The 213,580-nt window shown below is 44.7% G+C and overlaps 1 protein-coding gene across 11 annotated transcripts; it reads right to left on the reverse strand.

The window, feature by feature from the left end:
- Positions 1 to 39,892: 39,892 nt before the first annotated feature.
- HFM1 (helicase for meiosis 1) lies at positions 39,893 to 195,786 on the reverse strand. Of its 11 annotated transcripts, none has more exons than XM_075936496.1 (38): positions 195,688 to 195,786; positions 190,899 to 191,000; positions 190,403 to 190,515; positions 187,121 to 187,180; positions 181,914 to 181,961; positions 180,901 to 180,971; positions 169,762 to 169,894; positions 166,908 to 167,059; positions 166,439 to 166,516; positions 166,149 to 166,310; positions 165,342 to 165,542; positions 165,165 to 165,253; positions 143,272 to 143,315; positions 143,088 to 143,189; positions 134,068 to 134,213; positions 130,279 to 130,373; positions 127,845 to 127,978; positions 122,446 to 122,493; positions 120,009 to 120,089; positions 119,472 to 119,563; positions 110,718 to 110,824; positions 110,581 to 110,628; positions 109,833 to 109,930; positions 109,619 to 109,750; positions 89,947 to 90,032; positions 86,980 to 87,063; positions 83,818 to 83,975; positions 82,521 to 82,624; positions 79,500 to 79,655; positions 79,054 to 79,149; positions 78,511 to 78,629; positions 77,186 to 77,271; positions 76,926 to 77,035; positions 62,382 to 62,624; positions 49,738 to 49,828; positions 49,323 to 49,434; positions 43,298 to 43,455; positions 39,893 to 42,053 (listed from the first exon to the last, which is right to left on the reverse strand). In XM_075936496.1, exons 2-38 carry the CDS (start codon positions 190,967 to 190,969, stop codon positions 41,987 to 41,989), a joined length of 3,975 nt encoding a protein of 1,324 aa, XP_075792611.1. In that variant the 5' UTR covers positions 190,970 to 191,000; positions 195,688 to 195,786; the 3' UTR covers positions 39,893 to 41,986. The 11 variants fall into 11 exon arrangements, with proteins under 11 accessions (XP_075792611.1, XP_075792614.1, XP_075792608.1 ...); XM_075936499.1 differs by having other exon boundaries at positions 187,130 to 187,180; positions 190,403 to 190,518; XM_075936493.1 differs by having other exon boundaries at positions 190,403 to 190,518.
- Between the last annotated feature and the right edge of the window lie 17,794 nt (positions 195,787 to 213,580).

Below are 213,580 nucleotides of genomic sequence, written 5' to 3' on the forward strand. Positions count from 1 at the left end.
AATGTCCTGTGTAAACAAAACATTTCAAGGAAAACTCTGCCCATTTAGTTCAAAATCAAAAGGATTTGTGGCTCAGTATTTGTATAATGTATTTCTGCTGTTATAACTGTCAAATAATACCTCATGCTAGCCATTGCTCATGCAGAATAAAAGAACAATCCCAGTTTTAAAGTGCATTTATATTAGGGATATTTTTAGAGACTGATTCTGTAATTCACACATAAACAATAGAAGGCTATTATCAGATTCCTTTCTCCAGTCGTATTTGTGGAATAAGTATTCTATTTATCCTTTAAATGTTTGCAATTGGCTTATGAGAGGGCGTGACAGTCTTTTAACAAAGATGACCCACTTACAGAAAAAATAATTAAATACCCTTTCCCTATTTATAAGATAAGTTGAAGAAAGACTTTCAGCGTGTAAATCAATCTAAAACACTGGAATTTTGTCTTGATTAGGGATGTAAGTGACTAATTGACTACCCAATAAGCAAAATCTTATCGGATAGTTGACACGCTAACAGAAAGAGGCAGCAAGGAGGGGGGAAGAGGACGGGATGCTGGGGGGAGTCAGCTGAAAAGCTGGTTTCCCTCCAGCCCCAGCTCTGTGGGAGAGGGCAGGGGTGCAGCGGTGGCATTCCACCTTTGAAATCAGGGCTGGCCTTACTATGAGGCGAACTGACGTGGCTGCCTCAGGTGCCAGACTGTGCAGAGCGCCACTAAGACCCAGAGTGTAGAAAATTGTGTCTGCTGCTAGTGCAGCGAGGAGGCATGGGGGCGTCAGTTGAGTTCCCCCTCAGGTGCCAAAATGTTGTGGGCCGGCCCTGTTTGAAATATACAAGAGTGCCCCTGGGGCTCTTGTACATTTCAAAGTGGAAGCACCACATGGAGCCTGGGACCAGTGGGGGACTCTAAGTCCCCCACTGGCCCCAGGCTCCATTCGGTGTTTCAGTCTTTGAAATGCACAAGAGCCCCTATTGGGGTTGTCGAACATTTCAAAGGCAGAATGCCGTGTGGCACTTCCACCTCTGAAATACAGCAACAGCTGGGCGGGCTCTTGCTACATTTCAAAGTGGAAGTGCCCTTATCGACTAATCGAATAGTCGATGGAAATTCCATACTACAGGGTCTGTAGTGGTATAAAAAAGATAATAGCTAAAACACATTTTTAGTTATGTAAATGGGATGCATTTGATAACTGTCACTGGACTGATCACTCACTCGCTTTCATCACTCTGCATTCTTCATTCTCCTTATCTTTGATTTCTTGCTCTTGTCATTAGACAGTTATGTGTAGGCATCTACTTAGCATATTCTATATGAAAATGTAAATGTTGAGGGAAAACAGTAAGACAACTGTATGCAGAGTTCTTATCACATGTACATTTTGACTAACATGTCAAATAGAAAAGCTTTCCAATAACATCATCTCAAAAGCATTTTTTTTGTAATGTTCATTGCATTTTTACCAGCAGGTGGCAGCTCACTATTATTTTTAATACATTTCTTTGTAAATAAATGGCCTAAAGTTTTAAATGTTTTGTAAGAATCTCAAGCAGTACTTAATGTGTGTCAGGGCTGAGCCCCAGCACACCTAGGCTTGGACATTGATAGCTGCAACATCCTGGGCTTGCTGCATCATTATGAATGTTAAAAAACTGCTTGAGCCCGGTACCTAAATGTTTGAGTTCTGTCAACTCTTTCATTACAAATTAAACACTGGTCTCAATTTATTATTCATTTCAATTTAATTCTTTTATCATCCCCCTTGCAATTCAAGCTGACAGCCATTTGTTTAAAGCCTGTTGTTAACACAGCCCACATATCAGTTGTGTGTGTCTGAGAACAGATTCATCCAGGATCTTTGGACTTTATCCATCTGAAAAAACCCCACTGTTGTCCCTTTGAAGAATACTTGATGTGTTTTTCATGCAGTACCTGAACTAGGGACTCTTGCACAATGTTGCCAACACTACTGTGATTCCAGTGGTGAAAGCAATGTGAATAGTGTGGATGTATTTGAGAGGCTACACTTAGTCCTGGATTCTGAGCAATGTTAAGTATCACCATTAAAAACGCTGGCAGACACTTGACCCACTGGCTATACTAGTGCTTCCATTGCTGCTTTCCATCACCTGAACTGATCCAGCCTGAGCAACAATGGAGAATTTTTCCTCCCTCTTCCAAAAAAACCTAGCATGGATGCAGCCTAAGGGAGGAATTTCAGGAATTCTGCAGCTGCTGTCATTGCCAAAAGAACTGCTGTATGCATTACAGTGTACACCAAGCACTGGAAAGCAAGTGCATGCTGCTTCACTGATTTGGGAACATCACTTGAAGGGGAATGCATGTAGTGGACAGGATTAACTGATAAGCCCAGTTAATCATGTAGTCATCTACATGTTGACATCCCTAGTTTGTTGAGAACAAAGCTCATTCCGGGGAGATAAATTTTGCTGAACTAAACTCTTAGGCTACATCTAGACTGGCATGATTTTCCGCAAATGCTTTTAACGGAAACGTTTTCCGTTAAAAGCATTTGCGGAAAAGAGTGTCTAGATTGGCACGGATGCTTTTCCGCAAAAGCACTTTTTGCGGAAAAGCGTCCGTGCCAATCTAGACGCGCTTTGCGCAAAAAAGCCCCGTTCGCCATTTTCATGATCGGGGCTTTTTTTGCGCAAAACAAATCTGAGCTGTCTACACTGGCCCTTTTGTGCAAAAGCTTTTGCTCAAAAGGGCTTTTGCCCGAATGGGAGCAGCATAGTATTTCCACAAGAAGCACTGATTTCTTACATGAGATCGTTAGTGTTCTTGCGGAAATTCAAGCGGCCAGTCTATACACAGCCTTAAAGTTTATAAGCAAACACAAACGCACCACAAATGAAAAATGTGAAAAATAAACAAAATGTCATTTAATTCAATTTAATTTGAGCATCTAAGCAACTGATTCACAAGTCTGTTTAGTGTTTTAAAAAACCTTAGTGTAGGTGTCTACAAATTGGTTTAGTTACTTCAGTGACTATTATAGTCCTGTGAGAATAATCTACTCCTAATAAGGACAATTGCTTAGATTTATTATCCCACTGAGATCTTGTTAAAGATCTAACAAAAGTCCTATTTAAATAAAAGGGACAACAAAAGCTTTTAAAGTCAGTACAAGGTTTAATTAATACCTAAGCATCAAATGCATGTATAGATATGAAAAACAAAAACAAATTCAAAAGTTAGTTTGCTGCAGGTAATTAGCATAAACTATCCATTTGGCTAGAATAAAAAAGTAGGCTATTGTAAGGATATTAGAATTTTTAATAAATAGTATTGGTAAATTTACATTAAAAACACATCTTTTACAATAATTCTTAATTTCCCTAGTTTATGGAACATCTCTTAGAAGAAATGTGACACACATTATCAGCTAAACTGAACAAATCCAAAGGGTATAAAAAGGACACTGATTGAAATCAATATATTAACATGAACTAGCATTTAAAAAACACTTTGTAATGTTCCCAAAGAGAACATGTAAGCTTCAGCAGTGTCAGTGTAATGTTGCTATAATTTATGCTTCAGTGTAGTCATTATTCACACATGGGAGTATACAATTCCTACAGTCATTTTTCATGCATGAGTAGTTTTAACCCCAAAATTACTGGCATAAATATGTGAGGCACATGTTTTTTTAAAAGTTAATATTTTATTAACTCTGAAAGGGAACTTGAAGATTATATTAATCAGTTTGGAGTACAAAACTGCAGGTTTACATGAATGCATTCTCAACCCTGATGGTCATATAAAGTCATTTGCTTCACTCTGCTATGCTTATCCAAACAGAGAGATCATGGGAGAACAGCACACAGAATAATGTCACAAGTCTGCTGCTCTGCCTCCAAAACTGTAATGTGAGACCTGTGTACTGTTGTTGTGCAGCTTGTGAGAGTGGATTTGGAGAGCAGTCAAGAGAACAGTTGCTCTGAGTAGCCTGCTCCCCTTGCAGGGAGAGTGTAAAATTTATTCTGTAAATTATAATACAAAACACCCCGTAATCCACTTCTGCCTTAAGAAGCAATAATTCTTCTTCCATTGCTTTTCCACATCACCGAATGTGCATTGGTTGGTTGGCTGGGAATGGAGAGACAGCATAGATCTAAGAGCATGGGACTCTACAGTCTTACCCAACCCCTTGACAAAATGGGGAAGGGACTGCTCTCCACTCCTGGAAAGGGCGGGGCCTCACGGGGAACAGGTGAGCCTGCGGCAGACAGTTCTCATTGCTGCCAGGCAGTGGGGCTGTTTAAGAGCCATGCTGCCACAGGCAGTCTGGAAGAGGGAATGTGCACAAACTGGCATTCATGGGACAGAGCTTTGTAATTCCTGTGAATCACCAAGTTTTCAGATACCACAGAGCTAAATATAGTGTGAAGACTCCATCCTAAGGTGAGGAAATAGTGCCCCTCTTCCTTTGCTGATCTGTTCTGCAGGGGATGATGAGGCAGAATAGCAGCTGCCAAAAAACAAAGACTGGAAAAGCTCTTATCAATCAGTTATATTCTGCCAGCAACAACTCCTGCAATCCTGGATATCCGGGGGCTGTTCTTCTGTCTCTGCAGCTCATGAAGGCACTTTCTGACACTACAGTCTAGCCATACACTTTCTGCTCCGCTTGCTGCCAGACAAGTTATTCACAAGCTATAATACTTGCATAACATCATTATTGACAAATATTTCAGAAATCATACCCTAAATATACATTAGGTCAAGGAAGACGGTCATATGGTAATGATTCTACTTACTGACTCTTAGATCATCTAGATGGATAGAATTGTGGGAGACGTTACTTGAAGAAAGGAGATTTTCAGTAAGAAATGTTCTGTCCTGCTGCCCAGTGTCTCCCACAGTTCTGGATCTCCAGGAAGTAGTGAGCAGTGGAAGGATATAAATAGGGAGCCCAATGTTCTTGTGGACTCTGTATTCTTGAGATAATTTTCAATGCTCTTTCAACATCTAACACGTGCCATGTCTTTTTCATTAGAAAATTGTAGTTTTGGACAGAATAAAGGAATCTAATAATATGTGCTATGTCTTGGCTTGGGGGGGAGAGATACTGAACATTTTTTTGACACTGCCGCTGGTCTCCTCCCTCCCAACACCCCTACAGAAAATGCTCAGCAAGGGCCTAGGAAGGTGAAAACAGTGCTACAACAGTTACTGGCTCCTGAAGGGTGAGAGCTGCTGCCCAGGGTCCTTGATGATGTGGGTGGACCTTAGTTTTCTGGAAGAAATAGGAGTGGGCAGGGAAAGGGGAGTGGGCAGACGGAACATCACACAGAGTGGTGTGAATAAAACTAAGCAAACACAAGTAAAGCACATATATAAGTCCATTTTATGTAACACTACATTGTAATAGTGTGGACTGTTTTTACTCCCATTCACATTTCTGATAGGCAGCACAGAGCGTCTGTTTTCATTATGTCCTGGTGTAGTGGGATGGGGCATGTGCAATTCTCAGAGCAATACATGAGCATAGTGATGACATCCTCTTGATACAGATATGGAGGGAGCACAATAATACATCACAAAGCCCGCTTCCTCTTGCTGAATAATTAACATAGGAAAACCAGCTACAAGTCTCCAGGTAGACAAATCCAATTAGAAAGTGACTTTCATGGTGAAGCTTCTAATGTTCTATTATAAACAAAACTGAGAGAGCTACTGTTTTCCAATATGATTTTTAAACATATAGGGCCTTTCACTCTGTAGTTAGCATTCAAAAAGGGAATCAGGCACCACCACTTTAAAGAAATTATGGGCTTTGTTTGTTTAAATTTTTTACTCACCAAGGCAGATGGATGATTCTTTAGTGTGCCCGAGGTTGGAAACTGTTGCCATAATTAAGGAGAAATGTCCAATATGAGACCTATATGAAAGACATATTAAAACACTTAGTGTGCAGTGCATCATGGGGGTTATATTCCTTACTGGCCTTTTAACGAAATACATTCTGAAATCTCTTGTCAGAATCTGTGTGCAGGCACAGATGTTTACAGATGTTAGTCAGTACTTGAAACAATATTACCAATTCCACTCTGTGGCAAACAACTGATTTCCCATTCCAATTATATACAGGCAGTCCCCGGGTTACGTACAAGATAGGGACTGTAGGTTTGTTCTTAAGTTGAATATGTATGTAAGTCGGAACTGGTACATAATGTAGGGGAAACTCTAGCCAAACATTTCTCCAGAGCTCAGTTTTATTCTCCCACACCTCACTTCCCTCAGTCCTTTATTCTCAAGCTGAGGTGTCTGCTGAGAAAAGCCGCTCCGCGTCTCCTTGGTGTGCTGCGGGGGGGCGCTAGCTTCGCGTCTCCCTGGTCTGCTGGGGGGAAGCAGCTAGTGCGGGGTTGCTTCACCCCATTTGTCAGTCGGATCCATGTAACCCGGGGACTGCCTGTAGTAACCAGAAAATGTAAATTTAATTACCTTTTTTCAGATCTTACACTTGAGTACAGAACCTCACGCTGTTAAAACAGGGGGACTGTCTATAGCATCCAGAGATCCTTTCAGACAGTCTCTTTTTAGGTATGGTGTCTCCTTTTCAGAATTCTGTGATGGAGAAGAATAATTCTGGTGACTTTCGAAAAGTCTTTGTTCTCTCAGTGTAAAAGGCTAGCATTCTCTGGATGGCTAAAGTGTGAAGTGCTACTTCTCATTTATTACTATGGAAAAAGAATGATGGGAGGTGAATGGGGATGATTCAGATGGAATGAGAAGGCAATCTTAGGTAAGAACTTTGGATGTGGTCTTAAGGTCACTTTATTTTTGAAGATGGGTATGACGTGAGTGCCCTAACCTCCCTCACCCATCTGGCACACATGATGGTGATGAAAAAGGACACCTTCATTGAAAGATGGCGTAATGAACATGTCGCTAATGATTCAAAAGAGATCTGGTAAGGCCCATGACACTAGATTAAGGTCCCGTGATGGAGTAGGGGTTCATATTTCAGGACAGATGTTACAAAAGCCCTTAGGAAAACACTTGGGCTACGTCTACACTGGCACCCTTTTCCGGAAATGCTTAAAACAGAACAGTTTTTCCGTTATAAGTATTTCCAGAAAAGCGTCCGTGCCAATGTAGACGCGCTTTTCCGCAAAAAAGCCCCAATCATCATTTTCGCGATCGGGGCTTTTTTGCGGAAAAGACTACTGTGCTGTCTACACTGGCCCTTTTCCGGAACAGTTTTTCCGGAAAAGGACTTTTGCCCGAATGGAAGCAGCATAGTTTTTCCGGAAAAACAATGAAAATTTTACATTAGATCATCATTGCTTTTCTGGAAAAGCAAGCGGCCAGTGTAGACAGCTCGCAACTTATTCTGGAAAAGCGGCTGCTTTTCCAGAATAAGTGGCCCAGTGTAGACACAGCCTTGGTGATTGTGTGGGAAAAATCAGTATCTCATCTACCTTATGGTGGACCTCTTCCGCACACTTCTAGGAAGCTTGTGGGACTTATCCTCAGCCTTCCCAAATGTGGAAGTCATATGCTGCCCATGCTTCCCTACTAGATTGGGGCGCACACTTACACACTCATGTTGTCCAAGGCCATTGGTTACTGCCAGAATCCCTTCTACATATACACCTACTGGACCTATGGCTTTGACTTCTCCGCAGAACCCTGGTTGGGAAACACTGCTATAGACTGTGCCACAATGTCTGTGGAATCCAATGAAGCTTCCAGTGCTGTTCTAGCAAGAAGATGCCCCTTGGAAATGATGACTCTAAATTGCTCTCTCCTTTTTTCCCAGCAGGAATTCAATAAATTCTAACAGTCTTGAGTAATTTGTGTTGTCCTTTTTGGCCAGTAACACCTCAAAGTTGGTGAGTTTGGTGTAGTGTGTGAAAAAAGGAATCCCATTCCCTTGAAGATTACTTAATACTTTTTGCCTGACCTTTTGCAAGGGGTGAGATGGTTGCTAGGAACTGCCAGATGGTTTTTGCTGGTTCCATGAGCATGTCATTAATTTGTAAAGCAATTCTGGAGGAGATTGATGTATGTAAAATATGTAGTAGCTTACGCTGGGATTCCACCACTTCCTTTAGTGAAATGTCCAAAAAGTCTGCCACTCTCTTAAAGAGCCCTGAAATGGTTTAAAGTCATCCCCTGCAACGTTCCCTCTATTTTTCCCTACCATATATGGAATAAATTTTGTTGCATGCACTGAAGCATGTGTGGATGTGCATCACTAGTAGAAATATATGCTTCAGACTGTGAGCACTATGGGTGCTCTGTTAATCAGCTCGGTGGTGTCTGAATCTGTCCTTGGTGGACACCCAAGCATTCAGCTTACAGGGAACACTGATCCCCTGTGGTGGCAACATGATGTTTTTATCTGGGGAAGAGGATGAAAAATTGGCTGCTGGTGTATCCGCCACGTCTGAAAACTTCTCCAACTACTGGACCGCCTCTTCTGGGGGCTCAGAGGGACCCCCATACTGAAGATGAAGGGGAATGTGGTGTCCTCTTCCTGGGTGGACTGGGAGGCTAGTGATGTTGTGGGAGATATGCTGCTGGCGTGGGAGAGGGGGTTCCAGTAAGGCCACTGTGGGCATGTCTACACTGCAGGGCAAAAGTGAAATTAAGATATGTAATTTCAGCTACGTCAATTGCATCATTGAAGTTGAAGTAGCTTAGGATATGTGTACACTATCTCGTTAGTTCAAGCTAGGTAGGGTAATTAGGGCAAGTGGAGTTGCAAATGAAGCCCGGGATTTAAATATCCCAGGCTTCATTTGCATGTTCCCAGGCGCGGCCATTTTTAAATCCCCCTTAGTGCGAACTCCGTGCCCACAGCTACACGCGGCACGGAGTAGGTAGTTCGAATTAAAGGTTCTAATTCGAACTACCATTATTCCTCGTGGAATGAGGGTTACAGGAGTCAGAGTAAGAAGTCCTCCATCTCAACATTATTCCAAAACAACAGCTTGATGTTTATACTTACCCTGTTTCAGGAAAGGCATCGGTGGCATCCATGAGTGTCCATGTCAACTCTGATTTTTAGGCCCTGTGTGATAGCCCTTTGCTATGATAGTCCAGTAGAAGGAGAAAGAGTAGTGAAAGGAGTAGATTTCTCCTTTGTCATCCTCATCACTCAAGAATTGAGGAGTGGATCTGGGCTGTGTGGTGACATGGCTCATTGCAGCAGTGGGGAGATCAGCAGGTCTTTATGGTGCAGGAACTGGGCGCCTCAGCACTACTGAAGGTGTTGCTAGTGGTACCAACTATTGCTGTACAGCTGTCGCTGCTGAGGATTGTACCATATGGACGTGCCAACAAAAGGTGATGCCATGGTCTGTAGTGGTGCCGAGCTGCTCAGTGCCAATTGTCTGGTTGACTCCAATGGTGCTGAGGCAGAGGCTTTCAAATTCCCTTTGCTGCTCTTATCTGAGCTAACCCACTTAGGGTCTTTTGTTCTTGTGGAACCCATGCTATTGGATGGTTCTGCTACCTTGATTGTAGAAGGTCAGTACTGATGGGGCATGCTGATTTGGGGAACACCATTTCTCAACAGATTCCCAAAAAGGAGAAGTCAAATCCTGCTTTTTAATTGCCTTTTTGGTGGGATGCTCTTTTGCCTGACTCAAAAAAGGAGAGTCTCTGTCAGAGGCTGCAGTGGGAAACCATTGTCCAGGAGGAGTCCATGATTCAGGCTTGGACATCAGGTGCAGAGACTGCTCCATCATAAGGATTTTCAGTTGCAAGTGTCTTGCTTTCCTGGTGTCAGCTTTCAGATTATGGTAATAATGGCACTTTTGCAGGATGTACATCTCACCAACACAGCAGACACACTTTGGCTATGTCTAGACCTCAGGCTTTTTGCGCAAGACGCTTTTGTCGGAAGAGATCTTCCACAAAAACTTCTTGTGCAAGAGCGCATCCACACTGCAAAAGTGCATCGAAAAGCTGCCTTGAAAGAAGCAGTGATAAAACCGTTACTCAAGAAGACCTCTCTGGACCAACATGACTTAAATATCTATCGCCCAATTGCTAATATTCCCTTCTTGGCCAAGGTACTCGAGTGGGGGGTGGCGCTGCAACTCCAAGATTTCTTGGAAGAAACAGACTACTTAGATCCATTTCAGTCTGGCTTTAGGCCTGGTTTTGGAATTGAAACAGCCTTGGTCGCCCTGGTAGGCGATTTACGCCGGGAGATAGACAAGGGGAGTGCATCCCTGTTGGTTCTCCTAGACCTCTCAGCGGCTTTTGATACCATTGATCATTATATCCTTCTGGAATGCCTGGAGGAGTTGGATATTGGAGGCATTGTTTTGCAATGGTTCCGGTCCTACCTGTCAGGATGCTTTCAGAAGGTGGAGCTGCTATTCAACCCCTTGGCGACTGTGCTATGGGGTCCCGCAAGGTTCCATCTTGTCCCCAGTGCTGTTTAATATCTACATGAAGCTGTTGGGAGAGGTCATAAGGAGTTTTGGAGGACGGTGCCATCAATATGCAGATGACATCCAACTCTATTTCCTTGTGACTTTAGAACCAGGTGTGGCAATGACTGGTCTAAATTGGTGTCTGGAGGCAGTGATGGTTTGGATGAAGTCAAATAAGCTGAAGTTGAACCCAGATAAGACTGAGGTCCTGTGGTTCAGGAGGCCATCAGGTCGTGAATGTGGCATGGCACCTGTTCTAGACGGGGTTACTCTCCCCCTGAAAGAACAGGTACGCAGCTTGGGAGTCCTCCTGGACCATTTTTTAACATTTGAAAATCAGATTTCTTCAGTGGCCAGGAGTGCCTTTGGGCAACTTCGTTTGATCTGCCAGTTGCGACACTTACTGAACAAACATGACTTGGCCACAGTGATCCATGATCTTGTTACATCTCGACTGGATTACTGTAATGCACTTTATGCAGGGCTGCCTCTAAAGAGCCTTCAGAAACTTCAACTGGTCCAGAATGTGGCTGCTCGAGTTTTAACTAACACTAGTTATACGGAGCACATTATGCCAGTGCTTCGGCAGCTGTACTGGCTTCCGGCATATTTCCGGGCACAATTTAAGGTTTTAGTTATGACCTATAAAGCCTTAAATGAGTTGGGTACAGGATATCTGAAGGACCGTCTTCTCCCATATGAACCCGCCCCGGGATTGAGGTCAGTTGGGGAGGCTTTGCTTCTTATTCCCCCGCTTGTGGAGATAAGATTAACATCTACACGGAACAGGGCATTCTCAGCTTTTGCTCAAAGGCTGTGGAATTCTCTTCCTTGGGATGTTTGCATGGTGCCAACGCTAGCGTTGTTGCGGTGTCAGGCTAAAGCCACCCTTTTTACTCATACTTTTATTAATGTTTGAGTCTGTATAATAGTGATAGAAATGTAGCCGTGTTAGTCTGGTGTAGCTGAAACAAAATACAGGACTATGTAGCACTTTAAAGACTAACAAGATGGTTTATTAGATGACTATTAGGTGGCTATTTTCTTCCACTATTTGATCTGAGGAAGTGGGTCTGGCCCACGAAAGCTCATCACCTAATAAACCATCTTGTTAGTCTTTAAAGTGCTACATAGTCCTGTATTTTGAGTCTGTATGTGTGTGTTTCTCCTCTCTATATGTTTTTAGCTGGTTATGTCCCTCTGAGGTCTCATATTTTAAATTTTTATTTATATTTGTATTTTTTTGTTTGTTTGTTCTTGGAAGCCGCCTTGAATATTTTAAATAGAAAGGTGGGGTAAAAATATTTAAATAAAAATAAATAAATAAATAAATGTATTGAGAATACAACAGTTGCATATGCTTTTCAATCATTCACACACAAACACCATACACACACACACACATAGTCCCACCAGACGCTGTTATAGTTACCAGTCCAGATTCTGTATCAATCTAGTGCCCAGCTAGATTAAACACAGAGGGAGAGCAGGGCCTTTGTCGGTCGATCAATCTGATGCTCCTCTGGAGTTGGTGGCAAGATGAACCCAAAGTTCCATAGCAGAGCACCCTACTTTCATAATCCTTTTCTCTGTTGAAATCAATGGATTTCACTCTGTCAGCCTGTGACCGGAATGTTATCTTGTTGATGTCAATCGGTCCCAAACATTTCGGTTGTGTCTAGACTGCATCCCTTTTCCGTAAAGGGATGCAAATTAGACACATCGCAATTGCAAATGAAGCGGGGATTTAAATCCCCCCCGCTTCATTTGCATAAACATGGCTGCCGCTTTTTTCCGGCTCGGAGCTTTGCCAGAAAAAAGCACCAGTCTAGATGGGGATCTTTCAGAAAATAAAGCCTTTTCCAAAAGATCCCTTATTCCTTTTTTTAAGAGGAATAAGGGATCTTTTGGAAAAGGCTTTATTTTCTGAAAGATCCCCGTCTAGACTGGCGCTTTTTTCCGGCAAAGCTCTGAACTGGAAAAAAGCAGCAGCCATGTTTATGCAAATGAAGCGGGGGGGGATTTAAATCCCCGCTTCATTTGCAATTGCGATGTGTCTAATTTGCATCCCTTTTACGGAAAAGGATGCAGTCTAGACACAGCCTTCTTGAAGGCTCATCCTGTAATCAATCGTCTTTTGGGGGTGCCAGCTTCGTTTCAAGGCTCGTAAATCTGCCAATAGTCCAATTACTCCTTATTATGGGATGCTGAGTAGTCTGGTTTTCGCCCACACTTAACCTCCTTCTTTGGCTGGTTTCGAGCAATAACTTTTGCACCTTATTTTGACACATTTGTACCCTTTTTCACACACATAAGCAATGTTACAAGGGCTCCCAATGTTAAATGGCACAACATCAACATCTGCATTGGCAAAGCAAAGAGGCATTGTAAATCAAGCAATTAAGGCCTCAGCTTTCAACATCCCTTTAATCTCATTAACACAGACGCAATACCAAGACTATCTTTTTACTTAGGCCCATTTACTAAACTCACTAAACTTTAGGACAAGGAAATAGACATTTAACTAAAAGGGCTTATTACATTATTAAACTACATTACTATATTACTAAACCTAAAATACAAATATAAAAAGAATAAAACTTTCACTTCAAACACTATGATAGGGATATTCACTGAAGAAGAATCTCCTGTTATAGTCCATACATTCATTATTGCCAATCCACAAAAGCATTACCAACAAATCAATGTTCTGAGGAGTTTCACTATTTTAGGGGTTCAATCTCTGTGTGGATGTGTGTAAGTCACATTAACTACTACAAGCATGCAGAAAGTCTGAATAGTATTGTCTAGCAAAACGGACAAGTTCAAATGAATAGAAAGTACCTCAAAACCTTGGTTACTTAGGCTTATCGGCATAAAGCCTGCTCTACTGCCCAAATAACATGCAAGTTCCATTTTAACTGTGTATGTCTAAATGTCCTTATTCTTTAATTAGTCTAAAGTGGAGAAAAACACTGTATGCCAAGAAACGCAGTGGCTTGTTTTCAAAGCAGTTAACTATGAAGAAGGCAGTATTTTGCCTGATGCTACTTTCTTCCTTCTGTTTTTTTTGTTATAAATTGAATTAAAATTCTTGAACCAATGTTCTCCTCCCACATAAAAAGCAGTGTGAGGGGGGTTTATTACACATATACAACAAATTCCTTTACAAGCATTATTTTTTTTGTCATAAGGTGCAGTATTCCTTCCCCAAGAAAAAGCCACTCCCAAAGTCATGGATCCCAGAGCATATGCAAGTAGCCAAGGCCATACACATGGTGACTCTGTCTGCTTCTCTGGCCATGATCCCTGGTAGCCCTTCCCCTGCTTCTTCACTGTATGGCTCTACTGCAACACTTCTATAAATTTCCCATGGTGGCAGGAACAATTTTTCCAGGTAAATATTATGAAGCCAAAAATCAGAGCAGGAGCCATATCTAATCCCAGCCTGCTGCAGAAGAATTTCAAATGACGTGTTTTCCAGATTGGCCATATTGATTTTCTACTTTACTGTTGTTGGCCTCCATGCCTTCTTTATGCCACAAGGGGCATAAAGGAAGAGCCAGGTGATTCAAAATCTGCTTTAGTAATGGTGAAGTTACTTAAGGAGTATTCACCTGCCCCTCAGACCTATTTGCCTGAGTGTTACTGTTGTCTCCTCAGATGCAGTAGTCTGACAGCTGTCTGTGCTGCTCAGGTGCAGAGCTGCTAGAAAGCGCCAAGACACACCAGGACAGTAAGATTCACACTTATTCTATCTATTCCCTCAGGATCTTACACAAACACACCTGTAGCCATCACTCGTCAGTTCTCATACTATACACACAGTAACAAGTCAAGAGTAGAAAACAGAAGAAAACAGCTAGTTACTTGATTACCTGTGTGTTTCTGAGGCTCGTGAGTGTCAGATCCCGAATTTCTGATCCTCTGTCTACAATCTCCTGTCAACAAGATATGGTAGTGTGGTTACTTTTGTTATCCTTATTTTGGTTCCCTTTGTTTCTGTAAAGGTTTTAGGTGCTCTGGAGTTATGCCATATTCCATCCTGTTTACAACCAAGCCTATTTTGTATTGCTTTAGTTAAGTTGGGGGTCCTTGTTTACTTGTACATTGTATTTTCTTTAATAAACCCACTAGTTTGTATCTTACTAGTTAGTCACATGTTACTTTAGATGTCAACATACAGTTCTTGGGCTAACACGCCCATCCTGCCTCTATCCCCTTGCCTAGCACTGACCCTGGACAGATCTGGAACAGTACCCATGCCCCCTCTACCCTCCATGTAGCAGAAAAGAAATCTCTCTCTCAACACCTGATCTGAAAACTCTTGCCAACACACCTATTCCTGAGGAGGTCTGCAACACAATTAAACAAATGAAAAACAATAAAGCACCAGGTCCTGCTGGCATACCATCTGAAGTACTGAAAGTGGGGTGAGAAACACTAACAAGCATCATTTGCTGCTCCATTTGTTGCTCCTTAAAAACTGACGCACTGAAAAAGTCTGTGCTAACTTACATAATGCAAACATCATCATTTTCAGAAAGAGAGTCAGGGCTGATTGTGGCAACTATTGAGGCACTGCCCTCCTCTCCATCATTGGGAAGATTTTTGCTAAAATTTTGCTGAATTGCCTGCTCTCTCTTGCAGAGGGAGTAATTCCAGAACCCCAGTGTGGATTCAGAACATCATGAGGCACCACCAACATGTTTTTTGCAGTCAGGCAGATCCAGGAAAAATGTCAAGAACAACATCAGGAGCTGTAAATGGCCCTTGTTGAGCTGACTAAAGCCTTTGACTCTGTCAGCCATGAGGCTCTGTAGCAGTAAATGCATTGTATCAAGAATATAACACACATGTATCCATCTGAAATGTAATAACTATGTGAGTTGTGAATGTAACCATTTTGATGATGAGTTCACTCTGTACCATGTTGTAAAATGTTTAAGGAAGAACTGTGAAAAATCTTGTAAAATCTGTGTGTATGTATTATGAGATGTGTTTTCAATATATGTCAATCATCTATGTATATTGGATATGTCAATAAGGCTAGATGCTCAAAATAGCTTCCAAGACTCCATTTTGATCGAGTCTTAGTCTCTGACTTCTATAACCAAATCAGCTTATGTCACGTACCACACGTATCACCAGGTGTGTCTATTAAATATTTGAATATAATAAGATTCATACCTGTTGTGGTTTAAATGTAATAAGATTCATGTGTCATTATCCACTAGCCAATCAATTTAAAGATATGCAGAAAGAGCATTGCTGTTAGCCAATCAATTTGAATCATGGAACTTATGAATATTCATTAGCCAACTCTATATAAGTCTCTGTCCTGCAGCTGTTCGTTCTGTCCCTAGGCTTATCCTTAGGACTGCTGCGTCGGGTCCGTTGGGTTAGGCGAGAGAGTGAGGTCTATCTTGTCCTAGGTTTAGCATAATTGTATGAGAGAAGTCCTGTAAAGCATTTCTCAGGAGAAGCTAACGGAAGGTTATGCTTCCTCCATTTAGGTTCTAGTACAGTCTTTTTAGAGCAAAGCTGACAGAAGGTTATGCTTTCTCTATTTTAGGTTAGGTTTAGTTAGTTTAGCTTAGCCATTAGAATAGTTAGCTTATCGTCGTGACTGTTCGGCAGGCTCCATCGGTTGATGCATATCGGCCGTCATCGAGTGTGTCCAACGGGTGCGTCACGATAAGAATTTTATTTTAGAATAGTTAGATTAAGATAGTACTGAGTCTACCATCGCCTGGTCCTGCCACACCGAAGCGTGGGAAGAGGATCCGGAAACGAGGCAGCTCCGCGGAAGGCGAACCGGACGTCTTTGAACCCAACCTGCCTTCGAGGGATCGCCTTAGCTGCTCCTCACCCTAGGCTCTAAATCAGCCAAAGGCTTGAGGTCGCTAAGCATCGGACCGGGATCATCCGCCGAGGGACGCCTGGTTGTTCCTCGCCCTAGGCTTTAAACTAGCCGAAGGCTTGAGGTCGCCAGCGACACCACCATCGCCTTTGCACCGACGACTCTGTAAGTTAGTATAAGGGAACATTGGGGGACTGCCCCTCAATGTTCATACCAGATGATGTCTTGTTAAATTTTATGTAAAATAATATAGTCTTGTGGTTTAACTATATTAAAGCGTTTGTTTTAATTTACGCGTCTATTTCCTTCTCTGGCTTCACCCCCCCCCCCCCCCCCAGGTGATTAGATACAAGCTGCAGGGGTCCCAACCTGAAAGACCATCCCTAAGCGGATGAGGACAACTTGGAGAAGTTGTTCCGGAGAGTCATTCTTAATGATTGCTCTGAATCTGTCATAAAATGTGTGTAACAGCTCTGTAGAAATCATGTCCAAGTGTGGTTGACAAACCAAATTTATCACTATTGTAAGACTTCCCCATGACCAAATGACTGCCTCCATCCTGTGCAATGGTTCTACCTCTCTGTCATCTGAAGTGGTGTAAAACCTGGCTGTGTACTGGCACTCACCCTTTTCTCAGAAGCTATAAAAACATTAACCTACTGTCTACCACAGAGCATTAGCATCCAATAGAGGACTGATAGCAACATCTTCAGCCTACATACAAAACACTGCTATGTTGATGATTGTGCTGTAATTGCACACTAAAAAGAGGATCTACAAACAGCCCTTAATTGTTTCTTTGAAGCTTACAAAAGCCTAGGGCTAACTCTGAACATCGGCAAAACAAAAGTTCTCCACTAGCCAGTCCTCAGTCAATCATCAGACCCAGAAAGGAGATCTACATTGACATAGACGAACTGGAAAATGTAGAATACGTTGCCTACCTTGGCAGCCATTTCTCATAGAGGCAGACATAGATATCAAGATTCAGCACAGAACCCGCTGCACCAGCCATGTCTTTGGCAGATCGTCTCTTCAGGTGTCCAACAATCACAACATCAAGACACATACCAGACTTTTAATTTCTTACATAGCGGTTATCTCAACTCTACGGCTGAGACTTGGCAACCTATAAAAAACACCTGAAAAGTTGGAAGCTGGCACCAACACTTTCTTTGGAAGATCCTCAACATAAAGTAGAAAGATTATAGCAATAAATTCAGTGACCTCAGAGGCCGATATCTTCAGTGTTGAGCACCAGCTAAGGTGGAGCAGGCATTGTGTGTGCATGCCTGTTATATGCTTACCAAAAAAAAAAAAAAAAAAAAAAAAAAAACCTGCTGTATGGCCAACTCACCAAAGGACAAAGGAATCAGGGAGGCCAAAATAAATGCTTTAAAGATATCCTCAAAGTAAACATCGAGAGAAGTGGCATTGACAGCACACACTGTGATTAGGGATGTAAAATTCTGTTTAATCAGTGAATCAGTTAAATGTTAATATTAACTTCTTCTGGGTCGGGGGTGGGGGGAGCAGGGGCTGCTTCAGCTAGGTTGGATCACTCCATGCCTGTGGCAGGCCCCACTGGGCTGCTCCAACCCCTACCAGTTACCCAAAACCAGTAAGCATCACCAGATACGGGTGGTACTTACAAGTTGACTGGTTACACATTCACATTGCTATCTGGGATACAGCAGCCCAGGACAAGAGTAACTGACAAAGTCTTATCAGAAAGGGAATGTCCACTTTAGAGAGAATGGGAAGACAACTGTCATGCAGCAATCGTGAGCCAACCCTGTATTCCAGTGCCATCTGTCCATGAGCTTGTGGCTCAAGGATCAGACTCCTTAGTCACCAAAGCACCCATGAAAAATAAAACCTGTGAAAGAGATCATCTTTAACCCTGAGGGATCACTAGTGATGATTACTCTGTGTCATCATCAACCAACCAAATTATAGCATAGAAGTGATTATAACAGCTATATTGATGAGCATTCTTGAGGACATACATGCAAATTTAAATAAAAACCTAAGAATAAATCAAACTGCAGCCCATGTTATATGAGTGTGCAGATCAGGATGTACAGAATGTGAAGTAACACCATGTTCCTTTTTAGATAATTTAGTGCTTAGTGTTGTATTTAAAAAGCAAAGAATCCTGCAGCATTTTACCATTTTACACTAGGAGCTTAATTGTTTTTAATACTATTAGGTAGTGTTTTCCTTTTTCAAAGCATGCAAGAGAATTATTATTTAATAAAACTTTCACTAGGGCAGGCACTGTTGATATATTTTAAAATGTGACAACCTTGAATTTGAGAGAGAGTGGCATAGTGAATGCCTCCACTTAAAAAGCTACATGTGCATGTCAGAAATATTACAAATTCCATATACCTATAACAGTAGATGCAAGTTACACAAATACACTTCTACTCACACAGAACAGCAACCTCCCAAACTTATGTCAGTGCAGTATTTACAATGGAATCCAAAAAAGACTTTGTGGTTCTAATGTTTTTCCCATTAAATGAGAAAAATATCAGTATCCAGAAGCTATTTTTTCTTCCTTATCAAATCCTTCAAAAACAGATAACCAGCCTTTATAGATTGCAGGAGTCAAAAATAACTTTGAATCTATTATTTTACTAAAACCCACGGGGTCAACATATCACCTGGAAACCATTTTACATGGACAATTTGATTTTCATGTGAAGTATCAGAACATACCCTAGATGGAAATCTAAAATAAATTATATTAAGTGCAGTCTTCCTCAAGCATGACTTTATGGCTCCCACTCTGCAATAATTTTGAAAATTGTATCCTTTCAGTTACAAGACAGAAATATTATTAATTGTTTGAATTGAAAGAGCATTTCTGATTGGCTGATTGCTAGTCAAAGGGCAGGGCTTAATTTCTGTGGACCCACAAGCTTTTCTAAAACATGTTTTTTAAAAATCTAAACAGCCAGTTTTAGCTTCTTCCCAAATGCAATATCCATTTTTGCACCATCATCCCAAATATATGTTGTCATTTCAGTGAAGCTATTCCAGGAAGTGATAATCTAATTCTCTGCTGATATGATTGTCTGAGACAATCATACCCAAGAGAGAAAGGGAGTCATTCACTTGGGCCTCTTATCTTCCTCTTACAGCAATTTTCTCACTAAACAAGCCTTCTGAATTTGGAATGTATTCCTACAGTGTGTCACAAACTGAAGCGTGCCTGTTTAATTGGTTATAGTTTCCTAATAATTTCTAATAGTATTTGGTGGTGGTGATTCAGTAAGTGCTACTTTTGGCTATGTAGGTAAACTTTTCAAATGCACTTCAATGACTTAAGAATCTAAGATTCACTGATGTTCAGTGAATCTCAGAAGCTACAATGCCACAGAAAATCAGTAAAAATTAATCTCTTAAATAATTTAGGCCCATCTGAAGACTTCTTCTGTGTCAATACTGAACCAACAACTTAACTCGCCACTCTTCTAATGCACGGACATAGGAATGCTGCTGTGAGACAAGAGAAGGGAAATTTATTCACCTCATGCAGTAACTGCAGTTCTTCAAGATGAGTGTCCCTAAGGGTGCTCCACTCCAGGGCTACGTCTACACTGGCACCCTTTTCCGGTAATGCTTAAAACGGAACAGTTTTCCGTTATAAGTATTTCCAGAAAAAGCACGTCTACATTGGCAGGATGCTTTTCCAGAAAAGCACTTTTTCCGGAAAAGCGTTTGTGGCCAATGTAGACGTGCTTTTCCGGAAAAAAGCCCTGATTGTCATTTTTGCGATCGGGGCTTTTGTGCGGAAAAGACTACTGTGCTGTCTACACTGGCCCTTTTCTGGTACAGTTTTTCCGGAAAAGGACTTTTGCCCAAATGGGAGCAGCATAGTTTTTCCGGAAAAACACTGACAATTTTACAGTAGATCGTCATTACTTTTCCGGAAAAGCAAGTGGCCAGTGTAGACAGCTGGCAAGTTATTCCGGAAAAGCGGCTGCTTTTCTGGAATAAGTGGCCCAGTGTAGACACAGCCCAGGTGTAAGTGCAACTCTGTGTCTTTGCTGGGAGAGTTTCATAGCAGTCCCAGTATGAGCTGTGCACACATGGTGCTTGCCTCATGCACTGATGTCCATTAAAGTGTCGAGTGCACTGACTTGTCCCCTCAGTTCTTTTTCTATGTCACAGCTTGTTTAGCTCTAAAGCAGGGCGAGGAGGGTGGATAGTGGAACAACCACAGGTACATTCATTTTGAAGAATGCCAGTTACAGAACGAGGTGAGTAACCTACCCTTATTTGAGAGAGATGTCCCTGTGGGTACTCCACTCCAAGTGGAAATAGATCTATTGGAATGTGATCTCACAATAGGTGGAGGTTGGGAGCCTTTGAGTTATAGCTGCCCAGTTGTTGCATAGGCAATCCCCAAAGAATAGGATGGTTGTGTCCAGTATTGAAACCAGTAGGAGGTCTTCAAGACCCTTGACCAACATTTCAAATTCGTTGAAGGCTGGACGTTGGTCTGTCCATGTAGCTGGTTGGTGTCAACACTATGTCCTTTGTCTTTGCTGGTATGGTTGTTGTTTGTATGGCCTCTGTTGGGTATAGGAGGTGTACTTAGGACATTGGCATGATTGGTACCTATACTGCCTTTTCCTTGTGGCCACGGTCTGAATTCCTAGAGAGCAAAGCATGGCTCATGAGTCCTTAATTGTATGGAGGACTTAATTGATTTTGCTGGCAAACAGCTTTTCCCCTTCAAACATGAGGTCTTCCATGGTAGAGTGTATTTCTCAGGGAAATGTGGTGGCTGTGAAATTGGAGGCCCTAGATATGATGACTGTAGTTGCTGTGGATCTAGCTGAGGTGTCAGCTATGTCCATTGAAGCCTGCAGTGTTTTAGTACTCTAAACTAGTGGTCTCCAACCTTTTTGAGCACAAGATCACTTTTTGAATATAAGTGCAATCCAGGATCTACCTCAAATATAAATACCCTTGCCCTGCCTCCTTCCCTCCCCTTCTCCTACGCCCCTGCTCATTCCATCATCTCTCTCTTGATCATCCTCACTCACTTTCAACAGGCTAGGGCAGGGGATTAGGGTGCAGGCTCTGGCCTTGGATTAAGGGATCTGGAGTGTGAAAAGGGCTCTGATTTGCCCTTGGGGTAGGCAGTTGGGATGTGGAAGGGGGTTCTAGGTGCAGGCTCTTGGATGGCGTTTGGATGCAGGAGGGCTTGGGGCTTAGAGTGCAGGAGGGGGTTCATGATTGGGGTAGAAGTTTGAGATGTGGGCTCCAGGTGGGCACTGATTACCTCAGGTGGTTTTTGGGTGGCGATGCAGTGGGGCTAAGGCAGGCTTACTCCCCAAAGCAGCCAGCAAACTGCATCCCAAGTCCTGTTGTGCCTCTTCCATGCTTTGTGGAGAAAGGCTACAGAGTGGGAGGGGGCACCCTGACATCAGCATCACTCCTCTCCCTCCCCTGCCCTGCATAGAAAGCCGGAGGTTTCCCCAGTGGGAGGGGCAGCTGCAAGGCAAAGGGCAGAAGAAAGTTCTTCTTCACACAGCGTGTAGTCAACCTGTGGAACTCCTTGCCAGAGGAGGCTGTGAAGGCTAGGACTATAATAGAGTTTAAAGAGAAGCTAGATAATTTCATGGAGGTTAGGTCCATAAAAGGCTATTAGCCAGGAGATAAGATGGTATCCTTGGCCTCTGTCTGTCAGAGGTTGGAGAGGGATGGCAGGAGACAAATCGCTTGATCATTGTCCTCGGCCCACCCTCTCTGGGGCACCTGGTGCTGGCCACTGTCGGTAGACAGGATACTGGGCTAGATGGACCTTTGGTCTGACCCAGTACGGCTGTTCTTATGTTCTTATGATGAGCAGCAGTGGGGGGAGGGGCAGCTGAAGTGCTGGCACTTGATAGCTTCTTGGCCAAACCTGTCAGGATCACCTGTGAGAGGCTCCAAGATCTACCAGTAGATCCCAATTGTGGTTGGTGACTACTGCTCTAAACCAATGTCTTTTTGGTTCCAGAATGTCATCAACAAAATCTAGAAACTTGGCATCGTTTCTGTGGTCATACTTCACCAGAAAGTTGGAAGAATTAGAGACCCTGAATTGGGGAGAAGATGAACCTGTGACAAAGCTCCTCCTCTGCCTTGGTAGGTCTGCACTTTCAGGTGAATTGCTCATCTCAGAGGCTCAAGCAGCCTTTGCTTTATACACTTTCTCTAGGACATTAGCTTGCTGTTTGTGGAGCAGTGGTAACTATGCCCAGGAACCCTGTGATAGTAGCTGCCTGCAGTGTCTCCAGTAACTGCTGTGTTACAGCTACAGTGTCCTGGGCCACTGCTTCGGAAAGCACTATAAGGGACCTGCTGGAGGTGGGGTGGGATCTCCAGTGAATTCAGGAATAAGGCATCAGCCTCTGGAGCACTGGCTGGTGGGCTTGATCCCATTCAGGAAGCAGCTGGGTAGCCAACAGGGGCTGCCCCAGGGATGGATATCTCCTCATCTCAAAAAAGATACACTGGCATTAGAAAAGGTTCAGAAAAGGGCAACTAAAAATGATTAGGGGTTTGGAACAGGTCCCATATGAGAAGTGATTTAAGAGTCTAGGACTTTTCAGCTTGGAAAAGAGAAAACTAAGGGGAGATATGATAGAGGTCTATAAAATCATGAGTGGTGTGAAGAAAGTGAATAAGGAAAAGTTATTTATTTGTTCCCATAATATAACTAGGAACTAGGAGCCACCAAATGAAACTAATGGGCAGCAGGTTTAAAACAAATAAAAGGAAGTTCTTCTTCACACAGCGCATAGTCAATCTGTGGAATTCCTTGCCTGAAGAGATTGTGAAGGCTAGGACTAGAACAGGGTTTAAACGAGAACTAGATAAATTCATGGAGGTTAAGTCCATAAATGGCTATTAGCCAGTACGGGTAAGGAATGGTGTCCGTAGCCTCTGTTTGTCAGAGAGATCACTTGATCATTACCTGTTTGATTCACTCCCTCTGGGACACCTGGCATTGGCCACTGTTGGCAGACAGGGTACTGGGCTGGATGGACCTTTGGTCTGACCCAGTATGGCCAGTCTTACATTATTATGTTCTTTAGATATTCCTGTCCCAGCTTCCAGGAAGAGGCTTTCATCTGTTTGTTTCTTCCCTAAATGGCACCCAGCCCCTTCATAAGGCATTCAGACTAATTAGATTGAGCTGCATCTGATTAATTCCTCTGTGGATTGGAGATCTACAGCTTCCTCCAGGGATGCTCAAGCTTTGTCTACACTAGCACTTTTGTTGGCAAAACTTTTTTTGGCGGGGGTGTGAAAAGAATACATGCCAACTGATATATGTTTCACTGACAAAACACATGCGTGGACAGCGTTGTCAGTATGAGACGCTTTCCTGCCAATATAGCTACCATTGCTCATTGGGGTAGTTTAATTATGCCAGCAGGAGAGAGTAAGATCCAAAGCATAGGTAATAGCCTAAGCTCAAGAAAATATTCAGAAAGCCAAAAATTAGCAGCTAGATAATGGCAGCATGGCTCATATAGTTATTGAAACCTGTTAATGAAACAACATGCAGAATACTTCACCAAGAAATATATAGATATTATTCTGCCACTCGTTTTACTGTATTGCAGGGTGGGGTTGTAGAGCAACTGGAATAAGATGTCTGTTATAGTCAAATATTTATAGCTTTAGTTTTGAAATAGTACATTTTTGTTTAGGTCTGACATCTCACCAGTTTAACTACTGGCCCTGACTGGAGGGAATTTTTAGAGAAAACCACCATATCCTAGATATAGTTGGTCCTGAGGCCATTGTTTGGAAAATATTAAAATGAAATGTTACTAATGTTCTGTCCATTAGTAATTTGGCCTGAGAAATGACTGAGATAGTTGGTAGGACTTCTTTCATCTGATCTAAATAGTATTTTCCCAAAATCACAGGATTTTAGTACTGCAGTTAAAGTGCATGGTTTGCAGTTAGGCAGTTGGATTGCTGAATATTCAGAGCATTTAAAAACTGTTTAGATTGCTGACCTAAATGTTTGTAACCTATTTAAAAAAGTAATAGGTTAATAAGTTCACATTTAAAAAATCAACAATTTTGTAGTGAGTAAAATGTATACAGCCCAAATCCAATTGAAAGTGTGATCAGACAGACATCATGTACCGGTTTTAAAAAAATTACACAATCTGACCTAAATTTGCGTGACTATCAGGTTTTCACTATAGCAATGTAAAATTTTCAATATTCCTCTCTGAGCTGCAATAATGTAATTTATATGCAAATACGACTATATTCTGCAGCTGTTTCTTCACTGAGGCCATGGGAATTATTTATACTTCAAATCTCATACATAGGTTTTGCCTTTAAATTGGGCGGGGGAGGGGGAAGCAAATATATCATTTGCAGCTACAAGCTTCTTTTAATTTGAAATTCATATTAATTCTTTAATAGGAAATTTCAGTTTCATTTATCCATACAAAGCACCCTTTTTCTGCTGAACAGGATTAATTTTGCCTTCATCCCTACACTAAGGAATATTTTTTAAAATCGTTGAGTAAAAGCAGGAAGCGACACTTAATGTTGACAAAAGAATTGCATTGTACAAGTCATTACATGTCAGCCACATGTAGCATGTAGAAAACCAGTCTGGACTGGATCCTGCTATAATGTCACCATATGTTTAAGCCCAGAAACTGATTTTTTATGTGATACCTAACAACTGTAACTACTACTAATACCCCCATTACATTAACAACTGGTTTCCAAATTGCTGCAGATATAAAGTAAAAAATTAATTTTAACCGACTAAAATGTTTAAAACGGTATGAAAGCAAAATAATTCAAATTAAATAAGGAGATGCAGACATACAACTAAAATGGCACATCCTACTACATTTACAGATTATATTACATGCATATACATACACACATCTGATTGGCAATATGTATAAACCCCGACGGCTAGACTGATAAAATAATTTAGGAGTGGAACGGGGGACTGGATCCTAGGTCTTCCACCTCCCAGATAAGAGTTCTAACCACCAGATACAATGGTTACAGATACAGAATTAAACAGTCACTCAGTGACTCATTATTTATCAATAGTTGAACAACTTCAACAGAAGAGACTGAAGGATACCAAATCAAAGTACCAAATCCATAGGCGTGCGCATGGTATGTGCCCAGGCACACCCTAATGTTTCAAAGGGCCGCCCTGGTGCACTGGGGAACGGACGCTGCGCCGGGTTTGCCATGCACGCGTGGCCAAAACCGGCAGGTCTTAGGACTCCACAGAAACAGCCCGCAGGGAGCAGCATCTTCACCCCGCCTCCCAGGCAAGCGAGATAAGTTTAAACCCCGGGTGGGAAGGTGGTCCAGGAAGGGAGGGGCTGGGCTTGGGGGCAGCGCGGCTGGTCCAGCTTGGGGTCGGGGGGCCCGGGGGCAAGGCAGCTGGTCCAGGGCGGGGGGGGGTGGTTGGGGGCAGCGCGGCTGGTCCAGGAAGGGAGGGGGCCGGGCCCGGAGACAGTGCGGCTGGCCTGGCCCAATCCGGGGTCAGGGGAGTCCGGAGGCAGCGCAGCTGGTCTGGGTCAGGGGCAGCGCGGTTGGTCCGGGGAGGAGGGGTTGGGGTCAGGGGCAGAGCAGCTGGCCCGAGGTCTGGGGGGCCCGGGGACAGCGTGGCTGGGTTGGGGGAGCCCAGGGGCAGTGCGGCTGGCCCGGGGTCGGTGGTAGCGCAGCTGGTCCGGGGAGGTGAGGCCCAGGGTCAAGGGCAGCACAGCTGGCCCAGGGTCGGGGGCAGTGCGGCTGGACCGAGGAAGGGGGGGCCGGGGTTGGGGGCAGTGCGGCTGGCCCCCGCCCTCCCAGACCTGCTTCTCATCCCCCCCCTTCCTCCCAGCCAACCCGGCGTTCCTCAACCCCCCCCAGCTCTGCTTCCTGCACCTCCTTCCTCCGGGCCCCTCTTCCTCCCAGACAGCCCTGCGGCCCCTGACTCCCCCTGCCAGCTCTTCTTCCCATCCTCCCCCCGTCCATGATTAAGTGTGTCCTGTTTTTCTGAGGGTGGTCTACCTGGTAACCCTACCAGCTGCAGCTCCACAACATGCTCAGGGACAGGGCTTCTCCTCCTCCCCAAGAAGTCAGACTCAACTATAGGCTCCCAGTACCGATTGCGCCCCACCTTCCAGTCATTGCCCCCGCTGCTGCCAGGCTTCAGTCTGGCGCCCAGCCGGAAAACCAGGAAATACCAGACATTGCATTTTTTTACCAGACAGAGGGCCCAAAAACTGGACTGTCCGGTAGAAACCAGACACCTGGCAATCCTACAAGTTGAACCCGGTGCAGGCACCAAGTGCTGGGGAGACTACCGGAACTTTGGGAATCAGACACTGCAGGGTGGGGGTTTGTGGCCCAAAAGGAGGCTGAGAAACCTAAGGAAGACAGAGTAGGGGGAGCACTGTGGGGCGACAGTCAGGGCGACCCTAGAACTCTGTTACAGACCAGCTGGCGGCTGCTGGAGGAGGAGGGAAAAATAGGGGGAAAGGGTCAGAGAGGAAGGGGCTTGTGCTGAGGGGAGGGAGGCAGGTCAGGAGAAGAAAGTAAAAGGCACCAAGGGACAGGGTGGAGGAGAGAGAAAAATGCCAGGGGGTCAAGTGGAGACAACGAGGAAAAGGGCAGGAGGGAAGGTGTCAGTGAGAGGGGGGGACAGGATGATGCTGGGAGAGGAGAGGGGAAGGGCTTTGGGGGATAGAGGGGAAAAGGGGAGGTGCTGGGAGAAGGCTTGAAAGAAGGGGTGGGCATGAGGAAGGCGAGGATGGAGCAAGGCATCTGTGAGGGCACAGGGGCATGAGGGGAACGGGGGCAGAGGGTGGTGAGGGGGTGGGCATCAGGGAAAAAGAGCAAAGGGGACAGGGGCAGTTAGGGAAGGGGGAGGCACCAAGAGGGTGCAGGGTAAGGGAAGGTGCAGGTGCCAGGAGATTCTGGGGGTGAAGTAGAAAGGCAGACACCTGCAGGGGAGCGGGGGGACCAGCACCAGAGTAGAGAGAGGCAGGGCAGGTGTGTAGAGGGAGGTGTTAGGAGAGGGGATGAGGAGGGGTAGCTCACATGATTAGAGTGGGGCTACTGGAGGAGTGGGCACAGGGGGGGAGAGAAGGGCTGGTGGAGGGGGGGCAGGTCTCAGGAAGGCTGAGGGCAGTGAGAAGGGCATGAGTCAGGACAGCAGAGATGGATGAGAGGTTGGGGGAGGCAGCAGGCACCAGGGGGGCTGATGGAGCAAGGGGAGGAGACAGGGCAGCAGAGGGGAAAGGTAAAGGTTTATAAGATACTTATTAATAATTAATTGGGTGCCACAGTGGCACATCCAAACAAGCCACAAACTCAGTACTGGTGCATAACACAAAATTTATTGTGCTCATGGAAGGAAACCCTTAGAGGGAACACTTCCCCCAGCCTCTCTGCCCCCGAGTTAATGTCACACACATTGGGGTAATGCAATTGTGGGATAGATGCATGAGGGGGGTTTGGTGAGGGCCAAACTAATCCCCATTGGTAGGAGGATGGTGGGAAAAGTCCTTGGGGGGGGGTGTCACATGACCCCTTTTATTTCTGGTCTTGTGTCCATATTGCCCTGAAAGTATTACCTCCAGAGGTGTGGTAACGGGGGTAAGGGTGTGTGGCTAATGGGGGTCAAAGAGTACATTTTAAAAAAATTATTTGGGTGCACACCCTAATGGAATGTGCTGCACACGCCTATGACCAAATCCCTTGTTCAAATACCTTCCCCCCCTTTGGGCAGAGAGGGAACTGGAATCGAGTCTCCCAGGTGATTATACTAACCACTGGGTTAAAAGTTATGAGGGCGATTCTCCTCTCCCAGCACCACCCCAATTCTTCTTAGTAAGTTTGTATACCGTGCCTGATCTAGTAGGCAAGCTCTGATGAGCCTATGTACTAGATTGGATACTACAGGTGAGTTAGAGCACCTATCTTCCCTCTAGTCTATGGATCACTCTAAGGCTTACGCAGGAGATAGATGCCCAGAAGTCTAGAAGGCAGCAATGCACACCCAGAGACAGGAACTTGGGCAACTATGAAACCTTTACTGAAAAATTTAATCATAAAGTGAGTTTAGGCAACTGTGTTTGGCGTTTTGTGAATCTCAGTGGGGCCTGATTCAGGGCTTTAGGCACAAGAAATGACAGTTTGGCCCTTAAATACTCTTGTGAATTTGGCCCTAAATATATTTTCCCACTAACAATTTTGAGAATCATTCTTTTCAAGTGTATACAGTAGATTTCTTTGTTTTCTTAGTATTCAGGTGCAGATATTACCAACTTCAATTTATATTTGTAAATCAATATATGTGACAGGAAAAGGCTGAATATATAGAAATTGAAGTTAAATTGAAAGCAGGTATCAGCTTGTACTTCTCAAGATGGTAAAATAGAAAATTTGACTTCTTGTCAGATTGAATTTTCTTTCACTACTCCTTATAAGAAGCAGTATTGTTATAATGGAAGTTACACAGAATCTTCCCTTAAGTAATGATCGCTGCATTCTCTTGAATCCTTGGAGAAGGTTGTTGTTTTTCTTTTATCCAAACTGTTACTCATTTAATGCTACATTTCTATACTCGAAATAAATCAAAAGACTTGAATATACTTGCAATTTTTTGTCTATAATTTCACTGTATTTCAAGCTTGTATTTTGTTTTAGTAGCTTAATAAAATTACCTTATTATACCTGTTTTATTTAATGAGCATTTTTATTATCTCCAATAATATCTGTAGGAAAGTTGTATATAGTGACATTAGTAAGGATGTAGTCATTCTATACTTCATAGTGTTTGTGTCAGATGTCAAACAGAATGCAGGATCAGGCATGGCCAATACTTAGAAGGAAAACCCTTAGTTTTGTAGGAATTATCAGTGGTAAATCAGTATGAGTCTGATCCAAAATGAACTGAATTATAACCTAGGGGAGAAGTTTATTACAATTCATGTGGGTAAGGCTCGCCAATCTGACTAACAGATTCTAGGTATCATCCTCTTTACCCTAGGTCACACGAGTAGAAAGCTAGAAAGCTATTTCAGGAGGTGGATTTGGGGGCCCACAATAGCGCCCGCATTACCCTGGCACCGGCCAGCGATGCCCTTCCCCCCATGGCCGTGGGGCCCTACACGGCCTGGCGCGCGTGCCAGCAGTGACAACCAGGCTGGACTGGGCCACGCTTGCGCCGTGTGCCCTAGGGGTGAGCCCCGGGCTGCACACCAGCGGCCGTAGCTAGGCCGCGCATGCACTGTGCGCACTGGGGTCGGGCCCTAGGCTGCGCGCCAGCAGCTGTAGCCGGGCCGCACATGTGCTGTGCGCCCCGGGGGTAGGCCTGCGCACCCTAAGGGGGTGGGCCTGCTCATGCGCCGTGTGACCGGGGGCAGCACCACGCACTTGTGCACGGGGCGCCAGAGTACCTTGGGCCGGCCCTGCTCAACAGTAACTGATTTTCTTTGAGACGAGTGTCCTCATGGATGCTCATCATTAGGTTGGTACGCTGCCATTGAGCCATCAATCAGAGATTTTAGAGCAGTGTCCTAGAGGCCGTGCGCTCCTATCTGGCAGGCATCATGCATGCGCGAGCCCTTCCTCTCTCTACCCCAGAACAATGCCAGTGAGGAGGCCAGAATTCTGAAGTAGAAGGAAGGAAAGGTAGAGTTGTGGAGCACCCACAGGGACACTCATGTTAAGAACCTCAGTTACTGTGAAGGTGAGTAACCTTCTCTTTGAGAGAGAGGTGTCCCAGTGGGTGCTCCACATTAAGTGACCATAGGTGTGCACACGGGGTGTGCTGGGTGTGCACAGGCACACCCTAATGTTTCAAAGGGCTGTGGTGTGGGGGCGCGAATCCCCGCACTTGAAGGAGCACCACTTTGGCAGTCTGGGGAATGGGAGTGGTGTCGGGTTTGCCACACATGCGAAGTTGCGCAGTCAAAACTGGCAGGGCTTAGGGCCCCTTGGAAAGAGGCGGCAGGGATGCAGCAACGTCACCCTGCCGCCCTGTCAAGCGCGGTGAGTTTAAAACCTGAGTGGGAAGGCAGGGAGAAGGAAACAGTAGGAGAGGTGGGGGGTGCCCTAGGCAGGGGATCGGGTGCAGCGTGGCCGTCCCAGGGAGGGGGAAGGGTCGGGTCAGGAGCAGTGCGCCTGGCCTGGGGAGGGGAGGGGAGGGTCAGGAGCAGCATGGCTGGCCCGGGGGGGGGGGGTTAGGGGCAGCACGGCTGGCCCCCGCCCCCTCAGATCTGCTTCCTGCACCTCCTTCCAGGAGGAATAACAGGTAGTTTGAACTAGGGCTTTAATTTCAACTACCAGGTCCCTGCCGCGTGTAGACACGGGCAGTTAGTCCGGACTTGTAAATTTCAAAAATGGTGACCGGCCAGGAAGATGCAAATCAAGCACAGAATATTTAAACCCCGGGCTTGATTTGCAACTTCTAATGCCTACATTAGCCTGCCTAGTTCGAACTAGGGAGCTAGTGTAGACATACCCTTAGGGAGGAATTTGGAATGGGTACATAGAATGACCTTGTCTTTAAAAGAGGTGGTGTATGGGGGATCTGCCATCAGGGCTGTGATCCCTCCCACCCGTCTCACTGAGGTAATGGCTACAAGAAAGATGGTTTTCATGGATAAATGCAAGAGAAAGGTAGTGGCCACTGGTTCAAAGGGTGGTCGAGTTAAAGCATTCAGTACAAGATGGAGGTTCCATGGTTGTGTTGGTGGGGTGATATCAGGATAAATTGCTTGAAGGTCCTTTAAACACCTCTTAGTGAGTGGATATGCAAATATTGACAAGTAATCTGTCTTAAGGTTGAAGGTAGTAATGGACAGCGAGATGGACTTTAATGGAACTTATTGCAAAGGCTACTTGTATAAGGTGCAGAAGATAATCTGGGATGACAGGTAATGAGGATGTCAAGGGTGCTACCTGGTGGTGTATGCACCATGAAGAGAATCTCTTCCATTTTTGAAGGTAAGTCTTACGGGTTCTTTGTGCCCTACTGTGTAGAACAGGGCTACTCAACACGTTTGTTTGCGGCCCGTGGTGTGGTTTGGGTTTACACACAGTTCAACATGCAGGCCGCAGGTGGGATCCTTTGAACATGGCCTCCACTGGGAACACACTCTATAACGGCAAGGTGTCTCCTAGGCAGGGTGAGCACTGAAAGATGCAAGCAGATGGGCTGGCTGGAACAGACAGGTACAGTGTGTCGGCATTTCTAGGCCACAGGGAGGAGGTGCTGGGAGCACCAGGGTATTGTGTGAAAAACTATTTGCATATATATGCAACCACACTTAAGTTGTGGCCCTCGGCATATACCGTAAGTATAATTGTGGCCCCCAGAGCTTCCAAAGTTGAGTAGCCCTAGCGTAGGAGGACTGTTTGTACTTGTGAACAAATCTGTTCTAGCTCAGAGAACCATCCAGAAGCCATGCCTTCAGGTGTATTGAATTGAGGTTCAAATGGGTGGCAAGGAGTTTTGGGGGAAGAAGGAGATCCTGGCTGTGTGATAAGTGGATTACAGGACATACTCATTAAAAAAGGAAACCATGGTTGATGTGGCCATGATGGAGCTATGAGAATTAGGTGTGCTCTGTCTCTCTCTGCCTTGTGGACTGCCCTGTTCAACAGGGACATGGGGGGAAATGTGTACAGGAGATGGGATAACCAACTGATCAGAAAGGTGTCTCCCATGGACCCTTTGCCAATGCCTGCCCTGGAGCAGAATAGGTGAGGTTTTTTTGTTGGATTGTGTGGCAAATCAATCTATGGTGGGCTGACCCCACTGTCAGAAAACGCGTAACAATATGAGTGGGTTTATTTGCTACTTGTCATCAGTTGGGAAGGCTCAGGTGAGTGTATCTGTCATTGTGTTCAAGGTGCCTGGAAGGTGCACTGCAGTAATGTTTATGCCATATTTGAGGCACCAGTTCCAAAGTGCTATGGTTCCTGTGCAAAGTGCTCGAGATCGAGACCCACCCTTACCGTTTATGTAAAACATTACCACAACATTGTCTATGTACCATCTGACATGATTATTGACGATGAGCAAAAGGAATTTCGCACAAGCATATCTGACGGCACAGAGTTCTAGTATGTTTAACTGTAGGTTCTTGTCGCTGCTGGACCATAGCCCCTGGGCCATGTGATGTTGTAGGTGAGCATCCCATCCTATAAAAAATGCATCTGTCATCATGGAGACAGATGGTTCTGATGGATGGAAGGGGACTCTGGAACAAAGGTTGTGTGGACTTGTCCACCATTGCAGGGATTTCTTTACCAGTATTGGGAGGACTAAGGATTTGGACAGTGGGTGGATATTGGGCTGGTAGACCTGTCCCAGCCATCCTTGTAGACATCTCATGTGGAGGCAAGCATTGCTGACAACAAATTGCATGCTGCCATGTGTCCCGGTAGATGAAGGCATTTGTGTGCTGTTGTTCAGAGACTGGATTTTAGGGTGTTTACCAAGGCCACCATTTTTTGGAAACGGTCTGTCAGAAGGAATGCGGTGGCCCTTGTTGAATTGAGGCATGCTCCTATAAATTGGATCTTTTGTGTGGGAGAAAGCGTTGATTTGGCTTCATTTATTTGAAGGTCGAGGTGTTAGAACAAGTGTCCTGTGATTGACAGCAAGAGCCAGGAGTTGTTGTATGAGCACTCTTTGAGGAGGCAGTCATCCAGGTAAGGGAATATGATGACGGTTGGCTTCCTCATGTATGCTGTGACGACCGCCAGAACCTTTGAAAAGACCCTCTAGGCCACAGAGAGTCCAAAGGGGAGCACTTTTTATGGTAGTATTGTGAACCTACAACAAATAGGAGAAAAAAATTGCTGGATGGACGGAGATATGAAAATATGCATCTTGCAAGTCAAGGGACGAAAACCAATCATCCTGTTCCAACACTGGTAGAATAGTGGCAAGCGTTAACGTCTCAAATTTCTGTTTCTGAACAAATTTGTTGAGTGCTTGCAGGTCTAAGCTAGGTCTTGTGCCTCCTGACTATTTTTCTGTCAAAGTAATGCGAGTAAAAGCCTTTCCCCCTCAATTGTGCGAGGTCTGGTTCAATTGCCCCTATGTGCAAGAGGTGTTCTACCTCTTATTGACGCAGATTCTTATCAAAATGGTCCCTAAAGAGGGAGAGGGATAGAAAGGGTGTAGAGACATGAAGGGAATAAGATAGCCTTGGTCAATTTTCTAGAGAACCCATCTGTCAGAAGTTATACGCTGTCAGTTATTAAAGAAAGGTAGCAGCCAGTGGTAAAAAAGTTTAGCTTGCAAAGGTAGTGTTGGAAAAGACAAGAGGCTCTCAGAACTCTCAATCTGCTGTTCAAATTTGCTTATTGGATTGCTGTGAGTGTTGCAAATTGGTAGAGGGTGGGTATCATCATTGGTTTCTGCTTCTGCCTATGTTTTGTTGATGTTGGTCTTGTCTATTATAGTATTGAGTTTAAGGAGGTCTAGAGTAGGGCTAATACCTGTATTATCTCCTTCTAGGTGCCGGGTTGGGGATTCCTAGACAGCAAAGCATTGCTCTGAAATCCTTCACTGAATGCAGAATTTCGTTGGTATTTGCTGCAAACAGCTTCTGTCTGTCAAATGGAAGATCTTCTACTGTAGATTGGATTTCTCTAGGAAAGGGAGTGGAGTTAAACCATGAAGCCCTTCTCATGACTACTGCTGTTATTGCAGATCGTGCAGCCGTATTAGCAGCATCTAATGCAGCCTACAAGGCTGTTCTGACAACCATGTGACTCTCTGATATCAGTGCTTTGAACTGCCGTCTTTTTTCCACAGAAATGTCCACAATAAAGTCATTGAGTTTGGTGTAATTTCTGTAGTCATATTTACATAATAAAGCAGTATAATTGGAAATGCAGAATTGTAAGATGGAAGACATTTAAACTTTACGTTTAAATTAATCAAGTCTCTTGCTATCACAGTCTGATGGGGTTGACTGGAATTGTTGCTGCTTGGTTTTCTGTTGTGCAGCTTCCACTATGAGAGTTAGATACTGGGTGTGTGAAAAGAAACTCAGAGCCTTTGGGCAGAATGTAGTACTTGTCTGCTCTCTTGGAGGTAGAAGTGGTTGATGCCGAGGTTTGCCATACCATCTTTGCTAGTTCCATTATTGCTGGACTAACTGGTAGTGCTATTTTAGAGGGTGTTACTGAGTGCAATATGTCCGTTAATTCATGTTGGTTTTTGGTGACCTCCTGGGAAAGGATGTTTAATTCAATCTTTAAAAAGGTCTTGTAAATGTGCAAAGTCGTCTGAGGTTGCTGAAGGTGGAGGCACAGCCACATCCTCTGCTGAAGCGGGTTCATTTGACTCCAAGGGTACGTCTGCAACTTGGCTGGGTGGGTCCTCTTGCTGTGCTTGCTTCGTAGGTGGGGAGTATGGTGAAGGGAAATATTGTACTTGATGTCATTTCCAGCCATGGTGTTTTTGGCAAGGTTGCCAGTTGTTCAGATATTGCCAATGCGGGTATGGTATAGGTGGAGGTACCCAGGGATTGCCATATCATGCCATATTATGCATGTTCCCATAATTAGTGCATGACCTGAAAGCGTAAATAGATTGATCTGTGTGTGGGGAGTTTTCTGGAGAGAACCCCACATAAAGATCATCTTCAGATTTGGATGAAAATCTAATGTCGTTCGTGATGTTAACATGGCAGGAGTATGATCAGGACCAAGAAATGGTGAATTGAACGTGAAAGAGAATAATAAGTCTCTATGCTGCGTATATTGCTGAGCTGGCGTTGACGGTGCCGTAACAGGAAGTACTGGTGCTATTTGAGGCATTGGATTATGCCTCGGTGCTGAGTGTACTAGAGACGCACTAGGCGCCTCTGTGGTGGAGGTGTCAGTGCTGGGTGATATGGTAGGTGGCACACTCTCATGCTGCGTCAGCAAGGTCGAATCAGTGCTGGATGTTGTCACAGCTGATAAGGCAAGCAACTTAAAGTCTGACGCCTCAGAGTGGGGTTTTCTGCGTCCTGCTTTGCTAGCTGTGCTAGCAGCTCTGGAGATGCCCGGAGCATCATAATTGCTTAGGCATGGTGCTGCCGCTGCTCTTGGCACCAACTATGCGGGAGACTGCTGCTTCAGTGCCAGCATCTCCCAAAGCAAGTATGACACTCGCTTTTTGGCAGGCTTTTTGCCTCTGCATTGTTTCTGCTCCTTGGGCTGTTGAACTGGGTCTGAGATGCAGCATCCTGGACCAGCGCAAGCTGGGACCGCTCAGTCCTAGCTCATGCCGATTCCAGCAGTCCCTGTTCGCAGTGGCTAGGGCTGTCCATGGACAGGAGCTGCTGCCAGAGTAACCCCTACATGCGGCCAGCCCCAGGCTCAAGAACAGGGGCTGCTCCCCTCTGGAACCCCCATGGACAGGGGTTGCTACCAAAGCAGCCTCCCCTAGCCTTCCTCCACCATCCCCTGCTGCCTCAAAGAGGCAGATGGCACTGTGGAGATGGTGCTGGGGGGAACCGGCTTGGCTCCTGTTACCCCAGCTCCTATTACCCCCCTTGCTGTCTCTCATACAGAGACAGCAAGCAGGGTGGAAGGAGGAAGCGAGTAGTCAAGAATTCCACTTAACTACCTGATAAGCTTGTGCTTATCGGGTAGTTGAGTAGTCAACTACTCGCTAACACCCTACTTAGGAGCTCTGATTTCAACCCAGCTGCTCCTGATTTCAGACTTGGGCCAAGGAGTTGCATTGTTTGGTTTTTCTGTTTTGCTTGATGAGCCTGCATTCCTTTTACTCCTGTGATCCAAGGGGTATGGAAGATGAGTAAACAAAGAACACTGCCTGCACTGCTCTCCCTCCTGGCTAGAGGGGAGGCAGGAGACTGTGTCCTGCTATGGTAGGAAACTTAAGAGGGAGCTGCAGTCTTCCCTATCCCTCTTTAAATGGCAGCCCTGCTTTGGGCCAGTCTCTTCATAGGAAGGTTAGGATACTTAAAGCATGGGACTGAGATGCAGAAGTGGGTTCTCTTGCCAACTCTGCACAGGCTCTCAGTGTGAAACTGGGTAGATTACTTAATTCACCTTTGCCTCAGCTCTTTATCTGTGTAACAGAGATTACCTACTGCTATGGGTCTCCTTGTAGCCAGGAGTGATGTTACAGCTTGCTCATTTCTCTATTGCCCCTTGCCAACAGTTGCTCCAGTAATTTCTCTTGGTCATTGTCTTCTGGAGTCATGACTGTCCAAATTTAAAGTCCCAAAATATCATTAAAATAAACAAAATCCTTCTAACATCACAAGAACTATTCCTAGCCTGTTTTTCTGGGCCACTTCTTACCCAGCTTCTTAAGTTCCCCTCTTGGTTTCTTCATCTCTTCCACGCTTAGTGTCCCTCCAGGACTACCTACCTGGAACACTTTCCTTACTGCTCTGATCTTGCGTCCTGCAGTCTCTTTCCCTGCCTGAGTTTTGCTATCACTTAAAAGCGTGACTCTTCTCTCTACTGCAGTCTGAATCCCCCAAGTGGAGCTAAGACTGTAATCAGGCTGGTATACAGTAGGCTTTCTAGCCCACAAGGCAAGCCATCCTGTTAACATCTACAAAACTGGGATATTTTCCTACTTCCCCAAGGCTATGGCTACACTGGCATGATTTTCCGCAAATGCTTTAAACGGAAAAGTTACCCGTTAAAAGCATTTGCGGAAAAGAGTGTCTAGTTTGGCACGGACACTTTTCTGCAAAAGCACTTTTTGCGGAAAAGCGTCCGTGCCAATCTAGACGCGCTTTTGCGCAAAAAAGCCCCAATGGCCATTTTTGCCGATCGGGGCTTTTTTGCGCAAAACAAATCTGAGCTGTCTACACTGGCCCTTTTGTGCAAAAGCCTTGCAAAAGGGACTTTTGCCCAAACAGGAGCAGCATAGTATTTCCACAAGAAGCACTGATTTCAGACAGTAGGAAGTCAGTGTTCTTGCAGAAATTCAAGTGGCCAGTGTAGACAGCTGGCAAGTTTTTCCGCAAAAGCAGCTGGGGTTTTAATCAAGACTTTGCTGAATCAATGCCGTAACACCCATCAGATAGTAGGAAACTGTTTTTTCTTTGTGAAAAACAAAGAAAAAACAAAAACTTTGTGGCAGTTTCTTGTCATTTCAACCAGAAAGGGCATTGTTTCAACGACTTGATTACCTGCATCCTGCTTCAAAGACATTTTAACACCAGACTTGAAAGAGAATCCTCTGAACTGTCATTCATGCTTAAATTTGACACTTTACACCTAGGTCTTAACAAAGACACTAATTACCTTACCCATTACAAAGATAGCTTCCCCAATTATCACCTCTAATATCATTAGCTCACAGACATTTACATCCCCCCCTCCATCCCCCTTCTGTTCTGAAATTTGATTTGTTCTTTTCATATGTGTTCATTTTTTTGATTGTATCCCTTTGGTATATATGGTCATGCCAATTTTCTTCCACTATTTGATCTGAGGAAGTGGGTCTGTCCCACGAAAGCTCATCACCTAATAAACCATCTTGTTAGTCTTTAAAGTGCTACATAGTCCTGTTTTTTGTTTCAGCTAGACCAGACTAACACGGCTACATTTCTATCACTAACATGACAGTGTACTTGTAAGTAAGAGTGCTAATCCCTATATCCTTGCTTAATTTCAATACAAGATCTATCTAAAATCCACATTCAGTATAAAAATGAGATTATTTTTCAGTTAGTATCCCAAAATATTATATAGAATTACTTTGTTCTGTTAAACAGCTACTCGTATTATACTCCAGGAATGGCAGCTGTACACAAGTAGGGGTGAGAATTTTAAAGAGAATGGTGTGAATAGAGCTTTAGGATGAAAGGCACTATGTAATTGGAGGTTGATGATATTAGTGATTTTTCAAATTAAACAGATGCTTGCCCTGTTGCAGTATGAAAAAATATATATTTAGCATTTATCTACACTCCTGCCTTAGTTCTAGATACAGCAATAATTAAGACCAAAGAACTCTACAAAAGATTTCTATTGAATTGACATGGTGGTTTCTGTGTTGGTTACTTAAATAGAATTACATGATGTGTATGTGAGGACAGAATGAGACTTGGAACCATAATTATTCGTTTTAACAAAGATACAACAAATGCAGTACATTTAGCATGGTACTCAGTGACCTAAAAAGAAGAGGCCATATTATGCAAGTTACAAGCTCATGAAAACAAAATAGCAAATTTCCTGAAAAGTTAGCTCAGATCTCTGAGCAGTTCCATTGCATCATTTAGTATGTTTCCAGCACTTATGCCACTACTTATATTGGCCAAGGAAGTCTTAAATGTCACATAGTTCTTGAAGAAGATTTGCATATTTACTATAAGCAGTCCAGTGTTTTTAATGACTACCAGCACACATTTGATATGTACACTGTAAGATAAATTTTACTCAGATGTGACTAAGTATTGCTGATAGTGGAGATCCATTCATTTTACCTTTATTTGCTTTACAATTGAGTTATTGAATGCTAGTGTGAACTAAATACTGATGAGAAGACCTACTAATCCTATAGTATCACCTTTGATCTTGATCAGGCATTGCAACTATTTATAAATCAGAAAGCTGAACGATTAGAAAATGGATGTCAGCATATTAAAAAAAAGTTTCCTTTTCTTGAGACTTCAGAACATTTCAACATGTATTAATATTTCTAAACTCTTTTTCTGAAAGGAAGTTACACTTTTAAGAGTGACAGAAGCAAAATGAATAATGAAGTAAAAGTGTCAAATGAAACAATCTAATGAAACACAGCAAGCTTTTCTATTTTTTACCCTATATTCAGCATTATCAAAAGGACACTTCAGTATAAAAACCATTCATATTTTTTGAGATCTGTGAAATATTAGAATATAAGAATGTAATAACGACCATACTGGGTCAGACCAAAGGTCCATTTAGCCCAGTATCCGGTCTTCCATCAGTGGCCAAAGCCAGATGCCCCAGAGGGAGGGAACAGAAAAGGGAATCATCAAGCAATCCTATCCCGTCACCTATTCTCAGCATCTGTCAGAAGCAAGGGACATCATTCCTATAAATCCTGGCTAATAGTCACTGATAAACCTAACCTCCTTCCTGAATGTATCTAATTCTTTCTTGAACCCTGTTAAAAGTCCTGGTCTTCACAACCTCCTCTGGCAAGGAGTTCCACAAGCTGACCATGTGCTATGTAAAGAAAAACTTCCTTTTCTTTTAAACCTGCTACCTATTAATTTCATTTGGTGACCCTTAGTTCTTATGTTATGGGAACAAGTAAATAATCTTTCCTTATTCATTTTTTCTAGACCTCTATCATATTCCCCTGTAGTCTCCTCTTTTCTAAGGTGAAAAGTCCCAGTCTTTTTAATCTCTCTTCATGGAACCTGTTCCAAATCCCTAATAATTTGTGTTGCTCTTTCTGAACCTGTTGTTACTATTATCAAAAATAGCACAGGTTTGTTATTTTCTAAGTCATTATAAGATTGATTTGTTATGAAAGGAAAGAAAATCAGAAAGTGATCTAATAAATAAGGTGAAAAATAATCACAAAAGTCTTGAAGGTAGTAAAATGAGTTTATTACCATTTGTTCTGACAATAGTCTAAAATGGAAATTAAAGCCTTTTATATAAAAAATATGACCATGAATTACAAACTGATGATATCCCCTAAAGCATAGAGGATAGAGTATTAATAAATAGCGTATGATAAATGAAAAATTCATACTTGAGGAAAACCTAGCAGGAGAAATATGAAATTTGGTTATAGAAAATTAACAAGTTTGAAGTTGTAAAAGCTCCAGTAACAATTACTAACTTCCTACCTTTCGGTAAGCTTGAATTAAAGGGGAAAATAGAATAACGTTAAAGACAGTATCTACAAGATAATATTCAGAATATATAACTAGGAAATGTAGGTGAGGTTAAAGGGTTCAGGCTGTATTCAATTTTGGGGCATAGAAAGCCTTACCTAATTTTGCAAAGGAAAAATAGTCTAGCCCTTGTCATGCATCACCCAGAGCTCACAAAGAGCTCTTCATATTAGCCTATATCATCTCCTTCTGTAGGACAGGACTACTATGTTTCCTGTATGGTCTAAGATCTTTTTCTCATATTTGGTAGGTTGGAAAGTACCTTGAATTGGCACGGTCAGTGTAGATTTATCATGTAAATATGTTTTTAGCTCTTTTGTCTTCCCTTACTGCTTGCTGATTGTCTCCTAATAAGGAAAGTTATCATAATTTCATAAAATGTTGATTTTTAAAAGTACACTATCAGAATGTATAGTTGCACATATAATCAAAACTAAGAACATGCATTACTCAATAAATCTAAATTGACAATACTAATTTAGAGTACTTTCAAACCCATAAAAAAAACTAAAATGTAGGCTCCATTGAAGACAAATGAATGGAAATAGCACATTCAAAGTGCAAATTTGGCCCAAATAGCCAACAGCAAGGGAAAGATAAATTACTGGAGGAGAAAAATTAGAAAATATACTGTTAGCTTGGTCAGGTACTACGCACCATCAGCTCTCAATGAAATTGTCAATTCAGAATTCTCAACATAATACAGGATCAAATCTTTAGCCTGTCAAAATGTGTTTTTGCATTCTGATTTTCAATTGTGTACCTTCTGTTCGCTTGCCTTGATTGTGTTTTCCAATTCATGGTCTGTTTTGACTTATCCTTCCTAATACTTTCTATACTAAATATTATGAAGGATAAGAAAATCAAAAATACAAAATCAAAACAATGGTATTTCTTCCTTTTGAGTCTTTAACAGTGCAATGTTGACATTTTCTTAATATAGGCTTTTATGTAATATTATTTATTTACATAACTATTTATTTTGGAAGACTAATGTTCAAACACTAGTGTTTTACCAGGATGCTTACATCCAAGATAAATGTGTACAAATTAGATGTAAAAGCAGAAATGCACATTTTATAAGTTTAAGTAGCAATGTCAACACCTAATTCCAATTTTGTATATCCTTTGTGGACATATTTTAAAAGTGTCATGTGGTGCATTCTAAGATACATTTAGCATGGAAAATGCTATACAACATTTTAATTTTGACAAATACTGTACAGGTTTATAGCACATTATAAAGAAATACAGAATATACAATAAATTAAATAACTTAGTCTATTTAGTTTTATTTGTAAAGCTAAAATTGTTTCACAAAATATTAGTATTATGAAAAATTCAGTCTAAATGGGATACCTAACAGACATCATAAAAATAAACAATAAGAAATGTGTTAATGAACAATATTTCAGTTACTTGTAAATGTGTTTTGTGAGCAGATGCATGTTACAAACAGTATCTTTGTTCTTACAGTAAAATTACATATAATTTATTAAAAAAATGCGTAACACAAAAACTCTTTTAACGAGAAACTGTCAGATATTTTATCACTCAAGTCTTAAGAACAGCAAGATAGATAAACAAAGATTTGTATAACTTTTAAAAAGATAAAACATACTTGAGATACTGTAAATAAATTAGCTAGCGACTTGTTACTATCTAGTCTGTGTAGCAAAGATGGCTATTTAAAAAAATCCTCTAACTATATTTAAAGTTTTCATTCTGGTAAGGAGCATGTAATATGTTTCAGCACTTACAGCATATCTTGTTTATGTCTTAGAAAATGCCATCAAATATTCCAAGGAAAGGCTTAACATCATTAGTTTCATCATCTGAAAGATATCTAAGGAAAATGAAGCAAACAAAATGATTAACTTGTGTACAATACTGTATACTAAAAATCATGAAATTCGAATATTATTTATAATATACCCAGGAAAGATCTGTGTCTGCAAAATAATTTTAAAATCTATGTCTTTGCATGAAAAGCTAATTACAACCAATAAAATTAAAACTTGTAACCCTTTTGAAATATTTAAGTTAGAAAGAAGAACATAAGAACGGCAATATTGGGTCAGACCAAAGGTCCATCTAGCCCAGTATTCTGTCTTCCAATGATAGCCAATGCAAGATGCCCCAGAGAGAGTGAACAGAACAGTTAATCATCAACTGCATGGGCAGCCAGTATGGTACGGGGAGGGAAGGCATAGCCTTCCTAAACTGCCAGCCTGATCCCGCCCACAGAATGCCTACTGTAAGTGTTCTGGGGGCGGACTGTTGATTCCCCTAGCACCCACCCTCGCTATGCTCTGAGGCCATGGAGGCTCAGGCCACAAGACCTCTGCCCTCCATGTGCTCCAGGTCCAGGGAGGCTGGAGCTACACGCTGCCTAGCCTCCCCATGCTCTGGGGTGGCTTGGATGCATGTGAGCTCACACTCCCCATGGTAGGAGACAGGGCCTTTGACAATGGTTCTCAAAGTATGATCCATGGATCACTAGTGGTCAGAGCTTCTCCCCACCCGCCACAGCAGGGAGCCTGTGCCGGTGCTCCAGCCCTGCACTCCCACACACGTGTTTGGAGCACCAGTGTCAGCTTCCATGCCGTGGGGAGGAGTCCTGAGCCTCATGTGCTGGATCCAGCTTGTGGGGGCAGGAAGCGGCAAAGTGCCCTGCCACTCCTCCTCCCCCTGGCTGGGGGAATGGCAGTGCAGGAAACTGCTTGCCTGGAGGCCTTCCCTGCTGCTCCCATTGACTGGAAACCTAGCCAATGGAAGCAGCAGGGAGTGGTGTCTGAGAGTGGCAAGGGGCATGGAGTCAGGTAAGTGTCCCTTCCCAATTGCCCTTATGCCCAAACCCCGCACCTCCACCCTTCCTCCTGCCCAGACCTCTCCCAACTCAGCCTGCTCCTGCACCCATTTGGTTATGGGTGTTGACTAGTGGTCTGTGGCAATCTTTGCATTAAGCAGAGTGCACCACAGGCCAAAAAGTTTTAGAACCACTGGCCTATAGTCTAAGATAGAGTGGTACAGTACTCAGTACCTTGAGAGACCAAATCTACAACAGAATACATGCATTATTTTTATTACCTGACATCAATTTCTTTTTTCCTTTCTTTGTTGCAAATAAAAAAATTCCCCTTTCCAATAAATTGAGAGGAACCTGAGATTATTTCTGAACTTGGAGGTACCTCAATGTTTTTCAACTCTTGTGGAGGATTTCTATGTGTTCTTTCTTGAAAGCTAAACTGAAAAGTAAAGATTACATAATAAACTTGATTAAAACTGTTAATTTTAAGACAAACTAGCATATTGTAATAAACTCTAAGGGTATGTCTACACTTGCCCCCTACTTCGAAGTAGGGAGGCAAATAAAGCATACCAAAGTTGCAAATCATGCCCAGGATTTAAATATCCTGCGCTTGATTTGCATATTCCCGGCCGGTCACCATTTTAGAAATTCACTAGCCCAGAATAACTGCCCGTGTCTAAAGGTGGCAGTGAAAAGGGATTCCGATTTAAAGCCCTAACTCGAATTAGCTGGTATTCCTCCTCCAATGAGGTTTACCAGCTAATTCGAATTAGGGGCTTTAAATCGGACTTTAGAAGGCAGTGGGCAAGCGACCAAGGAGCTTGTAAACAGGTGAGTGCTAATAGGGAGTTTAGAGAAGGAGTTTTCCAGGTAAAGGAGAAGCAGATCCAGGACTTTTGAGGGAAGTGTGTGTTGTCTTTGGGGCTTTCTAACTGTGTGCTTAGCTTGTGTTTGTGAGTGAGGGTTGGTGTGTGTGTTTTTTTTCCTCCCTCTGTGTCTGTGAGCGAGGCTTTAGAGTAGGAGTTCTCCAGGTAGAGGAGAAGCAGATCCAGGACTTTTGAGGGAAGTGTGTGTTGTCTCCGGGGCTTTCGTACTGTGTGCTTAGCCTGTGTTTTGGTATGTCTACACTACCCCGCTAGTTCGAACTAGCGGGGTAATGTAGGCATACCGCACTTGCAAATGAAGCCCGGGATTTGAATTTCCCGGGCTTCATTTGCATAAACTGGGCGCCACCATTTTTAAATCCCTGCTCGTTTGAACCCCGTGCCGCACGGCGGCACGAACTAGGTAGTTCGGACTAGGCTTCCTAGTCCGAACTACCGTTACTCCTCGTGGAATGAGGAGTAACGGTAGTTTGGACTAGGAAGCCTAGTCCAAACTACCTAGTTCGTGCTGTGTGTAGCCGTGCGGCACGGGGTTCGAACGAGCAGGGATTTAAAAATGGCGGCGCCCAGTTTATGCAAATGAAGCCCAGGAAATTCAAATCCCGGGTTTCATTTGCAAGTGCGGTATGTCTACATTACCCTCCTAGATCGAACTAGGAGGGTAGTGTAGACATACTCTTTGTGAGTGAGGGTTGGTGTGTGTTCTTTTTTCTTTTGTTGGCTTTTTCCCCTGTATTTGTGAGTGAGGCATTTTTTTTCTCCACTTCCCCTTTGCTCCTCCCCCTCCCCTTCATGGAGTGTGAGCTGTGATTGGCAGGTATAAACAGTTGGCTTCTAATTAAAGTTTGAATTCTAGAAGCCTCTGCTGATTGGCTGAGCCTTGCTAGGGGGAGGGACTCCAGGGCTTTATAAGGCAGTGGGCAAGCGATCAAGGAGATTTCGAATAGGTGAGTGCTAACAGGGAGTTTAGAGAGGGACTTTGGAAGGGGAGAGGGAAGTGGGTGAGGTTCTCTTGCCTTCTTTTTTAATCCCTTCTCCAGGACAGCAGCTATGGATGGTGATAGGTTACCTGCACGGAGTGTGCCATCTTTGTCTTCCTCCTGGAAGAAAGAACGGATTTCATCTGCATGAAGTGCAAGCTGGTCGCCATTTTGGAAGAAAAAATTAGAGGGCTGGAGGCCCAAGTGTTGACCCTGTGCTCGATCAGAGAGGACGAAGACTTCCTCGATGGAAGGCAGAGTTTAATCCTTCAAGTATGGCAGGTGGAAGAGCCAGAGAGGGTAGTATGGGACCAGGAAGAGAACTGGCACCATGTAACTTCTAGAAGGGGAAAAAGGCCAGAACGGGAATCCCCCAGTGCTATAGAGGTAAGCAATCGCTTTCAGGCTCTCTCCACAGGCTTGGCAGTGTTGAATGGTTTGGACGGGACCTCACAATGAAACTGGAAGGGAACACCATCTACTGGAAGGCATGGGATGTGTAGTCCTAGGGAGGGGGGTTCCACGGCCACCTCCCCCAAAGGAAAATGACAGGTGGTGGTGGTCGGGGACTCCCTCCTAAGAGGGACTGAGCCATCCATCTGCCGACCAGACCTGGAATCTCGAGACGTGTGCTGCTTACCGGGAGCTTGCATTCAGGATGTGACTGAGAGGCTTACCAAACTGGCCAAACCTTCGGATCGCTACCCCTTCCTGCTTCTCCACGTGGGAACTAATGATATGGCCAAGAACGACCTTGAGCGGGTTACTGCAGATTATGTAGCACTGGGAAGACGGATCCAAGAATTCGGAGCGCAAGCGGTGTTCTCGTCCATCCTCCCTGTTGAAGGGAAAGGACTGGGCAGGGATCGTCGAATTGAGGAAGTCAATGTGTGGTTGCGCAGGTGGTGTCGCAGAGGGCTTTGGTTTCTTCAACCATGGGACTCTGTTCTGGGCACAAGGATTGTTAGGAAGAGACGGGATCCACCTAACGAAGAGAGGAAGGAGCATCTTTGAGGGCAGGCTTTCAAACCTAGTGAGGAGGGCTTTAAACTAGGTTCGTCGGGGGACGGTAAGCACAACCCTGAGGGGAGTGGGAAAGTTGGATACCGGAAAGAAATGCGGACCCCTGATTCGAATCAAGAAGATAGGGCGATCAACTGGCTATCTGAGTATTTGTACACTAATGCAAGAAGCCCGGGCAACAAACAGGAAGAACTGGAGGCCCTGGCCCAGTCCAAGAAATATGATTTAATTGGGATCACGGAGACTAGGTGGGATGACTCGCATGACTAGAGTGCTGTCATGAAAGGGTATAGAGTGTTCAGGAAGAACAGGCAGGGGAAGAAAGGAGGAGTTGCACTATATGTAAAAGAGCACTATGATTGCTCTGAACTCCAGTATAAAGAGGGAGAAAAACCTGTTGAGTCTATGGGTTACATTTAAAGGAGCAAACAACAGCAGTGATGTTATGGTTGGTGTGTGCTACAGGCCACCGAATCAGGTGGATGAGGTAAATGAGGCTTTCTTCGTACAACTGAGAGAAGCTCCAGATTGCAGGTCCTGGTTCTCGTGGGGGACTTTAATCACCCTGACATCTGTTGGGAAACCAATATGGCAGTACACAGGCAATCCAGGAAGTTTTTGGAGAATGTTGAGGATAACTTCTTGACACAGGTGCTGAAGGATCAGACCAGGGGCCAAGCACAGCTTGACCTTCTGCTCGCAAACAGGGAGGAACTAATAGGGGAAGTAGAGGTGGGTGACAACCTGGGAAGCAGTGATCATGAGATGGTAGATTTCAGGATCCTGACTAAAGGAAGAAAAGAGACTAGTAAAATTCACACCTTGGACTTCAAAAAAGCAGATTTTGACTCCCTCAGAGATCTGATGGGCAGAATCCCTTGGGATGCTAACATGAAGGGGAAAGGAGTCCAGGACAGCTGGCAGTATTTTAAAGAAGCCTTATTGAAGGCACAGAAAGAAACCATCCCGATGCGTAGCAAGAGAGGCATACATGGTAGGAGACCGGATTGGCTTATGGGGGAAATCCTTGGTGAACTTAAGCATAAAAAGGAAGCTTACAAAAAGTGGAAACTTGGACAAATGAACAGGGAGGGGTATAAATGTATAGTTCGAGAATGTCAGGGGGTTATCAGGAAGGCGAAAGCGCAGATGGAATTGTGACTGGCTAAGGATGTGAAGGATAACAAAGGTTTCTACAGACATGATAATAAGAAGAAGGTGATCAGAGAGGGTGTGCGGCCCCTACTGAATGAAAGAGATAACCTAGTGACAGATGACGTGGGGAAAGCTGAAGTATTCAATGCTTTCTTTGCCTCTGTATTCACGGACAAGGTGGGCTCTTGGACTAATGCGCTAAGAGACACAAGATGGGATGAAGATGGACAGCCCTTGGTGGGTAAAGAACAGGTTAGGAACTATTTAGAAAAGCTAAACGTATGCAAATCCATGAGTCCGGACTTAATGCATCTGAGAGTACTTAATGGAGTTGGCAAATGCCATTGAGGAGCCTTTGGCCATTATCTTTAAAAAGTCATGGAGATTGGGAGAAATCCCGGATGATTGGAAAAGGGCAAATGTAGTGCCCATCTTCAAAATTGGAAGGAGGATGATCCAGGGAACTATAGGCCGGTCAGTCTTACCTCAGTTCCTGGAAAAATCATGGAAGGGCTCCTTAAGGAATCCATTTTGAGGCACTTGGAAGAGAGGAAAGTGATTAGGAATAGTCAGCATGGATTCACAAAGGGAAAGTCGTGCCTGACCAATTTGATTAGCTTCTATGATGAGGTAACTGGCTCTGTGGACGTGGGAGAGTCAGTGGATATGATATACCTTGACTTTAGCAAGGCTTTTGATACGGTCTCCCACAATATTCTTGCCAGCAAGTTAAGGGAATGTGGATTGGACAAATGGACGGTAAGATGGATAGAAAGATGGCTATAAGGCGGGCCCAGCAGGTAGTGATCAACGGCTCGATGTCAGGATGGCAATTGGTTTCTAGTGGAGTGCCCCAAGGTTCGGTTCTAGGACCAGTTTTGTTCAATATCTTTAATGATCTGGATGAGGGGATTGATTGCACCCTCAGCAAGTTTGCGGATGATACTAAGCTAGAGGGAGAGGTAGATATGCCTGAGGGCAGAGAGAGGGTGCAGTGTGACTTAGACAAATTGGAGGATTGGGCCACAAGAAATCTGATGAGGTTCAACAAGGACAAGTGCAGAGTCCTGCACTTGGGACGGAAGAATCCCAAGCATTGTTATAGACTGGGGACCAACCAGCTAAGTAGTAGTTCTGCAGAAAAGGACCTGGGGGTTACAGTGGATGAAAAGCTGGATATGAGTCAACAGTGTGCCCTTGTAGCCAAGAAAGCTAATGGCATATTAGGCTGCGTTAGGAGGAACATTGCCAGCAGATCCAGAGATGTCATTATTTCCCTTTATTCGGCTCTGATGAGGCCTCATCTGGAGTATTGTGTTCAGTTCTGGGCCCCCCACTACAAAAAGGATGTGGATGCATTGGAGAGGGTCTAGCAGAGGGCAACCAAAATGATAAGGGGGCTGGAGCATATGACCTATGAGGAGAGGCTGAGGGAGTTGGGTCTGTTTAGTCTGCAGAAGCGAAGAGTGAGGGGGGATTTGATAGCAGCCTTCAACTTCCTGAAGGGAGGTTCCAAAGAGGATGGAGAAAGGCTGTTCTCAGTAGTGACAGATGGCAGAACAAGGAGCAATGGTCTCAAGTTGTGGTGGGAGAGGTCTAGGTTGGATATTAGGAAAAACTATTTCACTAGGAAGGTGGTAAAGCACTGGAATGGGTTACCTAGGGAAGTAGTGGAGTCTCCACCCCTAGAGGTATTTAAGTCTCGGCTTGACAAGGCCCTGGCCAGGTTGATTTAGTTGGGATTGGTCCTGCCTAGAGCAAGGGGCTAGACTTGATAACCTTCTAAGGTCTCTTCCAATGTGTAGACGCAGGCAGTTACTCCGAGCTAGTGAACTTCTAAAATGGCGACCAGCCGGGAACATGCAAATCAAGCATGGGATATTTAAATCCCGGGCTTGATTTGCAACTTCAGTATGCTTCATTTGCCTTCCTACTTTGAATTAAACTCTAAATAAAGATTTTATATATGAAATTGAGATTACACTAGTAAATGGGATATATGATTAAGGTTCAGTATGTGCTTATGAGCTTTTTCAAATTAAAGCATGAAGGGAAAAAAATTGGCTTGTTGAAATTAGTTCAGAAACACTGGATGAATTAAGATAATTTCCACAAAAATGTATGTGAAAGACACATCAGTCACCCAAATAGCTACAATAAATTGAACATGACAAAACTGAGTAAGTTCAATATTGCAAATAGGTTAAAAAATCACTTCACTACATTGTAAGAAATCTTGTTATAAATATATCTTCGCTTACAGTTTTTATATTTCCATATTGTGTAGATAACTGCATTTCTGATGGTGCATTTAATGTAGAAAAAGTGGAATTTTGTAGATGAACATCAGGTTTATCTTGTAACATGCAAAAACTGAAAAGGTAAATAGTTTTGATAATTTAGATATTTATGCATAACCATAAATTAGTTTTCTTAATATCTTTCAATTTCTATCCCTTCACTTCCAAGATTATTTAAATTAATTAAAAAATTAACTAATTGAAGTCATTTTTAAAAGGTTCAAACTTCTGACTTCAGAGCTTGTATTCCAGCTACTTCATCCTCAAGCTTTCCCAAAATCTCAGGGACACACTGAAACAAACTTAATAATACCTATGTCCCAAAAATATGGACATTGCTTTTACCAAACTGAATGATAACTAGTCTTAGACTTACGTTTTTGAAATGTCACTTGTGACTTTGCTCTCTGAATTCTGAAACAGTGGTTTACGTTCTATTATATTTTCAAGGCTGGTGTTTCCAGATCCTATATTAGAATAATTTAAAAATAGTGACAAAATAGCCAAACAACTCCATATGAATTCTTTCTGGAATTCCAGAAGTCATAGTGTTAGGCAGTGGAACTTTAATATTGCTTAAGGTTTTAATATTTGTTTGAGTTTTTGAATAATTTAAAATGTTGATGAAAACAGTCAAACTAGCAAACCTGAAAATCTTCAAAAGATTTGAAGCTATTTCTTTTTCCTATTCAATGCGTGTTGGTCTTGGACTACTATAGAAAAAAAACGGAATGGGCTAAATATTCTGCCGGTGTAAATCCATGACCTCAATGAATCAACTTACTGACAAACAGTATGGTTCCTCATATTGGGACCTGAACTGGGGCTCCGGAGACCTATGTTCTATTTTTAGCAAGCCATTTTACCTCTCTAATCTTCCATTTCCCTTCCTACTGTTTGTCTGTCTTTATCTGTTTCAATTTCAAGCACTATAGGGCAGGGGTGGGGAACCTTTTTTTGTGTCAGGAGTTGCTGACCCACAGAAAAATCGGTCGGGGGTTGCGGAGAGGTGTGTGTGTGTGGGCGGGGGACGACTGAAGTGGCAGTGTGGGCTCCCCAATACTGGGGGAGGCCCTAAGCCTCAGGGGCCAGATTCAAGCAACCCAGAGGACACATCTGGGTCCCAGACCTTAGGTTCCCCACTCCTGCTAAGGGGCATCAACTATATATGTTGTATATAAAACTATGTATTATAACGATGTGTTTATGCACTGTCCATGCATAATGGAATTCCAATTGCAGTTGAAATCTCTAGGTGCTACAGTGGTAGTAGTAATAGTAGTAGTTATAGTCATAGTAGTAGTAGTAATAATTTGGTACTCTTGTTTGTCAATATTGAAAAAATAATACACCAAAAATTCACTGTAAGTAGCAAACCTGGAAATGGAGGTTACTCACCTGTATCTGGGCAATCTCTGAGATGTGTGGTCCCTATCCTTATTCCACATGTGGTACATGGGTGCTCCATACACCTGAGACCAAAGATTTCTAGCAAATAGTGTCCTTGCCCATGTAATTGCTCCCCTCAGTCTTTGTACTGAGGGAATAAGAGGTGGTACAGATAGACGCCTGTCCAGATCTTCATCTTGCCATGAATCAGACAGAATCCAAAACATAGGGGAAGGAAGAGAAGGGAGTGGAATACAGATAGAGGCCATACTTCACAAACAACCTCTAGTTACAGGTAGGAAAAATGGTTATTAATCTTTTGTAACTGCTATTCTTTGAGATGTGTTATTCGTGTCCATTCCATGCTAGACGTGCATGCACTGTGTGCACAGTTGCCAGACATTTTTATCTTAGTGGTATCTGTAGGATCAGCACTAGCGCCTCCAAAGCAGCACAAATCTGCACTGGTATAAGAGGTGCAGCCAGCTTTGCAGCCATCAGTTTCTTCTTGCCAATAACTCCAACACAGGAGTAGGAGGGGAGTCATAGAATGGACATGAGTAATGCATCTTGAACAACAGTAATGAAAGGTTAATAACTATTTTTTCTTCTTTGAGTGCATGCTCATGTCCGTTACATGGTAGGTGATTCACAGCCAGTGTCGTCAAAGGTTGGCTTGGAGTTTATGGACATGGTGATTGAAACATCACTCTTCCAAGCTGGCATAATCATGGGCCTGTTGGTGATGGTATAGTGGGACGCGAAGATATGAAATGATGATCATATCATGGCTCTGCAGATGTCCTGGATTGGTATTTGGGTGAGGAACACTGCTGAAAAAGCTCTTGTGGAATGAACCAACACAATGGCTGGAGGCAGAACATTTGCCTGCTTATACTAGGCCTAGATATAGGCTGTTATTCAAGACAATTTAGGATGACACTGGCAGCCCTCTCATACTTTCCACTACTGCTACAAAGTGTTGTGTAGACTCAGTCCTCTCAATGAACAATGAGCCAACATTCCTCTGGTTTTCTGAGGTTTTGGCGAAGCAGATAGGCAGACAATGTCCTGGTTGTTGTGATGCCACCTTAGGTAGAAAAGCTGAATGGGGGTGCAACTGGACCTTCTCCTTAGTCACCATATAAGGGGGTTTTGATATCAGGACTTTGATCTCAGAGACCCTTCTGACCAAAGTGATTGCCACCAGGAAGGCGGCATTCCAAAACAGAATCAGTAAGGAACAAGATACTAACTGCTTGAAGGGTCTTCCCTCAGACTATGGAGGCACCATACCCACTTTCACCTCCCGGAGATGCCAGAGAACTGGTGAATAACAAATGGCTGGAGATTGTCGCAATCGGACCATGAAGAGTTTCTCTCTGAGTGGTGCTAGGATAATGTCATGATGAAACTCACCACTCTTTGATCCCTTCTATCCCTGGTAACCCTAGCTGGTAGGTGATTTTGAGGTGTGGACAGGATCAGGAGGAACATCAAATCCTTTGCTGGACAGACTGGATACTATTGCTAAAAGTGGCATCTGATCCTCCTAGTCAGGAGAGTTGGCAATGCTTGTCACTGCCCGCTTGTCCCTCTTTGGCACCAAAGTGTGTCCTCTCTTAGCATGTTATTTCTTTGTTTCTTCCTTGACCCAAGGGATGGAGAATGCTTAAGGGAAGAACAGTACAGATGGTGTGCTTTGCATGAAAGCTAAACGGTCAATGATGATTCAGAGCAGTTTCGCTCTGAGGCTGGTTTGAGGCCTGGTTCCATGTAAAGCCACCAGGTAGAGCCCAGTGCAGATATAAAAATGTGATCCACATCTGCTGGAAACAATATGCATCTGACCTGCATCTGCACCTTTGCCTCAGCAAGCAGTCTCAGTGCCTCACTCTCAGGAGGACCGTGCATGTCTGTCTGTCTGTCCATCGGATGTTTGTCTGCTCTGCTCCACCAGGTGCTCCAACTATGGAATAGGGTCAGCATAATCCTGCTGAGGAGTGTGGTTGGGGCACAGCTGCTTAGTCCTGCCTGGCACTTACAAGGGAATGGAATCGAAGTGCCCCTGTAGAGGAGTGTGGTTGGGGCAGGGTGTTTATCCCATTCTGTCCCACCAGGCGCTCCTACCGGGGAGTGGGACAAGCACCCAGGCCCTGTCCATGCTCCTTCACAGAAAAACTCAAACTCCACTCCCTGGTAGGAGTGCCTGGCAGGGCAGAGTGGGACAAGCACCCTGCCCTGATCTCGCTCCCCAGTAAATGCCGGGCGAGATGTGCACGCTGTCAGGAGGGGAAACTTAGCAAGGTCTGCAATTAGGTGTCTCATTGTAAGGAGCCTTTCATGGGTTTGGAATGCCCTCATACTGATAGTCGAGCACTACACCAACGAACTCTAGTCATTATACGGGTACTAATGCTGATTTCTGTTTATCATCAGGATGAGATACCCACTTGTCCAATAGAACCATGACGATGTCTTGGCCCTAAGACATGGTGAGCCTCCTACCCAACCAGCCATTGAGATACAGGGAAGACCAGGATACCCTGATTTCTGAGGTGGGCTGCCAAGCATTTTATGAATACTCTTAGTGTTGTCACCAGACATAAGGGGATCATAAAAAATGGATAGTGATGTGGGCCCAATATAAAGCAGAAGCAGCACAGGTGGCCTTCAAAGATCACAATATGGAAGTATGAATCCTTCAAGATGAGGCCAGCATCCCAGTGTCCTGGATCTAGGGAGGGGATGACGGAGGCCTGAGAGACCATGTGGAACTCCAACCTTGCTAGACATGTGTTTAAGTCTTGCAGGTTTAGGATGGGGTGCAAGCCTTGGCCTTCTGAATCAAAAAGTACCTGGAATTTTTTGTATCACCACACCCCATTTGTATATACAAAGTGGGCCAAATGAAACATGCATAAAAAGCTTCTAACTCACTGGTTCTGCTTATACTATTAACATACATGTATCACTTTTGTATTTAAAATTATAGTATTGGCTATGTACTTGTATTTGAAACATTTCCTTCTGGGAGACATCAACAGGAGGCTTGCCAGCCTATTCTAAAAGGACTCCTAGTCAAGTGAACAGAAGTACTTAACTGACAGTGGGCCTTGAGTGGTGCCAATCCATATCTGATGAGCTTTTGTATGAATGTTCCGACTAGCATGGGAGCAATAGGATAGATGAAAATGCTGGCATAGTAGGAGCTGCTTCCATAGTCTGTTCTGTTGTGCACTTTTCCCTGGGTTTGGTCCCCTGGAGGGTCCCAAACAGAGGAGGCTTCAGCTCCTGTGGGCAGATGTTCACCAACGATATCTCTGATTGCACAGATGTTGGTTGGTGCCTTTGGGAATACTGTGCAAATCCTGATGTTGTACAGGTGATCTCCATGGGCCATTAGAAGGTTGGTGGTACCACTGCGTTGGGCAGTGCTGTGTACAGAAGCCCATGACCAGCTGCAATGGCTCCTGGTCAGACTCCAAAGCCCAGGATGGAGCCCCACACTTAGTGTGTCTTGGTCTCAGTTATGTTCATCGCCATGGGCTGCACAGAATCTGTACAGCAGGGATGATCCACTACATGTTCAGCAGATCCATACTGGTATCCTGACAACTGATACCAAACACCTGGCAACAAGTGCTGTAAGTGGGAAACGGACCATGAATGGTGCTGGGATGAGGAGTGTTCATGTTGGACAAAGGCCTGGACCAATATATCAAAAACCGGTACCTGTAATCCCAACAACAGCCCTTAAAAATGCAATTCCGCACTGAGACTGAGTGTCTATCATAGAATCACAGAATCCAGTCTTTGGTCCTATCTACGTAAAAAGCAAGTGCATGCCAAACGTCCATTATATGCAATCTGGCTTCCCGCAATGAAGTATGAGGAGCTGGGTAGAATGAAGAGCGTATAATTGGTTCATTAAGGTGGAATGTCGAGTATACTTTAGGAATAAAGGCTGAACTGCTGTGGAAGCAAGCCAAGATGAGCACCTCATTGTTATTGCAGTTGCAGTAGTGCGAGCTGATGTGTCCACCACATCCAAGAAGATCTGCAGACTCGCTTTTGATGCCGTAAAACCCTCCTGCACTAGGGACTTTAAGAGAGGGAGCTTGTTTTCTGGGAGGCACTGAAGAAGCTGCGATATCTGTTCATAATTGTTGAAGTTGTGGTTCGATAGCAAGGTGGCATAATTTGAAATATGTAGGAGAAGGGTCGCCAAGGAGTAAACTTTCCTGCTGAAAATATCTAGCTTTTTGGTATCTGGTGTCTTATACTGTGGTGTCTTGGCCCATTGTTTTGTTGTGTCTACCACCAGCGAGTTTGGCTGCGGATGGCTAAAGAGGAATTCTAAATTCTTGGAAGGGACAAAATATCTCTTGTCCGCTCTCCTGCAGGTTGGTGGTACTGAAGCCGGTGTCTGCCAGATGATGTCTGCCACTTCCATAATGGCTTCATCAATAGGGATGGCCACTTTTGCGCTCTGCCTTGGATGCAAATTTTTTAGCAGTCGATGCTGTTTCATTTATGCTTCTGTTATCTGGATTTCTTGGGACTGAGCCACCCACTTGAAGAGGTCTTGGAACTGCTTAAAATCATCTGGCGGGGATGTGTCCAGTGGGAAAACCGCTACGTGTGTCGAAGAGGGTGAATGGTCAGGTACTGGATTTTCAGTCTGATGGTCGTCCACTTCAGAAAACTGCTTCTCTTCCAGGTCTAACTGTTGTGTTGTGGCCCCCGGACTGCGTATTTGAGAAGTCAGGCGACGGTCACAGTGCTGCTGTGGCGGAGAGCGCCCTGCTGATGGTGGACTGTCGCGAGGGCTGATGATGCATACGGTGATGGGAATGTGAATGAGACGAGTACAGAGAAGAATGGCGATACTCGTAATGTCGATTTGACGAATGAGGCAACGAGCACCTACATGATCTATTACTGGTATGTCGCCTCTCGTGACTGACACATGGGGAATAGTAAGAACGTGGCGACCGTCCATATGGTGGAGAGTAGGATCGGTGTCTATAGTTGTCGCTGTAATGTGGGCAGCCACATGAAGAATACTGTCTATAATAGACCTGGTGTCTTAGGCTGTGGTGCTGGTAGGTATGCTGCAGAGATGAGGCATTCATCGGAGGAGGAGAGGGACCTGGTGAAAATTTTGAAAAAGGGGAGTGGGGAGTCCCCTGTCCCCATGCTTTAACTGATGCCTTTGCTGGAGGATCTGCCTGAATAAACTCCGGCTCCCGGCTCCTGCTCCTGTGCCGGTCTTTCAATCAGCTATGGCACTGCTGTATATGCTGGTGCCGGGACTGTTTGGAACTGGGAAGCACCACATGACTCCGGCAACAGTACTTGTTGCGGTGCTGGTGCTGGAAGAGTTCCCTCTGGTGCCACAGCCGCCCCCGCGGTTGTCTGTTGCTCCGGCGACGCTTGTGGGGCTGAATGGAGTGATGCCAGCTCCTTTGAAGGATGTGCACTGCATGTTTGCACCGAGGCTGCTTTCGGTGCCGGCAATGTTGCTTGTTGTGTTGCCAGTGCTGGGAGAGTTTCCTCTGGTGCTGCTGCTGCCCGCACGGTTTTTTGCTGCGCTTTTGAAGTTAACCGGTGCAGTGCCGGCGCCTTTGTAACACGGGCATGGGCAGCAGGTTTGTATAATTTTTGGTGGTGCCCCATTAGCCACGCCCCCTACCCTTCTACCCCTGTTAGCCATGTCCCCTGCCCCCATTAGCCACGCCTCTGGAGGTAACATGCTCGGAGCAAGATGGACACATGACCAGAAGTAAAAGGTGTCCTGTCACCCCTCTCGAAGGGCTTTTCCCACCATCTTCCTACCAACAGGGATTAGTTTGGCCCCCACCAAACCCCCCACATGCAACTATCCATAGGCGTGCGCATGGGGTGTGCTGGCACACCCTAATGTCTCAGGTCGGCTAGCAGCTGCTGGAGGAGAGGGATTTCTGAAGGAGCACCGCAGCCCCTCGCTTTAAATTCCCCGTGGCCATCTACAGGGCACTGAGGAGCAGAGAACATGCATGTGCGGCGTGCTCAAATGCCACGCAACAGGTGAGAGGGGAGATGCCCAGGCGTGGCGTGGCGTGACGTCACGGTCCGGGACTTTAAAACCGCGCAGCCTAGCTCCAGAAGCAGCTGGGGCCTGACTACAAACGCCAACCTGCCTGAGCCATTTTTGCGCCCAAGGCCCCGCAGCACAGCCCCTTATGCACCCAGGTGTGCCATTGGCCGTCCCAGCAGCACCACACGCCCGGCCTGGCAGCACCATGTGCTGCCCTGGGGGCGCCCCTGCCCGGCCCGGCAGCACCGCGTGGCCAGCCTGTTACTTGGGCCAGCTCTGACTCCAGCCCCGTGAATTGGAAGGCAGAAGCCGAAGGTAATCGAGGGGAGGGGAAAGGGGAAAAATAAGAGGAAGGGGTGAGAGAGGAAGGGGATTCTGCTGAGGGGAGGGGTGCAGGTCAGGAGAAGAAAGGGGAAGGTACCAAGGGACAGGGTAGAGAAGACACTAACGCCAGGGGGCCAAGTGGAGACAATGAGGAAAAGGGAAGGAGAGGAGGTGTCATTGGAAGGGGGGGACAGGGTGATGCTGGGAGTGGAGAGGGGGGACAGGGTGATGCTGGGAGTGGAGAGGGTAAGGGCATTGGGGATTAAAGGGGAAGGAGGAAGTACTGGGAGCAGGCTTGAAAGAAGGGGTGGGCATGAGGGATGGAGCAGGGCATGTGTGAGGGCACAGGGGCATGAGCGGAATGGGGGCAGAGGGTGGTGAGGGGCTGGGCATCGGAAAAAGAGGGCAAAGGGGGAAGGGGCAGTGCCTGCTGCGCCCCCAACCCCTCACCCTCCTCTGCTGTCCTGACTCCTTCCCTTCTCACTGCCCTCAGCCCTCCTGAGACCTGCCCCCCTCCATCAGCCCTTCTCTGCCCCGTGCCCACTCTTCCAGTAGCCTCACTCTGATCATGAGATACCCCTCCTCATCCCCTCTCCTAACACCTCCTTCTACACACCTGCTCTGCCTTTCTCCTCTGGTGCTGGTCCCTCCCCTGTAAGTGTTTGTCCTTCTGCTTCACCTCCAGAATCCTCTGGCACCTGCACCCTCCTGGTGCCTCCCCCTTCCCTCACTGCTCCTGCTCCCTTTGTCCTATTTTTCCCTGATGCCCACCCCCTCACCACCCTCTGCCCGTTCCCCATGCCCCTGTGCCCTCACACATGACTTGCTCCATCTCCGCCTTCCTCATGCCCACCCCCTTTCAAACCTTCTCTCAGCACCTACCTCTCCACCCCCTGCCCCCAATACCCTTACCCTCTCCTCGCCCAGCATCACCCTGTCTCCCTCCCACTGACACCTCCCCTCCTGCCCTTTTCCTCATTGTCTGCACTTGGCTCCCTGGCATTTGTCTCTTCTCCACGCTGTCTCTTGGTGCCTTCCCCTTTCTACTCCTGACCTGTCCTTCTTCCCTCAGCACAAGCCTCTTCCTCTCCCACCACTTCCTCCTATTTTTCCTCCCCCCCACCTTCTGCCTTCCAGTTTGCGGGGCAGCGGGGCTGGAGTTTGTGATCAGGCCCTGCTGTCCATTGAGGGGACATAGACTGCTCCGGCGGCTGCTTCCCGTTTCTTTTGGGGCTGTGGAGCCTGGGCGTCCGCCCTGCGGGGTTGCCTGCCAGATCCCAGCTGCTGCAGGAGAGTGGGCACCTCCCTGAGCTCACCCCACTGCCCCGGGCCCGGGCGGACTCCCTCCCCCTTATCTGCCACGCTGCCAGCATTTAAAATACCCGGCACGGCGTGAGCATGCGCCGCAAGAGTGCGGGGGTGGGGCTGGCGTGCTGCGCCTGCTCACTGTAGCATCTGCCCAGGGGCAAGGCCTCTGCATCCCGGCACTCCTCTCTGGCGCGCAGTGTGTGCATGCACCGCAAGGGCACAGGGCCGGGGCCAGCCTGCCGCGACAGCTTGCTGTGGCGTGACCAGTGGCGGAGCTCCTGTGCTCCGTCACATTGGGACTGTGGGCACCCCATTACAAGTCGTCTCCTCTGGGGATGCTCTGGAGCCGGGGAGCGGGGAGGGGAGGAGCAATATTCAGAGACAGGGGAGAGACCCAGCTCCAAATATTGGTGGAGCAGGGACCCCAGCTCTAAATATTGCTGGAGCCTGGGCACCACGAGCTCATATAACTCACCGCCCATGAACACGGGTGCTATCTGTTGGCACCGAGGCTGCTTCTGTCACCGAGTAAGCTCTATTGGATGCTGCAGCCTTTTTCCCTTTAGTCCACAACCCAAATGGTGAGGATCCAAGTTTACCTCCCACTATTCTTTCAGGTGGGAGTGATTGGGCAGGGGAGATTTTTTTTCTTGATTCCACAAGTAGCTCGAGGGAAGAAATCCTTCTCTTGTGGTTCCCCCTCCCCCCCGCTGTTCAGCATACCCTGCATTGGGATCCTTGGCGAAAAGGAACATTTTAAGATGCATTTCCCTGTCTTGATGAGTGTGGGCTGTCATCTTAGAGCAGTGCCCGCACTTGTAGGCAATGTGGATCTCTCCTAGGCAGCGTACACAGGCTGAATGCCCGTCTGAAACTGGCATGGGCTCATGGCACTGGGCACACTTTTTAAACCCTGGAGATCCAGGAATGACTGGGTTAAACCTTTTCTTTTAAAAGAACAAGTTTGTTTGTTAAATCCCTACTGAACTGTTAGTCAGTGACCGTGGGGAGCCGTGGGAAGCTACGGATTGAATGAAGTGCTAACAAGAGTCCTTTTTTCCCCCTCTGTTTTGTATATGTGACGGGGCTGGCCAGCCCTGCACTGAAACTGGGGGCGGAGAGCCCGTCTATTGGGTAGAAAACGCCCCTCCCCCGCAGCCCAAGTATAAAAGGCTGCAGGGCTGCTCAGTTGGGGGTTGCCACTGGAGAGGAAGGAGCTTCTCTCCAGACACTGGAGCCACAGCCATTGCAGCTGGAACTAGAGGTGCTGGACCAGGTACCCCTGCCGCTGTTGTTGCTGGGTCGAGCCAGACCGCAACGCCAGCTGCACGGTGCAGCCTCCTGAGAAGCCGTCGCTGCCCCAGCCACTGCGGATTCCCAAGCCACGCCTGCCAAGGTTGATGCTGTCACCAGATCCGCATCCACAGGTGGGACCACTGGCGGACAAGGCGAGGGGGTAGGAAGCAACCCAGGGCAGGGACCAGGAAAAGACCCAGTGGGCTCAGTGAGTTTCAGGGAGAACTCCCCCCTGAGCCAGTGGTGGGAGCCACCCGCCACTGATAGGGCCCTGGGTTGGGGCCCCTCTATCCTTTCCTTCCAGATCCCAGATGACGAGGGGATCCCAGAAAGGACTAGGCCGCTGGGCCTGCACAGAAAGGTCTAGGCTGCTGGGCCTGCAGTTAAAGAACCCGACTTTGGTGTTAAAGGGGACGGGGCTGGTGACCCCGCCACAGTAGATAAGAGAATAACAGGCAACAAAAGATGGCTAACTATTTACAATTAACTAATTATAGGTTCCCCAAGGGGAAGAAGAACTACTGAGGGGATGAGAGAATGGAAGTGCTGTCTGCGTCCAGGGACGATTGAGAGGAATTGAAAGGTAAGACGAGTGCACGCGAAGATCAAAGAGCACGAACCGCGCGTGCTGCATACTGAAAACAGCTATGCAAAGCCTCTGAGTTGCAGTGCCAGGACAAGCCTGACACCATGAGTGGAGCAGCCACAGAGACCAGTCGAAGAAGAACCCTTTTCTTTCTGTCCCAGAGAGGACGCCCTCCACTTTTGAGGAGATGCCGGGTCTGAAGGAGGTATTGACTCGGCTTGCACAGGGTGAAGAGCCTTATCGAATAATACCATTCGGAGGTGCATCTCCCTGTCGCGCCACGCTCTGGCCATGAGTTTAGTGCAATGGGAGCACTTCTGCAGCACATGGCTCTCACCAAGGCACCTGATGCACGAAGAATGGCCATCGGAGGCCGGCATCGTGTCTCGGCAGAGATTATATTTCTTGAAGCCAGGGGAACCTGGCATGTTGCAATTACTGTTGTCTTGGGCTTTCGTCCCCTTTGGGGAGATTTTAAGCCGTAATTATACACAGTCTGAGAGAAAAACTTGTGTTTTTTTTTAAACTAGAACAAGGAGAATGACTACGACTAACAATTAACTAACTCTAACTAACTACTACTAACTAACTAACTATTTATAACTATTCTAGGTTCTGACGAGGAGAATGCAGAACTCAGGGAAACTCCGTCTGCGACCCACAGCGGTTGAGAGGAACTGGAGGGGGCCGGATCGCACACAAGACAACATGTGCGAATGGTGCGAGACTGCACTGCATATGCATGATCCGGCCAACTTCGGCTACTCAAAATCTCCAGACTGCGTTGCCGGGACCCGACACCTACAGTGGAGCACCCACAGGGACCACTCAAAGAAAAAGAAAAAAAAATGTAAGTACCCCCCCCTTTTTTTAAAAAAAATTATAAGTACCTACAGTTTTCAGACATACAATTTTTTTTTTCTACCATTGCAACACATTTGTTTAAACAATTTAATTGTAGCCGGGCAGGTGATGAAATTTTTGGATGTAAAAAGTATAAAAAAGTGCTGTAAAACTTAAAACAAAAATTCAGTTTTCTCCAGATTTCAGTTGTGTAGACGTACTCCCCAGACTTCTCTCGAGTACCCCTAAAGGTACTTGTACCAATGGTTGACAAACACTGGTTCAGAGCACTGTTTCTCAACTTTTTTTTTATAAAGTACCCCTTTAAAAAAAATTATAAGTACCCCCAATGCACCCACCCCTTCCACAGAGCCAGGCATTCCCAGCTCCCCTGCTCCAACCTAATGCCCTTCCTCCTCTGGAACCTTCCCCACTCTAACCCAATGTCCCTCCCCCAGAGCCAGGCACCCCTAGTGCCCCCCTCTCCACCCTCCCCCTCCCACAGAGCCAGGCACTGGAGGTATGGGTAACCCTATCTTTAAAGTGGCTGCTTCTGCCACCTGGCCCTGGCTTGGAGGCTTGATTGCACACGGAGCACGTGGCCCGACAGCACCAGTGTAATGTAGAAAGCTGCTACCTTATAGGAATGTGCTACTGGTAGCATTTTCTTATTTGTATGATCATAAGGAAATGCTCCTATAGGAAACTGCTATCAGAAATAGCACAATCCTACAGGGAGCAGTTCCATACAGTACTACATTACACCGGTTCACCACTCGCCGTGACGCGTGGGGCTATGTGCTCTGCTCCCACCCCAGCGTGGTGGCCCCTTAGCATGGCGCCCGGGAACAACTGCTCCCCCCATTCCACCTTGCTATGCCTCTGCCTTCTCACTGGAAGCTGAACCCCAACTACCATTTGCAGAGGATGAGTTACTCTTCATGGGTCCATGCTTGCCGCCAGCCCCGGGTTTACCCTTGAAAGGGGCAATGGCCTCTGCTGGGCTGCTTCTTTCACCATCCTTTTGTGTACTGGCAGTGAAAATCTGACTGGGGCTGCCACAATGAGGACAGTGGGACAATGCCAGGAAAATGGACAAGTGTTAATTTGAAGATTATCTGATATTTGATTATCTCCATTTGATACAGACAGTGACAATTATAAATAATTAGTTACACCAAAATAATTTTACCTAAATCTTCTCTACTCTCCATACCAGTGAAAAAGCTGCTGGCATGTATTAATCTGTCATCATCAAAATCATTCCAAACTTCATCTCCCAATTCAAAGTTCACATTCAAAGACTCTGAAAACCAAGAGCTGCTTTTATCTGCATCAGTCAAATTATTCATTAAAGATTCTTTAAGATTTTTCTTTGACGTCATCATCTGATAGCTCTCCTTGCTTACAGTCACAGACTGTTTCCAAGTGAAATCTGTAACACAATTATAATAGGGGTGTAAACCACTGGATTGCATGCTTAAGACTTTTCAACGTAGAAAAAAAAAAGCACTGTATATTAGCTTTTTCTCAATATTATTTTAAGAAAAGTCTTTTTCATTCCAAAATCCAGGACACTTACAAAACACTATTTCAAGTAACCTCTGATTTTTTTTCCAGTGTGAGAATTATGGTCTGATGGAGTACAAGTTTAACATGGACGAGCTCAGTTCCTTTACTCCATTTCCTACCCCATTCGTTTGCTCTTCATTCACTTTATTTTGTCTTACTCAGTATAAATTCACTATTTAGTCCCTCGCCTATAAATTCAACCCATCAGGAACTAATCATAGCAGACTGACATATTTTAAACCATTTAAAAACCATTTAACTAAAATATGTTACTTAACATATTTTAAAAATATTTTTCCAGAGGCTAGGCAAGGATTTATTTGCCCACTCCCCATCCAGTCCACCTTTCCCACTTCAATCTCCCCACACACATCCACTTATTTCTCTTCATAACTCATAATCTCTTTTTCCAGCCCCTCTTCATTCTTTTTTTTCCTATCCATTCTTTCTCTCCTTCCCACATCCACTTCCAGACTTGGAAATCAAGACTTCTGAGATCACCTACAAAATATGAACTAAATGTAAAACAATGTAACATATCTGCTGAATTTGAAGGTAGCCTGAAATAGCTCTGTAAAAACTATTATCTGTCAATTCATCTTAGTGGAGTGTTTGCTCAGACGTCCCGATGATGACAATTTTTTCAAACTTAACAATGTTACTATTTTGCCATTGATCATTTGAACCGAAACATCAACAAATATACCCATCCATAGTTGTTGAATAGAGTGGCAAATTGAGTGCTGTATGGAATGAAATTGCTGTTAAGGATTGATGTGAGAAGAAAAAACGGTTACTTACTTTTGTAACTGTTCTTCAAGATGTGTTGCTCATGTCCATTCCACAAAGGTGTGTGCACGCTGCGTGCACGTATCATCAGAAGTATTTCCCTTACAGTACCCGTTGGGCCAACAAGGAAGCCCCCGGGAGTAGTGCCGCTATATCAGCTAATATATACCCCTGCTGGCCCTCCACCAGCCTCGATACCAGACTATTCCAAAGAAGGGGAAGTGAGTGGGATTTGGAATGGACATGAGCAACATATCTCGAAGAACAACAATTACAACAGTGCACTGGCACTGGCAACACAACAAGCAACATTGCCGGCACCGAAGGCAGCCTCGGTGCAAACATGCAGTGCACATCCTTCAAAGGAGCTGGCATCACTCCATTCAGCCCCACAAGCGTCGCCGGAGCAACAGACAACCGCGGGGGCGGCTGTGGCACCAGAGGGAACTCTTCCAGCACCAGCACCTTCAACTGAATGGAGGACAGCTCTACTAAGGGTCATGTCCTCCCTAGCATGATGAGCCAGAGCATAACAGTTAGCAAAGGTTTGAATTGAAGGCTATGTGGCAGCCCTATAGATGTCCAAGATAGGCATATGGGCCACAAACACAGTGGAGAAGGCCTGTGCCCTACTGGAGTGAGCTGTGAGAGGAGGGGCTGGTAATCCAGACAGACTATAGCACTCCTTGATGCTGGGGGTTATCCATGAAGAGATTCTCTGAGTAGAGACTTGAGCCTTTCCACTATTGCCACAGAAAAATGAGGGAATTTACAAAAGGGCTTTGTTCTGTCTAAATAAAAAGCCAATGCTCTCCTAACATCTATAGTGTGTAAAGCCTGTTCTTTGCCAGAGGTGTGGGGCTTGGGATAAAAAAACTGGAGAAAAATGTCCTGGGAGACATGAAACTGAGACACCACCTTTGACAGGAAGGCAGGATGGGGGTGTAGCTTAATCTTATCCTTGAAAAAGACTGTATAAGGGGTGTCAGAGGTAAGGGCCTTTAGGTCTGACACCTGCCTTGCTGACATGATGGCTTCAAGAAACGACACCTTCCAGGAGAGGTGCAGTATTTAACAGGTAGCTGAAGGTTCAAAGGGGGGAGGGTCCCATAAGCCTGGTCAGGACCTAGTTGAGGTCCCACTGAGGGACAGGTTGGCCGATATGCGGGTAGAGCCTGTCCAGTCCCTTCAGAAACTGATGGATCATGTGATGCGCAAAAAGCATTGTGCTGCAGAAGCCCATGTGGAAGATGGAAATAGCCACCAAGTGAACCCTGATCAATGAAGAGGACAGTCCCTGAGCTTGAGGAGATAGTCCAGAACCAGTGGGACCTGGGTGTCCATAGGAGAAATCCCCTTCTGAGCAACCCAGATAGCAAAATGCTTCCATTTAGCCAAATAGGTAGCTCTAGTGGAAGGTTTCCTATTCCCCAGCAGTACATCCTGCACCCATTCTGAGCACAGTAGCTCCGCCGCTGTCAGCCATGGAGCTTCCAGGCCATTAGGTGTACAGTCCCTGCAGGTACAGATGGCGAAGCCTGCATTATGAGGTCTGGACACAGGGGAAGGGAAATCAGTCTCTCAAAAGAGCGGCTCAGCAGAGTCATGAACCAATGCTGCATGGGCCAGGTTGGTGCAATGAGAATGAGGGAGGACCCTAGTTCCCTCCCTCTGAGAAGCACCTTGTGCTCAAGCGGGAACAGGGGAAATGAACAGAGCAGGCCCTTGGGCCAGGAGGTGGTGAGGGCATCTACTAAGGCCCAGACCCATGAGGGAACAGAACCTGGGGCACTTCCTGTTCTGATGAGTCACAAACAGGTACAAGAGGGGAAACCCCCACTTCTAGAAGACCTGGAGGGCCACATCCCCCTTAAGGGACCACTTGTGTCTGGCAAAGGACCTGCTCAGATGGTTCGCCAGAGTATTCTGAATCCCAGAGAAGTAGGGAACTATCGGGTGAATATCCTCCCTGATACACAGCTCCCAGAGATGGAGGGCTTCCTGACACAGAGGAGGGGACCGTGCCTCACAGTATCTGTTTATATAGGACACTGCTGATGTATTGTCAGACAGGATGAGAATCATCCTGCCCAAGTCAGGGAAGGAAGGCCTGCACATGAGGCAGACCACCCGCAGTTCTCTGACATTTATATGCAAAGAGAGTTCCTTCTGTATCCACATACCTTGCATCTGTATATCACCAAAATGGGCCTCCCATCTGGTGTCGGAGACGTCTGTCTCCTGCCGCAGGGTCAGGAAGGGCCTGGAGAATGGAACTCCGGAAGGCAGCTATCAGCCCCAGGAGGCACATGCATTTCCTGGCTGTGGTCATAGGAAATGCCTACTTGGCTATCACACCTTCCTTGATAACCAGAAAGCGGGACCTGGGAAGGGAGGCCATGGCTGATGTGAAGTCCTGGTGAGCTCCCACAAGCTCTATGACCTGGGTCAGAAGCAGGGTAGACTTGGCCACAGGGAGGAGGCCCAGGTCCACAAAAAGGGCCAGAATCATGGCAATGTTGGTCTGAGGATGGGCCCTGCACCAGCCAGTCATCCAGGTATGGAAACACTCATACCCCGCATTTCCACATGGCAACTACGGCCATACACTTCGTGAAGACCTGAGGAGTCACACAGAGGCCAAAAGGAAGGGCCATAAACTGGAAGTAGTCCTGTCCTATAGTGAAATGCAGGAACCTCCTGTGGTGAGCGGCAATGGAAAAACGAAAATAAGTGTCCTTTAAATGGAGGGCAGTGTACCAGTTTCTGAGACTGAGGGAGGGAATGATCAATGCCAGTGTTACCATCTTGAATTTGGGCTTGGTGATGAAGGTGTTCAGGTCTCTGAGGTCGAGGATGGGTTGGAACCCCCACCTTCACCTTTGGGACCAGGAAATACAGGGAGTAGAAACCCCTGCCCATAAACTCTGAGGGACCACCTTGGCCACACCGGGCTTAGAAGTTGTTGCACCACCTCCTATAGGAGATGCTCATCTGGGGGGTCCCTGAAGAGGGCCAGGGAAGTGTGGGGGTGAGCAAGAGGAAAGAAATAGCATAGCCCCTCCCTACTGTCCCACCAGTCTGAGGTGATGGAAGCCCATGTGTAGTAGAAAAGGAACAGGTGGTCCAGGAATGGGAGTGGCAAAACTGGTAATCTGTCCCCAGGCGCATCCTCAAAAGCCTTGACAAGGGCCCTGGGTTTTGTTGACCTTGGTCGGACGAGGGGCAGGAGTGGCATCTGTTGTTCCTGCCATTCCTGCTCCTGCACCAACAGAATTCCGGGTGTGTGCCTAGCAGGGAAGGCCAGGGGGCATTTCTGCCAGAAAGGAATCGCTACTGGAGGGCAAAGGTATAGATTCCCAGGGATTTAAGAGTGGCCTGTGTGTCCTTCAGACCATGCAGACGAGGGCCATGAGACTCTCCTTAGGGTGCATTATCGGCATGTGTTTCTTCTGTGGCACCAGGGATTGAGAGCAGTGCTTCCACAGGGTCTAAGGTTAGTGCTGGATGGAGAGCGGCCTACATAAGCAGGATTTTAAGGCGAGACTCACGCTCCCACTTGGTTCGTGGCTTGAATTCTCTGCAAATCTTGCAGAACTCTGAAAGATGGGACTCCTCAAGGCACTTTAGGCAGGCTTCATGGGGATCCTCACAGGGCATTGGCTTTGAGAACCTGATGCAGGGCTTGAAGTCTTGGTGCCTGGGCATGCCCCACCGCATGCACCGGGGGCACAAAGTGAATCCCCATGCCAGAACAAACTACTTAACACTAAGAACTATTTACAGAAGACAATGAATGATTAACAGCAACTCTAAACTAAACTAAGACAACAACTAGGTGAGAACTGCTAAGGAACACTTGCAGAGCAAGAGCAGAGCACGTTCCAATGACTGTCAGGGCAGTAAGGAACGAAGGGGATGAAGTGCCAGCAGGGGTATATATTAGCTGATATAGCAGCACCACTCCAGGAGAGTCCCCTACTGGCCCAAAAGGTACTGCTAAGGGAAAAACTTCCAACAACACATGCACACCTATATGGAATGGACATGAGCAATTACTCGAAGAAGAATGATAAATTCACATTTAAAGCCACCTTCTTCTGTCCAAAATAATGGGAAGGGAAAGAAGAGATGTACCATCTTTCCTAGTGCCAAAAACTCTCACGTGGTTACCGTGAGCCCAAGTCATCTCCCTCAGCTTCTCGGGTGTCAAGATCCCAGATCCCCCACCAAGCTGTTAATATGTTCAACTTTTTTCAGACAGGTTCTATGATTTTCAATACATTTTCTGCAGCAGAATGAAAACTGAAAATTGGACAAACTATAATAAACTAAGTTTAATATCCAATATAGATAACAAAGAACACTATATTGGTTGTATTATTTTAATATCTAATTTATTAAATACTATTTTAATTTACTAAATAAAATTATTAATAAGACATGAACCTGTCATAGGTTTTTCAGTCTGCCATATCAGGGTACTGAAGAAACCTAGGAGTTTTGCTGCAGAATTTAAGGTTTAGATGTTGCAGAATACATGGAGTGTTCATAAAGTGTTTAGAACTAGGGCTCCCTTCCTATATATCTCAGGATGTCTAGGACCAAAGTCAGTACTATTTGGACCTTAGCAGATTAATGTGCAAATATGAACATTCAAAGTAGCAATGGATAGGGATATGAAGGCAAAATCTGGGGCTTTTTGTATGTTTTCTAGTATTTTAGTTTTAGATGTAATTAATTATCATGTTCCAAACATCTTCAATTTCAAAAATATTTCATTACAGAATATGTCACTTACATGTGAAATTGGACAACATGTAAAATATCACTAACAATGAAATATATTACAGGTACCAGAGGCCTAATTATCATTAGCAATTGCAGAGACCGTTATATCAAGAGAGACTGTGAATTCCAATTGCCAAGACAGCTGCACTAACATATTTTTTGAGAGTACCATGCAGGGTGGAATGGTTTTCATTTTCTTTTGCTGCTTGACTAAAAAAAAAAAAATGAGCATGAGCAGATATGGAGGCAGTACACTTCTGGAGAGACAAATTTATATTAGCAGTATTTTCTACTTATTTTGCCAACTGTACACTGTAAATTGGTGTGTGCTGGAAATGGAAAGCACTTTGGCTATTTTCATTAACATACACTGAATGTTATTTGGTAGGATTGGAACCTTCATCAACAGTGAGGGGAAGTAGTACTAAAGTGTCATCGATTACTGAGATACACTCACATTTATGGATAAACTAGAACCTTGCAAGGTATTAAAATAAAACTTCAGTTTTTCATGCAGATAGTGAGAGAGATTTTACTAAACATTAATTTAGCTGTTTAAAAGCGTTAGCCACCAAACAATACAAACCATAAATTCTCACTTTTCACTCAGATGCACGACTGATGATGAGGGGAAAGTTCTGCTTTAAGCACAAGAGTATAAACCACATGAGATATTACTTGGTATCAGTAGGAATAAGCACAGTCATAAACATTATCTGCAGTAAGAAGTATTTACAGAATTGGGCCATAAGGTATTAGAACTAATCACTATAGTTTTCCCTTAAGGGACATTTATTGCCTGAGATCTGCACTTACAACTTTTATTGATTTCAGATGGAAAGCCAATGTCAAAGCAAGTTCGTTCCCTTGATAGAGCATATTGTATTGCCCTACATATGCAGTTCCCTGCAGTACTATGTTGGTTGCTGTAGTGATTTCAACAGGTTTAATTTTGCAAGAAAGAAGAGTTACTCACCTTGTGCAGTAACGATGGTTCTTCGAAGTGTGTCCCCCCATGGGTGCTCCACTGTGGGTGTCGGGCCCGTCCCAGCGCCGCAGTTCGGAGATGTTCCAGCTGTTGTTCGCTGGACTGCGCACACGTGATGGCCATCTTGAGGCTTTCGCACAGTTTCTGCTCATGTGGTCCGGCTCCGCCAATTCCTCCCAACTGTCGAGGTCTGCAAGATATAAGCAAGAGACTCCGAAGAGGGGAGGAAGGTGGGTCGTGGAGCACCCACGGGGACACACATCTCGAAGAACCATCATTACTGCACAAGGTGAGTAACTTCTTCTTCTTCTGGTAGCGTCCCCACAGGTGCTCCACTGTGAGTGACTCCACAGCAATAGCCGACACAAGGAGGAAGGTTGGAGTCAGTGTGGTGCCACCGAGGAAAGGACGGCATTGGCTACTGCTGTGTCAGAGATGATGATTCTGGAAAGAGCAAACGTAAGTTCGGAGGACCAAGTTGCCGCCTGGCAAATGTCCTTCATCAGAACTCCTTTAAGGAAAGCTGTTGATGATGCTTCAGCCCTGGTGGAATGGGCTCTGACCCTATGGGGCAGGGCGATCTTTCTCATTTGGTAGCATTCGGTGATGCATGAGACGATTAGCTTAGATAGTTGCTGAGATGACAACGGGTGACCTTTGGTGCAGGCGTCCAGAGAGATGAACAGATGATCTGTTTTCCGTATTCTTCATGTCCTTTCAATATAAAAAGCCAGTGCTCTATGAACGTCGAGGGAATGGAGAACAGCATGGCGAGAAGAAGCGTGCGGTCTTGGATAGAAAACGGGTAGAACGATAGGTTCATTTATATGGAAACTGGAATTGACTTTGGATGGTTGAGGTCAAAGGATGACTGCCCGTGGTATAAAGACTGTATAAGGAGATGATGCCGACAAGGCTGTGAGTTCCCTACCCTGCTCACAGATGTGATTACCAGCAGGAACACAACCTTCATGGTAAAAAAGTTAGTCAGATGTGGACAACGGTTCGAAGGGTGGCCGCATGAGTGTGTCTAGAACCAATTCGAGGTTCCAAGGATCTGGAGGTTGTTTGTGGTCAGAGAACAGGTTAACTATGCCTTTGAGGAATCTTTTTGTCAGTGGATATGAGAAAATTGTGTATCCCTCAACCGTTTGTCTAGTGGCTGAAATGGCCGCTAAATGGACCTTCAGCGATGGTAGGGAAAGCGCACTGTGTTTGAGGTGCAAAGCATACTCTAGAATGGAATATAGAGGTATAGTATGAGGGTCCATATCCTTGTGTGCACACCACTCTGTAAACCATTTCCTTTTATGCCGGTAAGTATTTTGGGTCGAAGTTTTCCTGCTATGCTCATAATATTTCTTATTGTTAGGTGCCAGAAACCAAGAGGATAGGACAAGGTGATCCATTTGTGAATGAAGTAGTTTACCCTGGCCTTGTGTGAGAAGATCGGGTCGACTGGGAAGGCGATATGGAGGATGAAACGAAATATGGAGAAGGTAAGAGAACTGCGTCTGGCACGGCCAATATGGTACCACCAGAATTAGTGTTGATCCGTCTATTAGTGCTTTCTCTAGGACCCTATGTATTAGGGGAATTGTTGGGAACGCATATAGCAGCTGTCGGCTCCAGTTGAGGAGGAATGCATGGCCCCTCGATGCTTGACTTCTTCCCTCTCTGGAACAGTAGTGGTTGCACTTTGTGTTGTACTGTGTTGCTGAGAGGTCTACAGTTGGGTGACACCAACATTGAAATATGTCATGCACAACCTCGGGGTGTAGTTCCCATTCATGCTGCTCTGCAAAATGTTAGCTGAGTGTGTCTGCCGTGGTGTTGACGTCTCCTGGGAGGTATGCTGCAGTAATTGAGATGTTGTGTCAAATACACCAATTCCAAAGTGTATAGCCTCTCTGCAAAGGGTACAGGAGTGAGCTCCTCCTTGTTTGTTTATGTAATAGACTGTTGTCATATTATCTGTAAGAACTTGAACTCTCTGGCCTTGTAACCATGGGAGAAAGTGGTTGCAAGCATTGTATACCGTGCGCAACTCCAGAATATTTATATGGCAGAGTGCTTCCTGTGGCGACCAACGGCTTTGTTCTTGTTTGCCGTGCATGTGGGCTCCCCATCCAAGGAGGGAGACATCTGTAGTAACCTGGATGGTAGGCTGGGGTGTGTGGAATGGAACCCCCGCTAACATATTGTGGGGAATAGTCCACCATTTCAGGGATTGACTGATGACGTTTGGTACAGAAATCGCCCTGTGCACATCGCAGCTGCGAAGTGTGTATACAGTTGATATCTGCTGTTGCAGGCATCTAAAGTGTAAGCATGCATGCTCGACAACATAAGTAGTGTCTGCCATATGGCTCATCAGTTGTAGGCAAGTGAGGACCAAAACTGTGGGACTGGTAGTGAGGACATGCACAAGATCTTGGATTGTGCTGAGTCTGGTGTCGGGAAGGTAGGAACAAGCTGTCTCAGAATCAAGGCGAGCACCGATAAATTCTATAGTCCGTTGAGGGATGAGGGATGATTTCTGGATGTTGGTTATGAGGCCTAAGCTGTCAAAAAGGAGTCTTGTTGTGGAGACTGCGATGGGGGCATTGTCGAAGGATCGAGCTCTGAGGAGGAAGTCGTCGAGGTAAAGGAAAATTATGATTCCTAGGTGGCGGAGGAAGTCCGCCACCATGGCAAGTGTCTTGGAGAAGACACTTGATGCGGATGAAAGGCCGAACGGGAGAACGCCGGTATGATGGTGGTGAGAGTAACCATCTTGACCTGCTTCCTGCGCACGTATTGGTTGAGACCACAGAGGTCCAGTATAGGCCTCCAACCACTGGATTTTTTCTGTGTTAGAAAATAACGAGAGTAATACCCTCTTCCGTGGAATCACATAGGCACCTTCTCTATTATATATAGGCACCTCTTGTTTGAGGAGAAGTTCGTGAGATGGGTCCCTGAAAAGGGACGGGGAGGAGGGAGGGTTAGTAGGAGGACGGGATGTGAAAGGGATTACATAGCCCGTAGTGATAAGCTGCATGTCCGATATTATTGCAGCCCAGCAATGTTGAAAGGGTCGCAGGCGATGGTGAAAGAGAGTAGCATGAACGTTTGAAGCAGCAAGAATAGGAACGGTTTGCAAACCCTCTAGCAGCATGTCAAACCTGCTGTTTAGATTGTGGCTGAGTTATAGGTCTGGGAGCTTGTGGACGACGCCTTTGAGGATGTTGCTTAGGGCGTTGCTGCTCATACTGCCGTGGCTCTGCATAGGCAGGCGGTCTCTGATTCTGGTAGGGTGTATACTTTCTGCGGCGATATGGTGATACATGCCCAAGGTTCTCAAGGTGGTACGTGAGTCCTTGCCAGAATGGAGAAGTTGGTCTGTTTTCTCCGCAAACAAGCCTTGTGTGTCAAAAGGCAAGTCCTCAACCTTAGCTTGAAGTTCCCTGAGGACCGTCGCCATATGGAGCCACGAAGCCCTGCGCATAACGATGAAAGTCGCCATTGTTCTGGCTGCTGCGTCCTCAGTATCAAAAGCTATGATCAGTGCCGAGTGGGAGGCCGTGTAACCCTCCTGGATGATGGCCTTAAGTAGGTGGTGTTTTGTGTCTGGAAGGTGTTCCAATAGTTAAGCCAACTTCACATAATTATTGAAGTTGTGATTAGCCAGCAATGTGGAGTAGCTGGCCATTCGGAGGATAGAAGTGGCTGAAGAATAGACTTTCCGCCCGAGCAGGTCGAGGCATTTATTGTCTTTGTCCCCAGTCGTTGTCTTGTGCTGGGGGGGCTTTTGCGCATTGTTGCTCTGCGTCCATGACCAACGAGTTTGGTTGGGGATGAGTGAACAGATATTCCATCCTCGTGGCCGGGACGTAATATTTCTTGTCGGCCTTTTTATTTGTTGGTGGGGCTGTGGCCACCGTCTGCGTAGGCTACCTCGAATATAGCCTCGTCCAAAGGCAGTGCAACTTTGGAGGCATGGGAAGATGGGTGTAAATTATGCAGCAGATGGTGTTGCTTCTGTTGGACTTACATAAGTTTAACGTTCTGTGTGTCCGCTACCCGGCGAAAAAGGCCCTGGAACTCTTTGAGGTCATCAGAAGGTGAGGTGTGTCAGGTGAGGATGGCGTCATCCAGAGAAAAGGAGGCTACATCTGTTGGGGATTGTTGTGGTGCCTCCACTTCCAAGACATGTGGTGGTTAAGCGACAGGCTGTTGTGCAGGAGTTAGGTTGCCCGATGGAGTAAGCGGTCTAGCTTTTGCAGGAGTAGAGGATCTACTCCTGCCGTGAGTGAGCCGTGATGGAGCTGGTGATGGTGACAAACGGATCGACCGAGAATAACGGTGTCAGTGGTCGTGGTGTGAATGTCAGCGGTCATCATATCGAGGGTGGTATGAGCATGCATAGACATCCCTGTATCTGGAATCCCGAGAAAAGGACGGGGATCAAGGAACTGGCACATGAAATTGCAAGTCCATTAGCAAAAACTTTTAATGAATCTCTAAACTCAGGGGTTGTATCATTTGACTGGAGAATTGCTAATATAGTTCCTATTTTTAAAAAAGGGAAAAAAAGTGACCCGGGTAACTACAGGCCTGTTAGTTTGACATCTGTAGTATGCAAGGTCTTGGAAAAATTTTTGAAGGAGAAAGTAGTTAGGGACATTGAGGTTAATGGCAATTGGGACAATTTACAACATGGTTTTACAAAAGGTAGATCGTGCCAAACCAGCCTAATTTCATTCTTTGAGAAAGTAACAGATTTTTTTAGATAAAGGAAATGCAGTGGATCTAATCTCGATTTTAGTAAGGCATTTGATACAGTACCACATGGGGAATTATTGGTTAAATTGGAAAAGATGGGGATCAATATGAAAATTGAGAGGTGGATAAGGAACTGGTTAAAGGGGAGACTACAGCGAGTCATACTGAAAGGTGACCTGTCAGGTTGGAGAGAGATTACTAGCGGAGTTCTTCAGGGATCTGTTCTGAGACCATTGTTATTTAATATTTTTATTATTGACCTCAGCACTAAAAGTGGGAGTGTGCTAATAAAGTTTGCGGATGACACAAAGTTGGGAGGTATTGCCAATTCAGAAAAGGATCGGGATATCATACAGGAAGATCTGGATGATCTTGTAAATTGGAGTACTAGTAAAAGGATGAAATTTAATAGTGAGAAGTGTAAGGTTATGCATTTAGGGATTAATAACAAGAATTTTAGTTATAAGCTGGGGACACATCAGTTGGAAGTAACGGAAGAGGAGAAGAACCTTGGAGTCCTGGTTGATCACAGGATGACTATGAGCCGCCAATGTGATATGGCCGTGAAAAAGCTAATACGGTTTTGGGATGTATTAGGCGAGGTATTTACAGTAGACATAAGGAGGTGTTAGTGCTGTTATAAAGGCATTGGTAAGACCTCATTTGGAATACTGTGTGCTGTTCTGGTCTCCCATGTTTAAGAAGGATGAATTCAAACTGGAACAGGTACAAAGAAGGGCCACTAGGATGATTCGAGGAATGGAAAACCTGCCTTATGAAAGGAGACTCAAGGTACTTGGCTTGTTTACCATAACCAAAAGAAAGCTATGGGGAGATATGATTGCTCTCTTTAAATATATTAGAGGGATAAATGCCAGGCAGGGAGAGGAATTATTTAAGCTCAATACCAATGTGGACACAAAACAAATGGATATAAGCTGGCTATTAGGAAGTTTAGACTTGAAATTAGGCGAAGGTTTCTAACCATCAGAGGAGTGAAGTTCTGGAACAGCCTTCCAAGGGAAGTAATGGGGGCAAAAGACCTATCTGGCTTCAAGATTAAGCTAGATGGGTTTATGAAGGGGATGGTTTGATGAGATAACATGATCTTGGCAATTAATTGACCTTTCACTATCAGTGGTAAATAGGCCAATGGTGGGAAGATAGGAGTTACTATAGAGAACTTTTTTCTGGGTGTCTGGTTGGTGAGTCTTGCCCACATGCTCAGAGTTCAGCTGATTGCCATATTTGGGGTCGGGAGGGAATTTTCTTCCAGGGCAGACGGCCTCGAGGTTTTTCGCCTTCCTCTGTAGCATGGGGCATGGATCACTTGCAGGAGGATTCTCTGCATCTTGGGGTCTTTAAACCAGCATTTGAGGACTTCAATATATGAGATATAGATGAGTAGTGGGTGGGTGAGAGTCTGTGGCCTGCATTGGGCAGGGGGTCAGACTAGATGATCATAATGGTCCCTTCTGACCTTAAAGTCTATGAGTCCTAGACCTGCAATAAGAGTAGCAGGGGGATGGTGATCGGTAGTGCTTGTGATGATATCTAGGTGAGGGGGAGACACAGTGTCTCGATCGACGATAATGTCGAGATGGAGACGGCGGTTCTGGGGAAAAGGTCCTGGACTTAGTGGTCGTGGCCCGCTCATAGAGGAGGGAGAAGCCTGTAGCAGAGGTGTTGCGGGAGATGCACTTGGAGTAGAGATCCTCCGCGAATATGACGAGGTTGGCGAGTGCCTCAGTGGTGCCGGGGATCCTGGTGCCGCGTGTGGAAGATGTGGTTGTGTCATTTGTGCTGATACAGATGCACTGTCTGACAGTGAGGTCGGTGCATGGGTAGATCTCTAGTGCCACGCCGAGGATTCCTCCGGTGCTGGCATTGGTGCTGAGCTAGGCACCATGCGCACTGCTGAGGTCAGTGCCCTTGGAAGGACTGGTGCTGGAGGTGCTGAGGTTGGCAGAGGCAGCTTCAGTGCCGGGTCAGCTTAGGTGCCGAGGGCAGCTTCGGTCCCGAGGTCAACTTCGGCACCCCATGCACCATTGAGTTCAGTGCCGATATGCTTCACACCGGCTTGTCTCTTGCAGCTTTCAAGCTGCCGCTTTATGAGACGCGCCCGGATTGTCCCGTGGGCTCGCTCGCATAGATGGAAGTGAGCGCGACGGGGAGCGACTCCTTTGAGAGGTAGTCACAATGGGAGAAGATGGAGGCGATGTAGCTGGCTGTTCTTCAGTTTGTGGCCAGAGCACCTTATCAAATAGAAGCATTATGAGGTGCATTTCGCGGTCGTGCCGCACTCTTGCTGTCAGCCTTGAACAGTGCTGACATTTCTGGGGAATATGGGCCTCCCCAAGGCACTTAATGCAAAAGGAGTGCCCGTCTGACGTGGGCATAGAGTCCCGACATGTCAGACACTTCTTGAAGCCCGGTGAACTGGGCATAGTTGGAGACGAAAATAACGTTAAAGGGTTTTTTTTAAATTAACAGTTACAACAACTAATTAACTAAGAACTAACTAACTATATACAACTGTCCTCTCTCTGAATCCTGACAGGATGGTCACGAGAGGGAGCTAGAACTCTGTCTGCACCCGAAGACGGTCAGAAGGAACTGGCGGAGCTGGACTGCGCGAGCAGAAACAGTGCGAAAAGTTGCAAGATGGCCGCTGCGCATGCGCAGTCCGGCGAACAACAGCTGAAACATCTCCAAACTGTGGCGACGGGACAGGCCCGACACCCACAGGGACACTACCTGAAGAAGAACATTTAATTCAAAACAATGAAAACAGTCATAGAAAAATCTCATATATTAGTAATAACTTACTATTCTTTTCATAACTCTCTGATTGCAGTTGGCTTGGAGGTCTACCAAGGATATTAACATTATTCCAATGTTCCAATGAATTTGAGTCAGAGGACTGTGCATAGTTAGACCTTCATACAAATCAGTAAAACAGGGTATCAATAAAGTTGCAAATTAAATATAATGTGATTCATAAAACAATCTTCAATGCTTATACTAATGAGAGAATTTAATCTGAGCAGGTTATAAATTCTATTATACTTATACCAATAGTATAGTACCTCGGCAATGTTGGCAGCAAAGATTTGGGTGTAAAAACAAATTGTTTCAGATCCACATTTTGACTTTTATTTAACTGCATCTGCATCTAAAAAAGATCATTACAGATTTTAGTTTATTTTAATAGTTTGGATCATACCACTTGCACTTTGTGAGGAATAAGGAAACCACTGAAGGAATAAAGTTATTATAGTATTTTATAGCATTAAAACATGACATTACTCAATTTAGCCAGTAAGAGCTTGGAATAATGCACATTTCTCAGCAAGTCCAGACTGGTGGTTATCTGATCTGTTAACTACATTTCTTTCTGTTATCTATGGGGCCAAATCATCCTCTACTGCATAAAATCCTAGAGGGAGGGGGAACATTGCAAAATTCAAATGCCATATTCTCCCTGTAGGGAAGAGGTGTATGCAGGCCCAACCAGGAACCGAAGTGCTCTCAGTCTTGAAACATTGTGTAGGCAGAGAGTCTAAAATTAATGCATTCTTAAAACTTGCACTGGCAGTATAATTATTTCAGGATTCCAACATTATTGTACTTATAATTTCAGATAGTACTTCCCTGGGTGGCTACAGTGTGGAGGCTTTCAGCTATGCTGTCTACTCAACACATCATATTTTCTTAAACATTTGGGCTACGTCTACATTGGCCCCTTTTCCAGAAGGGGCATGGTAATTTTTGAAATCGCAATAGGGAAATGCGCGGGGGATTTAAATATCCCCCGCGGCATTTAAATAAAAATGTCCGCCGCTTTTTTCCGGCTTTTAGAAAAGCCGGAAAAGAGCGTCTACACTGGCCCCGATCCTCCGGAAAAAAAGCCCTTTTCCGAAGGATCTTATTCCTTCTTTGAAGTAGGAATAAGATCCTCCGGAAAAGGGCTTTTTTTCCGGAGGATCGGGGCCAGTGTAGACGCTCTTTTCCGGCTTTTCTAAAAGCCGGAAAAAAGCGGCGGACATTTTTATTTAAATGCCGCGGGGGATATTTAAATCCCCCGCGCATTTCCCTATTGCGATTTCAAAAATTACCATGCCCCTTCCGGAAAAGGGGCCAATGTAGACGAGCCCATAGAGTCCAAATCAGGCTGTGTTCAGGGTGTCCACAGGCTCATGGGAAGCACAACACTTAGCAGCTACACGCTTCCAAGATTTCTGGTCCTTTCCTATCTTTTTTGTATTCCTTTGCTCACTTCCATATTTCACAGAAAATGCACATATTAGTCTCTGTGTATCTATATGTGATTGATATAATGCCGTGAACTTACAAATACATATATATTCAATAAATAATTATATTTTTTTCAGGAATGTGTGTTAAAACTAACCTTTAATCTTTTTACTGGGGGAACTGATGAAGTTGAGTTTCTGTTCCTTAAATCAGTTAGGTATGAAGAAAACTTTGAATCTCTCTTCAACTCAGATTTCTGTGAAACTCCAATTTTGCCTAAGATAAGGAATTGAAGATTCTTCAGATTAAATTTTAAGAGTAAAATACTGGACTATGTGAGTCAATGGGAATGTCAATGGAGCCAAGATTTTACATTAGGTATTTTACAAAAGACAATTTTTGATGCATTTGTTTTCATAAAAAATACGAACAATTTGATATTGCTATTAAATTATGTAAAAATTACTCGTATTCACTATAGAGTAATTATACTGAATTTATTTATTAATAATTTTTACTTTTTTAGATTGCATCATATTGACATGTTACGCATGATTCTCTTGCTCTGTGAGTCTGTACTCTTTTTACACCAATGTAACCATTAAATCAACAAAATTAATCGTAATTTACATTTGAGTAAATGAGGATATTATGTTCTTTGAATTAGATATTAGACATAATGAGATTTCCTGAAACTCACAGCAGTCATGTCCACATACATCTTTATTTTTACAGTGATGGCTGCATTCTCTGTTCCCAAGTTTCATGTAAGTGATCCCTCGATTACAGGTACCTCCTGAAGTAATAGAAGAAGAAGAAATCTGGAGGTTTTTTTATTTCACTGATATTGTTGAGGATTTCTCATGGAGAAGAAACAAAGCCATCCATGGCACTAGATTTTTGTTCACCCCCTAGAAATTTTGTGATTAAAAAGTCAGCTGCTACATGTTTACCAGAGTAACTTTCTCTCTGGGTTGCTATGACTGTTCATAGCAAAACAGTGTCTGTCCCCACTAAAGACTGTAAGCATCATTCTCAGCAGCCCTCTAAGCTCTGAAGTCATGAGGTACTAGAAGTCTAACTTCTCTCCCACATCAATTCCCTATGGAAACCTATTGCTCTATTCTGTTGAGTATAATTCGTTACCTGGAGCCTTTCTTGCTGCTGCTGCTGCTTTTGAAAAGGCATGATAAATGTCAGGTGAAGACTCAGCTTCTAATTTTCTTTGTAAAACCACTTCATTTCCAAACTTTTTTGGTCCTATGTAAAAGGCTGTATAGTTTTGCTGAATATCCACACCAACTTTTAGAAATGAAACACAAAAATGTTTATGTAAATTGAAAAATATATTCTTATATATTACCATTTACTGTACATCCAATTTTATAATGAGCAGTATGATACAGCATACAGGGCTATTAGAAGGCCACAAGTGGGACTGTGTCTTTGGAACTTTTGATCCAATTTTGCACAATTTTCCTTAGAACTGCACTGCATGCTGCTGTTGGAAAAAGGGTATGTCTACACTACAAAGTTAATTCGAACTAACAGCCTTTAGTTTGAATTAACTTTAATAGGCGCTACACAGGCAAATCGCTAGTTCAAACTTAATTCAAACTAGCGGAGCGCTTAATTCGAACTAGGTAAACCTCATTCTACGAGGACTAACGCCTAGTTCGAATTAAGTAGTTCAAATTAAGGGCTGTGTAGCCACTTAATTCGAACTAGTGGGAGGCTAGCCCTCCCCAGCTTGCCCTCGTGGCCACTCTGGGCACCACCAGGGAAACTTGTCTGCCTCCCTCCTGGCCCCGGGGCCCTTAAAGGGGCACGGTCTGGCTACGGTGCCTGTGCCAAGTGCAAGCCTGCCAGCACCCAGCCAGCAGTGCGGAGGTCATGCCAGGTGCCCTGCACCTGGCACAGCACGAGCCAGCCACCCGCTGCCACCCAGCCCTCCGCCTCTTCCCAGGACCAGGCTGGCAGCTCCCAGGAGCCTGCCCGGGGCCGCAAGAGGCGGGCGCCCGCCTGGTCCAGTGCGGACATCATGGACCTCATCGAGGTTTGTGGGGAAGCCTCCAATGTCCACAACCTCCGAACTAGGCACAGGAAAGTGGCCGTCTAGGGCAGGATAGCTGCCAGCCTGACCACCCAGGAGCAGGTTTGCATGAAAATCAAGGTGGTCGAGTGAGACCCCCGACCCTGAGCTTAGAACGTAAAAACATAAGAATGGCTGTACTGGGTCAGACCAAAGGTCCATCTAGCCCAGTAGCCTGTCTGCCGACAGCGGCCAACACTAGGTATCCTGGAAGGGATGGACTGAAGACAATGACCAAGCCATTTGTCTCATGCCATCCATCTCCAGCCTTCCACAAACAGAGGCCAGGAACACCATTTCTACCCCCTGGCTAATATCACTCCATGGACCCAACTGCCATGAATTTATCTAACTTCTCTTTAAACTCTGTTATAGTTCTAGCCTTCACAACTTCCTGCAGCAAGGAGTTCCACAGGTTGACCATTTGCTTTCTGAAGAAGAACTTTCTGTTATTAGTTTGAAGCCTGCTACCCATTCATTTCATTTGGTGTCCTCTAGTCCTTCTATTATGGGAACTAATGAAGAACTTTTCTTTATGCACCCTCTCCATACCACTCATACTTTTATAGACCTCTATCAGATCCCCCCTCAGTCTCCTCTTTTCTAAGCTGAAAAGTCCCAGTCTCTTTAGCCTCTCTTCATATGGGACCTGTTCCAAACCCCTGATCATTTTAGTTGCCCTTTTCTGAACCTTTTCCAAGGCTAAAATATATTTTCTGAGGTGAGGAGATCACATCTGTACACAGTACTGAAGATATGGCGTACCATAGTTTGATACTTCCCGTCCTCCTTCTTCCCCTGGCTTCTCCCTTCCAGCTCCCTCCTCCCAGGTTTCCTCCTCCCCTCTCCCACCCTCTCTCTTTCCCCCCCTCACCTCCTTTTCTCCCAGTCTCTCCGAGTTTTGTTCAATAAAGAGAGTTTCTATTTTTGAACACACGTGTCCTTTAGTTTGTACATCAGGAAGGGGGGCTAAGGAGGGGTAAGTGGAAGGAGGTGAGGAAGGAATGGGGCACGAGCCCCCAATGGGGAGGACTGGGGTGGCTCTGCGGGCTTGTTGGGGTGGAAGCTCTCCTGCAGCCCCCCGATTGATCCCCCCCCCCCCGGATGGCAGCCTGCAGCAAGTGCAGCCAGGCTGATGGCCAAGTGCTGTGATGTGCCGAGTGTGGGCATTCAGGGCACTCCAAGCCAGGACTGCTTTGCTGTCCCTCATAGAGTTAGACAAGCGAGCGGGGAACCCCTGAGAACTGTCTGTCCGGGGTGGGGGTCGGGTGCCTTTAAGCACAGCCCTCGGCTAAAGTGAGACAGCAGCTCCATGCTCTAAGTCCTAACCTGATGCCCTGCCAGCACTGCTTCCGGCCATCCTTAACCTCGGTTCAGGGTCCACTTAATGTGGACATGCTAGTTCAAATTAGCAAAATGCTAATTCGAACTAGTTTTTAGGTCTAGATGCACTAGTTCGAATTAGCTTAGTTCGAATTAACTAATTCGAATTAGTGCTGTAGTGTACACATACCCAATGTTAGTAGCATTATTTGCAGTTATACAAGAAGTACAACTAAGCACTGATATTACTTCTGATGTTAGATGCTATTAACATTTACAGCTTTGGACAAGAAAAAAATCTACACAAGGTTAAAGACAACAAAGGATTTGCCATTAAGAGAATCAATGTTAAGTCAGGTGAATCTGACAAGAAGCATAGATCAAGAATTGGTATATGGCTCAGAACTGATGGAGAGAAGATTGGAAAACTTTGGAGATGGATGCAGATGGGGATAAATATGGAGTCATCTTCTAAAGAGGTTTAGGAAGAAGGGCTCAGCTTAGCTCTTACGGGACAAGGAGAGGTGACTAATAGTGAATATGACACTTAAATCAAACTGCATTAGGAAAAAATCTCATAATTAATGCTTTTAGTGCAGTAGTAAGTCATATAATAAAACAATTAATAGAATATCATTTTAAAATTGATTGATGTTTATTAAATTTTTGCCTTCGCATAAAGGAAACTTGTTTCACTATTTATTCCACATATTAAGTATATTTTCAAGTGCTAATCATATCAATGAGCCTACCATATTCAGAGCTAATTAAATGTATACTAAGTTCCTCAGATTTAAGAGCTCTTTTCACTTCAATTTTTTTAGTCCAATTTCCATTCTTCAGTAAGACAGAATCCCTGCAACATATATACACAATGTACAGTAAGATAGTGATATACATTTTATTAAAATAAGTCACATTATTTGTGATGCTAATGGCATGGTAAATAGTAAGATAGTAGATCAGTTTTGATTCAGGGGATCTAATTGATGGGGGGAGTCTCTCAATAGGATGTGCTCTTGGGCCTGGTACCCCTAAGATAGCCAGGGTTCTGAAGATGAAATTCCAGTTTTGCAAGGTGCAAAAGAGCAAGCCTTCCTCTACATGAGGACTTGATCAGGACCTAGGTGCAGGTCATCTAGTTGGAGAAGATTCATTTTATTCTCTTTCCCATTCCTTTCAAGTACAGCTCATCCAACTGGAGAGAGAGTCTAATTCCTCCTTCCCTGCCTCCACCAGGTGAACCTGTGTGGGAAAGGTAAGTGTTGCCTGTGTAAATAATTTAGTACCTAAATTTCATGAGTAACAATTTAAAAAGTTTTCGTTCTATAATCATTGAATAATGTAAATGTTGTATATTTATATTGAAATCGGTTACATTTCACTTCAATATAATAAAAAAAACTGACAACTCAATTGCATAGATATGTAGAATGGAATGATATATGCAAGGGGACCTACTATACTGTCCTGCACCTTGTTTAGCCATTTACACCAGTGCAAAGCAACTGTAAAATGCGATGAAATCAGGAAGTACTTTATACAAATTTTGCACAAGGCACAAAGCAACAGAAAATTAGACCTAAGGAATCCATCCCGCAGTAGAACTTACACTAAAGTAAAAGAAGCAAAATGCAGCACTTTAAAGACTAACAAGATGGTTTATTAGATGATGAGCTTTCGTGGGCCAGACCCACTTCCTCAGATCAAATAGTGGAAGAAAATAGTCACAACCATATATACCATGGTACATATGGTATATATGGTTGTGACTATTATCTTCCACTATTTGATCTGAGGAAGTGGGTCTGGCCCACGAAAGCTCATCATCTAATAAACCATCTTGTTAGTCTTTAAAGTGCTACATTGTCCTGCATTTTGCTTCAGCTACCCCAGACTAACACGGCTACATTTCTATCACTAAAGTAAAAGAGATTTGGTTAGTCTCATTAATATAAGAAAGTGCTATGCCAGCTACATACTATTTGATTCTTCATGGAAATAAAACAAAATTGCATTCCTGAATATGATCAGACTGATCAGACTTACATAATTTTCTGTTTAAAAGCCACTTGATTATCAGCATCTCCTATAATTAAGGTTACATAGTGACAGTCTGGTGCAGTTCTCTTAATCTGAAGCTGTTTAAAGTTTGTTAATGTAATGGTCACTAAGATTTCGGCCACTGTATCACAGTATTTTGCAAGCTAGAAAAATAAATCATATATAATATTATATAACCAGTAAAAACACTTCAGAGAAAACCACACATTTTCATGAAATAGTACACCACATACAAACAGAGGCTCAATTTGGACAGATACAATTTCAGCAGAACAAACATTTGTTTTGCCTACATACTAGAAAGCGCTGTCGTCATGAGTTCATTGCTAAGATACTACATTTGAATAATTGTTCAAAAATGCTCTACACTTCTAGCCAAAGATGAATGGCACAACACAGAAAAACCCCTTCTGTTCACTGCCAAGAAGAAGAGAAATCTGACTAAGAGAGGTGCACACCAGTGAGTTCTAGCAGACCATCCAGTGGATGGTCTAAGCTGAGACCATCAACTTTCTCAAGACCCCTAAAAAAACTTCCTGTGATAATGACTTCACAGTCACAGCTGCCAGTGCAATCTAGGAGACTTCATTACCTCATGAACCTTATTTTTTATTAGACCTACTTCTGTTGGAGACAGAGACAAGCTTCCAAACTTATAGAGCTCTGCTTCAGATCTAGGAGAATAAGACACTCAAAAGCTAGTCTCTCTCACCAACAGAAGTTGGTCCAACAAAAGCTGGTCACCCATCTTGTTTTCCCAATATCCTGGGACTGCTATAATACTACATAGTTCAATGCAGCTCAGATTGATAATCTAACAGTCAAATCTTCTGTATCCCTTTACTAGAGGTAATTGCTGAATAATAATTATACCATTTAAAATGATTAATCAATAATTACTGGAAGTCAGAAATATGATCGTGAAATTATAAGAAATTAATTATACCCATAGTTTTGAAGAATCATTGTGGAAAACATGGGAAATAATTACTTTGGAGAAACTTATGGTAAAAACAAAGTGTATTTTATATTTTATTTTATTTAACATATTATATTTTTCATTAACAGTAGAATGCGATTTCAAATGCTGATTTGAGATGGTCTTAGTTTTTCCAGTTAACATTAGATATTATTGGTCCAATTTGTATTACATAAATTAAATGATAATCACAAGAAATGTAGGATGAAAAGTTAATACATTAAATATAAATCCTCTTGATTGTTGGCATAAACAAAAACGTATCAGACAAATAATTATCAAAATAAACAAGAACTAGATTCACAGGGAAGAGTACAGAATAAGACAAGAACAAAAATCCCCTTTCTCTCCTATTAATTAATATGTAAATATGTCTGGAGATGAAACAAATACTAAATCCTTCTTGCTCAGTGGTTTGAGCATTGGCCTGCTAAACCCAGAGTTGTGAGTTCAATCCTTGAGGGGGCCATTGAGGGATCTGGGGCAAATGTGTCAGGGATGGTACTTGGTCCTGCCATGAGGGCAGGGGACTGGACTTGATGACCTCTCAAGGTCCGTCCGTTCCAGTTCTATGAGATAGGTATATCTCCATATATTTTTTTACAGAAACAAACTTCAATAACAGAGGGAGAACTTTGTGCAGCATTAATCATTGTAAACTTTTTCTTCTGAAAAGGATTTTAGAATTACTAATACATTATTCAAACACTTTTGCTATTCCACAAAATGACACACTAAAGCCGAATTGATCATTATTACAATAAACGTAACACTTTACACATATATCAAGTTTTTCATCTTTAAAGTACAAACTGTAATTAATTGTCTTAACAATTCTATAACGCAATTAAGTGTTGTTATCCACACTTTGCAGATGAAAAAGTTGAGGCAGACTGGTTAGGTGACTCGCCCAATGCCACGGAAAGAGTATTAGAATTCATGATTTCTTGTCTTCCCCCCAAAGCACTAGATCATGCCTCATTTGATATGCATGGTATTAATTATTTGACTGTAATAAGCTATTGTTTCTGAATATTCCTGAATCTGACATCTAAAAACAGAAAAAAGCTCTTGATATCTTTTTGCTTCATGTTTGATATTTAAGATGGAAGAGAGCTGTCAGGTTTACATACTCAAAAGAGCTAGATCAATAGGTGAACTATCTCTTTTCACATTTTTTATTATAAAACGGTTGCTGACAATCAGAAGAAACAGGAAAAGAAAGATCAGGTATTCTGTCTAGAACGATGACAACTTACTTAAGAAGTCTTTGAATGAACTTGTGTTTCAGGAATGTTTGATTTCTTGACAATATTTCCTAGAATGTGGAGTGTGCCCGTACAGAGTAGGGATGTTAGATATTGGGTAATTCAATAACCACATGAAATCTTAGCGGTAACACGACTATTCAATAGTCCCCCAGGACAGGGCCAACAGCCAATGCGCTCCCTGTCCTTCTCCTAGGGAACCCCCTGCCACCTTGCACTATTTGCCTCTCTATCAGAGGCTGCAGCGCATTGTAACAGGGGGAGCCAGTTTAAAAACCAGGTCCCCATGCAGACTGGATGCTAGCGGCCCCATGCTGCTGCCTCTGATACAAACCCCCTGCGGACAGGGGCTGCTGCTGTGAAGCAATCTCTGCCCATGGCGGGCCCAGGCCTGCAGCGCACAGAGGCTGCTTCACAGTAGCCTCTCCTGACATCCTCCCCCCTGGCCATTGCCTCTTATAGAGGCAGCAGTGGGGGGGAAGGGAGGGTAGGCAGCACTGCAGAGCCAGTGCTGGGGGGAACCAGCTTTTAACCGACTGATACAATGGCAGCGGGGGGGGGAGGGAGGAAGGGGAGGGAAATGTGTTAGTCAAAAAGATTAACTGATAAGCCTAGGCTTATTGGTTAATCGTATTGTCGACTATACATTGACATCCCTAATACAGAAGTCATAAGAATAATCTTAGGAACACAGAATACGTATAATTTAAATCAACAGGACTTTAACAACACATGGCAAGACTGAAGGGATGCATGTCTAGATTCATATTCCTAATGGGGGACTTAAACATTTAATATGTAATATTTTATTTAAATGTTCTATTTTCATTATTCTAGCAGAATTCTAAAGCAAAACAATCATAAAAAGCATTATTCAGGAAAGCAAATGGAAGCATTTACCTGTTCAATAGCAAGTGCATATTTTGGCAGGTGTAGCACAGATTCTTTTATTTGGTTTCCAAAAGGCGGATGTCTATTTACAATCTGCAAATATTTTTTTATTTCTGATATATTACATTTCCCAGCAACAAAAGTAACTTTCAAATAAAGAAATATAACAACAATGCACAGGACCAACTACTGACAGTTGTTATTACCAACAACTACCCTTGATATAAAAAAAGTTGGAGGTTTCCATACAGTTTCAAGATTTGGCCCACAATTTGCAACTATTCTCCTTACTATTAAAATGTGATAATTATTTTCCATGGCTAGTATAATTTTATCTTTCCTCATTCTGATGAATATATAGTTATTACTTCACCAAATAGGAAATAATTGGCAAGAAAAAATATCAGTTGCTTACCACTATAAAATAACTGTTCAGCAACAAGCAGAATAGTCTCTCAGAGGATGACTCTCACTTCACTCATCATCCTCAATAGGCAAAGAACTTGGAACCTACTAAACTCCTTAGTCTCTGCCACACACAAAAACTGCTAAAAAAAGACTGTCCCCCTTATAAAATGGAACCGATCATTCTAGAGTAAATATGAATGTTATCTGATAAATTATGCTAATCAGAGTAAGAGCTATTCTTGAGAGAGCCAGGGATCAGCTGTGCTGAAGTTGCTCCTTTGAAACGCCACGTCAGTGTTTCAAACAGGCAGCACCGTGGAGCCTGGGGGTCTCTTTAGCTGACCCCGGGTCCTAGGGAAATTCCACATGGAACCCGGAGTCAGCCGGGGAGTCCCTAGCTAACCCTGGGCTTCACAGCACTGCCCCTTTGAAACGCTGTCTCCGCATTTCAAAGGGGCAGCCGTGGAGCCTGGGGTCAGCTGGGGAGTCCCCAGCTCATTCCGGGTTCCACTGAAATGCCACACGGAACCCAAGGTCAGCTGGGGAGTTTCCTGCTGATTCCGGGCTCCATGACTTTGAAATGTACATGCCCTAGTGCGGCTCTTGTACATTTCAAAGCAGGTACCTGCATGCAGCCCAGAGTCAGTGGGACTTCCCGTTGGCCCTACGCTGTACGTGGAGTTCCGCATTCCTTCTTTGAAATGTACAAGAGCCACAGTAGGGCGTGTACATTTCAAAGGAGGAATGGGGAAGTGCCTATCGACTACTCGACTAGTCAATTAACTGCAATTAAACATCCTTAACTGCTATCATTTACTCTGTTGGTTTCAGTGGCAGAGGTCTGTGCTGGCGATCTAGAGCAGTGATGGACATTAAGAACAGTGAGTGGGCCACAAGTGGCTCTCCATCTCAGTGGGCCATAGCAGCCTGCAGCACTGGGATTCCACCTTTGGTCCTGCAGGATGCCCAGCACTAATCTAGAGGTTCTAATCCTTTTGACAAACCACTTGGATATCAATAATGAAGACACATAATAGTATTTTTTTTTCAATTTTCTTTTTTAAAAATCTGGAAAATACAAGACAAATAAGTTGCAAAGTCAAGAACACAGAAAGTTAGCTTCTGAAGTCTTAATTAGGTACGCTTGGGCATATGGTTTTTGTCTCTAATTATATGACCAGATATTTTTCCTAGAGACACCTGCCTAATTTAGTGCACAAGATGAGCTTTCTCTAGGAATAAATCAGGGCTGTGTACTGGGGGATACTGTCCAGGACCGTGGCTTCATATGTTTCAGAAATTGGAAAGTGTGTAGTGACTGAATAAAGAGAAATGATAGTCTCACAGTCAAGGCACCTGACTGCTGCATGGAAAACTAGTTCTATTTCTGCCTCTGCCATGGAGTTCCTATCTTATACTAGAGAAGTCACTTAACTTTCACAGATGGTCATTAATTGATTGCTACTTATTTTCTGGGTGCCCAATTTGAGTCCATGAAGTCTGATATGTATAAGTACATCTAACTGTTATTCATTAAGTGATTACCATCTATCCAGTGCACAGGATGAGGCAGGGATTCTGCTAAGAAAGTAATTTGTGATTATATAATTAAATATTATATCATAACACATACAGAAAAAAGAGCCAAATTAAGGTTTCGCAGACAATCTTAATTCAGAAATTTTCTAAATTAAGTGCTTAAATTTGGAGTGCTTGATTTTGCCACTTTACTGTTATTTTAACGTGATATAATAAGAGAGAAATTTAAAACCAAGGACAAGGAACAAAGTAAGGCCATCAGAGTCATTAAAAAAACCCAAATATAAGATTCTTATCTGCCTCCCTCAAATGGTAACCTTAATAGTAACCTAATCAAAAAGCCAAAAATGTCCAATGCTTCTCTCCAAACAAATCTCAAAAACTCCCTCTAGCACATATATCATTGTCCTAAACTTTTATTAAATGATGATACACTTCATAGGAATGGTGGAGAAGGCAAACTAAGACCTAACACATTCCTGAATGGAAAACAAGTGTCTTAATGAATTCCACATAATTTAGAGATCTGAAAAAGCTCTGTACGCACTGTAGGGAAAATATGCTATCACACTTAAGAAGTAAAAATGAAAAAGAATTTGTGCATCAGGAGCATGACAAAATTTAATCCCATATATTTCTTCACTGATGTTCAATGGAAGTTTTACTATGGATTTCAATAGGGTTAAGATTTCATACTACAACTTTCCACTACTAAAAGGATAAAATTCCTGAATTTGAGCTATTATTTTTTTAGTTAGAAAAAAGTTCTAGAGTAAATTTCACTTCCCCCATATAGTAATACAAAAATGTCACTAAAATTGATATGTAATTTATAACTTAAACAGAACATCAAAATAATAAATCAACTTCAGGGAAAAAATCAATACCTTTGTCAGAAAATTAAATATTTCCTTAATCTAGTGTGTTACTGAACTAGAATAAATCACTTTAAACATGGGAGTCCATAACTCATTATCTATTAAACATTAGCATTTTCCATATATAAATATGTATATAAATTTTAAATACCAATTCAAGTTCCCTTGCATTTGCATCTTCAATTTTTTTAAATGATGTCAGACCTGCATTTACCATTGCATTTGATAATGTTACTCCTGTAAAATTTAAAAATAAATGTTAAAATATTTTCTATTGCAACTTTTAATTCCAAATTATTACTTTTAACAATTGCCTTTGGCAAGTAAATGTAAAGCATAAGTAATTTAAACGAGACATCTTTTTCTAGCATGTTTTCAGTATGTTGTCAATGTTTTCAATAACAGTCCATTTTACAATAAAACTCCATTGGTCCGGCATCTGATGGTCCAGACCATTGGAGCTGCTCTGCTCCTGGCTTCCCCAATTCAGCCGCTGCTGAAACTGACCAGCAGCTGAATCGGGGAAGCCGGGGGCAGAGCAGCTGGAGTGCTGCCGGTAGGTCCCGTAGCACTGCCCCTTGGTGCTGCGGGACCAACCCGGCAGCACCCCAGCTGTCTCCAATTAAGCCGCTGCTGAAACTGACCAGCAGCTGACTCCAGGAAGCCCGAGGCAGAGCTGCTCTGCCCCAGGTTTCCTGGAGTCAGCCGCTAGTCTGTTTCAGTGGCGGCTGACTTGGGGATGCCTGGGGCAGAGCAGCTGGGGTGTTGCCACGTTGGCCCAGTAGTGCTGAGGGTCCAGAGGGTCCAGCTGCTCTGCCCCAGGCATCCCCAAGAGCAACTGAGGTGCTGCCAGGTTGATCTCTCAGTGCTAAGGGGCGGCGCTACCGGACCAACCTGGCAGCACCCCAGCTGCTCTGCTGCAGGCGTCCCAATTCAGCTGCTGCTGAAACTGACCAGCAGCAGCTGAATCGGGGACGCCTGGGGCAGAGCCGGACTATCGAAAGGGGGGGCTATGAGGGGTCTGGGGTGGCCCCCCTTCCGACAGTCCGGCATATCTGATAATCCAGCACCTAAAGGTCCTAATGGTGCCGGAATATCGGAAGTTTACTGTATTTCTCTTTTTGTGGTCAGATATTTGAATACTGTTTAGCTAAATGTATACAACAGTATAAACAAAATATAAAAGGAATACAATTAAGTATAAAACATTTGAGAATGACAGTTTCTTTATTAAGTTATGGAATGAAAGAAAGGCAGATCAACGACCAATTCCTATAGGTTTTACTCAGGAAAAACTCCAACAGACAGCAAATAAATAATATGGATACACAAATGATTAAACAGCATGGTACTGAAATAAAACAAGTTTCCATGCAAGAGAGTCCTGTTGACTACCCAGAGGACCCTTTAAGCATATGCCAGAAATCCCTGTGAAGTCTCTATTTTTTTGAGCAAGATGTAACTAAAATTCACTCTAGGAAGAACCACTTGTCTCCAAAATCTTCTGGGAAAATATACAGTTCTAGAACAGATTTAACAAAACACCTGATTAAAGTCAGGAAAGAACAGGCAGTCTCTGTAATGTAGTGGACTAACAGATAAACTAGCAGAGATTTCTGCAAAAACATGCCTCTTCAAGTATTCCCAATTCCTCAGCCTCGCTTTGTGGGGTTTGTGAGTCAAGACTTAAATTACAAATCAGCAGATTCCTCCTTGGAACTATGACTCACTGGAATGAATACAAATAACCTGAAACTGGAGAAATTCACTTGTAAGAAATGGAGGTTACTTAATGTAACTGGAAGTTATTTGAAATGTACAGTCCTATCTCTAGTCAACATATGGTAACACATACTACATTCCATATGTCCAAGTGCACTCTCCGTTGGCCCACATATGTACAGTATGTCTCTTCATTCTCCTAAGCAAGAATAAGAGAGGCAGTGCAGCTCACTGCTTCTTCTGTTCCCCGTCTTACTACAAATCTAACAAGATCCAAGGCAGCAGGGGTAGAGGGTAGGGCATTACAGATCAGGAACATGTATCTCAAAGAAATTCCAGTTACAGTATGCAGCCTCCATTTCTTCTTCAAACACCAGTCCTATGTGTATTACAGATTTGGATGATTATCAAGCTGTGTTCAGGCTGATGACCAGTATGAGGAAGCAGGCAGCAAAGACAGGTACAGTACTCTAGATCCCATTGCTAACGATATGTCTACACTGCAATTCCGAAAAAAACTCTAGTTATGTCCACACTGAAATTGCGTTCTTTCAAAATAAATCGAAAGAACAGAGGGTTTTTTTTTGATACTGATAAATCTCTTTCTACATGGAAGAAGCCTTTTCCTGAAATAGCTCTTTCAAAAAAAGGCATGTGTGGACAGGGAAGAGAGAGTTATTTCAAAAGAAGAGGAAAGAGGAAAAAGCAGAAGTGCCCTGGTGGCCACTCGGTCCATAGCAATCACAGCTTAAGTGCGAGATAGTGTCCATTCAGTGTGGACGCTATCTTTTGAAAAAACAGATCGCTTTTTTGATGCACTTTTGCTCTGTAGACACTCTCTTTTGGAAAAAGTTTTTCTGGAAGATCTCTTTCGGAAAAGCTTCTTCCGAAAGAAGCCTGCAGTCTATACAAACCCTGAATCTGCAGCAGAGGCTTGGATTAGTGCAAAATGCCAAACAGATGTGCAGTCTAGTCCAGAAGCCAGAGATGAACTTGGGTTCACATATCAGGGTGGTTAGTCATTGAACAGGGGTCAGAGAAATCTCTGGAGTGGGATTCAATGAGCAAGAGTTGGAATCAAAGTCTGACCAGAATCGGACAACACAGGTAGTATAAGACTGGAATCAGGAGGTAGGAATCACGTCACAATAAGCCTGGAGTCAGAAGTTGGATATTAGAGGTAATGCCAGGCTAGAGTCAGGGTCAGGATGGGATCAGAGACCAAATATCATGGTTTCCTCAAAAGGAAATTGTGCTTTACTAAACTACTAGAGTTCTTTGAGGGAATCAACAAGCATATGGACAAGCATATGGGAATCCAGTGGATACAGTGTACTTAGATTTCCAGAAAGCCTTTGACAAGGTCCCTCACCAAAGGCTCTTAAGTAAGGTGTCATGGGATAAGAGTGACAGTCCTCTCGTGAACTGATAATTGGTTAACAGACAGGAAACAAAGGGTAGGAATAAATGGTCAGTTTTCAGAACGGAGAGAGGAAAAGAGAAGTTACTCTCCCTGTGCAGTAATGATTGTTCTTTGAGATGTGTGTCCCTGTGGGTGCTCCACTGCTGGTGTTGGGCTTGTACCGGCACCATGGATCAGAGACTTTCAGAGCAATGCTCAGGCAGGCTACGCATGTGCGAGTGGAGAGCAGTCCTCCTGCCTTTGAAGTAGCACATGCAGCCTGCTTCTCCTCTGTTTCTTCTTTGACGCCCTCATGGGCTGCTATTATTACCCAAATAAGTGGGGAGGAGGCCAGGTCATGGAGCACTCACAGGGACACACATCTCTAAGAACAATCGTTACTGCACAGGGTAAGTAACTCTTTCTTCTTTCAGTGATGTCCCCAGGAGTGCTCCACTGTTGGTGACTGCATAGCAGTGCCCATTTGAATGGATGGTGGGCTTCGGTTAATTGCTACAAATCTTAGAACTGCAGTGGCTACTGCAGTATCTGTTGTGGAAGACGGTGGAATAGTGTAATGCTTTATGAAGGTGTGACTCGACGACCATGTGGCTGCTCTGCATATTTCCTGGAGTGAGACTCCCTTGAGAAAAGCAGCTGATGTCACCATTTCTCTGGTAGAATGGGCCTTTGGAATCGTTGGTAATGCCCTATTCTGGAGCAAGTAGCAGGTAATAATGCACGATGTTATCAGCTTTGATATGCACTGAGAAGACAATGGTTTTCCCTTGAAAGTTTCATCTAGGGCAGTGTTTCCCAATTGGTGCTCCGCAGAACCCTGGGGTTCCACGGAGCAAAACGAGGGGTTCCGCGAGGAGCCGGCGCTCCCCCGCCCCGTCTGAAAAAGAGAGAGAGAGAGACGGCTAGCCAGCAGAGGCATGGGTGGTGAGTTGTGTGGGTTTGTGGTGCCCATGCTCCTGCAATATTTGGAGCTGGAGCTCGAGCGGGTCCTCCCACCCTGGCCCCAGAGTGTCTCTCCCCCGTCCCCGTCCCTGCCGTGCGCAACCTTCTCTAGGCTCCCCTTCCCTGGCTGCTGCTGCCCTGTGCAGCATGCTCAAACCAGTGGGTGGAGAGACGCCCAGACGTGACGTAACGTCATAGCCCGGAATTTTAAACTTGCTGGGCGCTGTGATGCGCCGCATGGCTGAGTTGCGGGTTCGGAGTCTGGGGACAAAGCACAGACTCCGGCCCCACAAAGTGGAAGGCAGAAGGTACGGTAGAGGGAGAGGGAGAGGGAGAGGGAGGGAAGGGGCTTGTGCAGAAGGAAAGGGGAAGGGCTGGGAGAGGCAGGTGCTTGTGCGGAGGCGAAGGGGAAGGCACGAAAGGGACAGGGTGGAGGAAAGACAAATGGCAGGGGGCCAAGCGCAGACAATGAGGAAAAGGGCAGGAGGGGAGAGGTGTCAGTGGGAGGGGAACAGGGTGATGCTGGGAGGGGAGAGGATAAGGGCATTGGGGGCTAGAGGGGTGAGGGGAGGTGCTGGGAGAAGGCTTGAAAGAAGGGGTGGGAATGAGGAAGGCTGGGATGGAGCAAGTCAAGTGTGAGGGCACAGGGGCATGAGGGCAGAGAATGGTGAGGGGGTGGGCATCAGGGAAAAAGAGGGCAAAGGGGGCAGGGGAAGTGAGGGAAGGGGGAGGCACCAGGAGGGTGCAGGGGTAAGAGAAGGTGCAGGTGCCAGGGGATTCTGGGGGTGAAGCAGAAGGGCAGACACCTGCAGTGGAGGGACCACCATCAGAGAAGAGATGCAGGGCAGGTTTGTAAAGGGAGGTGTTAAAAGAGGGGATGAGGAGGGGTAGCTCACATGATCAGAGTGGGGCTACTGGAGAAGTGGGCAAAGGGAGGAGAGAAGGGCTGGTGGATGGGGGCAGGTTGCAGGAGGGCTGAGGACAGTGAAGAGCAGGAGTCAGGACAGCAGAGGAGGATGAGGAGGAGGGGGGGGCAGCAGGCACCAGGAGAGCTGACATGGCTGCAGAGGGAAAAGGTAGAGGTTTAAAAATATTTATTAATAACTTGGGTGGCACATCCAAACAAGCCACATGAACTCAATACTGGTGCACAACACAAAATTCATTTTCCTCATGTGAGGAAACTCTTAGGCTCTCTCTACACTGGTTGTTTCTTTGTATTGGGTTTTTTTTGGACCTTTGATTAGCAGCATCAACCACTAAAGGGTTGGGTTGAGGGTGTAGATAAAGTCTGTGCCTTTAGATCGAACAAAATACTTCCTATCAGCCCTTTTATTATTTGGGGCGTGTGGCTGGTGTTTGCCGTACTTCATCAGCTACCTCAAGGATTGCTTTGTCTAGAGGCAGGGCAATTTGGGATTTTGCAGAGGGCTGTAAGTTCTTATGAGTTTGTGATGTTTCTCCAGAGCCTCTGATAATACTACCTCCTGACTGATAGCCAACCTTTTAAATAAGTCCTGGAATTGATTAAGGTCATCAGTCGGTGTTGGGTCATTTGGGATAATCACTTCATCAGGAGTGAAGGAGGAATTATCATTGGGTGCTACGTCAGATCGCTGGACAGTTGGGTCGTCCTCGATCTGCATTTCCTCTAGATCTGTGCCTTCAGATAGGGAATGCAATGGATGTGAGTATACAGAGGGCACTGACCTTTGTGTGGGTGTAAGAGCCACAGTGGAGGTGTGTCGGGGTGCCCAATAATGACAGGGGGACAATTGGCTGTGATGAGTGTCATAGTACTACCAATCAGTGTGCCACGGAGGATATTAATAATGTAGTGGTTTGCAAGACACAGAAGATGTGTGTTCCCTATCTGGGCAGGAGTGTTGGGAGAACAATCTTCCTGTATTCCCATGGTAGGCACTGAATTGTGATAAGGCCAGTGAGCATGGTGAGCCCCTTATTGGTAATGGGGAGTGCTAACAGTGTCATGCCACAGACTCAACAAGGGACACGATCCTAATCCTCCTGTCACGTCTTGGTGATGCTTATGTTTTCTGACCTGGGAAACGTCAGTGAGATCAAGACTTATGTCCCGTTGCTGTGCTAGTCGGCTCCTCTGGTGGTGGCATAGGTGCAGTCATGACTCCAGGGGATCTGGGGTTAGTGTGGGATACTGGAGGGCAGCTGGAGCCAGCCCTGTCCATTCTCGGTGCCCTAGGTGAAGGTTGTGCCATGGGTTCACACTGTGCCAGGGATGAGAAGCATCTCATGAGAGGGATCTCTGAAGAGGGACCGAATGGGGGAAGCAATGTAAAAGGGATGGCATATCCTATGTGGATGATCTCTAAGACGCACTGATCTGATGTTATGACATCCCATTGGTGGTAAAAGGGACAGACTCTCTTGGTAAAGAGATGGTACTTCTTTGTTGGCAAAGGTTGAAGTGAGAGGTTGGGCAGGCCCTCAACCAAATCTTCAAACCTGCTGCTTTGTTGCCTGGGGACCAGAATAGCGAGTTGGAGGTGGGCGCCTCCTCTGAGAGCATTGTCTAGGGCAACCGTAGACATAATATTGCTTTTGCTGAACGCGGTTATAGTAGCTGTCTCTATTTTTGTTGTATGGGGTGTAATGTCTTCAACAACACGGCAGAGTATACATGCCAAGTATACGAAGGGTCATGCAGAAATACTTCCTACTATGTAGGATCTCATCCGTAGTAGCCAGAAAAAGCTTGCGCTTATCAAACGGAAGGTTTTCTACCCTGGATTGGAATTCTTTGGGTACCCCAGCTGAAAAAAGCCAAGAGGCTCTTCTCATCACCATGGCTGTGGCAACTGCCCTGGTAGCTGTGTCAGATACATCTATTGAGGAAAGGAGTGTTGTACGAGCAACAGTGTGACCTTCATTTATGACTGATTTGAGTACAGGTCTTTGGATTCTGGTAGGTATTCCATCAACTCGGCCAGTTTGGAATAGTTATCAAAGTCATGGTTTGCCAGCAAAGTTGGCAATTCTTAATTGAAGAGTAGCCAAGGAATAGACATTTTCCCCAAATATGTCTAGTTTCTTGTGTTCCTTGTCACTGGATGCTGATCTGGCCCAAAAGGCCTTTGCAAATTGGTTAGGAGCATCCACAATGAGAGAATTTTGTTGTGGATGCGAGAAAAGAAAGTCTAGATCTTTTTGGTGGTACAAAGTACTTCCTGTCAGATCTCTTGCACACTGGCCAAAATGAGGCGGAGGTCTGCTAGATTTCGTCGGAAACCTCCATTATTGCCTCGTTGATAAGGAGCGTGATTCTTCCCTGTGAAGAGGGGTGGATTTTTTGAGAAGTCAATGCTGTTTCTCCCCTACTTCCTAGAGCTGATGTCACCACCCTCTTAAACAGCTCCTGGAATGGTTTCAGGTCGTCTGATGGGTGAGTATCATCCGGTATTACTGCCTCTTCAAGATATGAAGAAGTGTTATCAGGAGGCAATTCTATGTGCCATGTTTCAGTATATCCATCAGAAAGTTGCCCCTCCTCATCATCAGTCTGCAGTGGTTGGCACCGTGTGAGATGGGGAGGTCAGAGGACATCACCCAAAGAACTGATTGTCTTTGCATTTGTCCTTATTAAACTTCATTCTATTTACCTCAGACCATTTCTCTAGTTTATCGATCATTTTGAATTATGACCCTATCCTCCAAAGCACTTGCAACCCCTCCCCATTTCATATCATCTGTAAACTTTATGAGCGCACTCTCTATGCCATTATCTAAATCGATAAAAATGTTCAACAGAACCAGTCCCTAAACTGACCTCTGTAGAGCCCCACTTGTTATGCCCTGCCAGCATGACTATGAATCATTAATAACTACTCTCTGAGAATTGTTATCCAGCCAGTTATGCACCACCTTATAGTAGCCCCATCTAGGTTGTATTTCCCCAGCTTATTGATAAGAAGGTCATGCAAGACTGTATCAAATGCTTTAGTGAAGTCTAGGTAGACCACGTCCAATGCTTTCCTGATCCACAAGACTTGTAAAACCTATCAAAGAAAGTTATCAGATTGATTTTACACAATTTATTCTTTACAAATCCTTGCTAGCTGTTACTTATCATTGTATCATCTTCCAGATGTTTGCAGATGAATTCCTTAATTATCTGCTCCATTATCTTTCCTGGCACAGAAGTTAAGGTGACTGGTCTCTAGTTTCCTGGGTTTTTCTTGTTTCCCTTTTTATAGATGGGCACTATATTTGCCCTTTTCCAGTTTGCTGGACTCTCTCCCAACTTCCATGACTTTTTAAAGATAATAGCTAATGGCTCAGATACCTCCTCTATCAGTTCCTTGAGTATTCGGGGATGCATTTCATCAGGCCCTGGTGACATGAAGACATCTAATATCGTTAAGTAATTTTTAACTTGTTCTTTTACTATTTTAACTAGCATTTACTATATTAGACATCCAGTCACCACCAACCTTCTTAGTGAAACCAGAAACAAAGAAGTCATTAAGCATCTCTGCCATTTCCATGTTTTCTGTTATTGTTTTTTTCTCTTCATTGAGCAATGGGCCCACACCATCCTTAGTCTTCCTCTTACTTCTAATATATTTGTAGAATGTTTGCTTATTACCCTTTATGTCTCTAGATAGACTGAGCTCGTTTTGTGCCTTCATCTTTCTAATTTTGCCCCTACGCAACTGTGCCTCGGGCTTCCTGTAGTCAGACGCTGGTCAGTTTCAGCAGCGGCTGACTTGGGGACGCCTGGGGCAGAGCAGCTGGGGTGCTGCTGGGTTGCTCCAGTAGCGCCGAGGAGCCGCGCTACTGGAGCAACCCAGCAGCACCCCAGTTGCTCTGCCCCAGGTGCCCTGATTCAGCCCTGCAGACCAGGGAGACGTGGAGCAAAGCCGCGGAGCACGCCCGCAGGGAGACAGCTCAAGCGCACCCGGGCTGTCCCGCTGCGGGCGTGCTCCAAGGCAGACCAGGGAGACGGGGAGCAGCTTTTCTTGCCCCGGAGGACGGGGACGGCGGACCGCGGCGCATCTGGGCATCCCGCCGCTCCCATCCTCCGGGGCGAGAAAAGCCCCGTTTGTAACTGTGGATCCAACATAAGTCGGATCCGCGTAACTCGGGGACTGCCTGTACTGATTTGATTTTGCTCCAAGTCATGAAGAATGGGTCCATCAATGGCTATTAGTTAAGATGGGTAGGAATGGTCTCCCTAGCTTCTGTTTGGCAGAGGCTGGGAATGAGTGACAGTGGTGGGATCGCTTGATGTTTACTTGTTCTGTTCATTCCCTCTGAGGGCACCTAGCATTGGCCACTGTTGGCAGACAAGATACTGGGCTAGGTGGACAGTACTTTTTTGAACCCTGTTAAAGTCTTAGTCTTCACTACATCCTTTGGCGAGGACTTCCATGGGTTCACTGTGTGCTGTGTAAAGAAGAAGTTACACACCTTGTGCAGTAATAATGGTTCTTTTAGATGTGTGTCTCCTGGGGGTGGTCCACTGTGGGTGTCAGACTCGTCCCAGCACCGCAGATCGAAGATCTTTCATCCGTTGTCTGCTGGACTGTGCATATGCGGCAGCCATCTTGCAGCTTTTTGCGCTGTTTCTGGTCACGTGGTCCAGCTCCCGCCAGCTCCTCCTGATTGTCGCAGTCTGGAAGACATAAGCAACAGACTCCAAAGAGGAGGAGGGCAGGTCATGGAGCACCCACGGGGGCACACATCTTGAAGAACCATCGTTATTGCACAAGGTGAGTAACTTCTTCTTCTTCTTCGGGTAGTGTCCCCATGGGTGCTCCACTATGGGTGATTCCACAGTAGTAGCCAGAATATGGCGGTGGGTGTAGAGTCAGTTTGTTGCCACTAAGGAAAAGATCGCAGTGGCTACTGCCGTGTCGGAGATGATCTTTGGTAGTGCGTGGTGGTTTGTGAACGTAAGGTCAGAGAACCAAGTCACAGCTCGGCAAATGTCCTTGATGGGAACTCCTTTGAGAAAGGCTGTTGAAGATCCCACTGCCCTGGCAGAGTGGGCTCTAATAGTATGAGGTAAGGTGATGTTTCTCAGTTCATAGCATTTTGCGATGCAGAACACTATTATAGTCGATATTCGCTGTGATGAGAGTGGGCGGCCTTTAGAACGGTCAGCTAGCAAAATTAATAGGTGTTGGGACTTCTGTATATTGCGGGTTCTTTCAATATAGAATGTCAAGGCCCTGCGGACATCGAGTGAGTGAAGACTTGCATGGCATTCAGAGGAGTGTGGTTTTGGATAGAACACGGATAGGATAATTGGTCCGTTTATATGGAAGCTGGAATTGACCTTGGGTAAAAACGATGGTTGTGGGTGTAGGATGACACTCTGTGGCGTGAAAATGGTGTAGGGAGGTGATGCCGAAAGGGCTGCTAGTTTTCCTACCCTGAGTGCAGATGTGATTGCTAAAATGAACACAACCTTCATGGTGAGAGAGTTGAAGTCAGATCTGGCCAAAGGTTCGAATGGTGGCCGCATCAGGGTGTCTAGGACCAGATCTAAGTTCCAGGGGTCCGGAGGCTGTTTGTGTTCGGGAAAAAGGCCAGTCAGCCCTTTGAGAAATCTTCTCGTAGTGGGGCGCGAGAAGGCGGTATAGCCTTTGCTTGGCTGGCAGAAAGCTGTGATAGCCACCAAATGTACCTTGAGAGATGACAGAAAATCCGAGATGTTAGAGGTGCAAAATATACTCCAGAATGGAATATAGAGGCATTTCATAAGGATTCAAGTTTGTGTGTGAGCACCATTCACAGAACCTTCTCCATTTATGAAGGTGTGTATTATGAGTCGAAGCCTTTCCACTATGTAAAAGAATATGGTCAACAGCTTTCGAGCAACTTATTCCTTCTTGTTGGAACCAGTTAGGAGCCAGGTGGACAGAGCGAGGTGATCTGGTTGTCGATGAAGCAGTTGCCCGTGATCCCGTGTCAGTAGATCAGGCTGATTGGGAAGATGATACGGGGGATGAGACAACATGTGGAACAGGTAAGGAAACCAAGTCTGGCGCGACCAGAATGGTGCTACTAGAATTAATATTGCTCTGTCCATGGCCACTTTCTCTAGGACCTTGTGGATTAGTGGAATGGGAAGAATGCTTACAGAAGTTGTTGACCCCAGTTGTATAGGAAGGCATCCCCCTTGGATGCATAACTCAAGCAGGTTTATATGGCAGAGAGATTCCTGGGCCAACCAGTGACCTTGAGCTTGTTTGTCCAGCATATGGGCCCCCCCCCCCCCGCTGAGCAGGGATGCATCTGTTGTGACCTGGATGGTTGGCTGGGATCTGCAGAATGGTATACCTGACAGTATGTTGTGGGGGATAGTCCACCACTTCAGGGATGCTTGGTACAGTGACCATTCTGTGCACGTCGTGTCTGTGAGGTGTGTATACTGTAGATATACAGTGCTGAAGGCATTGAAAATGTAGTCGAGCATGTGCTACAACGTATGCTGTCGCTGCCATGTGTCCCATCAACTGCAGACAGGTAAGTACAGGGACTGTGGGGCTAATAGTGAGAACCTGTACGAGGTCCTGGATAGTACGAAGTCTGGAGCCGGGTAGGTAGGTGCGTGCTGTGACGGAGTCAAGGCAAGCACCTATAAACTCTATGCTTTGCTGTGGTATGAGGGATGACTTTGGAGTATTTATTATAAGACCCAAGGTGTCGAAGAACAGTCTTGTTGTGTTGACGGCACTTGAAGCATTATCGAACGATCAGGCTCTGAGAAGGCAGTCATCCAGATAGGGAAAAATGATGATTCCTAGTCGACGTAGGAGGGCCACTACCACCACCAGTGTTGTTGAGAATACCCTGGGGGTTGACAAAAGGCTGAATAGCAGGACTTTGTACTGGTAGTGATCGGAGCCTACCAGGAACCCAAGGAAGCGCCTGTGGGCTGGATGAACTGTCACATGGAAATAGGTGTCTTGTAAATTGAGGGATGCAAACAAGTCTCCTTGTTCGAGTGCCGGTATGATGGTCGTTAGGGTCACCATCTTGAAACGTTGCTTGCGTAAGTACTGGTTGAGATGGCGAAAGTTCAGTATAGGCCTCCAACCCCCAGATTTTTTCTGTGGTAGAAAATAACAGGAGTAAAACCCTCTCCCTTCAAGTGTGATGGGTCCCTGAAGAGGGACGGGAGGAGGGAAGTGGTTGGGGCAAGAGATATCCTGTGTTTCTGGCCAGGACATCTAGTAATTGCAGACATGCTGTTAAGAGCATATCTCCTCCTTGATATCTCCCAAACAGATGATCTATTCTAGAAGAGGAAGTTACTTCCCTCTTATAGATGAGCATCCCTGGGGGTGCTTCCACATTAGGTGCTGAGCATCCCAGCGCTTCTCGATGGATTTTTCTCTAGCAGTGCATTGGGGCCACCTGGTGCCATCGTGCATGCATGGCCCCTCCTCCCTTCAGTTCCTTCTCTATCCAGAACCCAGCAAAGGATGTTTGATGTCTTATTACAAAGGTTTTCCGAAATAGAGGGGAGGAAGGGAGGGTAGTGGTGTACCCCCAGGAATGCTCATCTTGAAGAACATCAGTTACAGAAAGGTGAGTAATCTCTTCGAGAGAGAGAGACTTCCCTGGGGGTGCTACACATTAGGTGACTACAAAGCAATACATTCTATGAAGGCAGGGACTTCAGATTAGGTAAGTATGACATTTGTAGTACAGCTTTTGCTAATTTAGAAAGTTGGAGAGGTCCCATGGCAAGTGTGTGATATCTTGAAAAAGTGCTCTTTGAGGACCATGTGGCCGCTGCACATATGTCCTCCAAGGGAATTTTCCTTAGATAAGCGATGGAAGTGGCAACCGCTCTTGTGGAGTGTGCTCGGATTGGAATCGGCGGAGGTAAGTCATTTAGCGAGTAGCATGTAGCAATCCATCCCGAAATCCAATATGATAATCTCTGTGACAATATTTGATTACCCTTGCTGTGATCTACAACAGACACAAAGAGTTGTGGAGACAATCTGAAAGGCTTGGTTCTATGGATATAAAAGGAAAGTGCCCTTCTGACATCTAGCATGTGCATCTGTGCTTCAAAGGCGTTGGTATGAGGCTTTGGTAAAATACCAGTAAGCATACTGTCTGGTTCAGGTGGAAAGAAGAGCGCACCTTTGGTAAGAATTCTGGGTGTGGTCACATAGTGACTTTATCTTTAAAAAAGATGGTAAAAAGGTGGTTCAGACATGAGACCCGCCATCTCAATCACTCTACGAGCTGAGATTATTACCACCAACAAAGCCGTCTTTAATGTTAAATGGTGCAGGGAGCATGTAGTCATAGGTTCAAATGGTGGCTTCATGAGTGTTGTTAATACCACGTGCAGGTCCCAAGGTTCTTGAGGGGCCACAACGTCTGCGTATACAGCCTGTGGACATTTTAGAAATCACTTGGTTATCAGGTGTGCGAAGACTGTGGTGTCTTCCACTGGTATGTGGAAGAAGAAGTTACTCACCCTGTGAAGTAACGATGGTTCTTCGATATGCGTGTTCCGTGGGTGCTCCACTGTAGGTGTTGGGCTTGTCCCGGCGCCACGGATCGGAGATCTTTTCCAGCCATGGTCTGCCGGACCGTGCATGCGCGAAGCGCGGCTCGTGGCTTTTCGCGCCGTTTGCGTGCACGCGGTCCAGCCCCCGCCAGTTCCTCCTGCCTCTTGATCTGAAAGATATAAAGTAAAGAACTCCGAAGAGGGGGAGGAGGGCGGGTCATGGAGCACCCACAGGACACGCATCTCGAAGAACCATTGTTACTTCACAGGGTAACTTTTTCTTCTTTGAGCAGTGTCCCATGGGTTCTCCACTGTAGGTGAATGTACAGCAGTAGCTCACGAATGGAGGAGGGTTTGGAGCTAACATGCAGTAACCGAAGATAACACAGCTGCCGCCACCGCTGAGTCTTATATTAAAAGATTCGGGATGGCGTAGTGAGTGGCAAAGGTTAAGCCCGAAAACCACGTGGCCACTCTATAAATCTCTCTCAGTGGAACTCCCCTGAGGAAAGCAGTGGATGTGGCAACTGCCCGAGTTGAATGGGCTCTCAATGTCGACGGCAGTGGTTCGCTTCGCAGATTAAAGCAGTGTCTTATACATTGCACAATGATGGAGGAGATGCACTGTGCAGTTAATGGTCGGCCTTTAGAACGTTCCATTACTGATATTAGTAAAGCGTCTGTCTTTCGGAATGGTTTAGTTCTTTCGATATAAAAGGCCAGCGCCCTCCTCACGTCCAGAATGTGTAAACGTGCATGCTCCGGAGAGAGGTGAGGTTTGGGGTGGAAAACTGACAAGACTATAGGCTCATTGATATGAAAACATGAGTTCACCTTGGGGAGAAACCCCGGATGTGGTCTCAATATCACCCCTTGATGGGTGAATACCGTGTAGGGAGGTGAAGATGATAAAGCAGCCAATTCGCCGACCTTCTCACAGATGTAATAGCCAGCAAGAAAATAACCTTCATGGATAAAATATGAAGGTCACACGTCGCCACGGGCTCAAAGGGTTTTCCCATCAAAATATCGAAGACCATTTTGAGGTCCCAAGGGTCCGCCGGTTGAGTGTGGTGCGGATACAGATTGGTGACTCCTTTGAGGAATCTCTTCATTATAGGATGGGAGAATAAAGTATATCCGTCGATAGGTTTGTGAAAGGCAGTTATTGTAGCAACATGTACCCTAATGGAGGTGTAGGAAAGGCCTGATTCTTTGAGGTGTACCAGATAGTCTAGAATGCTCGGTTTCGGTGCAAGAGTTGGATTCATGTTTGTTCGAGAACACCATGATGAAAAACGAGACCACTTTGAGAGGTAGGTAGTTCGCGTGGATGCCTTTCTACTATTTAGTAATATGTATTTCCAGTTTGCGAACATGTTATTTCTGACCTTTGGAACCAACTAGTTACCATGCCGTCAATGCTAGGTGATAGACCTGTGGATGAAGGGAGCCATGATTCTGTAAAAGCAAATTGTGTTGTATTGGTAATGGATACGGGGGACGTATTGACATACGATGGAGGTAAGGATACCATGTCTGACACAGCCAAGAAAGGGCTATTAGGATTACTGTGGCTTCTTCCCTGATGATTTTCTCCAAGGTCCTAGGTATTAGAGGCGTCGGAGGGAATGCATATAAGAGGCCATGACTCCAGTTGTGAAGAAAGGCGTCCCCTTTCGAATTCCGGCCAAGCCCGGCTCTCGAGCAGCATTGGCGATACTTTGCATTGCCGTGAGTAGCAAACAGATCTATTGACGGAACCCCCCAGCGATGAAAGACTGTGGAAAGCACCTTGGGATGTAGCTCCCACTCATGGTTGGGGGAGAAGTGTCTGCTCAGGGTATCGGCTGTGACGTTGTCCTGGCATGGAAGATACTCCGCTATTAAAAAGACATTGTGTTGGTTGCAGAAATTCCATAGGCGCACCGCTTCTGCACACAGGGAGTGAGATCTGGCTCCACCCTGTTTGTTTATATAATAGACAGTTGTCATATTATCGGTGAGGATTCGTGTGACTTGTCCTCGGATAATGGGAAGAAAATGTTGGCAGGCATTTCATACTGCCCGGACTTCCAGGAAATTGATATGCATCAACGATTTGTTGGGAGTCCATAAACCTTGCACTTGTTTGTGCTGTAGATGGGCACCTCATCCAATGAGTGACGCGTCTGTGGTAAGCTGCACCGAAGGTTGTGGGTGATGAAACAGTACTCCAGACAGTAGGTTGTCTGGAATGGTCCACCAGGCTAGCAATGCTTTGATGTGATTGGGTACTGCTACTGTCATGCATACGTCGCAGATGTTTGGGGGACAAACTGTGGCCATCCAATGTTGGAGGCATCAAAAACGTAACCTTGCGTGTTTGACGACGTAGGTCGTGGAAGCCATATGCCCCATGAGTTGTAGACAGCGTAATATGGGGACTCTTGGGCTGATTCAGAGTATCTGAATTAAGTCCTATATTGTCTGAAACCTCGTTGGAGGCAAGAGAGCTCGTTCATGTATAGAATCGAGATTAGCTCCAATGAACTGTATCGATTCATGTGGTTCCAGGGATGACTTGGGTACATTGAGAATGAGCCCCAGTGCTTCAAACACTATCCGTGAAACGTTTATGACATGGTACTCTTCCTGCAGCGACTGAGCTCTGATTAGACAGTCGTCGAGGTACAGAAAAATCATCACCTGGAGATGCCGAAGATATGCAGTCACTACAGCAAGGGTCTTGGAAAAAACCTGCGGAGCCGATGAGAGACCAAAGGACAGAACCTTGTACTGAAAATGGTCTGCGTCGATTTGAAAGCGTAAGAATCTTCTGTGTGCTGGATGAATAGCAATGTGAAAGTACACGTCCTGGAGATCAAGGGATGTGAACCAGTCCCCATTCTGAAGTGCTGGGATAATCGTAGCCAGAGTAACCATTCAAAACCGCTGCTTTCGGAGATAACGATTGAGAGCACAGAGGTCTAGTATCGGTCTCCATCCCCACGACTTCTTTTCCGTTATAAAATATCTGGAATAAAAGCCCTTGCCCCTGAACATTGTTGGTACAGGCTCTATCGCACCGATGGTGAGTACACAAGTGACCTCCTGCCTGAGGAGGCACTCGTGAAAGGGGTCCCTGAAAAGGGACAGGGCAGGAGGGGAGGGGAGGAGTCTGCCACAAGGCTCTTGCCGGTACGAGTATGGCTGAATTGACAGGTAGAGCTATCTTAGCGGATAGTGTCGTTTGGAGGATGTTTGTGAGATCATGGTGAGAGTCTTGTACTTCTTCCATGGTGATATTTAAATCTGTTGCAACTCTTTTAAAAAGGTCCTGAAAGGAAGAAACATCCTCTGTATTGTTAGAGGATGGAGGTAGGATTGCCTCCTCCATGGTAGAAAAAGAGTTAGGCTGAAATAAAGATGCAATAGACAAATGTGGAGAGTACAGATCCTCACCATCATTTCTGTCAGTAGGTACATAAGGAGATTTAGTCAGAGAAGTGTGAGGTTTCTCTAATTGTTTGGTTTTAAATGGCCTCTTCCTACATTGTTGCTGCGGCCATTGATTCCACATTTGCCACTATGGAGGACAAATCATGAGTGGAAGCATCCCTGGGCATAGAGTCCAGGGAGATGTTTGTGTTGGGATGAAATTTGGTTGTGCGGGGTTAACTGGCATTCCTGATCCCTCTGAGTTTGGACACAGCTGTGATGAAAACACAGCCAAGTCATATCCCTCTTCCATTGAGAGGGGAGGAAGGTGATTCTGTATAATTAGAAAAGGGGGAGTGCGGATATCTGTTGTCATTCAAAATAGGAGATTGGAGTGAGTGGCTGCGGTGCCGTGCTGCGGTCCTGAGACTTTGTTTGAGGTGGTGCTGAGGCAAGCAGCATCCTGCTTGGTGCCACATTGTTCGAGGCAGGCATGGTGTGGCCCGTTGCCTCTGAAGGGGCAGCTGTTTTAGCACTTTGGCGTTTACTGCGCTGTTCACTTGAGACATCTGGGCAGTCAAAAGTGCTTATCAGAGGGATCCGATTGCCTGCCAGCACAGTGCCTCTTAGGGGAGTGCTGAGGCAGTGAGCTTGCCCATCTATTTGCAGCTTCAGGGGATTTATCCCTTTTGCCATCGTAATCTGACCCGAGCCTGGGTCAGAAGAAGGGTGTTCACCCTTATCAGCCTTCAGCATTTTGACCCTGAACTATCTATCTTTACGTGCCTGTGCTTTAAGCTTAGCACAGTATGGGCAGTCTTTCTGAGAGTGCAAGTTGCCAAGGCACTTGACACAATTGTCGTGTCCATGAGAGGCTGGCATTGCCTCATTGCAGAGTGCACAGCGTTTGAAACCGGGAGATCCCATGCCACACCTATGATGTAACGCGCACTGTCCAATCTGAGGGTTTTTTTTTTTAAAGTACCACTAGCACACTAAAGCAATACTAAACAACTGAATAAAAACTAAAACTAAACTAACTAGAATAGTAAATTTCTATAACTATGCTGAAGAGAAACAAGAGCACTGAAGAGTTCCATCGGAAGCCGGGGACGGTAGAAAGGAACTGAAGGTGGGGGGACAGCGCATGCATGATGGCACTGGGGGAGGCCAGCGCACACCACATACCGCATATGCACAGCTCCCGATGCACCGCTAGGGAAAAATCCGTCGAGAGGTGCTGGGACGCTCAACACCTAATGTGGAGCACCCTCAGGGACATCTCTCAAAGAAGTTACCAGTTCCTGTGAATACAATAAAACCACTATAGGCCCTTTTGCCACAAATACAAAAAGAGCAGAAAAAAGAAACATTCCCCACATAAAAATGAACCCAACAATTTTGAGAGCACTCACAAAATGAAGAAAAACATGAAAAATATTGGAAAGAATATGGACCTAATTCTCATTTACATGATGGCCCCTTCACAATGTACATTTACTTTCACTCCCAGTGCATTATAAAGGGACCTTATTGTACAAGAGAATTAGAGCCCGCAACAAACTTCCTTGGAATGATTAATTTAAAAAAAGAGCACAAGTAATATTTTGTTCACATATAAACAGTGTTATGGATGAAATAATGATCAAGTGCGGAACCTGAAATACAGATACACAATGAGAAGAAAATATGACACCACATGAACAATTTACAACATTAGAAGACAAAGTCAGAATGGATTTGTTTGCCCTCGGAAGGTATGACCACCTGATCATAATGGACTATTTTAGCCACTTTCCAGATTGATAGTGCAAGATAACACAGCTTCAACTATGATCACTAAGTCCGTATTTGTATGTCATGGACTTCCAAAGATTGCAATGGACCATGATTACAGAATGCATAGATCTAGCTAAAACTTATGAAATTCAATATGATATTTTGACACTTGCAAGAAAACAGATTTGAATAATTTGGACTCTGTAGAAAGAAAGGGAAAATGGAATTTATTTAGCACTACTCAATCATAGAGCGATACAGTTGCAATGTGAAAAATCACAAGAAGCTCAAAAAAGTGTAGTGGATCAATTGTCTTTTCAGACTATTTCAAGGACAGTGAACAGACTGTTAAAGACAAGGGTAAGTCTAAACACTCCTTACTGCAAATACAGAAAAGTGCTGAAGATTAATTAGGTTGGTTGATCTGTACTACCACTGTTCCCTTCTCCCATACAGCATCAAGACTCAGCTGCAGAGACGCAGGTAGCAAGATTAGATTAAAGCAGCATAAGTCTTTTATTTATTTTATATGCAATCTACTATTGTTAGGGAAATAAATAAGTTATTTTAAAGCCTGTCACAGACATCAATAGCTAATTTCATTTGTCATAATTATGTCATCATTGAAAGTTGCCCTGAGTGTAAAAAGACTATTACTGAGGAAGAGTAATTTAACGGACAGTTACATTTTCTTTATAAACATTTATCTGATACTACAAGGTCTCTGGGGGAAAAAAGTTCCTTAAATGTTTTCTATTGTGTATTTTTGTTCTTATTCCAAGATCTAAGTTTTCATTCTAGTTACTAATCCAGCTAAGAATTTATTAATTCTGAAAGAATTTCTACTGGTCAGTCAACTAATCATCTTTGCAACAATCTTTCCCACCATGATTCTGGCAAATGAAAAGATGGAAGACTTATATAGTTCAGAAAATGGGTCTTCCAGTTTATAGTGAAGTTAGTGGTGAACTTTCACACACTATTATATAAATATTGCTTCTTTTTGATACCTACCAATTTTTTCTAGCTGTTTGGATACATGCAGAGAATTTTCCCACAGTTTGCACCTAAAACACTTAGCTAAAATCAAAGAGTTTAATAATGCAGAAAAATTGTTTTTACATGATGTCAGAAACTCAGACAACCCTACAAAAGAAAAAAAAATTAGTAATTTAATAATACAGTTTTTATTAGTAAATATATCAAAATGTTTTAAATTGTAACATACATTTAGTAACTCTTAAGCCATTTCTGAAAATTTTGCCTATATCTTGTGTCAAAGTGAAGTCCTGAATAGGAATGCATCCTAATTGAGCCTGAATAAGACTGAAAAAGAAATATATCTTAGCACAGAAACAACAGTAACAACAAAAGTATAGTAAAACATGAGTCAAAGTCCCCATTGGGGGGGAAAAAAAGGCAATTTCAAGATAAAAGCACCATTGTTTGGCATCTATTGGCATGAACCTGCATACAATGAAGTCAATTGGGCTTCATTTGCACGATTATTTCAGAGTAAGCTATTCCGGAAGAAATACTCCAAAATAACATATTTTGAAATAGCGCATCTACACTACAAGGAAGCCTGTAAATTAGTCTGAGGCAAGTGCCCCTAATGTGGATAAGCTACCTCGATTTAGAGCTCCAGGAAGTACGGAGGAGTCATTAGTTTGAATGGTCTGGGGGAGGAGCTATTTCAAAATAGCAGCAGTGGAGCATCCACACTACTGCTATTCTGAAATAGCTATTTTGGAGGAGGCATTATTCCTTGTGGAATGAGTTTTACAAACATCAAAATAAGCCACCCATTATTTTGAAATTATTTTGAAATAACGGGCTAGCTGTGTAGATGCTCACATAATTATTTTGGAATAACAGACATTATTCTGAAATAACGCTGCTGTGTAGATGCACCCTAGGAGTTCAGATCAGGGCTTTTATTTTCAAGCCAATGAGATATGACACAAAATATTTACCAGTTTACTTTCATGTCTCTTGTTTTTATCTTCCCTTCCATTGGAAACCTGTACAATAAAACACATTATTTTTTGCTATTCATTTTAACTAAAATTATATTTTCTTTCTGAACAGTAATATATCAATTCTGTTTTACCTAATAGTTATCCTGTTCTTGTCTTTATTCAAAGTGTTTAATATTTTCTTCTCACTCGTTCTTAACTTGACATCTGAAAATTCAACGCAGCTGGATATCATTGTGATCTGTAACAATTTAACATTGTGTTATTAATTCATTTCCTTATTTGTGGTTTCTCTGATTTATTTCCATTTGTTCCTTCCATTTCCTTTGTCAAACAATACTATTAGCACTTCAAATTTCTTTAACACTATTACAATTGTAGCCCTTCTGCCAGGTAGCACCACCAGCAGCCAAGGCCAGGTTCAATATCTAGAGGTTCCTCTCCATCCTTCAAACACAGAACTGGCTCGAGCCCCCACCCAGTAACCTAAGAAATTCACACAACACTCACGGGCGCCTCTGGGAGGCAATGCTTCCCCACGTGCAAACAGAGAGTTTGAGTGTAGAAGAGAAACTTTTAATAAAAGGGGAAAGAAGTAACTTGGCATTAATTTTGAAAAACATCATGAACAGAGTTCACAGGAAAACACCACAAACACAGTTCAAATCACAGCCATGAGTAAATGTCCCAGCTTGAGTAGGTTGCGCAATGTCCTTTTCCTTTCAAGCTCTCAAGTCCAGCCATGTAAGTGTCCCATTCACATGCCTAACCCTTCTCTGCACCCCATTCAGTCACTACCCTTGGTCAAAGCAGACCAGAGATCAGAGGTGATCTGCAGAATTCTCCTTCCATCCTGAGTTGGGGCGGGGGGAGTAGGAGTCATCTCACCCACTCCTCTGGTCACTCGCCATCCACCTGCTCGCTGCTCTCTAGTGGTGCCCTGCTGGCCATTCGTTGCCCCTCACTGATGCGACTCCTAATGCCTCTCCATAACTGCTTATCATATCTTCCGCTGGCTTGTACTATAGTGGATTTGACTCTTGACCAAACCTGGTAATTTCAGCTCTCAGTGATCTCAGCTCTCAGTGATTTCAGCTCTTGGTCCAAAGCACAGTCCAGCCAACAAGAGGTTCCAGCATTCACTGGAGTAAATTTACATACAAAAGGGACTCCTTTTGGAGCCTTTCTTTAACTCTATCATTGAAACAGTGGGGAGAAACAGGTTGAACCAGTCTTACAGCTGACGCCTGGAGGGCATACAGCCTGCTGATTCATGTCCCTTCCCAGCTCAATATATAGGTCTCTCAAAGACCAGCCTCTGTCCATCCAAGTGTATTTACACTGACAGGGTCTCTTCTTTTAACTGAATTAAACACAGTCTAACTTTCTGTATTGTGCATTCCTACAATAACTGCAAGCATTGGTGGTCATATCTTACAATTTCTGCATTTAGTTTTAACACAGTTTGCGACCAGCGTAACAGACAAATTGATTACAATTGGCAAAGCACCTTCTAACAGTTGAACATCTAGCAAGCCTGAGCAACCTAAATGAAGTGCATTTACCTAATCACACCCAGGATTCCTTTCCCATTCCAGATGTCTGTAATGGAAGCAATGATTCAAACCCTGATTACAAAATGAAAGGATGATCAAGAAGATGAGGAAGTTACGCACCCTGTGTAGTAATGATGGTTCTTAGAGATGTGTCCCCTTGTGAGTGCTTCACTCAGGTCTTGGTGCATGCCCATACCAGTGACTGGAGGTTTTTACCTAGCAGTGCCTTCCCACATCACGCATGTGCAGTAGCCATCTCGCACTGTTTTCATCCATTAGCTGCACATGTGGGTCCCCCTCTGTTCCTTTTCTATGAGAAATCCTCTAACAGACTCCAAGTAGAGCACCCACAGGGACACACATCTCGAAGAACCATCATTACTGCACAGAGTGAGTAACTTCTTCTCCTTCAAGTGGTGTCCCTGTTGGTGCTCCACTGAGGTGACTAGCTAGCACTACCTGTTGCTCATGGTGGTGGGTCTTTGAATCAACTATGAGAAGAGGCAAGGACTGAAATGGCTAACATGGTGGTAGGTATGGGTCCCTGCTGCAGAGCGTAGTGTGTGTGCAAAAGTGTGATATAAAGACCACATTGGTGCTCTATAGATATTAGGAAAAGGTTAGTTATGCAGGAAAGCAGTTGATATGGCGATGGCATGAGTGGAATGCGTGATGATAGTCTGAAGTGGTTCCCTTCTCTGAAGACGATAGGAAGTATATATGCAATTGGCTATCCACTTGGAAATAAGCTGCGCAGAGACAGCTGTTCCCTTGCGGAGACCGGACATAGAAATAAAAAGTCAGTCTGATTTCCTAAATTTCTTGGTTCCGTCCGTGTAGAATGCAAGGGCCCGTCTAGCTTCCAGAGTATGTAACATCAGTTCCCTCGGGGAGGAGTAGGGTTTTGGGTGAGGTCTAAAGATGTTTTTACAGACTTGTAAAAGACATGTCCACATTTAAGTCCACTGGTGTCACCTTGGGATTTAAACCTAGTGCTCGGCACACTCACAAGACCACCTTTCAAACTACTAGATACGGTCTCTCCACAACATCTAGCTATGAAAGTGGCCTTCATAGTAGCTTTAATCTCTGCCAGAATGGTGAGTGAAATTGCAGTCCTAATGGTTCATTCACCATATACACTTCTTTGTAATGGGATGTGCAAAGAGTGAGAAGTGATCCACCGGCTCGTGGAAAACAGTGATGGTGGACAGGTAGATGTGAATGAATCTGATAAAGAGGCCTGTATTGCTAAGCACCATCAGGTATTCAAGTACGGTGAGTATCGGAACAGTATTTCGTTGCAGCTGACGTCGACCGCACCACTTTTGAAATTGTCTCCATTAGTTCTGGTAGTAGACCTCGTGGAGGAGCACAAACTATGGTAGCCTGGGAAGGTTTTAAAGTGAAATTTAGGTGGGTAAAACTCACCAATCTAATAAGAGATACTAAGTTTGTCCTCCTTATCCTAGGTTACAAGCTGGTGGAAGAATACAGTTCCACCTCAAAAGGGACTGTGGGTCTAGAGTACACACTTACACATTTACAATCAGGATATGCAATTAAAATAAGCTTTAGTATTACAGGGATTACTGTGGCAAACACTACAAAGAATATAGCACTGAGTATACAGATTAACTGAATCTCCTCTGTGGATAACATATACAAAGTCTATGTTATAAAACTGGACTTATCTAAGTACACAGATTTTAATTACCTAATAGAATTTCATACTCACAAAATCTTCTTCCCCAAGGCCAAGCGTGGAAGGACCAATCTCCCTCCACCTAAGCAATCTTGGTGCAGGTGGAGTGTGAAATACTCAGAAGCAAGACTTAGACAGAATAAATGAAGCAAGACAGAGATATAAAGATTGAAAAGAGAACAGAGCTTTTTTCTGACCTCAAGAAAAAACAGTGGCCATTCTGAGGTGGGCTTAGCAGCAGCAGCCGTAAGAGCTTCCTTAATTTCTAGGCCTGTATCTCTTTTTTGATGCCAGAATATCTAGGAAGTCCAACCTCCAAACCAAAGTTTGACCTGGCACCCTAAGATTTCTGTGGGTGCCTACATCAGACTGGGGGACATATCGGGGGGGGGAATCTATGAATATTCATAGGAGAACCACTTGATGTCTCCTTGGACTGATTCTTGGAACAAAAAAGGCAGGAAATCTTGCGCTTAAGTACAGTAAACTTCCAATAATCTGGCACCTTTAGGACCCAGGGGGTGCCGGATTATCAAATATGCCGGACTATCAGAAGGGGGGGGCTATGAGGGGTCTGGAGTGGGGTGGGAGGGGATGCCACCCCAGACCCCTCATAGCCCCCCCTTATGATAGTCCGGCTCTGCCCCAGGCGTCCCTGATTCAGCCGCTGCTGGTCAGTTTCAGCAGCAGCTGAATCGGGGATGCCTGCAATAGAGCAGCTGGGGTGCTGCCGGGTTGGTCCCGCAGCGCCGAGGGACGGTGCTACGGGACCAACCCGGCAGCACCCCAGCTGTTTTGCCCCAGGCGTCGGGATTCAGCCGCTGCTGAAACTGACCAGCAGTGTCAGTTTCACCAGCAGGCTGATTCTGGACGCCTGGGGCAGAGCAGCTGGGGTGCTGCGGGGTTGGTCTGGAGCAGTCAGGGCAAGGGGAAGGCTGGCTGTGGGGGAGCTAGTAAGCCCCAGGCCTGCATACAGGGTTTCACCCTGAGAACTAGCCTGTAGGGATCTGAAGAATGGATCCCTCCACTGGGTTTTATGTCTCCACTGTCGGTTCCCAGTTTGTGGAGTTTGCTGGGAGGCTTCCCGAGCCAAGCTGAGTTGGCTCACCAGCTCCCTGGGTGAGATCAGTCACCGTATGGTCAGCTTTGCTCTGTCTGCTAATTCAGGGCTGCTGCCTGCTGTATGTGTGTCTGAACGCTGGGGTAGGAGGTTATAGTTTGAATTTTGGTGCATTTGTGTGGCCTGCACCTTGACCCTTCCACACCTTTGTGGCGAGGGGAAATTCTGGGATCGAAGCAGCCTGATTCCTGCCTGAGGATCCCTGCCAGAAGAGACCAGCCCCTCTGCAGTGACTGAGTCATCGCTGAACCTGAGGCTCATTCATGGAGTGTGTGAGTGCACCATCTTTTAGTTAGTAAGTCAGGGAATTTGTTTGGGGATTTTATAACCTGCTGCATATTAAACCTGTGGAGCAATTTACTGCCTTTTCCTACTTGTGAGTCCTTTGGGCTGTACTGAACCCAGTAGGCCCCACTGCAGAGAAGAATTTTGTGGTCAAAAGTCATCAAGGGCCCCAACAAAGTACGCGTACCAACGGGACACTTACCTTACAGTTGCTGGGCATCAGTGAACCTAAAGATAGTGTTTTACCTTATTATGTTATATTTGTCTCCTGTTTAATATAATTGGGTGTGTCTAGATGAGGTCGCTTTTACGCAAAAACTTGCCAGCTGTCTACACTGATTGCTTGAATTTGCACAAGAGCACTGACATTCTAATGTAAGAATTCAGTGCTTCTTGCACAAATACTTTGACGCTCCCGCTCAGGGATAAGCCCTCTTGCACAAGTATTCTTGTGCAAGAGGGCCAGTGTAGACAGGCACCTTAATTTTTTTGCGCAAGAAAGCCCGATGGATAAAATGGCCACCGGGGCTTTCTTGCGCAAAAGCGTGTCTATACTGGGCATGGATGTTTTTGCGCAAAAGCACTTTTTGCGCAAAAGCATCTGTGCCAATCTAGACGGTCTTTTGCAGAAATACTTTTAACAGAAAAACTTTTCCGTTAAAAGTATTTCCACAAAATCATGCCAGTCTAGACGCAGACATTGTATTTATTATAGTGTATGTGTTTGTGTTATTTTCTGGGAGTTTCCAACTATCTTGCAAATACGTGGGGATTGCCCTGGGTTAGAATTTTCCTCCTAAGCTGCCCTGGTGACCCTGCCAGGAAGGAGCGAGGGGGGTGGAGGCACCTCCAAATAAATCCATTGGAAAAAATAAAGTTGAGTGGGCAGCGGGAGCCAGAAGAACCCAGACCTATCCATCAAAACCTGTAAGCAGATTGGCCTTAAAGAAGGTAACCAAGTGGAGAGGGAGCTCTACACATGCAATTGTCAGTAGTAGTAAAATATAATGGCAGATAAAGCACGAGACAATATAGTATTTTATATACAGTAGAGTCTTGATTATTCGACCTAAACAGGACCAGAGGATGGTCGGATAGCAGAGAGGTCGGATAATATGGAATACTAATAAAAAAGTGGGTACAAATATGTATAAACTCAATTTATTACTAATGCTAATGAAAGAATAGAATATTTCAACATTCAAAAATAAAATTTACAACACTTTTCTGAATATAAAAAGTTTAGTTTTTAAAAAAATGAGTGAGCGGGAGTTGTTTTTTTTGGGCGTCCTTGCTTTTCTTCCCGGCAAGATCACACCAGCATCTGATCAGCAGTAAGACTGTAACGGTGGCTTCCTTCAGTTGCTCAATGTAAATTAGTGCTGCGTTGAAAGCCTTCACTCCTTCACTGTGACTCAATCTATCCACTTTCTCTAGTTCGATAATATCGTCTTTTATATCATCATCATCACCACGATTCCCAAGGTCAATTAAATTTTTATCAGTCAGCTCTTGTTGCTCATCTTTTTCCATCCATTCCTGTACATTGTCATTGCATACATCTTCACAGCCTGGTATCTGTTTCAATAAGATTAAAAGATTTTCTCAAATTTCTTGACTTGTTTCTTCATTATATTCATCTTAATTTATTGTTTTTGTCATCCATAAGTAACTTTTTCCATGATCTTGCCAGTGATTTTTTTTTCAATTTCTTCCCAAGCTTGTGAAATCCAATAAACAAAATCTTTTAGTTTATTTTTTTCAATGTATCTAGCATGCTATTTCCATCATCAATAACATCTATACGTGATTTAAGAAGCCGATGTTGATTTTTTTTGAAAGCTTCAATAACAGCCTGGTCCATAGGTTGGTACAATGAGGTGACATTTGGTGGTAAAAAAAATCACACTTACTTCCCCATCCTTCAGTTCATTTGTGTTAGGATGAGATGGTGCATTATCAATAACCAAAATAGCTTTCCTTTCTAGGTTTTTTGAATTCAATAATCTTTCTACTAAAGGAACAAATTCATTATAAAGCCAGTTTCTAAAAATTTCAGAGCTCATCCATGCACTCTTTTAGTTGCTATACCAAACTGACAGTGCTATAGGAGCTATGTTTTTGAAAGCACGTGGATTTTTGGATTTTCCTATTAAAGCAAGTTTGAGTTTATGGTTACCTGAGGCGTTACTGCAGACAAGAATGGTCACTCTTTCTTTGCTTCTTTTATAGCCAGGAGCTGAAGTTTCTGCACGGAAAGCCAAGTTTTTGATGGAAGCATTTTAAAATTTAGACCTGTTTTGTCACAAATCTATATCTGTTCATGCAATAACCCTTTATTATTTACGAGAGACAGAAAATGTTCTCTAAATTTAATAATTGATTCTGAGACTGCTGATAATTTTTCTCCGCAGATGTTGAGCTGCTTCACTCCATAACATTTTTTCCAACGATCTAGCCAGCCTGTACTAGCTGTGAAGTCGTCTTCTCCTTCATTAAATGCGTTGTGAAATGCCAGTGCTTTTTCTTGTAGAATATATCCAGTTACTGGCATGCTGTTTTGTCTTTGCTGTGTAAACCACAAAAATAAAGCTTCACTCACCTTTTCGTATTCGTATTTTTTCATCGTTTTTCTTTTTTTCAGACCTTCATTTCAAGCCTTATCAGAGCACCATTTTTCAATTTAATTTCTTTTTCTCTTCCAATCACCAACAGTAACACGCCCCACACCATATTCTGTCGCCACTTTTTGCACAGTTTCGCCTTTATCTAGTCTTTGTAAGGCTTCAAGTTTTTGTTCCATCAAAACAACTACTTTCTTTCTCTTTTCACTTGCCATGCTGATAAAGAAATTTCAAACCAAAGTACTGACATCATCAAACAAAAGCATGACTGAACTCATGTGCATGGTGTGGATGCGCAGCACTGATTGTGATTGGCTGTTGTACATGCTACATTCTTATTCGCAATTTGTGTGGCACGTCAGATAAAACAAAATGTCGGATAAGCGAAGGTTGGAAAAATAAAGACTCTACTGTCTAACCAGAATTGCTTCAGAATTCCTTAATTCGGAAGGGTAAGATGACTCAAGCTAGGTAACTGAGGAGAGTAAAAGATGAAAGAACCAGCAGATCTCAGAGAACAAAACACTTAAAAAAATCACATTGCAATTGAATTTGCAACATTTTATACACTGTGAACTTTGTAATTCTTTGATGTAAACAGAAAAATTATAAATTGTCTCCAATTCTGTATTAAATGTTAAAATGTGTGTGTGTGTTGTGTTGACAGACAATGACACAGAGTGTGTGCGCTTGCTGCGATGGGTAAGTTTCTGAGACAAGCCATGTGCTATTCTCTTGAAGACAGGGAAAACTGTTGTCTCCGTGATATGTGTGTGTGTGTGTGTGTGTGTGTGTGTGTGTGTGTGTGAGAGAGAGAGAGAGAGAGAGAGAGAGAGAGAGAGAGAGAGAGAGAGAGAGTGTGTGTGTGTGTGTGTGTGTGTGTGTGAGAGAGAGAGAGAGCGAGAACATGAGCACTTAGAATCAGTGCACTGTTTCTTAAAAAAAGGCAATCCCCTGAGTCACTTACCACCTATGCTTCAGACTGGAGCAGCTCCACTGTGTGTCTCCCTCTCCTTGACCCCTGCACTGCAGAGATGGGGTACAGTGGCAGGGAAACACACTGACTTCAGCACACTCCTTTCCTCTCCATACACCTTCCCCACTCTGCACAGACTCTGCACAGCTAGCAGGAGAATCCTACAGGATGCAGCAAGGTGGATGGTAGAGGCAGCTAAACACATGCTGCTAGCTGTAAGCATGCACACTATGCTAATTAGCTGGGTGGGCTGAGGAGAAATGCTTGGCCAGCTGGATCAAGCCCCCAAGCCTGATTTTGCCCATTCTGGGTTAGCAGCTGTTCCCTGGGGCTAGGGCGCTTGCTGCCCTCCTTTGCACATTCAGGAGTATAACTATCCCTGCTACTCCCTTCCTTTCCATCTGATGCGAAACAATCACATTCGATACACATCTCATTATCCCGGCAAATCCAGATTTACTTTAAGTTATGATAAGAATAAGCTGCATACTGCATTTGGTGGTCCTCACTCTTACCATGTAGGAGGAATTCTTGAACAAACAGACGCACAGATGGACAGACAGAAACACACACAAAGTCTCTGAAATATATAGTAGATATATTCTTACGAAAATTAAATTACCAGTTCAGATAAAGATTCTGTTCCATTAATTGTGGAAAACTGTTTCACTGTATCAAATGCAATATAATACCAAGCCATTAGTTTTCCAGTCTCTGTAAATGAAGATTAAAAATATTTAGTGTATTTTAAGAGAGGTGGAGTGCACTTGTTTCTTCTAAGCCACAGAATGGCATTTTTCTTTTCTTTATGCTATTATACATAGATCATTGTCACCAGGCCATCTTTTGATCTGCAGCAAAATTTCCAGTTATTTATTTGCTAAAGTAAATTCAGCTCAGATAATAAAATACCAAGTACGTTCAGTATTGGCCAAATTCTGCCCACATTGGCTAAATTCTGAACTCCACCAGAGATATACAGGTGTACTTGACAAACTTTCCCCTACATGGTTCCTTTCTTTCTTCACTTCCCAATCACTGTGCCCCTGTGTCTTCTGATAGGCCCATATTAAGAATAATTTTAAATCTTATAATATAAAAATATTTTAAATATGTTTTCAATACTATCATCTAACTTAGATTATGAAGTAAATGTTACCTGTTGGTTTGAAATTAAATTCTTCATCCATCTTGATTAAATCAAGAGATGATAAACTGTTCAAATTCTTCAAACACAATTCTGTCCAGAGTTTGAAAAGAGAAATGTATAGTTAGATTCATGTAATAACAAGTACATGATATTTTTGTACATACTAAGGAAAACAATAGGTTCTAAGTTACACAAGTGTAAAACCAGAATAACCTCACCTCACTTAACTCAACGAAAGGCATTAGCACATGATTTTTTTCCATTGAAGCCAATGGCAAAAATTCTTACTAAATTCATTAGGGCAGGCTCAGGCTCAGCTATTCACTCAATAAAAACCAACCAATTTCACTTTCAAATTATAGTCAAGTGTGACTGAAACTACTGCAAGAAATTTAACCTGTCAACTTAAGCTCTGAAAAGGTTGAGAGTCCACTAATAATCATCCAACACAATATGACATTCTCACTATTTTTTAACGATGTAGCAAAGCATGATTATCTAAATGAACATGGGTGAGTAATGTTTGATATATGTACATTATAGGAACTGTGCCTGCATTTATTTCAATGGTTATAAATTAAAATAAACCTATGTAGTCTCTAGCATTAGATATTTGTATGATGATGATCAAAGTGATTCCTCTATTCTTATTTTTCAAAACCAAGAAAATTCAATGCAAAAGTGACATTAATACAATGTTGAGATTTTTCAATACAAATATGTCAAGAAACTCAAAATAGTAGTTGTCATAGCAACCACAAATCATCTGCATTGCATACACAGACTATATATACACAAATATATATTACATAACAAAATATACATTACTATAAAATATTGCTTATGGACAAGGGGGTTGAATTGCAATAACTGTAATAATAATAATAAAGATGAATTTCCAGATTCATATGGTTAATAATCTTAGAAAGTAATGTTCTATTACCAGTCCTATTTTTCATTTCGTATAAATCTTATGTTGAAGACGGTATGAAAAAAAACATAGCATTATTTGCTTTTATTTAAATGTCAGAGGGGCTCACCCGTAAATTACTGAGTTTCATCTGGATAATTTGATGGTATTGTCTTTAATAAAGAAATAATTTTAATATTTAAAGAGCCCTACAGCAAAAAAATATTTTATATTCATGCCTTGACAAAATCGCCTTCTTAAAAATTCTTAAGGTAATAGTTAAAAACTACTGTATAAAGACCTCGGACCTGATGAATATAAGTAATCTTTTTTTATTTGCAAAGTCAGATGCTACTCATATTCTTTAACAACAATACAGCTTAAGGTGTCTTAATTACTTCACTGAATCTTATCTTCTTGGAATTGCTTTATCTATCTGCAATATGTATAAATATATAAACATGCTGAGAATAATTTTAGAGAAGATCTGGTAACTCAAATACATTTGAGATACGATTTGATAAGGTATGGAGCACTTTATGCATACAAATCTTGCAAGCTATGTAAGAGTTATTTTGGCAAACCTAAACAGAATGAATTAATGAAGCAATAAATGCTAAATTTTTAGAAATAGAGCAACATATGCATTAAAGAGCTTTGCTCCATGTGAAAAATCTCATAGTCCCATGGAATGGAATTTTCAATCTAAACTAGATAGACTGTATATATAGCAAAATCATAGCCACTAATATAGGCAACGTGAAGCAATAGCATGTAACTCCCACTGCTCCCCTCCTATAATTCTTTGGATACACGCCCACTGGCCATAAAATACCATTCCTTTGATCTGTACAAAATGTGTGTGTCACCTTTCACAAGGAGTTATGAGGCCTGATGCAAACGTTTCTATAATACAGAGGCAGTATTAAGACACCCTGCACATAGTCACTATTACTGCTGCCCCATGTACAGCAAGCATGCTGTTTTTAAAATACTTTTGGGCAAGCTGCAGGTATTTAAGTTACCCCAATTTGTTTTCTGGGCTAAAGATATGACCAAAAGAGGAAATCAGACATTAAATATTTGTAGAGCAAATGTTGAAAGAATATGAAAAGAAATAAATCAAATGACAAATCAATGGAGGCAAAGGAAGGAAAAGAAAAGCATTTCAAATTAATTGAATCTAACTTATGCAAAGTTTGATTTATGAGTAAGGTATACAAGAATCTGCATACCCCTGCATTTGAGCATGAATGTGGGAAGAGAAGTATTCATTGTTCTTCCACATTATGAATTTTTCGGGTAAAAGAACCATATCTGAAAAATCCAGTATTTTTAAGTGGAATAGTATGCAAGTTAAATTAAAGTAACAGTGTTGCTTTAGCAATTCACAAAAGGCTAGATTCAGCCAACCTTAATCATATTGAATAGTATCTTGCTATATTGGTAGCACCACTGAAATGAATAAATACTTTGATATGATGGAAGAATGTGGCCCAAAATATGTTGTATTCAAAAAGGTGAAAAGACACTAACCTTGTAATTTTGCTTCAATTCCAACTCTGTCTAATCCAGGTGAAAAACCTGCAGGAAAAGGCAAAATGGCCTTTTAAATTAATATATTCATACATTTAATTAATATATTCATACATTTTAATTTTCAACATTACTGTCTACCAAAACTATTTACTTACTAACAAATGTTAATTTAAGCACAATGGTTGTATATTTCACATATATTGACATTTAAAACGGAAGTATAAAGTGAGTGAGGTAATATCTTTTATTGGACCAAACTTCTGCACAGATATGAAATAGCATGCATTTTAAGTCTGCAGTGTTGTTGTAACTGTGCCACTCCCAGATATATATCTCACAAAGTGGATAAGACAATATTTTTTATTGGACCAACTTCTGCTGGTAGAAGGGACAAGCTTTTGAGATTGACAGATATCTTCCATACTCTGGACACAGTAACCAGAGTGACACAGCTAAATACAGATTGTTAATGTTGTAGGAGACGATGGCACTGAACATCTCACAACTCTCAGGACAAAGGAGAGCTAATAGGCAGCAAAGTGTATTAAACTGTAATGAGCCATAAAACCAGTACCTTTGTTAAGTGCATTATTTTTAGTGTTATGAAGAATTACAGTTTTCAGACTCATCTTTTGAAGGTGTTGTTCAAGTTTCCCTTGATGATAAGGCCAAGGGACCAGATATAGAATGACCACTTTGTGAAAAGTGTTTGTTCATGTCAGAGTGTTTTTTGACTTTTTATCATTTTTCTGTGAGAGTTTATTTGAGAGCACAGTGATTGCCTGGTTTCATTCACATAGCTGGAGGATGCACCTTGTGTCCTGTGAAAGGATCTGTGGCATTGGATAAAAAGAAATCAGCTGGGATTCTATCATGTGAAGGAGATAAATATGCCAAACCTTTCATGGACAAATTGGAACTATAAGAATGATGTGATCTCAGTCCTCCTATATTTTGTGAAATATATGGAATAGGAGGAGAAATGGAAGGAAGGCACAGAGGAGTGGTGAATCCCATAAGATAAAGAATACATCTCCCAGCAATCTGTGTCCTAGTCCCACTGAGGAACAGAAGTGAAGGCAATAGAAATTTTGTAGTGTAGCAAAAAGATCTATGGCAGGACATCCCCAACAATTGTAGATAGGCTGAAGGGCTTGCAGATTCAGTTCCCACTCATGATCATGAGAGAATTTCCATCTTAATGTGTCCATAATGGTGTTATGATATCCAGGGAGGTATGCTGCTAAAATGGTGATTTTGTGCTGAGTACACCAGTTCCACAATTTGAGTTGCCTCTAAGCATAAAGACTGGGAACATTAAAGTAGGCGTTCAAGGAGAGAGAAGAAACGTCAGTAGGCATCACAAACTACTCTACATATCAATCTTCTAGAACTATGAGTGGATTTGGTTAATGACCATCTGTCCTGCACTGTGTGATCATGGAGATACACTCACCAATTAATTAGGGAGACATCTATTGTTAGGATCATCGTCAGTAATGATAAGAGGAAAGGAACTCCAACACAGACATTGCTAGGCTGCATCCAGCAAATAAGGTCTTGACTCTTATCAGCACGTTGTGGCTGCTGTTTGTTGAGTAGCCATGCCTGCAGACATCACATATGCAGTCTTTTTGTGTGTCTGACCATGAAAGTGACTGCTGTCCTGTGGCCTAGAAATTGGAGGGACATTCTGGCAGATCTCTCAGTCTTGGAGCAGACTCACACATTGGATATCAGATCTAGTAAGCTCAAGAACCTGTGAAGTGATAGGAAAGCTCTAGCATGCATGGTATCCAATTATGCATCAATGAATTCCTGGTGTGGTAATGGTATTAAAGTAGACGTTTCTAGGTTCATGAGGAAGCCTAGTTTCATAAACCTGTCCATTTTGTGGATGGCTCAGAGTGTGTTGGTCTCAGATGGAATCTTGAGGAGATAGTTGTTCAAGCATGAGAAGATGATGCCTTGTTTCCTTAGGCAGGCAGCAGCTACTGCCAGGACCATGGAGAACACTCTAACACCACCAACAGCCTAAAAGGCACTACCTGGTAGTGATTGTTGCCTGTGAGAAATTGGAAATATCATCTATCATCACAGTGCATCGCAATATGAAAGTGCATCGCAATATGAAAGTGCATGTCTTGGAAGTCAAGGGCAGAGAACCACTCCCCGTTCCAGAGCTGGGAAAATAGAGAAGAAAGTAACCATCTTCAAGTCTTGCAGTTAGATGAACTTGTTTAGATCACAAAGATCCAGGATGCGTCACCAGACTCTGAATTTCTTCTGGATGAAATAAAAACAAGAGTAGAAATCCTGTCCCCTGTGTAGGAAAGGGACTGGTTCGATGGGAACATCTACACAACACGACTAAAGCCTAAATAGGCTATGCAACTTCAGCTATGCCAATTGTGTAGTTTAAATTGAAATAGCTTATTTCGGCTTTTGGCGCTGTCTACACATCAGGAAATCCAAGGTAGGGAACTCTTCCTCTGACTTTCCTTACTCCTCGTAAAATGAGGGTTACAGGAGTCGGAGTAAGAAGTCCTCCAGTTCATCATTATTTCAACATTATATTGAAATAACTGCTTATACTGTAGACATGGACCATGTTATCTCAGAGTAACATCAGTTATTCCAAAATAACACTGTTGTGTAGACGTACCCCATGACTCCCAGTTGCAGAACATTATTTCTCTCCCTAGAATGGGTTTGAGAGCGAGATCTCTGAAAAGGAATGGTGTGGAAATGGCAGGGTGGAATAGGAAGGGAATGGTTTATCCCCTTGATTATTTCTAGAATCCACTTGTCTGAGGTGATTAGTCTCCATGGGTATGTCTACACTGCCACCCTAGTTCGAACGAGGGTGACTAATGTAGGCATTCAAAGTTGCAAATGAAGCCCGGGATTTAAATATCCCAGGCTTCATTTGCATCTTTCCGGGCACCGCCATTTTTAAATCCCTGTTAATGCGGACTCCGTGCCCGTGGCTACACGCAGCACAGAGTAGGTAGTTTGAATTAGGCTCTCTAATTCAAACTACCGTTACTCCTCGTGGAACAAGGTGTACCGGTAGTTCGAATTAGAGAGCCTAATTTGAACGACCTACTCCGTGCCGCGTGTAGCCACGGGCATGGAGTCCGCACTAATGGGAATTTAAAAATGGTGGTGCCTGGCAAGATGCAAATGAAGCCCGGGATATTTAAATCCCGGACTTCATTTGCAACTTCAAATGCCTACATTAGCCACCCTAGTTCGAACTAGGGTGGCAGTGTAGACACACCCCATGAGGGGAAAGAAACAGATAGGAACTCACCAAACCAATGGGACCTCAAAGACCGACTGGAAGAGATGAAGGCTTCTTGGGCTTTCAAAATTGTTTCTTTGGTGGAGGTATATGAGAGGAAGTGCCCAGAGGTGTAGGATGTTTACACTTGGAGAGCTTTGTTTTCAGCCCTGGGTATCCTAGTGCCATTGAGGAGTAAATTGTAGTGATCAATAATGACGGGGCAGATGGCAATTTTCCTGGATATATGCCTTCAGCACAGGCATATAAATTCTGAGGGATCAGAGTGTACCTCAGGAGTCTTTACAGGAGTGCAGGGAATCATCTGTATGCCCAGATAATAGGTTTTGGCCATCAAAAGTCTTCTACAATGGTTTGTACCTCTGGATTGGGCAACAAGGCTCATAGGACTGTACAAGCTAAAAGGCCCTTCTAATATTAGGGATTGGAATTGCTCTTTTTTGGCCTTTGAGAGGTTGACAGAATTTCTCCAATTTGGAATAGTTTAAGTAGTTAGCCACCAGAGCTTTATAACTTGAGATTCAAAACTGGAGCATGGTTCATGAATATGCATTGTGTCCGAATAAGTCTGGGTATTTGCAATCCCTATGTGGATGGCTAGCAAGGGACTGGAATTGATGGCTTCTCTCTTACACGACACTGACCACCAGGGAATCTGAGGTAGAGTGCAAGAACAGAAATTCAGCTTCTTTCACTGGAACATAGTACTTTTTGTTAGTAACCCACAGAGCACCAGCCTCTATGAATAAACAAGAGCCAGGAGTCCTCTATACACAGCTCCCTAGAAAAAATTCCTAGCTAGTAGGCCACCAACAATATGCAGCTTTCCTCATCTCCTTCTCCCAAGAAGATAAAAGCATATCTTATATGATGTTTCCATTTCCTACCAAGCCAGGAAACAAAAGATTGAAATCTGAGTGACCTTACTAACCGCTGATGAATGGCCACTTATCACAGAGAATGTCAATCACAAATATTTAAATTTAACTATTACTTATTTTCTTTTGCAATGCCATAAAGCTACTGCTCCACAATCACAGACATCCCTCTCTGCTGAGCACCATAGAATGCCTTATGTTGGTTGGATAAGCAATCCATATGATGAGTGCTGAAGCAGAACATCTGCCTTTGGGGGAGGAAAGATAGATCTGGTTTTATTCAATATGAAGCAGTTTTCTGAATTTTAATATCCTCATTTTATCTTCTATAAAAAGGATACTAAAAAGAAAATCCACTCAATATTAAATAAAAGTTGATTTACCTTTTCCTTAGAGGCACACTCAATACTCAAAGCTGAAAAGTAATGGTAATATGCCACCAGCTTTGTATGAGCCATGAGGCCTCAACACAGTGGGAAGTCGGTAATCATAGGCTGAAATTTTGCAAATCTGTTAATGAAAAAGTAGTACAAGTTTAAATATGTTGAAATGCCTGCTAATTATGGTAACATGGTTGAAATATTTTTCCTAAATATGTTCCAGGTCACCTTTAACAATTTCAGTGTCTTCATCCCTATTGAAATAACAGTCCATAAAAGGCAAAGACAAAACAAGTAACTCTTTTTTTTTTCATTAGTCACTAACAAAAAAAAATTACTTGCCAAAAATGCAGGTACAAGGTGGACTTCCCTGGTTCGGCACCCTTGGGACCTGAGCATTCCCAAACAAGAGTTTGCCAGATCAGGGGAGGTTAGGACTCTGGCTCTCCTGGGGTGCCTCTCTTGGCCACAGCCCAGCAAATGCACTGCTCTACTACCCCCAACCCACTAATGGGGCTCCTCTCCAGGCTGCCAGAGGGGTATGCATCCTTAGCCAGAGGGTTCCATGTTCTTGGCTTGCGGGGCTTCGCGTCCCTGGCTAGCAGAGCTTCTCTCTGACAGGCAGGGCTCTGTGTCACTGGTTGGCAGGATTCCCTGCTACTGGCCTTGCTGTAGCCAGCTTGGCCTCATTTTGCTTGGCAGAGCTCTGCGCCTCCATACTAAAAAGTCCTAAATCACAGAGGTTCATCCTATAGTTTACTGTAACCTACTTTATGTTAGACATGAAATATAATCCAGTATTATATTCTAGTCAATTTAAAAGCAACAAACCATAATGAACTGGATTTTTCAAAACTCTGATGTACAGGAAAGTTGATCGTATCCATTCCAAAGCTATTGTCACATCCGTGATGGTGTGCAACACTATTTCTGCATTTAAATGCTCAACAAGATGTTTGTGCAAACTAGTAAGGAACAAAAAGTAAACCAATTATATACATAATGTAATTAAAATAAGCATAAATCAATAATATAAAAATACCTAAAATGTTTACAAGCAATAATGAATTATATTTTACTGTGACTAGTCCACTTATTGCTTCTGCTTTTTATGGTAATCAATATAAAAAGGTAAAAACCATGTAAATGATTAAGAATTCAAGTTATTTGTTGGAATGATCTCTATCTAGCAAAAGAAACCGAGATTTTTTTATTTTGTCTGTTGTATATCACTGGCATCCAGAAAACGAAACTATACATTTATGTGTTGCTTTATGTTCTTGATATTTTGGGAAACTGGGGGCAGAAGGGGCTACACCCCAGCTCACTATGCTCGCCAACCCTTCCTCCCTAGCTGCGAAAAACCCCTGCTCGCTATGCTCCCCAATTCTCTCTCTCTCTGGCCACTTAGGACAGCAAGGCCTCCTGGCCAGAGTCTAAGTAGATGCCCCTGGATTTGAGGCAGCATGACCCAGTGGCCAGAGTCTAAGCAGTGAGCCTTGGATTCTCCCTTAGGTGGTGACTGCACCCAGTCGTGCATGTGGTATGATAGAGGGACCCAGACCCAACCTACATTACTGGGTTCTGACTGGGATTGTTAAAATGCGTGTAATTAAGTAACTGTGTACTTGTTGAAAATTTCAGTGGTTACATGGTTACATGTGAGGCAGCAGTCAGTTCCCTGGGAACCCGTGCATGTGAGGAGCTGCATTTTAAGCCAGCTCCCCGCACATACTGGCTCCCACCTGCTGCCCTGCGCTGCTGCCTCTGTGCAACCCTGCATTGCTGCCTTTAATACAGAGGCGGCAGCAGGTGGCTCCCCAGGAACTGGTATGCCCTGAAAGCCAGCTTTTAAGCCAGCTCCCCATGTTTACCAGGAGCCTACGTGTAACTCTGAACATTAACCGATGAGCCCAAGGTCATACATTTACACTTTCACATCCCTAATCCTGACCCAGGACCTGAGGAGCCAATTATGTGTTTAGGCTTGGTCTCTCGGCAGCCATTCCATTCTCTGGGTCGCATCTTGCTCTCACTTCCAGCATTAATAGTCTCCCAGCACCAGCAAATTCTCCTCTACCATTCTTGGCAATCAACTGGGTGTTTGTAATGGCTTCAGCACAGTCAGTCTCTGCAGTGGGGCTCCAGAAGCTTCTTGGCAGAAGCCTGCAGCACACATCTGCTCTCCTCCTCAGTCAGCCCAGACAGAGCTGAGCTGCTCCCTGTTAAACTGTGGTTTCATTCAGTTGGAACATGCGCAGCATGGCTGACAGGACATAGCTTCTTCGCCCATTAGCATGGATTAATCCCTTCCATCCCCGTGCAAGGCAGGTATTTCCATCATGCATGGGAACACTGCAAAATTCATCTTTTTTTCTTGAACTATTAAAAAAGGAGTGTGTTCGGGACTGGGGTGCTTGGTAGATATATATGGTGTTTTTAATTTACAGGATAGATGCCCACATTACAGAATTTATTTTTATGAATTGTAAGACCTGTTAAATAAATAAATGAGTAACAGTTGAGTCTTTTTGGTCACAATCCCACACCATGACCCCAGATGCAAACCACTTTATTAGCAAGAGTATCTATCACTCACGTGGCATCTGATCGCCCCAATCTCACCTTTAGTGATGAGTCACACTACTAAACTTCAGGACTCAGACACTGTATTCACCTTCCCATCACTACACCAGAACCATGAAGTTGTATTCCCTGCATCATTCTCAGATTCAGCATCCATCAAGTGCCCTCTCCTCCCAATCTTTCATAATCAGAAATGCAAGTCTGACTTTACCTACTCAATGCATTTAGCACTCTGAACTTTAGATAGAGCAAAGTACAATTCGCACTGAGTACTCCACATCTCTAGTTGTGAGCAGGTTTCTGCCTTCTCTCTCCATGCCCCTCTTTACCATCTATGTATTACTGTTAGGTACAAGAGGTCTTACTTTAAAATATTTGTTCTGCATATTGTAACTAATTATTCTCAATTAAAACTGATTCTTTAAAAAATGCTACATGCAATCTTCTGTGATTACAACTGTTGTACTAAATATTATTTGCTCTTCTTGTTGATTAATATTCTCCCAGTCACTGAATAGACACAATGATGTTTTCACCTCTGGTGTTTCTCTGTATGATTTCCCCCTAAACCTGTCTTTTATAATCCATTGGATGAATTTCATCTGAATAAGCCAAAAGAACAAGCAAAAAACATTCTGTAGGTTCTATCAGTATATCTGTGGCAAAATTACTTAATTACCTGCTTTCTATTGTATCTGCACCATTTAACATCTGCACATATTTCTGTCTCATACTTAACCTAGTCATGATAACTGCTGTAGCTGTAGTGTCAAACTGAAAAAAAAGTATTTTATGATTTAGCAGGGGACAGTTAAAATAGGCATCTCATATCTTTCGTAACAATTCACAATGTATTTTTTTAAATGTTCTGTTTAACCTGTTGAGGAATACCAAGACATCAACAATTGTGCAGGGGGATCCAGACTGGCTTTGCAGCCCCAGCTGCTTTGGAGGAAGCATTCAAACTAAGGTGCTGCTTTGAATTAGGGATGTAAAATCCAGTTTAATCAGTTAACTATTATAATAATTAACTATAATTAACTATTATGTTTAACTGGTTAACTACTTAAACAGGGTCAGGAAGCCGGTGCCCAAGCTGGTCTACAGCACTTCCCACCTGCTGCAGCTGGGATGGAGTGCCGCTGCTTGTGGCATGTGGGGCCAAGCCCACCACAGACAGGGGCTGCTCTATCCAGGCTGGAGCACCCTGGTTCTCAGCACACCTGGCCGGGCCTGCCAGAGACAGGGTCTACAGCACCACCTACTGTGGACCATGCCTGGCTGGACCAGCACCCTGCCAGTGGCAGGTGTAAAGCTGCTGCAGCCCCCACTAGTTAACCATAACCAGTAATTATCACCAGGAAAGGGTGATGCTTACTGGTTAACCATACACATCCCTACTTTGAATACAGTCCTGTTGAACTTCCCCATCTCAGGCCCCTGGTCTGGCGACCAACAGGCTCTTCATACAGCTGAGCAAAGGAGGTGCTCTTTTCACTACTGTAACTTACTTTGTGTGGGCTGCCAACCCCTGTGTTCTTTTTCCTCTCCAGCAAAGGAGTGGGAGGGAATTTAACATCGTGTACAAAAAAGACAGTTACCTGTTTCTGTGACTGGTGTTCTTTGAGATGTGTTGCTCATGTCCATTTAACTCCGCACCTTCTTTCCTCTCTGTCACAGTCTCGAACAAGAAGGAACTGAGGAGGGAGGGTCCTAGGAGGAATCCTAAATAGTATTGAATATTCATGCCACTTCAGGGAGAGCTGGACCTGGTCCTCTACAGATACTTCTGAGAGAAAATCTCCCAGCACCAGTGCATGCGGCAAGCGCACACACAGTTATGTTGAATAAACATGAGCAACACATCTCAAAGAACACCAGTTACAGAAACTGATAACTATCTTTTCACCCTGATTTGAGCCTCTCAGCTATGCCATCAGACAACCTGATATATTACATGCACTGCTTGCTGGTCATGAACACCAATGCCCAGGTCGGAAGAATACCAAGAACAGTCCTCCAGCAAAAACCGTCCACTCCAGAATCTGTGGTATAAATGATGGTGACAGGCTTGGGAGCAGCTGTGGAACCAGTATCAATCAGCTGAAGCATGGTGCTGTGACCATCAACTCCTGCCCTCCTCATGGACACACTGCGGGGACACACAAGCTGAGGAACAGTGCCGGTGCTGTGAATGGTGCAGTGTCAGGGATCTGTTTATTGAACAGCACTCTGACCTTGGGAAATATCAGTCCTGAGTGTACCATTCAGACCAAGGGTATGTACCTCTGAAGATCTGTGCCAAAGTCCTAGGGAGCCCCACCTGCTGCCTTCAGTGGTTCTAGCCCCACCATGGACTGAGCTGGACTGCAGGTTCTGTGGCTTTCACCTTTTATAAGGCCTTTGACACACTGCTGGATGCGGAATGTTGATGCTGTGGCGACCGGGGCTGTGCCATGAGTGGCCTTCCCTTGTGTCATGGTCCCGCAACTACCAGAGTAGGCAGCAACAGCACAGACAAGATGTTCTGGGCTATCTGCAAGGCCTTGGGTGTCAACAACATCTGGAACTGTTCAACCTGATTCTGAGACCATGCCAGAGAGGGATCAGGGGATCCATGCTCTAATAAAGTCTGAAGAGTCTGTTGAACCACAGCAGGAGAGTCAAATGGCATCAGTGTTCTGGGCTTATCTTTCTTAGGTTTGGGAGACTTGTCCTTGCCTGTCTAGGCTTCTGAGAAGCCGGTGAGCAGTGCCGTGGTGTCAGCAGTACCAGGGTGCTGTATGCCAAGGCACGAGTGCTCAGTGCTGAGTACAAATATTCATGCACTGGAGCCAAGGCCCTGGCCCTGCTGCCCAAGATCCTACCCCTGACTCCCACAGTCTTGTGGGAACCAAGCAACCCTCCGATACTGTAGGATGAGGCCACCACTCCCCCAGTGGATCAGCCTTCCAGTTAAGAAGCACAAGGTTTGGGGGGGTGGGAAAAGCAGGCCGTGCATGGCTCCTGCTATCTTTGGCCCTAGCAGGAGCACAGAAAACAAGGACGGCAAGGTGGCGCATGGCCCCAGGGTTCTGCAGCCTCAGAGGAAGCATATGGGAGAAGGAGGGCAGGTGGCACACAGCTCCAGCCTTCCTTGATCCCGGTGGGGGTGGGAGGAAGGAAAAGCAGACAGCATAGAGTCCTGGTGGGAGCACAGGGGCTAAGGCGGGTGGCATGCAACCCCAGACTTCCCTGGAGCATTAGGAGATCAGAGTCCTAGCCTGGAGCACAGGCTGTTCCCTGGTCCAAGCCTCCCCAGTCCCAGGAGGGCTGGCAGCATGGTCTCCTTCCTCCCATCTCAGCCTTGGCAGGGCTGAAAACCAAATAGCTCTGAAGCTGAGGCAGTGGGTATAACAGGTGGGGGAAGGCATGTCTCCACCCAGGCTCCACCCCAGAATGCCTAAAGTAGGTGTACTGAGGGTGAAATGTTGCTGCCCCCGAGTGCCTATCCTCCCCATGCTCCAGGGCTGGGGAGGTTGGGGCTGTGTGATGCCTGTCCTCCCCATGCTCCAGGTTCAGTAAGGCTGGGGCTGCACGCTGCCCACCCCCCACTTCCTTCAGAGTCTGGGGATGCTGTGGAGGTACGCCACCCCACTTCCCCCGTGGTGCTCTGGGTGGAGGAGGGAAGACTTGGCTCCAATGGGGCAGCGGGACCTGGGCAGAAAGGGCTGGAGTGGAGGCCAGTCTGGGAAGACATTGCCTTCCCTTGCCTCTGATACCTACCACATATGTAGGAAGGTCACCTTCCAGAACAAGTACAGCAAAAAGCATATTATCAGTGTCTTAAATGGAGGTCGTATCACTTTTGACAATAATTGGTTGAAGGCCCTGGGAGGGATTCATTGCCATACATAGGGGTACAATCTCTCAAAGCCCTTAAGGAACCAATTATAGATGGTGTTTGAAAACACAGAAAGAACCACAGTTTGGAAACCAGTGGTTTAGGGAGACACAAAATGACCCATCTGATTTTTAGCATAAAACACAAGTAATCTAGATCATTTTCAGAAACTTTTAGTTCTATTTAAATAATATGGAAGAGCGCCATCACACTCTTCTGAGGTGGGATAACTACTGTATAAACTATTCCAGATGAAGCAGCACAACTGATTTATATAAAAGATACTGTAAAGTCTGCCACATTATTCAATGTTCCATTCCTTATACTATCTAACATCTTGTTTGATTTTTGCACTACAGCTGCACATAATTTAAAGAAGATCTCCACTGATCTATCTACAGTGTCATCCAGTTCCCATTCATCGGTATTATTTTAATTCAGTAATCCATTTACAAATAACCAATTTTTAAAAAGCAAATGTTATACCTTAAATTGTGGGCATTTTAATGTATTTGGCAAATGTGTTATGTATCTTTTATTAATCCAGATTTAAAAGCATTAATATAAAATACACAGTCAACTTACTTGAGGCCTTCCTGCTCTCCCAATCATTTGCAGAATATCTGTTTCACTGTACTCTTGAAACATTCCTCCAACATAGTGCATTGTAGATTTTATAACTACCAGGTGTGCAGGTAAATTTACTCCCATAGCTAAGGTACTCGTAGTAACTTAATCAGATTAAAGCACATTAATTTAATAATAAATAGCATTCTGTATACTAGCAAGATTTTAAATAAAGCAGCAAAATATATGGCCAAATCCTGTGATGGCGCTATGCTACACTCTAATGAAGGCAATGGAAGAAAAGGGCACTGAGCAGCTCATAGGATTGGGCCCATAATCTGTATACATGTTCATATACATATCAGTGTATCTGATCGTGACTTCAGTATTGTCAAATATTACCTTAAAAACTAAATACACACAACATATTAAATATCTGTCAACATTTACAGGTAAATTGAGGTCTAATCTTTCATTCCTCATACATCAAAACTCACACTGAAGTAACTGCTAATTATTCAGTGCAATTATGACTTCATCCCATTTTGTAGTGACTGGTATACTTACAGATAGTTTAGGTTTTTTTTAAGTTGCCTGCAAAATTATATGTATATCTACAGTACTAAAATAATCATTCTCATAATAATGCATTTTTCATAACCCACTGGTCTCAAACTCCAGGCCCATAAAGTATGAGCAGTGGTGGATTAGCCACTAAGACAATGGGGCAGTGCCCAGGAGTCCTAGCCAGTTGGGGGCCCCTACATCCTGACCCACTCTGCCTGCTTAGCTCTCCCACTGGGGAGCAGAATTAGGGTGTGGTTTCACTCCATCCAATGAGCCTGCCAGAGAGCAGGGGAAGATCCCATGCCCCAACCCTGCTGTCCATCAGTAGTTCTAGGCAGGACTCTTGCCCCAATCCCATTTCCTGGCAGGAGTATAGGGGACAAGTGAGGCTGGTGGAAGACTTGGGGAGAGACTCCACTTGCATGGGTCCAAGGCCCCACAAAAGCTTAATTCACTTCTGCATAGGAGCAACTAGTCTCCAACCCTCCACATGGTAGCCCTCTGGCAATAGCTTACTTAAGAACCATGAAGACCAAGGCCAGTGGTGAGATTCTGCCCCTAAGGTCTTATTGGTGGAGTCCCCAAGTGGCTGTTTGGCCCACAGGCCTTGCTTAAGCCAACAGCAGGAACAGTAAGCCATCTACAAAATGGGGCTCTACTCCCTTGTCCTATACTTTCCAATCCTTAATATTTACTCCTGCCTTCCCTGGCTTAACCTCCTGGAATTCTAGCATGCGTTCTCCTGGCCCCGACTGGTGATTCCTGAACTCCAGTTCATCTCTGTTCCTGACTCCTAGATGCAAGGGACCAGGGTTTAGGTAGTCTTGCCTAGTAATCACAGCTGGCCTGGGGTCAACGTGTCAACGATGAAAGTTAATGAAAAGGGATCAGAGGAATCATTACACCTGGGTTCAATAAATAAGAGTCAGGATCAGATTGGAGTTGGAGACCAGATATCAGAAGAGAAAGTAAACTCTGGAGTTGCAGCAGGCCAGAAGTCTATGTGATTGTCCAGAAAACTTCCTGGGGCTCCTGTCTGGATTAAATAGCATGCTTGCCCAATCAGAAGGTAACAGGATAGTCTAATTCTGGGTCCTTTGAGAACTACTCCTGTGATGCCTACTCTTCACAATGCTCCTTGGATGCAGCTCTGCAAGCCAGCACTGTGTCAACCGTGTCAGCCAGTATGTCAACTGTCCCAGGATCCTCAGACCCACATTCTAGTCTGCGGATCCTTACATCTAGTATCGTGACCCAATCTGACTCTAGATCCCTATATGGAGAACTGGTCTGAGGTAAACAGGATGAAGTTTAATAAGGACAAATGAAAAATCCACTCCACTTAGGAAGGAACAATCCACACATACAAAATGGGAAGTGACTGTCTAGGAAGGAGTACTGCTGAAAGGGATCTAGGAGTCATAGGGGACCATAAGCTAAATATGAATCAACAGTGTGACCCTGTTGCAAAAAAAGCAAACATGATTCTGGAATGCATCAATAGGAGTGTTGTGAGCAAGACACAAGAAATCATTCTTCTGTTCTACTCTGCACTGATTAGGCCTCAATTGGAGTACTGCTTCCAGTTCTGGGCACCACATTTCAAGAAAGATATGGAGAAATTGGAGAAGGTACAGAGAAGAGCAACAAGAATGATTAAAGGTCTAGAGAATATGACCTATGAAGGAAGACTGAAAGAATTGGGCTTGTTTAGTTTGGAAAGGAGAAGACTGAAAGAGGACGTGATAGAAGTTTTCAGGTATCTAAAAGGGTGTCACAAGGAGGAGGGAGAAAAACTGTTCTCCTTGACCTCTGAGGATAGGACAAGAAAGCAAAGTTACTCACCTTGGTGCACTAACTGTCGTTCTTCGAAATGTGTGTCCCCATGGGTGCTCCACTGTAGGTGCTGGGCTTGCCCCGGCGCCGCAGGATGGAGAACTTCAAGAGCTGAAGTTGGCTGGATCACACATGCGCGGGGGCGTCTCGTGGCATTTGTGCCCTCCCGCGCTGCACAATCCAGTTCTAACCTATTCCTCGAACCGGCATCAGAATCTGCAAGACAGAAAACAGACTCCGAATAGGGGAGGCGAGTGGGTAGTGGAAAACCCACAGGGACACACAACTCAAAGAACAACAGTTACTGCACCAAGGTGAGTAACTTCACTTTCTTCTTCGAGTGATGTTCCTGTGGGTGCTCCACTGTAGGTGACTGAGATGCAGTACCCACCTGTAGAAAGGAAGGTGGGATTCAGAGGCCCCTATCTATTCATGGATGAAAGCACTGCAGATGCTACGGAAGAATCCAGAAGCCATGTGCACTGAATAGCGTAGTGCTTGGCAAATTTGTGATAAGAGGCCCAAGTGGCTGCCCTACAGATATCGAAAAGGGGAACACCTCTTAAGAAGACAGTGGAAGTTGCTACCGCTCTCGTAGAGTGAGCTCTAGGGCATTGTGGAAGTGGCACATTCTGTAAAGCATAACACTGGGTTATGCAGGAAACAATAATGTTAGCTATTCTCTGGGACGATATAGGCTTTCCCTTAGCACTCTCAGCAAGGGAGACTAGTAATCTGTCAGTTTTTCGAAAGGGCTTAGTACGCTCTATATAAAAGGCTAGGGCTCTATACACGTCTAGTGTGTGGAGAGTTGCCTCACGTGATGAGGCATGCGGTTTTGGGTAAAAAGCAGGCAGCAATACTGGCTTGTTAAGGTGAAAATCCGAGCAGACCTTAGAAATAAAGGCTGGGTGATGTCTCAGGATCACACTGTCCTTGTTGAAAATTGTATATGGAGGTACCGCCGTAAGCGCTGAAATCTCACTCGCTCTTCACGCTGATGTGATGGCGATAAAAATAACCAACTTCGTCGTCAACATCTGGAAAGGAATCATAGCTAGTGGCTCAAAGGGTGGTGCCATGAGATTTCCAAGTACTAAATTGAGGCTACACAATGGGAAGGGAGTACATATGGGGGGTTTTGGTTTAGTAGACCCTTGAGAAACCTCTTTGTGAGAGGGTAGGCGAATAAAGAAATGCCATCTATTGGATGCTGAAAGGCTCTCATTGCCGTGAAATGAACTCTTAGGGACGCTAAGGCTAATCCAGTTTGTTTCAGGTGCATCATATAGTCCAGAATGATGTGGATTGGGACTGTTTGAGGATCCATGTGCTGTTCGGAACACCAGGAAGTGAATCTCTGCCATTTGGAAAAGTAAGTAGATCTTGTATTCTGTCTCTTACTGTGGATTAGAATGTCTTTGAGCTGGTCAGAGCACAGAACTTCAGAACGTTTAGCCAACTAGGTACCATGCTGTGAGATGAAGGGTGTGCAGTTGCGGGTGCAGGAGAGAGCCCTGTTTCTAGGTTAGAAGATTCAGGATCAACGGGAGCTGATATGGTGGGTACAGCACCAGTCGGAACAGGAGAGGATACCAATGTTGCTGTGCCCACCCGGGCACTATTAATATTACTGTGGCTCTGTCGAGTTTGATTTTCTACAGGACTCTGGAAATAAGTGACATAGGTGGAAAAGTGTACATGAGGGGACAGCTCCAATTGAGGGGAAAGGCGTTCCCCAAGGAATCGTGACCGAGGCCTGCACTGGCACAATAATGGTGACATTTCTTGTTGTTGGTGGTGGTGAATAGGTCTATCCAAGGAGTACCCCATTGGCGAAAGATGGAGTGGAGGACTCCACGGTGAATCTCTCATTTGTGATTTGTTGTGAAATTCCTGCTGAAGGAATCAGCCATGGAGTTGCAGATGCCAGATAAATAAGACGCCACAAAGGTTGTGCCGTTGGCAATGAGCCAGTTCCATAGTCAGGTTGACTCGGTGCACAGCGATCAGCATTGTGCACTGCCCTGACGATTTATATAATACATGGTCGCTATGTTGTCTGTGAGAACGCCTACACTGGAGCTGTGAAGGTATGTGTGGAAATGTCTGCAAGCATTGGCCACTGCCCTCAGCTCCAGAAGATTTATGTGTAGTAGAGACTCCTGGGGCGACCAATAGCCTTAGATGGAGAATTTGCCCATGTGAGCACACCAACCAATGAAGGAGGCCTCTGTGGTAATGTGACAGCTAGGTGGTGGTTGACGATACGGGGTCCCTGACAGTAAGCTGCCGTCCTTGGTCCACCACTGGAGAGAAGATCTGACTGTGGAAGGAACAGTCACCGCCTTGTGTACATTGTGCTTCATAGGGTTGTAGATTGTAATCAGCCAGTGTTGCAGCGAACGAAAGTGCAGTCTGGCATGGGGGACGATGTATGTCGTGGAGGCCATGTGCCCTATATATTTGAGTACTGTGATGATCTGCACTGAACGTTTGTAGAGGAGCTTGTCCAGTAGTTCTTGCATTGCCTTAAATCTGGCAATGGGTATGTATGCCCTTGCAGCAATTGAGTCGAGGCGAGCTCCTATAAACTCTAGATTTTGAGTAGGTTGAAGCATGGATTTGTCCTTGTTGACGAGGTGGCCTAGGAGAAGAAACATTTCGTCCATAATCCGCACCATTTCGGAAACTTCTGCAGACAAACATCCTTTTATAAGGCAATCGTCTAGATAGGTGTATATCATCACCCCTCTGCATCGAAGGTGCGCAGCTACTACTGAAAGTGTCTTTGTGAACACCCTGGGTGCTGTGGCAAGGCCGAACGGTAGAACTCGATACTGAAAGTGATCTGTACCAATTGTGAAGCGTAAAAACCTCCTGTGAGTGGGATGAATCGTAACAAGGCATCTTTGAGGTCGAGAGCAGCAAACCAATCACCCTGCTCCAGGGCAGGTAGTATGGAGGCTAGTGTTACCATCTTGAAGCGTTGTTTACGGAGATATTTGTTTAGTTGCCATAGGTCTAATATAGGTTTCCATCCGCCGATTTTCTTTTGTACCAGGAAATAGAAGGAGCAGAACCCCCTCTCTTGGAATTGATGTGGTAATCTTTCTACCGCACCTATGTGAAGCAGGTGAGCGATTTCGGTACATAGTAAGCTTTCATGAGAGGGGTCCCTGAAGAGGTATGGGGATGGTGGGATTGTGGGTGGAAGAGAATAGAATGGGATGGCGTATCCAGATTGGATTATCTCCAAAACCCACTTATCGGTGGTAATGTTGGCCCATTGATGGTAAAAGGGCCTTAGATGATGGTGAAAGATGTGAGTTGGGTCTGAAGGGGCTGTCTGCTTGCTCTCGACCAACTCATCAAACCTGCTGTTTGTTGCTGGGCTGGGTCTGCATGCAGTTATTAAAGTTTCGGCATCTCATTGGTCTGTTATGTTGGCTGGTCAAAGGGATGGCGTTGGTGTTGCCATTGATGCCTATTATGGAAATAATCAGAGCGCCTTTGAAATGGTGTGTAACATCTCCTTCTATATTATGAGGTGTACATTCCCAACAATCAAAGGGTTGTTCTAGAATCTTTACTAGAATGGAGGACCGTATCTGTGTTCTCGCCGAATACTTTGTGCTTGTCAAACGGTAAATCTTTCACTTTTGTTTGCAGCTCTCTGGAGACTCCTGTGGATTGAAAAAGGAGGCCCCCGTGGACATAGCTGTGGTGCGAGCTGCCATGTCTGCCACGTCCATGGCAATTTGCAAGCTGGCCCATGTACATGCATAGCCCTCCTGAACGACAGATTTAAGCACTGGTCTCTTGGATTCTGGAAGCGCCTCCATCAGGGCCATCAACTTGGCATAATTATCAATGTTGTGATTAGATAAATGCACGAGGTAGTTGGCTATTCTGAGAAATAAGATTGAGGATGTGTATACCTTCCTCCCAAATAAATCGAGCCTCTTCACCTCCCTGTCTGCTGCGTTGCTTTTATATTGTGGCGCCTTTGCTCTTTGATGCACCGTGTACAAGGGAGTTGGGCTGAGGGTGGGTAAATAAGAACTCAGACCCTTTTTGGAGGCACAAAGTACCATACTTTTTATCAGCCCGTTTATTAGTTGGAAGGGCAGATGCTGGGGTTTGCCATAGCTCATTGGCCATTTCCAAGATGGCTTCGTCCGAGGGTATAGCCAACTTGGCGTTCTGTTTGTAGGATTTTAAGGAGGCAATGTTGCTTCCCCTTAATCTCCATTAGTTGTATTTCCTGAGAAATTACCACTTTCTTAAAAAGGTCCTGGAACTGCCTTAGGTGACCTAGTGGGGAGACATCCCCAGGCATGATCACCTCATGCTGTGGTGCTGAAATTGTCTCCGTGCACTCTGGCCCCGAGTCCAGTGCCACTTGCTCATGAGGCAAAGTTGGTGCTTCTTGCCCCCATGCTGAGGTCTGTGCCTCTTGGCCCCACATCGAGGTCGGTGCCTCTCAGCCGCACATCGAGGTCCGTTTGACAAGACAGTGATCCCTCCGGTGCTGGTGTTGACTGTGCACGTGACTTCATTGCCACAGGCGGTGCCGATGGCTTCGGTGTGGATACCGTCAGTGCCGCCGCTGATGAAGTTGTGGCCAAGTGGTGCAAAGTCCCGGGAGGATCAACCTTTTTGGTTGCACTTGAAGTTATACGGGCACTCATACCCAAAGTGCCTGGCTTAGACCCTGTGCTAGTTCTGCCATGAGAAGTTAAAGGCAGAGATCTAGAGGGGGAGGGCTTAGACTTTTTTGAAGGCACCCTAATCGGAAAGGAGGCCCTTTTCTTTTGAGATTGTTGACTGGTTCCAGGTGGGGAGGATGATCCCTCAGGCTGGAAAGCCTTATCGAAGAGGATCATCCAGAGCCTCATTTCCCTCTCACAGCGAGCACTAGCCGTGAGTTTCAAGCAGTGTACACACTTTTGTGGTACGTGGCTCTCACCGAGGCAGCGGATACATGCCACATAGCTATCTGAGGCAGGCATGGTATCACTGCAAAGGGAGTATTTTTTAAATCTTGGGTAACCCGGTATTTTTCCTCTCTCACCCTTTTTTTCTTTCTTTCTTTTTTTTTTTTTAATATAAGAACGGAGGGTGAACTATATACAAGTACCGAAGGGCTATAACAAAAGAAAGAGGGAAGAACGGAAACTTAATGATATATACTATTAAAGTTTTTTTTTTAAACTGGAACGTCAATAGATAAGCGAGTAATAACGAGAAACGAGTATAACTGAAGAAATTAACTGGTTTTGTCTCACAAAGTGTTGAGAATGAGGGAGAGAGAAGTTGCTCTGTCTGCAGCCTGAGATGGTTTAGAGGAACTGGTTAGAACTGGATCGCACAGCGCAGGAGAGCACAAACGCTGCGAGACGCCCCTGCGCATGCACAGTCCAGCCGACAACAGCTCTTGAAGATCTCTGTCCTGCGGCTCTGGGGCAAGCCCAGAACCTACAGTAAAGCATCAACCGGGGCATCACTCGAAGAAAAAGCAATGGTCTTAAACTGCAGCAAGGGAGGTTTAGGTTGAAAATTAGGAAAAACTTTCTGTCGGGGTGGTTAAACACTGAAATAAGTTGCCTAGGGAGGTTGTAGAATCGCCATTTCTGGAGATATTTAAGAGCAGGTTAGATAGACATCTATCAGGGATCGTCTAGATGGTACTGGATCCTGCCATGAGGGCAGGGGATTAGACTCGATGACTCGAGGTCCCTTCCAGTTCTAGTGTTCTATGATTCTATGATATGTGGTAACGATTTCTAGTTTGTCTCCTGATTCTGAACTCCCGATATCAACTGATTCATGATTCCTGCATTGTAACTGTAGACTTTAGGTTCTGACTACTAGGTCTGGCCACACAACAGATAGCTAAAGCAGCATCAAACACAAAAGACATATTAGAAACTCACAAGAAGTGTATTCATTTATCTAAAGAAGTTAATCATATTTAGATAACATTTTTCACATTTAATTAATTTTCTCTAAGAATAGGATAACATCCTTAAAACTAAAGAGTTGGTGTTCCATTTTCAATTGGTATTATTCTTTCTCAATGAAAAAGTAATTTCTGATCAGAATTTATTTTGAAGAGAAAAGAAAAACTGTAGCTAATGAGAATTATGAATGCAAGAAGAAAGCAGGCTCAAACTCTAAATTACAGATCCACACATGCAGCCTCATATGAGTATTATCATCATTAATTCTGGAGTTTACTTAAAATGTTCTACATACTTTTTGAAGCAAATTGACCTACTCATATGCAGGCTGCAGAACCATACTAGCTATCATCCTGGATTGCATAACCAACGTTCCCTCTAATTTTTTCATCCTTCTGCAGACTAAATTTTATGATGTGCAGTGATGCATTGGCAGATGTGCACCACCAGTAGAAATACATGCTACTGGCTGCAGGCATTCTGCTAATCAGCCAGGGCTGCATTTGAATCTCGCCTGTGTAGCCGCCCAAGCACTCAGCTTACAGGGAACACTGTTCATGACAAGTGAAAGAATCATGTTTACTTTTTCCAAATACAAATCTCAATATATTTTTAGAGAGAAAATATAGTAACAATGTTTTGACTTTCAAAAGTTTAAATTTAACTTACAAAGTACTGGTAAGATTCCCATGGTAAAAGCTCCTTCAATTATTTTTCTATCAGATATCTCCATGCCAGCATGATGATAAGCCACACCATACATTAGAAGATCTGAAAAAATATTATATTTATTGCCTTTATCACCATTCATTAATTATTAATTCATGTTGCCAAAAATTAGCATTGAACTTACCTCTCAATTTGGTATCTTTAGTTGAATTTGCACACTTTTGTAATCTACATAAAAGAGAGACAAAGCAACAAGTACTTTTTAACCCTAAAATTATAAAAAAGTTATCTACCTTTCATAACTGTTGCTCTTTGAGATGCATTCCTCATGTCCATTCCAATATGTGAGCATGCAAGCTGCGTGCATGGCCGTTGGAAGATTTTCCTTAACAGCTATGGAGCCCCCTGAAGTGGTACCTCCATTGCAGTATATAAAGACTCTTGCCAACCCAATCCCTGCTCAGTTCCTTCTTGCTGGAATAGTCAGAAAGGGGAAGGGAGGAGAGTCTGGAATGGACATGAGCAACACATCTTGAAGAACAAGAGTTACGAAAGGTACATAACCATTTTTTTCTTCTTGGAGTGATTGCTCATGTGCATTCCAATATGTAACTTACCCGCAGTTTGTATGGAAGGGTTGGACCTCAATGTGTTGCTGATTGCAGTACTGCCCTCACGAATGCAGTATCATCACATGCCTGCTGGGTGATGGTGTAATGCAAAGGTGTGCACAGAGGACCACATCACCACCCTGAAAAGGTCCTGAATAAGGACCTGTACTAGAAATGCCACAAAAGAAGCATGTACCCTGATAGAGGGCACTGTCAGAGATGGAGCCAACACCTTGGCTAGGTTGTAACAAAGTTTAATATATGAAGTGATCCAGGACAAAAGCTGCTGGGATATAACTGGGAGTCCTTTCATGTGGTCCATGATAGCGACAAAGAGCTGTGGCAATTTGTGGTATGACGTGGTATGCTTGATACAAAAGACAAAGGCACACTTTGCATAGAAAGAGTGCAGCACTCTGTCCCTGGCAGTGCCATGGGGCTTTGGGAAGAAGACAGGGAGAAAAATGTCCTGATTGACATGGCATGATGACACAGTCTTTGGCAGGAAGGTGGGGAAAAGTTACAGCTGCACTTTATCAGTATATGGGGGTTCAGAGATAAGGGCCCACAATTCCGATACCTGCCTGGCAGAGGTAATTGCTACCAGGAAGGCCATTTTATATGAGATGTAGGACAGAAAGCTAGTAAACAACAGACAATTTCAAGTCCCATAGTAGTATTGGATGCCTCACCTGTTGGTAAAGCTTATCCAATCCCCTGAGGAATGACCTGCTATAGGATCCTGTGACAGGATGGACTAGGTCTGAAGCCAGGCTGGAGGACTTACTGTGCACCAACCCAGGGAGAAGAGCAGAAAGAAGTCCTCCAGGCAGACTAGAGTGGCTGCTTCTGCAGCAGCCAATTAGGGCTCAGCAAGGCGATATAAAAGAAGCTGCAGGACTAGGGCCCTGGCAGTTCCTCACTGGCGCTCGACCCAGCCAGATTTAGGGGCTGACTGGGAGAACAGCAGCACCTCGGACAGCTCTGAGTGCGGGCTGAACTTCAGACCTAATTGAGACCCAGGTCCAGCAGCAGAAAACCAGCCACTACAAAACTCTACAGAACCCTGGCAAGGGTGCATTGAGAGCTGAGCCTCAAAGCCCTGAGAAACAAGGCTGGATGGAGCAGTGTCTTGGGGAAGTGGCCCAGGAAGCAAGTTAGGAGCAAACAGAGGAGATACTTAGCAGGCAACTGCTATGTACAGGGTCCCTGAGCCGGGACCCAGAGGAGTGGGTGGGCCTTGATCCCCCCTCAACCTCCTTCACAAGCAGAAAGGGCATAAGAAGATGTCTGGTCCCCAACCAACAGACCAGAAAGCCATCAGGGACACCTCTAACCCTGAAGACAGCCGGGACGGATAAGTGGCAGACACATCCTCAGCCACAAAGGGGCACCCATGAGAAAGTGAGTCCCTTCACAAATCTCCAAAGAGAAACTTTGTCACTGTGCCTGGATGGAAAGCTTAAATTGCAGCCAGGTGGACCTTAATGGATGACACAGCTAGACCCTAGTGTTTCTTCTTCACCTGATAGTCCAGTAGGAGGGGCAGAATGGCCTGATGTAGGGGCACACTCTTATGGAGGAACCAAAGGAAAAACCATTTCCCTTCTGCAAGATAAGTAGCCCTAGTAGAGGGCTTACAGCTGCCCAGTAAAACCTCCTTGACTGAATCTGAACGCTGCAGCTTTAGATGATTTAACCATGGAGCTTCCACGCTGTAAGGTGGAGCAATTTTTAGGTTCAGGTACTACAGTTGCCCGTGGTCCTGCATTACGAGGTCTCAGGGCAGGGTAGGTGACATCAATCTGTCTACAAACAGGGACAGCAGTGTGGTGAACTAGTGCTGCCCAGGCCATGTGGGCACTATGAGTATAGCCGCTGCTTTGTCTTGGAGAATCTTGAGGAGGACTCTGTGTATAAGTGGGAATGGGGGACATGCATATAACAGCTGGCCCATTCGCGAGAGATGGAAAGTGTCCACCACCCCTGGCTGTGGCACTGGAATAAGCAGAGCAAAATGCACTTTCTGTAGTGGATCGCAAACAGGTCCACCTGGGGACGACCCCAGCTGAGAAAGATGGTGAGGGCCACGTCCTTGAGAGACCTCTCATGAAAATGGAATGACCAGCTGAGGTGATCCATGAGGCTGTTCTGAGTATCAGAAAGGAACGAGACTTAAGTTGTATTTTGTGTTGAATGCAGAAGTCCCATAAGCTGGCATAGGGGAGAGTAGCAAGCATCACCCCATCAATTGATATAGAACATTGCTGTGGTGGCTGAATTCCTGTGCAGGAACTGGTTGCAAATCTTCCCCTACCTAGACTAGCTCATCAAGGACCAGGACACACTTGTCCCAAGGGAGGGGTGGGAGAAATACCTGGCAAGCAAAGCGAACTGCCCTGAGTTCCCTGACACTAATGTGCATCTATAGTTCTATAAGTGATCACATGCCTTTGGTCCAAAGGTTGTTCAGGTGTGCTCTCTAACCCATGTCCAGGGTGTCTGTAACCAGAGTTATCACCAGTTGTGACCTGGTAAAAGGGACCCTACACATACTACCTGAGGCTGGACCCACCAATCATGGGAGTCCAGGGTTGCCAGATTCAGAGTGACTAGCCAATCCAGGGAGTCCTGGGAGGGCTTGTATACTGATGCCAGCCACACTAACAGTGGGCAGAGGCAGAGCCGAGCATAACAGAGGACCTGGGTGCAAGAGGACATCTCTTAGGAGCCTCCTGCAATTGTGCACTGTAGTGGTTGGGCTTTGACAAAGCTCAGTGATGATGCTCACCATGACCTGAAAGTATGCCTCAGGTAGGGAGGCTGTCTCATGAGTAGAATCAAGAAGGGCCCCCAGTGAACTAGATTCTTTGAATGGGAGTGAGAGAACTCAGGCACATTCAGGATAAGACCCAGTCAGGAAAATGTGGCCTTGACCAGCTCCACATGCCGGAGCACCTGCTCCCTGGACTTGCCCTCATTGAGCCAGTCGTCTAGGTAGGGAAAGACCTGCAACCAGTTCTTGCACAAGAATGTGGCCAGTACTGCCGTATATTTTGTAAAGTCTTAAGGTACCATGGATAGGGCAAAGAAAAGCAATGTGCTGATAATGGTGGCCATGGTTCCCTTCAAAGCAGAGGAAACATCTGAGCTCTGGAATGATGGAAATGTGAAAGTATGTGTCTTTGAGGTTGAGGGCAGCGAACCAGTACGCCAGATCTATGGATGTCAGGGAGACCATGTGGAACCCAAGCTTCCTTATAATGCTTTCAAGTTCCAGAGGCCTAGAATGGGGTGCAGACCCTCCTTGGTGTTGGGAATAAGGAAGTACCGGGAGTAAATCCCTCCCCCATAACTCCTGAAAAGCCTCAATAGTTCCAGAATGAGGAGTGATTGCACTGCCTAGATAAGGAGTTGCTAGTGAGAAGGATCCCTGAAGAGAGATGAGGAAGAGGGTTGGAAGGAAGGGAGAGTACAGAATTGGATAAAATATCTCACTCCCTCTATACTCAAGACCCAGAAGTCTGACGTAATTTGGGACCAGGCTCAGTAGAAGTGGGAGAGATGGCTCACAAAGAGCGGGAAGGGATCCAGGATAGTAACTGGTGCTCCGTCCCCGAGCACACCTCAAAAGCGAGGCTTTGATCCCGGTGGCTGCTTAGATGAGCCCTTTCCCTGGACAAATGAGGATTCAGGAGGGGCCCCTTCTATTGTTGCATCTGCCCCTATGATGTCCATGATCCTACCTAGGTGGGCCAGAGTAGAAACATGAGGGTGGCTGCCAGTCTAAACAGGACTTCAACATAACTCTGAAATCCTTGAGACTGTGTAAGCGCAAATCAGTCTTTTTGGTGAATATGCCCCCACCATCAAAAGGGACATCTTGTATCATGTGCTGCACCTCCACCAGGACACTAGACACCTGTAGCCAGGAACTACCAGCACAACAACAGCTGTGGTATAATCTGAGTGGCCAAGTCATCCAGGTCCAGAGCCACCTGCAGTGGCTATTTTGCTAACCGTGAAGCTTTCTTGTAGAATTGCCAAAAACTCCTGCCTGGCATCCAAAGAAAGGAGCTCCTGGAACTTACACGGTGTGTTCCAAAAGTTGAAGGCATAATGGCTGAAGAGCGTGTGCTGGTTTGAGACTCACAGCTGGAAACCCCGGTCAAATAAACTTTGCACCCAAAAAGGTTCAGCATCTTGGCCTCCTTATTTTTAGGGGCAGGTAAAGGCTGTCCTTGGTGTTCCCAGTGGGTCACCACATTAATCACTGAGGTGGGTGTAAAGGTGTTCATTGCCCCAGGGCACAAAATAGCACTGTCTGCCAGAGCACCTTGGCAGTGGTCTGGATGGATTTAATGAGAGGTAGTTCCACCATTACCAGACCCTCAGGCAAAAGAATATCCATTATCGGGTCACATTCTTCCACCAACTTCTCAGCTAAGAGGTTGACACTCTAGGCCATACACTGAAGCAGATCTTAGTGGGCCTTAAGAGTCCATGAAAGGAGTAGACATAGAGGTGACTGCCACTGCCTCATCTGGTGATGACAAGGTTGACAGCACAGGGGGAAGAAACTGTTATTCACCTTGTGCAGTAACATCTGTTCTTCGAGATGTGTCCCCCCGTGGGTGCTCCACTGAAGGTGTCGGGCTCGTCCCGGCACCGCAAACGGAAAGTTTTTGCCAGCAGTAGCCCCCTCCGGAGGACTGCGCATGCGCAGAAGTGCCTCGCGCCGTTCGCGCTCTTTTCTGCGTTGAGCGGTCCGACGCGCCAGTTCCTCCTAGCCAGAACATCTGCAAGATACAAACGTGAGAGTTCTGAAGCAGGAAGGAGGGCGGGTCGTGGAGCACCCACGGGGACACACATCTCGAAGAACAGATGTTACTGCACAAGGTGAGTAACAGTTTCTTCTTCTTCGAGTGATGTCCCCGTGGGTGCTCCACTGAAGGCGAGTAGGAAGCAGTAGCCCAAACAGAGACGACGTGCTTCGGAATTATCTGTGCACAGAAGAGAGAACTGCTTAAGCGACTGCTATATCTGTAGCCCTGAAGCGGTCCAGGGCATAATGCCTAGCAAACGTGGACGAGGACGACCAAGTAGCCGCACGGCATATGTCCCGCAGGGAAACGTTCTTCAGGAATGCAATGGAAGTGGACATGCTCCTAGTCGAATGTGCTTTTGGTCTACAGGGCAGGGGTCTGCCGCGGATGGTGTAACAGCGAGTGATAAAATTTACAATATGAGAGGAGATTCGTTGCGAGGAGATTTGTTGGCCCTTAGAGCGTGTTGCCAGGGATAGTAGTAGACGTGAAGACTTTCGAAAAGAGCGCGTTCTGTCCAAGTAGAATGCGAGCGCTCTCCTGATATCTAGTGTGTGCAAACGTGCCTCCTCGGGGTTAGCGTGTGGTTTTGGAAAGAAAATGGGAAAAACCATGGGCTCGTTGACGTGGAATGGAGAATTGACTTTTGGCAAGAAGGCTGGGTGACAGCGCAATGTGACCCCCTGTTGGGTGAATAACGTATACGGGGGATCAGCGGAAAGTGCCGCAAGTTCAGAAACGCGGTGGGCCGACGTGATCACCGGGAGAAAGGCGAACTTAGTGGTGAGAGTTTGCATGTCACAAGTTGCCAGCGGTTCAAATGGTGGCCGAGTGAGAGTGTCCAACACCAAGGCAAGGTCCCAGGGCTGAGGAGTGGGCCTGTATGTTGGGTAAAGGTTGGTAATTCCCTTCATGAACCTCTTCGCTAGTGGATGTGCAAAGACAGAAGATCCGTCTATGGGAGAATGAAAAGCTGAGATTGCAGCCAGATGAACCTTAAGTGAAGTTACCGCCAAGCTATGTGAGCGTAAGTAGAGCATATAGTTCAGGATTGATTGTATAGGTGCACTTCGAGGGTCCGTGTCCTGTGAGTGGCACCACGTGTGAAAGCGCCGCCACTTGTAGAGGTAGGATCTCCTGGTGGATTGGCACCTGCTTTGTATGAAGACTTCTCTGACTGCTTGGGAACAGGTTAATTCCGGTCCTTGGAGCCAGTCAGGAGCCATGCTGTTAGGTGCAGCCGGTTGACACTGGGGTGGAGAAGGGTGCCGTGCTGCTGGGAGAGGAGGTTGGGCTGCTGCGGGAGCTGGAGCGGCCGAGAGCTCGATATGTGCATAAGTTGCGGCAGCCAGGTCTGACGGGGCCAAAAGGGAGCGACCATGATTACTGTTGCTGCGTCCGCCAGTATCTTCTCTATCACCCGAGGGATAAGGGGAATTGGGGGAAAGGCGTATAGAAGACGGTACTTCCCCCAATGAAGCAGAAAGGCATCTCCTATCGATCCACTGCCTATGCCAGCCCTCGAGCAGTAAGAACGGCATTTCTTGTTGTCTCGAGCGGCAAAGAGGTCCACTTGCGGGTGACCCCATAATTGGAAGAGGCCACGGACTACCTCATCGAGAAGCTCCCATTCGTGTTGGGAGTGGAAAGATCTGCTCAGTGTGTCCGCAATGGTATTGCTCTTGCCCAGTAGGTAAGCAGCTTTGAGCGTGATGCCGTGGCGAATTGCCCAGTTCCAAAGGCGTATTGATGCTGCACACAGGGTTCTGGATCTTGCTCCGCCCTGGCGATTGATATAGTATACGGTGCAGATGTTGTCCGTAAGAATCTGTACTGAGGCGCCTTGGATGTGATGAACAAAGTGACGGCATGCATTGAAAACTGCCCTGAGCTCCAGGAAGTTTATGTGGAGTAGGGCTTCTTGGTAAGACCATAGACCTCGGACCTGATGTTGTAGCATGTGAGCACCCCAGACCACGAGGGATGCGTCGGTGGTAATTTGTAGAGATGGAGCTGGAGTGCAGAATGGGACACCGACAAGTACTTTGGTTGGATCGAGCCACCACGTCAGTGAGTCTTTGACGCAAGCGGGAATGGATGCCATCTTGTGTATATCGGTGATGCTGGGAGTGTATACTATCTGGAGCCAGTGCTGAAGACACCGCATGCGGAGACGCGAATGTGCGACGACATACGTCGTAGAAGCCATGTGACCTAATAACTTCAGGCATGTAAGGAACGAGACCGCCGGAGCGGTGCGCAGGACATTCACTAGGTCTCGGATGGCGTGGGCTCTGCCTGTGGGTAAGTACGCTTTGGCGGTTATAGAGTCTATCCTGGCCCCGATGAACTCGATGGACTGGGACGGAATCAGAGACGATTTTGGTACGTTGATTACCAGTCCTAGAGCTTTGAAGATGTCTCTCGCGATGGTAACTGCCGTTCCGATCTGTTGCATGGAAGGGGCCCTGAGCAGACAATCGTCGAGATAGGGGAAGATGGTGATGCCAATGCGTCGGAGCTATGCGGCTACCACTGCTAGGGTCTTTGAGAATACCCTGGGAGCCGCAGAAAGACCGAAAGGAAGTACGGTATATTGGTAGTGGTCGGTGCCTAGGGTAAAACATAGAAATCTCCTGTGTACCGGGTGGACGGAGATATGAAAGTACGCGTCTTGGAGATGCGAACCAATCCCCTTGATGTAGTGATGGTATGATGGAACCCAGAGTAACCATTTTGAATTTTTGCTTCCGTAGGTAGCGGTTGAGGCCACGCAGGTCTAAGATTGGTCTCCAGCCGCCGGACTTCTTGCGCGTGAGGAAGTACCGGGAGTAGAAGCCTTTGCCTCTGAAGTGGGAAGGAACCTCCTCCACTGCCCCGGTAGTAAGTAGGCGCGTGACCTCCTGGCGCAGTAGAATGTCGTGAGAGGGGTCCCTGAAAAGGGACGGGGATGGAGGGTTGGAGGGAGGGAGGGTGGTGAAGGGGATAGTGAGGCCGGAAGTGACTATCTCCCTGACCCAACGGTCCATGGTGATGGCGAACCAATGGCGGTAGTAGGGTCTCAGGCGGTACTGGAATAACTTGGATACCTGCGGGTAGGGTTCCAACAAGGGTATGGCGCGCATTCCCTCGACAAGGGCGTCAAACCTGCTGTCGAGGTTGTTGCTGGTTGTGCGGCTTATTGGGTGGTTGTCGCCGCCGCTGAGGGCGCTGCCTCTGCCTGTGTTGCTCGTATGGTCTAAAGCGCTGGGCAGTATAGGAGGAGGAGGGCCTCTGCCTATTGTAGGGCCAAGCTCTCTTGCGCCTGAAAGGCGGGGTATACATGCCAAGGGTTCTCAATGTAGTTCGGGAATCCTTTCCCGAATGGAAAACTTGATCGGTGTTCTGCGCGAACAACGAGGCACAGTCAAAGGGGAGGTCCTCCACCTTGGGTTATAAGTCCTTGGGTACGGATGCCAGGTATAGCCAAGAGGCATGCCGCATGACGATAGACGTCGCCGTGGTGCGGGAAGCGGAATCAGCAATATCGAGAGAGATCTGGACTGCGGTGCGGGCCGCCATATAGCCCTCTTGCACGATGGATTTTAGTACCTCTCTCTTGGACTCCGGTAAATGATGTATAAGGGGAGCCAGCTTAGAGTAGTTGTCGAAATTGTGGTTAGCGAGCTGGGCGGAGTAGTTGGCCATTCTCAGGGTGGCAGTAGCAGACGAATAGACCTTTCTGCCGAGAAGGTCCAAACGCTTCGCTTCCTTGTCCGCCGCAGAATTTCTAGATTGCGTAGACTTCACCTTTTGTTGGGCAGCTTCAACGACGATAGAGTTGGGGGCGGGATGGGTGAAAAGAAATTGCGCATCCTTTGCATCAATGAAGTATTTCCTATCTATGCGCTTGTTTGTAGGAGGCGCGGATGCTGGCGTCTGCCAGAGGTTGTTGGAGATTTCAAGGATTGCCGCGTCGAAAGGAAGGGCCAGCTTTGATTTGCTGGATTGTTGAAGGTTCCTAAGGAGCGCGTGCTGCTTCTGAGGTGCTTCCGCAGCATGTAGGTTCTGTGAATAGGCGACCCTTTTAAAAAGCTTGTGAAATTGTTTATAATCATCCCCCAGAGAGGGCTCATCATTAAAAACTGCATCATCTGGGGAGGAGGAGAGGTCCGTCGGGGAACCCGTAGGCTGTTGGTGTGTTACCGGGGATTGAGGAGCGCCTCCATGTGAGGCATCACCGGTGGGCGTTGGGGGGCGCTGCGCCGGTGGGATGGAGTCTTGGGTTTCTGGCCGTGGTATGATCGACGCTCCTGCGGAGGCGAGGGTTGTAAGAACCTTGTGGGGGAGCGGTCACGATAGTGCGGGGTGTCTCGCCGGCGGTGATAATCGTGATGCAAGTAGACAGGTGAACGTGAGGTGGCGCTCCTGCGATGGTGATAATACGTGTGGGAGGGTGATCGTGGAGATCGTGAGCGGCAGGAATAGTGAGATGGAGACCTCGAATAGTATGAGTAGCAGTAGCGAGGTGAGAAGGACCGTCTCGAGGATTGCCGGTAGTGTCGAGAGGGAGAATGATTGCAGAAATGTTGTCCCCTATGACGAGGTGAGAGAGAAGGTTCAGGAGAGAAGACTGCTCTGCCCGGGCTGGAGGAAGGCGTACGGACATGGTGTGTTTTCCTCTGTGCCTTAGTTGGAATACTCTTAGGTGGAGGAGCCATTGAGACTGGGCTGCCCTGGACCGATACGATTAAGACAGAATCGGAGAGGTGCGGCGACCTTGGCACCGAGGTTGGGGATGGCGGTGCCGTATCCCCTCCTGATGCAGTAATTTGTTGGGCCGCGGGAGCAGGCTCCGCAGAGATTGGTGCGACAGAGCTGTGCTGGTGTTCTCTCTGACATATGGGTTGCTCCCCAGCCCTTGAACGGGTTGGTCTCGACGCCGATTGCTTCCTCGGCGCTGGGTCAGACCAGCGGGCCTCTTGATCTCTTGGCACCGGGCTGGCTATCGGTACCGTTTTAGCTGATGGCGCAATGCCGCCCGTCGGTGCCGGCTCCACCCTCGCCGGCAGGTGTTTCGACGGTGCCGGTCGATGCCCCGGTGCCCGTGATGGAAAGCGGTGCCGCGTGGAGGCTCGGTGCCGTAGATGACGGTGCCGACTCCAGGCGCACTGTCGGTGCCGGTGGTACGGAGAGCGTGGGACTAGGCGCTGATGTACTGCGGGCTTTAAGTACCTTATCCGCTCCCTGTCTGGGAGGGAAGCCCGATGAGCTCTGTGCTTCTTCTGCACTTACGCTCCTAGAGGGAGCGGAGCTTTTTCCAAACCGAGACTTACGTGGGACTGAAGCCTCCCGGTGCTCCGTTGACAGGGGTTGGAGTGCCTTATTAAAAAGCAACATTTTCAGGCGCATTTCTCTGTCACGCCTAGCCCGAGCAGTCAGCTTCGAGCAATGACTGCATTTTTGTGGAATATGGCCTTCTCCCAGACAGCAGATGCAGCGGGAGTGTCCGTCCAAGGCGGACATAGGGTCGGCGCAAGAGGCGCACTTCTTGAAGCCGGGCGATCCAGGCATGACCACGGCACTAGAGGGGCCGGTTCGTAGAGGCCTAGGAAGGCCACCAATTCTAACTAACAATTAACTTTAACTTTTTTTTTTTTTTTTTTTAAACAATTAACTAACTATCTAAAGCTAATAATACAGAGAAGGGGCTAACTGGGAATAGAACTAGTGATACTAATAATCTTAATTATCCTCAGAAAAGGAGGAGCGTGCTCTAACTCCATCTGCGACCGTGGACAGTTAGGAGGAACTTGCGCGTCGGACCGCTCAACGCAGAAAAGAGCGCGAACGGTGTGAGGCACTTCTGCGCATGCGCGGTCCTCCGGAGGGGGCTACTGCTGGCAAAAACTTTCCGTTTGTGGCGCTGGGACAAGCCCGACACCTTCAGTGGAGCACCCACGGGGACATCACTCGAAGAAGAACAGGGTCTACCTGGCCTGTAGGTTCCCCCAAAATGTCCATATCAGATGGTTATTTAGGGAGGGTCATCTTAGGTCGTGGCACCGATGTCCCTTCCCTGCTTTGGCCCCCAGGGTTCTCAGATGTACGATGTGGGGCTGGAGCCATTGATGAAGCAGAGTAAGGTGCTCAGCCTGGGTGGGCCATGGAAATAGCCCTAGAGAACAGCCCTTTCCCTTGGAATCCAAAAGGGTTCTGGGCTATTGCATAGGCACCTGCTATTGGGGAGACAAGGAATGTAGCGGTAACACAGGTGCATAGGGATACCTATGCCAGGAACGGTGCCAGAAGTAGTACCAAGGGCTCCTGGACATGAAGGACTCAGCTTCAGAGTCAGACGTACTCCAATGCTGACCAAGGAGCAGAGCCAGACGGGAAAAGACATAGGTTCTAAAATTACCAATGGTGGCAGACTGAAGGAGCTTAGGTCAAGGACTCAGGAAGTGCTGTTGAAGTCAGTACACTCAGCAGTGCCACCTGTGTGGCAGATGAAGGGGGCAGCAATGACTCAAACAGACCCAGTGCCCTATGTTCAATGAGGTACCAAGAGACCTCGAAAATATGCAGTGCTCACATCAGAGTCCACTGACACCAGAGCTGATGGGTCTTGTCTGAGGTGCCAGTGTCAATGGTGCCTAGACTGAGGTACTTAGCCTAGGTAGGCTTGGCATAGTGCGGGTCGACTCCAGTGCCTTGCTAGACCTTTTGGAGGGGGGAACAACCCCAGTCAATCCTCCTCTTTTTCCACAGCACCGGGGAATGAGATTGGTGCTGGGTAGACTGATGCCAGGTCATATTTATGAGAGAGTGGTGATTTCTCCACTCATGTAGTACCGAGACCTCCAATGGTCCTGGAGTTGGGATCGCATCCCAAGGCAGTGGCCAAAGTGCCAATTTCATGAGCAGAAGTTTAAGCCGTTGATTGCTCTTTTAATTCTTGGCTTAAGTCTCCTGCAAATATTGCACTTATCTTTGCACTTATCCCAGAAACTTCAGGTAGTCAGCATGTGGATCTCCACTGGACATAAGCATACCACCCACACCTCCAAACTAATTACTACTAAGAGAAAAACTAATAAGAACTAATCTATACCGCAAAGACCTACAAAGAACTATAAACTATAGGGACTAACAACTCGCAAAGTAAGAGGTCAGAAGCTCAAATGACCATCATTGGAGGCAAAAAACAACTGAGTGGGGTTCAGGTGGGCAGAGGTCTATATATGCTGCAGTGGAGGTGCCATTCCAGAGGGCTCCATGGCCAACCAAATGGGTACCATTAGAGAAAATCTTCTGATAGCTATGCATGTAGCTCATACACACAAATATATTGGAATGCACATGAGCGATCACTCAAAGAAACCGCATTTTTACTAATTTATATATAACATGAAGTCATACCAACGTGTTTTTAAAAGTACAGTTGACATCCTACGAAAAACTGCAAAATTACATTAAACATGTAGGGTGCATCTAGCCTGGCAAGATTTTGCGCAAAAGGGACAATGTAGACAGCCAAGTTAATTTCTTGCGCAAGAAAGCCCAATGGCTAAAATGGCCATCGGAGCTTTCTTGCGCAAGAGAGCGTCTACACTGGCATGGATACTTTTGCACAAAAGCACATGCCAGTGTAGACGCTCTCTTGCGCAAATACTTTTAACAGAAAAACTTTTCCGTTAAAAGTATTTGTGCAAAATCATGCCAGTCTAGACGCAGCCCTAATGTCTCAGAGGGGTAGAAGAAGTTACTCACCTTCGTGCAGTAAAGATGGTTCTTTGAGGTGTGTCCCCGTGGGTGCTCCACATCTGGTGTCGGGCTGGTCCCGGCGTCACAAATCGGAGCTTTCCAGAGCTGTATTCAGCCGGACCGCACGCGCGAGCCAGTTTCGCGCCTTTCATCTGCCGCGCGCGGTCCGGCACCCACCAGTTCCTCTCACCACCTATCTGCAGGACAGAAAAGATGAGATTCCGAAGCGGGGAGGAGGGCGGGTCGTGGAGCACCCACAGGGACACACCTCGAAGAACCATTGTTACTGCACGAAGGTGAGTAACTTCTTCTTCAGGTAGTCCCCGTGGGTGCTCCACGTCTGGTGACTCCGAAGCAGTAATCCCAGTTAGACATGGATTTCGGAATCACAATTCTGATGACCAGGCAGTACTGCTAGAGCTACCGCCGAATCGGAGGCAAGATGCTGCATGATTGTGTAATGCTTTGAAAAGGTGGTGCTAGAAGACCAGGTTGCCGCCCGGCAAATGTCACGTAAAGGGACTCCTTTCACAAAGGCCACTGACGCAGCAAGTGCTCGTGTCGAATGAGCCCTAGAGTGCGATAAGAGCGGCTTTTTATGAATAGTATAACAAGTCGTGATATAAGAGACAACGAGTTTGGAAATACGTTGGGCCGATAGAGGCTGACCCTTGGAAGGCCCTGATGTGGAAACAATGAGGCGATCCGTCTTGCGAAGAGTGTGGGTTCTATCTATATAGAATGCCAAGGCTCGACGGACATCCAGAGTATGTAGGAGAGCATCACGGTGCGAAGCATGAGGTTTTGGACAGAAACATGGTAAAACGATTGGCTCATTTATATGAAATTCTGTGTAGACTTTAGGCAGAAAGGCTGGATGGGATCTTAATATTAAGGATTCCTTATTAAAGACTGTATAGGGGGGCGTAGACATCAATGCAGCTAACTCACTCACTCTACGTGCCGATGTTACCGCAAGGAGGAAAAATACTTTCATTGTAAGCATTGGCATAGCTACCGTAGCCAGTGGTTCAAATGGTGGCCTAGTTAGGACATCCAGAACCAGGTCAAGACTCCATGTAGGTGGCGGAGGCCTACGTGGTGGGTTGTTAGCCAGGCCTTTAAGAAATCTAGTCATCATGGGATGGAAGAAAACAGACCAGCCTTCGACGGGGTAGTGAAAAGCAGTAATCGCTGCCACATGGACTTTAAGTGATGACATGGAGAGTCCAGTCACCTGTAGATGGAGGACATAGTCCAGTAAAATATGTAGTGGTGAAATAACGGGATCTAGGTGCTTAGAAGCGCACCATCGAGCGAATCTGGACCACTTGGACAGGTAGGTTTTTCTGGTGGAGTCCTTTCTGCTGTGTAGCAGGACGCGCTTCACCTGGTCTGAGCAAAGATTCTCGGATGTGCTGAACCATCTATCATCCACGCTGTTAGGTGCAGAGTGTCCAGCTTCGGATGAATAAGGGAGCCTTTCTGTTGTGTCAGCAAGTCTGGCAGGTAAGGAAATCGGTACGGTGCTCGGACAGAAAACTGTAGGAGAGTTGAGTACCATGGCTGTCTGGGCCACGCTGGGGCTATGAGTAGAACTCGTGCCTTGTCCATCACGATCTTCTCGAGTACTCTGGGAATGAACACAACAGGGGGAAATGCATACAGAAGTGATGTCCCCCAGTGGAGGAGAAATGCATCTTCCAGGGAGTGACTGCCCACTCCTGCTCTGGAGCAGTAAGCTCTGCATTTCGCATTGGTACGTGTGGCGAACAGATCTATCGCCGGACGACCCCACAGATGGAAGAGAGGTAAGAGGACGTCCGTGCGAATTACCCACTCATGGTCCTGATGAAAATGTCTGCTCAGTGCATCCGCAATGGTATTGTTCACACCGGGTAAGTATAACGCGACTATAAAAATGTTGTTTCGAATGCACCACGTCCAAAGGCGGATCGCTTCTGCACAAAGGGAGCGAGAGCGGGCGCCTCCCTGCCTGTTCACATAATACATCGCCACGATGTTGTCGGTGAGAATCCTGGTGACAGTGCCCCTTATGTGCAATTTGAAGTGTCTGCAGGCCCGAAACACCTCTCGGAGTTCGAGAAGGTTGATATGGAGCATCATCTCCGTTGTGGACCAATGGCCTTGGACTGTTTCTACGCCCATGTGGGCACCCAAGCCGATGAGAGAAGCGTCTGTGGTAATCTCCCTTGACGGCTGTGGCGTATGGAAGGGGACTCCTGACAGCATGTTGTTGGGGTTGGTCCACCAATGCAGGGAGTCCTTGACATGTGCGGGTAGCGCTACAGTTTTGCTGATGCTGTGCTTGGCAGGATTGTATACTGTGCTCAACCAGTGTTGCAGGCACTGCAGATGTAACCTTGTGTGGCGCACAATGATTGTAGTCGCCACCATATGACCCAAGAGCTGTAGGCATACGCGCACTGGGAGCATCAGAGACTGCAAGACCGTTCTTATCAAGTCTTGTATGATTTGAAAGCGCTCGGCTGGCAGGTGAACTCTCTCTGACCGGAAGTTGAGCCGTGCTCCTATGAAGGTTAGGGTTTGTGTGGGTTGCGGACGTGATTTTTGAATGTTTACAATGAAGCCGAGGGAGCCGAACAGATGTAGAGTTGCGGCTACCATGTGATGAGTCTCTGAGTCGTCAAGATAGGGGAAAACTGAGACCCCTGTTCTGCGCAGATGGGCAGCCACTACCGCCAGCGTTTTGGAGAATACTCTTGGGGCTGAGACAAGGCCAAATGGAAGTACCCTGTACTGAAAGTGGTCGTCCCCCACTACGAATCGCAGAAATCATCTGTGAGCTATGTGTATTGTCACATGAAAATATGCGTCTTGTAAATCTAGGACTGCGAACCAGTCTCCTCTGTTTAGTGCTGGTATGATCTTGGCCAGCGTGGTCATTTTGAAGTGCTACTTCTGTATGAAACGATTTAGGCCTCTCAGATCAAGGATAGGTCTCCACCCCCCGGACTTCTTGAGAACTAGGAAATACCTGGAGTAGAAACCTTTCCCCCGGAACTCTGCAGATACTCGCTCTAAGGCTCCGATCTCTAGGAGGTGAAGAACTTCTCTTTGAAGAGTGGCCCCGTGAGATGGGTCCCTGAGCAGAGATGGGGTGGGAGAGGTAGTGGGAGAAACTGAGGAATCCTAACCCTAACTCTAAGTTTTTTTTTTTTAGGCCTGATGATATGACCTCTAGGACCCATCGGTCCGAAGTAATGGTGGCCCATTGGTGAAGATATGGCCTCAGCCGGTGATAGAAGAGGTTGTCGGCAGGCTTTTGTGTGTTGACCACTGGAGACGTGTTCGAGTCCTTCGCACATAAGTCAAACCTGCTGTTTCTGAACAGGCCGAGCTGATGGGCGATTCTGTTGCTGGCATTTGCGTTGAGGACGCTGCCTAAACCTAGATTGGTCAGGTCCATATTGCTGTTGCTGCTTGTAGGATGAATAATCATTTCTCCTCTGAAAGGGGTAATACCACCTGCGTTTGAAAGGCGGCGTGTACATTTGTAGAGTTCGGAGGATAGTATGAGAGTCCTTGCCAGAATGAAGAATGTCATCTGTAGTGGAGGCAAACAGCTTTTGGCGGTCAAAGGGCAAATCTTCCACTTTAGACTGCAACTCCTTAGGGGCTCCCGCCGACAGTAGCCAGGAGGCTCTACGCATCGCAATACCTGTTGCCATGGCCCGTGCGGCTGTATCAGTGACATCAGCGGCAATTTGAAGCGATGTTCTGCATGCCGTGAACCCCTCTTGGATGACTGCCTTAAGAAGAGGTCTCTTGTTCTCGGGAAGGTGCTGCATAAGTTCCGGAAGCTTGGAATAATTGTCAAAATTATGATTTGACAACAGGGCAGCATAATTGGCAATTCGGAGGAGCAAGGTTGAGGAAGAATAAACCTGACGCCCAAAAAGGTCTAATTTCTTAGTATCCCTATCCGGTAGGACGTTCTTGAAGTGGGGCATCTTACTCTTGTGGCGAACCACGTCCACTATTAATGAATTAGGCTGTGGGTGATTGGAAAGGAAGTCTAAACCCTTGGACGGAACGAAATACTTTTTATCTGCTTTTTTGTTGGTAGGCGGTATTGATGTTGGGGTTTGCCAGATTTCCTCTGCTACCTCCAAAATAGCATCATCTATTGGGAGGGCAATCCTTCGCTGCTGTTTAGGGTGTAAGTTCTTGAACAGCTTATGTTGTTTCACCTGGTCCTCGATAAGTTGTACCTCCTGAGATTGCGCGACTCGTTTAAAGAGATCTTGAAATTCCTTCAGGTCGTCGGGAGGTGTTGTCTCCACCAGAGTTACCGGTTCATCCCTGGCCAACACAGAAGAGCGGGCATCAGGAGAAAAGTCTGGGTCAGTTTCTGAGAGTTGCCCTTCCTCAAGGTCTGACATTTGAGATCTAGGGAGCGGAGAACGTGGAGGTAACGTATCCCGGAGCGGAGACTGCTTCCAAAGCTCGGAATGTACGGAGCATGGGCTGAACGACTGACAGGAGCAAGGCGATCTGTGGTGAGATCGAGAGTGCCTGTGATGAGATGACTCAGCGTATTAAGGTCCATGATAGTGCAAATAACGTCGGTCAGAGCCTGCAGGTGATGGCCGTCTGGGAGACGTAACAGTGCTATGCTTGTCATAATAAGCGCCCCGCGGTGAACGGATCGGTGAGCACGAGCGTCTTGACGGAGAACGAGATCTAGAGCATCTGTGGAGTGAGCAGTTGCGGTCCGTATAATAATGATGGCAAGATGACACGCTTCGTCCATGGTATTCCTTCTGAGCCCTCGTATGGTATGTGGACGTAGAAGGGTGAGGGGACGGTTCCGGAGAAAAAACCGGGGAGGGAGAAAGAGAGACCTCCTGGATATTTGATATAGGTGCTGCTGAACGCTGCTCTGAGCATGCAGAGTGATCTGCTGGCTGCAATGAAGGAGGCACCTGGGCAGCAGCATGCTCCTCCAGTGCCAGTGCTGCGGACAGCTCCTTGTGAGGAGGAGTGACTGCAGGGATACCGGAGGCAGATGCGGAAGTCCTCGGTGCCATTGTAACTGGCCCTTTAAGAGGCTCTGCTGAAGGCTTCAGTGCCGGGGGCTGTCAGCACCGGGAGGAGCCGGCCGGCTTTTGAAGTAGGTGCACGGGTCAACCTGGAGCCCGAGGTGCCCGGCTTATCACCTGCGCTGACCCGCGATTGCGGAGCCATTGGCGCGGAACGAGCAGGAGAAGCTCTCTTCCTTTCAGGGGACAGCACAGCTGGGGAAAGAGCTCTCTGCTTTTCTGGCGTGGGGTCCGAGGCAGACGAGCCTGTTACGTTTGCAGGCATGAGAGCCTTATTGAAGAGGATCTCTTTCGGACGTCGCTCCCGCTCCTCGCGGGCTCTCGTCGTCAGGCTGGCACAGTGTGTGAACTTTTGGGGGATATGAGCCTCCCCCAGGCAGTGGACACAAGCAGAGTGCCCGTCAGAGACCGGCATTGGCTCCCCGCACGTAGAACATTTTTTAAACCCAGGGGAGCCTGGCATTTTAGCACCGCAGAGGAGTGTGCGTTCGCGGCTCCTATGTGCTGCCATTTGAATCTGCCGGTTTATTTTTTTGTTTTTTTAAACTACTAAGTTAAACCGCAACAGTAATGAAACAAAACAGTGTAAACTCAAACTGAGAGGAAACGTCTCTCTTCCCTCCATCTGTTAGATGTTTCAGGTTCTCTCTATTTTTTTTTTTTTTTAAACAAAGAGCCCGCGACTAAGGGTTAAACAAGAAACGGGATAAGCAAAGAAATACTAATTAAATGGTTCTAAACTTCCCCTCAGGTAGCCGCCTGAGGAGACAGGGGGAGCTCCGTGTGCGACCCAAGGCGGATGAGAGGAAACTGGCGGGCGCCGGACCGCGCGCGGCAGATGAAAGGCGCGAAACCGGCTCACATGCGCAGTCCGGCTGAATACAGCTCTGGAAAGCTCCAACACCAGACGTGGAGCACCCACGGGGACTACCCGAAGAAGACACTGTGTTAGCCTGTAATTTAAAAAAAACTTGTGAACCTATAGCATTTTAGAGACTATCAAAAAATATAAATAATATCATGAATTTTGGTGGGCAGAAGTGGGTTGTGCTCATGAAAGCTCATGCTATTATCTATATTTTTTGTTAGTCTCCAAGGTGCTACAGGACCACTTGGTTTTTAAGTTTTTTTTATTAAACTTTTAATAAGCATAATTGCTGATATCAATCATAGGCTTTCTTCTTCTACATTTAAATTCATCTGTACATACTTCTGTCACAATACAGTCCTATTTCATATCTACATTTCAGAATACTAAAAAGTCACTGTCAATGTATATGTCATAATTTTAAAATAATTTTCTCACTTATTTGGATACTTCAAATTAAAATTTATTTTCAGAGGATTAAATCCTGTAATACAAACTCAGACAAATCTTCCATTGCTTGAATGTCTATAGATCTAGAAAGAGACTTAATACCTAGACACTTGGCTTGTTAATTTATAACTCACCAGCATTCATAATACATAATTCGGTGCCGGCTTCACTGGGGGAGATTGATGGGACCAGTGATCTCAGTGAGTGAACAGAACGCACCAACGAGCACGGAGATGGCAGTGCCGATAAGGCCCAGACAAAATGGGGCATATAGTGGTGGTGCTGAGGCTGAGTGTGTGGTACTCAGTGCCACAGGTGCTGTTGAGGACAGTGCTTTGGGGGGAGGCATTTTGGTGTGGGATATTTTTGGTGCCGCATGTGGTGTCAGTTTGTGCCTAGCGGATTCAGCCAGTGTGGTCGGTGCCACTAGTGCCAACTGCTTTTGTTTGAGCTCAGACTGGGCCTTTTTTTGCAGTGCCGACAACTTAGGTGATGCTGCCCCCAAGGTGCTGGGCTTATTACCAATGCTCATTCTCAAAGAGCTCGGTACCAGGGGTAGCGACCGAGCCCGGGAAACCCAGGTTTTCGCCTTTGACTTGACAGAAGAGGTTGAGGGATGAGTTTTGTCCCTTTCAGCTTGTCTGAAAATTTAGGTCTGGGAGGCGAGTTGTCTCGTGGTGGCTGAAGTGACTTTTTGTAAAGGTATGTCTTCAAGCTATTGGTGCGATCATGGCATGCTCTAAATGTAAGACTGGAGCAATGTGAGTACTTCTGAACCAGATGGGCCTCTCCTAGACACTTCATGCATGCAGCATGCCTGTTGGAAATAGGCATAGCCTTCAGCAGGATTCATGCTGTTTAAAGCTTGGGGATTGTGAGCGGTGAGGGGTGCGATCACCCCTCCCCCCCGGCATGAGAGAGGGGTTCGGCAGACCCTTACACCCTCGTTCCGCTTGTCTCCTGCCCCGGGTCCCGGCTCAGGAGCCCGTGCACTTGGGTGCGATCATCCCCTCCCCGGAAGGAAAGGGGGGTCAGCAAACCCAGCCGTTGTCGCCCGTCCCTGCGGGCTGGGGCCGGAGCCCACCGTCCAAGCTCCCCCTGCGCAGGGGGGTCCTAGTTCTATCGCGTCTCTCGGTCAAAATTGTCCAGAGCTGAAGGCTCCTTCGGGGGAGGGAGGGGGACCCGGTCCCGCCCTCTCTCCGGGTCCCAGCCCGGGGCCCTAAGCGTCGGGGTTTGCTCGCACCCCGACGCGGTAGACGGGGGGTCACTCCGGCCGTAACCCGTCCACCCATGGCCGCCAAAAGCGCCCTGCCCCGGGCTGCTTCCTCCCTTCCCAAGTCCCTTGGGGCCGCTGCCCCAACCCCCAGAACCTACCCTGGTTCAGGCGTTCGAGTCTGGGGTCATCTCGGCGATCCCTCGGGTGTCCGCTCCCGCCGCCAGGTCCATTCCCACCCATGCCGTCCTCTCCAGGGTTGGCAGAGCGGGGTCCAATCCCCGTCAGAGCCGGGTCTGACTGACCGCCAGCTGCAGTGACCGTCTCGGGAATCCCATGGTCGGGGCCGGGCCGACTGCCGGCCTCGGTGCCGCTCGGGGTCCGTCCTGGGACCTGGGGTTCTCCTCCCTCCCTACGAGGAGGTTTCCCACTTCCTCACTGGCGGCGGGCCTTTTTAAACTGGTCCGCCGCATCGGATGCCACCCAGGGCTCCTCCCCTTCTGGCAGCGCTCCGGCGTTCCCGGCCGAGGAGCGGCCGCCTAGCCCCGCCCCGTCCCCCTCCGGCGCGGCCGCTAGGGAGGGGCCAGCGTTTTCCGGCTGGCGGAGGTGTGGAGGCTGAACACAGCCCCGCCGGCTTTCCCTGCCTGTGCCGAGGCTGCAGGGATGGGTTTGGGTCTGCCCACCGCTTCCCGCGGCGCGGTGGCCCCCGCCGACCCCCGTGCGAGTCGGGGGCGACCCGTCACAGGGATCCAGACATGAGGAAGAACAAAGTCTGGCTGAAAGAAAAAAATGGGGTTCTCTCTTTTTTTAAAAAGGTACAGTGTTGGGCAGGATTCAAAACTTGTAAAGATGAGAAAAACTGAGAAGAATTAACTATTTTTGTTGGGTTTTGTGGAACAAGGAGTGAGAGAACGGAGCTCCATCTGCCACTGAGAACAGTAGAACTGAGGGGACTGCGCTGCACACGCGCCTAACAGACACCAACAGCACAAGGGGCAGGGGCACGTGCACGGCGGGACATTGCTAGAAAAATCTTTGGTCGCCAGTGCAATGATGCACCAGCACCCAGAGTGGAGAACCCAGAGGGACATCATTCAAAGAAGAATCTCTCTGTCTCTGGAAGCTTTTAAGAACAAGTTAGAAAAAAAGCTATTGGGATGATCTACATAATACTTAGTCTTGCCTCAGTATAAGGGACTGGACTTCTAGATGACCAATAAATCCCCTGTCAGCCCTACATTTCTATGGTTAACAACTGCAAGAAAAAGAAAAATACCTTTGTTTCTGTTCAATAGTCATAACAAATTTAGCATCTTTTGCAATAACTGAAGCAGCCTGCTGTACTCCTTTCCTTGTGGCACAAAACTATAAAAAAGAAAATACCTTTATGTGTTAATTGTACTATGAAAAGCCCCAAGAATTTCAAAAGGATTAAGAAAAAAACATATTATACCACAAGTGTTGGTTTTTGTTCAGAGTATGTTTGTATAACACTAGCTATTTTATAGTTAAGAGTTAAGTCAAATTTGAATTCTGTTTGGTTGCTACTGTAGGGAAATCCAAGAACTATTTTGCGAAGCTTCACAGGTCGATGACTTTCATCTATTTTCAGACATACAGCAGGCCTCTTACCATCTGAAAGCCATTCTGCAATCTTTAAAGAACAAAGAAACATGTTAAAATTATGCGTGAAAATAATGCCTCTATTATTATACATGTTCTCTTCAAGCTACAACACATACATAATCATAAACTGGGAAAGCAACTATCTTTACTGCCCTATTTGCCCTAAAACACTGACAAAGAGTGTTTTCATGTTAAGTTCCTTTTGCCACGCCTAAACTAATACAATTGAAAATAATGTCTTCACTAATGAGAAGACCAAATTCGGTTCTAAATTACATCAGTACTATTGAAATCAAAATCTGTCCCCAGACTTTTCTGACTTGTGTTTGAATCCTAAAATTTTGATTAAAAATATAAAACCGCGGCACTTTATCAATTAGTGGTTGATATTTCAATATTGTCTGGACCAAAAGTTGTACCTGTGTTTATCAAGACAACAGCCAAATAGAGCTGACAGCCCAGAAATTACAACTTTATTTTAAACTCATGTCAGGTAGATTTCATAGTTTTACATCACTTTTCTATAAGTTTCCCAAATAGAGTTTCTCAAATGAAATAAATAGTCCAAAAAACCTCAGCTTTTACAAATTATCTCAAAGAAACAAATTTTTTTTTAAAGTAATTAAATTCTTACATCCTCAGCATTTGGGATTGTTGCAGAAACAGCTCCAAATCTCATGGGAGGAAGTGGGTCAGGATTTTCTGAGATACGTGAAAGGGACGACTTTACAGTCTTCATCCGACTGACTACAACCTCAAGTGTTGCACCACGGCTTTCATCTTTCACAGCATGCACCTATTAAAATAATTAAAAGCATCTGTGTCACAAGACTGCTTATTTTTTTACATTCTAACCTGCAAATAAGTTATTTGTTATACATTGTTATACTTTCTAAGTTATCTTTTTATCTTCAAGTACCCTACCTCATCAATGAGGAACAGTCGTACCAGTTGGACTAAAGAGTTATCTCTCCATTTTCTAGTCATGCTATCCCATTTTTCCTGGAGGAAGTGGGAGAAGGGAGGCAGAAGATATGATGAATAACAGATTCCAGAAGTAGTAACATAGACAGACCTTAAAACATAACCAAATTGTTATGATAAAAAAGTCAGTAAAGTTCTGATGAACTAATGCTACATATTTTGTATTTTACACATTATTTTAATACTAATTATTGTTTATATAGTGCTAAAAGTATGTGTGTCACATTACAGACAAGACCTTAAAATTTTCTTGACGATTTCTAGTCTCTTCCCCCTTCAAAAACAAGGGGAAGCCCTGGAAGCATAGCTAGTACACTACTTGCAGCTAACAATTTCTATATCTTTCATTACATTTGTTGATTTAGAAAAAAATCAGTAAAATAAATAGCAAGTTATATATGAAACCTACTGGCGTGGTCAAAATAATATGTGCATGTTGTATTTCAAATAAATCATCCATCACTGTATCTCCTGTCAGCTCTTTACAGCTGAGCCCTATACGTCCAAATTTATCTTTCCAATCATCAAAACGCTGACTGCACAGAGCTTTTATTGGAGCCACTAAAAATACAAAATTGAGGGATTACACTGAGAAAAGTAAAGGATTTTAAAAGAAAATGTCAACAGTATCGCTTACGCTGATGAATGCATGAGTTTTGGAAAAAACTGAGCAAAGCTAAAACCAGAATAACTTAATTAAAATGTACTGAATTAACAACTGCATTAATTCCTTCTGTCTAGACCAGTTCTGATATCTGCCCGCGAAGAGAGACAAAAGACTTGAAGGTCCCTCAGAACACATCTCTCTAAAACAGGAGCGAGCAAAAATGTTTGAAGTAGCCCTGGGCCATTCCGGAAGGGGCGGGGCTTAAACAGGAAGGGGGCAAGGCTACCCCACCCCAGACCATGATTGGCCTGCAGGTGAGGGAACCCCTTTGCTCCCCCTTCCCACTAGGCACCTATGCCCTGGAAGAGGCTTGGCACGCTTCTCCACCCCCAGGCCAATCAGGGCCTGGGGGCAGGTGAGCACGGGGAAACCTCCAGCCGCCCTGCGAGGAGCACGTGGCACTTTGAAGTGCCGTGGACTCCTCGCAGGACTGGGGCAAGGCGAAGGAAGCTTCACGCAGCTCCCCTGCCCACAGGCCCTGATTGGCCTGTAGACAGGGGAGCGTGCGAAGCTGCCTCCGCTGTCCCCCACACCCTACAAGCAGCACACAGGGCTTCAAAGTGCCACATGCTCTTGCCAGAGTGAGAGGAGGCTTCGCATGCTCCCCCACCCCCAGGCCAAATATGGCGTTGCGTCGGGGGAGCAGCAGGGCCTCCGTGGACTGGATCCACCTGCTTGGCGGGCCGGATCTGGCCCGTGGAGGCCCTTTTGCCCACCTCTGCTCTAAATCATAATGTCCAATGCCCTCTCATGATCTTTGGTTGTTTTCTGACTCCCACAGGAGAACAAATGCCCAGCTGACAGAGCCAGACTCTAACACAAACACAAGAAAACACAGAAAAAGCACTCCTAGCAGCCACATAATAGATAAATATACAAAGGCCAACCTCATGTCCAATTAGAGCTTGATTTTTCTGGGGCACTCTAATACACACAAAAGTAGAAAAAGTCTTTGTAATACAAAACATGATTCACAAACTGCAAAAAAGCAAACACAACAGTATACATCAACTAGCAAAGTAGGGAAGGAGACACAACAAGTATCAGGAGTAAAACTGTTCACATAAATCAATTCCCTGATTCGGTGATCAGCATGTCAGTAGTCTGCAATGCTAGGAAACCACTATCAGAATTCTGATTAAGCCACAAGCAAACAAATTCAGGAAAATCTTGGGTTAACAGTAACAAATTTCCTACCTATGTGGAAAATGGAGGCCGAAGAGCCATGAATGAGTCCCTGGTCCTCAGCCATCCAGACCCAGATACATCCTCAGTTAAAATGGAGGGGAACAACTACCTCACAGATCTTATGAGCCTGACATGTCCACTCTCTTCTCATGCCATGACACAGAAGGCAGCAGAACGTAAGAAAATAAGAACATAAGAATGACCATACTGAGTCAGACCAAAGGTCCATCCAGCCCAGTATCCTGTCTGCTGACAGTGGTCAATGTCAGGTGCCCCAGAGGGAGTGAACTGAACAGGTAATTATCAAGCCATCTCTCTCCTGTCATCCATCTCCACCATCTGACAAACAGAGGCTAGGGACACCGTTATTTACCCATCCTGGCTAACAGCCATTAATAGACTTAACCTCCTTATCTAGTTTCTTTTAAACCCTGCTATAGTCCTATCCTTCACAGTCTCCTCAGGCAAGGAGTTCCACAGGTTGACTGTGCGCTATGTGAAGAACTTCCTTTTGTTTGTTTTAAACCTGCTGCCCATTAATTTCATTTGAACTATCTCCAACAGCAAAGAACTCGCTCCTCCACATGTTGTTTCCAAGCAGTTTAAGTCCACTTCGCACTGATTGTGACAGATAAAGGTCCTTTGATAAAGAACAGTACAGTATCATAATTCTTAACCTCAATTGCTCTATCTCCATCTACTGTCAGTGAGAAACTTTAATGCACACACCTATAAAGTACTAAATTTGTGGTATACAGTGTTGTTGCAACCTTGTCAGTCCCAGTATATTAGAGAAAGAAGGTGTTGAGACAGTATCTTTTATTGGATCAACCTGTGTTGGTGACAGAGACAAACTTATACAGAGTTCTTAAACCTGAAAAAGAGTTCTGTATAAGTTGGAAAGCTTGTCTCTCTCACCAACACAAGTTGGTCCAATAACATTTATTACCTCACCCAACTAAGCTAGTATCCTTACTAAATGCAAAGCTAACGATCTGAGGTAAGACTACCAAATATGCTGAATTTGCCGAAATTGTGTGTGGTTTGAAAATGTGGACAAATCAAGGATAGGAAAAAAAATCACCAATTTCATTTAAGCAAAATGAAGATACACATCCCTTTCTTCAAAAAGAAAAAGAGGCTGACAGACATAGAGATGTCACAACATTCAAATATACAAATTAGATTTTATTTTCATTATAATTAAATCAACACAAATAACTCTTAGCCTTTCCTGCTTTGTCCTGTAGATTAGATAAGTAATGGGCATCAATTAGTTGCCACCACATATTTAAGTTCAGGTTTATTAAAGGCAAGAAATAACTGTACGTAACAAAATTTAGACGTTGAAATAATTTTCTATCATTTCTACTAATAATTAACTGTTTAAAGTTACCATAATACTCACTATAGACAGTTTTAATATTTAGCCAAGGCATCGGCACTTCCATTAGTAACCTAGTAATAGCTAGTTCGAACATTACAGTTTTTCCAGAACCAGTCGGAGCACAAATCACAAAATTCCTATCAGTGTAAAGAATCTACAAAAGAATTAGAAATCAATAAATACATTGAAACTATTCAAATGTATCCATTCATACATTGTGACAGAATTGTGGAGGTAAGAAATACTCATGAGGAATTATTAATTCATATATGTACCAGTGAATGACTTCTGTTAAGATAGAATGTGGTTTTTCTAATGGTGAGATACACTGCATAAGATGAGAAATTTAACTTTAAATAATGGCAAAAGAATAAAGAATGTGTTCTTTCATTCCTATCTCTCATTAAAATATTTATTTAAAAAATACCATATATCCATAACTATTATGCAGTGATGCACTGTCATCACAAACACAGAAATGGCAGTCTCTAAACTCACATGACAGCTGTACAAACAGACCACTGTTAATATCCAAGTATTAGCAAAGAGAAACTCATTATAAAAGTGTATTAATTTTGCTGTTACAAAAATCTCAAAAATATTCCTGTAGTTGCCTTTTTATAATTTCTGTAAATATTAATGCCAATATAGTAAAAACATAACAAACACAATTATGTGTTTTAAGCCATTTTTATGGAGAAAAATATATTAAAAGAAAATAAGTCAAAATAGTTTGTTATTTATATAAATATATACATATATTCATTTAAATATTAAAAGAAAGTTTCTCAGCAGACTCATTAACTTTACTTGAATCAAGGAAAACAGTTACCTTTCTGCTGTTGAAAGTGAATGTTGGAAAAGATGCTTGCTATTTTTACACTCAGCTGGGAGTTGCACACTTTGTTGCTTCCGTAGACCTCACTCATTACATTCACCATCCCCTTCTATTTTAGGGATTCACTGAACCTCTCTGCAACCTCTTTCTTGCAACAGCCTCTTGTGTTCCATTGATTCTCTTCCCTGACAGAGGAGATGCATGCACTGCATTCCCCAACATTCTCCTCCCACAAGGGATTCTGTGTGCACCCCCTATCTCTCATCCCAGGGGGCTCTGTGTATGACTCCCATTCCACGGACCCTCATTTTACCCCACTCTCCATGGCAGAGTTTCTGCATATACTATCATTCCATCATTTCTTCCATGCCTCCCCATTTCCCTTCCTCCCATCATTCTTATTCTCATCTTTCTCTTTGGGGGAGAGGGGGAGGTCGACATTTTAAAAGCGTATTAGGAGAATAGGCAAAATAAAAACGAGAGAAGCTGCCATCAACCAATTCTTTGAGTTAGGGTATGTCTACACTTGCAGCCTATTTCAGAACAGGGCTGCAAATGTAGGCATTCGGAATTGCAAATCAAGCCCAGGATTTAAATATCCCACGCTTGATTTGCATCTTTCCGGCCGGGCACCATTTTTTAAATTTACAAGCCCGGAATAACTGCCCGCGTCTACATACGGCAGTGAAACAGGCGTTCGAAATAAAGCCCTATTTCCAACTACATGTTAAACCTCATTGCAAGAGGTATAACAGTCTGAAATAGGGCTTTATTTCGACCGCCCGTTTCACTGCCGCGTGTAGATGCGGGCAGATATTCTGGGCTTGTAAATTTAAAAAAAAAAAAAAAAAAAAAAGGCGCCAGGCTGGGAAGATGCAAATCAAGCACGGGATATTTAAATGCCGGGCTTGATTTGCAATTCCAAATGCCTACATTTGCAGCCCTATTCCGAAATAGGCTGCAAGTGTAGACATACCCTTACAGATAATTAGAGATTGAAGATGGTGATAGCTAATCAAAATATGCTAATCAGAGCTTAGGAACATTGTGTTTTCTGCTTAGAGTTATCTGATTGTCACTAACACTAAGCCCATGGATGCCCTGAAAATTTAGAACTGATCAGCTAAAATGGCTAGAAATTTGAGCAGATTGAGCATAAGGCTTCACAAACTTGGCCAGCTGACAAAAACAAACAACTATATTTTCTGGGGGAACACAATATTTCTACAATATACAGATAATTGCAATTATGATTATTATGAATATAGGAGGCTAAAATAACTATATTATTTTATAATTAAGTCCTTTCATGATTAAAAGTACTAAGTCAAATTCATGAACTACTTAAATCATAAAGAGAGGTTATTTTCCTTATACAGTAATTGAGGTTCTTCAAGATATGCAACTCTGTGAGTGCTCCACTTCAGGTCTCAGTGCATCCCAAAACTGTTGATCAGAAATTTTAGGTAGCAATACTTGGTCAGGACACACATGCGTAGAAGCTGTCTCGCAAACCATTGGAGTCCCATCTAGCACACACATGGTCTGACCCCTTCAATTATTTTTCTACTACAGACTCCTTGTATTAAACTCCAAAGCAGAGGAGAGGAGAGTGGGGAGTGGAGCACCAACAGTGGGACACATCTAAAAGAACCTCAGTTACTGCACATGGTGAGTAACTCTGTCTTTTTCAAGTGCTGCCCCTGTGGATGTATCACTTCAGGTAATTGTAGAGCAGTGCCCCAGATGGTTTAGGGAGGACTTTAAAGTAACATGCATAAAGGAGAAAAGGACTATTAGGCTTAGTATGGCATCAGCTTGTGAGTCTTGTGTAATTGTATAGTGTTTAAAGACAAGGGAGTTACCTCATGCAGTAACAACTGTTCTTTGAGATGTGTGTCCCCATGGGTATTCCACTGTTGGTGATGAGTTGTCCCGGAGCTGCAGATTAGAGCCTTGCAAAGCAGTTTTCAGCTGGGCCTTAGTCCAAAGCAGTTTTCAGTCATTTGTGCCTTAGTGCCTTGCATGCCCAGCCTAACCACCCTTTCTGTTCCTCGTCTAAGCCTGAGTAGCCAAGACTCCAAATAGAGGGGATGAGGGAGGGCCATGGAGCACCCATGGGGACAAACATCATGAAGAACAGTCGTTACAGCAGGAGGTGAGTAATTCCCTTTTCTTCTTCAAGCGATTTCCCTGTGGGTGTTCCACTATTGGCTTGTGTCTAGACTACAGGGTTTTGTCGACAAAAGTGGACTTTTGTCGACAAAACTATACCTGCTTCTACACTGCCGCTGAGTTCTGTCGACATAATATCGACAGAACTCAGCAGTTTTGTCGACGGCCGTCAACCTCATTCTATGAGGAATAACACCTTTTGTCGACAGAGTTCTGTCGACAGAAGGCGTTATTTCATCTACACTGTCCTTTGCGTCTACACTGTCATGTCGACAAAGCGGCTTGCTTTGTCGACAGAACTGGATGTAGTCTAGATGCTCTTTGTTGACAGAAGCTTTGTCAACAGTATCTGTCAACAAAACCCTGTAGTCTAGATGTACCTTTGGTGACTACAGAGCAGTATTCAATCTGGATGGTGGGATTCTGAGTTACGCTTGGCGGCCGAAGATAAGACTGCTGCAGCCACCACTGAGTCCTCTGTCAATTGAGGCAAGATGGCATAATGCCTGGCAGAAGTGTGGTCAGATGACCAGGTGGCAGCCCAGGAGATGTCCTTGAGGATAACATTGTTCAGAAAGGCTGTAGAAGCCACAGTAGCATGGCTGGAATGTGCTTGCTTCAGAGTCAATAAAGGTGTGTTTCGAATGGCATGGTATTTGACTATGCAGGAGAATATCCATTTAGAAATGCACTGGGCTAGATTGGTGTGCCCTTATAGCATTCAGTGATCGACATGAAGAGGTACTGGGACCTGCAGAAGACTCATGTCCTATCTATGAAAAAGGCAAGTGCACACCAGATATCTCAAGTGTGGAGCATTACATCATGTGGGGATGCATGAGGCTTTGGGTAGAATGTAGATAACACAATGGGTTCACAGATGTGGAACAAGATACAGATCTTTGGTAGGAAAGCTGGGTGAGGGCATAAAGTGACTCTGTCCTTTGCGAAAACTGTAGGGAGGATCTGCCATAATGGCCCCAATCTCTCTGACTCTTCTAACAGAGGAGATGGCAACGAGAAATGAGATCTTTATGAAGAGGAAGGGAAGTGGGTTCAAAGGGGGGATGCATCAAACAGTCTAAAATGAGATTTAAATCCCATGAGAGTGGTGGGGTCCTATGGGGAGGCTTTGAAGACCCTAAGGAATCTTCTTGTGATCAGATATGTGAACACCAAGAGTCCATCAATTGGATTACGAAAGGTTATCGCTGACAAATGAAATGAAATAGCCAACCCTGCCCCCTCGAGTTCCAAGGTATAGTCAAGGATGTTATGATGAAGGGAAGTGTCAGGATCAATCTGTGCTTGTTGACTCCAAGAAGAAAAACACCTCCATTTATGCAGTAAGTTATACTTGTGGAAAGTCTTTTGCTATGGAGGAGAACGTCCTTCACCTGGCTGGAGCAGCAGGACACCGATTCTCGGAACCAGCTAGGAGCCATGCACTGAGATGAAGGGTATGAGGTTGTGGGTGTGATTCTGGGAGAGAAAACCATAGTGGCTTGGTAGCAGATACGGAGGCTGGACGGACATTCTATGCAGATATGGGAACCAAGTCTGCCTGGACCAGGAGGGAGCTATCAGGATGACACATGCACCATGACACATGCATGACGTTTCACAAGGCATAAAGGATCTGCTGACAAAGGGTTCTGGGGTCGGCAGATCCCCATCTAGACTGCCGCGGTGCGCCGACAAACAGCTGATCGGCACAGTGCGGTGGCCATTTTGATTTAAATGAAGCGGCGATTATTTAAATCGCCACTTCATTTCCCTTTGTCGTCCTGCCTATAGTACGCTTCCTATAGATAAAGGGCTGGAATCTACATGGTTCCATCGACGGAGCCATATAGTCTAGACACACCCATAGGGAATGAGAACATGCACTCCCTTGTCTGTTTATATAAAACATCATTGTGATGTTGTCCAGGAGTGTTTGCACTATGCAGCCGGTGATTTGGGGTGCGAAATATATGCAGGCGTTCCTTACGGCTCTGAGCTCCAGAAGATTGATGTGTAATGAGGTCTCATGTGGCACCCACCTGCCTTGAGTGACTTGATTCTAGAGATGGGCGCACCATCCCAGTAAGGAAGCATCTGCTGCAATCTGCACTAAAGGCTGTGGCTAATGAAACGGGACCCGCAGGAGAAGACTGTCGGAGGATGTCCACTATCACAGGGAGGCAAGAACATCTGCAGGCACAGTGACCTGCTTGTGTAGTGGATGATGAGATAGAATGCAGACAGATGCTAGCCAGTGCTGTAGGAAGCGGAAGTGTAGACAGGCATGCTGAACAATGCAAGTAGTTGCCGCCATATACTCCATCAACTTCAGGCAGGTAAGTACCATAGCAGAAAGGCTCATGGAGAGTACGGTTATGTGATCTTGGAGAGTGGTGAAACAATGATGAGGTAAATAAGCCCAAGATGATACTGAGTCTAGGTGAATGCCAATGAACTCTATGTCCTGTACGGGTTATAAGATTTATTTTTGCTTGTTGATGAGAAGGCGCAGGCAACTGAACAGATGTCTGGTGTTTAGTACCATGGAGGTCATTTCTTTGTGAGACTGGCCTTTTATGAGGCAGTCGTCAAAGTACAGAAAACTCAAGATGTCCTGCTGTCAGAGATATGCCATAGCTACTGCTACTTCTGAAAAAACCCAGGTTGTAGAATACAGACCAAAGGGCAGGACCTTGTACTGGTAATAGTCTGTGCCTACAGTAAAACGAAGTTAGTGTCTGTGTGAAGGGTATATAGCAATGTGAAAGTACGCTTCCTATAGATAAAGGGCTGTGAACCAGTTCCCTTCATCCAGTGCCAGAATAACTGTTGCTAAGGTGATCATCTTGAAGCACTGTTTGCAGAGAAATTTGTTCAATTTGCAGAGATCAAAGATCAGTCTCCAACCCCGTCCTTTTCTTGGCGAGAAAGTACTTTGAATAAGACCCCCTTCCCTGATATTGGTCAAGAATCCGTTTGACTGCTCCCAAGAAGCAGGAGTCGATCTATTTTCTGCCTTAAGAGGTTCCTGTGGGAGGGGTCCCTGAAGAGGAACAGGGTAGGGGGTAGGGTAGGGTAAGGGTAAGTGACGGGGATGACATATCCAGTATAAATTATCTCCAGTGTCCACCGGTCCAAAGTTACAGACTCTCAATGGTGTAAAAAAGGGCGCAACCAGTGGGTAAAAAGATGGCGTTGATCCAAAGGCACCGAATCTATGGGGTGGTCAGGCAGACCCTCGACCAATGTCTCATATTTGCTGTTTTGCTGTCTGAGTAGCGGAAGAGCATCTCTGGGTGGGCGCCCCTTCTGCTCTTGCAGTCTTGAGCAATTATAATCATAGGCTCTCTGTTGTAAGTGACAGTACTGCCCGTCTTTATTTCTACTAAATGGAGTTTACCGCTTCCAATGACAGGGCGGGGTGTACATGCCTAAAGTGCAAAGGGTAGTGCAAAAGTCCTTGCTACTGTGCAAGACTTTGCCTGTTTTAGTGGCAAACAGTTTCTGTTTGTCAAAAGAGAGGTCCTCCACCTTAGTCTGAAGTTCTCAAGGAACCCCAGACACCTGCAACTAAGATGCTCTACGCATCACGACTGCTGCTGCAGTTTTCCTTGCCTCCCTGCCCGCCACGTCTAAAGAAGTCTCTGCAGGGCTGTGCAAGCAAATAGTATAGAGCTCATGAACAGCCTTCAAAATTGGTCTTTTGGAGTCCTGAGCTCCCCTAATTTTGAATAGTTATCGAAATAATGGTTCGCTAAAGGGCCCAAATAGTTCGCAATCCTTAGCTGTAATGTAGCAGAAGGTTCAGCTTCTTATGTTCCTTGTCGTGAGCCATAGCCCTGAATTGTGGGAACTTAGATCTATATGGTGCAGCCTCCACAACAAGGGGATTTGTTTGCGAATGGGTAAATAAGAAAAAAGTCCATATCCTTAGCAGGAACAAAGCATTTCCTGTCAGCTCTCTTACAGGTGTCTTAGATGGAGGTGGGAATTTGCCAAAGCTCATCTGACATCTCCATAACTGCCTCACAATGGATAAAGCAACTTTGCCATGTAGCGTGGGCTGTATGTTCTTCAGGAAATGGTGCTGCTTTTCTTCCACCTCTTCAAGTGTTTTACCTGTGCAAACACTAATCTTAACATTTTCTGTAGAAAGCCTCAGAGGGGTAGTAGCCTTGTTAGTCTGTAACTTTAAAAACAAAGAGCAGTCTTGTAGCACCTTACAGCTTAACAAATATATTAAATCATGAGCATATTTCCACATCAAATGTTCTGACTGGGATACATGCAGCCTTACTTAATTAGTTTCATAAACTGTAGTCCAACAATTGACATATAACTTCGTTTGCTATTGTATATACCCTGGATTTTGTAATTTCCACTCCAACTCATCTGATGAAGTGGGTTTTAGCCACAAAAGCTCAGATCTAATATATTTGTTAGTCTCTAAGGTGCCACAGGATTGCTCATTATTTTCTGTAGAGAAGCTGTTAACAAATGGATATGAAGTCTGCATAGCCATTCCCTAATGCCTCAATCCATCTTAAAATATATGGTTAAAATGCTTGCTGAATTAGGACCTAAATCTCTAATAAATACCTCTTTGCTCATTCTAACCTCAAGACTGCAATACCTGTAATAGTGTATTTATGTGCTAGAAGAATAGTTGCTTCAATATACAGCCCTAGGGTTTGGAGAATAAAAATGGAAAATGGAAAGTCTGCAAGACTCTTTAAACCAAGGGTGGGCAATAATTTTTGACCAGGGGCAACTTCAGAATTTTTTGGAGTGGCCCCGGGCTGCCCCACAAGGGGCAGGGCCAAGACACTTCCATGCTTCCCCACCCACAGACAGATTGATCTGGGGGTGGGGGAACGCATGAAATCTTTGCCCCCCGGTATAGCCGCCAGATGTTCTGAATAGCTGGAGGTTCCCTCTAGGTGCCCTGCCCCTGGCAGTGGGAGGAGACTTCGTTTGCTCACCCCACCCCCAGGTCAATCAGTGCCAGGGAGGAGAGGGAGCATGCAAAGTCTCTCGCTCACTGCCCTCACCCTGCATTGTGCTTAGAGTCAACCGCCACCTGAGCAGCAGCTGGCAGTTGACTTAGTGCCGAGCCCCTTGCAGGGCAGGAGAAAGACTTCATGTGCTCCTCCTGCCCCCAAGCTCTGATTGGCCTAGGGGCAGGAGGAGTCTGTGAAGTCTCCTCCCACCCTGCCCCCATCCTGCAAAGAGCATGTGGCACTTAGAAGCACCGGAGGCCTTGGAGAGCAGGAGACTTCACATGCTCCCTCCTGCCCCCAGGCCCTGATTGGCCTTGGGGTGGGGCAGCAGCAGGTTCTCTGTAGGCCAGATCAAGCCGCTTGGTGGGCCAAATCTGGCCTGCAGAGGCTCTTTTGCCTTCCCCTGATCTAAACAATAAAGAAAAGAGGGTTACTCACTATGTGCAGTAACAGGAATTCTTTGAGATGTATGTCCCTGTGGGTGCTCCACTCTGGGTGCTGGTACGTCCTCGCACCAGCAACTGGAGATTTTTTCTAGCAGTACCCCACCATGCCGTGCACATGCCCTGGCACCTCCTCATGCCATTGGTGTCTGTTAGGCACACGCACAGCGCAGTCCCCTTCATTCCTTCTCTACACATGCCACTGAAAGGCTCCAAAGCAGGAGAAGAAGGGAAGGTAGTAGAATACCCACGGGGACACACATCTCAAAAAACTCCCATTACTGCATAGGGTGAATAACTCTCTTTTCTTCTTCTAGTGATGTCTCCGTGGGTTCTCCACTCTGGGTGACTACGAAGCAGTAGTCGAATCGTGGAGGTGGGTTTGGAACCCTTCCACTGAGAATAAAATCACTTGTCCAACAGCAATAGATGCTGGTGTGACAGCAGCAGGGATGTCTTTCAAACTCCTGACCAAATCTTCAAATCTGCTGCTTTGATGAAGAATGTGGGATGTTGAGGGTTGCTGTTGTTGGTGCTGCACCGCTAAGGCCTGTGTTTTTGGCAGAAGTCACATCTGGACTGTGACTGGTACAATTCTTTGGTTCTCTAGTAGGTGTTACACCTTATTCTCTTGAAAAGGAGCATGTATATGCCCAGAATCTAGAGGGTCGTGAGGGAGTCCCTCACTGAATGAATTAATTCATCTGCTTTAGCTGCAAATAAGTGGGTCTTGTCAAAGGGAAGGTCCTCAACTTTCTGTTGGAGGTCCCTATGTACCCCAGATGCATGGAGCCATGATGCTATCCACATAACAATAGCCAAGGTGGTGATCCGGGTAACAGTGTCAGCCACATCCATGGCAGATTGTAATGCTGTGCGGGACATGGTATGCCTTTCATGCATGACATTAAGCCTCTTGTGCTCCAAGAGAAACTGTAAGAGCTCCTGAAGTTTAGAATAGCTAGAGTAATCGTAATCAGCGAGCACAGCAGTGTAATTTGCTGCTCTAAGAATCAAGATAGCTGAAGAGTAGACCTTGCGCCCCATAATGTCCATCCATTTATGGCCATTGTCCTGTGGAGTGGACCTCATGTTGGGCTGTTTTGCGCCGTGTCAGACCAAATCAGCTACTACGGAGTTTGGGGGTGGATGTGTAAAAAGAAAGTCCATGCCTTTAGGTGTTATAAAATATTTGCAATCAGCCCTCTTATCTGTGAGGGTAATGCACACTGGGGTTTTTCAGTTATTATTGGCAGGGTCCATGATGGCTTCATCCATCAGAAGGGTTATCTTAGAGTATGCAGGGGGCTGTAAAGTACATAAGAGGCAATATTGTTTCTCTTGCACTTCCTGCAGGTCCCGTTCTTGTGCTAGGGCTACTTTTTTAAAATGTTCTTGGAATTGTTTAGAATCATTGGATGGAGGCAGGGTGGTAGAAATGAAAGCCTCATCTGGTGAAGAGAAGGAGTTATGTAAGGGTGACCTGTCCTCCCCCTTCAATAGAGAATTATCCAATTCAGACTGAGAGGGCTCTGGAGAGTTCAGTGCTGTGGTTGATGGTGTGGGTTGAGGAGAATGAGGTGGCCTTTTCAATGTTGTTAATGGAGCAGTGTGATGGCACCTACAAGAAGACCAACACTTCCAGTGATGCCACTGTCCAGGGTGAGGGGGTATGTGGATACGGTCAATGTTGTGAGTACGAAGTCAGTGGTGGAGGAGGGTGGGGATGTGTAAAGGAAGAAGACTCCCACGGTGGGTACCGCTGAGTTGGACTTGAATGTTCAGATGAAAAGACGCTGTATGGCTCAGCGCCGGTTTCATTGTGGGAGACTGACGGGACCAGTGACCTCAGTGAGCGAACAGACCGCACTAATGAGCTCAGAGATGGCAGTGCTGATGAGGCCCAGATGAAAAGTATACACTGCGGTGGCGGTGCTGAAGCTAACTGTGTGGAGGAAGAACGAAGTCTGGATGAACAATGAAGGAAAAAATGTTTGTTTATAAAGGTAGTGGGTTGAGTGAGAGTCAAAACTTGGAAAGACAAGTAAAACTGAGGACAATTAACAATGTTTTTGTTTTTGGAGGAAAAATGGACAAGAGAACAGAGCTCCATCTGACATAGAGAAGAAACTGAGGGGGCCATGCACGTGCCTAATAGACGCCAATGGCATGAGAAGGCATCAGGGTGCATGCGCAGCTCAGCAGTGCATTGCTAGAAAAAATCTCCAGTTACCAGTGTGAGGATGCACCAGCACCAGAGCACCCATGGGGACATCACTCGAAGAAGAACCCTAGATATAGGATAAGAAAGTATTTTCTAAATGGCTGTCTCTTTCCTGTGACATAATAGTTCTATTGATTTTCCAAATTTTATTTTTCAAAAAAATTTGTTTATATTTATTCTGAAAAATAAACACTCTTATTAATTTGCAAGTAAAACTGATATACAAATCAAAATTTACACTAATATTCTATTAAAAATGGAGGGGTGGTATAATCCTGGGCTTTTTTCTAGATGATGTACATTACTATTCTGCTTATCTGATCCTGAAATCTGTACTGCTGCAATACTCAAACTGTTAGTGAGGTACAACCAGTAACAATTGTAAATACAAAATGGCACTTAAATGTATTTAACATATTTAATATATGAAATACTATTTGCAAACATAATTAATAAATTATGTTTCTTACTTACATCATCCAAAACCTTGGACTGTATGTAGTTAAAATATGGGAATTCCTTGAAAATACTTCTAAACTGAGCAGCTAAGATCAAATTCAAACCATTCAGTTAAGAATGTAAACCATATCTTTCTTTTTTTTAACTGAAAATAATAGCTGTTTTATTAAAACCTAAATAAAGAACTTGCACTGATGCACACATCAGATAGTTCAAAAAATGTAACTCAAATGATTGCACGATTTCAGTTTAATTCCTTGAGAACAGGAGTCCACTTTACAAAACTTCCAGATAAGTAACTCTTAGAAACATATTGGCAATCTTAGGAGAGACTAAGAACTAAAATGGAATACTCCATAGATGTAGTCCTTCTGAAGAGGTAAACTCTCTTTTACTCCACAAAACACATACAGCCGAGTGAAATAGCGCATTGATTATCTGTACATTTATGAACTTTTTTTTTTTTTTTTTTAAAAAAAAAGGTTTCAAAACCTAAACTTCACCATAACTTTTTAAAAACCCAAACACAAATGAATGTTCTGCTGCTTCTTTGCTTTCTCCACAAAACAGATATGTGCACAAATGTAGCTCTTGGGGTCAGAGGGAGGGGTGGATGCACAGCTGCTAGGATGCTTGCTGCTTCTCTCTGGTCATTTGAGAGTATGACTGTTCCCTGTGCTGCCTCCCCTGTGGTCATTTGTTTGATGCAAAACAATCGTATTCCACGCACATCCCATTGTCCTGGCACAACCAAACCTTGAACCTGCTTTAAGTTATAATAAGAGGAAACTGCATACCAAATTTGGTGGTCCTAGCTCTTACCATTTAAGGGAGGAGCTCTCGAACAAATGGATTCTCACACACACACACACACACACACACACTCTCTCTCTCATATATATATATATATATATATATATATATATATATATATATATATATATATATATATATATATATATATATATATATATATATATATATAGTAGAAGATGTAAGCCAGTTAATTACAGTAAGTAAAAGGATACGGATTTCTGTAACAGCTCTCAAAACCTCAACATTTGTTTCTATAGTTCCTAAAGAAACAAAACCAGATTTATAAAAGTTGACATTGTTTTCTATCAATAATCTTTAAAAGTTATTTTCCTAAATAATTTATAAACATCCTCTGGAAATGTGCTGGCTTGTAATTGGGCATTGGATGACATCAGAGGATTTGATAGATGGAAGGGGAAGGTCATAGGCTTGCCACTAAGAAGGATATATACAGATTTCCATAGCTTGGGGGCAACAGGAAGGTCACAAATATGACATGGAGGGTTTAGCAATAGGGAGACAGGTTACTCATTTGTTGCTTGGGGGTACTTGAATATGTATTCTCTTTAACATCCTTTATTGATTATACCTCATTTTGTGTCTTTGCTTTGTGACTGTATCATTCCTACCACATTATACTCAGCCATGTTATTTTCTTTGTGCATTTTATATGATTTCCTTTTCATTGACAGACTTTTAAAATGTCCTTGATGCAACCACAGTAGGTCAGTTATTTATTTTCCTAGCTTTCCTTTACATACGGACTTTACAGTCTTGAATATTATCCCCCTTCTGAAGCTCTCAACTATCCTACATATTTTGTCCTGTAAGTGTCCCTGTTCATGGGCCTTAAAACACACACCGATCCTTTATTCTTCCACACAAAACCTCCCACAATTTCAATGGAGGTTATATGCATAGAAAGGTTATAGGATTTAGAGTACACTGTCTTTAAGCTATCCATTCCTAAACAGTAGCGAGATGTAAAAAGGGTTTTTATTACTACAAAACAGAGCCATACATTAATACATCCTGTCACATGAACATATGTTTGTAGCAGTACTACATTTAAAATGTAGGTATTATACAAATTGAAGAGCCTATAAGAAGAGACCACAACATTCAGAAGCAGCTGTTGAAATATTTAAAGTTTCTTGCAGACAGGCATGTACTCTACATCTATCTGCAGTTCCCAAAAGGCTTATACAATAAGTATAGACAATAAATGAAGCATTTCTATTTTGCCACAATGAAGTGCGCATTTTGCAAGTCAATATCTCTAAAAATAGCATTAAGTTAACATTGGCATACTATTATGTTTGTCAAGTACAGAAGTATCAGTATTTCTTATTAAACCTGATTCTTCAAATACTTCTTCCTAGCCTTTTTTTTAAGTTGGAAATAAATTAATAAATCTTAGAACACAGAAACCCATAACAGTGTCAGGTAGCCATGCAAACAGACTTGTAATGAAGACAGGCCATAAGGCAGGAGTCTCAAACTTGTGGCCCACGGGCCATCTGCAGCCTGAGCAGTCCTCTCAATCTAACCTGAGCATAGCTATTGGCACATGAATCCCTGTGGCCTTGGAAGGGCATGTGTGTGTCTGTGTGTGTCTGCATCATTCCTCCAAGTCAAGCCTCTGCTTCATCCCCACCCCTTCCCACTCCTGCTTCGCCCTTTCTCCCCATCGCATCCCTTCCCTCAAGACCCCTCCCCCTGAAGGATGTGGCCCGTGACCTCGGGGATTACCAGGGTGCCTAGCATGGTGCAGCAGCAGGGGTCAGGTGCTCCTGCACTCACTGCAGCAGCAGTAGATGCAGGTAAGCAGTGACATAGCAGCCTCTGCCCTGCTGCCAACTCTCAAGCCTACCTGGTTACTCAACTTCACCATGGCAGAGGGAAGTGAAGTGCTCCAGCCTCAGTGCAGGCTTGGGAGATGGTTATGGAATGAAACAAGCAGCTGCATAGCTCCACTTCCCTGTGGCTCCAGCCGTCATGGTGAGTATAAAGGGCCCAACCTCTGCTGCCAATCCCAGCCCACCTAGGGCCCATAGCAGGCTAATCTTGAGTATGGGGGACCATCCCATCCATAGGACAGTTGGGGCAGGCACCGTGGGGCCTCCTAAAGCGTGAGGCCTGAGTCGGCCATGACCAACCACAGTATGGATGGGATGGCTCTGCACTCACCTCCCCTGGGCCACATGGATTTAACAGTAATGATGCAGAGCTAACAGCCATAAGCCACAGTAGCCCCACTGTGCTACTGGTGGTGGTGGCAGTGAGGGTCCCCAGGAGGAGGTTTAAATCACTCCAGAGCAGCAGGTGGGGCTGAGGCACGCATGGGGGTGGGGGGGGGGGTTGCTCAGGCCAGAAGGCAGGACCAGAAGACTGCACAGAAACCTCTGCCCCCACTCCTGGAACCCTGCCAGAGAGGAGATGCCTTTTGGCCTACAAGGAGGATTTGAGGACTGGCACTGGCCATAAGGTAAATTGAATTTGAGACCTCTGCCCTCACGAATTTTGTCTTTACCTGCGTAATCTTAGTTCTTACCTTTCTATTGTCTCTTTCCTAGCCAGCTACTAACTTCTCCTTTTTATCTACCCTTTTCCTCACTTCATTCTAACCAAATTGCATAACTAATAACCTCATTATTTCCTTCAGCTATTCTTGCCTGTCCATCTTCTTCCATGTAGCCCCCTTGACCTAAAACTCCTCCCTTTCATGGTTCCAACATCTTCTCCAAGTACCTCAAAGGTTTATGATTCTTGATTAATTATCAATATAATTTTTTAATTATGACTTGTATTCCAGTAATAACCAGTGTATTAGGCACTGTCCACTCCCAGAGAAAAACACAGTCCTTTTCATGAAAAGGTCACCATCTAAAACTGAAAGTATTTTTAAAAAATACTAAGGGGCTGTGCCCCTGCTTACTGTATTTGCCAACCCCAGCTCTCCCCCATGGCCATCAGGGAGGGCCGGGCTGCAGCCACAACAGCCCGGGCTCCTTCTCTGTCCCCCCGGCCAACCTGGGCCCCTTCGCCCTCTCCCGTCTCCCTCCAGCCCAGGTCCCTTCTCCCTCCCCTGCCACAGTAGCCTATGCCCCCATTTTCCCTCCTCCCCCTGCTGCGCCAGCCTGGGCTCCTTTCGCCCCTCCCCAACGAGCCAGGGTCCCTTCTCCCTCCCTGCCCCACCAGCCTGGGTCCTTTCTCCTTCCACCCATGCTAACACCCCCTCTCTCTCAGCCACAGCATGTGCCAGGCCCAGCTCTAACCCCAGCGGCCAGGAAGACGCAGGGGTGCCTGTCTGCCCCAGGTGGGGTGCAATGACACGCAGGTATTGCCATGTGCATGCGGCACTCCAGGGTACTGCAGCCTGCTGAGGTAGGGAAATCAGCTGCACAAGGGGTTGCTGTCCCAACCTGTCCCCTGTACAGTCCCCCCCCTCGCTGCTCCCTGCCACAGCCCAGCCCGCAGAGCTCAGGGCCACCCATCCACTCTCCAGGAGCAGCAGCACAAGGGGTTGCTGTCCCAACCTGTCCCCTGTACAGTCCCCCCCTCGCTGCTCCCTGCCACAGCCCAGCCCGCAGAGCTCAGGGCCACCCATCCACTCTCCAGGAGCAGCAGCACAAGGGGTTGCTGTCCCAACCTGTCCCCTGTACAGTCCCCCCCTCGCTGCTCCCTGCCACAGCCCAGCCCAAAGAGCTCAGGGCCACCCATCCACTCTCCGGGAGCAGAAGGGAAGGAGCAGACAGTTTGGTGCAGCGGCTCTCCTGGGCGGCTTGGGAGTGCTCTGGCAGTTGCGGTAAGTACAGCCACTGGGGAAGAGTGAGTCTCTGCAAGGGCAGTAGGACTCCGGGTGGTCAGGCACGGCACTCCCACTCCCTAAGAGCACACTGCTGGCACATAAGCCTGGCTGAGAACACCACTCCTAGCCTGGCCCCGGGCTGCTGTCCCAAACACCATACCCTCCCCCTCACTCCGGGCTGTCACAGCTGTGATGTGGGATCTGTCAACTACTGTGCCATGTTTCTTGAAGTTGAAATCACAGTGGGGTGGGATGTGGAGGAAGGGGAGAAGGGTCTTTGTTTAAAATAGCAATTTCAAGTGGCGAGGGGAAGCAGCAAGGTTGGGCTCAAGCTGGGAGAGGGAGGAGACAGGTGGGACACAGAATGACATGATGACATCACTCAGTCATCCCTCAGGATTTTTTTTTTAAATATATAGATTATATTTTTTTAAAATCAACAAAAATTGCAACATCTACAAGACTCATACATTTATTATTTTATCAAAATATTTTATCACACCACTTCTGCTCTTTTTACTGTTCTTTTTCTTTGTAAATCCTGATCCACTAAGGTACTGACTCATGTCTAAGAATAATTCAACCCCCCCCCCCCATTCAATTCCTGTTGCTTTCAATAGAAGATGAAAGCATTTACTACCTTAAAGAATCAGGCCTTTAGATTGGAAACTCGTGGGGACAGAGACAATGAATTTTCAAAAGTGCTTAAGTGACATAAAAGCAAAAGTTTCACTGATTACATTAAGGAACTATTTAAAATGTGCCTATCAAGCACTAAGCATGCTATTGTCACTGTACAAATAAGAGTTATTCATTATTATAAGCCCTTTTGTCTTTTGTGGTTTAGGGGTACCTTGTTAATTTCATCTTCCTGATTTGGTGGTCTACAACAGTGGTTTTCAAACTTTTTTCTCATGACCTAGTTAAAGAAAATTGTTGACGCCCGCAACTCACCATAATTTGACTTGAATGTGGGTTCCAGGATGGGGCTGAGGATGAGATCTTTGGCGTATAGAAGGGGTCCGTAGCTTTGAGGTGCAGTGGCTTACTCTGAGCATCTGCTAATTAGTGGTTCAGTGGGGCTGCTAAGGCAGGATTCCTGCCCTTCCTGGCACTGCAGACTATGCTGCGCCCCAGAAGCAGCCAGCAGCAGGTTCCCAGACAGTGAGATTGCAGAGCTAGTGCTTGGGTCAGGTGCAGCCCACAGAGCCCAGTGTGCTCTCCTAACCACCACCCTGGAGCCAAACCTGCTACTAGACAGTTCTGGGACACAGCGTAGTCTGCAATGCCAGGACTGACATGTAGCCAGCCATCCTGGTATAACCCCCACATTGGTCACCTGATCACCCTGCAGCACTGAGACCCAGTGCCTAACATTCCATGATCCAGTACTGGATCGCAACCCGTAGTTTGAAAGCCACTAATATACACCAAACCTTCACCATTGACTCATTACTTCATCTTACCTAAATATTTTTAACTTATATTGAACATATCCTGAATTCATCTTCATCTGAGAGCGTGCATATACATTATTAATACATATATCACATCAACAGGGTAGTAAATATTTTTTTTTGAAATATTACAAAGAATAATTATAATTACCTTCCATACCAAAAGTCTTTGAAGCATCAGGAAATGACTGTACTTTAACTTCTTTTCCATCTTCAGAAGAGGAAAATATCATTTACACTAAAATTTGAACACTCAGGTATATACATACTAAATTTATTTTTCCATAACTCTTTTTCATCTTTTTATATTTTTAATTGCATTACCATAAATGTCAACTTTCTTCATCCCAGTGGAACTCTGTAATCTATATTTGTGTATGTATAATCCGTTGTTTTAAATAAGCTGCAAAAGTCTCAACAGAAGTTTTCATATATACGTATTACAGTTTTCTCAATATCTTCCCAACAAAAATATCACATTTTTGATAATACAACGTATTACAAATACTAAAAAACAAAATTTATTTTTTTTCTCATGAGTGTATCTAAGTTTGCTTGATTGAACTGAAATCTGACTACCTAGAAAAGAGTCTAGACAGATTTTTAAGGACTCAATCACTATGGATAAGCTATTAAATCCACCTATCCTTCCCTTCGAAGAAATATTCAATCTTAATGGTAGACTGCCAATTACTGGGCAAATGAAAGAGTGAAATTTAAAGACCTGAGGATTGGAATAGCTGGACACACAAGTATTGTTTATATGTATGACTGCACCTCTTGGACAGCAATGATGCTGGATGGATGGCTGCTTTTTCTAGTGTATTATTTGGCTTTTGATGTCATACAACAAAAAACAAACTAATGCTATATATAGGGGCATTTGTGCTAGTTAGTAATTTCCTTAAAATAACAAAATCAGCTCCATGCTTAACTTTCTCATAGAAGGGTTGAGCTCTGGGAAAATTTAATTAAGGTACTAAAATATTGCCAGGAGGAAATATCTGTTTTTAATTACATGCAAAATAATAATAGCATTAGTGCCTGGAGCTCTATTAAGTACTTTCATTTCCAGGATCAAAAACTCAGTCTTTGACAAATGTATCTGAAATAATAATATGATTCTGATAGTTGATGAATTATGATAATTGACTAGAAACATACACTTTTTTTAATGTTCAGCTGGTACTTTCATCATCAACATCTGCTTGAAAGTTAATTAATATTTTATTTTCTGAAATATTTCTACCAGGTTGTTGACAAATCCTGAATCCATTTTTTATCTTAATTGTGGTCAGAACAGGAAAAAAAAGGAAATCAATTCCAGACTTTCATGTTGCAAATGATTAATCTTCTTCTCCTAAACTTAACCTAAGTATTTCATGCTTGTTACAAATCAAGTCAAAATGGATGGACAGGTACTGATGATTTAACATTTACTTCTTCAACAGCGCTCTTAAAATGTGATATAAACTTCTGCCTTTATGTCTCACCTATAAAAGTCAACACATTATTCCCTATATAATATTCAGTCAGTAAATTAAACCACTGCATAAAACAGGACCAAGTTCACGTAAATTATCTGTTGGACCATGCTATTTTCTCATAAGTACTCTATCATGTACACTGGTTTTCAATGCAGATGTATCTTATGCATCATGCGGTCAATAGAAAACTTACAAAAACTGGTCTACTTGCTATGCTCTAATGGAGCAGAAAACTCAAAAAGCTACATAGCAGGTAGAAAGCATCCCCTCTCCCCCTGCCCGGCAGATTTCCCTTGGTCACAAAAGACCTTTTAAGCTTCATACTTAAGAATCTTCAAGATCTAAAGGAATCAGACACTACCTTCTCACAGTAAAAACCCTGAAAACTGAACAGACATATGAAAGATGACAGGGTACTGCAGGAGATATGCAAATTATAATTTAGTAATATGATTAGCATGAGTCACAGGTTGGAATAAGTGTGAAGACAAAGGGATTCTATACAGACAGACTTGGTTTTTACTAGATATCCAAAGATATGTACAGATTCTGATCATTCCAGTGATTCAGAAGTACAGACCCATTTCTTCCAACCCATTCTTTCTTTCAGAACAATTTGGAGGACACGTCAGGATTGGAGTCTTGTGGTGTTTCATATTCCCAAAATGGGATTTTCCTGCACGGGGGGGGGGGGGGGGGGGACAGTTTGGGGTATATGTGTAATTAATGAGTAAGAACAGCAGAATTTGGCCAAGTATTCATCATCCTATATTTCAAGTCATATTATGAATATAAAAAAAACATGATAGCCAGTATAGTTTGTTAAATACAAACATTTGCAAATGTAGGAAACTATATTAGGATTATTTTTGTACAGAAGCATATGAAGCACCACAAATAGCACCGCAATTCAAGATACACACACAAAAAGTCTATCAGTCACAGCAGCTGAGAGCTGTACAAGTTGATTTTATGATAGTATAACACCAGGAGAAAATCCTGGTGTTACACATCATAACTTTTTCTCCTGGCAGACACTCTGTATTCTCATTTAAAATAATTATTTATTGTAAATCTTTAGGTCAAATTCTAAGCTATGTCTTCTGAATGAAGCAGTTAGGAAGGCAGAGCCTGAAAGGGGTAAATGGAGAATGGAAGGACAAAGGTTGTTTTATACCACCTCACCTTTGATTTTTTGAACACTGGGCTTATGTGAGGGCTATCATAGGGTGCGTCTAGACTGGCAAGATAATTGCGCAAAATCTTGCCGCCTGTCTACACTGGCTGCAAGTATTTGCGCGGTTCTTGCGCAAATACTCCGACACTCCCGCTCAGGGATAAGCCTTCTTGCGCAAGTATTCTTGCGCAAGAGGGCCAGCGTAGACAGCCAAGTTAGCTTCTTGCGCAAGAAAGCCCGATGGCTAAAATGGCCATCGGAGCTTTCTTGCGCAAGAGAGCATCTACACTGGCACTGATGCTTTTGCGCAAAAGCAAATATTTTGCGCAAAGGCACATGCCAGTATAGATGCTCTCTTGCGCAAATACTTTTAATGGAAAAACTTTTCCGTTAAAAGTATTTGCGCAAAATCATGCCAGTCTAGACGCACCTATACTGTTACAGCTACCTCCCATGGTAAAAGCCAAAAGCCACAAGCCAAAGTAAACAGAGTCTGGTCATGCCTTGCTCGTCTCCACAACACCACTTTCTACCCTGGAATACCTCTACATCAGGGACTGTGCATGACCACCATGAAATCCTAAAGTAAACCTTCTGCACTCCCAGCAGAGAGGATATGCCTAGGCTTCACTCCCTTGCACCACTAGAACACAAAAAAAGCACACTCATACCCCAGAAACTGAGCTATTATTATCTAAATAACATATTTAAAATACTTCATGTGAGCACCAGTATATTTCAAATTAAAAAAGAATGTGAAACAATTTACCTAGATAGTTATTTTTTTCCAATTCCTTCTGTAACTCCTGAGTGGCTGCAATTTCAGTAACAGATGGAGCAGGTGCAAGATACCAATTTTTTGGCTCTTCATGTTCTAAATATCTGCTAATAACACAAGTTCATGAGATAAAAATATTCTGTATCCATTTGCCACCAATTTTATGTCAACACTAATAAGTACCATATTGATTCTTCCTTCTGTTATAAATTATTTTTAAAAAGCCATAGTAAATTTAAGACATAAAACTTCTGTTAGTCCATGATTTATAAGTACATACTGCATACAGTATAGACAAAAGCACAAAATAACACTGTTTGGTGCACTTTAACCAATATTACAGATTATGTGTTCCCAATCTGGGACTAACAATCCTCCTCTCTCTCTTTTATGTGTCAGCCAGAAGGTGAGAAATCCCCCAAAAAATTTTCTGGTGCAACATAAGATCAAGATATGGAAAAGTTTGAGAATCTGTAATCAAACTTACTTTTGATTTTCATCTGGTCTTTCAAAAAATAAATTATCCAATGAGAAGACAGTGGCTGTAGGATTCAGCATTGCTCAAAATCAGACATGAATTTTCATTACACTGTAAAACAGCACAAAGTTGAATTGGGAAGAACAAAGACTGCTTTCTAAACAAATTAAGTGTGTGGGAGGGGTGGGGGTATACACACTATTTTTCACCTCTAGATTATTATCCTTGTTTCAAAAAAATAGGTAAATTCTTAGTATGAACAGAAAACAACCTATTTCTTGACAGAATTTAAAGATTATTTATTATCAGTAATGCTATATGCCCAATACTCTAACCATTCATGTATCTTCTTATATGTTAAGCACATACTAAATGTCTGCTGGATCAAGACCTAAAATTTGTCTCTGTACCTACTGATAACAATAAACTAATAAACTGATTTTTTACCACATTTATACCCAATGTACTTTACCACAGACTTAAATATTTAATTTTCTAAAACAAACAACTGTTCATAGCTCATCTTTTCCAAAGAAAGAGAAAAATGATGTCCAGATAGAAGTCAAACATTTTATATTACCATATCACCTTTGAAAGGGAGATGAAACTAAAGATATAGTGAAAATGTGTTAAAATGTTTTATTTCAGAAGGTAATTTTAATATACCTCACTAGACTATAATTTTAGATTTCTTTTTAGAGTATTGTCTTTCACGCTGACTACAAAGGCCTTCTCCTTTTGTGGGACCTGATTCTACGCTATTCATAGTTGTTAAAAGGATGTAGTTATTTTAATTTACAAGCAGGTCGGAAAATTTTCTATATAGGATCATATTATGTGCACATTGGACTATGCCCAATCCTTTAATCACCAGGTAAGAATGTTTTTTCTTTCAGTTCTTTGCCCAGTTTAAAACTCCCTAAATTATAGTAAATATAAAATTTAAAAGAATTTACTAGAACTGAACTTAATATGTACTTAGGATATTAAATAGCTAGGACACAAAACTTAAGTTCTGCTATGAATAAAATATAGCTGTATAAACCCAAGTGCTTTCTAGGGATGTAAAAGAGTAGTCGATTAGTGGACTACCCACTAAGCCAAGACTTATTGGGTAGTCGAATGAGCTAATCACATTCTCCCTCCATCCCCTCCCCCCACATGCTGCCTGTATATGAGAGGCAGTGGGGCGGGGGGGGGGGGGGAAGCAGCTTAAAAGCCAATTCCCCCCAGCACTGTGGGGTGCAGGGGCCACAGGAAGACATAGCAACAGCGGTCCAAGCTGCTTCAGTTCTGGCTCGCTCTCGGTCTGTGGCTTTGCAGTTTAAAGCTACGTTGTCACTGCAGCGTTCTAGCGCAAGAAGTCTGTAGCACTAGTTTTTTGGCGCAAAGGCTTCTTATGCACGACCATGTCCACACATCAAAGCATCTTGCTCTTGCGCAAGGTGAGCAAGTGCTTTTTTCCATAAGGGTTTCTTGCATAAGAAACCCCTCTGGAGCATCCACACTTGCCTTCTTGTGCAATAACTGTAGTGCTAAAAGCAGTTATGCCTCAGAAACGGTGGTTTACCTAGGTCGGAAAAAGCCCTCTGTTCTGATGTTAACTGCCCATTTAATAGCGCTAGAGCTCATTTGAGGTGTGGATGCTCCCCAGGTTTTGCGCAAAAACCTTGTAGTGTAAATGTAGCCTAAATTAGGAGCCAGGCTCCCTGTACACCCGGCTCCTACTACATTTAAATGGCAGAACCGCAGCAGCCCCTCATCAACTAATCGTATAGTCATTTACTCGCTACTTAACATCCTTAGGCTATGTCTACTTTCGCGGCTTCTTGCATCAAAAGTATGCAAATAAGGCTAAGCGTGGAATATCATGGCACCTCATTTACATACCTAATGAGCCACCATTTTTGCAGAAGAGGTTCTTGGGCCAGAAGGAGCTGTCTATATACTGCCCCTTCTTGTGCAAGAAAGGGGCAGTACACAATGCCATTACGCCAATTATTTTCAGGAGTAACGGCATTGCGCAAGCGGGTTTTTCTTGCACAAAAAGGAGCAGTGTAGACAGCTCCTTTTGGCGCAAGAACCTCTTCTGCAAAAATGGCAGCTCATTAGGTATGCAAATGAGGCTCAGCAATATTCCACCCTTAACCTAATTTGCATACTTCTGACACAAGAACCTGTGAGTGTAGACATAGCCTTAGGCTGTGTCTAGACTGGCAAGTTTTTTCGGAAAATCATCTGCTTTTCCAGAAAAACTTGCCAGCTGTCTACACTGGCCGCTTGAATTTCCAGAAAAGCACTGACGATCTCATGTAAAATCATCAGTGCTTTTCCGAAAAACTATGCTGCTCCCGTTCGGGCAAAAGTCTTTTTCCGAAAGACTTTTGCGCAAAATGGCCAGTGTAGACAGCATAGTACTGTTTTCCACAAAAAAGCCCTGATTGTGAAAAAGGCAGAAAAGCATCCTGCCAATCTAGATGCGCTTTTCCGAAAATGCTTTTAACTGAAAACTTTTCCATTAAAAGCATTTTTGGAAATTCATGCCAGTGTAGACGTAGCCTTAGTGTTTACACTGGTTAAAATCCCAGTCCCAATCACTTCAGTGGAGTTGGGTTTTTACTGTTTTGATAGTTTAACTTTACTATTTTGAGTAGGTCCACTGAAATGTTTTGGATTTGGGTTAAGACTATGCCTAATGTGGCAGATATGCTTTTGGGTAGGTGAAGAAACAAACAAGAGGCCAGCCAAAAGTATCCCTCTGTCAAACTACTCCAAAAGGGGAAAATTATGGGACTTAACCTAGTCATCATCCAAAGGGCAATCCAGTGGTAAAATCAAAAGTAACATACGATGATGTGAAAGAATTCAGACTCACGGTAGTAAAATAAAGCACAAATATTCACAGAATTGGAGCCCGAAACTGTACACAAATATAGGCAAGTTCATGTTTTGGGCCTGTTTACAATTTGATGTTTCAAATCAGATTTAGCAACACATTGATTCACGGTTACCTTTCAGATGTATGCTTCTGCTAATGTTACAATTCAACTATAAATATATTGTAAAGACATTTACATCCACTGAAAAGCTATCTCAATTTAGTTTTAAAATGTTTTTATTTCAGAATATTCATGTATTTCCAAGGAAGACCCAGACCTGAAAACCTCTGTGTAGCTCAAAAGCTTGTCTCTCACTGGAACTTGATCCTAGAAAAGATCCTGTTGCTTGTTTTACAAACTGTTTATTTCTGTTAATATGCAGCACCAAAGCTTTTTCTAAGAAAAAAATCAGAACTATGAATTCCTATAAACTTTCCTATTTTTAAACACGAAAGCATATTCTTCTGTTATTCTATCAGATAGAGGCAGCAAATGGGGAGGGGGAAGAAAGGGTACTTCAAAGTGGCAGCTCCACAGGGAGTCTGTAACCAGACTCCATGAAGTGCTGCCCCTTTGAAACACTGCCTCCGTGTTTCAGAGCAGCGCAGAACAGCACAGCACAGAATTGACCCTGGGGTCCACACAGCGCTGCTCCTTTGAAATGTTGTGACAGTGCTTCAAAGGGGCAGCACAGCACAGCTGAGCCCACACTCTGTACGGTGCTGCCCCTTTAAAAATCCCAGCTGATCCCAGATTTTTCATGGCATTTCAAAGCAGGAGTACAGCATGAAGCCTCGGGTCAGCAGGGAACTTTGAGTCCCCCACTGACCGTGGGCTCCATGAGGGCAGTTCTTCTTTGAAATGCACAAGAGCCCCCACTAGGGACTCTTGTACATGTCAAAGCTGGCACACCTCCTACAGTGGAACTACCTGCTAGCCCCAGGCTGCACATCGAGTTCCGCATTCCTACTTTGAAATGTACAAGAGCCCCAGCATCTAAGAATGGCAAAAGAGAACTCCGAATCCAAATAAGCTTTCCCATATTACACTACAGAACATTTACCCATATCCTTTTACTCTGTATCCGTTAACAGGGGAGCTAGCAATGTGATATGAAATGTGGACAATTAGAAGGCAGAAAAACCAGCTTCCCCAGTTTTCACTTTTGGCCGCTTTCACAAGTCAAGAGCCCTTTTGTTCCCACACCTTCCGAGTGTGGACATAGCCTTAGGTTTAGTCTAGGAAACTCCTTAGTGCCTCGCCTGGAACATGGCTTAGCTCCAACTGTTGGGAGCTTAAAGTTACTAATCAGCAATGGCAGGGATTGATGAGCCCTTCCCTTTGGCCTCCGAACTCTGTATGGTCACTGCCAGACACTCAATTTGGCTCTGCCCACGAGGCAGCCCGGCACAACTTTGCACCCAGCTCCTCCAATTTTTAGTTAGCGGGGGCAGTAGAGCAGCCACCTACAACCTGGCTTGCTCCGAACAGGACTCCGCGTGAAGTGTAAACTCTCCAAAGCCGCGTGCGCTGGACACTCGCCCCATCCTTCCTCCTGCGATCAACTCTCATAAAGTCGCACCCCAAAGGGCCTCCACCCCCTGCACAAGCGACGGGAGAGCCTGGTCTCCCTGAAAGATCAAGGGAGTGGGGGAGGGGGACTGGCGCTTCAACGGAGCGACCTTGAGCTACAGAGCCGACAGGCTCCAGAGCAGCTGGCGCGCCCACCCGAGGCCCAAGAGAGCTCGAGGAGGCTCACTCAGGCCAGGAGCCTTGGCTGAGGCTGCTCTGAGGTGCGAAAGCAGCTTCAATTCTCTCTGCCCTCCGGGCTCTCGCGACGTCACTCGGGCCACGCTTGGCGAGCGCAGCCAACGTCGGTCCCCCCCGGACCCGGCGTCACGAGGGGAAGCGGACCACACCTTGTCCGGCTGCCTCTCCCGCCACCGCACAAAATGGCGTCAACCAAGAAGAGAGGCAAAACGCGCGAACGCCCTGAAGAAGGCTCCCGGAGAGCGCCGATCGATCGATCGCATTCCTCTCTCAGGCTTTCAAGCCTGCCTAGATGATCGAATGATCGATTGATGAGCTCGCCTCCCATTTGGTTCAAGGACTCCTCGCCCTTGCTGGAGTTGTCGTGTGGGTCGCGCTTGCTCTGGCTGTGCTGAGAGGGGTCTGCTTCGCCACTGGCTTGTAGTGCCTGAATTGCCCCTCAGCAGAACACAGTCAGAACATCACGTCTTGTGTCACCTTCAAAATCATTTAGGCTTAGAAAGGGAGACGAAGTCATTACGAGGATGACTCTAAAATTGCAGCTCCTGGCAATGTAGGGGTGGGTTTTCTTTCCCTCTACTTCGCCAGAAGGAGGGGTGGGTTTGGTGTTTCTGGTGGTGACTTGCTTCCTTCCAACCTGACTCAGGCACTGCTCTGGTCAGCAGTGGAAATTTGCTTCTCTTTGGGGCAGGCAGCTAGGGGGCAGGGTGGAAGTTGCAGAACTTGCATGGGATGAGATCCCGAAACGGGCCCTATGCTGCCAGAACAGATCTGGGCATGAGCTGCCTTCTCTCTGCTCCTTCTGCTGGAAGCGGGGGATGCCTGAAATTTTCCTTCTCTGATGACCCACTTAATGAAGGGTCTAGAATAAATGATACCTTGTTGTTTCCTTTTTTCTGGGCTCTACTGGGATTGAGGATAAATACAGTAATTCCTCATTTAACACTAGAGATTCATTTCTGAAAATGTTCGTGCTAAGCGAAAACGTGCCATGCAGGGTTAATTTTCCCGTTAAAAGTAATGGAAGAGGTGGGGGTTGCGTTTCAGGTGGTGGTGGTAAAGTCAATTTTTTGTTGGTGCTGGGTCATCAATGTCAACATTAGATATCTAGCAACACAAGTCGCCACAGTTTGTTAAAACACAAAGAAACACGTGAGTGAGCGGAGGAGCGCTGTGACCACGTGTATTCATCCGCTCATGCCTATTACCACTGTTTTCACCAACTTGTACCTCCGCACAAAGTAGTCAGCTATTTGATTATTTTCATGTTATTTCGGGGATGGTCGTGTTATTCAAGAAACATTCCCTAAAAAAAATCATGCTATTGTGAAACATGTTAAGCGGGCACATGTTAAACAAGTAATTACTATAAATAGGCAGGTGGACTTGGGAACTATAGCACATCTATACATTTCAGGGGCATTTAGAGCAGTGTTTCTCAACCAAGGGTACTCTAGAAAAGTCTGGGGGGGGGGAGGTACGTCAACACAACTGAAATTTGGAGAAAACTGAATTTTTGTTTTAAGTTTTACAGCGCTTTATAATTTTTGTACTTTTTACACCCAAAAATGTTGCAATGGTAGAAAAAAAATGTGTCTGAAAACTGTAGGTACTGGGAGTACTTATAACTTTTTAAAGGGGTACTTTATTTTAAAAATAGGTTCAGAAACTGATCTAGAACATCAACAGCTATTAAAGGGGGCTTTTATACCTTTGTATGTTAGGCACTCATCTGATGGCGCTCTCATGCCCCAGGTGGCAAAGCTGTTTCATCTATATGCCCTCTGTTATTGCATTCCTTTCTACCAGAAATCAGAATGACTAATCAGATTCTCTTAAGGGCAAAATGGAAAATACATCTTGTTGCAAAGCCTTCACGCAAATTCAGTGCCTGAAAAATTGCCCTGAAGTATGTAACTGAAGAGAAAACCATGAATACACACAAATTGTGCTAACAGTGAAATAAGAGGGAGAAATAAGGAAGGACAACATTCTGCTTAATGTTACACATCTGTGAATTTGGAGTAACTCAATTGGTGTCAGTAGATTTAGGGCTTGTCTATACATGGAATTATTCAGAAACAGTTTATTCTTGAATAACTTCATTTGTAGACAAGCCCTTTTTTCAGTGGTGGTCATGAAAGCAGAATTTAGACCAGTGATTTTCATACTGAATGCATTAGTAAAAGACACTATAGTAATAGCTGCGCTAGAAAAAAAAAGATAGATTAGATTCATTAGGTTTATCTGTAGAGTATCTCTGGGAGATGTGTGCAAAGATCTACAATATTTTCATTTAATCTTAGAAGGGATTTATTTATTTGTGCTTCTGAGCTTGAACATGAAATCAACTTCTGAATATTTTATTAAAATCAAAGAGATATTAAGTAAAATATTTTAATTGCAAAAGTTGGGGGTCCATAAAAATATTGTAGATTGCAGTTGTCTCACCATTAAAACCTTTCTTTTGAAATAATAAACTTCAAATTAATTGCTATATTGTCTCAAGCAATCTAAATTATAAACTGGTTCAAAGCTTTATGACATCCAAAAATAATATAGAGGGAACTACTGTAAATACGTATTTTCTCATACATAAATAGATGAAAACATTTTTTTTCTCAAATACTGATTTATGAATTTCCATATATTCTTTTTATATATAAACAAACTTTTTGGTTCCCATTTTTTGAAAATATTCTTTAATGTTTTACTTTCTATTTCCAGGACTTAAAGTGTGCTTATATAATTTAAGTATTTCCTCGGATACCGTACTGTGTTAGCCTGTAAATTTAAAAACAAGTAGTCCTGTGGTAACTTAGAGACTAACAAAAATATATAGTATTATGAACTTTCATGGGCAAAAACCACTTCATCATATGATGAGCTGGACATCAGGTCACGATAAAAACATACAGATTAAAGATTATCCTCAGTCTTCCACTTATGTGTATATGTTTATCAATTATCACCATCATAGAAACGTCTGTCCTGGACAGACTCAGAGTATCAAAACTATGTTGTATGAAATTATGTGAAAACCCACACCGTGTATTCAAAGATTCTAGCCTTCTATCATCTAAGTACTGGGCAGGCAGCCAGAGGTAAATTGTAAGCTCAGTCATATTTCCTATTCCAGTGTGATAGTTGGAATTCTTCCTTACCAGTGCAGAGTAAAATAAAAGATTTCACGGTAAACTACTTAGAATTCAGTCAGAATTTATAATGAAGTATTTTCCTGAAATCAAATTAGAAAACTATAACCATTGTGCACTAATCTGTCTAAATATAAAAAGAAAAAAGTTAAAGTGTGTCCATTTTATGTATATAATTCATTTAGATTCCAGAAAACATTTTCCCTTTTTGCTGCAGTATTAGAAAGAACACTCTCCAATTCTTCTGGCCTCAGGCAAGTTTCCATCTTAGTCTGCAACATCTGCTTGTAGCTGACCAGACTTTAAAGTTTAAAGCAACAATACAAACAGCTCATTTTTAAAGCTTTTTTTTTTTTTTTTTTTTTTTTTTTTTTTTAAGATTCCCTTCCCTAGGTGGCATCTCCCCCAGCACTCAAACACACAAATCACATAAAATATATAGCAAAGCAGCCTCCCAACAGTTCCAAGACAGTTTAATTTTTGATTTCCCCCAAGCCTAACATCTGATCTGCCATATGCTTTGAGTCTTTCCAGCTCGTAGAGACCACATACTAAAGTCATAAACCTGCATGTTGTGGAGAAATGTGACTAGAAACTCACAAACATCAAAATGTCATGGGTCAGTGACCCATGTAACAATAGAATAATACATGTGCTTACCAAATACAAATCTGTGAAAATTCTAGAAGTTGTATGAAAGTTACAAACTGAACAATGAAGCACAAGAGATTTTAGATGCAGGAAAATCTCAAGACTGAACTAGGCTGAGAGAAACAGTTGTGATATTGCTCCCTCAGCCTCCTTAGCTCAGCCTTCTCCATGATTTCAGTGAAATAAGAAAACCATTAACCTCTAAAAATGAATGTGCCATTGCCTTCTTACATGTGGTAGAAGTTGCCATATATCATTAGATGGATTTAAACCTGTCAAATATGAAAAGATTCTAAAAGAAATAAAAATAAGGCATCTGATAATAGATTTGGGAAAGGAAGGTGTGGTAGAATTCTTCCCATTTTGCCTAGCATCCTGTTCCCTGGCCTGATGTTGCACTAATCTTTAAACACATAAACAACTTTACTCATGCAGGTAGTCCCAATGAAATTACTTACATGCATGTTTGCAGGATGGGACCTTAAAAAAGCTAAACAAAGCTCCCTCTGGAGCCCATTAATTCAGTTCTGTGTCAGCTAGAGGAAATCACACAGGAATGATGCCGGGTACCCTCCTCCACAAGTTGAAGAAGAACACTGTTACTGCAGTGTTCATAATCCATGTTTAGCCAGGAAGCTCAATTTCTGAACTCTGATTTCTATATAGGTGGACCAAATAAATATTTGTATTAAACTATGTTCTCTTTTTCATAACAAAGGACTAAAAAATGGTTAGTAACCTCATAAATGTTGTTCTTCGAGATGTGTTGTTCATGTCCATTCCAATTAGATGCACATGCCATGTGCATGACAGCTCAAAGATTTTTTCCCTAATGGTATTCCTAGGGTTGGCCTGGGCGTCCTTTAGGGTTGCGCCTTTATGGCATTCAATATAGGCATCTGAGTCACCATCTCTTCTTGCTGTCTTCCTCCAATAGAGTAATAAGAGGGTGGGTATTGGAATGGACATGAGTAATACATCTCAAAACAACAAGGTTGGTAACCATTTTTTCTTCTTCAAGTGATTCCTCATGCCAGTTCCAATTAGGTGAGTCCCGAGCCTAAGTATGGAGGCAGGGTCAGAGCATAAATGTGCACCTACTTAAGTATTGCTCTAACAAAGGCTACATCATATCTGGCCTGATTGGTAATGGCATAATGTGATGTAAATGTATGAAATGAAGAACCGTGTTGCCACTTTGCATATTTCCTGGGTTGGCATGTGTACCATGTACATTGCTGAAAGAGCCTGTGCACTGTGAGTGGAGGGGCAGGTACCATAGCATTCTCCAGGGTAGGACATGATCCATAACAAAATCCTTTGGGAGGAGATTAGAAGCCTTTTCATTTTGTCTGCTACTGCAGTGAACAACTGAATGACTTTCTAGAATGGTTTGGCTCACTTGATGTAAAAGGCTAATGCATGGTGAACATCCAGCAGATGAAGACATTGTTCTCAGCTGCATGTATGTGGGAAAGGGTAGAAAACTGGGGAAAAAATGTTGACATGAAACTGGGAGACAACTTTAGGGAAGAATGCTAAATAGGTTCTGAGCTGATCTTTGTCCTGTAGAACACAATGCAGGGAGACTCTGATGTTAGATCCTTGAGCTCAGACACTCTTCTGGCTGAGGTTATAGTTACCAGAAATGCCAGCTTATACAGCGGGTAGAGCAGACAGCATGTTGCCAGCAGTTCAAAAGGTGACCCTCCTGGACAGGATGAGATTAAGGTCCCGTGCAGGGACTGGCAGTTGGACATGCAGATAAAGCCTGTCAAGATCATTCAGGAAATTGTTGACCACAGAATTGGCAAAGACAAACCAGCTCTCTATGCCTGGATGGAAGGCAGAAATGGCAGCCATGTGAAACTTTATTGACAACATGGGTCTGCTGCTGCTGTTTAAGATGGAGAAGTTACTCCAGTATAGAAGAAATGGACACAAGCATTGGAGAGGGGAGGTGTTGCACCAACCAGATTGAAAATATCTTCCATTTGGTAGGTAGCTCTGGTGGAGGATTTCCTACATTCAAGAAGGACTTGTCTGATTGGTCCAAACAGGAGAGCCCCATCAAGTTCAGTCAAGAAACTTCCATGCTGTGAGATGAGAAAATTTGAGGTGCTGGAGATGGTTGTGATCCAGAGTTAACAAGTCCAGGAAGAGTAGCAAGATGATCAGGGCTTCCACAGGCATTTCCAGGAGGAATGTGTGTACCAGTCCTGGCAGGGCCAGGCTGAAGCTATTAACATCGCCAAAACTTCATCAATCTATACTTTGAGGAGCACCTTGTGAACAAGAGGAATGGGAAGGAACACATTGTGAATGAGAAAAACAGGAAGTGGTTCCCCCCCCCCCCACAAGAGGAGGAGTGCCTTCATGATGAAACTTGGATTGTGATTCAAGAAGGAGCAAAACTGCAGACACTTCCTGTTGTATTGCATGGTGAACAGGTCTATCTGGAAATACTCTCACCACTAGAAGATGGAGTTTGAAATGTGATTTGTCCTTTTCATATGTGTTCATTTTTTTAATTGTATCCTTTGGTATATATGGTTGTGACTATTTTCTTCCACTATTTGATCTGAGGAAGTGGGTCTGGCCCACGAAAGCTCATCATCTAATAAACCATCTTGTTAGTCTTTAAAGTGCTACATTGTCCTGCATTTTGCTTCAGCTACCCCAGACTAACACGGCTACATTTCTATCACTGTTCTAGGATTTGAAAGTGATTTATATCAGCATGAATGGAAATAATTAGAAAAGTATTCTAATAAACACATTCTACTGCATGTAAAAGTAATAAATGCATTTTCTGTGTAAAATGTAAGAGTCCTTGCAGTGATGCTATAATTAAGGTTGAGCTGACAATTCTTTTTTAACTTCCTATTTTTAACATTTAGTACCATCACAGAAACATTAATGTAAGACAGTAATTTTTTATGCTTAGTTCCATGAAAAATGTCAACATTTTTTGATAGTTAAAGTTCAAATTTGAGTTGTTTGAACATGAATAAAATATTCACAGAGGGGTAGCTCTGTTAGTCTGTAACTTAAAAAAAGAGTGGTCCTGTAGCACCTAAGGCTATGTCTTTACTACGCGGAAGTTTTATGCAAAGAGGATATGCAAATTCCGATCTCACTTTCGAAAGCAGAGCTTTCACAAGTGAAAGTAGTCAGGATGCGTTTTTTTCTGCAAGCCCCCCCCCCCTTTTTCGAAAAGCTGTTCTTCCTCAAAAAATGAGGTTTACGCGGCTTTTGGAAAAAGGGGGGGTTGCCAAAAAAATCACGTCCCGACTACTTTCACTTTCGAAAGTTCCGCTTTCAAAAGTGAGATCGGAAGAAGATATGCAAATTCCTGTAGGAATTCTATGGGAATTTGCATATCCTCTTTCAAAACTTCAGCGTAGTCTAGACAAGCCCTTAGAGACTAACAAAAGACTATAGATAGTATCGTCTGCTTTCATGTGTCTTCATATGAGTGGATTAAATATGTTTTCCACTTTAAAACATTGCTTTGGCCTTTCTGATGTTCAATTTGGGTCCAAACCAAATTTCATAGAAGTCAAGAGAAAGACTTCTATTGAATGTGGTGGGAGTGTGATCAGACCCACAGACCAAATCGAGTTAGTTGTCACTGCACACAGCAAGTCTGAATTTTGCCCACTGACTTCAGTGGAAGTGCTTATCTAAGGGAGGGATGGAGGCATAATCTCTTTGGGTATGTCTACACTATCCCGCTAGTTCGAACTAGCGGGGGTAATGTAGTCATCCGCAGTTGCAAATGAAGCCCGTGATTTGAATTTCCCGGGCTTCATTTGCATGAAGCCAGCCGGCGCCATTTTTAAATGCCGGCTAGTTCGGACCCCGTGCCGCGCGGCTACACGCGGCACGGACTAGCTAGTTCGGATTAGGCTTCTAATCTGAACTAGCTGTACACCTCTAATCCAAACTAGCTACTCCGTGCCGTGTGTAGCCGCGCGGCACGGGGTCCGAACTAGCCGGCATTTAAAAATGGCGCCGGCTGGTTTCATGCAAATGAAGCCCGGGAAATTCATATCCCGGGCTTCATTTGCAACTGCGGATGATTACATTACCCCCGCTAGTTCTAACTAGCGGGGTAGTGTAGACATACCCTTTTACATTAAATATAAAAAAAATAATATTTTATTTTAAATAAATGTAGCAACAAGGAAGAAATCTGATATACAGAATAAAACAGAAATATAACAGAAAAGCTTAAATAGTTTAAGCTATGGGTAACAATAAGCCTTTTATTGATACTATAATATATCTTCATCATTATTCTTCAAATACTTTTTTCAGTCTAACAAAGACAATAAATGTTTCAATTTTTCATATTTATTTTAACTATTATTTTGAACCACATTTCATATTTATTTTTGTTGCCAAACAACTAGCTGCTTTTCCCATTGATATTAGCACAACTTTCATTGATTTCCTTGGGAGTGAGACTGGAACCTGTCTTGACTGAGTGCATTTATTGGTTATAGTCATAAGGATTCTAAAAAGGCAGACGTTTGTTAACATGACCACAGTGGTCATATGGAATATATATCCCTATAAAACAATGGAATACATTTTCTGATATGAGATTAGGAGTCTCTCAGTTCGACATTTATCTAGAAGTAGCATTGTTCCGTTACATATTATTCATTGTGTCCTAATTTGAGTGATGGCCAAATTTGTAGAGCTGTCCTAATTTACAAAAACATTACATATATTTACACAAATGATATTTTCATTTCATATTTGTGACATGCAGTTTTCAAATATGAGGTACAATTTACATAGTGGGTTTAATAATAATCAGTACTTGGATAGCATTTATATTTTCAAAGTGCTGTACAAACAATACTTAATTAAATCTCATACCATCCCTGAAATGTGTGCACATATTGAATGTAATATCATGCCCCTGTAACATATGATGAAACAGAGATGCACGGTGAAATCCTGCTGGTATTGAAGTCAATAAGAGTTTTGCCATTGTTTTCAGTGGGCCAGGGTTTAATTCAGAGAAATTACATGATTTGGCCAAGAATACATGTAATAACTGCATGAACAGAATTCCAGAGATTACTCAATCCACTGGTGACCACACAATCTCTCTTAATATATTTGGAAAATACTATGTAAAGTCTTCTATTTAGTATCCCTGTTAACTAAGCAATACGGACTGATGTAACAGTCTTTACTGGGTAAGTGAAGGAGTTGAAGAGTTGCTTAGCAAATAGTTTTATTGGATGAGTATGCAAATTACAAAGTTTTCTTCGTAGTTTCATACTAGAAAATGTTTTCATAACTTTATCAATGTCAAAGGTGTCAGCTAGCATTTCTCTGTGAAATCTTGAAACTGCTCTTTCATCTGTGTTGTAAACACATCAACAAGTATGTAGAATGTCTTGACTTTGAAATGCTGTCACCTACTTTCTGTAGGGTTGTCAGCAGTCAGCTTGTTATAAAAGTGTTTCGTTTCCAACTCTGTTTCTTTTGGTAGTGTGTCGACATACCACATTCTTTAGCTATGTTCCTTGCCGCTTCTTCCATTTTTATCAAAAATTTAGTATGACAGAAGTTTCTCTCTTTCTTTGCAATATGTTGATATTTCAGGGTTTTTGCTGTCACAAAGACAGTTGTGCTACTTTGAGGATAAGCTGACTGTCTGTGTAAAGTATCTTCAACATTTTGTGTTAAAAGCATAGCTGGAATTTAAACTCAAATATTTCTGTTTAGTGAGAAATCCTTAAGCTTCTTTTTTTGCTTTTGTCTTTTAATCTGGAACTTTCCAAGGCTCATTTAGAAGAAGTCCACTGCTTTCATGAAACTTGACCATCTGGTGATAGACAATTTCTTAAATGTATGGGTTTCAATGCTATTTATTCCATTGCTCTTTTTGTATTTCTCTATGTTTACTTGCAGATATCTACATGTAGGAACTTATACAGTGCCCTCGTGTCTCATCTAACATCTGAACATGTTTGCCACATCAGCTAATGTAAGATGCAAAAACATTACTATTATCAGTTTTCAGTTACACTTATTTCTTAAAGATTTTGAGCCCTGAAATAAAACATGTTAGAATTACACTGATATGGGCTTAGCTACGGTAGAAGGAAGTATTTTGCACAAATGCCATGAGTTGCACAATAGAATTGCTTGACTTTGTGCATGCTGATAAAGAACTCATTTAAATTGATGAAGTACTCAAAGTGTAACATTTATTAATCAATCTCATTCTTGTTCATGTTATCATATAAACAGCTTGTTGCAAGTGAAAAAATATTTCTGAAAAGTCATACTGTGGTAACTGGCTAGCTTGCAACTCTGTATTATGAAGTAAAATATACTAACTTTTCTTTTGCTTTATTCAGAACAGCATGAGGTTACAGCGTGTCTTGGTTCAGTACTTCATAAATTCAGAGTTTTCTATAACATCATGAGCTAGATAAATCACCAGTGGTGCAGATGGGCATACTGCATCTATATGTATTACTAGAGACCTAAATGGCTTCATCTCTATGAAAGGGCAGACAGTGTTTACTTTGCCACCCTACAATAGCTTTAGCTAACAGCTGTGGCACACACAGAAGACCTGATAGTGGAGGATGTCTGGAGGCTACAATGATTTGATTAATTCCCCTCTTTTGAACAGGCTTTATGCCACAGTTGGATCTAGGAGCAAATCAGATCTCATGTTCAGATGCCCATTCAGATGAAGCATGTCCACTTTCCCAGTTAGAACGTACTCTCTCTCCAACTGGACGAAAAGCTGTCTAAATGCACATTGTATCCAGAAAGAATTGAGTCCTAGTTTCTTAGCTCCTTTAAAGGGATCACATCATGGTAGATTGCTGAATTACTACAATTTAGGTAAAATATATGTAAGCAGGGGCTGAACTGCTGCTTGCTATCAGCCAGCTAAAAGGAGGGGTGGGTGTGCCCGCTACAATTATTTAGCTCTGCAAGGTAATTAACTATTAACTGTTGATATGTAAATACAGCTTGGGAGAGAATCCGAGGTGTGGCTATGTAAATCCCATTCAGCCAGGGCTGATGGAGGGTCAGTGCTGGAATGGAATGTGGAGAATTGTAACTAATTTGGGACTGTTGTGGGGGTCACTAATCATGCTATCCCTAAGGCTGTGTCCAGACTCAGGGTTTTTTTTTGAAAAAAGTAGCCTTTTTTCGAAAAAACTTCACCTGCGTCTAGACTGAAATTAAATTAAATCAAAAGAACGCGGCTTTTCTTTCGACGGCGGTAAACCTCATTGCACGAGGAAGAACACCTTTTTCGACGCTCTGGCTCCATGTCGAAAAAACGGGTCTAAAACAGAAAAACCTCCAAACAAAAAACCTGCTGGGGTGTCCCAGGAAGCTGAGCACTCCAAACCAGTACTGCAATGCCTTGCTTACCTCCTAGAGGGACAGCAAAGGCAGCTGCAAAAGCAGAGCAACAGGTGTTCAGGGGCGTCCCTTTAACCACGCGTCTCTGCAAAGGGCAGGCAGCAGCACCCGGAAGGAAATGCTGCCCGCATGCCCTGGCAGAAGTGGTTCCAGGTGGCTTTTAATTTCGAAAGAGCATCCAGCAGTCAGGACGCTCTTTTTCGAAAAAGCGGATCGATTTTCCGATCTGCGTATTGTAGTCTAGACGCGCTTTTTCGAAAGAGGCTTGCAGTTTAGACATAGCCTAAATGTGGGAACTGTAAAACATGCCACCAGTTTCCACATTTAGGAACACCACCTTCATGGTAAGAGATCTTGGAGGAACAAGCCTCCCTTCCAGAGTTGAGTGAACAGAGCTGGGGGGAAGAGTTAAAGGGCTTGAGTCAGCCTGCTTCACACCTGCCAGGTGTGAGCTATAAGACTGGCCCAACCTGTCCCTCCCCCCCTTTTTTTTAAGGACAGACCTAAAGCAGACTCTCTGAGGAGTCTTTTCTTTTGTTAGTCCAGTGGAAACTGGATTCCTTTGCTAGTCCAGCTAGTGGCTAAAGAGTTGAAATCATGGAGAGCTGAAATCACTGGTTTGGCTGAGAGCCAGACCCATTGCAGCCAGTGGAGTGGCAGCGGCTAGCAGAGTGGCTGGTGGGAGTCACTGGCTGGTGGCATAACGTGGCGCAGAGCGGCCAGGAGCGACAACCAGCAGCGTGGCATGGCAACCAGTGGCGTGGCGTGGAGCGGTGGCAGGCAAGGAGCGGTTACCAGCGGCGTGGTGCGGAGCGGCAGCAGATGAGGAGCGGCGACCAGTGGTGGCAGCAGGCGAGGAGTGGAGCGTCTGGTGGTGTGGGGCGAGACAGCAGGTGAAGCATGGCAGAGTGTCGTAAGGTGCCCCTTATCTATCCTGCCACCCCCATTTCTACCCAGGTTGGGAGGTGAAACCCTGCTGGTGAACTTTGGAACTCTGGGTGGCATGGACCGGGACAGAAACTTTTGGGGTGTCGGACTCTTTGGACTTCAGGTGATTCTTGGCTGGGGGCGGGGTTTAGCTCATGTTTGGGTTATGAACTCTGTTTGTGGTGTTTCCCCCAAGTTAATGCCGTGTGACTTCTCTCTCTGTTTCATTAAATGTTTCTTTCCTACGCTCAGACTCTGTGCTTGCGAGTGGGGAAGCATTGCCTCTCCGAGGCACCCAGGGGTGTGTGAATTTCCCAGATTACTGGGTGAGGGCTCGAGCTGGTTCTGTGTGAGATGGACCCCAAGATATTGAAACCAGCCCTGGTTACTGCCAGGCCTGCCAGGGAGAAGGGTTACATATATAATTACACACAAATAATTGATTGATTCTTCTGATATGGAATCATGAGAGTTGCATACAGGCAGTCCCCGACTTACGCGGATCCGACTTATGTCGGATCCGCAGTTACGAACGGGGCTGCCCCAGAGTACACGGACTGCGGGACCTCGCGGTCCTGCCGCCCGTGTACTCTGGGGCTTTGCTCTGCACCTCCCTGGTCTGCAGAACAGGAAGACGCAGAGCAAAGCCGCGGAGGGGCTCGGGCAGCGGGGCAGCCCCGCTACCCAAGCCCCGCCCCCCCCCCGGCTTTCCCGCGCTTCTCCGGCTTCCCCGCGCTTTGCAAAGCCGCGGGGGGGGCTCGGGCAGCGAGGCAGCCCAGGCGCGCCTGGACTGCTCCGCCGCTGGCTTCCCCGCGGCTTTGCAAAGCTACGGGGGGGCTCGGGCAGCGAGGCAGCCCAGGCCGCCTGGACTGCTCCGCTGCCGGCTTCCCCGAGGCTTTGGAAAACCGCGAGGGAAGCCAGCAGCAGGACAGCCCAGACGCCCCGTGGCTGTCCCGCTGCCGGCGTCCTCAGAGGCTTTGCTCCCCGTCTCCCTGGTCTGCTGGTCTCCAGCAGACCAGGGAGACGGGGAGCAAAGCCGCGGAGGACCCAGGTGGCGGGACCGCGGTGCGTCTCGGTCCACCGCCCGTGTCTTCCTGATCTGCTGGGGAGGGGCTGGGGGGCGCAGCTAGTACGCCCCCCCCCCCCCAGCAGACTAGGGTTTTCTCCGGACGCCTGTGGCAGAGTAGCTGGGGTGCTGCCGGTTGGTCCAGTAATTCCGAGGAGCGGTGCTACTGGAGCAACCCAGCAGCACCCCAGCTGCTCTGCCCCAGGCGTCCTGATTTAGCCGCTGCTGAAACTGACCAGCGCTGACTACAGGAAGCCCGAGGCAGAGTTGCTCTGCCCCGGGCTTCCTGGAATCAGCTGCTGATCAGTTTCAGCAGCAGCTGACTTGGGGACGCCTGGGGTTCTTAAGTTGATTCTGTATGTAAGTCAGAACTGGTGGTCAGTTTCAGCAGCGGCTGAATCTGGACGCCAGTTCCGACTTACATACAGATTCAACTTAAGAACAAACCTACAGTCCCTATCTTGTACGTAACCCGGGGACTGCCTGTATTACAATATTTTACAGCCTTCCCGTCATTGACAAGGACATGTAATATTTCTTTCACCATTCTTCTTTTACTATTTGCATAATATTATTACCCAAAAGTTCCAATCAGGACTGATCTTTATTGTGCTAGGTTCAGTACATAGAAAGGCATAGTAACTACCCTAAATGCAATCTACTTTAAAAATTAAAACTATCATAATAGAATAAAATATTTAATTAAAAATATATTTAAAAATATGCTGGCCAAGAGAATCCTCTTGGTTTTCATAAAAACTATAGTTCTTAAGTTAAAAATGTAAACTCCAAATATTCACATTCTTTCTGTTATAGTAAGATGAGAAAGAACTTCTTTATCTCTGCAGAATATCATCTGGAGAAATCTTTTTCCTGTACCATATATCATAAAGAAATATTCTCTAGTTACAGAATGTTTCAAAACTAGGCTGACATGAACCAGAGATCAAACAAAGTCTGTATACATGGATCTACTTTGAAAAAAGGTAGGGATTTGTACAATATGCTGATCATACAGCCTACAAAAATTTAATTGGCATGATGTTTCTGTTTATCTCACATGTCACCGCACAGCTACACTGCACAAGACCAGTAAGAACAACAGAATAAGACTAATGCTTCATTAATAGAAACCTAAAAATTATCTGAATTATCTCTAGAATAAGTGTGGCTTGCAGGCCTAGCTATGTCACGCCTTTAGTCACGTTAGCTGGACTCTTGTAAAAATTCAATTTAAATATGGTTCAGACTAACTCACTTTAAACATGGCCCATATAGATAGGTTCTACCATGTTTAAACTAAGTTTAGAAACCTATCCTATAGCCTGTCTACCTATAATATTAGATGACCAAAACACAGAATCATAGAACACTAGAACTGGAAGGGACTTCAAGGGGTCATCGAGTCCAGTCCCCTGTCCTCATGAAAGGACCCAGTACTGTCTAGACCATCCCTGATAGATGTCTATGTAGCCTGCTCTTAAATATCTCCAGAGATGGAGATTCCACAACCTCCCTAGGCAATTATTCCAGTGTTTAACCACCCTGACAGTTAGGAAGTTTTTCCTAATGTCCAGGCTAAACCTCCCTTACTGAAGTTTAAACCCATTGCTTCTTGTCCTATCTTCAGAGGCCAAGAAAAACATTTTTTCTCCCTCCTCCTTGTGACACTCTTAGATTCCTGAAGGCCACTATCATGTCCCCGCTCCGTCTTCTCCTTTCCCAACTAAACAAGCCCAATTCTTTCAGTCTTCTTTCATAGGTCATGTTTTCTAGATCTTTAATCATTCTTGTTGCTCTTCTCTGGACCTACTCACATTTTTCCGCAACTTTTTCGAAATGCAGTGCCCAGAACTAGACACAATACTCCAATCGAGGCCTGATCAGCGCAGAGTAGAGTGGACGAATGACTTCTCGTGTCTTGCTCACAACATTCCTGTTAATGCATCTGTTGGTGCTCCAGCCCGCATCCCTCCCTTCCCTAGGTGATGTGGGGACAGGGCACTCACATTCAAGTGTCGTGGAGGCCCCTCTTCTAGGTTTATTCTGGGCCTGATAGCTTTAGAGGCCGGGCGTGCTTGTGTACCAGGGCAGAGTCCGCAGCACGATAGCCCTGTCTCTCTCGGGCTGGTCTGTGATTAATCTTAAGTGTTATAGTCCGCGCCCCTACAGGGCATCCTTTCAAGTACACGGGTGGAGTTAACCCTTCCCTCGATCCAGTCTGCCAAGTCCTGTCGCTAGGTAGCTTGGGTTGAGTAGGGGAGCTCGGGTCTTTCCGTGATCCTGAGTTCCAGCCCCAGGACCCTAAGTGTAAGGACAAAAAGAACTTACCCAAATGGTGAGTCACTCCAGGTTCACTCACCACCCCTCTCGGGGGTTGCGGGCCATTGGTACCGGCATACCCCCGTCCTGGACCTCCTTCCTACATGCTCTAAATGCTCCTTCTCCATGCGTCTGGCCCAGGTGATGACAGCAGCTGTCCCGTCACCCATGGCCAGTGTCACGGTCTGGGCATCAGCATTGGAGAGCTATCCGCGCTGCTTGTCTCTGGTCTGGCCCCGAGGTGTTTGGGGGTTTCTGTGGCAGCCCTGGCGTCTTCGGCCATTCTTTCCACCTGCCCAGCATCTCCGTCCGCTTCTGCCATTGCCCCGGAGTCTCTGGCTGCCCCAGCCGCTGCCTCGGCGTCGCCGGCCGCTTTTGCCGCTGTCTTGGCATCCCCAGCTACTTTTGCCACTGCCCCAGCATCTCCAACTGCTCCGTGTCAGCTGAGCCGGCATTGGTTTTAAATGTGGCGCCCGTCTTAGGGCGCACATGCAGCAGCGTTGGAGGGGGCTGCACCAGTCACCCTCCAGGCCAGGAGCTAACGGTGCTCCCCCGCTTGGGAGGGGGGACGGGTTCGGCTCGTCACATCATCCCAGAATCATGTTTGCTTTTTTTGCAACAGCGTCATCGCACTATTGACTCATATTTAGCTTGTGGTCCACTATGACCCCTAGATCCCTTTCTGCAGTATTCCTTCCTAGACAGTCGCTTTCCATTCTGTATGGCTGTGTCTACATTGGCACCCCTTTCCGGAAAGGGGATGCTAATGAGACCAGTCAGAATTGCAAATGCCGTGGGGGATTTAAATATCCCACGCGGCATTTGCATGAACATGGCTGCTGCTTTTGTTGTTAACGGTTAACAACAACTCTCTGACTACGGTTATCCAGCCAGTTATGCACCCACCTTATCATGGCCCTATCTAAGTTATATTTGCCTAGTTTATCAATAAGAATATCATGCAAGACCGTATCAAATGCCTTACTAAAGTCTAGGTATATGACATCCACCGCTTCTCCCTTATCCACAAGGCTCGTTATCCTATCAAAGAAAGCTATCAGATTAGTTTGGCATGACTTGTTCTTCACAAACCCATGCTGGCTATTCCCTATCACTTTATTACCTTCCAAGTGTTTGCATATGATTGCCTTAATTACCTGCTCCATTATCTTCCCTGGGACAGACGTTAAACTGACCGGTCTGTAGTTTCCTAGGTTGTTCTTATTCCCCTTTTTATAGATGGGCACAATATTTGCCCTTTTCCAGTCTTCTGGAATCTCCCCTGTCTTCCATGATTTTTCAAAGAGGTAAATAGGATGAAGGAAAATGCAAAGTACTCCACTTAGAAAGGAACAATGTGTTTCACACGTAGGCTGGGTCTACACTGGCACCCTTTTCCGTAAAAGTGATGCTAATGAGACACTTCGGAATTGCAAATTCCACGGGGGATTTAAATATCCCCCGCGGCATTTGCATGAACATGGCTGCCGCTTTTTTCCGGCTCGGGGTTTTGCCGGAGAAAAGCACCAGTCTAGACGGGATCTTGCGGAAAATAAGACCTTTTCCGGAAGATCCCTTATTCCTACTTTCACACAAAGCACTCCTAGAGGAATGTGTGCCACCACACATGGCAGAATTGATTCCCCTACAGAGCTTTCTTTTTCTCCTCCTCAGAGCATTCATTTTGCTAGAGGCACAATTCAGTTATGCCTTTCACCCATCAGGAGCTTCTGTGGTGCCAGAAGAGAGGGCAGTCAGGTAACTGGTCATAGCAGCCAGCAGCCAATAGAAGGAGGGGGTGCTTTCTGCATAACACTCTGCCCAGGAGGCCAGGCGAGGAAGTATGAGATATGGTGGGTATAGAGAAAGAGGGGCATGTGGAGATGTTGGGGCATCACACAGACTGTTCAGAAGGGTTGGTGAGGGAACAGGTTGGGGTAGGGACTGAATGGGAGTGGGGGTTCTTGTACACATGGGGATAGGAGTGGGACACATGGGGACGGGGTCAGATGTGCCTGACTGAATGGGAGTGGCTAGCCTGGGTTTGTATGGAGTAGGCTCCTCAACTTTCTAACAATCTCTCTTCCTTACAAAAAATGTTTCTCACTTCTCCCATCCACAGCCTACAAACTTCCAAATTCACTTCCAACTCATTCCCAGCAATTACTTCCCTTTCCCTCAGATGCTCTGTTAGGGTATGTCTACACTACCCCGCTAGTTCGAACTAGCGGGGTAATGTAGGCATACCGCACTTGCAAATGAAGCCCGGGATTTGAATTTCCCCGGCTTCATTTGCATAAACTGGGCACCGCCATTTTTAAATCCCTGCTCGTTCGAACCCCGTGCAGCGCGGCTACACGCGGCACGAACTAGGTAGTTCAGACTAGGCTACGCTGACTCCTTATACTGCCCAGTTAAAGGATGAATGCAGTGTCACAGTACGTAAATAGTAAGGGACTCAAGCCTCTCAGTAGGCTGAGAGGCAGTTTATCAGGC

The sequence above is a fragment of the Pelodiscus sinensis genome, chromosome 9 (genome assembly GCF_049634645.1).
Source record: "Pelodiscus sinensis isolate JC-2024 chromosome 9, ASM4963464v1, whole genome shotgun sequence".
Lineage (NCBI taxonomy): Eukaryota > Metazoa > Chordata > Testudines > Trionychidae > Pelodiscus > Pelodiscus sinensis.

Bases quoted from the DNA above. Each gene is read 5' to 3' on its own strand.
- HFM1 (XM_075936493.1), bottom strand. From the start codon at position 190,969: ATGCTGAATCCTACAGCCACTGTCTTCTCATTGGATAATTTATTTTTT. The intron at 190,519-190,898 runs GTAAGTTTGATT...TTGTGTTATTAG, and splicing joins AGACCAGATGAAAATCAAAA to CAGATATTTAGAACATGAAG. The intron at 165,543-166,148 runs GTAAGAATTTAA...TGTTCTTTAAAG, and splicing joins CAATCCCAAATGCTGAGGAT to ATTGCAGAATGGCTTTCAGA.